This window comes from Oncorhynchus clarkii, chromosome 17, assembly GCF_045791955.1.
Source record: "Oncorhynchus clarkii lewisi isolate Uvic-CL-2024 chromosome 17, UVic_Ocla_1.0, whole genome shotgun sequence".
Lineage (NCBI taxonomy): Eukaryota > Metazoa > Chordata > Actinopteri > Salmoniformes > Salmonidae > Oncorhynchus > Oncorhynchus clarkii.
Genome location: NC_092163.1, coordinates 4,540,380 through 4,790,528, shown reverse-complemented (window position 1 = coordinate 4,790,528; position 250,149 = coordinate 4,540,380). Strand labels below are relative to the sequence as shown.

The window sequence follows — 250,149 nt, the reverse complement described above, 5'->3', positions numbered from 1 at the left end:
ATAGATCTGTAGAGTTCTGTGTCTTATTCTGATCCTGTCGGAAAGAGCCAGATGAAGAAACACACAACCTCAGACTGGTTCTTACCTCAACTACTTCGTCTAACCGGTGCCCCCTCACATTGACTCTGTACCGGTACCCCCTGCATATTGACTCTGTACCGGTACCCCCTGCACATTGATTCTGTACCGGTACCCCCTGCACATTGACTCTGTACCGGTGCCCCCTGCACATTGACCCTGTACCGGTACCCCCTGCAAACTGACTCTGTACCGGTACCCCCTGCACACTGACTATGTACCGGTACCCCCTGCACATTGACTCTGTACCGGTGCCCCCCGCACATTGACCCTGTACCGGTACCCCCTGCACACTGACTCTGTACTGGTACCCCCTGCACATTGACTCTGTACCGGTGCCCCCCGCACATTGACCCTGTACCGGTACCCCCTGCACACTGAGTCTGTACCGGTACCCCCTGCACACTGACTCTGTACCGGTACCCCCTGCACATTGACTCTATACCGGTACCCCCTGCACATTGACTCTGTACCGGTACCCCCTGCACAATGAGTCTGTACCGGTACCCCCTGCACACTGACTCTGTACCGGTACCCCCTGCACATTGACTCTATACCGGTACCCCCTGCACATTGACTCTGTACCGGTACCCCCTGCACACTGACTCTATACCGGTACCCCCTGCACATTGACTCTATACCGGTACCCCCTGCACACTGACTCTGTACCGGTACCCCCTGCAAACTGACCCTGTACCGGTACCCCCTGCAAACTGACTCTGTACCGGTACCCCCTGCACACTGACTATGTACCGGTACCCCCTGCACATTGACTCTGTACCGGTGCCCCCCGCACATTGACCCTGTACCGGTACCCCCTGCACACTGACTCTGTACCGGTACCCCCTGCACATTGACTCTGTACCGGTGCCCCCCGCACATTGACCCTGTACCGGTACCCCCTGCACACTGAGTCTGTACCGGTACCCCCTGCACACTGACTCTGTACCGGTACCCCCTGCACATTGACTCTATACCGGTACCCCCTGCACATTGACTCTGTACCGGTACCCCCTGCACACTGAGTCTGTACCGGTACCCCCTGCACACTGACTCTGTACCGGTACCCCCTGCACATTGACTCTATACCGGTACCCCCTGCACATTGACTCTGTACCGGTACCCCCTGCACACTGACTCTATACCGGTACCCCCTGCACATTGACTCTATACCGGTACCCCCTGCACACTGACTCTGTACCGGTACCCCCTGCATATTGACTCTATACCGGTGCGCCCCTGTACATTGACTCTATACCGGTACCCCCTGCACACTGACTCTGTACCGGTACCCCCTGCACATTTACTCTATACCGGTGCGCCTCTGCACACTGACTCTGTACCGGTACCCCCTGCACATTGACTCTATACCGGTACCCCTTGCACATTGACTCTATAACGGTACCCCTTGCACATTGACTCTATACCGGTACCCCCTGCACACTGACTCTATACCGGTACCCCCTGCACATTGACTCTATACCGGTACCCCTTGCACATTGACTCTGTACCAGTACCCCCTGCACACTGAGTCTGTACCGGTACCCCCTGCACACTGACTCTGTACCGGTACCCCCTGCACATTGACTCTATACCGGTACCCCTTGCACATTGACTCTGTACCGGTACCCCCTGCACACTGAGTCTGTACCGGTACCCCCTGCACACTGACTCTGTACCGGTACCCCCTGCACATTGACTCTATACCTGTACCCCCTGCACAATGACTCTATACCGGTACCCCCTGCACATTGACTCTGTACCGGTACCCCCTGCACATTGACTCTGTACCGGTACCCCCTGCACATTGACTCTATACCGGTGCGCCCCTGTATATAGACTCTATACCGGTACCCCCTGTATATAGTCTCTATACCGGTACCCCCTGCACATTGACTCTATACCGGTGCGCCCCTGTATATAGTCTCTATACCGGTACCCCCTGTATATAGTCTCTATACCGGTACCCCCTGCACATTGACTCTATACCGGTACCCCCTGTATATAGTCTCTATACCGGTACCCCCTGCACATTGACTCTATACCGGTACCCCCTGTATATAGTCTCTATACCGGTACCCCCTGTATATAGTCTCTATACCGATACCCCCTGTATATAGTCACTATACCGGTACCCCCTGTATATAGTCTCTATACCGGTACCCCCTGTATATAGTCACTATACCGATACCCCCTGTATATAGTCTCGCTATTGTTATTTTACTGCTGCTCGTTAAATACTTGTTACTTTAGTTCGTATTAAAACATATATATATACTTCTCTATTTTGTTTCATTTTAAACTGCATTGTTGGTTACGGGCTTATAAGTAAGCATTTCAATATAAGGTCTACCTGTTGTATTCGGCGCATGTGACTAATAAAATGTGTATTTAATTTGACAGAAATCACATTATGTTAGAACATCTATTAACCTGAAAAGCTAAACATGAGTATACAGTAATGACCTTTGACCTTAACTTGCAGAAGTTCTGAGATCGCTGTGTGTTGTTCGTTCAAAGTCTACAAAGCCATCGTGCAGGTTTTGTGAGCACGCCCCCATCTACTTTAGCGGGTGTTATCTGCATTCGCTATGAACGCCAGACTTTTTAGTGGCTCTCTACGAGCAGACAAATACACAGGGAAAAAAATTCTAGCTTGTGGATTGGATAATTGTGATGTTTATGATAGGAGGCTTTGGCTACATCGATTTCTAGCAATCAAAGTTATCTCATCTCTCTGTAGATCATTCACCATCAGCTCTCCCTGCTCACACAATCTCCCTTCTCTCTCTCTCTCTCTCTCTCTCTCTCTCTCTCTCCCTCTGCTCACCTCTCTCCCTCCCTCCCTCCCTCTCTCTCTCCCTTCTCTCTCTCTCTCTCTCTCTCTCTCTCTCTCTCTCTCTCCATCTGCTCACCTCCCTCCCTCCCTCCCTCCCTCCCTCCCTCCCTCCCTCCCTCTCTCTCTCTCTCTCTCCTCTCTCTCTCTCTCTCTCTCTCTCTCTCTCTGCTCACCTCTCTCTCTCTCTCTCTCTCTCTCTCTCTCTCTCTCTCTCTCTCTCTCTCTCTGCTCACCTCTCTCTCTCTCTCCCTCCCTCCCTCCCTCTCTCTCTCCCTTCTCTCTCTCTCTCTCTCTCCATCTGCTCACCTCCCTCCCTCCCTCCCTCCCCCTTCCCTCCCTCCCTCCCTACCTCTCTCTCTCTGAACCCTAACTGTTCACCTTACACCTCTGAGTCTTGATTGTAATACAAACACACACATATACATACAGTATTCACTTGATTCATTCCACATTATGTGTTCAAAACTATCTCATTTACATAAGTTCCCTTATTTGCTTTAGAAAACCTCTGTCTTTGTGGTTGAATCTGTGTTTGAAATTCACTGCTCGACTGAGAGACCTTAGAGATAATTGTATGCGTGGACTACAGAGATGGGGGTTGTCATTCAACAATCATGCTAAACACGATTATTGCGCACAGAATGAGTCCACGCAACTTATTATGTGACTTGTTAAGCAAAATCTTTACTCCTGAACTTATTTAGGCTTGCCATAACAAAGGGATTGAATACTTATTGACTCGAGACATTTCAGCTTTTAATTTTTTAAAATTATTTTGTAAAAGTCTCCAAAAAAACAAAAAAACATAATTCCACGTTTGACACACTTCACTTTGTGTGAAGGTCAATGACACTAAATCTCAATACATTTTCATTAACAGTAACAAAATGTGGAAAAAGTCAAATGGTGTGAATACTTTCTGAAGGCACCATATATAATATAATATAATATATATATAATATAGTATAATATAATATATATATAATATAGTATAATATAATGCAATATGTATATATATAATATAATACTCCACTTAACAGACGCTTTGATGTTTTTTAAGGCTGTATGTTTGGAGTCAGTAGTTGTGGTCAGTAGTTGTGTAGTTGTGGTCAGTAGTTGTGGCCAGTAGTTGTGTAGTTGTGATCAGTAGTTGTGTGGCCAGTAGTTGTGTGGTCAGTAGTTGTGGCCCGTAGTTGTGTAGTTGTGGTCAGTAGTTGTGGCCAGTAGTTGTGTAGTTGTGGTCAGTAGTTGTGTAGTTGTGGTCAGTAGTTGTGGTCAGTAGTTGTGGCCAGTAATTGTGCCAGTAGTTGTGTGGCCAGTAGTTGTGGTCAGTAGTTGTGACCAGTAGTTGTGGCCGGTAGTTGTGTGGTCAGTAGTTGTGGTCAGTAGATGTGCTGTCAGTAGTTGTGGCCGGTAGTTTTGTGGTCAGTAGTTGTGGTCAGTAGATGTGTGGTCAGTAGTTGTGGTCAGTAGATGTGTGGTCACTAGTTGTGGTCAGTAGTTGTGGTTAAGAGTTGTGGGGTCAATAGTTGTGTGGTCAGTGGTTGTGTGGTAAGAAGTTGTGTGGTCAGTAGTTGTGGTCAGTAATTGTGTAGTTGTGGTCAGTAGTTGTAGTTGTATGGTCAGTAGTTGTGGTCAGTATTTTTTTTGTTGTGGTCAGTAGTTGTGGTCAATAATTGTGTAGTTGTGGTAAGTAGCTGTGGTTGTGTGGTCAGTAGTTGTGGTCAGTAGTTGTTGTTGTGTGGTCAGTAGTTGTGGTTGTGTGGTCAGTAGTTGTGGTTGTGTGGTCAGTAGTTTTGGTCAGTAGTTGTGTAGTTGTGGTCAGTAGTTGTGGTTGTGTGGTCAGTAGTTGTGGTCAGTAGTTGTGGTTGTGTGGTCAGTAGTTGTGGTCAGTAGTTGTGTAGTTGTGGTCAGTAGTTGTGGTTGTGTGGTCAGTTGTTGTGGTCAGTAGTTGTGGTTGTTTGGTCAGTAGTTGTGGTCAGTAGTTGTGTAGTTGTGGTCAGTAGTTGTGGTCAGTAGTTGTGGTTGTGTGGTCAGTAGTTGTGGTCAGTAGTTGTGTGGTTGTGGTCAGTAATTGTGGTCAGTAGTTGAGGTCAGTAGTTGTGTGGTTGTGGTCAGTAATTTTGGTCAGTAGTTGTATGGTTGTGGTCAGTAATTTTGGTCAGTAGTTGTGTGGTTGTGGTCAGTAATTGTGGTCAGTAGTTGTGGTCAATAGTTGTGTGGTCAGTAGTTGTGTGGTTGTGGTCAGTAGTTGTGTGGTCAGTAGTTGTGTGGTCAGTGTTGTGGTCAGTAGTTGTGTGGTTGTGGTTAGTAGGTGTGGTCAGTAGTTGTGCTCAGTAGTTGTGTGGTCAGTAGTTGTGGGATTGAATACTTATTGACTCGAGACATTTCAGCTTTTAATTTTTTTAAATTATTTTGTAAAAGTCTCCAAAAAAACAAAAAAACATAATTCCACGTTTGACACACTTCACTTTGTGTGAAGGTCAATGACACTAAATCTCAATACATTTTCATTAACAGTAACAAAATGTGGAAAAAGTCAAATGGTGTGAATACTTTCTGAAGGCACCATATATAATATAATATAATATATATATAATATAGTATAATATAATATATATATAATATAGTATAATATAATGCAATATGTATATATATAATATAATACTCCACTTAACAGACGCTTTGATGTTTTTTAAGGCTGTATGTTTGGAGTCAGTAGTTGTGGTCAGTAGTTGTGTAGTTGTGGTCAGTAGTTGTGGCCAGTAGTTGTGTAGTTGTGATCAGTAGTTGTGTGGCCAGTAGTTGTGTGGTCAGTAGTTGTGGCCCGTAGTTGTGTAGTTGTGGTCAGTAGTTGTGGCCAGTAGTTGTGTAGTTGTGGTCAGTAGTTGTGTAGTTGTGGTCAGTAGTTGTGGTCAGTAGTTGTGGCCAGTAATTGTGCCAGTAGTTGTGTGGCCAGTAGTTGTGGTCAGTAGTTGTGACCAGTAGTTGTGGCCGGTAGTTGTGTGGTCAGTAGTTGTGGTCAGTAGATGTGCTGTCAGTAGTTGTGGCCGGTAGTTTTGTGGTCAGTAGTTGTGGTCAGTAGATGTGTGGTCAGTAGTTGTGGTCAGTAGATGTGTGGTCACTAGTTGTGGTCAGTAGTTGTGGTTAAGAGTTGTGGGGTCAATAGTTGTGTGGTCAGTGGTTGTGTGGTAAGAAGTTGTGTGGTCAGTAGTTGTGGTCAGTAATTGTGTAGTTGTGGTCAGTAGTTGTAGTTGTATGGTCAGTAGTTGTGGTCAGTATTTTTTTTGTTGTGGTCAGTAGTTGTGGTCAATAATTGTGTAGTTGTGGTAAGTAGCTGTGGTTGTGTGGTCAGTAGTTGTGGTCAGTAGTTGTTGTTGTGTGGTCAGTAGTTGTGGTTGTGTGGTCAGTAGTTGTGGTTGTGTGGTCAGTAGTTTTGGTCAGTAGTTGTGTAGTTGTGGTCAGTAGTTGTGGTTGTGTGGTCAGTAGTTGTGGTCAGTAGTTGTGGTTGTGTGGTCAGTAGTTGTGGTCAGTAGTTGTGTAGTTGTGGTCAGTAGTTGTGGTTGTGTGGTCAGTTGTTGTGGTCAGTAGTTGTGGTTGTTTGGTCAGTAGTTGTGGTCAGTAGTTGTGTAGTTGTGGTCAGTAGTTGTGGTCAGTAGTTGTGGTTGTGTGGTCAGTAGTTGTGGTCAGTAGTTGTGTGGTTGTGGTCAGTAATTGTGGTCAGTAGTTGAGGTCAGTAGTTGTGTGGTTGTGGTCAGTAATTTTGGTCAGTAGTTGTATGGTTGTGGTCAGTAATTTTGGTCAGTAGTTGTGTGGTTGTGGTCAGTAATTGTGGTCAGTAGTTGTGGTCAATAGTTGTGTGGTCAGTAGTTGTGTGGTTGTGGTCAGTAGTTGTGTGGTCAGTAGTTGTGTGGTCAGTGTTGTGGTCAGTAGTTGTGTGGTTGTGGTTAGTAGGTGTGGTCAGTAGTTGTGCTCAGTAGTTGTGTGGTCAGTAGTTGTGTGGTCAGTAGTTGTGTGGTCAGTAGCTGTGTGGACAGTAGTTGTGGTCAGTAGTTGTGGCCAGTAGTTGTGTGGTCAGTAGTTATGGTCAGTAGTTGTGTGGTTGGTAGTTGGTGGTCAGTAGTTGTGTGGTCAGTAGTTGTGTGGTCAGTAGTTGTGTGGTCAGTAGTTGTGGTCTGTGGTTGTGTGGTCAGTAGTTATGTGGTCAGTAGTTGTGTGGCCAGTAGTTGTGTTCAGTAGTTGTGTGGTCAGTAGTTGTGTGGTCAGTAGTTGTGTGGTCAGTAGTTGTGTGGTCAATAGTTGTGTGGTCAGTAGTTGTGTGGTCAGTAGTTGTGTGGTCGGTAGTTGTGTGGTCAGTAGTTGTGCGGTCGGTAGTTGTGTGGTCGGTAGTTGTGTGGTCAGTAGTTGTGTGGTCAGTAGTTGTGTGGTCGGTAGTTGTGTGGTCAGTAGTTGTGTGGTCAGTAGTTGTGTGGTCTGGAGTTGTGGTCGGTAATTGTGTGGTTGTGGTCAGTCGCTGTGGTCAGTTGTTATGGTCTGTGGTTGTGTGGTCAGTAGTTATGTGGTTGCAGTCAGTAGTTGTGGTCATTAGCTGTGGTCAGCAGGTGTGGTCAGTAGCCGTGGTCAGTTGTTGTGTGGTCAGTAGTTGTGTGGTTGTAGTCAGTAGTTGTGGTCAGTAGTTGTTGCCAGTGGATGTGCAGTCAGTAGTTGTGTGGTTGTAGTCAGTAGTTGTGGTCATTAGCTGTGGTCAGTAGGTGTGGTCAGTAGTTGTTGCCAGTGGTTGTGCAGTCAGTAGTTGTGTGGTTGTAGTCAGTAGTTGTGTGGTTGTAGTCAGTAGTTGTGTGTTAAGTAGTTGTTGTCTTCTGGGGAATCTGGCCCTGGATCAGTGGATAGGTTAGTATCTAAAGGGTCAAGTTAGGCCTGGGTCAAGGGAATCTGGTCCTAGATCAGTGGTTAGGTTAGTATCTAATGGTTCAGGTTAGGAATGGGGGCTATGGGATCTGGTCTTAGATCAGTGGTTAGGTTAGTATCTAATGGTTCAGGTTAGGACTGGGGCAGGGGAATCTGGTCCTAGATCTGGGCTGGGGGGGGTTATGTAACAGGAGTTATCAGATGAGATTGTAGCTGACCTGACAGGAAGTCCAAAGACCACCCCAACACACACACAACACACACCCACACAACACAGAACACACACACACACACACACACACGCCCACAGACACACATACAGCTGAGCCAGCAGTTTCGAACCAGCAAGTTGGAAATCATGGATACAATATTAAACCTAGTCCTGGACTAAAACACACTTTCAATGGACATTACCCATAATGCAAGTTGAGTCAAGGGACCTGTATTCACAAATCGTCTGATAGTTGGAGACATCCAGTGTTATTTCATTTAATATGTTTATTTGAACAGGGACAATATAAAATCAAATCAAAGTTTATTTGTCACGTGCGCCGAATACAACAGGTGTAGTAGACCTTACAGTGAAATGCTGACTACAACAGGTGTAGTAGACCTTACAGTGAAATGCTGAATACAACAGGTGTAGTAGACCTTACAGTGAAATACTGAATACAACAGGTGTAGTAGACCTTACAGTGAAATGCTGAATACAACAGGTGTAGTAGACCTCACAGTGAAATGCTGAATACAACAGGTGTAGTAGACCTCACAGTGAAATGCTGAATACAACAGGTGTAGTAGACCTCACAGTGAAATGCTGAATACAACAGGTGTAGTAGACCTTATAGTGAAATGCTGAATACAACAGGTGTAGTAGACCTTACAGTGAAATGCTGAATACAACAGGTGTAGTAGACCTCACAGTGAAATACTGAATACAACAGGTGTAGTAGACCTCACAGTGAAATGCTGACTACAACAGGTGTCGTAGACCTCACAGTGAAATGCTGAATACAACAGGTGTAGTAGACCTCACAGTGAAATGCTGAATACAACAGGTGTAGTAGACCTTACAGTGAAATGCTGAATACAACAGGTGTAGTAGACCTTACAGTGAAATGCTGAATACAACAGGTGTAGTACACCTCACAGTGAAATGCTGAATACAACAGGTGTAGTAGACCTCACAGTGAAATACTGAATACAACAGGTGTAGTATGACTACAACAGGTGTCGTAGACCTCACAGTGAAATGCTGAATACAACAGGTGTAGTAGACCTTACAGTGAAATGCTGAATACAACAGGTGTAGTACACCTCACAGTGAAATGCTGAATACAACAGGTGTAGTAGACCTTAAAGTAAAATGCTGAATACAACAGGTGTAGTAGACCTTACAGTGAAATAATGAATACAACAGGTGTAGTAGCCCTTACAGTGAAATGCCGAATACAACAGGTGTAGGAGACCTTACAGTGAAATAATGAATACAACAGGTGTAGTAGACCTTTCAAAGGTGAAATGGTTACTTACAGGCTCTAACCAATAGTGCAAAAAATGTATTATGTGAACAATAGGTGTCGTGGAGGATCGTTACAAAATATAACACTTACAAGAACTTGTGAATTCAATATAGGCTTTTAATACAAACATATCAGAAGCCTAGATGGTCCGCGGAACACACACTTTTCCAGAGAACTGGCTCTGATTTATACACATAGAACATATGAGTCCATCCCACATGCAAATTAAGTTATTTCCCTCAGTCCATCTGCCACCATTATCTTTCAATATGTGCTTCCTGCTTGTTCACGCCCAATAACGCCCATATCTGCTTTCAGTCAAGTTATAATGGTGACAGGACCTCTTCATGTCCCAAAAATAATACATGCCCATCTTATCCTATGGGCCCCTTATGTTTAGCTTGCCCTTATCAGGACTAGTAGACTATGTGTCTCTTCTCTTCATGTCCTAAAAATATATGCCCTATGTCTATAGTCCATCCGTTGGTCATTTGGCTGACCCCCTCCTTTGTATGTCCCTCTGACCTTGATATGTCCAGCTGTCCTATGCTCTCATGGCCTTACTCTGGCCTCCTGTCCTATACAATAGCCAATCCAGTTGTCCTATGCTCTCATGGCCTTACTCTGGCCTCCTGTCCTATACAATAGCCAATCCAGTTGTCCTATGCTCTCATGGCCTTACTCTGGCCTCCTGTCCTATACAATAGCCAATCCAGCTGTCCTATGCTCTCATGGCCTTACTCTGGCCTCCTGTCCTATACAATAGACAATCCAGTTGTCCTATGCTCTCATGGCCTTACTCTGGCCTCCTGTCCTATACAATAGACAATCCAGTTGTCCTATGCTCTCATGGCCTTACTCTGGCCTCCTGTCCTATACAATAGACAATCCAGCTGTCCTATGCTCTCGTGGCCTTACTCTGGCCTCCTGTCCTATACAATAGCCAATGCAGTAAATCTCAATACATGTTGATTTCAGGCTGTAACACAAAGCAGAGAGGTATACTATATATAACAAAAGTGTCAGAAGTGGGAAGTGATGCGTTGCACCAGATTTAGCCAACAGCTCTTTTACATCTGCAGTCCTCGACATACATAGATATGTGCTATGTCATGTCATGTTATTCTCTATAGATCCCTCTGGAGATGGACAATCAAGGTTATGTTCTGTTCTGTTATTCCCTAAAGAACCTGTTGGAGATGGACAACCAAGGTTATGTTCTGTTCTGTTATTCCCTATAGAACCTGTTGGAGATGGACATCCAAGGTTATGTTCTGTTCTGTTATTCCCTATAGAACCTGTTGGAGATGGACAACCAAGGTTATGTTCTGTTCTGTTATTCCCTATAGAACCTGTTGGAGATGGACATCCAAGGTTATGTTCTGTTCTGTTATTCCCTATAGAACCTGTTGGAGATGGACATCCAAGGTTATGTTCTGTTCTGTTCTTCCCTATAGAACCTGTTGGAGATGGACATCCAAGGTTATGTTCTGTTCTGTTATTCCCTATAGAACCTGTTGGAGATGGACAACCAAGGTTATGTTCTGTTCTGTTATTCCCTATAGAACCTGTTGGAGATGGACATCCAAGGTTATGTTCTGTTCTGTTATTCCCTATAGAACCTGTTGGAGATGGACAACCAAGGTTATGTTCTGTTCTGTTATTCCCTATAGAACCTGTTGGAGATGGACAACCAGGGTTATGTTCTGTTATTTTATTCTCTATAGATCCCATTGGAGATGGACAAGCAGGGTTTGCTGATGCCCAAACGACCAATCAAACTGAGGCTGGAGTCCCGTAGCAACACCCCCAGCAACACCACTGCTGCCTTTCTGAGGAGTCCACTAACAACATTACCAAATGCAGAAGTAACCTACCCTACAGTACCCTACCCTACCCTACCCTACCCTACAGTACCCTACCCTAGAACACCCTACCCTACCCTACAGTACCCTACTCTACCCTAGAACACCCTACCCTAGCCTACAGTACCCTACTCTACCCTAGAGTACCCTACCCTACAGTAACCTACTCTACCCTACAGTAACCCACCCTACCCTACAGTACCCTACTCTACCCTAGAACACCCTACCCTAGCCTACAGTACCCTACTCTACCCTAGAACACCCTACCCTACAGTACCCTACTCTACCCTAGAACACCTTACCCTACAGTAACCTACTCTACCCTAGAACACCCTACCCTACCGTACCCTACTCTACCCTAGAACACCCTACCCTACCCTACAGTACCCTACTCTACCCTAGAGTACCCTACCCTACAGTAACCTACTCTACCCTACAGTAACCCACCCTACCCTACAGTACCCTACTCTACCCTAGAACACCCTACCCTAGCCTACAGTACCCTACTCTACCCTAGAACACCCTACCCTACCGTACCCTACTCTACCCTAGAACACCCTACCCTACCCTACAGTACCCTACTCTACCCTAGAACACCCTACCCTACCCTACAGTACCCTACTCTACCCTAGAACACCCAACCCTACCCTACAGTACCCTACTCTACCCTAGAACACCCTACCCTACAGTACCTTACTCTACCCTAGAACACCCTACCCTACCCTACAATACCCTACTCTACCCTAGAACACCCAACCCTACCCTACAGTACCCTACTCTACCCTAGAACACCCTACCCTACAGTACCTTACTCTACCCTAGAACACCCTACCCTAGCCTACAGTACCCTACTCTACCCTAGAGTACCCTACCCTACAGTAACCTACTCTACCCTACAGTAACCCACCCTACCCTACAGTACCCTACTCTACCCTAGAACACCCTACCCTACCCTACAGTACCCTACTCTACCCTAGAACACCCTACCCTACAGTACCCTACTCTACCCTAGAACACCCTACCCTACCCTACAGTACCCTACTCTACCCTAGAACACCCTACCCTACCCTACAGTACCCTACTCTACCCTAGAACACCCTACCCTACCCTACAGTACCCTACTCTACCCTAGAACACCCAACCCTACCCTACAGTACCCTACTCTACCCTAAAACACCCAACCCTACAGTACCCTACTCTACCCTAGAACACCCTACCCTACCCTACAGTACCCTACTCTACCCTAGAACACCCTACCCTACCCTAGAACACCCTCCCCTACCCTACAGTACCCTACTCTACCCTAGAACACCCTACCCTACAGTACCCTACTCTACCCTAGAACACCCTACCCTACAGTACCCTACTCTACCCTAGAACACCCTACCCTACAGTACTCTACTCTACCCTAGAACACCCTACCCTACAGTACCCTACTCTACCCTAGAACACCCTACCCTAGAGTACCCTAATCTACCCTAGAGTTCCCTTCCCTACCCTAGAACACCTTACCTTAGAGCCCCCTACCCTACCCTAGAACACCCTACCCTAGAGCACCCTATCCTACCCTAGATCACCCTACCCTACATTACCCTACCCTAGAACACCCTATCCTACCCTAGAGTACCCTACCCTAGAGTACCCTACCCTAGAGTACCCTACCCTAGAGTATCCTACCCTAGTGCACCCTACCTTACCCTAGAGCACCCTACTCTACCCTAGAGCACCCTACCCTAGAGTATCCAACCGTACCCTGAAGCACCTTTACCTACCCTAGTGTAACCTACCCTAGAGTATACTACCCTAGAGTTTCCTACCCAACCCTACAGATTCTCACCCCACCCTGGAGGACCCTACCCTACCCTGGAGTATACCACCCTACCCTGGAGGACCTTACACTACCCTGGAGGACCCCACCCTAGAGTTTCCTACCCTACCCTGGAGCACCCGACTCTAACCTGGAGTATACCACCCTACCCTGGAGGACCCCACCCTAGAGTTTCCTACCCTACCCTGGAGCACCCAACTCTACCCTGGAGTATACCACCCTACACTGGAGGACCTTACCCTACCCTAAATTTTCCTACCCTACACTGGAAATACCCTACCCTACCCTAGAGTTTACAACTCTACTCTAGAGTATACTACCTTACCCTAGAGTATACTACCTTAGAGTATTCTACCCTACCCTGGAATATACGACCCTACCCTAGAGGATCCTACCCTACCATGGAGTACCCACCCTACCCTGGAGATACATAACCTAGGGTACCCCCCAGAAATGTCCAGGACTTGCCGGTGCCTTAGTGGAAGAATGGGGTAACATCTCACAGCAAGAACTGGCAAATCTGTTGCAGTCCATGAAGAGGAGATGCACTGCAGTACTAAATGCAGCTGGTGGCCACACCAGATACTGACTGTTACTTTTGATTTTGACCCCCTCTTTGTTCAAGGACACATTATTCCATTTATGTTAGTCACATGTCTGTGGAACTTGTTCAGTTTATGTCTCAGTTGTTGAATCTTGTTATGTTCATACAAATATTTACACATGTTACGTTTACTGAAAATAAACCCAGTTGAGAGGACGTGTCTTTATGTATTGATATATTGATTGATTGATGTTATTTATCAAGACATATTCACAATTCCATTCAACTAGGCTCCCGAGTGGCACTGTGTTTCAGTGCTAGAGGCGTCACTACAGACCCTGGTTCAATTCCAGGCTGTATCACAGCATTGTCCAGTTTTGGTCAGGTTAGGCCTTCATGGATGTAAATACACAGGCCTGGTAACTCGCCTGGTCCTATTCCAAACTACTGATCCACTCTCCACACTTTCCAGTTCTCTTGTACTTTCCGCGTTCATGAGCACAGTGCGGAGAATCTCTGGTCACCAAGTTCACCTCCTTCACACAGAGCGAAGTTTACCTTCATATCCCGATACAAAACAAACAGTTGAAGATAGCAGCGACCAAACAAGTAATCGGAAAACATTTCTCAATCTGGCCTGGAACCAAATACTAACCCTCCCTTCCAAGGGCTTAACTCTGTTAAGTGTTTACATTTTAGGGAGGAAAAAAAATATATATATATATATATATATATATATTTTTAAATCTGAAGATAATATTTCAACTTAGAATTAGTTGGAATTGCAGGCTCACACCTTAGATCTTAGATAACTTCCCTTTTCACCTAATTTAACACTGTATATATACAGAACCAGTCAAACGTTTGGACACACCTACTCATTCAAGGGTTTGTCTTTATTTTTACTATTTTCTACATTGTAGAATAATAGGGAAGAAATCACAACTCTGAAATTACACATATGGAATAATGTAGTAACCAAAAAAATGTTAAACAAATCCAAGCATATTTGAGATTCTTCAAAGTAGCCACTTCCTTGCCTTGATGACAGCTTTCCTCACTCTTGGCATTCTCTCAACCAGCTTCATGAGGTAGTCACCTGGAATGCATTTAAACGAACAGGTGTGCCTTGTTAAAAGTTCATTTGTGGAATTTATTTCCTGCAATGGAGCCAATCAGTTGTGTTGTGACATGGTAGGGGTTGTATACAGAAGATAGCTCTATTTGGCAAGAACAGCTCAAATAAGCAAAGCGAAATGCCAGTCCATCATTACTTTAAGACTTGAAGGTCAGTCAATGTGGAACATTTCAAGAACTTTCAAAGTTTCTTCAAGTGCAGTCGCAAAAACCATCAAGCGCTATGATGAAACTGGCTCTCATGAGGACTGCCACAGGAAAGGAAGACCCAGAGTTACCTCTGCTGCAGAGACATTGCACTAAATCAAATCTAATTTAATTTGAGATGTACTGGGCTGTATTCACTACCCTCTGTTGCCATACCAGGCAGTGATGCAACCAGTCAGGATGCTCTCGATGGTGCAGCTGTAAAACCTTTTGAGCATCTGAGGACACATGCCAAATCTTTTCAGTCTCCTTAAGGGGAATAGGTTTTGTCATGCACTCTTCACGACTGTCTTGGTGTGTGTGCTTGGATCATGTTAGTTTGTTGGTGATGTGGACACCAAGGAACTTGAAGCTCTCAACCTGCTCCACTACAGCCCCATCGATGATAATGGGGGCGTGCTCGGTCCTCCTTTTCCTGTAGTCCACAATCATCTCCTTTGTCTAGATCACGTTGAGGGAGAGGTTGTTCTCCTGGGACCACATGGCCAGGTCTCTGACCTCCTCTCTATAGGCTGTCTTGTCATTGTCGTTGATCAGGCATACCACTGTTGTGTCATCAGAAAACTTAATGATGGTGTTGGAGTCGTGCATGGATGTGCAGTCATGAGTGAACAGGGAGTACAGTAGGGGGCTGAGCACGCACCCCTGAGTGGCCCCCGTGTTGAGGATCAGCGTGGCGGGTGTGTAGTTACCTACCCTTACAACCTGGGGGAGGCCCGTCAGGAAGTCCAGGATCCATTTGCTTAGGGAAGTGTTTAGTTCCAGCAAACGTATTGATGAGCTTTGAGGTCACTATGGTGTTGAATGCTGAGCTGAGGTCAATGAACAGCATTCTCATATAGGTGTTCCTTTTGTCCAGGTGTGAAAGGGCAGTGTGGAGTGCAATAGAGATTGCAATCATCTGTGGATATGTTGAGGCGGTATGCAAGTCGGAGTGGGTTTCTGGGATAATTGTGTTGATGTGAGCCATGAAGTAGCCTTTCACAGCACTTCATGGCTACAGATGTGAGAGCTACGGGTCGGTAGTCATTTAGGCAGGTTGCCTTAGTGTTCTTGGGCACAGGGCCTATGGTGGTCTGCTTGAAACATGTTGGTGTTACAGACTCGGACAGGGAGAGGTTGAAAATGTCAGTGAAGACACTTACCATTTGGTCAGTGCATGCTCAGAGTACACATACTTTTATTCTGTCTGGGCCTACGGTCTTGTGAATGTTGACCTGTTTAAAAAGGTCTTATTCACATCGGATGCGGACAGTCGTCCGGAAACAGCTGATGCTCTCATGCATGTGTCAGTGTTACTTGCCTCGAAGAGAGCATAGAAGTAATTTAGCTTGTCTGGTAGGCTTGTGTCACTGGGCAGCTCTTGGCTGTGCTTCTCTTTGTAGTCTGTAATAGTTTGCAAGCCCTGCCACATCTGACCATCTCAGTCAATGCGGTCTTAGTGCTCTTAGCCTCTGACTGTGGTGGTGTGTAAACAGCTATAAATAATACAGATGAAAACTATCTCAGTAGGTAGTGTGGTCTACAGCTTATCATGAGATACTCTACCTCAGGCAAGCAATAGCTTGAGACTTCCTTAGACACCGTGCACCAGCTGCATCACCGGGGGCAAACTACCTGCCCTCCAGGACACCTACACCACCCGATGTCACAGGAAGGCCATAAAGATCATCAAGGACAACAACCACCCGAGCCACTGCCTGTTCACCCCGCTATCATCCAGAAGGCGAGGTCAGTACAGGTGCATCAAAGCTGGGACCGAGAGACTGAAAAAAAGCTTCTATCTCAAGGCCATCAGACACTAACATTGAGTGGCTGCTGCCAACACACTGACTCAACTCCAGCCACTTTAATAATGGGAATTGATGGAAATTGATGGAAAATATATCACTAGCCACTTGAAGCAATGCTACTTTATATAATGTTACTTACCCTACATTATTCATCTCATATGTATATGTATGTACTGTACTCTATTTCATCTACTGCATCTTTATGTAATACATGTATCACTAGCCACTTTAACTATGCCACTTTGTTTACATACTCATCTCATATGTATATACTGTACTCGATACCATCTACTGTATCCTGCCTATGCTGCTCTGTACCATCACTTATTCATGTATCTTTATGTACATATTCTTTACCCCCCTACACTTGTGTGTATGAGACAGTAGTTTTGGTATTGTTAGTTGGATTACTTGTTGGTTATTACTGCATTGTCGGAACTAGAAGCACAAGCATTTCGCTACACTCGCATTAACATCTGCTAACCATGTGTATGTGATAAATAAAATTTGATTTGATTTGATTTACCTATTGCAGATTCAGTCTTCCCAGCCTGGTGCAGGTCTACAATTTTGTTTCTGGTGTCGTTTGACAGCTCTTTGGTCTTGGCCATAGTGGAGTTTGGAGTGTGACTGTTTGAGGGCAGGTAGTTTGCCCCCGGTGATGCGTTGTGCAGACCTCACTACCCTCTGGAGAGCCTTACGGTTGTGGGCGGAGCAGTTGCCGTACCAGGCGGTGATATAGCCCGCCAGGATGCTCTCGAATGTGCATCTGTAGAAGTTTGTGAGTGCTTTTGGTGACAAGCCGAATTTCTTCAGTCTCCGGAGGTTGAAGAGGCGCTGCTGCGCCTTCTTCACGATGCTGTCTGTGTGGGTGGACCAATTCAGTTTGTCTGTGATGTGTATGCCGAGGAACTTAAAACTTGCTACCCTCTCCACTACTGTTCCATCGATGTGGATAGGGGGTGTTCCCTCTGCTGTTTCCTGAAGTCCACAATCATCTCCTTAGTTTTGTTGACGTTGAGTGTGAGGTTATTTTCCTGACACCACGCTCCGAGGGCCCTCACCTCCTCCCTGTAGGCCGTCTCGTCGTTGTTGGTAATCAAGCCTACCACTGTTGTGTCGTCCGCAAACTTGATGATTGAGTTGGAGGCGTGCGTGGCCACGCAGTCGTGGGTGAACAGGGAGTACAGGAGAGGGCTCAGAACGCACCCTTGTGGGGCCCCAGTGGTGAGGATCAGCGGGGTGGAGATGTTGTTGCCTACCCTCACCACCTGGGGGCGGCCCGTCAGGAAGTCCAGTACCAAATTGGAGTGGGTCTAGGGTGTCAGGTAGGGTGGAGGTGATATGGTCCTTGACAAGTCTCTCAAAGCACTTCATGATGACGGAAGTGAGTGCTACGGGGCGGTAGTCGTTTAGCTCAGTTACCTTAGCTTTCTTGGGAACAGGAACAATGGTGGCCCTCTTGAAGCATGTGGGAACTTGCGGAGGGAATAGTTGCACTGTTTGTATTCACCTTGCCCTGATTAAAAGCAGTGGTTCCCGCTTTCAGTTTCACGCGAATGCTGCCATCAATCCACGGTTTCTGGTTTGGGAATGTTTTAATCGTTGCTATGGGAATGACATCTTCAACGCACGTTCTAATGAACTCGCACACCGAATCAGCGTATTCGTCAATGTTGTTGTCTGACGCAATACGAAACATATCCCAGTCCACGTGATGGAAGCAGTCTTGGAGTGTGGAATCAGATTGGTCGGACCAGCGTTGAACAGACCTCAGCGTGGGAGCTTCTTGTTTTAGTTTCTGTCTGTAGGCAGGGATCAACAAAATGGAGTCGTGGTCAGCTTTTCCGAAAGGAGGGCGGGGCAGGGCCTTATATGCGTCGCGGAAGTTAGAATAGCAGTGATCCAAGGTTTTGCCAGCCCTGGTTGCGCAATCGATATGCTTATACAATTTAGGGAGTCTTGTTTTCAGATTAGCCTTGTTAAAATCCCCAGCTACAATGAATGCAGCTTCAGGATGTATGGATTCCCGTTTGCAAAGAGTCAAATAAAGTTTGTTCAGAGCCATCAATGTGTCTGCTTGGGGGGGGATATATACGGCTGTGATTATAATCGAAGAGAATTCCCTTGGTAGATAATGCGGTCGACATTTGATTGTGAGGAATTCTAAATCAGGTGAACAGAAGGACTTGAGTTCCTGTATGTTGTTATGGTCACACCACGTCTCGTTAATCATAAGGCATATGCCCCCGCCCCTCTTCTTACCAGAAAGATGTTTGTTTCTGTCGGCGCGATGCGTGGAGAAACCAGCTGGCTGCACCGACTCCGATAGCGTCTCTCCAGTGAGCCATGTTTCCGTGATGCAAAGAACGTTACAGTCTCTGATGTCCCTCTGGAATGCTACCCTTGCTCGGATTTCATCAACCTTGTTGTCAAGAGACTGGACATTGGCGAGAAGTATACTGGGGAGTTGTGCACGATGTGCACGTCTCCGGAGTCTGACCAGAAGACCGCTTCGTTTCCCTCTTTTACGAAGTCGTTTTTTTGGGTCGCCGGCTGGGATCCATTCCGTTGTCCTGTGTGAAAGGCAGAACACAGGATCCGCTTCGCTTGGTTTGAAGAAATCAACTGTGGGAGCAATTATTAGGAAATGGAAGACATACAAGACCACTGATAATCTCCCTCGATCTGGGGCTCCACGCAAGAGCCCAGACCCCTGTGGGGTCAAAATGATCACAAGAACGGTGAGCAAAAATCCCAGAACCACATGGGGGGACCTAGTGAATGGCCTGCAGAGAGCTGGGACCAAAGTAACAAAGCCTACCATCAGTAACACACTACGCCGCCAGGGACTCAAATCGTGCAGTGCCAGACGTGTCCCCCTGCTTAAGCCAGTACATGTCCAGCCTATGTCCAGTGGGTCGGCTTGGCTCTCAAGTGGGTGGACATATGCCCTCACAGGCCCAGCCATGGCTGCACCCCCGGCCCAGTCTTGTGAAATCTGTAGATTAGGGCCAAATTATTTTATTTCAATTGTTACATTTCCTTAAGTGAACTGTAGCAGAGAAAAATCTTTTAAATTGTTCCATGTTGCGTTTAGATTTTTGTTCAGTATAGATAGATAGATAGATAGATAGATAGATAGATAGATAGACTCATATATGAAAAGATAGAGAGGGTAGGGTACTCTAGGGTAGGGTACTCTAGGCTAGGTTACTTTAGGGTAGGTTACTCCAGGGGAGGGGAGGGTGTTCTTGGGTAGGGTGCTCCAGGGTAGGGTAGGGTTCTCCAAGGTGGCGTAGGGTGTTCTAGGGTAGGGTGTTCTAGGGTAGGGTGTTCTAGGGTAGGGTACTCAAGGGTAGGGTAGGGTGTTCTAGGGTTTGGTGTTCTAGGGGAGGGTAGGTTCCTACAGGGTAGGGGGCTCTATGGTAAGGTACTTTAGGGTAGGGTATGGTACTCTAGGGTAGGGTAGGGTATTCTAGGTAGGGGGCTCTAGGGAAGGTAGGGTCCTCCAGGGTAGGGTGCTCTAGGATAGGGTAGGGTGCTGTAGTTAGGGTAGGCTACTCTAGGGTAGGGTACTCTAGGGTAGGGTACTTTAGGGTAGGGTAGGGTGCTGTTTGTGTTCTGGGGTAGGGTACTTTAGGGTAGGGTAGGGTGCTGTTTGTGTTCAGGGTAGGGTACTAGTAGAAAGAGTTATAGGTAGATGGTGTGATCGATCGATAGTTCTCCAGGGTAGGGTACTCCTGCATTTGGTTCATGTCGTTGGACTGTTCAGAGTGGTGGTGGTGTTGCTAGAGGTGTTGCTACGGGGCTCCAGCCTCAATTTGATTGGTCGTTTTGGAATCAACAGAATCTGCTTGTCCAGCTCCAACGGGATCTATAGAGAATAACAGAACAGAACATAACCTTGGTTGTCCATCTCCAACAGGTTCTATAGGGAATAACAGAACAGAACATAACCTTGGATGTCCATCTCCAACAGGTTCTATAGAGAATAACAGAACAGAACATAACCCTGGTTGTCCATCTCCAACAGGTTCTATACGGAATAACAGAACAGAACATAACCCTGGTTGTCCATCTCCAACAGGTTCTATAGGGAATAACAGAACAGAACAGAACCTTGGTTGTCCATCTCCAACAAGTTCTATAGGGAATAACAGAACAGAACATAACCTTGGATGTCCATCTCCAACAGGTTCTATAGGGAATAACAGAACAGAACATAACCCTGTTTGTCCATCTCCAACAGGTTCTATACGGAATAACCGAACAGAACATAACCTTGGATGTCCATCTCCAACAGGTTCTATAGAGAATAACAGAACAGAACATAACCCTGTTTGTCCATCTCCAACAGGTTCTATACGGAATAACAGAACAGAACATAACCCTGGTTGTCCATCTCCAACAGGTTCTATAGGGAATAACAGAACAGAACAGAACCTTGGTTGTCCATCTCCAACAGGTTCTATAGGGAATAACAGAACAGAACATAACCCTGCTTGTCCATCTCCAACAGGTTCTATAGGGAATAACAGAACAGAACATAACCCTGGTTGTCCATCTCCAACAGGTTCTATAGAGAATAACAGAACAGAACATAACCCTGCTTGTCCATCTCCAACAGGTTCTATAGGGAATAACAGAACAGAACATAACCTTGGATGTCCATCTCCAACAGGTTCTATAGAGAATAACAGAACAGAACATAACCCTGGTTGTCCATCTCCAACAGGTTCTATAGGGAATAACAGAACAGAACAGAACCTTGGTTGTCCATCTCCAACGGGATCTAAATAGAATAATAGACCATGTTAAAACAGATGCTGACCATGTTAAACAGGCAGTGACCATGTTAAAACAGGTGCTGACAATTTTCAAAAGGCGTTGACCATGTTAAAACAGGCGGTGACCATGTTAAAACAGGTGGTGACCATGTTAAAACAGGTGGTGACCATGTTATACAGGTGCCTACCATGTTTAAACAGGAGAGGACCATGTTTAAACAGGTGGTGACCATGTTAAAACAGGTGGTGACCATGTTAAAACAGGTCCATGTTAAAACAGGTTGTGACCATGTTGAAACAGGTGGTGACCATGTTAAACAGGTGTTGACCATGTTAAAACAGGTCCATGTTAAAACAGGTGGTGACCATGTTAATTAAACAGGTGTTGACCATGTTAAAACAGGTCCATGTTAAAACAGGTGGCTACCATGTTAAATCAGGTGGTGACCATGTTAAAACAGGTGGTGACCATGTTAAAACAGGTGTTGACCATGTTGAAACAGGTGGTGACCATGTTAAAAAAGGTGGTGACCATGTTATACAGGTGCCTACCATGTTTAAACAGGAGCGGACCATGTTTAAACAGGTGGTGACCATGTTAAAACAGGTCCATGTTAAAACAGGTGGTGACCGTGTTAAAACAGGTGGTGACCATGTTATAACAAGTGGTGACCATGTTAAAACAGGTCCATGTTATTATAACAGGTGGTGACCATGTTAAACAAGTGGTGACCATGTTAAAACAGATGGTGACCATGTTAAAACAGGTGATGACCATGTTAAAACAGATGGTGACCATGTTAACCTGTTGAATCTATGGGGGCGCTATTTCATTATTGGATTAAAAAAACGTTCCTGTTTTAAGCGCAATATTTTGTCACGAAAAGATGCTTGACTATGCATATAATTGACAGCTTTGGAAAGAAAACCCTCTAACGTTTCCAAATCTGCAAAGATATTGTCTGTGAGTGCCCCAGAACTGATACTACAGGGGAAACCAAGATGAAACTTTAAACAGGAAGTGAACAAAATTTCTGAGGCGCTGTTTTTCATTGTCTCCTTATATGGCTGTGAATGCGCCAGGAATGAGCCTGCCCTTTCTGTCGTTTCTCCAAGGTGTCTGCAGCATTGTGACGTATTTGTAGGCATATCATTGGAAGATTGGCCATAAGAGACTACATTTACCAGGGGTCCGCCCGGTGTCCTTTGTCTAAACTGGTGCGTAATCTTCAGCTGCAGGCATTTTCTCCTGGGATTCAGAAGAGAAAGCACACTTCCACGAATTATATATCATCAAAGAGATATGCGAAAAACACCTTAAGGATTGATTCTAAACAACGTTTGCCATGTTTCAGTCGATATTATGGAGTTAATTTTGAAAAAAGTTTGGCATTTTGATGACTGAATTTTCGTTTTTTTTGGTAGCCAAACGTGACGCACCAAACGGAGCAATTTCTCCTAAACAAATAATCTTTCAGGAAAAACCATTTGCTATCTAACAGAGTCTCCTACTTGAAAACATCTGAAGTTCTTCAAAGGTAAATTATTTTATTTGCTTTTCTGGTTTTTGTGAAAATGTTGCACGCTGAATGCTATGCTAAATGCTACGCTAAATGCTACGCTAGGTATCAATACTCTTACACAAATGCTTGTTTTGCTATGGTTGAAAAGCATATTTTGAAAATCTGAGATGACAGTGTTGTTAACAAAAGGCTAAGCTTGAGAGCTAGCATATTTATTTCATTTCATTTGCGATTTTCATGAATAGTTAACGTTGCGTTATGGTAATGAGCTTGAGGCTATAAATAGGATCCCGGATCCGGGTTTGCTCGTCGCAAATGTTTAAAATAGGTGGTGACAATGTTAAAACAGGTGGTGACCATGTTAAAACAGGAGATGACCATTATAAGACAGGTGCTGACCATGTTAAAACAGGTGGTGACCATGTTAAAACAGGAGCTGACCATGTTAAAACAGGTGGTGTCCATGTTAAAACAGGTGATGACCATGTTAAAACAGGTCCATGTTAAAACAGGCGTTGACCATGTTAAAACACGTCCATGTTAAAACAGGTCCATGTTAAAACAGGTGGTGAACATGTTAAAACAGGTGCTGACCATGTTAAAAAAGGTCCATGTTAAAACAGGAGCTGACCATGTTAAAAAAGGTCCATGTTAAAACAGGCGTTGACCATGTTAAAACACGTCCATGTTAAAACAGGTACATGTTAAAACAGGTGGTGACCATGTTAAAAAAGGTCCATGTTAAAACAGGTGCTGACCATGTTAAAACACGTCCATGTTAAAACAGGTCCATGTTAAAACAGGTGGTGACCATGTTAAAACACGTCAGTGTTAAAACAGGTACATGTTAAAACAGGTGGTGAACATGTTAAAACAGGTGGTGACCATGTTAAAACACGTCCATGTTAAAACAGGTACATGTTAAAACAGGTGGTGAAAATGTTAAAACAGGTGGTGACCATGTTAAAACACGTCCATGTTAAAACAGGTCCATGTTAAAACAGGTGCTGACCATGTTAAAACACGTCCATGTTAAAACAGGTACATGTTAGAACAGGTGGTGAACATGTTAAAACAGGTGGTGACCATGTTAAAAAAGGTCCATGTTAAAACAGGTGCTGACCATGTTAAAACACGTCCATGTTAAAACAGGTCCATGTTAAAACAGGTCCATGTTAAAACAGGTGCTGACCATGTTAAAACACGTACATGTTAAAACAGGTGGTGGACATGTTAAAACAGGTGGTGACCATGTTAAAACAGGTGTTGACCATGTTAAAAGAGGTCCATGTTAAAACAGGTGGTGACCATGTAGTAAAATAGGTGCTGACCATGTTAAAACAGGTGGTGACCATGTTAAAACAGGTGTTGACCATGTACTAAAATAGGTGCTGACCATGTTAAAACAGGCGGTGACCATGTTAAAACAGGCGCTGACCATGTTTAAAAAGGTGGTGACCATGATAAAACAGTTCCATGTTAAAACAGGTGGTGACCAAGTTAAAACAGGTGGTGACCAAGTTAAAAAAGGTGGTGACCATGTTAAAACAGGTGGTGACCATGTTAAAACAGGTGGTGACCATGATAAAACAGTTCCATGTTAAAACAGGTCCATGTTAAAACAAGTACTGACCATGTTAAAACAGGTGGTGACCATGTTAAAACAGGTCCATGTTAAAACAGGTGGTGACCATGTTAAAACAGGTGGTGACCATGATAAAACAGTTCCATGATAAAACAGGTCCATGTTCAAACAAGTACTGACCATGTTAAAACAGGTGCTGACCATGTTAAAACAGGTCCATGTTAAAACAGGTGGTGACCATGTTAAAACAGGTGTTGACCATGTTAAAACAGGTGGTGACCATGTTAAAACAGGTGGTGACCATGTTAAAACAGTTCCATGTTAAAACAGGTCCATGTTAAAACAGGTGGTGACCATGTACTAAAATAAGTGCTGACCATGTTAAAACAGGTGGTGACCATGTTAAAATAGGTGGTGACCATGTTAAAACAGATGGTGACCATGTTGAACAGGTGTTGACCATGCTAAAACAGGTAGTGACCATGTTAAAACAGGTGGTGACCATGTTAAAACAGGTCCATGTTAAAACAGGTGGTGACCATGTTAAAACAGGTGGTGACCATGTTAAAACAGGTGGTGACCATGTTAAAACAGTTCCATGTTAAAACAGGTCCATGTTAAAACAGGTGGTGACCATGTACTAAAATAAGTGCAGACCATGTTAAAACAGGTGGTGACCATGTTAAAATAGGTGGTGACCATGTTAAAACAGATGGTGGCCATGTTGAACAGGTGTTGACCATGCTAAAACAGGTAGTGACCATGTTAAAACAGGTGGTAACAATGTTAAAACAGGTCCATGTTAAAACAGGTGGTGACCATGTTAAAACAGATGGTGACCTTGTTAAAATAGGCGGTGAACATGTTGAACAGGTGTTGACCATGCTAAAACAGGTAGTGACCATGTTGAAGCAGGTGGTGACCATGTTAAACAGTTCCATGTTAAAACAGGTCCATGTTAAAACAGGTGATGACCATGTTAAAACAGGTGGTGACCATGTTAAAACAGGTCCATGTTAAAACAGGTGGTGACCATGTTAAAACAGGTGTTGACCATGTTAAAACAGGTCCATGTTAAAACATTTGGTGACCATGTACTAAAATAGGTGCTGACCATGTTAAAACAGGTGATGATCATGTTAAAACAGATGGTTACCATGTTAAAACAGGTGGTGACCATGTTAAAACAGGAGAGGACCATGTTAAGACAGGTGCTGACCATGTTAAAACAGGTCCATGTTAAAACAGGTGGTCACCATGTTATAACAGGTCAATGTTAAAACAGGTGGTGAACATGTTAAAACAGGTGGTGACCATGTTAAAACAGGTGCTGACCATGTTAAAACAGGTGGTCACCATGTTAAAACAGGTATTGTCCATGTTAATACAGGTGGTGACCTTGTTTAAATAGGTGGTGACCATGTTAAAACAGGTGGTGACCATGTTAAAACAGGTGTTGACCATGTAGTAAAATAGTTGGTGACCATGTTAAAACAGGTGGTGACTATGTAAAACAGGTGCTGACCATGTAAAACAGGTGGTGACTATGTAAAACAGGTGCTGACCATGTTAAAACAGGTCCATGCTAAAACAGGCGTTGACCATGTTAAAACAGGTGGTGACCATGTTAAAACAGTTCCATGTTAAAACAGGTCCATGTTAAAACAAGTACTGACCATGTTAAAACAGGTGGTGACCATGTTAAAACAGGTCAATGTTAAAACAGGTGGTGACCATGTTAAAACAGGTGGTGACCATGTTAAAACAGGTGGTGACCATGTTAAAACAGGTGGTGACCATGTTACAACAGGTGTTGACTAGGTTAAAACAGGTCCATGTTAAAACAAGTGGTGACCATGTTAAAACAGGTGCTGACAATGTAAAAAAACAGGTCCATGTTAAAACAGATGGTGACCATGTTAAAACAGGTGGTAACCATGTTAAAACAGGTCCATGTTAAAACAGGTGGTGACCATGTTAAAACGGATGGTGACCTTGTTAAAATAGGCGGTGACCATGTTAAAACAGGTGGTGACCATGTTAAAACAGGTCCATGTTAAAACAGGTGGTGACCATGTTAAAACAGGTGTTGACCATGTTAAAACAGGTCCATGTTAAAACAGGTGGTGACCATGTACTAAAATAGGTGCTGACCATGTTAAAACAGGTGATGATCATGTTAAAACAGATGGTGACCATGTTAAAACAGGTGCTGACCATGTTAAAACAGGTGGTCACCATGTTAAAACAGGTGGTAACCATGTTATAACAGGTCAATGTTAAAACAGGTGGTGAACATGTTAAAACAGGTGGTGACCATGTTAAAACAGGTGCTGGCCATGTTAAAACAGGCCCATGTTAAAACAGGTGGTCACCATGTTAAAACAGGTGATAACCATGTTAAAACAGGTCCATGTTAAAACAGTTGTTGTCCATGTTAATACAGGTGGTGACCTCGTTTAAATAGGTGGTGACCATGTTAAAACAGGTGGTGACCATGTTAAAACAGGTGTTGACCATGTAGTAAAATAGGTGGTGACCATGTTAAAACAGGTGGTGACTATGTAAAACAGGCGCTGACCATGTAAAACAGGTCCATGCTAAAACAGGCGGTGACCATGTTAAAACAGGTGGTGACCATGTTAAAACAGTTCCATGTTAAAACAGGTCCATGTTAAAACAAGTACTGACCATGTTAAAACAGGTGGTGACCATGTTAAAACAGGTCAATGTTAAAACAGGTGGTGACCATGTTAAAACAGGTGGTGACCATGTTAAAACAGGTGTTGACCATGTTAAAACAGGTGGTGACCATGTTAAAACAGGTGGTGACCATGTTAAAACAGGTGTTGACCATGTAGTAAAATAGGTGGTGACCATGTTAAAACAGGTGGTGACTATGTAAAACAGGTGCTGACCATGTAAAACAGGTCCATGCTAAAACAGGCGGTGACCATGTTAAAACAGGTGGTGACCATGTTAAAACAGTTCCATGTTAAAACAGGTCCATGTTAAAACAAGTACTGACCATGTTAAAACAGGTGGTGACCATGTTAAAACAGGTCAATGTTAAAACAGGTGGTGACCATGTTAAAACAGGTGGTGACCATGTTAAAACAGGTGTTGACCATGTTAAAACAGGTGGTGACCATGTTAAAACAGGTGGTGACCATGTTAAAACAGGTGTTGACCATGTTAAAACAGGTCCATGTTAAAACAGGTGGTGATTGTGTACTAAAATAGGTGCTGACCATGTTAAAACAGGTTCTGACCATGTTAAAACAGGTCCATGTTAAAACAGGTGCTGACCATGTTAAAACAGGTGGTGACCATGTTAAAACAGTTGGTGACCATGTTAAAACAGGTCCATGTTAAAACAGGTGGTGACCATGTTAACAGGTCCATGTTAAAACAGGTGGTGACCATGTAAAACAGGTCCATGTTAAAACAGGTGGTGACCATGTTTAAACAGGTGCTGCGGAAAGTGCAGTCTCTATCAATGAATGCTACTGATGTTTGATGATGCCATATTCTGTCTGCTCGGGTGAGCGTCTCACCTCGGTCTCGTCGCAGACGGAGAAAGTGAAACTCTGGACGATCTCGACCATGGCCAGTTTGATCATGATCAGGGCGAAGCGCATCCCGATACAGTTCCTGGGCCCCGCCCCAAACGGCATGTACGTGTACGGATCAATAGGCTCCTTGTTCTCCTTACTGAACCTGGACAGGGGGAGGGCAGACACATTACACATTGTATTGTAGTTGATTTGTGGTTGTTGTTCAGACACAACACATTGCACTACAGTATTATAATGCACTGTAGTTGTGGTTAGCAAAATGAAAAAAATGCTATTGTTTTTGTATTGTGGTTAGGTTATGGTGGAATTGTAGTTGTAATGTGGTTGTATTAAGGTTGTGTTATGGTTGTGCTGTGGTTACGGTGCGGTCAGTACCTCTCTGGTTTGAACTCCTCAGGGTCGGACCAGATCTCTGGGTCACGGTGGAGGGTCCACGTGGGAACCAGGACAACGCAGTCTTTGGGGATGATGATGCCGTTAATCTCCACCGTCTTCTTGGCGACCCTCTCCAGTCGCGGGGAGATGGGGTACAGTCTCAGAGACTCATTCAACACACAGTCCAAATAGTCCATCTGCATCAGAGCTTCGTACTGGATTGGAGCCTGCACCGTGGTTATATACAAATCAGTACCTCACCTCATCTGACACCGGGGATACACACACATCAGTACCTCACCCCATCTGACACCGGGGATACACACACATTACTACCTCACCCCATCTGACACCGGGGTTACACACACATCAGGACCTCAACATATCTGGCACCCACACAGTATCTATCTCCTCCTGTAGTTTGGTCATGGTGTGGGGGTTACCTTGTTGGGGAACACAGTATCTATCTCCTCCTGAAGTTTGGTCATGACGTGGGGATTGGTTGCCAGGTTATAGGCCAGGAAACTCATAGTACTGCTGCTGGTCTCATAGCCGGCGAAGATGAAGATCATGGCCTGAGACAAGATCTCATGATCAGTCAGTCCTGTGGAGGGAGGGAGAGAGGGAGAGAGAGAGAGAGAGAGAGAGAGAGAGAGAGAGATAGAGAGAGAGAGAGAGGAGAACAGTTTCCAGGTGTGTGTTGGTAACATTAGTTTCCAGGTGTGTGTTCGGCAGGTACCTTTAGTCTGTTCCCCTCCTGTCTTTGTGTCGCTGCCTTTCTGAGAGTCGATCATCAGCTGTAAGAAATCCACCCGACTCTGGAAGCAGAAAGACATGAGGTCAAATCCATCCAATCACATCCAACACAAACAGATTCCACTGGATCTGGTCCAATCACAAACAACACAAACATATTATTATGGATCTGGTCCAATTACAACCAACACAAACATATTCTTATGGATCTGGTCCAATCACAACCAACACAAACATATTCTTATGGATCTTGTCCAATCACAACCATCACAAGCATATTCTTATGGATCTGGTCCAATCACAACCATCACAAACATAAACAAACAACATAATCAAATATAAATATAAAACATGTTTACGGTTGAGATCCCAGTGTCACGTCCAGATTTGATCTTAATCAGCGAGGCGTAAAAGAAGTCTGTCACCGCAGTCGGGAAGATAGAAAACTTCATCTTCTCCAAGATAGGACCAGTGAAGGGAAACAAAGCTGGAGAATGAGAGGAGAGGAGGAGAAGAGGAGAAGAGAGGAGGACAGGAGAGGAGAGGAGAGGAGAGGAGAGGAGAGGAGAGGAGAGGAGAGGAGAGGAGAGGAGAGGAGAGGAGAGGAGAGGAGAGGAGAGGAGAAAAGCAGAGGAGAGGCGGGAGAGGAGAGGAGAGGAGAGGAGAGGAGAGGAGAAAAGCAGAGGAGAGGCGGGAGAGGAGAGGAGGGGTGGGAGAGGAGAAGAGGAGGAGAGGAGAGGAACAATTTATTGAAAGATGTACAACTTCATATGATTAAAAAGTACAATTCTGCGTCCGTGTGTGTCTGTGCATGTGTTGTCTCACCGACTAGGAGGAACAGTGGGTTTAAAAGGTCAAACTTGACCATCTTCTTGACGTTGGAGACGAAGGGGTCTGAAGGGTTGTTCAGAGAGTCAATGTCCACACTGAAGGCTGTGCTGGTGACCACGTCCATACTGTAGGGCCCAAAGAACCTGCAACACAACCAGAATTACACAACTACTGATCACAACTACACAACTACTGACCCATTACTGCTCTCCAGCGCCTGACTTCCCTGCAGCTGTTATACACTCCCTTACATATAAAAGGGCACACTTAACGGCATTTGCTGTATAATCGATGAGAAACTCCATATTGCTAATGTTCGGTCCCTTACTAGACGTTCGCGAATATTTGTAAAATTTGCAGACGTGCACCGGGGCCAGATCTTCTGTGAAGTCATCGAACGAAGTCTCTCGGAAATTCCACCAGATGGCGAATGGACTCTTATTGCAAATGTACAAAACATCACCAATCACTACATGACCATTTCTCCTAAACGGAAAAGACATCGAAGACGAAACTTGGGCTGTCAGCACCGAAACAAGAGGCCTCAATGTATTTTCTGTTAAGGCCATTTTTCTGGGATTAAAGGTCAAAAACGAAAATAGAGTGCTAATTTGACCGCTTCACGTCAAAGTACATGAACCTACTGTGTAAGGAAAAAAGAACCAGCCATTTATCTATCATAATTTAAGAGAGATTGTACATTGTACAATTGGTGATGTTCAAATATATATACATTTTTTAAAAGTTTTTGATCCAGTTGCGGAATGTTCAGACGAATCTGTTAAAGTGGGTTTCGGAATTCGTGATTTCTGATATTTTATGTGATTTTTTGAAATAACACTCAATCATTCAACCCTCTGTAAATCAGTCAATTCTTAACATAAAGACTTTAAACTCAGGATTATTCTGTAAGAGCCTACCCCAATGAGGATATGTGTTTACTTTCAGCTTCCTGTGCCAACCGGAAGTGCCTTAAATTGGGGTCATAAGGGATGTTTCGAAGGGTTGAAACAGTCAGATCTTTCCAAAACTTCATAAGTGTGATTAGGCAACCCTCATGAACTGTAAATCAGTCATTTCTCCAATCAGATTTGCAAGAAAAACTCACACACACACAACAAGAATGGAGTGACACAGTGTGGGACTTACAGCCACACAGAGCCTGCAATAGTTACCTTTGTTCAAACAATCAAAGAACCGTCAGACCTAGAGCTCTGAAAGTTTGGAAACCTGTTCTAGAGCTCAAGTCAATAGTGCACGGTGAGTTATGTGGCTCTAGAATGTTATCAGACCGAGAAACAGCCTTGTACATTTGCAATAACTTCGATTAATTTTGACCGTCACGAAAATGACGACATTTAGAAAAGTCCCAGAGTTGCAAGACTAGGTGCATTGACACCGCCTCGGCCCATAGAGACGGATCCTTATGTTTCTGTCCGATAGCTCATTCAAGGACCCCGTAGCAATGCCCGGAAAATGTGGATTTTCAGCACCAATTAAGGTTGCAGCTCATGCTTCAAATGACATATCAAGCCAAAACTTGGGATTCGGGGGTCGCCTCAGCTGGACCCGCAGCTAGAACGTAACCACGTGTTTTACGTCTTTATTATGGTGTAAACTGAAAGAGCTGTGAATATTGGGTCTGCTCTGAAATATGTGATAGTTGGCTTTTAAACGAGTTGGAAACAGTAGGTTTGGTGTCAGTTGGTATCAGTTTGGTGTCAGAATTATATCTAATTGACGGATGGACGGTGACTTGCTAGCTGACTTTTGTCCATTTGCAATATGTCTAAACAGTGATAGACATTTAGGTACCATCACCAAATTGACAATCTGAAATCAACACCAACGAGCGATGGAGAGGAACCAGAATCACTGCCCGGCCATCCCGAGTTCATCGGGCCAGTCAATTTCACATTCCTGCAGTTTTTTTGAGCGTGTCAAATTCGTGATGGTAAATGCCCAATTAAACATATTGCAAATGGACAGTTGGGCGCCTGGTGATTGGAACGGGTTACCAGGAGCACATTTTAAAAATGGTTTTAATTGCCTTTAGGGGGTGCAAGGGGTCCACGGTTGGGTAGGGAGCACCCCTCACCTGTGCCCATCCAATAGGGGGTGCCCCTGGTCATTTTGGGAATTTAAAAAAAATTGACCTCAGTTTTGTAAGCATATATTGAACATAAATACACATTGCAGAGTTTGAGAGTTTGAGAGGATGAGAGGACTAGAGTACTAGAGTACTAATGGTCAATAGTGAATTGTAAATAGGAGTTGGGTTTCAGTTCAACATTTGTTCATGTAAGGAAATACCCCCCTGAAATGGACAAAAATGAATGGGAACTTATTGGCATCGTACGAAACATATACACGATGTACAATACCACTCAAATGGACGCCATTTCATTCAAAACTTATTGCAAACGTCATATGGCCAAGTGTCACACAGCGAAAATCCAATAGATGGCAAGCGCGCTCCACGGTAAATTTTCATATTGCAAATGCACATCAAGTCCAAGAGTCAAATTTAGAAAGTTTGAAGAAAAAAAATAACGTATCACTGACCACAACCACACAACTACTGACCACAACCACACAACTACCGACCACAACTACTGACCGCAACCACACAACTAAGTATGTGAATCCTTTGGAATTACCTGGATTTCTGCATAAATTAGTTATACAATTTAATCTGATCTTAAAGGCACAGCACACCAACAAAACCTCATCCCAACTGTGAAGTATGGTAGAGCATCACGGTTTGGGGCCTCAGGGCCTGCTTGCTGTTTGCAGCTTGCTGTAATCAACAGAAAAATACATTTCTAAGTTTATCAAGACTTTTTGCAGGAGAATGTAAGGCCATCTGTCTGCAAATTGAAGCTTAACAGAAGTTGGGTGAAGTTGGGTGAAGTAAATCAACAACGGAATGGCTTCAAGAGAAGAAAATTCACCATCTGGAGTGGCCCAGTCAGAGTCCTGACCACACAACTACTGACCACACAACTATTGACCACAACCACACAACTATTGACCACAACCACACCACTACCGACCACACAACCACCGACCTCAACCACCGACCACAACTACTGACCATACAGCTACTGACCACACAACTACCGACCACAGCTACTGACCACACAACTACTGACCACAAAACGATTGACCACAACCACACATCTACTGACCACACAACTATTGACCACACGACTACCGACCACACAACTACCGACCACAACTACTGACCATACAGCTACTGACCACACAACTACCCACCACATCTACTGACCACACAACTACTGACCACAAAACGATTGACCACAACCACACATCTACTGACCACACAACTATTGACCACACGACTACTGACCACAACTACTGACCACACAACTATTGACCACAACCACACAAGTATTGACCACACAACTATTGACTGCATCCCCACAACCACTGACCACACAACTACTGACCACCTCTAGACCACACAACTACTGACTAAAACTACTGACCAGCTGGCAGCTTCATTAAATAGTACCCGCAAAACACCAGTCTCAACGTCAACAGTGAAGAGGAGACTCCGGGATTCTAGCCTTCTAGGCAGAGTTCCTCTGTCCAGTGTCTGTGTTCTTTTGCCCATCTTTACGTTTTATTGGCCAGTCTGAGATATAGCTTTTTCTTTGCAACTCTGCCTAGAAGGCCAGCATCCAGGAGTCGCCACTTCACTGTTGATGTTGAGACTGGTGTTTTGTGGTTACTATTTAATGAAGCTGCCAGTTGAGGACTTGTCAGAAGTTGGGTGAAGTTGGGTGAAGTTTCTCAAACTAGACACTCTAATGTCCTCTTGCTCAGTTGTGCACCGGGGCCTCCAATTCCTCTTTCTATTCTGGTTAGAGCCAGTTTACGCTGTTCTGTGAAGGGAGTAGTACACATCGTTGTACGAGCTTCAGTTTCTTTGGCAATTTCTCGCATGGAATAGCCTTCATTTCTCAGAACAAGAGTAGACTGACTAGTTTCAGGAGAAAGTTATTTGTTTCTGGACATTTCGAGCCTGTAATTGAACCCACAAATGCGGATGCTCCAGATACTCAACTAGTCTAAAGAAGGCCAGTTTTATTGCTTCTTTAATCAGAGCCATAGTTTTCAGCTGTGCTAACATAATTGCAGAAGGGTTTTCTAAGGATCAATTAGCCTTTTAAAATGATAAACGTGGATTAGCTAACACAACGTGCCATTGGAACACAGGAGTGATGGTTGCTGATAATGAGCCTCTGTACGCCTATGTAGATATTCCATATAAAATATTCAGTTTTCAGCTACAATAGTCATTTACAACATTAACAATGTCTACACTGTATTTCTGATCAATTTGAAGTTATTTACATGGTGAAAAAAACGTGCTTTTCTTTAAAAAACAAGGACATTTCTAAGTGATCCCCAAATTCTTTGAATGGCACTGTATATGATATATATATTTATATGTTATAATATTTAAATATCTATGTATGTGTATTACAATGAAGGCTCAGGGGTGTAAGGTGAAAGGTGTAGAGGTTAGAGGTTAGAGGTCAGAGTTCAGGACTCACTCCTTCACTTCGATGGTCTGGTCTTTATCTGCCTGCTTCTTCATTCCGTTCAGCAGGTTAGCAGAGTGCTGCTTCATGATACCAAACATCTAGATGTATAGAGAGAGACAGAGACAGAGAGAGAGAGAGAGAGACAGAGAGAAACAGAGACAGAGACAGAGAGAGAGAGAGAGAGACAGAGAGAGAGACAGAGAGAAACAGAGACAGAGGGAGACAGAGACAGAGAGAAATAGAGACAGAGAGAGAGAGAGAGAGAGAGAGAGAGAGAGAGAGAGAGAGAGAGAGAGAGAGGTTAACAGAGCGCTGCTTTATGATACCAAACATCTATATGTATAGAGAGAGACAGAGACAGAGACAGAGAGAGAGAGAGAGGTTAACAGAGTGCTGCTTTATGATACCAAACATATATATATATTGTGGAGAATGCGGGCATTAGGTGGAGACCGCAAGGAAGGTGTACAGTCAAGGCAGGGAAAGTACCCCAGCTGAAGGTGCCATTATTGACTGGGAGAGACTGCCCCATATATAAGGAGCTTCGGCACATTATTGACTGGGAGAGACTGCCCCCTATATAAGGAGCTTCAGCACATTATTGACTGGGAGAGACTGCCCCCTATATAAGGAGCTTCGGCACATTACTGACTGGGAGAGACTGCCCGCCATATAAGGAGCTTCGGCACATTATTGACTGGGAGAGACTGCCCCCTATATAAGGAGCTTCAGCAGATGACGTTACACACAGGAAAAAGGGGATCAGGTCTCTCTATCACACGGCAAGAGCCGGGCCACCGAAGGGGGACATGAACGCTAAACAAATCCAAGCTCGAGGTAGTAGCCCTACAAGGAAACGTAGCCTCGACCTCGTCCTCTGGAGCAGAGGAAGAAATAGCGACCCAACGTCTCCGACAGCTATTCCAGGAAACCACCGGTGAAGACACCTGCGAAGGGTTATATACGACCAGGAAGGAAGGAGCAACCAGGGGCTAAGCGATAAATTTGAAGCCCCATCCGAGGAGGGAACATGGAAAGGATTCTCCTCGGCACTCCTGGCGGGGATGGGGAACAACCTCCACACCCCTCTACCGAGGTCGACCTGTCCCAAGAATGAATGGGACAGTTCGGCACCTCTCAGCATAGAGACCCAGACCTACGGGATGCCATGAGGAAGGTGAAGGTGATCGACGGGAGGAACGTTGACGGATCAGGTGAGCCCTCTCTTCCCTACTATGCAATCAGGCAACGAAGGGGGAAAAACAGGAATTATTAATGGTGCCTAGACCATTCAGGGATACTGTCCTACAGCTGGCACATTCCCACGTCTTAGGAGGACACCTGGCACGGGACAAAACTATCGACAGAATCATGCAGAGGTTCTATTGGCCCTGTGTCACCCGAGATGTGGCCAGGTATTGTAGGACGTGTGATCAATGTCAGCGTACAGCCCCACGGCAACACCTGAGGTTCTATTGGCCCCGTGTCACCTGGGATGAGGCCAGGTATTGTAGGACGTGTGATCAATGTCAGCGTACAGCCCCACGGCAACACCTGAGGTTCTATTGGCCCCGTGTCACCTGGGATGAGGCCAGGTATTGTAGGACGTGTGATCAATGTCAGCGTACAGCCCCACGGCAACACCTGAGGTTCTATTGGCCCTGTGTCACCTGGGATGAGGCCAGGTATTGTAGGACGTGTGATCAATGTCAGCGTACAGCCCCACGGCAACACCTGAGGTTCTATTGGCCCCGTGTCACCTGGGATGAGGCCAGGTATTGTAGGACGTGTGATCAATGTCAGCGTACAGCCCCACGGCAACACCTGAGGTTCTATTGGCCCTGTGTCACCTGGGATGAGGCCAGGTATTGTAGGACGTGTGATCAATGTCAGCGTACAGCCCCACGGCAACACCTGAGGTTCTATTGGCCCCGTGTCACCTGGGATGAGGCCAGGTATTGTAGGACGTGTGATCAATGTCAGCGTACAGCCCCACGGCAACACCTGAGGTTCTATTGGCCCCGTGTCACCTGGGATGAGGCCAGGTATTGTAGGACGTGTGATCAATGTCAGCGTACAGCCCCACGGCAACACCTGCGTGCTTTGATTCCTCTCCCCATTATAGAGACCCCCTTTGAACGCATAGCTATGGACCTCGTGGGATCCCTCCCAAAAATCTGCCAGAGGACACGAGTACATCCTAGTTGTCGTAGATTACGCTACCAAGTTCCCAGAGGCCATACCCTTTCGTAACTTGTCGTCAAAGGGAATCTCCAAGGAATTGTTCATGATGTTCTCTCGGATGGGCCTTCCCAAGACAATCCTAACCGATCAGGGAACCCCGTTCATGTCCCGGTTGATGAAGGACTTGTGTCGGTTATACCAGGTTCAACAGATACGCACAAGCACATTCCACCCACAGACAGACGGTTTGTGCGAACGCCTGAACAAAACGATTAAAAGCATGTTGAGAAGAGTGATGTCCAGAGATGGGACAATCTGGGACATGCTTCTCCCTCTACTTAATGTTTGCCCTGCGAGAAGTACACTGGGTTTTCCCCATTTGAATTGCTCTACTGCAGGCCCTGTCGAGGGATCCTCGATTTAGTCAAGGAGACCTGGGAGGCCCAACCATGCCCATTCCGGTCCACGATGGAACACGTTACCCCAATGAGAGACCGCCTGTCGGCAGTGTGGCCCATATTAAAGGCCCATATTAAAGGAGCATATGGAGAAGACGCAACGGACCTAAGGCCGGGCCTACGATAAGTCAGCGACACCCCGTGAGAGAAAGTGATGGTGCTCGTGCCCACGGCTGAACACCGCTTGCTAGCGTAGTGGAGGGGGCCCCTACGAGGTAGCGGAAAGGGTCTCACCGGTCAATTACCTCATCAAGCAACCTGAGAGGAGGAAGAAGGTCCAACTCTATCACATAAACCTGTTGAAGAAGAGAGGAGGAGGTGGCTTTGATGGCCCTGGAGGGCAAAGGAAAAAGAGGAGGCCTTACCACAGGTGCGCCGTGGCCGAACTCTCCTGCCGGAGCAGTCGAGATGGCTTGACACGCTGATTATGCAATAGGGCAGGGTGTTCTCAAAAACAGATGTCCTGTTTCACCATATCCACACTGAACCCGGCATATGGATGCCATTCTACAGCCCCATCAAGAGTATTCAGCGGCATACATAGACGATGTGGTCATCCACAGCGAGGACTGGGACAGTCACCTCCTGCGACTACGGGCGGTGCTCGTGAGCCTGAAAGCTACAGGGTTGACGGCCAATCACAAAAAATGCTGCCTGGGTCTGTCCGAAGCGAAATACCCGGGATACACCGTGGGGAACGGGAAAATACGCCCACAGGCAGAGAAGACCAGGGCAATTCGGGACTGGCCTCGACCCCAGACAAAGCGGGATGTTCGGGCCTTCTTATGGATAACGGGATGTTATCGCCGTTTCATCCCAGGATATGCAACCATTGCCAACCCCCTCACAAACCTCATCAAGAAAAACCTGCCAAACCGTGTAGTGTGGAAGGACAAGACGACTTTCAGTTGCTTAAAGATAGCCTGTGCTCTGATCCCGTCCTGCAAGCTCCTGACTTCTCCCAAGAGTTCATTGTGCAGGTCGACGCCTCGGATACGGGGGTCGGGCCATCCTAGCTCAGGGTGAAGGCCTATTCTCTTCATAAGTAGGAAGCGCAGTGATCGGGAACAGTGGGCCCTCGATTATCTCCGGTACTACCTGCTTGGACGTAGGTTTGCCCTCGTTACCGAGCATGCTCCCCTCACGTGGATGACCGGTAAGAGAAACAATAACAACACAATAGCCAGATGGTTTCTTGCTTTACAACCGTTTTTTTTCGTTTTCCGTTTTCAACCGTTTTCCATGTCATCCACAGGGCCGGATCGAGGAACGGGAATGCAGACGCGCTGTCCCGGCCCTCTGGTCCGGTCCTGAGGGGGGAGGTATGTGGAAGGACCGCCAGATGGCTGGATAGTAGCCCAGCTAGGCATGTGGGTCAAGGTGATCAGAGGCAATTAAGCACAGCTGACAGTACTATTGACCTATTCTCTTTTCCCTACAAAAGAGAGGAGGGAGGTGGAAGATATAAAAGAAAAGAGTGTTTGCTCCTCCAAAGGAGGAGACGTACCTTTCAGAAGGTGAAAAGAAGAAGACAAACTACCTCTGGGGGACGGCCACCACGAGATGGGAGCTATCCACGAACAAACCATTAAGACGGTGACAAATCAGTGATTTATGTTATTGTGTAAAGATACTCGTCTTGTGTTTCTTTTTCGTGTACAGAAGAAGATTTATGTTTTCCTTGGGAGATCATCATTGATTGTGTTGGAGTGTTGGAGTTGAAAGAAATCCCTCAATGGAGAACTTTGTTCAATTAAGAAAACATACTCCTGACTCGTTTATTCCACCTTTCCGCTTTAGAGTAACACCAAATTACTTGGTCCGCTCACTATATATATATATATATATCGAGAGAGAGAGATAGAGAGAGAGAGACGTAGAGATAGAGAGAGAGAGTGAGAGAGAGAGAGAGAGAGAGAGAGAGAGAGAGAAATACAGAGCGAGAGAGAGAGAGATTGAGAGAGAGAGAGAGAGAGAGACAGAGAGAGACATAGAGATAGAGAGAGCGAGAGAGTGGTTAACAGAGTGCTGCTTCATGATACCAAACATCTACATATCTACATATATATATATATAGCAGTTATTAATTCAGACCCATAACCATTCAGATGGTGGTTAGACTATAGCAGTTATTAATTAAGACCCATAACCATTCAGATGGGGGTAGACTATAGCAGTTATTAATTCAGACCCATAACCATTCAGATGGTGGTAGACTATAGCAGATATTAATTCAGACCCATAACCATTCAGATGGTGGTAGACTATAGCAGTTATTAATTCAGACCCATAACCATTCAGATGGCGGTAGACTATAGCAGTTACTAATTCAGACCCATAACCATTCAGATGGTGGTAGACTATAGCAGTTATTAATTCAGACCCATAACCATTCAGATGGTGGTAGACTATAGCAGTTATTAATTCAGACCCATAACCATTCAGATGGTGGTAGACTATAGCAGTTATTATTTCAGACCCATAACCATTCAGATGGCGGTAGACTATAGCAGTTATTAATTCAGACCCATAACCATTCAGATGGTGGTAGACTATAGCAGTTATTAATTCAGACCCATAACCATTCAGATGGTGGTAGACTATAGCAGTTATTAATTCAGACCCATAACCATTCAGATGGTGGTAGACTATAGCAGTTATTAATACAGACTCAAAACCATTCAGATGGGGGTAGACTATAGCAGTTATTAATTCAGACCCATAACCATTCGGATGGTGGTAGACTATAGCAGTTATTAATTCAGACCCATAACCATTCAGATGGTGGTAGACTATAGCAGTTATTAATTCAGACCCATAACCATTCAGATGGTGGTAGACTATAGCAGTTATTAATTCAGACCCATAACCATTCAGATGGTGGTAGACTATAGCAGTTATTAATTCAGACCCAAAACCATTCAGATGGCGGTAGACTATAGCAGTTACTAATTCAGACCCATAACCATTCAGATGGTGGTAGACTATAGCAGTTATTAATTAAGACCCATAACCATTCAGATGGGGGTAGACTATAGCAGTTATTAATTCAGACCCATAACCATTCAGATGGTGGTAGACTATAGCAGATATTAATTCAGACCCATAACCATTCAGATGGTGGTAGACTATAGCAGTTATTAATTCAGACCCATAACCATTCAGATGGCGGTAGACTATAGCAGTTACTAATTCAGACCCATAACCATTCAGATGGTGGTAGACTATAGCAGTTATTAATTCAGACCCATAACCATTCAGATGGTGGTAGACTATAGCAGTTATTAATTCAGACCCATAACCATTCAGATGGTGGTAGACTATAGCAGTTATTATTTCAGACCCATAACCATTCAGATGGCGGTAGACTATAGCAGTTATTAATTCAGACCCATAACCATTCAGATGGTGGTAGACTATAGCAGTTATTAATTCAGACCCATAACCATTCAGATGGTGGTAGACTATAGCAGTTATTAATTCAGACCCATAACCATTCAGATGGTGGTAGACTATAGCAGTTATTAATTCAGACCCATAACCATTCAGATGGTGGTAGACTATAGCAGTTATTAATACAGACTCAAAACCATTCAGATGGGGGTAGACTATAGCAGTTATTAATTCAGACCCATAACCATTCGGATGGTGGTAGACTATAGCAGTTATTAATTCAGACCCATAACCATTCAGATGGGGGTAGACTATAGCAGTTATTAATTCAGACCCATAACCATTCAGATGGTGGTAGACTATAGCAGTTATTAATTCAGACCCATAACCATTCAGATGGTGGTAGACTATAGCAGTTATTAATTCAGACCCAAAACCATTCAGATGGCGGTAGACTATAGCAGTTATTAATTCAGACCCATAACCATTCAGATGGTGATAGACTATAGCAGTTATTAATTCAGACCCATAACCATTCAGACCCATAACCATTCAGATGGGGGTAGACTATAGCAGTTATTAATTCAGACCCATAACCATTCAGACCCAAAACCATTCAGATGGCGGTAGACTATAGCAGTTATTAATTCAGACCCATAACCATTCAGATGGTGGTAGACTATAGCAGTTACTAATTCAGACCCATAACCATTCAGATGGTGGTAGACTATAGCAGTTATTCATTCAGACCCATAACCATTCAGATGGTGATAGACTATAGCAGTTATTTATTCAGACCCATAACCATTCAGACCCATAACCATTCAGATGGGGGTAGACTATAGCAGTTATTAATTCAGACCCATAACCATTCAGACCCAAAACCATTCAGATGGCGGTAGACTATAGCAGTTATTAATTCAGACCCATAACCATTCAGATGGTGGTAGACTATAGCAGTTACTAATTCAGACCCATAACCATTCAGATGGTGGTAGACTATAGCAGTTATTAATTCAGACCCATAACCATTCAGATGGGGGTAGACTATAGCAGTTATTAATTCAGACCCATAACCATTCAGATGGTGGTAGACTATAGCAGTTATTAATTCAGAACCATAACCATTCAGATGGTGGTAGACTATAGCAGTTACTAATTCAGACCCATAACCATTCAGATGGTGGTAGACTATAGCAGTTATTAATTCAGACCCATAACCATTCAGATGGTGGTAGACTATAGCAGTTATTAATTCAGACCCATAACCATTCAGATGGGGGTAGACTATAGCAGTTATTAATTCAGACCCATAACCATTCAGATGGGGGTAGACTATAGCAGTTATTAATTCAGACCCATAACCATTCAGATGGGGGTAGACTATAGCAGTTATTAATTCAGACCCATAACCATTCAGATGGTGGTAGACTATAGCAGTTATTAATTCAGACCCATAACCATTCAGATGGTGGTAGACTATAGCAGTTACTAATTCAGACCAATAACCATTCAGATGGTGGTAGACTATAGCAGTTACTAATTCAGACCCATAACCATTCAGATGGGGGTAGACTATAGCAGTTATTAATACAGACCCAAAACCATTCAGACCCATAACCATTGAGATGGCGGTAGACTATAGCAGTTATTAATTCAGACCCATAACCATTCAGATGGTGGTAGACTATAGCAGTTACTAATTCAGACCCATAACCATTCAGATGGCGGTAGACTATAGCAGTTATTAATTCAGACCCATAACCATTCAGATGGTGGTAGACTATAGCAGTTACTAATTCAGACCCATAACCATTCAGATGGCGGTAGACTATAGCAGTTATTAATTCAGACCCATAACCATTCAGATGGCGGTAGACTATAGCAGTTATTAATTCAGACCCATAACCATTCAGACCCATAACCATTCAGATGGTGGTAGACTATAGCAGTTATTAATTCAGACCCATAACCATTCAGATGGTGGTAGACTATAGCAGTTATTAATTCAGACCCATAACCATTCAGATGGTGGTAGACAATAGCAGTTATTAATTCAGACCCATAACCATTCAGATGGTGGTAGACTATAGCATTTATTAATTCAGACCCAAAACCATTCAGATGGTGGTAGACTATAGCAGTTATTAATTCAGACCCATAACCATTCAGATGGTGGTAGACTATAGCAGTTATTAATTCAGACCCATAACCATTCAGATGGCGGTAGACTATAGCAGTTATTAATTCAGACCCATAACCATTCAGATGGTGGTAGACTATAGCAGTTATTAATTCAGACCCATAACCATTCAGGTGGTGGTAGACTATAGCAGTTATTAATTCAGACCCATAACCATTCAGATGGCGGTAGACTATAGCAGTTATTAATTCAGACCCATAACCATTCAGATGGTGGTAGACTATAGCAGTTATTAATTCAGACCCATAACCATTCAGATGGTGGTAGACTATAGCAGTTATTAATTCAGACCCATAACCATTCAGATGGTGGTAGACTATAGCAGTTATTAATTCAGACCCATAACCATTCAGGTGGTGGTAGACTATAGCAGTTATTAATTCAGACCCATAACCATTCAGATGGTGGTAGACTATAGCAGTTATTAATTCAGACCCATAACCATTCAGACCCATAACCATTCAGATGGTGGTAGACTATAGCAGTTATTAATTCAGACCCATAACCATTCAGATGGCGGTAGACTATAGCAGTTATTAATTCAGACCCATAACCATTCAGATGGTGGTAGACTATAGCAGTTATTAATTCAGACCCATAACCATTCAGATGGTGGTAGACTATAGCAGTTATTAATTCAGACCCATAACCATTCAGATGGTGGTAGACTATAGCAGTTATTAATTCAGACCCATAACCATTCAGATGGTGGTAGACTATAGCAGTTATTAATTCAGACCCAAATAAGAATGAAATCTTTGTGAAGAGAAGTGAAAGCCATCAGCATGTAATTCTAGTCCTATATGAAGAAGATCTGGGTCCTGGGTGGTGCAGTGGTCAATAGCACTGCACAGCGACAATACAGCCTGGTGTTCGATCCCAGGCTGTGTCACAACCGACTGTGACCGGGAACCCCATAGGAAGGCACACAATTGTCCCAGCGCCGTCCGGGACCTTGTCTTATCGTGCTCCAGCGACTCCTTGTGACAGGGCCGGGCGCCTGCAAGCTCAGGTTGTCAGTCGAACGGTGTTTCACATTATTGTTGTTGACAACTGGGTCAAGCAGGAAGTAGGTGGTCATGTCTTTCACATTAGTGCTACAGACATCTGGGTCAAGCAGGAAGTAGGTGGTCATGTCTTTCACATTAGTGCTACTGACATCTGGGTCAAGCAGGAAGTAGGTGGTCATGTCTTTCACATTAGTGCTACTGACATCTGGGTCAAGCAGGAAGTAGGTGGTCATGTCTTTCACATTAGTGCTACTGACATCTGGGTCAAGCAGGAAGTAGGTGGTCATGTCTTTCACATAAGTGCTGCTGACATCCAGGTTTAACAGGAAGTAGGTGGTCAAACGGGTCATGTTTCAGAGGAATAGTTATGTTAATAAGGTATCTGTTTTTTGTTTTTTAATAAATTTGCAAACATTTCTTAAAAACGTTTTTTGCTTTGTCATCATCATCAAAATTATAATTTAATACATTTTAGAATTGTATTTAATTTAACAAAATGTTGAAAGTCAATGGGTCTTTCTGACAGGATGTATTGTTTCTAGTCAAGGCTCATCCTATTCAGCTATTGCTGTATATTTATTTTCAATGACAGCCTAGGAACTTCAACTGCCTGTTCAGGGGCAGAATGACAGATTTGTACCTTGTCAGCTCGGGGATTTGAACTTGCAACCTTCCGGTTACTAGTCCAATGCTCTCACCACTAGGCTACCCTGCCGCCCCTACACTCTCACCACTAGGCTAACCTGCCGTCCCTACGCTCTAACCACTAGGCTAACCTGCCGCCCCTACACTCTAACCACTAGGCTAACCTGCCGCCCCTACGCTCTAACCACTAGGCTACCCTGCCGCCCCTACACTCTAACCACTAGGCTACCCTGCCGCCTCTACACTCTAACCACTAGGCTACCCTGCCGTCCCTACGCTCTAACCACTAGGCTACCCTGCCGCCCCTACACTCTAACCACTAGGCTAACCTGCCGTCCCTACGCTCTAACCACTAGGCTAACCTGCCGCCCCTACGCTCTACCCACTAGGCTAACCTGCCGTCCCTACGCTCTAACCACTAGGCTACCCTGCCGTCCCTACGCTCTAACCACTAGGCTAACCTGCCGCCCCTACACTCTAACCACTAGGCTAACCTGCCGCCCCTACGCTCTAACCACTAGGCTAACCTGCCGTCCCTACGCTCTAACCACTAGGCTACCCTGCCGCCCCTACACTCTAACCACTAGGCTACCCTGCCGCCTCTACACTCTAACCACTAGGCTACCCTGCCATCCCTACGCTCTAACCACTAGGCTACCCTGCCGCCCCTACACTCTCACCACTAGGCTAACCTGCCGTCCCTACGCTCTAACCACTAGGCTAACCTGCCGCCCCTACGCTCTAACCACTAGGCTAACCTGCCGTCCCTACGCTCTAACCACTAGGCTACCCTGCCGTCCCTACGCTCTAACCACTAGGCTACCCTGCCACCCCTACACTCTAACCACTAGGCTACCCTGCCGTCCCTACACTCTAACCACTAGGCTACCCTGCCACCCCTACACTCTAACCACTAGGCTACCCTGCCGTCCCTACACTCTCACCACTAGGCTACCCTGCCGCCCCATGTATACAATTCTATCCATGTATTCCACAGATATGCTATATAGTCTAGCCACATACTGTCCATAATGTCTATACATCACATCACATATATATATATATATATATATATATATATATATATGAATCAGAGCATACTACTATATACAGTTGAAGTAGGAAGTTTACATGCACCTTATCCAAATACATTTAAACTCAGTTTTTCACAATTCTTCACACTTAATCCTAGTACAAATTCCCTGTTTTATGTCAGTTAGAATCACCACTTCATTTTAAGAATATGAAATGTCAGAATAATAGTAGAGAGAATGATTTATTTCAGCTTTTTACTTCTTTCTTCCACATTCCCAGTGGGTCAGAAGTTTACATATGCTCAATTAGTATTTGGTAGCATTGCCTTTAAATTGTTTAACTTGGGTCAAACGTTTCGGGTAGCCTTCCACAAGCGTCCCACAATAAGTTGGGTGAATTCTGGCCCATTCCTCCTGACAGAGCTGATGTAACTGAATCAGGTTTGTAGGCCTCCTTGCTCGCACACGCTTTTTCAGTTCTGCCCACACATTTTCTATGGGATTGAGGTCAGGGCTTTGTGATGGACACTCCAATACCTTGACTTTGTTGTCCTTAAGCCATTTTGCCACAACTTTGGAAGTATGCTTGGGGTCATTGTCCATTTGGAAGACCCATTTGTGATCAAGCTTTAACTTCCTGACTGATGTCTTGAGATGTTGCTTTAATATATCCACATAAATTTCGTTCTTCATGAATCCATCTATTTTGTGAAGTGCACAAGTCCCTGCTGCAAAAAGTACGATCTTTGTCCCCATGTGCAGTTGCAAACCGTAGTCTAGCTTTTATATGGCGGTTTTGGAGCAGTTGCTTCTTCCTTGCTGAGTGGCCTTTCAGGTTATGTCGATATAGGACTCGTTTTACTGTGGATATAGATACTTTTGTACCTGTTTCCTCCAGCATCTTCACAAGGTCCTTTGCTGTTGTTCTGGGATTGATTTGCACTTTTCGCACCAACGTACGTACATCTCTAGGAGACCGAACGCGTCGCCTTCCTGAGCGGTATGACGTCTGCGTGGTCCCATGGTGTTTATACTTGTGTACTATTGTTTGTACAGATGTGGCACCTTCAGGTGATTGGAAATAGCTCCCAAGGATGAACCAGACTTGTGGAGATCTACAATAATTTTTCAGAGGTCATGGCTGTTTTCTTTTGATTTTCCCATGATGTCAAGCGAAGAGGCACTGAGTTTGAAGGTAGGCCTTGAAATACATCCACAGGTACACCTCCAATTGGCTCAAATTATATCAATTAGCCTATCAGAAGCTTCTAAAGCTATGACATTCTTTTTCTGGAATTTTCCAAGCTGTTTAAAGGCACAGCCAACTTAGTGTATGTAAACTTCTGACCCACTGGAATTGTGATACAGTAAATTATAAGTGAAATAATCTGTCTGTAAACAATTGTTGGAAAAATGACTTGTGTCATGCACAAAGTATACAGTGCCTTGCGAAAGTATTCGGCCCCCTTGAACTTTGCGACCTTTTGCCACATTTCAGGCTTCAAACATAAAGATATAAAACTGTATTTTTTTGTGAAGAATCAACAACAAGTGGGACACAATCATGAAGTGGAACGACATTTATTGGATATTTCAAACTTTTTTAACAAATCAAAAACTGAAAATTGGCCGTGCAAAATTATTCAGCCCCTTTACTTTCAGTGCAGCAAACTCTCTCCAGAAGTTCAGTGAGGATCTCTGAATGATCCAATGTTGACCTAAATGACTAATGATGATAAATACAATCCACCTGTGTGTAATCAAGTCTCCGTATAAATGCACCTGCACTGTGATAGTCTCAGAGGTCCGTTAAAAGCGCTTTCGCAAGGCACTGTATGTCCTAACCGACTTGTCAGAACTATAGTTTGTTAACAAGACATTTGTGGAGTGGTTGAAAAACTAGTTTAATTGACTCCAACCTAAGTGTATGTCCTAACCGACTTGTCAGAACTATAGTAAAAACTAGTTTGTCCTAACCGACTAAGTGTCTGTAAACTTCCGACTTCAACTGTAATTTTATACTCCAGACTTCGACATTGCTCATCCTAATATTTCTATATTTCTTAATTCCATTATTTTACTTTTAGACTTGTGTGTATTGTTGTGTCTTGTTAGAAATTACTGCACTGTAGGAGCCAGGAACAGAAACATTTCACTACACCCATAACTGCTAAATATGTGTTAGCGACTAATACAATTTGATTTGATTTAGGTTTGAGTTTATAACAAGCGATAATGAGTTAGTTTATAACAAGCTATAATGAGTTAGTTTATAACAAGCTATAATGAGTTAGTTTATAACAAGCTATAATGAGTTAGTTTATGACAAGCTATAATGAGTTAGGAAAGAGTTTATAACAAGCTATAATGAGTTAGTTTATAACAAGCTATAATGAGTTAGGAAAGCGTTTATAGCAAGCTATAATGAGTTAGTTTATAACAAGCTATAATGAGTTAGGAAAGAGTTTATAACAAGCTATAATGAGTTAGTTTATAACAAGCTATAATGAGTTAGTAAAGAGTTTATAACAAGCTATAATGAGTTAGTTTATAACAAGCTATAAAGAGTTAGTAAAGAGTTTATAACAAGCTATAATGAGTTAGTTTATAACAAGCTATAATGAGTTAGTTTATAACAAGCTATAATGAGTTAGTTTATAACAAGCTATAATGAGTTAGTTTATAACAAGCTATAATGAGTTAGGAAAGAGTTTATAACAAGCTATAATGAGTTAGTTTATAACAAGCTATAATGAGTTAGGAAAGAGTTTATAGCAAGCTATAATGAGTTAGTTTATAACAAGCTATAATGAGTTAGGAAAGAGTTTATAACAAGCTATAATGAGTTAGTTTATAACAAGCTATAAGGAGTTAGAAAACAGTTTATAACAATCTATAATGAGTTAGGAAAGAGTTTATAACAAGCTATAATGAGTTAGTTTATGACAAGCTATAATGAGTTAGGAAAGAGTTTATAACAAGCTATAATGAGTTAGGAAAGAGTTTATAACAAGCTAGAATGAGTTAGGAAAGAGTTTATAACAAGCTATAGAGTTTATAACAAATTGATTAAGCAGAAAGGGAGAGATGGAGGGATGGTTCTACCTCTTTCAGTCGTCCAGAGGTAAAGGAAGGTGAGAGGACACTGCGGATCCGTCTCCATGCATCGTCCTCAACAACGGACAACGCATCAAACATCTCACCATTCAGATGGAAGTCCTAAAACATGGAGGACAGTTGTATTAATTATCAAACAGCTCACCATTCAGACAGACGTCCTAAAACATGGAGGACAGTTGTATTAATTATCAAACAGCTCACCATTCAGAATGATGTTCTTAAACAACAGTTGTATTAATTATATGATTTAATAATGAACATAGTATTTACATAATATTCACACTACTTTAAAATGAATGAATAATGATAACCGTATTTACATAATATTCACACTACTTTAAAATGAATGAATAATGAACGACACAAATAATGTATTAATAATATCAGTCATAATGTCAGGATTATAATTATTCAGATTATTATTAGGGGGATGTGTGTGTGTGTGTGTGTGTGTGTGTGTGTGTGTGTGTGTGTGTGTGTGTGTGTGTGTGTGTGTGTGTGTGTGTGTGTGTGTGTGTGTGTGTGTGTGTGTGTTTGTGTTTGTGTGTTTGTCTCACCCTGCGGTTGGTGAAGATGTTGTAACACTCTTTAATCAGGACGGTCTTGATTATGCTTTTGTCCATGACGCACAGAACAGGCTGCCTCCCATCATAGATCCTTCACAGAGGAGAAACACACCTGGCTTTAACCACTATATATATACACCTACATGGTACACAGAACAGACTGCCTCCCATCATAGATCCTTCACAGAGGAGAAACACACCTGGCTTTAACCACTATATATATACACCTACATGGTACACAGAACAGACTGCCTCCCATCATAGATCCTTCACAGAGGAGAAACACACCTGGCTTTAACCACTATATATACACACCTACATGGTACAGGCTGCCTCCCATCATAGATCCTTCACAGAGGAGAAACACACCTGGCTTTAACCACTATATATACACACCTACATGGTACAGGCTGCCTCCCATCATAGATCCTTCACAGAGGAGAAACACACCTGGCTTTAACCACTATATATACACACCTACATGGTACAGACTGCCTCCCATCATAGATCCTTCACAGAGGAGAAACACACAGGGTTGTATTGGCTGTATTGTCTGTTCATATGTGTAGGAGGAAACTCAGCGTAGCAGAACGGGTTAACTATCATGATGTGAATATGTCTGATGCATGTATTGACCCTGATGGGATGAATAAACTTTATTTGAGCTTTACTAATCGTCTGTGAATTTTACTAGGTTCATTTAGAGCCTAACAGTAGAAAGAGATGGGTTAGAAGAAGCCCACATAACCAACCCATAAAGTACAATGTATTGCCTCTTAAAGGGAAAGTAACCTAAAAGTAACTGAATGTAATCAGATTACGTTACTGAGTTTGGGGTAATGTTGGACAGGTAAACTAGTAACTGAATGTAATCAGATTACGGTACTGAGTTTGGGGTAATGTTGGACAGGTAAACTAGTAACTGAATGTAATCAGATTACGGTACTGAGTTTGGGGTAATGTTGGACAGGTAAACTAGTAACTGAATGTAATCAGATTACGGTACTGAGTTTGGGGTAATGTTGGACAGGTAAACTAGTAACTGAATGTAATCAGATTACGGTACTGAGTTTGGGGTAATGTTGGACAGGTAAACTAGTAACTGAATGTAATCAGATTACGTTACTGAGTTTGGGGGGATGTTGGACAGGTAAACTAGTAACTGAATGTAATCAGATTACGGTACTGAGTTTGGGGTAATGTTGGACAGGTAAACTAGTAACTGAATGTAATCAGATTACGGTACTGAGTTTGGGGTAATGTTGGACAGGTAAACTAGTAACTGAATGTAATCAGATTACGGTACTGAGTTTGGGGTAATGTTGGACAGGTAAACTAGTAACTGAATGTAATCAGATTACGGTACTGAGTTTGGGGTAATGTTGGACAGGTAAACTAGTAACTGAATGTAATCAGATTACGGTACTGAGTTTGGGGTAATGTTGGACAGGTAAACTAGTAACTGAATGTAATCAGATTACGGTACTGAGTTTGGGGTAATGTTGGACAGGTAAAACTAGTAACTGAATGTAATCAGATTACGTTACTGAGTTTGGGGTGATGTTGGACAGGTAAAACTAGTTACGGATTACATTTAGAAAGTAACCATAGAAACCCACACATTTAACCACCTCTTATAAAACTACATAGAAAACGTTATTCTGGTCGTGGTTGATATTATTACTATTTTTCATGGTCACATGGCAGCTCCAGCAGGTGATGAATTGAAAGAGCATAGTACAGTTGTAAGTCATCCTAGTACGGTACAGCCAACTGAACTCACCCCCAGATTCTCCCGTACTTCTGAAAGCACTCTGTGTCAAAGTTAGTGAAGCCCTGTAGAGAGCGAGAGAGAGAGAGAGAGAGAGAGAGAGAGGTAGAGAGAGAGTGAGAGAGAGAGAGAGAGAGAAAGAGAGAGGTAGAGAGAGAGAGAGAGAGAGAGAGAGAGAGAAGAAACAGCTGATTCATGCCATAGGAGGTCACGTAGGTGTGTCTGACACCTGAACAGATAACACACCTGAAACAGGTGAGAGTTGAGGAGGGTTTGTTATTTTCTATGGTCCCCCAGGGTCAAGGAACACAACTTCTAGACTGATCAAGTCTCATATTACCTTGTATTTATCTATTGTTAAAACAACCGGCTAGTCCTCTTTTTCCTTCTCAATGCATTGTTTTACATGGGGGGAAATAACACTGTTGTTTAAAATATGAGAGAGATATTTATTCTGAATGGGTACTAACCTTTTTATACTCCAACATTGTGCCAAAGTAAGGTAGGGGTTTGGGACCAGGGATACCCATCTTAGTGAATACACCATAGGGCCAGTACCCGTACCTGTACACACACACACGCGCGTACGCACACACGCACACACACGTTAACTATCAGTATGTTCTAGAGAACTATACAATATATATATATATACATCTCATCTTGCATTGTTGGAAAAGGACCCCTAACTAAGCATTTCACTGTTAGTCTACACCTTTTAACTACGATAAATGTGATAACATTTGATTTGATGTAAGTCCTTACACTACAATGAGGGTGATGAGGAGGGCCAGGAGGGTCCAGGTCTCAGCGGAGAAGTATGGCAGAAAACTCATCATCTTTCCTCCGGTTCGGCTCCCTGCTGCTTCTGAAAAGCGTTTTCCGTTTTCTCTCAGACTCGTTCAAGTTCACTTCTCCGATGGTCTGACAGGTTGTGAGTTGTTTTTTCTGATTCTTCTGTGACGCGACAGATCTCGACTAACGACCGTTGCTCTTCTCCGTTCTCTGTTTGAGACCGTGCAGGTTGGAAGTTACTCTTTTACCCCGTTGAAGTCCCACTGTGGCTTTATTAGAATTGCATTGAGACAGACTTCTATTGCACTGTACAGCGTTACCTCTGGATCTTGGGTCCATGAAATGTGAAGAGTTTACACAAATATTAGCGTTTTAGCTCTTATTACAGGACTTTAACTGTGGAAATCACCTCACAATTCCATAAGTAAAAAAATAAAATAAATAATAATAATAATAATCAAATAAAATAATAACGTTTAACCTTTATTTAACTAGGCATGTCAGTTAAGAACAAATTCTTATTTACAATGACAGCCTACCCCAGCCAAACCCAGACGATGCTGGGCCAATTGTGCACCGCCCTGTGGGACTCCCAATCACGACCAGATGTGATACAGCCTGCATTTGAACCAGGGACTGTAGTGACGCCTCTTGCATAGCGATGCAGTGCCTTAGACCGCTGCACCACTCTGGAGCCCTGTACATTGCAATATGAATGTTCTATAGGCTGAGTTGTGAGGTGATTTCCCTCCGTTAAAGTCCTGCAATAAGAGCCGCGATTGAATATTTGTGTAAACTCTTTATAATTGTAATCTGTGGGTGTCAATGAGTAGGCTGGTACCCCGTGTCATGATCCCAAGATCCATAAGGCTGGTACGATATGTCATGAACCCAGGATCCATAAGGCTGGTACGATATGTCATGAACCCAGGATCCATAAGGCTGGTACGATATGTCATGAACCCAGGATCCATAAGGCTGGTACGATATGTCATGAACCCAAGACCCATAAGGCTGTACATTGAAGGTGTGTTTTAGTCCTGAAGACTATACATCCACAGTGCAATATAAACACATTTTTTGGGGGGCATCAAATTAAACAAATTATTGTCTTTTTAAAAATGTATATAACAGTATTCCAACCTTGTTTCGAATTATCTCGTCCAAATGTAGTGCAATACCAACAGATTTTATTTGGTGTCAAATGAACTAATTATTGTCTTTTGTTGAATGTATTACATATGTTTAGCAACATAAAGTCCCTACAGGATTGTTGCATGATTCCACAATTTATTTCCATTTGCATCTGATTCAATGGGTAACTTTTATTTTGAAAACCGAACCGCCGATTTTACTATTGATGCTCAGGCAAATGTTGTTCACGACACACAAACGCAATAAAGAGATCAGAGGGAGACTGTGTGAGAGGTGAATGCGAAGCAGGGATATTTATTCTCCCTTTTGTACTTTAACTATTTGCACATCATTACAACACTGTGTGTAGACATAATATGACATTTTAAATGTTTGTATCACTTGTGTTGATGATCTATTTCACTTATTTTTTGCAATGTAAACATATGTTTCCCATGGCCAATAAAGCCCCTTAAATTGAATTTAAATTGGTGAATGATCGACAAGAGAGAGCAGGGGTATATTCATTATGGAAACCGTGTTTAAGAACTAAATGGAAGCAAACGGAGCAAAATTTGAGTTAATATTGGATAAATACACATTTCGTTCAGTCTGTTTATTAAACGTTTTGCAACTAGGCCCCTGGCAGAGAGACTTTGAATACAAGAGTGCCATGCCAACAGTAACAACACTGCATTTTCCACTCACAAGAGTCAATCACTGATCAAACAATGAGCCAGATGTTTCACCGGATGGTGTTTGTTCAGTAGTTGTGTGTTCAGTAGTTGTGAGGTCAGTAGTTGTGAGGTCAGTAGTTGTGTGATTGTGGTCAGTGGTTGTGTGATCAGTAGTTGTGAGGTCAGGAGTTGAGGTCAGTAGTTGTGTGATTGTGGTCAGTGGTTGTGTGATCAGTAGTTGTGAGGTCAGGAGTTGAGGTCAATAGTTGTGGTCAGTAGTTGTGTGACTGTGGTCAGTGATTGTGTGATCAGTAGTTGTGTGGTCAGTAGTTGCAGTCGGTAATTGTGGTCGGTGGTTGTGTGGTCAGTAGTTGTGCGGTCAGTAGTTGTGTGGTCAGTAGTTGTGCGGTTGTGGTCAGTGGTTGTGTGGTCAGTAGTTCTGGTCAGTAAAAATGGTCAGTAGTTGTGTGATTGTGGTCAGTAGTTGCATAGTCAGTAGTTGTGGTCAGTAGTTGCAGTCAGTGGTTGTGTGGTCAGTAGTTGCTGTCAGTCGTTGTCGTCCATTGTTGTGCTCGGTAGTTGTGGTAGGCAGTTGTTTGGTCAGTAGTTGTGTGGTCAGTAGGTGTTGGGTCGGTAGCTGTGGGGTCAGTTGTTGTGGTCAGTAGTTGAGTGTTTGGTAGTTGTGGGAAAGTGGTCAGTAGTTGTGTGGTCACTAGGTGTTTGGTCAGTAGTTATGTGGTTGTAGTCAGTAGGTGTGGTCAGTAGGTGTTTTCAGTAGTTGTGGTCAGTTGGTGTGGGCAGTTGGTGTGGTCAGTTGTTGTGTGGTTAGCAGTTGATGTCAGTAGTTGTGTGGTCAGTAGCTGTGGTCGGAAGTTGTGTAGTCGATGTGTGTGGTGTGTAGTTGCAGTCAGTGGTTGTGGGGTCGGTGGTTGTGTGACCGGTAGTTGCGAACCTCCAGACGAGCTTCAATTACATACAACTCTCCTTCCGTGGCCTCCAACTGCTCTTAAACACAAATAAAATGAAATGCATGCTATTCAACCGATCATTGCCCGCACCTGCTCACCCGTCCAGCATCACTACTCTGGACGGCTCTGACTTAGAATACGTGGATAACTACAAATACCTAGGTGTCTGGCTAGACTGCAAACTCTCCTTCCAGACTCACATTAATAACTGTTGCGACTCTAGGGGCAGTATTTTCATTTTTGGAAAAAAAACATTCCCGTTTTAAATGGAATATTTTGTCAGGACAAGATGCTAGAATATGCATATAATTGACAGCTTTGGATAGAAAAAACTCTAACGTTTCCAAAACTGTAAAGATATTGTCTGTGAGTATAACAGAACTGATGTTGCAGGCGAAAGCCTGAGAAAAATCCAATCCGGAAGTGCCCCATATTTTGAAAGCGCTGCGTTCCAATGAGTCCCTATTGAGCTATGAATGCCCTATCAACCAGCTTACGCTTTCTACGTATTCCCCAAGGAGTCTACAGCATTGTGACGTAGTTTTACGTATTTCTGTTGAAGAATAGCCGTATGGGGGCACATTGCGTAAGTGGTCACATGGTGGCTCCGAGAGAGATTCTCGCGTAAAGTGCAGAGGTAGCCATTACTCCAATCGGTCCTAGAGAAAAAGGAATTGTCCCAACGGATATATTATCAAATAGATACTAGAGAAACACCTTGAGGATTGATTATAAACAACGCTTGCCATGTTTCTGTCGATATTATGGAGCTAATTTGGAATATATTTAGCCGTTTTCGTGACTGCAATTTCCGGGCGATTTCTCAGCCAAACGTGAAGAACAAACGGAGCTATTTTGCCTACAAAAATAATCTTTTGGGAAAAAAATGAACTTTGGCTATCTACCTGGGAGTCTCGTGAGTGAAAACATCCGAAGTTCATCAAAGGTAAACGATTTAATTTGATTCCTTTCCTGATTTTCGTGACAAGGTTGCCTGCTGCTAGCAAGGCATAATGCTATGCTAGTCTATGATAAACTTACACAAATGCTTGTCTAGCTTTAGCTGTAAAGCATATTTTGAAAATCTGAGATGACAGAGGGTTAACCCGTATCCGGGAGCGTAATCATCGGCTCAAACGCATTAGCACAACGCAGCGGATAATACGCAAAAGATCGCAAATGAAATGAAATAAATATATTCAAACACAAGCTTAGCCTTTTGTTAACAACACTGTCATCTCAGATTTTCAAAATATGCGCTAGACAAGCATTTGTGTAAGTTTATCATGGCATAATGCTATGCTAGGCTCTGCTGGCAGCAGGCAACATTTTCACGAAAATAAGAAAAGCAACCAAATTAAATCATTTACCTTTGAAGAACTTCAGATGCTTTCACTCAGGAGACTCCCAGTTAGATAGCAAATGTTCCTTTTTTCTAAAAATATTATTTTTGTAGGCGAAATAGCTCCTGTTTCTTCATCATGCTTGGCTGAGAAATCGACCAGAAAATGCTACAACTATAACGGCAAACTTTTTTCAAAATTTGCTCCATAATATCGACAGAAACACGGCAAACGTTGTTTAGGATCCATCCTCAAGGTGTTTTTAACATATATATTCGATAATATATCCGTCGAGGCAGTTGGTTTCTCATAAGAAGTGAAAAATGGCTACCTCAGTATTTTACAAGAGATTTTCTGCGGGAGACACCATGTGACCACATGCTATATGGAAATGCCTAAAAATACTTCACAATGCTGTAGACACCTTGGGGAAAACGTGGAAAACTTAAGCTCATTCCTAGCTCATTCACAGCCATATAAGGAGTCATTGGCGGTTTCAAAAAATGCGGCACTTCCTGGTTGGATTTTTATCTGGGTTTCACCTGTAACATCAGTTATGTGGCACTCACAGACAATAACTTTGCAGTTTTGGAAACATCAGAGTGTCTTCTTTCCAAAGCTGTCAATTATATGCATAGTCTTTTCGTGACAAAATATCTTGTTTAAAACAGGAACGTTTTTCATCCCAAAATTTTAATAGCGCCCCCTAATGCATAACTGGTTTTAAGCTGTGTTCCAATATATTTCACTTGTGATTTTCATGAATAGGAAGATTTTCTAGGAAGATTTATGTCCGTTGCGTTATGCTAATTCGTGTCAGGCGATGATTACGCTCCCGGACCCGGATGGGGAGTCACAAGAAGTAGTAAAGCATCTCCATCGGAATCGGCTTCCTATTTCGCAACAAAGCTTCCTTCACTCATGCTGCCAAAACATACTCTCGTAAAACTGACCATCCTACCGATCCTTGACTTTGGTGATGTCATCTATAAAATAGCCTCCAACACTCTACTCAGCAAACTGGATGTAGTCTATCACAGTGCCATCCGTTTTGCCACCAAAGCCCCATACACTACTCACCACTGCGACCTGTACGCTCTCGTTGGCTGGCCCTCGCTTCATACTCGTCGCCAAACCCACTGGCTACAGGTTATCTACAAGTCTCTGCTAGGTAAAGCGCCGCCCTATCTCAGCTCGCTGGTCACCATAGCAGCACACCCACTCGTAGCACGCGCTCCAGCAGGTATATCTCACTGGTCACCCCCAAAGCCAATTCCTCCTTTGGTCGCCTTTCCTTCCAGTTCTCTGCTGCCACTGACTGGAACAAACTGCAAAAATCACTGAAGCTGGAGATTCCCATCTCCCTCACTAGCTTTAAGCACCAGCTGTCAGAGCAGCTCACAGATCACTGCACCTGTACATAGCCCATCTGTTAACAGCCCATCTATATACCTCATCCCCATACTGTATTTATTTATCTTGCTCCTTTGCACCCCAGTATCTCTACTTGCACATTAATCTTCTGCACATTCTACCATTCCAGTGTTTAATTGCCATATTATAATTACTTCGCCACCATGGCCTATTAATTGCCTTAACTCCCTTATTTGACCTAATTTGCACTAACTTTTTCTTTTTTCTACTGTATTATTGACTGTATGTTTTGTTCATTCCATGTGTAACTCTGTGTTGTTGTATGTGTCGAACTGCTATGCTTTATCTTGGGCAGGTCGCAGTTGCAAATGAGAACTTGTTCTCAACTAGCTTACCTGGTTAAATAAAGGTGAAATAAAAAAACGAAATAAAAAATGTGAGAATGCTGTTCATCGAGGACAGCTCAGCATTTAACACCATAGTACCCTCCAAACTCGTCATCAAGCTCGAGACCCTGGGTCTCGACCTCGCCCTGTGCAACTGGGTACTGGACTTCCTGATGGGCCGCCCCCAGGTGGTGAGGGTAGGTAACAACATCTCCACACCGCTGATCCTCAACACTGGGGCCCCACAAGGGTGCGTTCTGAGCCCTCTCCTGTACTCACTGTTCACCCATGACTGCGTGGCCATGCACTCCTCCAACTCAATCATCAACTCAATCATCAAGTTTTTCAGACGACACTACAGTGGTAGGCTTGATTACCAACAACGATGAGACGGCCTACAGGGAGGAGGTGAGGGCTCTCGGAGTGTGGTGTCAGGAAAATAACCTCACACTCAACGTCAACAAAACAAAGGAGATGATTGTGGACTTCAGGAAACAGCAGAGGGAGGACCCCCCTATCCACATCGATGGGACATGCGCTGACCAACTGGCAAGTGTCTTCACTGACATTTTCAACCTCTCCCTGTCCGAGTCTGTAATACCAATATGTTTAAGCAGACCAACGTAGTCCCTTTGCCCAAGAACAGTAAGGTAACCTTCCTAAACAAATACTGACCCATAGCACTCACGTCTGTAGCCATGAAGTGCTTAGAAAGGATGTTCATGGCTCATCTCAACACCATCATCCCAGAAACCCTAGACCCACTCCAATTCGCATACCGCCCCAACAGTTCAACAGATTATGCAAATTCCATTGCACTCCACACCGCCCTTTCCCACCTGGACAAAAGGAACTCAGGGTTCAACACCATAGTGCCCTCAAAGCTCATCAATAAGCTCAGGACCCTGGGACTAAACACCTCCCTCTGCAACTGGATCCAGGACTTCTTGATGAGCCACCCCCTGGTGGTGAGGGTAGGTAACAACACATGCACCATGCTGATCCTCAACACTGGGGCCCCCTCAGGGTTGCGTGTTCAGTCCCCTCCTGTACTCCCTGTTCACTCAAGACTGCACGGACAGGCATGACTCCAACACCATCATTACATTTGCTGATGACAACAGTGTCAGGCGTGATCAACGACGAGACAGCCTATAGGGAGGTCAGAGACCTGGGCGTGTGGTGCCAGGACAATAACCTCTCCCTCAGCGTGATCAAGACAAAGGAGGTAATTGTGGACTACAGGAAAAGGAGGACGGAGCCACGCCCCCATTCTCATCGAAGGGGCTGCAGTGGAGCAGGTTGAGAGCTTCAAATTCCTTGGTGTCCACATCATCAACAAACTAACATGGTCCAAGCACACCAAGACAGTGGTGAAGGGGGCACGGCAAAACCTATTCCCCCTCAGGACACTGAAAAGATTTGGCATGGGTCCTCAGATCCTCAAAAGGTTTTACAGCTGCACCCTCGAGAGCATCCTGACTGGTTGCATCACTGCCTTTTATGGCAACGGCTCAGCCTCTGACCGCAAGGCACTACAGAGGGTAGTGCGAATGGCCCAGTACATCACTGGGGCCAAGCTTCCTGCCATCCAGGACCTCTATACCAGGCGGTGTCAGAGGAAGGCCTTAAAAATTGTTAAAGACTCCAGCCACCCTAGTCATAGACTGTTCTCTCTGCTACCGCACGGCAAGTGGTACCGGAGCGCCAAGTCTATGTCCAAGAGGCTTCTAAACAGCTTCTACCCCTAAGCCATAAGCCCCTGAGCCAAATGGCTACTGAGACTATTTGCAGTGCCCCCCCCCCCCCCCCCCCCCCCCCCCCACTCCCTAACCCCTCTTTACACCACTGCTACTCTCTGTGGTCATCTATGTATAGTTACTTTAATAACTCTATCTACATGTACATACCACCTCAAATAACCGGTGCTCCTGCACATTGACTCTGTATCGGTACCCGCCTGTATATAGTCTCACTATTGTTATTTCACTGCTGCTCTTCAATTACTTTTTTACTTTTGTCTCTTGTTCTTATCTATATTTTTTTAAACTGCATTGTTGGTTAGGGGCTCGTAAGTAAGCATTTCAACATAAGGTCGACACCTGTTGTATTCGGCGCATGTGACTAATACAATTTGATTTGATTTGATTTCCGTTAGGGAACACCTACTCTGTGAGGTTAATGTGTGCATTGACTCAATTCGCCCTTGCACTCATCCTAAACAATGCCATTTTTTTTGTAAATTTGGCAAAGGCTAAAGTTGACAACAGATTCTAGTTTGGGAAACAGAAAACCGACTGAGATATTATGTTTCGTCAATGAGAATCTCGCTCCGTCTTCTCCCACTGACGGCCACTGGACTTCCTCTCATCACCATATTTGGCGACGGAAATACCAACCGGATGCTTCAGGTGAAACATCTGGCTCGTTGTTCAATCTGTGATTTACTGTTGTGTATGGAAAATGCTGTGTTGTTACTGTTGGCACGGCACCAGGACTGATGATTACAGGTGAGTGACTGTGTCGGGTCAGGCGGCGATAACGTGTGTGTGTGCGTGCGTGCGCACGCATGCGAGTCTCCTAATGTAACGAGAAAGTGAGTTAGCTTGTTATTGTGTTTGTGATTTTAACCGTCCTTTCGACCAAAGTAAACATCCAGATGAACACTTTTCCACATCCAGATTTCAAATGTCGTATTAAGTCTACACACAGTGTTGTAATGATGTGCAAATAGGGAGAATAAATATCCCTGCTTCGCATTCACCTCTCACACAGTCTCCCTCTAATCTCTTTATTGCGTGTGTGTGTCGTGAACAATATTTGCAGGAGCAACAATAGTTGAATCGGCGGTTCGGCTTTCAAAATAAAAGTTTCCCATTGAATCTGATGCAAACGGATACAAATGGAATCATGCTACATTTGGACGAGATCATTTGAAAACAAGGTTGGAATATTGTTATATAAATTCAACAAAAAAAATAATAATTTGACACCAAATAAAATATGTTAAAATGGCACTGTGTATGTATAGTTTTTTGGACTGCAACATAGCGTCAATGTACAGCCTTATGGGTCTTGGGTTCATGACATGAGGTACCAGCCTACTCATTGACACCCACAGATTACAATTCTAAAGAGTTTACACAAATATTGGCAGGACTTTAACTGTGGGAAATCACCTCACAATTCAGCCTATAGTGCCTGTTGAACATTCATATTGCAATGTACAGGGCTCCCGAGTGGCACAGCGGTCTGAATTGTGAGGTGATTTCCCACAGTTAGTCCCGCAATAAGAGCTACGAAGCTAATATTTGTGTAAACTCTTCAGAATTGTAATCTGTCACTACAGTCCCTGAAACGAATGCAGGCTGTATCACATCCGAATGTGATTGGGAGTCTCATAGGGTGGCGCACAATTGGCCCATTATCATCTGGGTTTGGCTGGGGTAGGGCGTCATTGTAAATAAGAATTTGTTCTTAACTGACTTACCTAGTTTAATAAAGGTTAAATGTTATTATTTTATTTTATTATTATTATTATTTATTTTATTTTATTATTATTATTATTTATTTTATTTTATTATTATTATTATTTATTTTATTTTATTATTATTATTATTTATTTTATTTTTTTACTTATGGAATTGTGAGGTGAAAATAAATAATAATAAATAAAAATAAAAAAAAAATAAAAAAAATAAATAAAGTCCTGCAATAAGAGCTAAGACGCCAATATTTGTGTAAACTCTTCACATTTCGTGGACCCAAGATCCAGAGGTAACGCTGTACAGTGCAATAGAAGTCTGTCTCAATGCAATTCTAATACAGCCACAGTGGGACTTCAACTATGTTTGTGTGTTAAATTAACTACTCATTGTCTTTTGTTTAATTCATATAACAACATTCTAACCCTGTTTAGCAATATCTAATCCAAATATGGCATTATTCCACCATTTGAATCCGTTTGCATCAGTTTCAGCATGGGACTTTTATTTTGAAGTCGAACCGCAAATTCCATTGTTGCTCAACCTTATTCTAGCTAGCATCACACAGGTGCTTTTCCGACGGGATACAATACTCGCTTGTAACAAACAGAGCACGGAGAAGAGCAACGGTCGTTAGTCGAGATCTGCCGCGTCACAGAAGAACCACACTAGAACTTGAACAGAAAAAACAACTCAAAACCTGTCAGACCATCGGAGAAGTGAACTCGAATGAGTCTGAGAGAAAACGGAGCCTTTGTTTTCAGAAGCAGCAGGGAGCCGAACCGGAGGAAAGATGATGAGTTTTCTACCATACTTCTCCGCTGAGACCTGGACCCTCCTGGCCCTCCTCATCACCCTCATTGTAGTGTAAGGACTTACATCAAATCAAATGTTATTTGTCACATTTATCGTAGTTAAAAGGTGTAGACTAACAGTGAAATGCTTAGTTAGGGGTCCTTTTCCAACAATGCAAGATAAGATATATATTGTATAATTCTCAAGAACATACTGATAGTTAACGTGTGTGTGCGTGTGTGTGTGTGTGTGTGTGTGTGTGTGTACAGGTACGGGTACTGGCCCTATGGTGTATTCACTAAGATGGGTATCCCTGGTCCCAAACCCCTACCTTACTTTGGCACAATGTTGGAGTATAAAAAGGTTAGTACCCATTCAGAATAAATATCTCTCTCATATTTTAAACAACAGTGTTATTTCCCCCCATGTAAAACAATGCATTGAGAAGGAAAAAGAGGACTAGCCGGTTGTTTTAACAATAGATAAATGAAAGGTTATATGAGACTTGATCAGTCTAGAAGTTGTATTATTGACCCTGGGGACCATATAAAATAACAAACCCTCCTCAACCCTCACCTATTTCAGGTGTGTTCTCTGTTCAGCTGTAGGACACACCTACACGACCTCCTAGGGCATGCCCAGGCATGAATCAGCTGTTTTCTCTTTTTTCTATCTCTCTCTGCAGGGCTTCACTAACTTTGACACAGAGTGCTTTCAGAAGTACGGGAGAATCTGGGGGTGAGTTCAGTCGGCTGTACCGTACTAGGATGACTCACAACTGTACTATGCTCTTTCCTTTCAATTCATCACCTTCATCACCTCCTTTCAATTCATTCAGTTACTAGTTTACCTGTCCAACATAACCCCAAACACAGTAACGTAATCTGATTACATTCAGTTACTAATTTTACCTGTCCAACATTACCCCAAACTCAGTAACGTAATCTGATTACATTCAGTTACTAGTTTTACCTGTCCAACATCACCCCAAACTCAGTACCGTAATCTGATTACATTCAGTTACTAGTTTTACCTGTCCAACATTACCCCAAAATCAGTAACGTAATCTGATTACATTCAGTTACTAGTCTTACCTGTCCAACATTACCCCAAACTCAGTAACGTAATCTGATTACATTCAGTTACTAGTTTTACCTGTCCAACATTACCCCAAACTCAGTAACGTAATCTGATTACATTCAGTTACTAGTTTTACCTGTCCAACATTACCCCAAACTCAGTAACGTAATCACGGTTGTCATGGTGACTGGTACCAGACTGTGTCTCTTCTCCTCCAATAGGATCCCTGATAACGATAACATATCCTGACGAAACAGGAACATAAACATTATAATTTCCCCTCTTTCCATCAGTGACTGGAATATGTATATTTTATAGGGTCAAGCAATCAGAACCCAACACTAATATATATAATAATATGATTTAACAAATGTAAACTTGCGCCTCTTTTCAATGCTGGTTTGAACGTCATTGAGAAAACAGAGAAGTGTCAAAGATTTAAAAAAATTCGCAAACATCCTTTTCTGATCTTAAAGTAATCCTCAAAGTTATCATCTAGTTTTAGTAATCTGTAATCTGATTATAATATATTTTGCTTTTAATTTAACAGATTACAGTTACCGTTTAAAAAAATCTATCTTCTTTACATGTAATCAGTTACTCCCCAACCCTGTGTGTTTCTCCTCTGTGAAGGATCTATGGTGGGAGGCAGTCTGTACCATGTAGGTGTGTATATATAGTGGTTAAAGCCAGGTGTGTTTCTCCTCTGTGAAGGATCTATGATGGGAGGCAGTCTGTAATGTGTACCATGTAGGTCTATATATAGTGGTTAAAGCCAGGTGTGTTTCTCCTCTGTGAAGGATCTATGATGGGAGGCAGTCTGTACCATGTAGGTGTGTATATATAGTGGTTAAAGCCAGGTGTGTTTCTCCTCTGTGAAGGATCTATGATGGGAGGCAGTCTGTAATGTGTACCATGTAGGTGTATATATAGTGGTTAAAGCCAGGTGTGTTTCTCCTCTGTGAAGGATCTATGATGGGAGGCAGTCTATTCTGTGTACCATGTAGGTGTATATATAGTGGTTAAAGCCAGGTGTGTGTTTCTCCTCTGTGAAGGATCTATGATGGGAGGCAGCCTGTTCTGTGTATCATGTAGGTGTATATATAGTGGTTAAAGCCAGGTGTGTTTCTCTTCTGTGAAGGATCTATGATGGGAGGCAGCCTATTCTGTGTATCATGGACAAAAGCATGATCAAGACCGTCCTGATTAAAGAGTGTTACAACATCTTCACCAACCGCAGGGTGAGACACACACACACACACACACACACACACACACACACACACACACACACACACACACACACACACACACACACACACACACACACATCCCCCTAATAATAATCTGAATAATTATAATCCTAACATTATGACTGATATTATTAATACATTATTTGTGTCGTTCATTATTCATTCATTTTAAAGTAGTGTGAATATTATGTAAATACTATGTTCATTATTCATTCATTTTAAAGTAGTGTGAATATTATGTAAATACGGTTATCATTATTCATTCATTTTAAAGTAGTGTGAATATTATGTAAATACTATGTTCATTATTAAATCATATAATTAATACAACTGTTGTTTAAGAACATCATTCTGAATGGTGAGCTGTTTGATAATTAATACAACTGTCCTCCATGTTTTAGGACGTCTGTCTGAATGGTGAGCTGTTTGATAATTAATACAACTGTCCTCCATGTTTTAGGACTTCCATCTGAATGGTGAGCTGTTTGATAATTAATACAACTGTCCTCCATGTTTTAGGACTTCCATCTGAATGGTGAGCTGTTTGATGCGTTGTCCGTTGCCGAGGACGATACATGGAGACGGATCCGCAGTGTCCTCTCACCTTCCTTTACCTCTGGACGACTAAAAGAGGTAGAACCATCCCCCCATCTCTCCCTTTCTATGTTTATCAACTCTTTAAAAAACTCATTATAGCTTGTTATAAACACTTTATAGCTTATTATAAACTCTATAAACTCATTATAGCCTGTTATAAACTCTATAAACTCATTATAGCTTGTTAAACTCTATAAACTCATTATAGCTTGTTATAAACTCATTATAGCTTGTTATAACTCTATAAACTCATTATAGCTTGTTATAAACTCTATAAACTCATTATAGCTTGTTATAAACTCTATAAACTCAATATAGCTTGTTATAAACTCTTTATAAACTCAATATAGCTTGTTATAAACCCTTTATAAACTCATTATAGCTTGTTATAAACACTTTATAGCTTATTATAAACTCTATAATCTCATTATAGCTTGTTATAGCTCTATAAACTCATTATAGCTTGTTATAAACTCAATATAGCTTGTTATAAACTCTATAAACTCAATATAGCTTGTTATAAACTCTATAAACTCAATATAGCTTGTTATAAACTCTATAAACTCAATATAGCTTGTTATGAACTCTATAAACTCAATATAGCTTGTTATAAACTCTATAAACTCAGTATAGCTTGTTATAAACTCTATAAACTCATTATAGCTTGTTATAAACTCTTTATAAACTCAATATAGCTTGTTATAAACCCTTTATAAACTCAGCTTGTTATAAACACTTTATAGCATTTTATAAACTCTATAAACTCATAGCTTGTTATAACCTCTTTATAAACTCAATATAGCTTGTTATAAGCTCTATAAACTCATTATAGCTTGTTATAAACTATATAAACTCAATATAGCTTGTTATAAACTCTATAAACTCAATATAGCTTGTTATAAACTCTATAAACTCAATATAGCTTGTTATAAACTCTATAAACTCATTATAGCTTGTTATAAACTCTATAAACTCATTATAGCTTGTTATAAACTCTATAAACTCAATATAGCTTGTTATAAACTCTATAAACTCAATATAGCTTGTTATAAACTCTATAAACTCATTATAGCTTGTTATAAACTCTATAAACTCATTATAGCTTGTTATAAACTCTATAAACTCAATATAGCTTGTTATAAACTCTTTATAAACTCAATATAGCTTGTTATAAACCCTTTATAAACTCTTTATAGCTTGTTATAAACACTTTATAGCTTATTATAAACTCTATAATCTCATTATAGCTTGTTATAGCTCTATAAACTCATTATAGCTTGTTATAAACTCAATATAGCTTGTTATAAACTCTATAAACTCAATATAGCTTGTTATAAACTCTATAAACTCAATATAGCTTGTTATAAACTCTATAAACTCAATATAGCTTGTTATAAACTCTATAAACTCATTATAGCTTGTTATAAACTCTATAAACTCAATATAGCTTGTTATAAACTCTATAAACTCAATATAGCTTGTTATAAACTCTATAAACTCGTTATAGCTTGTTATAAACTCTATAAACTCATTATAGCTTGTTATAAACTCTATAAACTCAATATAGCTTGTTATAAACTCTATAAACTCATTATAGCTTGTTATAAACTCTATAAACTCATTATAGCTTCTTATAAACTCTATAAACTCATTATAGCTTGTTATAAACTCTTTCTAAACTTATTTTAGATACCTTATTTACATTATTACTCAAAGATGGAGTTATGCCTCCTCTGAAACATGACCCTTTTGACCACCTACTTCCTGCTTGACCTGGTTGTCAGCAGCACTAATGTGAATCACCCTTCGACTGACAACCCGAGTCAGCTTGCAGGCGCTCGGCCCTGTCACAAGGAGTCGCTGGAGCACGATAAGACAAGGTCCCGGACGGCGCTGGTACAATTGTGTGCCATCCTATGGGGTTCCCGGTCACAGTCAGTTGTGACACAGCCTGGGATCGAACACCAAGCTGTATTGTCGCTCTGCAGTGCTATTGACCGCTGCACCACCCAGGACCCAGATCTTCTTCATATAGGACTAGAATTACATGCTGATGGCTTTCACTTCTCTTCACAAAGATTTCATTCTTATTTGGGTCTGAATTAATAACTGCTATAGTCTACCACCATCTGAATGGTTATGGGTCTGAATTAATAACTGCTATAGTCTACCACCATCTGAATGGTTATGGGTCTGAATTAATAACTGCTATAGTCTACCACCATCTGAATGGTTATGGGTCTGAATGGTTATGGGTCTGAATGGTTATGGGTCTGAATTAGTAACTGCTATAGTCTACCACCATCTGAATGGTTATGGGTCTGAATTAATAACTGCTATAGTCTACCACCATCTGAATGGTTATGGGTCTGAATTAATAACTGCTATAGTCTACCACCATCTGAATGGTTATGGGTCTGAATTAATAACTGCTATAGTCTACCACCATCTGAATGGTTATGGGTCTGAATTAATAACTGCTATAGTCTACCACCATCTGAATGGTTATGGGTCTGAATTAATAACTGCTATAGTCTACCACCATCTGAATGGTTATGGGTCTGAATTAATAACTGCTATAGTCTACCACCATCTGAATGGTTATGGGTCTGAATTAATAACTGCTATAGTCTACCACCATCTGAATGGTTATGGGTCTGAATTAATAACTGCTATAGTCTACCACCATCTGAATGGTTATGGGTCTGAATTAATAACTGCTATAGTCTACCACCATCTGAATGGTTATGGGTCTGAATTAATAACTGCTATAGTCTACCACCATCTGAATGGTTATGGGTCTGAATTAATAACTGCTATAGTCTACCACCATCTGAATGGTTATGGGTCTGAATTAATAACTGCTATAGTCTACCACCATCTGAATGGTTATGGGTCTGAATGGTTATGGGTCTGAATGGTTATGGGTCTGAATTAATAACTGCTATAGTCTACCACCATCTGAATGGTTATGGGTCTGAATGGTTATGGGTCTGAATGGTTATGGGTCTGAATTAATAACTGCTATAGTCTACCACCATCTGAATGGTTATGGGTCTGAATTAATAACTGCTATAGTCTACCACCATCTGAATGGTTTTGGGTCTGAATTAATAACTGCTATAGTCTACCACCATCTGAATGGTTATGGGTCTGAATTAATAACTGCTATAGTCTACCACCATCTGAATGGTTATGGGTCTGAATTAATAACTGCTATAGTCTACCACCATCTGAATGGTTATGGGTCTGAATTAATAACTGCTATAGTCTACCACCATCTGAATGGTTATGGGTCTGAATTAATAACTGCTATAGTCTACCCCCATCTGAATGGTTATGGGTCTGAATTAATAACTGCTATAGTCTACCGCCATCTGAATGGTTATGGGTCTGAATTAATAACTGCTATAGTCTACCACCATCTGAATGGTTATGGGTCTGAATTAATAACTGCTATAGTCTACCCCCATCTGAATGGTTATGGGTCTGAATGGTTATGGTTCTGAATTAATAACTGCTATAGTCTACCACCATCTGAATGGTTATGGGTCTGAATTAATAACTGCTATAGTCTACCACCATCTGAATGGTTATGGGTCTGAATTAATAACTGCTATAGTCTACCGCCATCTGAATGGTTATGGGTCTGAATGGTTTTTGGTCTGAATTAATAACTGCTATAGTCTACCACCATCCGAATGGTTATGGGTCTGAATTAATAACTGCTATAGTCTACCACCATCTGAATGGTTATGGGTCTGAATGGTTAGGTTATGGGTCTGAATTAATAACTGCTATAGTCTACCGCCATCTGAATGGTTATGGGTCTGAATTAATAACTGCTATAGTCTACCACCATCCGAATGGTTATGGGTCTGAATTAATAACTGCTATAGTCTATCACCATCTGAATGGTTATGGGTCTGAATGGTTAGGTTATGGGTCTGAATTAATAACTGCTATAGTCTACCGCCATCTGAATGGTTATGGGTCTGAATTAATAACTGCTATAGTCTACCGCCATCTGAATGGTTATGGGTCTGAATTAATAACTGCTATAGTCTACCACCATCTGAATGGTTATGGGTCTGAATTAATAACTGCTATAGTCTACCACCATCTGAATGGTTATGGGTCTGAATTAATAACTGCTATAGTCTACCACCATCTGAATGGTTATGGGTCTGAATTAATAACTGCTATAGTCTACCACCATCTGAATGGTTATGGGTCTGAATGGTTATGGGTCTGAATTAATAACTGCTATAGTCTACCCCCATCTGAATGGTTATGGGTCTGAATGGTTATGGGTCTGAATTAAAAACTGCTATAGTCTACCACCATCTGAATGGTTATGGGTCTGAATGGTTATGGGTCTGAATGGTTATAGGTCTGAAATAATAACTGCTATAGTCTACCACCTTCTGAATGGTTATGGGTCTGAATTAATAACTGCTATAGTCTACCCCCATCTGAATGGTTATGGGTCTGAATGGTTATGGGTCTGAATTAATAACTGCTATAGTCTACCCCCATCTGAATGGTTATGGGTCTGAATTAATAACTGCTATAGTCTACCACCATCTGAATGGTTATGGGTCTGAATGGTTATGGTTCTGAATTAATAACTGCTATAGTGTACCACCATCTGAATGGTTATGGGTCTGAATTAATAACTGCTATAGTCTACCACCATCTGAATGGTTATGGGTCTGAATGGTTATGGGTCTGAATTAATAACTGCTATAGTCTACCCCCATCTGAATGGTTATGGGTCTGAATTAATAACTGCTATAGTCTACCCCCATCTGAATGGTTATGCGTCTGAATTAATAACTGCTATAGTCTACCACCATCTGAATGGTTATGGGTCTGAATTAATAACTGCTATAGTCTACCACCATCTGAATGGTTATGGGTCTGAATGGTTTTGGGTCTGAATTAATAACTGCTATAGTCTACCACCATCTGAATGGTTTTGGGTCTGAATTAATAACTGCTATAGTCTACCACCATCTGAATGGTTATGGGTCTGAATGGTTATGGGTCTGAATGGTTATGAGTCTGAATGGTTATGGGTCCTAATTAATTTTGGCTATAGTCTACCACCATTGCGCGTTCACTCTTCTTTCAAACTACCCGTGATTTCTACCCGTGATTCTACCCGGGATTTCTACCAGTGATTTCTAACCGTGATTTCTATTCACTGCTGTATTTAACATTCAGCAAACAAGAGCATCCCTCTTCGATTAGTCTATTTGTATAGGAAATGCAACAACAACAACAATATTCAGCAAGCTATTCTAGTCTATCTTTTTCTGAATGGGAATCCAAGCACTAAGGAACGTAATTGACTGGTTCCTCTTAGTTATTTATCCCGGGAAAAGGGAGTGGTTTTGTGTGTTAATCTCGGTAACTGGTTTATGGCCATTCAACCCTAATAATGAAGCAGCACTCTCTCTACCTCTCTCTCTCTCGCTACCTCTCTCTCTACCTCTCTCTCTACCTCTCTCTCTACCTCTCTATCTCTCTCTCTCTCTCTACCTCTCTCTCTCTACCTCTCTACCTCTCTCTATCTCTCTCTCTCCTCTAGATGTTTGGTATCATGAAGCAGCACTCTTCTACCCTGCTGAGTGGAATGAAGAAGCAGGCAGATAAAGACCAGACCATTGAACTGAAGGAGTGAGTCCTGACCTCTAACCTCTTACCTCTGACATTTCACCTTACACCTCTGAGTCTTTATTGTAATACACATACATACAGTGGCAAGAAAAAGTATGTGAACTCTTTGGAATTACCTGTATTTCTGCATAAATGGTCATCAAATTTGATCTGATCTTCATCTAAGTCACGACAATTCTGTTGTTGATTTACTTCTGTGTTTTGGGTCGTTGTCCTGTTGCATCACCCAACTTCTGTTGATCTTCAATTGGCGGACAGATAGCCTTCCATTCTCCTGCAAAACGTCTTGATAAACTTGGGAATACATTTTTCCGTTGATGACAGCAAGCTGTCTAGGCCCTGAGGCATCAAAGCGGCCCTGAGGCATCAAAGCAGCCCCAAACCATGATGCTCCACCAGACTTTACAGTTGGAAAGAGGTTTTTATGTTGGTGTGCTGTGCCTTTTTTTCCTCCACACATGGTGTTGTGTGTTCCTTCCAAACAACTAAACTTTCTGTCCACAAAATATTTTGCCAGTAGCGCTGTGGAACATCCAGGTGCACTTCTGCGAACTTCAGATGTTCTGAAATGTTTTTTTTGGGGGAAAGCAGTGGCTTCTTCTGTGGTGTCCTCCCATGAACACCATTCTTGTTTATTGTTTTACGTATCGCAGACTCGTCCACCGAGATGTTAGCATGTTCAAGAGGTTTCTGTAAGTCTTTAGCTGACAATATAGGATTCTTCTTAATCTCATTGAGCATTCTGCACTGTGCTCTTGCAGTCATCTTTGCAGGACGGCCAGTCCTAGGGAGAGTAGCAACAGTGCTGAACATTCTCCATTCATAGACAATTTGTCTTACCGTGGACTGATGAACATCAAGGCTTTTAGAGATACTTTTGTAACCCTTTCCAGCTTTATGCAAGTCAACAATTCTTATTCTCAGGTCTTCTGAGATCTCTTTTGTTCGAGCCATGGTTCACATAAGGCAATGCTTCTTGTGAATAGCAAACTCACATTTTGTGTGTTTTTTTATAAGGCAGGGCAGCTCAAAACAACATCCCCCAATCTCGTCTCATTGATTGGATTCCAGGTTAGCTGACTCCTGACTCCAATTTGTTTTTGGAGAAGTCATTAACCTAGGGGGGTTCACATACTTTTGAATGTTTAAATTATGTATTCAAAAATAGACAAGAAAAATACAATAATTTGTGTTATTAGTTTAAGAAGACTGTGTTTGTCTATTGTTGTGACTTAGATGAAGATCAGATCAAATTGTATAACTAATTTATGCAGAAATCCAGGTAATTCCAAAGGGTTCACATACTTTGTCTTGCCAATGTAGTTGGGTGGTCAGTAGATGTGTGGTCAGTAGATTTGTGGTCAATAGTTGAGTGGTTGTGGTCAGTAGTTGTGTGGTCAGTAGATGTGTGGTCAGTAGATTTGGGGTCAGTAGTTGTGGTGAATAGTTGTGTGGTTGTGGTCAGTAGTTTTGTGGTTAGTAGTTGTGGTTGGTAGTTGTGGTCAGTAACTGTGTGGTTGTGGTCAATAATTGTGTGGTTGTGGTCAACAGTTGTGTGGCTGTGGTCAGTAGTTGTGTGGTCAGTAACTGTGTGGTTGTGGTCAATAGTTGTGTGGTTGTGGTCAGTAGTTGTGTGGTTGTGGTCAGTAGTTGTGTGGTCAGTAGTTGTGTAGTCAGTAAATGTGTGATTGTGGTCAGTTGTTGTGTGGTCAGTAGTTGTGTGATTGTGGTCAGTTGTTGTGTGGTCAGTAGTTGTGTGATTGTGGTCAGTAGTTGTGTGATTGTGGTCAGTAGTTGTGTGGTTGTGGTCAGTAACTGTGTGATTGTGGTCAGGAGTTGTGTGGCTGTGGTCAGTAGTTCTGTGGTCAGTAACTGTGTGGTTGTGGTCAATAGTTGTGTGGTTGTGGTCAGTAGTTCTGTGGTCAGTAACTGTTTGGTTGTGGTTAGTAGTTGTCGTCAGTAACTGTGTGGTTATGGAAAATAGTTGTGTGGTTGTGGTCAGTAGTTGTGTGATTGTGGTCAGTAGTTGTGTTGTCAGTAGTTGTGTGGTTGTGGTCAGAGGTTGTGGTCAGTAGTTGTGTTGTGGTCAGTAGTTGGGTGGTCAGTAGTTGTGGTCAGTAGGTGTGATCAGTAGTTGGGTGGTCAGTAGTTGTGTGGTTGTGGTCATTAGTTGTGTTGTTGTGGTCAGTAGTTGGGTGGTCAGTAGGTGTGATCAGTAGTTGTATGGTGAGTAGTTGTGTGGTTGTGGTCAGTAGTTGTGTGGTTGTGGTCAGTAGTTGGGTGGTCAGTAGTTGGGTGGTCAGTAAGTTGTGGTCAGTAGTTATGCTGTTGTGGTCAGTAGTTGGGTGGTCAGTAGTTGTGGTTAGTAGGTGTGATCAGTAGTTGGGTGGTCAGTAGTTGTGTGGTTGTGGTCAGTAGTTGTGTTGTTGTGGTCAGTAGTTGGGTGGTCAGTAGGTGTGATCAGTAGTTGTATGGTGAGTAGTTGTGTGGTTGTGGTCAGTAGTTGTGTGGTTGTGGTCAGTAGTTGGGTGGTCAGTAGTTGGGTGGTCAGTAAGTTGTGTAATCAGTAGTTGTGTAATTGTGGTTGTGTTGTAGGTTCTTTGGGCCCTACAGTATGGACGTGGTCACCAGCACTGCTTTCAGTGTGGACATTGTTGTCAGTAGTTGTGTGGTCAGTAGTTGTGTGGTCAGTAGTTGTGTGGTTGGTGGTCAGTAGTTGTGGTTGTGTTGCAGGTTCTTTGGGCCCTACAGTATGGACGTGGTCACCAGCACAGCTTTCAGTGTGGACATTGACTCTCTGAACAACCCTTCAGACCCCTTTGTCTCCAACGTCAAGAAGATGCTCAAGTTCGACCTGTTCAACCCACTGTTCCTCCTAGTCGGTGAGACACACGCATGCGCAGACACACATGGACGCAAAGTTTACTTTTTAATCCTATAAAGTTGTCTGTATAAGAAGGGTATAAAGTCTGACCCTGGGAATTATAGGCCTGTATCTATCCTCTATGCAACATCAAAATCGTGCAGGGAATTGTACATGAGCAAATGTATGAATATGTTAAACCTGTTTGGGAAAGGGGGCAGTATTGTCTCCTCCGGATGAGAAGCGTGCCCAAAGTAAACTGCCTGATACTCAGGCCCAGAAGCTAGAATATGCATATAATTGGTAGATTTAGATAGAAAACACTCTAAAGTTTCTAAAACTGTTAAATGATATGGCAGGCAAAGCCTCGAGGATAAACCATCCCCCCCAAAAAGATATTCAGTTTACCACTATTTTCAATGTCTAGTACTATAATTATAAGCCCAAGTCCTCCCAGATTGCAGTTCCTAGGGCTTCCACTAGATGTCAACAGTCTTTAGAAAAAGTTTCAGGCTGGTTTTTGGAAAAAGGACACAGAAGTTGTAGTTTTTCCAGGTGGATGTAGTGTTTCCAAGCGTTTGGAAGAAAGCGCCTTCTTTCTTATTTATCGGCCGGTAAGGAACATACTATTCTCCCTGTCTTAAATTGTATTATTTATTTGCGTATTAGGGTACCTAAGCTTTTCATTTTAAATGTTGTTTGACTTGTTTGTAAAAGTTTATTAGTAACGTTTGGGATTCATTTCGTATGCGTTTTGATGGAGGGAAACTGGATGGATTATTGACTGAGGCGCGCCAGCTAAACTGAGTTTTTATGGATATAAAGAAGGACATTATCTAACAAAATGACCATTTGTGATGTAACTGGGACCTATTGGAGTGCCAACAGAAGAAGATCATCAAAGGTAAGGCATTTTTTTATATCGCTATTTCTGACTTTTGTGTCGCTCTGGTTGAAATGTGTTTTTATGGATATATAGAATGACATTATCTAACAAAAGGACCATTTGTGATGTAACTGGGACCTTTTGGAGTGCCAACAGAAGAAGATCATCAAAGGTAAGGCATTTTTTTATATCGCTATTTCTGACTTTCGTGTCGCTCTGGTTGAAATATGTTTTTCATGTGTTGGTATGCGGGGCGCTGTCCTCAGATAATTGCATGGTTTGCTTTTGCCGTAAAGCCTTCTGGAAATCTGACACGGCGGCTGGATTAGAAGTTAAGCTTTATTTTGATGTATTACACTTGTGATTTTATGAAAGTTAAATATTTATAGTAATTTAATTTGAATTTGGCGCTCTGCAATTTCAGCGGATGTTGTCGAGGTGCTAGCGGCACGGCACGCCTTTCCCAAACAGGTTCTAATGTATGATTTTCAGTCGTGTTTTAGAAAAACACTGATTAATGTCTACTTTACTTGACTGACTTCATCAGGAAAGAGATTGATGAGGGAAATCTGTGTGGAATGGTACTGCTTGACCGACAGAAGGCCTTTGATACAGTTAACCACTGTCTCCTAATCTCCAAACTGGAGGCACTGGGGTTGAGCAGTATCCCTCTAGGCTGGGTAAAGTCCTATTTATCAGGAAGGGAGCAAGTAGTAGAGGTTAATGATTCACTGTCTCAGGCAAAACCAATGAGTTGTGGGGTTCCGCAGGGGAGCGTGCTTGGGCCTCTGCTGTTTTTATTGTATATTAATGATATGAAAGTTGCTTGTTCTTGCCGTCTTTTTCTTTATGCGGATGACTACACTTCTGGTGTCTCACAAAAGTAAAACTATGTTGGAGAGCATACTTAGCACAGAGTTTACTAACATTAGAAAATAGCTTGGAAATATTAATTTATCTGTACTTAGGGAAAACCTGAAGCAATTATTTTTGGATCCAGACCTAAATTGAGTAGGTCCTCTAAAATCAGAGTGGAGTTAGGTGGGTGAGGTGCTGACTACTCAAACCTCTGTTAGCTACTTGGGATGTATCCTTGATGGAAGCTTGGGAGGTGTGAGCATGGCCAATAAGGTGCTAGGGAAGGTTAATGCCAGGACTAAGTTTTTGGCTAGAAAGTCCAAGATGTTGGATAAGGACTCCATGAAAGTGCTAGCTACTGCCCTCATTCAATGCAATTTTGACTATGCTAGTACTTCCTGGTTTGTGGGCTTACCTAAATTTATGAAGGGTAAGCTCCAGATAGCCCAGAATAAGCTGATCAGGGTAGTGTTGAATGTGAGTCCACATACACACTTAGGCAGGAGCTGCTTTCAGGAACTAAACTGGCTGCCTGTTGAGGCTAGGGTTTTCCAGATTAGACTAGGTTTGGTTTACAGAAGTATTTATGGTCCTGGGCCCAGATATCTACAGTGCCTTGCGAAAGTATTCGGCCCCCTTGAACTTTGCGACCTTTTGCCACATTTCAGGCTTCAAACATAAAGATATAAAACTGTATCTTTTTGTGAAGAATCAACAACAAGTGGGACACAATCATGAAGTGGAACGACATCTATTGGATATTTCAAACTTTTTTTAACTAATCGAAAAATTGGGCGTGCAAAATTATTCAGCCCCCTTAAGTTAATACTTTGTAGCGCCACCTTTTGCTGCGATTACAGCTGTAAGTCGCTTGGGGTATGTCTCTATCAGTTTTGCACATCGAGAGACTGAAATGTTTTCCCATTCCTCCTTGCAAAACAGCTCGAGCTCAGTGAGGTTGGATGGAGAGCGTTTGTGAACAGCAGTTTTCAGTTCTTTCCACAGATTCTCGATTGGATTCAGGTGTGGACTTTGACTTGGCCATTCTAACACCTGGATATGTTTATTTTTGAACCATTCCATTGTAGATTTTGCTTTATGTTTTTTATCATTATCTTGTTGGAAGACAAATATCCGTCCCAGTCTCAGGTCTTTTGCAGACTCCATCAGGTTTTCTTCCAGAATGGTCCTGTATTTGGCTCCATCCATCTTCCTATCAATTTTAACCATCTTCCCTGTCCCTGCTGAAGAAAAGCAGGCCCAAATGATGCTGCCACCACCATGTTTGACAGTGGGGATGGTGTGTTCAGGGTGATGAGCTGTGTTGCTTTTACGCCAAACATAACGTTTTGCATTGTTGCCAAAAAGTTCAATTTTGGTTTCATCTGACCAGAGCACCTTATTCCACATGTTTGGTGTGTCTCCCAGGTGGCTTGTGGCAAACTTTAAACGACACTTTTTATGGATATCTTTAAGAAATGGCTTTCTTCTTGCCACTCTTCCATAAAGGCCAGATTTGTGCAATATACGACTGATTGTTGTCCTATGGACAGAGTCTCCCACCTCAGCTGTAGATCTCTGCAGTTCATCCAGAGTGATCATGGGCCTCTTGGCTGCATCTCTGATCAGTCTTCTCCTTGTATGAGTTGAAAGTTTAGAGGGACGGCCAGGTCTTGGTAGATTTGCAGTGGTCTGATACTCCTTCCATTTCAATATTATCGCTTGCACAGTGCTCCTTGGGATGTTTAAAGCTTGGGAAATATTTTTGTATCCAAATCCGGCTTTAAACTTCTTCACAACAGTATCTCGGACCTGCCTGGTGTGTTCCTTGTTCTTCATGATGCTCTCTGCGCTTTTAACGGACCTCTGAGACTATCACAGTGCAGGTGCATTTATACGGAGACTTGATTACACACAGGTGGATTGTATTTATCATCATTAGTCATTTAGGTCAACATTGGATCATTCAGAGATCCTCACTGAACTTCTGGAGAGAGTTTGCTGCACTGAAAGTAAAGGGGCCGAATAATTTTGCACGCCCAATTTTTCAGTTTTTGATTTGTTAAAAAAGTTTGAAATATCCAATAAATGTCGTTCCACTTCATGATTGTGTCCCACTTGTTGTTGATTCTTCACAAAAAAAGACAGTTTTATATCTTTATGTTTGAAGCCTGAAATGTGGCAAAAGGTCGCAAAGTTCAAGGGGGCCGAATACTTTCGCAAGGCACTGTAAGTGACTATTTTCCTCGTGGATGCACAATAGATCAGGTGTTGCTGATGTGTGCTTATACAGGTTCAGGAGTAATGCTGGGAAAGGTACTTTCTTGTATACTGGAGCCTCAGAATGGAATGAGTTGCCTCTGCCTATAAATACAACGTCCTCTCTGGACAGCTTTATAAACAAAGTAAAAATATGTTTGATGTCCTCTGTGCCCATATGAATAACCCCTATGATGTAACTGGAATGATGAGATAGATGTTCTTCTTCTCTGTTTTTGGTGAGACAGATGTTCTTCTTCTCTGTTTTTGATGAGACAGATGTTCTTCTTCTCTGTTTTTGATCAGATAGATGTTCTTCTTCTCTGTTTTTGATGAGATTGATGTTCTTCTTCTCTGTTTTTGAACAGATAGATGTTCTTCTTCTCTGTTTTTGATGAGATTGATGTTCTTCTTCTCTGTTTTTGATCAGATTGATGTTCTTCTTCTCTGTTTTTGATGAGATTGATGTTCTTCTTCTCTGTTTTTGTTTGATTATTTCTCAGCCATACCGTGTTGGATCTTGTCTAGTCATCTTGTCTGAAGAGGAACACAATGGAAATAAGTCCCAGACTTTATAGTGTGTTATCCTCCATGATTTAACAATGGAAATAAGTCCTAGAATGTATTGTTTGTTATCCTCCATGATCTAACAATGGAAATAAGTCACAGAATGAATTGTCTGTTATCCTCCATGATTTTACTCATGTGCATGTATGGCTTTTTCAAGTTTTATGTGTGCTTGTTTTTTTAAATGGTCAAATTAATAAACTAAACTAAAACTTTCTGTAAAACGTTCCTCTCCTCCTCTCCCGCCCTCCCCTCCATTCCTCTCCTCCCCTCCCCTCCTCTCCTCTTCTCCTCCCCTCCTCTCCTTCTCCAGTTGTGTTTCCCTTCACTGGTCCTATCTTGGAGAAGATGAAGTTTTCTTTCTTCCCGACTGCGGTGACAGACTTCTTTTACGCCTCGCTGGCTAAGATCAAATCTGGACGTGACACTGGGAACTCAACTGTAAACATGTTTTATATTTATATTTGATTATGTTGATATTTTCATCTATACATTTATATTTGTATTGGAATATTCTGTATTTATTTATTAAGATTAGGAAAACCTCCGTAACTAGTAATGGACATCAATATGAAACGTCCATATCGATATCTTGTTGGAATTTAAAAAGACTATTATTGGGACCCTAATATCTACATTCATATTAGAATCTGTTTATGTTGGTTGTGATTGGACGGGATCCATTAGAATCTGTTTGTGTTGGTTGTGATTGGTCCAGATACAGTGGAATCTGTTTGTGTTGGATGTGATTGGACAGATTTGACCTCATGTCTTTCTGCTTCCAGAATCGGGTGGATTTCTTACAGCTGATGATCGACTCTCAGAAAGGCAGTGACACAAAGACAGGAGAGGAACAGACTAAAGGTACCTGCCGAACAAACACCTGGAAGCTATTGTTACAAACACACACCCGTAATCTACTGTTACAAACACACACCTGATACAAACACACACCTGTAATCTACTGTTACAAACACACTTTCCTGTAAACTACTGTTACAAACACACACCTGTAACCTACTGTTACAAACACACACCTGTAAACTATTGTTACAAACACACACCTGTAATCTACTGTTACAAACACACACATGTAAACTACTGTTACAAACACACACCTGTTACAAACATACACCTGTAAACTACTGTTACAAACACACACCTGTAAACTACTGTTACAAACACACACCTGTAAACTACTGTTACAAACACACACCTGTAAACTACTGTTACAAACACACACCTGTAATCTACTGTTAAAAACACACACCTGTAAACTATTGTTACAAACACACACCTGTTACAAACATACACCTGTAAACTACTGTTACAAACACACACCTGTTACAAACATACACCTGTAAACTACTGAGACACACACCTGGAATCTCTCTCTCTCTCCTTTCCTCTCTCTCTCTCCTTTCCTCTCTCTCTCTCTCTCTCTCCTTTCCTCTCTCTCTCTCCTTTCCTCTCTCTCTCTCCCTCCACAGGACTGACTGATCATGAGATCTTGTCTCAGGCCATGATCTTCATCTTCGCCGGCTACGAGACCAGCAGCAGTACTATGAGTTTCCTGGCCTATAACTTGGCAACCAACCACCATGTCATGACCAAACTGCAGGAGGAGATAGATACTGTGTTCCCCAACAAGGTAACCCCCACACCATGACCAAACTGCAGGAGGAGGTAGATACTGTGTTCTCCAACAAGGTAACCCCCACACCATGACCAAACTGCAGGAGGAGATAGATACTGTGTTCTCCAACAAGGTAACCCCCACACCATGACCAAACTGCAGGAGGAGATAGATAGTGTGGGTGCCAGATGCGGTGAGGTACTGATGTGTGTGTAACCCCGGTGTCAGATGGGGTGAGTTACTGATGTGTGTGTAACCCCGGTGCAGGCTCCAATCCAGTACGAAGCTCTGATGCAGATGGACTATTTGGACTGTGTGTTGAACGAGTCTCTGAGACTGTACCCCATCGCCCCGCGACTGGAGAGGGTCGCCAAGAAGACGGTGGAGATCAACGGCATCGTCATCCCCAAAGACTGCGTTGTCCTGGTTCCCACGTGGACCCTCCATCGTGACCCAGAGATCTGGTCCGACCCTGACGAGTTCAAACCAGAGAGGTACTGGACCGCACCGTAACCACAATCCAACCACAACACAACCTTAATACAACCATAACACAACCATAACATAACCATAACACAACCACAATACAAACACAGTACAACAATAACACAACCACAAATCAACTACGATACAATGTGTAATGTGTCTGCCCTCCCCCTGTCCAGGTTCAGTAAGGAGAACAAGGAGTCTATTGATCCGTACACATACATGCCATTTGGGGCGGGGCCCAGGAACTGTATCGGGATGCGCTTCGCCCTGATCATGATCAAACTGGCCATGGTCGAGATCCTCCAGAGTTTCACTTTCTCCGTCTGCGACGAGACCGAGGTGAGACGCTCACCTGAGCAGACAGAATATGACATCATCAAACATCAGTATCTGTTTCAGCATGGTCACCACCTGTTTTAACATGATCACCTCCTGTTTTAACATGGTCACCACCTGTTTTAACATGGTCACCACCTGTTTAACATGGTCACCACCTGTTTTACATGGTCACCAGCTGTTTTAACATGGTCACCACCTGTTTTAACATGGTCACCACCTGGTTTAACATGGACCTGTTTTAACATGGTCACCACCTGGTTTTACATGGTCACCACCTGTTTTAACATGGACCTGTTTTAACATGGTCACCACCTGTTTTACATGGTCACCACTTGTTTTAACATGGTCACCACTTGTTTTTACATGGTCACCACCTGTTTTAACATGGTCAGCACCTGTTTTAACATGCACCTGTTTTAACATGGTCAGCATCTGTTTTAACATGGTCACCACCTGTTTTACATGGTCACCTGATTTAACATGGTCACCACCTGTTTTACATGGTCACCTGATTTAACATGGTCACCACCTGTTTTAACATGGTCACCACCTGTTTTTACATGGTCACCACCTGTTTTAAAATGGTCAGCACCTGTTTTAACATGGTCAGCACCTGTTTTAACATGGTCACCACCTGTTTAACATGGCCACCACCTGTTTAAACATGGTCACCACCTGTTTAACATGGCCACCACCTGTTTAAACATGGTCACCACCTGTTTAACATAATCACCACATGTTTTAACATGGTCACCACCTGTTTTAACATGGTCACCACCTGTTTAAACATGGTTACCACCTGTTTTAACATGGACCTGTTTTAACATGGACCTGTTTTACATGGTCACCACCTGTTTTAATATGGACCTGTTTTAACATGGTCACCACCTGTTTTAACATGGACCTGTTTTAACATGGTCAGCACCTGTTTTAACATGGACCTGTTTTAACATGGTCAGCACCTGTTTTAAAATGGTCAGCACCTGTTTTAACATGGTCACCACCTGTTTTAACATGGACCTGTTTTAACATGGTCAGCACCTGTTTTAAATTGGTCACCACCTGTTTTTACATGGTCACCACCTGTTTTAACATGGACATGTTTTAACATGGTCACCACCTGTTTTTACATGGTCACCACCTGTTTTTACATGGTCACCACCTGTTTTTACATGGTCACCACCTGTTTTAACATGGTCACCACATGTTTTACATGGTCACCACCTGTTTTAACATGGTCACCACCTGTTTTAACATGGTCATCACCTGTTTCAACATGGACCTGTTTTAACATGGTCACCACCTGTTTTAAAATGGTCAGCACCTGTTTTAAAATGGTCAGCACCTGTTTTAACATGGTCGCCAACTGTTTTAATATGGTCATCACCTGTTCTAACATGGTCAGCAACTGTTTAACATGGTCAGCACCTGTTTTAACATTGTCAGCACCTGTTTTAACATGGACCTTTTTTAACATGGTCACCACCTGTTTTAACATGGTCAGCACCTGTTCTAACAATGTCACCACCTGTTCTAACATGGTCAGCAACTGTTTTAACATCATCAGCACCTGTTTTAACATGGTCACCTCCTGTTTTAACATGGACCTATTTTAACATGGTCACCACCTGTTTTAACATGGTCAGCACCCGTTTTACATGGTCACCACCTGTGTTAACATGGTCACCACCTGTTTTTACATGGTCACCACCTGTTTTAACATGGTCACCACATGTTTTACATGGTCACCACCTGTTTTAACATGGTCACCACCTGTTTTAACATGGTCATCACCTGTTTCAACATGGACCTGTTTTAACATGGTCACCGCCTGTTTTAACATGGTCACCACCTGTTTTAAAATGGTCAGCACCTGTTTTAAAATGGTCAGCACCTGTTTTAACATGGTCGCCAACTGTTTTAATATGGTCATCACCTGTTTTAACATGGTCACCATCTGTTTAACATGGTCAGCACCTGTTTTAACATGGTCACCACCTGTTTTAACATGGTCAGCACCCGTTTTACATGGTCACCACCTGTGTTAACATGGTCACCACCTGTGTTAACATGGTCACCACCTGTTTTAACATGGTCAGCACCTGTTTTAACATGGTCACAACCTGTTTTAACATGGTCAGCACCTGTTTTAACATGGTCAGCACCTGTTTTAACATGGTCACCACCTGTTTTAACATGGTCACCACCTGTTTTAACATGGTCAGCACCTGTTTTAACATGGTCACCACCTGTTTTAACATGGACCTGTTTTAACATGGTCAGCACCTGTTTTAAAATGGTCACCACCTGTTTTTACATGGTCACCACCTGTTTTAACATGGACCTGTTTTAACATGGTCACCACCTGTTTTTACATGGTCACCACTTGTTTTTACATGGCCACCACCTGTTTAAACATGGTCTCCACCTGTTTAACATAATCACCACATGTTTTAACATGGTCACCACCTGTTTTAACATGGTCACCACCTGTTTAAACATGGTTACCACCTGTTTTAACATGGACCTGTTTTAACATGGACCTGTTTTACATGGTCACCACCTGTTTTAATATGGACCTGTTTTAACATGGACCTGTTTTAACATGGTCACCATCTGTTTTAACATGGACCTGTTTTAACATGGTCAGCACCTGTTTTAACATGGACCTGTTTTAACATGGTCAGCACCTGTTTTAAAATGGTCAGCACCTGTTTTAACATGGTCACCACCTGTTTTAACATGGACCTGTTTTAACATGGTCAGCACCTGTTTTAAATTGGTCACCACCAGTTTTTACATGGTCACCACCTGTTTTAACATGGACATGTTTTAACATGGTCACCACCTGTTTTTACATGGTCACCACATGTTTTACATGGTCACCACCTGTTTTTACATGGTCACCACCTGTTTTAACATGGTCATCACCTGTTTTAACATGGACCTGTTTTAACATGGTCACCACCTGTTTTAACATGGTCATCACCTGTTTCAACATGGACCTGTTTTAACATGGTCACCGCCTGTTTTAACATGGTCACCACCTGTTTTAAAATGGTGAGCACCTGTTTTAAATGTGTCAGCACCTGTTTTAACATGGTCGCCAACTGTTTTAATATGGTCATCACCTGTTTTAACATGGTCACCATCTGTTTAACATGGTCAGCACCTGTTTTAACATTGTCAGCACCTGTTTTAACATGGACCTGTTTTAACATGGTCACCACCTGTTTTAACATGGTCACCACCTGTTTTAACATGGTCACCACCTGTTTTAACATGGTCACCACCTGTTTTAACATGGACCTGTTTTAACATGGTCAGCACCTGTTTTAAAATGGTCACCACCTGTTTTTACATGGTCACCACCTGTTTTAACATGGACCTGTTTTAACATGTTCACCACCTGTTTTTACATGGTCACCACCTGTTTTTACATGGCCACCACCTGTTTAAACATGGTCTCCACCTGTTTAACATAATCACCACATGTTTTAACATGGTCACCACCTGTTTTAACATGGTCACCACCTGTTTAAACATGGTTACCACCTGTTTTAACATGGACCTGTTTTAACATGGACCTGTTTTACATGGTCACCACCTGTTTTAATATGGACCTGTTTTAACATGGACCTGTTTTAACATGGTCACCACCTGTTTTAACATGGACATGTTTTAACATGGTCACCACCTGTTTTTACATGGTCACCACATGTTTTACATGGTCACCACCTGTTTTTACATGGTCACCACCTGTTTTAACATGGTCATCACCTGTTTTAACATGGACCTGTTTTAACATGGTCACCACCTGTTTTAACATGGTCATCACCTGTTTCAACATGGACCTGTTTTAACATGGTCACCGCCTGTTTTAACATGGTCACCACCTGTTTTAAAATGGTGAGCACCTGTTTTAAATGTGTCAGCACCTGTTTTAACATGGTCGCCAACTGTTTTAATATGGTCATCACCTGTTTTAACATGGTCACCATCTGTTTAACATGGTCAGCACCTGTTTTAACATTGTCAGCACCTGTTTTAACATGGACCTGTTTTAACATGGTCACCACCTGTTCTAACATGGTCAGCTCCTGTTCTAACAATGTCACCACCTGTTCTAACATGGTCAGCAACTGTTTAACATGGTCAGCAACTGTTTAACATGGTCAGCACCTGTTTTAACATTGTCAGCACCTGTTTTAACATGGACCTGTTTTAACATGGTCACCACCTGTTTTAACATGGTCAGCACCTGTTCTAACAATGTCACCACCTGTTCTAACATGGTCAGCAACTGTTTTAACATCATCAGCACCTGTTTTAACATGGTCACCTCCTGTTTTAACATGGACCTATTTTAACATGGTCACCACCTGTTTTAACATGGTCAGCACCCGTTTTACATGGTCACCACCTGTTTTAACATGGTCAGCACCTGTTTTAACATGGTCACCACCTGTTTTAACATGGTCAGCAATTGTTTTAACATGGTCAGCACCTGTTTTAACATGGTCACCACCTGTTTTAACATGGTCACCACCTGTTTTAACATGGTCACCACCTGTTTTAACATGGTCAGCGCCTGTTTTAACATGGTCAGCACCTGTTTTAACATGGACCTGTTTTAACATGGTCACCACCTGTTTTAACATGGTCAGCACCTGTTTTAACATGGACCTGTTTTAACATCGTCACCACCTGTTTTAACATGGTCACCACCTGTTTAACATGGTCACCTCCTGTTTTACATGGTCACCTCCTGTTTTATCATGGTCACCTCCTGTTTTAACATGGTCACCACCTGTTTTAACATGGTCACCACCTGTTTAACATGGTCAGCACCTGTTTAACATGGTCACCACCTGTTTTAACATGGTCAGCACCTGGTTTAACATGGTCTGTTATTCTCTATAGATCCTGTTGGAGATGGACAACCAGGGTTATGTTCTGTTATTTTAATCTCTATAGATCCCTCTGGAGATGGACAACCAGGGTCTGCTGATGCCAAAACGACCAATCAAACTGAGGCTGGAGGCCCGTAGAAACACCCCTAGCAACACCACCGCTACCACTCTGAAGAGTCCAACAACGTGACCAAATGCAGGAGCACCCTACCCTGGAGTAACTCTCTCTCTCTCTCTCTCTCTTCCCTCTCTCTCTCTTCCCCCTCTCTCTCTCTTTCCCCCCCCCCACACAAAAGGGCTTTACTACAGACAGAAAAACTCCTCCGCAAGCCCCCTCACCCCGCTAATGAAAATTTCTGGTATCTTTTATTTCAGCTCATGAAACATTTTTGTTCAACTGCCTCTCTATCTATCTATCTATCTATCTATCTATCTATCGATCTATCTATCTGTCGATCGGCTACTGAATATTCAGTCCTTATCCTAACCCTGCTATGGGCTACTGAATATTCAGGGTGGGATTCAATAGGCTACTTAATATAATATGATATGATTCAAAAATAATATGATTCAAAAATGGTCATTCCAAAATAGAATCTTTACTGTCTGTTGAGATGATCCCTGCAGCTGCTTGGTTTTCACTTTAATCATCACAAACCAATAAAATCATCACACTAATGAACAAGGTCGTCTGTGTATTTATTAACATTCATAAGACAAATCTTAAGACACAAACACACACAAATATACATGAGAACGATCAATATAGATTGATTTGTGTTATTTATCAAGTCATACTGTATTTATAAATTCATTCAGCTAGGCCTAATTGTAGTGTTACGACTTGGTCATCCACACACGTTTCTTTTCAGATCCCAATACCGCCCCTGTGTGGCCGTTGGATGTAAATACATAACCCATTACAAACTATTAATCCACTTTCCACATTTTACAGCTCTTGTACTTTCTGCATTCATAAAAACAGTGCAGATAATCTCTGGTCGCGAAGTTCACCCCCTTCACATAGAGCAAAGTTCACCTCCTACACACAGAATAAAGTTCACCCCCTTCAAATAGAGCAAAGTTCACCTCCTTCACACAGAATAAAGTTCACCCCATTCACATAGAGCAAAGTTCACCTCCTTCACACAGAGCAAAGTTCACCTCCTTCACACAGAATAAAGTTCACCTCCTTCACACAGAGCAAAGTTCACATCCTTCACATAGAGCAAAGTTCACATCCTTCACATAGAGCAAAGTTCACCTCCTTCACACAGAGCGAAGTTCACCTTCATATTCCGATACTAAACAAACAGTGATCAGCTCAAATTAAAAACCATTTCTGGTTCTGACCCAGAACCAATGCCATGTGTCACGTACATGCAATCCGGTTCCTGGATCCGAGTACTAGCCCTCTCCCTTCCAAGGGCAGAGTCTGTTCAGCACCTTTTGAGGAAAGAAAGGAATCAGAAAAACATTTTGAATCAGAGATAATCTTGCAGCTCATTGGAACAACAGGATCACATCTTACATCATACTCCTAGTGCCATCTAGTTTAATACATTTTTTAAATGTAATATATGGCCTTATTTAGGATCCTTGGAGATGGAGAGACATACCTGAGTTTATCCCAGTAGAAACTCTCATTTTGCTCTGTGCTTCCTTTTAGTTCTTAAACGTTAAACTGTTTTCCGTAATGAATCTGCCCCTGCTCTCTCTGTCAATCATTCACCATCCCTCCCTGCTTCACTTTCACCTCTCACACAGTCTCCCTCCTATCTCCTTATTGCGTGTGTGTTGAACAACATTTTACAACAATAGTAGAATCGGCTGTTCGGGTTCAAAATAAAAGTTGCCCATTGAAACGGATATAAATTGTGGAATCGTGACACGATTGGACAATATAATCAGTCCCTCCAGGTGTCCAAGATCGCACAATTCAATGCCAAATCAACCAATCAGTGCATATTGCGCGAGTGCTCGCAATTTTGACCAATCCTCTCACCATTAGTGCATAAAATGATCCAATCAAAAGCGGCTTCGTAATTTTGACCAATTATTACCGTGGCAAAGGGCCCAAAATGTATTCTGCTTAAAATCGGCCAATCACTGAGCACATATGACTTTTTATTGCTTTACATGAAATTAACGTGAAAAGAAACATCACAAAATGTATCTCAGAATTTCGTAAAAATCAACTATTTTTATAAAACAGCTGAACAAGTTTGGAATATGTTATATAAACTCAACGTAAACAATAATTAGTTAATTTGACACCACAAAACATTTGTTGAAATTGCACTGTATAGTTTTCAGGACTGCAACATACCTTCAACGTACAGCCTGGATCATGGGGTACCAGCCTTATGGGTCTTGGGTTCATGACTTATCGCACCAGCCTTATGGATCCTGGGTTCATGACTTATCGTACCAGCCTTATGGATCCTGGGTTCATAACAGGGGGTACCAGCCTACTCATTGACACCCACAGATTACAATTATAAAGAGTTTAGACAAATATTAGCATCGCAGCTCTTATTGCAGGACTTTAACTGTGGGAAATCGCCTGGCCTCATATTTTAATGTACAGCCTTACCTATGTAATTCTGAGGTGATTTCCCACAGGTAAAGTCCTGCAATTAGAGCTACGACGCCAATATTTGGGTAACTCTTCACATTTCATGGACCCAAGATCCAGAGGTTACGCTGTACAGTGCAATAGAAGTCTGTCTCAATGCAATTCTAATACAGCCACAATGGGACTTCAACTATTTTTCGTGTGTTAAATTAACTACTCATTGTCTTTTGTTTAATTCATATAACAACATTCCAACCCTGTTCAGCATTATCTTGTCCAAATATGTCATTATATCCACTATTTTTATCCGTTTGCATCAGTTTCAGTATGGGACTTTTATTTTGAAGGCGAAACGCAAATTCCATTGTTGCTCATCCTTATACTAGCTAGCATCACACAGGTGCTTTTCCGACAGGATACAATAATAACTTGTACGGTCTCAAACATAGTACGGAGAAGAGCAGTGGTCGGTAGTTGAGATCTACCGTGTGCACAGAAGAACCAAACTAGAACCGGACAGAAAAAACAACTCAAAACCTGACAGACCATCGGAGAAGTGAACTCGAACGAGTCTGAGAGAAAACAGAGCCTTTGTTTTCAGAAGCAGCAGGGAGCCGAACCGGAGGAAAGATAATGAGTTTTCTACCATACTTCTCCGCTGAGACCTGGACCCTCCTGGCCCTCCTCATCACCCTCATTGTAGTGTAAGGACTTACATCAAATCAAATGTTATTTGTCACATTTATCGTAGTTAAAAGGTGTAGACTAACAGTGAAATGCTTATTGAGGGGTCATTTTCCAACAATGCAAGATAAGATATATATTGTATAATTCTCAAGAACATACTGATAGTTAACGTGTGTGTGTGTGTGTGTGTGTGTGCGCGTGTGTGTGTGTGTGTACAGGTACGGGTACTGGCCCTATGGTGTATTCACTAAGATGGGTATCCCTGGTCCCAAACCCCTACCTTACTTTGGCACAATGTTGGAGTATAGAAAGGTTAGTACCCATTCAGAATAAATATCTCTCTCATATTTTAAAAAACAGTGTTATTTCCCCCCATGTAAAGCAATGCATTGAGAAGGAAAAAGAGGACTAGCCGGTTGTTTTAACAATAGATAAATGAAAGGTTATATGAGATTTGATCAGTCTAGAAGTTGTATTATTGACCCTGGGGACCATATAAAATAACAAACCCTCCTCAACCCTCACCTATTTCAGGTGTGTTCTCTGTTCAGCTATAGGACACACCTACACGACCTCCTAGGGCATGAATCAGCTGTTTCTTCTCTCTCTCGCTCTCTCTATATCTCTCTCTCTCTCTCTCTCTCTCTCTCTCTCTCTCTCTCTCTCTCTCTCTCTCTCTCTTTCTCTCTGCAGGGTTTCACTAACTTTGACACAGAGTGCTTTCAGAAGTACGGGAGAATCTGGGGGTGAGTTCAGTTGGCTGTACCGTACTAGGATGACTCACAACTGTACTATGCTTTTTCAATTCATCACCTGCTGGAGCTGTCATGTGATAATGAGGAATGATAGTAATAATATCAACAACAACCCGACTAATGTTTTCTTTGTAGTTTTATAAGAGGTGGTTAAATGTGTCGGTTTCCATGGTTACTTTCTAAATGTAATCCGTTACTAGTTTTACCTGTCCAACATTACCCCAAACTCAGTACCGTAATCTGATTACATTCAGTTACTAGTTTTACCTGTCCAACATTAACCCAAACTCAGTACCGTAATCTGATTACATTCAGTTACTAGTTTTACCTGTCCAACATTACCCCAAACTCAGTACCGTAATCTGATTACATTCAGTTACTAGTTTTACCTGTCCAACATTACCCCAAACTCAGTACCGTAATCTGATTACATTCAGTTACTAGGCTTACCTGTCCAACATTACAATGTCATTGAGAAAACAAAGAAGTGTCAAAGATATTTTTTTCTCACAAAGGATCTATGATGGGAGGCAGCCTGTTCTGTGTATAATGTAGGTGTATATATAGTGGTTAAAGCCAGGTGTGTGTTTCTCCTCTGTGAAGGATCTATGATGGGAGGCAGTCTGTACCATGTAGGTGTGTATATATAGTGGTTAAAGCCAGGTGTGTGTTTCTCCTCTGTGAAGGATCTATGATGGGAGGCAGTCTGTACCATGTAGGTGTGTATATATAGTGGTTAAAGCCAGGTGTGTGTTTCTCCTCTGTGAAGGATCTATGATGGGAGGCAGTCTGTACCATGTAGGTGTGTATATATAGTGGTTAAAGCCAGGTGTGTGTTTCTCCTCTGTGAAGGATCTATGATGGGAGGCAGTCTGTACCATGTAGGTGTGTATATATAGTGGTTAAAGCCAGGTGTGTGTTTCTCCTCTGTGAAGGATCTATGATGGGAGGCAGCCTGCTCTGTGTATCATGGACAAAAGCATGATCAAGACCATCCTGATTAAAGAGTGTTACAACATCTTCACCAACCGCAGGGTGAGACACACACACACACACACACACACACACACACACACACACACACACACACACACACACACACATCCCCTAATAATAATCTGAATAATTATAATCCTAACATTATGACTGATATTATTTATTCATTATTTGTGGCATTCATTATTCATACATTTTAAAGTAGTGTGAATATTATGTAAATACGGTTATCATTATTCAATCATATAATTAACACGTGTTATCATTATAACTGTCCTCCATGTTTTAGAACTTACGTCTGAACGGCGAGATGTTTGATTCGTTGTTCGTTGCCGAGGACGATGCATGGAGACGGATCCGCAGTGTCCTCTCACCTTCCTTTACCTCTGGACGACTGAAAGAGGTAGAACCATCCCTCCATCTCTCCCTTTCTGCTTTATCAACTTGTTATAAATGCTTTATAGCTTGTTATAAACTCTATAAACTCATTATAGCTTGTTATAAACTGTTTACTAAGTCTTTATAGCTTGTTATGAACTCAAACCTAAATCAAATCAAATTGTATTAGTCACAAACACATATTTAGCAGTTATGGGTGTAGTGAAATGTTTCTGTTCCTGGCTCCAACAGTGCAGTAATATCAAACAAGACACAACGATACACACAAGTCTAAAAGTAAAATAATGGAATTAAGAAATATATAATTATTAGGATGAGCAACGTCGAAGTCTGCAGTATAAAATTATATATATAAGTATATATTTTTAAAATTGATTTTACCTTTATTTAACTAGGCAAGTTAGTTATGAACAAATTCTTATTTACAATGACGGTGTAGGAACAGTGGGTTAACTGTCTTGTTTTTAGTGGCAGAACAACTGATTTGTACCTTGTCAGCTCGGGGATTCGATCTAGCAACCTTCCGGTTACTAGTCCAACGTCCTAACCACTAGGTTACCTGCCTCCCCTAATGTGATGTATAGACATTATGGACATTATGTTGATAGAATATATAGCAAATCTGTAGAATACATGGATAGAATTGTATACAGTTGAAGTTGGAAGTTTACATGCACTTAGGTTGGAGTCATGAACATCTCTGGGGGACGTGGGATGGTAGGAGTCCCAGCTGACCAACATCCAGTGAAATTCTCTGTTTTTTTCACCTGCCATATCAGTTATTCTATACTCACAGACATTATGTTTTGGAAACTTTAGCGTGTATTCTATCCAAATCTACCAATTATATGCTTCTGTGCCTGAGTAACAGGCAGTTTACTTTGGCCTCGCTTTGCATGCGGATGTCAAAATACTGCCACCCAGTGAAGTTAAAACTAGTTTTTCAACCAATCTACAAATTTCTTGTTCACAGACTATAGTTTTCTCAAGTCGGTTAGGACATCTACTTTGTGCATGACACAAGTAATTTTTCCAACAATTGTTTACAGACAGATTATTTCACTTGTATAATTCACTGTACCACAATTCCAGTGGGTCAGAACTTCACATTCACTAAGTTGACTGTGCCTTGAAACAGAAAATTCCAGAAAATGATGTCATGTTAATTAAACATGTTAAACTTAAACACGCAGCCTTCATACCGCTCAGGATGGAGACACGTTCTGTCTCCTAGAGATGATCACAATTTGGTGCAAATCAAGCCTAGAACAACAGCAAAGGACCCTGTGAAGATGCCGGAGGAAACAGGTGCAAAAGTATCTATATCCACAGTAAAAGGTGTGCTAAATCGACATAACCTGAAAGGCCGCTCAGCAAGGAAGAAGCAACTGCTCCAAAACGGCCCAAAAAATGCCAGACCATGGTTTGAAACTGTACATGGGGGACAAAGGTTGTACTTTTAGAGAAATATCCTCTGGTCTGATTAAACAAAAATAGAACTGTTTTGGCCATAATGACCATCATTATGTTTGAAGGAAAAAGGGGGAGGCTTGCAAGCCGAAGAACACCATCCCAACTGTGAAGCACGGGGGGTGGCAGTATCATGTTGTGGGGGTGCTTTGCTGCATGAGGGACTGGTGCACTTCACAAAATCGATGGCACCATGAGGAACAAACATGATGTGGATATATTGAAGCAACATCTCAAGACATCAATCAGAAAGTTAATGCTTGCTATTCCAAATGGACAATGACCCCATTTCTGACCCAGAAATAAATAAAAGATGAAATAAAATAATTCTCTCTACTTGGCAGAACTGAAAAAGCGCGAGCAAGGAGGCCTTACAAACCTGACTTACTTTACACCAGCTCTGTCAGGAGGAATGGGTCAAAATTCACCCAACGTATTGCGGGAAGCTTGTGGAAGGCCACCCGAAATGTTTGACCCAAGTTAAACAATTTAAAGGCAATGCAACCGAATTCTAATTAAGTGTAATGTAAACTTCTGACCCACTGGGAATGTGATGAAAGAAAGAAAAGCTGAAATAAATAATTCTCTCTACTGTTATTCTGACATTTCACATTCTTAAAATGAAGTGGTGATCCTAACTGACCTAAGACAGGGAATTTTTACTTGGATTAAATGTCAGGAATTGTGAAAAACTGAGTTTAAATGTATATACAGCAATAACTAGCCTTGACTAGAAACAGTATATACAGTGCATTCGGAAAGTATTCACTCTCTCTCTCTCTCTCTCTGTCTCAAAATCTTGCTGCTGTGATGGCAGGATGTATTTCATACAGTAGATCAAAATCGTGCTTGTTTTCAAATTATTTGTGTATCTGTGTAATCTGAGGGAAATATGTGTCTTTAATATGGTCATATATTGTGCAGGAGTTTAGGAAGTGCAGCTCAGTTTCCACCTCATTTTGTGGGTAGTGAGCACATAGCCTGTCTTCTCTTGAGAGCCAGGTCTGCCTACGACAGCCTTTCTCAATAGCAAGGCTATGCTCACTGAGTCTGTACATAGTCAAAGCCATCCTTAAGTTTGGGGCAGTCACAGTGGTCAGGCCAGGTTATGCCACTGTGTAGTCTCTGTTTAGGGCCAAATAGCGTTCTAGTTTGCTCTGTTTTATATTAATTCTTTCCATCTCTCTCTCTCTCTCTACCTCTTTCTCCACCTCTCTATCTCTACCTCTCTCTCTCTCTCTCTCTCTCTCTACCTCTACCCTCTCTCTACCTCTCTCCCTCTCTCCCTCTCTCTCTACCTCCACCCTCTCTCTCTCTTTCTCTCTCTCTCTCTCCCACTCTCTCTCTCTCTCTCTCTCTCTCTCTCTCTCTCTCTCTCTCTCTCTCTCTCTCTCTCTCTCTCTCTCTCTCTCTCTCTCTCTCTCTCTCTCTATCTCTACCTCTCTCTCTCTCTCTCTCTTTCTCTCTCTCTCTCTCTCCCCCCCTCTCTCTCTCTCTCTCTCCTCTAGATGTTTGGTATCATGAAGCAGCACTCTGCTAACCTGCTGAATGGAATGAAGAAGCAAGCAGATAAAGACCAGACCATCGAAGTGAAGGAGTGAGTCCTGATTCCTAACCTCTGGCTTTTCACCTTACAACTCTGAGTCTTGATTATAATACACACACACACACACACACACACACACACACACACACACACACACACACACACACACACACACACACACACACACACACACACACACACACACACACACACACCTCTGGTAATTCACCTTGTGCCACTTGAGATTCTGGTTCGAGTCCAGGCTCTGTCGTAGCCGCAAGCCATGAGACTGCTGAACAATTAATCAAATTGCCACCTAAACTGTATTTCTTACTTCAGTTTATTTAGTAAATATTTTCTTAACTCTAGTTCTTGAACTGCATTCTTAAGGGCATTTCACAGTTCACCGGCGGTGACAAATACATTTGATTTCATTTAGTTGTGTGGTCAGTAGTTGTGTAGTTGTGTGGTCAGTAGTTGTGTGGTCAGTAGTTGTGTAGTTGTGTGGTCAGTAGTTGTGTGGTCAGTAGTTGTGTGGTCAGTAGTTGTGTAGTTGTGGTCAGTAGTTGTGTAGTTGTGGTCAGTAGTTGTGTAGTTGTGATCAGTAGTTGTGTGGTCAGTAGTTGTGTGGTTGTGGTCAGTAATTGTGGTCAGTAGTTGTGGTCAATAGTTGTGTGGTCAGTAGTTGTGTGGTTGTGGTCAGTAGTTGTGTGGTCAGTAGTTGTGTGGTCAGTGTTGTGGTCAGTAGTTGTGTGGTTGTGGTTAGTAGGTGTGGTCAGTAGTTGTGTGGTCAGTAGTTGTGCTCAGTAGTTGTGTGGTCAGTAGTTGTGTGATCAGTTGTTGTGTAGTTGTGTGGTCAGTAGTTGTGTGGTCAGTAGTTGTGTGGTCAGTAGTTGTGGTCAGTAGTTGTGTGGTCAGTAGTTGTGTGGTCAGTAGTTGTGTGGTCAGTAGTTGTGTGGTCAGTAGTTGTGTAGTTGTGTGGTCAGTAGTTGTGTGGTCAGTAGTTGTGTAGTTGTGTGGTCAGTAGTTGTGTGGTCAGTAGTTGTGTGGTCAGTAGTTGTGGTCAGTAGTTGTGTGGTCAGTAGTTGTGTGGTCAGTAGTTGTGTGGTCAGTAGTTGTGTGGTCAGTAGTTGTGTAGTTGTGGTCAGTAGTTGTGTAGTTGTGGTCAGTAGTTGTGTAGTTGTGATCAGTAGTTGTGTGGCCAGTAGTTGTGTGGTTGTGGTCAGTAATTGTGGTCAGTAGTTGTGGTCAATAGTTGTGTGGTCAGTAGTTGTGTGGTTGTGGTCAGTAGTTGTGTGGTCAGTAGTTGTGTGGTCAGTGTTGTGGTCAGTAGTTGTGTGGTTGTGGTTAGTAGGTGTGGTCAGTAGTTGTGTGGTCAGTAGTTGTGCTCAGTAGTTGTGTGGTCAGTAGTTGTGTGATCAGTTGTTGTGTGGTCAGTAGTTGCGGTCAGTAGTTGTGTAGTTGTGTGGTCAGTAGTTGTGTGGTCAGTAGATGTGGTTGGTAGTTGTGTGGTCTGTAGTTGTGGTCAGTAGTTGTGTTGTCGATGGTTGTGTGGTCAGTGGTTATGTGGTCAGTAGTTGTGTGGTCAGTAGTTTTGTGGTCAGTAGTTATGTGGTTGTGGTCAGTAGCTGTGTGGTTGTGGTCAGTATTTGTAGTCATTGTGTGTGTGGTCAGTATTTGTGGTCATTGTGTGTGTGGTCAGTAGGTGTGGTCATTATGTGTGTGGTTAGTAGGTGTGGCCGGTTCATGTGGTCAGTAGTTGGTGGTGACTAGTTGTGGTCTCTAGTTGTGGTCACTAGTTGTATGGTCAGTAGTTGTGTAATTGTGGTCAGTAGCTGTGGTCAGTTGTTGTGTTGTTGTGGTAGGTAGTTGTGTGGTTGTGGTCAGTAGTTGGGTGGTCAGTAGTTGGGTGGTCAGTAAGTTGTGTGGTCAGTAGTTGTGTAATTGTGGTTGTGTGGTCAGTAGTTGTGTGGTCAGTAGTTGTGTAATCAGTAGTTGTGTAATTGTGGTTGTGTTGTAGGTTCTTTGGGCCCTACAGTATGGACGTGGTCACCAGCACTGCTTTCAGTGTGGACATTGTTGTTAGTAGTTGTGTGGTCAGTAGTTGTGTGGTCAGTAGTTGTGTGGTTGGTGGTCAGTAGTTGTGGTTGTGTTGCAGGTTCTTTGGGCCCTACAGTATGGACGTGGTCACCAGCACAGCCTTCAGTGTGGACATTGACTCTCTGAACAACCCTTCAGACCCCTTCGTCTCCAACGTCAAGAAGATGCTCAAGTTTGACCTGTTCAACCCACTGTTCCTACTAATCTGTGAGACTGTATACGTACATACACACACAGACACAAAGTTGTCATTTTTTATCACATGAAGATGTTTACCTTTCTATAAAACTTTCCTCTCTACCTCTCCTCATCTCCTCTCCCATCATCCCCTCCTCTCCTCACCTCTCCTCTTCTCCTCTCTTCAACTCTCCCATCCTCTTCTCCTCTTCTCCTCTCCTCTCCCGACCTCTACTCCCCTCCTCTTCTCCTCTCTGGTCCTCCACTCCTCTCCTCTTCTCCTCTCCCCTCCTCCTCTCCTCTTCTCCTCTCCTGTCCTCTCCTCCTCCCCTCCTCTCCTCTTCTCCTCCCCTCCTCTCCTTCTCCAGTTGTGTTTCCCTTCACTGGTCCTATCTTGGAGAAGATGAAGTTTTCTTTCTTCCCGACTGCGGTGACAGACTTCTTTTACGCCTCGCTGGCTAAGATCAAATCTGGACGTGACACTGGGAACTCAACTGTAAACATGTTTTATATTTATATTTGATTATGTTGATATTTTCATCTATACATTTATATTTGTATTGGAATATTCTGTATTTATTTATTAAGATTAGGAAAACCTACGTAACTAGTAATGGGCATCAATATGAAACGTCCATATCGATATCTTGTTGGAATTTAAAAAGACTACTTTTGGGACCCAAATATCTACATTCATATTAGAATCTGTTTGTGTTGGTTGTGATTGGACGAGATCCATTAGAATCTGTTTGTGTTGGTTGTGATTGGTCCAGATACAGTGGAATCTGTTTGTGTTGGATGTGATTGGACAGATTTGACCTCATGTCTTTCTGCTTCCAGAATCGGGTGGATTTCTTACAGCTGATGATCGACTCTCAGAAAGGCAGTGACACAAAGACAGGAGAGGAACAGACTAAAGGTACCTGCCGAACAAACACCTGTAAACTACTGTTACAAACACACACCTGTATAATAATGTAACAAACACACACCTGTAAACTACTGTTACAAACACACACCAGTAATCTACTGTTACAAGCACACACCTGTTACAAACATACACCTGTAAACTGCTGTTACAAACACACACCTGTTACAAACACACACCTGTAAACTACTGTTACAAACACACACCTGTAAACTACTGTTACAAACACACACCTGTAATCTACGAATACAAACACACACCTGTAATCTACTGTTACAAACACACACCTGTAATCTACTGATACAAACGTACACCTGTTACAAACACACACCTGTTACAAACAAACACCTGTAAACTACTGTTACAAACACACACCTGTTACAAACACACACCTGTAAACTACTGTTACAAAAACACACCTGTAAACTGCTGTTACAAACACACACCTGTTACAAACACACACCTGTTACAAACACACACCTGTAAACTACTGTTACAAACACACACCTGTAAACTACTGTTACAAACACACACCTGTTACAAACACACACCTGTTACAAACACACACCTGTAAACTACTGTTACAAACACACACCTGTTACAAACACACACCTGTTACAAACACACACCTGTAAACTACTGTTACAAAAACACACCTGTTACAAACACACACCTGTTACAAACACACACCTGTAAACTACTGTTACAAACACACACCTGTTACAAACACACACCTGTAAACTACTGTTACAAAAACACACCTGTAAACTACTGTTACAAACACACACCTGTTACAAACACACATCTGTTACAAACACACACCTGTAAACTATTGTTACAAACACACACCTGTTACAAACACACACCTGTAAACTACTGTTACAAACACACACCTGTAAACTACTGTTACAAACACACACCTGTTACAAACACACACCTGTTAACTACTGTTATAAACACACACCTGTAAACTACTGTTACAGACACACACCTGTAATCTACTGTTAAAAACACACACCTGTAATCTACTGTTACAAACACACACCTGTTAACTACTGTTACAAACACACACCTGTAAACTACTGTTACACAAACACACCTGTAATCTACTGTTACAAACACACACCTGTCAACTACTGTTACAAACACACACCTGTTACAAACACACACCTGTTAACTACTGTTACAATCACACACCTGTTACAAACACACACCTGTTAACTACTGTTACAAACACACACCTGATACAAACACACACCTGTAAGCTACTGTTACAAACACACACCTCTTTCAAACACACAGCTGTTACAAACACACACCTGTAAACTACTGTTAGAAACAATTATCTTGTTCCCTCTCGTTCTTTCTCTCTCTCTCTCTCTCTCTCTCTCTCTCTCCCTCTCTCCCTCCCTCCACAGGACTGACTGATCATGAGATCTTGTCTCAGGCCATGATCTTCATCTTCGCCGGCTACGAGACCAGCAGCAGTACTATGAGTTTCCTGGCCTATAACCTGGCAACCAATCCCCACGTCATGACCAAACTGCAGGAGGAGATAGATACTGTGTTCCCCAACAAGGTAACCTCCACACCATGACCAAACTGCTGTAGGAGATAGATACTGTGTTCCCCAACAAGGTAACCCCCACACCATGACCAAACTGCAGGAGGAGATAGATACTGTGTGGGTGTCAGATGGGGTGAGGTACTGATTTGTATGTAACAACGGTGCAGGCTTCAATCCAGTACGAAGCTCTGATGCAGATGGACTATTTGGACTGTGTGTTGAACGAGTCTCTGAGACTGTACCCCGTCGCCCCGCGACTGGAGAGGGTCGCCAAGAAGACGGTGGAGATCAACAGCATTGTCATCCCCAAAGACTGCGTTGTCCTGGTTCCCACGTGGACCCTCCACCGTGACCCAGAGATCTGGTCTGACCCTGAGGAGTTCAAACCAGAGAGGTACTGGAACGCACCGTAACCACAATCCAACCACAACACAACCTTAATACAACCATAACACAACCATAACATAACCATAACACAACCACAATACAAACACAAGATCATTAATACATTTTGCTACAACGTAACAGCACAGCACAACCACAAATGAACTACAATACAATGTGTAATGTGTCTGAACCACAACCACAAATCAACTACAATACAATGTGTAATGTGTCTGCCCTCCCCCTGTCCAGGTTCAGTAAGGAGAACAAGGAGTCTATTGATCCGTACACGTACATGCCGTTTGGGGCGGGGCCCAGGAACTGTATCGGGATGCGCTTCGCCCTGATCATGATCAAACTGGCCATGGTCGAGATCCTCCAGAGTTTCACTTTCTCCGTCTGTGACGAGACCGAGGTGAGACGCTCACCTGAGCAGACAGAATATGACATCATCAAACATCAGGATCTGTTTCAGCATGGTCAGCAACTGTTTTAACATGATCACCTCCTGTTTTAACATGGTCAGCACCTGTTTTAACATGGTCACCACTTGTTGTAACATGGACCTGTTTTAACATGGTCACCACCTGTTTTAACATGGTCACCACCTGTTTTAACATGGTCAGCTCCTGTTTTAACATGGTCAGCACCTGTTTTAACATGGTCAGCACCTGTTTTAACATGGTCAGCACCTGTTTTAACATGGACCTGTTTTAACATGGACCTGTTTTAACATGGTCACCACCTGTTTTAACATGGTCACCACATGTTTTAACATGGTCACCGCCTGTTTTAACATGGTCACCACCTGTTTTAACATGGTCACCACCTGTTTTAACATGGTCAGCACCTGTTTTAACATGGACCTGTTTTAACATAGTCACCACCTGTTTTAACATGGTCACCACCTGTTTTAACATGGACCTGTTTTAACATAGTCACCACCTGTTTTAACATGGTCACCACCTGTTTTAACATGGTCACCACCTGTTTTAACATGGACCTGTTTTAACATGGTCACAACCTGTTTTAACATGGACCTGTTTTAACATGGTCACATCCTGTTTAACATGCTCACAACCTGTTTTAACATGGTCATTGCCTGTTTAAACATGGTCAGCACCTGTTTTAACATGGTCACCACCTGTTTTAACATGGTCAGCACCTGTTTTAACATGGACCTGTTTTAACATAGTCATCACCTGTTTTAACATGGTCACCACCTGTTTTAACATGGACCTGTTTTAACATGGTCACAACCTGTTTAACATGCTCACAACCTGTTTTAACATGGTCATTGCCTGTTTAAACATGGTCAGCACCTGTTTTAACATGGTCACCACCTGTTTTAACATGGTCACTGCTTGTTTAACATGGTCACCACCTGTTTTAACGTAGTCACTGTTTGTTTAACATGGTCACAACCTTTTTAACATGGTCACAACCTGTTTTAACATGCTCACTGCTTGTTTAACATGGTCAGCTCCTGTTTTAACATGGTCGCCACCTGTTTAACATGGTCACAACCTGTTTTAACATGGTCACCGCCTGTTTAACATGGTCACCACCTGTTTTAACATGGTCACGACCTGTTTTAACATGGTCACGACCTGTTTTAACATGGACCTGTTTTAACATGGTCACAACCTGTTTAACATGGTCACAACCTGTTTTAACATGGTCACCACCTGTTTTAACATGGTCAGCACCTGTTTTAACATGGACCTGTTTTAACATAGTCACCACCTGTTTTAACATGGTCACCACCTGTTTTAACATGGACCTGTTTTAACATAGTCACCACCTGTTTTAACATGGTCACCACCTGTTTTAACATGGTCACCACCTGTTTTAACATGGACCTGTTTTAACATGGTCACAACCTGTTTTAACATGGACCTGTTTTAACATGGTCACAACCTGTTTAACATGCTCACAACCTGTTTTAACATGGTCATTGCCTGTTTAAACATGGTCAGCACCTGTTTTAACATGGTCACCACCTGTTTTAACATGGTCACTGCTTGTTTAACATGGTCACCACCTGTTTTAACGTAGTCACTGTTTGTTTAACATGGTCACAACCTGTTTAACATGGTCACAACCTGTTTTAACATGGTCACTGCTTGTTTAACATCGTCAGCTCCTGTTTTAACATGGTCACCACCTGTTTTAACATGGTCAGCACCTGTTTTAACATGGTCACCACTTGTTGTAACATGGACCTTTTTTAACATGGTCACCACCTGTTTTAACATGGTCACCACCTGTTTTAACATGGACCTATTTTAACATGGTCACAACCTGTTTAACATGGTCACAACCTGTTTTAACATGGTCACTGCTTGTTTAACATGGTCAATGCTTGTTTAACATGGTCAGCTCCTGTTTTAACATGGTCACTGCCTGTTTTAACATGGTCAGAACCTGTTTAACATGGTCATTGAGCGTTTAAACATGGTCACCATCTTTTTAACATGGTCACCACCTGTTTTTAACATGGTCACCACCTGTTTTAACATGGTCAGCACCTGTTGTAACATGGTCACCACTTGTTGTAACATGGACCTGTTTTAACATGGTCACCACCTGTTTTAACATGGTCACCACCTGTTTTAACATGGTCAGCTCCTGTTTTAACATGGTCAGCACCTGTTTTAACATGGTCAGCACCTGTTTTAACATGGTCAGCACCTGTTTTAACATGGACCTGTTTTAACATGGACCTGTTTTAACATGGTCACCACCTGTTTTAACATGGTCACCACCTGTTTTAACATGGTCACCGCCTGTTTTAACATGGTCACCACCTGTTTTAACATGGTCACCACCTGTTTTAACATGGTCAGCACCTGTTTTAACATGGACCTGTTTTAACATAGTCACCACCTGTTTTAACATGGTCACCACCTGTTTTAACATGGACCTGTTTTAACATAGTCACCACCTGTTTTAACATGGTCACCACCTGTTTTAACATGGTCACCACCTGTTTTAACATGGACCTGTTTTAACATGGTCACAACCTGTTTTAACATGGACCTGTTTTAACATGGTCACATCCTGTTTAACATGCTCACAACCTGTTTTAACATGGTCATTGCCTGTTTAAACATGGTCAGCACCTGTTTTAACATGGTCACCACCTGTTTTAACATGGTCACTGCTTGTTTAACATGGTCACCACCTGTTTTAACGTAGTCACTGTTTGTTTAACATGGTCACAACCTGTTTAACATGGTCACAACCTGTTTTAACATGCTCACTGCTTGTTTAACATGGTCAGCTCCTGTTTTAACATGGTCGCCACCTGTTTAACATGGTCACAACCTGTTTTAACATGGTCACCGCCTGTTTAACATGGTCACCACCTGTTTTAACATGGTCACGACCTGTTTTAACATGGTCACGACCTGTTTTAACATGGTAACAACCTGTTTAACATGGTCACAACCTGTTTTAACATGGTCACCACCTGTTTTAACATGGTCAGCACCTGTTTTAACATGGACCTGTTTTAACATAGTCATCACCTGTTTTAACATGGTCACCACCTGTTTTAACATGGACCTGTTTTAACATGGTCACAACCTGTTTAACATGCTCACAACCTGTTTTAACATGGTCATTGCCAGTTTAAACATGGTCAGCACCTGTTTTAACATGGTCACCACCTGTTTTAACATAGTCACTGCTTGTTTAACATGGTCACCACCTGTTTTAACGTAGTCACTGTTTGTTTAACATGGTCACAACCTTTTTAACATGGTCACAACCTGTTTTAACATGCTCACTGCTTGTTTAACATGGTCAGCTCCTGTTTTAACATGGTCGCCACCTGTTTAACATGGTCACAACCTGTTTTAACATGGTCACCGCCTGTTTAACATGGTCACCACCTGTTTTAACATGGTCACCACCTGTTTTAACATGGTCACGACCTGTTTTAACATGGACCTGTTTTAACATGGTCACAACCTGTTTAACATGGCCACAACCTGTTTTAACATGGTCACCACCTGTTTTAACATGGTCAGCACCTGTTTTAACATGGACCTGTTTTAACATAGTCACCACCTGTTTTAACATGGTCACCACCTGTTTTAACATGGACCTGTTTTAACATAGTCACCACCTGTTTTAACATGGTCACCACCTGTTTTAACATGGTCACCACCTGTTTTAACATGGACCTGTTTTAACATGGTCACAACCTGTTTTAACATGGACCTGTTTTAACATGGTCACAACCTGTTTAACATGCTCACAACCTGTTTTTTACATGGTCATTGCCTGTTTAAACATGGTCAGCACCTGTTTTAACATGGTCACCACCTGTTTTAACATGGTCACTGCTTGTTTAACATGGTCACCACCTGTTTTAACGTAGTCACTGTTTGTTTAACATGGTCACAACCTGTTTAACATGGTCACAACCTGTTTTAACATGGTCACTGCTTGTTTAACATCGTCAGCTCCTGTTTTAACATGGTCACCACCTGTTTTAACATGGTCAGCACCTGTTTTAACATGGTCACCACTTGTTGTAACATGGACCTTTTTTAACATGGTCACCACCTGTTTTAACATGGTCACCACCTGTTTTAACATGGACCTATTTTAACATGGTCACAACCTGTTTTAACATGGTCACTGCTTGTTTAACATGGTCAATGCTTGTTTAACATGGTCAGCTCCTGTTTTAACATGGTCACTGCCTGTTTTAACATGGTCAGAACCTGTTTAACATGGTCATTGAGCGTTTAAACATGGTCACCATCTTTTTAACATGGTCACCACCTGTTTTTAACATGGTCACCACCTGTTTTAACATGGTCAGCACCTGTTGTAACATGGTCACCACCCGTTTTAACATGGTCAGCACCTGTTTTAACATGGTCACCACTTGTTGAAACATGGACCTGTTTTAACATGGTCACCACCTGTTTTAACATGGTCACCACCCCTTTTAACATGGTCATCAACTGTTTTAACATGGACCTGTTTTAACATGGTCACCACCTGTTTTAACATGGTCACCACCCCTTTTAAGATGGTCGCCACCTGTTTTAAGATGGTCACCACCTGTTTTAACATGGTCACAACCTGTTTTAACATGGTCAGCTCCTGTTTTAACATGGTCACAGCCTGTTTTAACATGGTCAGCTCCTGTTTTAACATGGACCTGTTTTAACATGGTCACCACCTGTTTTAACATGGTCACCACCTGTTTTAACATGGTCACCACCTGTTTAACATGGTCACAACCTGTTTTAACATGGTCACTACCTGTTTTAACATGGACCTGTTTTAACATGGTCACAACCTGTTTAACATGGTCACAACCTGTTTACACATGGTCACTGCTTGTTTAACATGGTCAATGCTTGTTTAACATGGTCAGCTCCTGTTTTAACATGGTCACTGCCTGTTTTAACATGGTCAGAAACTGTTAAACATGGTCATCAACTGTTTTAACATGGTCACCGCCTGTTTTAACATGGACCTGTTTTAACATGGTCAACACCTGTTTTAACATGGTCACCACCCCTTTTAACATGGTCATCAACTGTTTAACATGGTCACCACCTATTTTAACATGGACCTGTTTTAACATGGTCACCACCTCCTGTTTTAACATGGTCACTGCCTGTTTTAACATGGTCAGAACCTGTTTAACATGGTCATTGAGCGTTTAAACATGGTCACCATCTTTTTTAACATGGTCACCACCTGTTTTAACATGGTCACCACCTGTTTTAACATGGTCACCACCTGTTTTAACATGGTCAGCACCTGTTGTAACATGGTCAGCACCTGTTGTAACATGGTCACCACCTGTTTTAACATGGTCAGCACCTGTTTTAACATGGTCACCACTTGTTGTAACATGGACCTGTTTTAACATGATCACCACCAGTTTAACATGGTCACAACCTGTTTTAACATGGTCACTACCCGTTTTAACATGGACCTGTTTTAACATGGTCACCACCTGTTTTAACATGGTCACCACCCCTTTTAAGATGGTCATCAACTGTTTTAACATGGTCAGCACCTGTTTTAATATGGACCTGTTTTAACATGGTCACCATCTTTTTAACATGGTCACCACCTGTTTTTAACATGGTCACCACCTGTTTTAACATGGTCAGCACCTGTTGTAACATGGTCACCACCCGTTTTAACATGGTCAGCACCTGTTTTAACATGGTCACCACTTGTTGAAACATGGACCTGTTTTAACATGGTCACCACCTGTTTTAACATGGTCACCACCCCTTTTAACATGGTCATCAACTGTTTTAACATGGACCTGTTTTAACATGGTCACCACCTGTTTTAACATGGTCACCACCCCTTTTAAGATGGTCGCCACCTGTTTTAAGATGGTCACCACCTGTTTTAACATGGTCACAACCTGTTTTAACATGGTCAGCTCCTGTTTTAACATGGTCACAGCCTGTTTTAACATGGTCAGCTCCTGTTTTAACATGGACCTGTTTTAACATGGTCACCACCTGTTTTAACATGGTCACCACCTGTTTTAACATGGTCACCACCTGTTTAACATGGTCACAACCTGTTTTAACATGGTCACTACCTGTTTTAACATGGACCTGTTTTAACATGGTCACAACCTGTTTAACATGGTCACAACCTGTTTACACATGGTCACTGCTTGTTTAACATGGTCAATGCTTGTTTAACATGGTCAGCTCCTGTTTTAACATGGTCACTGCCTGTTTTAACATGGTCAGAACCTGTTAAACATGGTCATCAACTGTTTTAACATGGTCACCGCCTGTTTTAACATGGACCTGTTTTAACATGGTCAACACCTGTTTTAACATGGTCACCACCCCTTTTAACATGGTCATCAACTGTTTAACATGGTCACCACCTATTTTAACATGGACCTGTTTTAACATGGTCACCACCTCCTGTTTTAACATGGTCACTGCCTGTTTTAACATGGTCAGAACCTGTTTAACATGGTCATTGAGCGTTTAAACATGGTCACCATCTTTTTTAACATGGTCACCACCTGTTTTAACATGGTCACCACCTGTTTTAACATGGTCACCACCTGTTTTAACATGGTCAGCACCTGTTGTAACATGGTCACCACCTGTTTTAACATGGTCAGCACCTGTTTTAACATGGTCACCACTTGTTGTAACATGGACCTGTTTTAACATGATCACCACCAGTTTAACATGGTCACAACCTGTTTTAACATGGTCACTACCCGTTTTAACATGGACCTGTTTTAACATGGTCACCACCTGTTTTAACATGGTCACCACCCCTTTTAAGATGGTCATCAACTGTTTTAACATGGTCAGCACCTGTTTTAATATGGACCTGTTTTAACATGGTCACCACCTGTTTTAACATGGTCACCACCTGTTTTAAGATGGTCACCACCTGTTTTAACATGGTCACAACCTGTTTTAACATGGTCAGCTCCTGTTTTAACATGGACCTGTTTTAACATGGTCACCACCTTTTTTAACATGGTCACCACCTGTTTTAACATGGTCACCACCTGTTTTAAGATGGTCACCACCTGTTTTAACATGGTCACTGCCTATTTTAACATGGTCACCACCTGTTTAACATGGTCACAACCTGTTTTAACATGGTCACTACCTGTTTTAACATGGACCTGTTTTAACATGGTCACAACCTGTTTAACATGGTCACAACCTGTTTTAACATGGTCACTGCTTGTTTAACATGGTCAATGCTTGTTTAACATGGTCAGCTCCTGTTTTAACATGGTCACTGCCTGTTTTAACATGGTCAGAACCTGTTAAACATGGTCATCAACTGTTTTAACATGGTCACCGCCTGTTTTAACATGGACCTGTTTTAACATGGTCACCACCTGTTTTAACATGGTCACCACCCCTTTTAACATGGCCACCTGTTTAACATGGTCACAACCTGTTTTAACATGGTCACTACCTGTTTTAACATGGACCTGTTTTAACATGGTCACAACCTGTTTAACATGGTCACAACCTGTTTTAACATGGTCACTGCTTGTTTAACATGGTCAATGCTTGTTTAACATGGTCAGCTCCTGTTTTAACATGGTCACTGCCTGTTTTAACATGGTCAGAACCTGTTAAACATGGTCATCAACTGTTTTAACATGGTCACCGCCTGTTTTAACATGGACCTGTTTTAACATGGTCACCACCTATTTTAACATGGACCTGTTTTAACATGGTCACCACCTGTTTTAACATGGATCTGTTTTAACATGATCACCTCCTGTTTTAACATGGTCAGCACCTGTTTTAACCTGGACCTGTTTTAACATGGTCACCACCTGTTTTAACATGGTCACCACCTGTTTTAAGATGGTCACCACCAGTTTTAACATGGACCTGTTTTAACATGGTCACCACCTGTTTTAACATGGTCACCACCTGTTTTAACATGGATCTGTTTTAACATGATCACCTCCTGTTTTAACATGGTCAGCACCTGTTTTAACATGGACCTGTTTTAACATGGTCACAACCTGTTTTAACATGGTCAGCTCCTGTTTTAACATGGTCACCGCCTGTTTTGACATGGTCAGCTCCTGTTTTAACATGGACCTGTTTTAACATGGTCACCAACTGTTTTAACATGGTCACCACCCCTTTTAACATGGTCATCAACTGTTTTAACATGGTCACCACCTGTTTTAACATGGACCTGTTTTAACATGGTCACCACCTGTTTTAACATGGTCACCACCCCTTTTAAGATGGTCATAGACTGTTTTAACATGGTCAGCACCTGTTTTAACATGGACCTGTTTTAACATTGTCACCACCTGTTTTAACATGGTCACCACCTGTTTTAACATGGTCACCACCTGTTTTAAGATGGTCACCACCTGTTTTAACATGGTCACAACCTGTTTTAACATGGTCAGCTCCTGTTTTAACATGGTCACCGCCTGTTTTAACATGGTCAGCTCCTCTTTTAACATGGACCTGATTTAACATGGTCACCACCTGTTTTAACATGGTCACCACCTGTTTTAACATGGTCACCACCTGTTTTAAGATGGTCACCACCTGTTTTAACATGGACCTGTTTTAACATGGTCACAACCTGTTTTAACATGGTCACTGCTTGTTTAACATGGTCAATGCTTGTTTAACATGGTCAGCTCCTGTTTTAACATGGTCACTGCCTGTTTTAACATGGTCAGCACCTGTTTTAACATGGTCACCACCTGTTTTAACATGGTCACCACCTGTTTTAACATGGTCAGCACCTGTTTTAACATGGTCATAACCTGTTTTAACATGGTCAGCACCTGTTTTAACATGGTCACCACCCCTTTTAACATGGTCATCAACTGTTTTAACATGGTCACCGCCTGTTTTAACATGGACCTTTTTTAACATGGTCACCACGTGTTTTAACATGGTCTCCACCCCTGTTAACATGGTCATCAACTGTTTTAACATGGTCACCACCTGTTTTAACATGGACCTGTTTTAACATGGTCACCACCTGTTTTAACATGGTCAGCACCTGTTTTAACATGGTCACCACTTGTTGTAACATGGACCTGTTTTAACATGATCACCACCAGTTTAACATGGTCACAACCTGTTTTAACATGGTCACTACCCGTTTTAACATGGACCTGTTTTAACATGGTCACCACCTGTTTTAACATGGTCACCACCCCTTTTAAGATGGTCATCAACTGTTTTAACATGGTCAGCACCTGTTTTAATATGGACCTGTTTTAACATGGTCACCATCTTTTTAACATGGTCACCACCTGTTTTTAACATGGTCACCACCTGTTTTAACATGGTCAGCACCTGTTGTAACATGGTCACCACCCGTTTTAACATGGTCAGCACCTGTTTTAACATGGTCACCACTTGTTGAAACATGGACCTGTTTTAACATGGTCACCACCTGTTTTAACATGGTCACCACCCCTTTTAACATGGTCATCAACTGTTTTAACATGGACCTGTTTTAACATGGTCACCACCTGTTTTAACATGGTCACCACCCCTTTTAAGATGGTCGCCACCTGTTTTAAGATGGTCACCACCTGTTTTAACATGGTCACAACCTGTTTTAACATGGTCAGCTCCTGTTTTAACATGGTCACAGCCTGTTTTAACATGGTCAGCTCCTGTTTTAACATGGACCTGTTTTAACATGGTCACCACCTGTTTTAACATGGTCACCACCTGTTTTAACATGGTCACCACCTGTTTAACATGGTCACAACCTGTTTTAACATGGTCACTACCTGTTTTAACATGGACCTGTTTTAACATGGTCACAACCTGTTTAACATGGTCACAACCTGTTTACACATGGTCACTGCTTGTTTAACATGGTCAATGCTTGTTTAACATGGTCAGCTCCTGTTTTAACATGGTCACTGCCTGTTTTAACATGGTCAGAACCTGTTAAACATGGTCATCAACTGTTTTAACATGGTCACCGCCTGTTTTAACATGGACCTGTTTTAACATGGTCAACACCTGTTTTAACATGGTCACCACCCCTTTTAACATGGTCATCAACTGTTTAACATGGTCACCACCTATTTTAACATGGACCTGTTTTAACATGGTCACCACCTCCTGTTTTAACATGGTCACTGCCTGTTTTAACATGGTCAGAACCTGTTTAACATGGTCATTGAGCGTTTAAACATGGTCACCATCTTTTTTAACATGGTCACCACCTGTTTTAACATGGTCACCACCTGTTTTAACATGGTCACCACCTGTTTTAACATGGTCAGCACCTGTTGTAACATGGTCACCACCTGTTTTAACATGGTCAGCACCTGTTTTAACATGGTCACCACTTGTTGTAACATGGACCTGTTTTAACATGATCACCACCAGTTTAACATGGTCACAACCTGTTTTAACATGGTCACTACCCGTTTTAACATGGACCTGTTTTAACATGGTCACCACCTGTTTTAACATGGTCACCACCCCTTTTAAGATGGTCATCAACTGTTTTAACATGGTCAGCACCTGTTTTAATATGGACCTGTTTTAACATGGTCACCACCTGTTTTAACATGGTCACCACCTGTTTTAAGATGGTCACCACCTGTTTTAACATGGTCACAACCTGTTTTAACATGGTCAGCTCCTGTTTTAACATGGACCTGTTTTAACATGGTCACCACCTTTTTTAACATGGTCACCACCTGTTTTAACATGGTCACCACCTGTTTTAAGATGGTCACCACCTGTTTTAACATGGTCACTGCCTATTTTAACATGGTCACCACCTGTTTAACATGGTCACAACCTGTTTTAACATGGTCACTACCTGTTTTAACATGGACCTGTTTTAACATGGTCACAACCTGTTTAACATGGTCACAACCTGTTTTAACATGGTCACTGCTTGTTTAACATGGTCAATGCTTGTTTAACATGGTCAGCTCCTGTTTTAACATGGTCACTGCCTGTTTTAACATGGTCAGAACCTGTTAAACATGGTCATCAACTGTTTTAACATGGTCACCGCCTGTTTTAACATGGACCTGTTTTAACATGGTCACCACCTGTTTTAACATGGTCACCACCCCTTTTAACATGGCCACCTGTTTAACATGGTCACAACCTGTTTTAACATGGTCACTACCTGTTTTAACATGGACCTGTTTTAACATGGTCACAACCTGTTTAACATGGTCACAACCTGTTTTAACATGGTCACTGCTTGTTTAACATGGTCAATGCTTGTTTAACATGGTCAGCTCCTGTTTTAACATGGTCACTGCCTGTTTTAACATGGTCAGAACCTGTTAAACATGGTCATCAACTGTTTTAACATGGTCACCGCCTGTTTTAACATGGACCTGTTTTAACATGGTCACCACCTATTTTAACATGGACCTGTTTTAACATGGTCACCACCTGTTTTAACATGGATCTGTTTTAACATGATCACCTCCTGTTTTAACATGGTCAGCACCTGTTTTAACCTGGACCTGTTTTAACATGGTCACCACCTGTTTTAACATGGTCACCACCTGTTTTAAGATGGTCACCACCAGTTTTAACATGGACCTGTTTTAACATGGTCACCACCTGTTTTAACATGGTCACCACCTGTTTTAACATGGATCTGTTTTAACATGATCACCTCCTGTTTTAACATGGTCAGCACCTGTTTTAACATGGACCTGTTTTAACATGGTCACAACCTGTTTTAACATGGTCAGCTCCTGTTTTAACATGGTCACCGCCTGTTTTGACATGGTCAGCTCCTGTTTTAACATGGACCTGTTTTAACATGGTCACCAACTGTTTTAACATGGTCACCACCCCTTTTAACATGGTCATCAACTGTTTTAACATGGTCACCACCTGTTTTAACATGGACCTGTTTTAACATGGTCACCACCTGTTTTAACATGGTCACCACCCCTTTTAAGATGGTCATAGACTGTTTTAACATGGTCAGCACCTGTTTTAACATGGACCTGTTTTAACATTGTTACCACCTGTTTTAACATGGTCACCACCTGTTTTAACATGGTCACCACCTGTTTTAAGATGGTCACCACCTGTTTTAACATGGTCACAACCTGTTTTAACATGGTCAGCTCCTGTTTTAACATGGTCACCGCCTGTTTTAACATGGTCAGCTCCTCTTTTAACATGGACCTGATTTAACATGGTCACCACCTGTTTTAACATGGTCACCACCTGTTTTAACATGGTCACCACCTGTTTTAAGATGGTCACCACCTGTTTTAACATGGACCTGTTTTAACATGGTCACAACCTGTTTTAACATGGTCACTGCTTGTTTAACATGGTCAATGCTTGTTTAACATGGTCAGCTCCTGTTTTAACATGGTCACTGCCTGTTTTAACATGGTCAGCACCTGTTTTAACATGGTCACCACCTGTTTTAACATGGTCACCACCTGTTTTAACATGGTCAGCACCTGTTTTAACATGGTCATAACCTGTTTTAACATGGTCAGCACCTGTTTTAACATGGTCACCACCCCTTTTAACATGGTCATCAACTGTTTTAACATGGTCACCGCCTGTTTTAACATGGACCTTTTTTAACATGGTCACCACGTGTTTTAACATGGTCTCCACCCCTGTTAACATGGTCATCAACTGTTTTAACATGGTCACCACCTGTTTTAACATGGACCTGTTTTAACATGGTCACCACCTGTTTTAACATGGTCACCACCTGTTTTAACATGGTCACCACTTGTTTTAACACGGTCACCACCTGTTTTAAGATGGTCACCACCTGTTTTAACATGGTCACAACCTGTTTTAACATGGTCAGCTCCTGTTTTAACATTGTCACCACCTGTTTTAACATGGTCAGCTCCTGTTTTAAGATGGTCACCACCTGTTTTAACAGGGTCGCTGCTTGTTTAACATGGTCAATGCTTGTTTAACATGTTCAGTTCCTGTTTTAACATGGTCACTGCCTGTTTTAACATGGTCAGAACCTGTTTAACATGGTCATTGAGCGTTTAAACATGATCACCATCTTTTTTAACATGGTCACCACCTGTTTTAACATGGTCACCACCTGTTTTAACATGGTCAGCACCTGTTTTAACATGGTCACCACCTGTTTTAACATGGTCAGCACCTGTTTTAACATGGTCACCACTTGTTGTAACATGGACCTGTTTTAACATGATCACCACCTGTTTAACATGATCACAACCTGTTTTAACATGGTCACTACCTGTTTTAACATGGACCTGTTTTAACATGGTCACAACCTGTTTAACATGGTCACAACCTGTTTTAACATGGTCACTGCTTGTTTAACATGGTCAATGCTTGTTTAACATGTTCAGCTCCTGTTTTAACATGGTCCCTGCCTGTTTTAACATGGTCAAAACCTGTTTAACATGGTCATTGAGCGTTTAAACATGGTCACCATCTTTTTCAACATGGTCACCACCTGTTTTAACATGGTCACCACCTGTTTTAACATGGTCACCACCTGTTTTAACATGGTCAGCACCTGTTTTAACATGGTCACCACCTGTTTTAACATGGTCAGCACCTGTTTTAACATGGACCTGTTTTAACATGGTCACCACCTGTTTTAACATGGTCACCACCTGTTTTAACATGGTCACCACCTGTTTAAAGATGGTCACCACCTGTTTTAAGATGGTCACCACCTCTTTTAACATGGTCACAACCTGTTTTAACATGGTCAGCTCCTGTTTTAACATGGACCTGTTTTAACATGGTCACCACCTGTTTTAACATAGTCAGCACCTGTTTAACATGGTCAGCATCTGGTTTTACATGGTCTGTTATTCTCTATAGATCCTGTTGGAGGTGTACAACCAGGGTTATGTTCTGTTCTGTTTTTCTCTATAGATCCCATTGGAGATGGACAAGCAGGGTTTGCTGATGCCAAAACGACCAATCAAACTGAGGCTGGAGTCCCGTAGCAACACCCTTAGCAATACCTTGTCTCTGACAAGTCCAACAACATGACCGAATGCAGTAGCACTCTACCCTGTAGTACCCCTCCCTCTCTCTCTCTCTCTCCCCACACACAAAAGGGCTTTACTACAGACATAAATACTTCTCCGCATGCCCCCTCACCCCGCTAATGATCCTGAGCTGGTGTGGTTACATGTGGTCTGCCGTTGTGAGGCCGGTTGGACGTGCTGCCAAATTTTCTATCTATCTATCTATCTATCTGTCTATCTATCTATCTATCTGTCTGTCTGTCGATCGGCTACTGAATATTCAGTCCTTATCCTGACCCTGCTATAGGCTACTGAATATTCAGGCTGGGATTCAATAGGCTACTTAATATAATATGATAATAAGAACTGCATTCATGATAAATGTTGCATATGTCAGTTCAATCAGAAATGACCTTTAAAATGGCACATAGCTGACAAAGCGCTGGGATTGAATCCTGGTCTCAGTCTCATGCTTGGTTTGAGTAGGACTCAGAAACCCATTTCCACCAGATAAAAGAGAGATAGTAATACTATGGATGCATTAGAGGTACATGTCTTGTTAAAGTTAGACACCAGGAGGTATTAAATCCATGGCATGATGTCATGTCTGGATCCTGCACACTACTGGCTGGTGGCTGGAATTCTCCTAGAATGTAGAACTCTAGCTGGTGTTCTCTAGAACTGTACTCTCATTCTGTTCCTCTGGGTGTTCTGCTGTCCAGTCATTCCAAAATATAATCTTTACTGTCTGTTGAGATGATCCCTGCAGCTGCTTGGTTTTAACTTTAATCATCACAAACCAATAAAATCATCACACTAATGAACAAGGTCGACTGTGTATTTATTCATAAGACAAAACTTAAGACACAAACACACACAAATATACATGAGAACAATCAATATAGATTGATTTGTGTTATTTATCAAGACATACTGTATTTATAATTTCATTCAGCTAGGCCTAATTGTAGTGTTACGACTTGGTCATCCACACACGTTTCTTTTCAGATCCCAATACCGCCCCTGTGTGGCCGTTGGATGTAAATACACAGCCCAGGTCCCATTACAAACTATTAATCCACTGTCCACATTTTCCAGCTCTTGTAAATAAGAAAAACATTTTGATTCAGAGATAATCTTGCAGCTCATTGGAACACCAGGATCGCATCTTACATCATACTCCTAGTGCCATCTAGTTTATTACATTTTTTAAAGTAATCTATGGCCTTATTTAGGATCCTTAAGACGAACTTCTACTATACGAAATAACACTAATTATTAGAATAACAGTGTGGTTTCACATGAAACTATTGTGGAAATAGTTTGACTTTAAACGGAAGCAAACGTAACGAAACATGGAGAGACAAACCTGAATTTATCCCAGTAGAAACTCTCATTTTTCTCTGTTGCTTCCTTTTAGTTCTTAAACGTTAAACTGTTTCCGTAATGAATCTGCCCCTGCTCTCTCTGTGAATCATTCACCATCCCTCCCTGCTTCGCTTTTCACCTCTCACACAGTCTCCCTCTAATTTCCTTATTGTGTGTGTGTCGTGAACAACATTTGCCTGAGCAACAATAGTAGAATCGGTGGTTCGGTTTTCAAAATAAAAGTTACCCATTGAATCGGATGCAAATGGAAATAAATTGTGGAATCATGCAACAATCCTGGAGGGACTTTATGTTGCTAAACATATATAATACATTCAAAAAAAGACAATAATTAGTTCATTTGACACCAAATAAAATCTGTTAAAATTGCTCTGTGGATGTTTAGTATTCAGGAATGCAAAATACCTTCAACATGCAGCCTTATGGATCTGGATTCATGACATATCGTACCAGCCTTATGGGTCTGGGTTCATGACATATCGTACCAGCCTTATGGGTCTGGGTTCATGACATATCGTACCAGCCTTATGGGTCTGGGTTCATGACATATCGTACCAGCCTTATGGGTCTGGGTTCATGACATATCGTACCAGCCTTATGGATCCTGGGTTCATGACATATCGTACCAGCCTTATGGATCCTGGGTTCATGACATATCGTACCAGCCTTATGGATCTTGGGTTCATGACAGGCGGTACCAGCCTTATGGATCTTGGGTTCATGACAGGCGGTACCAGCCTTATGGATCTTGGGTTCATGACATATCGTACCAGCCTTATGGATCTGGGTTCATGACATATCGTACCAGCCTTATGGATCCTGGGTTCATGACATATCGTACCAGCCTTATGGGTCTGGGTTCATGACATATCGTACCAGCCTTATGGATCCTGGGTTCATGACATATCGTACCAGCCTTATGGATCCTGGGTTCATGACATATCGTACCAGCCTTATGGGTCTGGGTTCATGACATATCGTACCAGCCTTATGGGTCTGGGTTCATGACATATCGTACCAGCCTTATGGGTCTGGGTTCATGACATATCGTACCAGCCTTATGGATCCTGGGTTCATGACATATCGTACCAGCCTTATGGATCCTGGGTTCATGACATATCGTACCAGCCTTATGGATCTTGGGTTCATGACAGGCGGTACCAGCCTTATGGATCTTGGGTTCATGACATATCGTACCAGCCTTATCGATCCTGGGTTCATGACATATCGTACCAGCCTTATGGGTCTGGGTTCATGACATATCGTACCAGCCTTATGGATCTTGGGTTCATGACAGGCGGTACCAGCCTTATGGATCTTGGGTTCATGACATATCGTACCAGCCTTATCGATCCTGGGTTCATGACATATCGTACCAGCCTTATGGGTCTGGGTTCATGACATATCGTACCAGCCTTTTGGGTCTGGGTTCATGACATATCGTACCAGCCTTATGGATCTTGGGTTCATGACATATCGTACCAGCCTTATGGATCCTGGGTTCATGACATATCGTACCAGCCTTATGGGTCTGGGTTCATGACATATCGTACCAGCCTTATGGGTCTGGGTTCATGGCAGGGGGTACCAGCCTTATGGATCTGGGTTCATGACATATCGTACCAGCCTTATGGATCTTGGGTTCATGACATATCGTACCAGCCTTATGGATTTAATGTACAGCCTTACCTATGTACTTGTGAGGGGATTTCCCACATTTAGTCCTGCAATAAGAGCTATGACATAATTATTTGCGTAATCTCTTCACATTTCGTGGACCCAAGATCCAGAGGTTACGCTGTACAGTGCAATAGAAGTCTGCCCCAATGCAATTCTAATACAGCCACAGTGGGACTTCAACTATTTTTTATGTGTCAAATGAACTACTTACTGTCTTTGTTTTAATTCATATAACAACATTCCAACCTTGTTTAGCATTATCTAATCCAAATATGGCATTATATCCACCATTTGAATATTTTTGCATCCGTTTCAATATTGGACCCTTATTTTGAAGGCGAACTGCAAATTCCATTGTGGCTCATCCTTATTCTAGCTAGCATCACACAGGTGCTTTTCCGAAGGGATACAATAACAACTTGTAACCTGCACGGTCTCAAACAGAGTACGGAGAAGACCAGCGGTCGGTATTCGAGATCTGCCGCGTCACAGAAGAACCACACTAGAACCAGGCAGACCCAACTCAAAATCTGTCAGACCATCGGAGAAGTGAATTCGAACGAGCCTGAGAGAAAACGGAGCCTTTGTTTTCAGAAGCAGCAGGGAGCCGAACCGGAGGAAAGATGATGAGTTTTCTGCCATACTTCTCCGCTGAGACCTGGACCCTCCTGGCCCTCCTCATCACCCTCATTGTAGTGTAAGGACTTACATCAAATCAAATGTTATTTGTCACAGGCATCATAGTTTATCTCGTGGAAATAATCAGTCAATAATATTTCACAAATAAAATAAATGCCGAGCTGGTTCGTGAAAACAACAACTTTTCCAGTCTTGGCAAACACTTCTTATACAGCTGTCCTCCTTACGTGACACCCATAGTAACTCCTCTCAATGACTCGTCACCTCTGGCATTTAACCACCGTTATCTTATTGCCTTGCACTAAGTTTCGTTTGGTTTCACTTTAAGGCTTGGAAACTTTAGAGCCACAGCAATAGTTCAACAATACAGACGTGTTCTCGACTAGGACAGGTGAATGTAGGAACATAGCAACAGTCCATATAAATAACCAGTACATGTCATCCTGCTAACTCCTCTGAAAGGAACACTCATGTTCTGGTAAAATCCCAAGAGGTGTAACCATAGCAACAGTCCATAGAAATAACCAGTACATGTCATCCTGCTAACTCCTCTGAAAGGAACACTCATGTTCTGGTAAAATCCCAAGAGGTGTAACCATAGCAACAGTATATATTAGACCATACCACTGCTACCAAAATAAACAGCCATGTCCACTCCCCAGACAGGTGCATGTCTAATGGTGTCTGATGACCCAAACCCACATAAAGAGGGCACTTATCTTGCAGACCTTCCTGAAATGTATCATGGCCACACATGTTCTGGAAAAGGGCTCAATGTTAACCGGTGTAGACTAATAGTGAAATGCTTACTTACGGGTCATTTTCCAACAATGTATCATAACTCAAGAAGAGACCTAGATGGGGTCACAGGAGGAAGATGGTAGGAGTCTTAGATGTTTAATCATCCAAAAGGAGAAGGCAAGTGAATGGTCGTGGACAGGCAAAAGGTCAAAACTAGATCAGAGTCCCGGAGGTACAGAGTGGCAGACAGGCTCGAGGTCAAGGCAGGCAGAATGGTCAGGCAGGCGGGTACAGAGTCCAGAAACAGGCATGGGTCAAAATCAGGAGGACTAGAAAAAGGAGAAAGAGCAAAAGCAGGAGAATAGGAAAAAAAACGCTGGTTGACTTGGACATACAAGACGAACTGGCACAGAGAGACAGGAAAGACAGGGATAAATACACTGGTACAGAGAGACAGGAAACACAGGGATAAATACACTGGGGAAAACAAGCAACACCTGGAGGGAGGTGGGGGAAATTACAAGGACAGGTGAAACAGATCAGGGTGTGACACAATGATAACATGGTTATTTGCAGAATAACATGGATATATACACAATAGTTTTATAGAGAAAAACATGGCTATATACAGAACAACATGGTTATGTACAGAATAACATGGCTATATACAGAATAACATGGCTATATACAGAATAACATGGTTATATACAGAATAGCATGACTATATACAGAATAACATGGCTATATACAGAATAACATGACTATATACAGAATAGTATTGTTATGTACAGAATAACATGGCTAGATACAGAATAACATGGTAATATACAGAATAACATGGTTATATACAGAATAACATGGCTAGATACAGAATAACATGGTTATATACAGGGATTCTATACTTAATATCACTTCTCTACAACATATTACTATTTACTGTGTGTGTGTGTGTGTGTGTGTGTGTGTGTGTGTGTGTGTGTGTGTGTGTTTGTGTGTGTGTACAGGTATGGGTACTGGCCCTATGGTGTATTCACTAAGATGGGTATCCCTGGTCCCAAACCCCTACCTTACTTTGGCACAATGTTGGAGTATAGAAAGGTTAGTACCCATTCAGAATAAACATCTCTCTCATATTTTAAACAACAGTGTTATTTCCCCCCATGTAAAACAATGCATTGAGAAGGAAAAAGAGGACTAGACGGTTGTTTTAACAATAGATAAATACTAGGTAATACGAGACTTGATCAGTCTAGAAGTTGTATTATTGACCCTGGGGACCATATAAAATAACAAACCCTCCTCAACCCTCACCTATTTCAGGTGTGTTCTCTGTTCAGCTGTAGGACACACTTACGTGACCTCCTAGGGCATGTTTTTTTTTCTCGCTCGCTCTCATTCCATCTTCCTCTCTCTCTCTCTCTTCCTCCATCTCTCTCTCTCTCTCTCTCTCTCTTCCTATAATTCACTCTATCCCTCTCTCTCTCTCTGTCTCTCTGCAGGGCTTCACTAACTTTGACACAGAGTGCTTTCAGAAGTACGGGAGAATCTGGGGGTGAGTTCAGTTGGCTGTTCCGTACTAGGATGACTTACAACTGTACTATGCTTTTTCAATTCATCACCTGCTGGAGCTGTCATGTGACCATGAGGAATGGTAGTGATAATATCAACAACAACCCGACTAATGTTTTCTTTGTAGTTTTATATGAGGCGGTTAAATGTGTGTCTGTGTTTCTCCTCTGTGAAGGATCTATGATGGGAGGAAGTCTGTTCTGTGTACCATGTAGGTGTATATATAGTGGTTAAAGCCAGGTGTGTGTTTCTCCTCTGTGAAGGATCTATGATGGGAGGAAGTCTGTTCTGTGTATCATGTAGGTGTATATATAGTGGTTAAAGCCAGGTGTGTGTTTCTCCTCTGTGAAGGTTCTATGATGGGAGGAAGTCTGTTCTGTGTATCATGTAGGATTGTAGGTGTATCCAGACCCCTTCACTTTTTTCCACATTTTGTTACATTACAGCCTTATTCTAAAATGGATTCAATTGTTTTTTCCCTCATCGATCTACTCACACAATACCCCATTATGACATCACAATACCCCATAATGACATCACAATACCCCATAATGACAAAGCAAAACCTGTTTTTTTTTAAAAGTTTTGCAAATGTATAAAAACAAAACAAATTAAATATCACATTTACGTAAGTATTCAGTCCCTTTACTCAGTACTTTGCTGAAGCACTTTTGGCAGCCTCGCGTCTTCTTGGGGATGATGCTATAAGCCTGGCACACCGATATTTGGGGAGTTTCTCCAATTCTTCTCTGCAGATCCGCTCTCTGGCTGGGCCACTTGATGACATTCAGAGAACTGTTCCAAAGCCACTCCTGTGTTGTCTTGTCTGTGTGCTTAGGATTGTTGTCCTGTTGGAAGGTGAACCTTCACTCCAGTCTGAGATCCTGAGCGCTCTTAAGCAGGTTTTCGTCAAGAATCTCAGTACTTTTCTCCGTTCATCTTTCCCTCGATCCTGACTAGTCTCCCAGTCCCTGCCGCTGAAAAACCTCCCCACAGCTGCTGCTGATGCTGCCACCACCATGCTTCACTGTAGGGTTGATGCCAGGTTTCCTCCAGACGTGACACTTTTCATTAGGCCAAAGAGTTTAATCTTGGTTTCATCATCAGACCAGAGAATCATGTTTCTCATGGTCTGAGTGTCACGACTTCCGCCGAAGTTGGTCCCTCTCCTTGTTGACATCACTGGTCTTCGAGCCATCGCCGATCTACTTTTCATTTTCCATTTGTTTTGTCTTTGTCTTTTTTACACCTGGTTTCAATTCCCCAATTACTTGTTCATTATTTAACCCTCTGTTGCCCCATGTTTGTTTGTGAGTAATTGTTTGTATGTTATGCGGTCCGTTATGTGCTTTATTGCATTGACCCAGGCCCTTTTCCCCCGATTGTTCAGTTTGGACAGGCGGCCAGCTCTAGGAAGAGTCTTGGTGGTTCTTTGATTAAAGAATGATGGAGGCCACTGTGTTTTGGGGGACCTTCAATGCTACAGAAATGTTTCCCAGATCTGTGGCTCAACACAATCCTGTCTCAGAGCTCTATTGACAATTATTTCGACCTCATGGCTTGGTTTTTGCTCTGACATGCACTGTCAACTGTGGACCTTTATATAGACAGGTGTGTGCCTTTCCAAATCATGTGCAATGAATGGAATTTACCACAGATGGGTATTTCTGTTTTCGGTTTCTCGTTATGGGGTATTGTGATGTTGTTATGGGGTATTGTGATGTTGTTATGGGGTATTGTGATGTTGTTATAGGGTATTGTGATGTTGTTATAGGGTATTGTGATGTCATTATGGGGTATTGTGATGTCATTATGGTGTATTGTGATGTCATTATGGTGTATTTTTTTCACCTTTATTTAACCAGGTAGGCTAGTTGAGAACAAGTTCTCACTTGCAACCTGGCCAAGATAAAGCGTAGCAATTCGACACATACAACAACACAGAGTTACACATGGAGTAAACAAAACATACAGTCAATAATACAGTAGAACAAAAGAAAACAAAAAGTCTATATACAGTGAGTGCAAATGAGGTAAGTTAAGGAAATAAATAGGCCATGGTGGCGAAGTAATTACAATATAGCAATTAAACACTGGAATGGTAGATAGGCAGAACATGAATGTGCAAGTAGAGATACTGGGGTGCAAAGGAGCTAGATAAATAACTAAATAAATAAATACATACAGTTTGGGGATGAGGTAGGTAGATAGATGGGCTGTTTACAGATAGGCTATGTACAGGTGCAGTGATCTGTGAGCTGCTCTGACAGCTGGTGCTTAAAGCTAGTGAGGGAGATATGAGTCTCCAGCTTCAGAGATTTTTGCAGTTCGTTCCAGTCATGGGCAGCAGAGAACTGGGAGGAAAGTAGACCAAAGGAGGAATTGGCTTTGGGGGTGACCAGTGAGATATACCTGCTGGAGCGTGTGCTACAAGTGGGTGCTGCTATGGTGGCCAGGTAGCTGAGATAAGGTGGGGCTTTACCTAGCAGAGACTTGTAGATAACATGAAGCCAGTGGGTTTGGCGACGAGTATGAAGCGAGGGCCAACCAACGAGAGCGTACAGGTCGCAATGGAAGGTTGTGTATGGGGCTTTGGTGACAAAACGGATGGCACTGTGATAGACTGCATCCAGTTTGTTGAGTAGAGTGTTGGAGGCTATTTTATAGATGACATCACCAAAGTCGAGGTTCGGTAGGATGGTCAGTTTTATGAGGGTATGTTTGGCAGCATGAGTGAAGGATGCTTTGTTGCGATATAGGAAGCCGATTCTAGATTTAATTTTGGATTGGAGATGCTTAATGTGAGTCTGGAAAGAGAGTTTACAGTCTAACCAGACACCCAGGTATTTGTAGTTGTCCACGTATTCTAAGTCAGAGCCGTCCAGAGTAGTGATGCTGGACGGGCGAGCAGGTGCGGGAAGTGATCGATTGAATAGCATGCATTTAGTTTTACTTGTGTTTAAGAGCAGTTGGAGGCCACGGAAGGAGAGTTGTATGGCATTGAAGCTCGTCTGGAGGTTAGTCAACACAGTGTCCAAAGAGGGGCCAGAAGTATACAGAATGGTGTCGTCTGCGTAGAGGTGGATCGGCGACTCACCAGCAGCAAGAGTAACATCATTGATGTATACAGAGAAGAGAGTCGGCCCGAGAATTGAACCCTGTGGCACACCCATAGAGACTGTCAGAGGTACGGACAACAGGCCCTCCGATTTGACACACTGAACTCTATCAGAGAAGTAGTTGGTAAACCAGGCGAGGCAATCATTTGAGAAACCAAGTCTGTCGAGTCTGCCTAGAAGAATGTTGTGATTGACAAAGTCGAAAGTCTTCGATGAATACGGCTGCACAGTAATGTCTCTTGTCGATGGCGGTTATGATGCCGTTTAGGACCTTGAGCGTGGCTGAGGTGCACCCATGACCAGCTCTGAAACCAGATTGCATAGCGTATTGTGTGTAGATTTATGAGGGTTTTGTATTTATCCATTATAGAATAAGGCCGTAACTTAACAGAATGCCATAGATGTACGATGAGAGGCAGTGTCATGACCTTAGTTCTCTTTGTTTTATTTATTATTTGGTTAGGTCAGGGTGGTGTGTTTAGTTTTTTTATTGTATAGGGGTTTATCTAGTCTAGGTGTTTATATGTCTATGGTTGCCGAGATTGGTTCTCAATCAGCTGTTTATCGTTGTCTCTGATTGGGGACCATATTTAGGTAGCCATATTCCTTGGAGAGTTTTGTGGGTTGTTATTCTATGTTTTGCTTACGACGCTGCCTCTTTATGACGACCAGTCTCCTCGTTACGACGAAATGCCTCTGCGATCTATGATGGGAGGCAGTCTGTTCTGTGTACCATGTAGGTGTATATATAGTGGTTAAAGCCAGGTGTGTTTCTCCTCTGTGAAGGATCTATGATGGGAGGCAGCCTGTTCTGTGTGTCATGGACAAAAGCATAATCAAGACCGTCCTGATTAAAGAGTGTTACAACATCTTCACCAACCGCAGGGTGAGACACACACACACACGCACACGCACACGCACACACGCACACACACACACACACACACACACACACACATAAACTGAATAATAATAACCCTGATTAATACAACTGTCCTCAATGTTTTAGAACTTTGCATTTCTGAATGGGGAGATGTTTGACGCGGTGTCCGTTGCCGAGGACGATACATGGAGACGGATCCGCAGTGTCCTCTCACCTTCCTTTACCTCTGGACGACTGAAAGAGGTAGAACCATCCCTCCATCTCTACCTTTCTGTTTTATCAACTTGTTGTAAACTCATTATAGCTTGTTATAAACTCTTTAAAAACTCATTATAGCTTGTTATAACTCTTCATTAACTCATTATAGCTTGTTATAAACTCTTTATTAACTCATTATAGCTTGTTATAAACTCTTAATAAACTCTATAGCTTGTTATAATTCTTCATTAACTTATTATAGCTTGTTATAAACTCTATATAAACTCATTATAGCTTGTTATAAACTCAGAACTTGTTATAAACTCTTCAACTCATTATAGCTTGTTATAAACTCATAACTTGTTATAAACGCTATATAAACTCATTATAGCTTGTTATAAACTCATCATAGCTTGTTATAAACTCATAACTTGTTATAAACTCTTCAGCTCATTAAAGCTTGTTATAAATTCTATATAAACTCATTGTAGCTTGTAATGAACTTTATCACATTAAATAAATTTAAACTGAGCCAAATTTCCCTGTCTTGGGTCAGTTAGGATCACCACTTAATTTTAAGAATGTGAAATGTCAGAATAATAGTAGAGAGAATGATTTATTTCAGCTTTATTTCTTTCATCACATTCCCAGTGGGTCAGAAGTTTACATACACTCAATTAGTATTTGGTAGCATTGCCTTTAAATTGTTTAACATGGGTCAAATGTTGTGGGTAGCGTTCCACAAGCTTTCCACAATAAGTTGGGTGAATTTTGGCCCATTCCTCCTGACAGAGCTGGTGTAACTGAGTCCGGTTTGTAGGCCTTCTTGCCCGCACCCTCACAACATGATGCTGCCACCCCCATGCTTCACGGTGGGATGGTGTTCTTCGGCTTGCAAGCCTCCCCCTTTTTCCTCCAAACATAACGATGGCCATTATGGCCAAACAGTTCTATTTTTGTTTCATCAGACCAGAGGACATTTCTCCCAAAAAGTACAATATTTTTCTCCATGTGCAGTTGCAAACCGTAGGCTTTTTTATGTCAGCTTTGCAGCAGTGGCTTCTTCCTTGCTGAGCGGCCTTTCAGATTATGTCGATATAGGACTCGTTTTACTGTGGATATAGATACTTTTGTACCTGTTTCCTCCAGCATCTTCACAAGGTCCTTTGCTGTTGTTCTGGGATTAATTTGCTCTTTTTGCACCAAAGTGCGTTTATCTCTAGGAGACAGAACGAGTCTCCTTCCTGAGCGGTAGGACGGCTGCTATTGTTTGTACAGATGAACGTGGTACCTTCAGACATTTGGAAATTTCTAGGACAATGCCTCAGGACTACCTGGCCTGATTACTCCTTGCTGTCTCCAGTCCACCTGGCCATGCTGCTGCTCCAGTTTCAACTGATCTGCCTGCGGCTACGGAATCCTGACTTGTTCACCGGACGTGCTACCTGTCCCAGACCTGCTGTTTTCAACTCTCCAGAGACAGCAGGAGCGGTAGAGAAACTCTGAATGATCGGCTATGAAAAGCCAACTGATATTTACTCCTGAGGTGCTGACCTGTTGCACCCTCGACAACCACTGTGATTATTATTATTTGACCCTGCTGGTCATCTATGAACATTTGAACATCTTGGCCATGTTCTGTTATAATCTCCATCCGGCCCAGCCAGAAGAGGACTGGCCACCCCACATAGCCTGGTTCCTCTCTAGGTTTCTTCCTAGGTTCTGGCCTTTCTAGGGAGTTTTTCCTAGCCACCGTGCTTCTACACCTGCATAGCTTGCTGTTTGGGGTTTTAGGCTGGGTTTCTGTACAGCACTTTGAGATATCAGCTGATGTACGAAGGGCTCTATAAATACATTTGATTTGATTTTGATTTGCTCCCAAGGATGAACCAGACTTGTGGAGGTCTACAATGTTTTTTTCTGAGGTCTTGGCTGATTTATTTAGTTTTCCCCATGATGTCAAGCAAAGGGGCACTGAGTTTGAAGGTAGGCCTTGAAATTCATCCACAGATACAACTCCATTTGACTCAAATTATGTCAATTAGCCTATCAGAAGCTTCTAAAGCCATAACATAATCAAAGCTGTTTAAAGGTACAGTCAACTTATTGTATGTGAACTTCTAACCCACTGGAATTGTGATACAGTGAATTATAAGTGAAATAATCTGTCTGTAAACAATTGTTGGAACAATTACTTGTGTCATGCACAAAGTAGACTGACAACCAGAGTCAGCTTGCAGGCGCCCGGCTCTGTCACAAGGAGTTGCTAGTGTACGGTAAGCCAAGGTCCTGGACGGCGCTAGCCCAATTATGTGCCATCCCTATGGGGTTCACGGTCACGATCGGTTGTGACACAGCCTGGGATCGAAAACCAGGCGGTGCAGTGTTTTCACCGCTGCACCACCCAGGACCCCTTATTCATTCTAATGACATGATTGAATCATAATATAGGACTAGAATTAGATGCGGGTCACTTCTCCTCACGAAGACTTAATGGTTTAATGCTAAAGAGCTTTTTTTAAAGACACGTCATGCTGTTCATACAAATAACTTACCGGCTCCTCCTCCATTCCTTTCTCTCTGTTCTTTATCCTGGGAAAGGGGAGGAGTTACCGGTTTCGCTCTGTTCTTTATCCTGGGAAAAGGGAGGAGTTACCGGTTTCTCTCTGTTCTTTATCCTGGTAAAGGGGAGGAGTTATCGGTTTCGCTCTGTTCTTTATCCTGGGAAAGGGGAGGAGTTACCGGTTTCTCTCTGTTATTTATCCTGGGAAAGGGGAGGAGTTACCGGTTTCTCTCTGTTATTTATCCTGGGAAAGGGGAGGAGTTACCGGTTTCTCTCTGTTATTTATCCTGGGAAAGGGGAGGAGTTGCCTGTTTCTCTCTGTAATTTATCCTGGGAAAGGGGAGGAGTTACCGGTTTCTCTCTGTTATTTATCCTGGGAAAGTTATTGGCGTAAATCTGGGTAACTGGGTTATTGCCATTCCACCCTAATCATTAGGCAGCACTCTGCTAACCACTCTCTCTGTCTCTCTGTCTCTCTCTACCTCTCTCTTTCTACCCCTCTCTCTCTCTCTACCTCTACCTCTCTCTCTACCTCTCTCTAACTCTACCCCCCCCCTCTCTCTCTCTCTCTCTCTCTCTCCCCCTCTCTCTCTCTCTCTCCCCCTCTCTCTCTCTCTCTCTATCTCTCTCTCTCTAGATGTTTGGTATCATGAAGCAGCACTCTGCTAACCTGCTGAATGGAATGAAGAAGCAAGCAGATAAAGACCAGACCATCGAAGTGAAGGAGTGAGTCCTGATTCCTAACCACACACACACACACACACACACACACACACAGCCACCAATTGCCTTGATAACAGCTTTGCACACTCTTGGCCTGAGGTAGAGTACCTCATCATAAGCTGTAGACACTATCTACCAAGATTTCACATCAACACCATCATCTCGGAAACACTACACCCACTCCAATTCACATAACGCCCCAACTGATCCACAGATGATGCAATCTTTATTGCACTCCACACTGCCCTTTCCCACCTGGACAAAAGGAACACCTACGTGAGAATGCTGTTCATTGACTACAGCTCAACGTTCAACACCATAGTGCCCACAAAGCTCATCACTAAGTTAAGAACCCTGGGACTAAACACCTCCCTCTGCAACTGGATCCTGGACAGCCAATAGGGAGGAGGTCAGAAACCTGGCTGTGCGGTGCCAAGACAACAACCTCTCCCTCAATGTTTGCAAGACAAAGTAGCTGATCGTGGACTACAGGAAAAGGAGGACTGAACACGCCCCCATTCACATCGACAGGGCTGTAGTGAAGTGTGTCGAGAGTTTCAAGTTCCTTGGCGTCCACATCACCAACAAACTAACATGGTCCAAACACACCAAGACAGTCGTGAAGAGGGCATGACAACGCCTTTTTTTACCTAAGGAGACTGAAAAGATTTGGCATGGGTCCCCAGATCCTCAAAAGGTTCTACAGCTGCACCATCGAGAGCATCCTGACCGGTTGCATCACCGCCTGGTATGGCAACTGCTCGTTATCTGACAGTAAGGAGCTACAGAGCGCAGTGCATACGGCCTAGTACATCACTGGTGCCAAGCCATCCAGGACCTATATACTAGGCGGTGTCAGTTTAGTTAGTTTATTTAGGAAATGTTTTCTTAACTCTGTTTCTTGAATTGCTTTCTCAGTTAAGGGCTTGTAAGTAAGCATTTCACGGTTCTACACCTGTCGTATTCTGCGCATGTGACAAATACATTTCATTTGATTTAGTTGTGGTCTGTAGTTGTGTGGTCAGTAGTTGTGTGGTCAGTAGTTGTGTGGTCAGTAGTTGTGTAGTTGTGATCAGTAGTTGTTGTCAGTAGTTGTGTGGTCAGTAGTTGTGTGGTCAGTAGTTGTAGTCAGTAGTTGTGTGGTCAGTAGTTGTGTGGTCAGTAGTTGTGTGGTCAGTAGTTGTGTGGTCAGTGGTTGTGTGGTCAGTAGTTGTGTGGTCAGTAGTTGTGTGGTCAGTAGTTGTGTGGTCAGTAGTTGTGTGGTCAGTAGTTGTGTGGTCAGGGTTGTGTGGTCAGTAGTTGTGTGGTCAGTGGTTGTGTGGTCAGTAGTTGTGTGATCAGTAGTTGTGTGGTCAGTAGTTGTGTGGTCGGTAGTTGTGTGGTCAGTAGTTGTGGGGTCAGTAGTTGTTTGGTCGGTAGTTGTGTGGTCAGTAGTTGGTGGTCAGTAGTTGTGTGGTCAGTAGTTGTGGTCAGTGGTTGTTGCCAGTAGTTGTGTGGTCAGTAGTTGTGTGGTTGTGGTCAGTAGTTGTGTAGTTGTGGTCAGTAGGTGTGTGTTCAGCGGTTGTAGTCAATAGGTGTGTTGTCAGTAGTTGTGGTCAGTAGTTGTGTGGTTGTGGTCAGTATGTGTGGTCGGTAGTTGTGTGGTCAGTAGTTGGTGGTCAGTAGTTGTGTGGATAGTAGGTGTGGTCAATAGTTGTGTGCCCAGTAGGTGTCAATAGTTGTGTGGTCAGTAGTTGTGTGGTAAGTAGTTGTGTGTTTGTGGTCAGTAGTTGTGTGGTCAGTAGTTGTGTGGTTGTGGTCAGTAGTTGTGTGGTTGTGGTCAGTAGTTGTGTGGTTGTGGTCAGTTGTTGTGTGGTCAATAGGTGTCAATAGTTGTGTGGTCAGTAGTTGTGTGGTCAGTAGTTGTGTGGCTGTGGTCAGTTGATGTGTGGTCAGTAGTTGTGTGGTTGTGGTCAGTAGCTTTGGTCAGTAGTTGTGTGGTTGATAGTTGGTGGTCAGTAGTTGTGTGGTCAGTAGTTGTGGTCAGTAGTTGTGTGGTTGGTAGTTGGTGGTCAGTAGTTATGTGGTCAGTGGTTGTGTGGTTGGTAGTTGGTGGTCAGTAGTTGTGTGTTTGTGGTCAGTAGTTGTGTGGTCAGTAGTTGTGTGGTTGTGGTCAGTAGTTGTGTGGTTGTGGTCAGTAGTTGTGTGGTTGTGGTCAGTTGTTGTGTGGTCAATAGGTGTCAATAGTTGTGTGGTCAGTAGGTTTGGTCAATAGTTGTGTGGTCAGTAGGTGTGGTCAATAGTTGTGTGGTCAGTAGGTGTGGTCAATAGTTGTGTGCCCAGTAGGTGTCAATAGTTGTGTGGTCAGTAGTTGTGTGGTAAGTAGTTGTGTGTTTGTGGTTGTGGTCAGTAGTTGTGGTCAGTAGTTGTGTGGTTGGTAGTTGGTGGTCAGTAGTTATGGTCAGTAGTTGTGGTCAGTAGTTGTGTGGTCAGTAGTTGTGGTCAATAGTTGTGTGGTTGGTAGTTGGTGTTCAGTAGTTGTGTGTTTGTGGTCAGTAGTTGTGTGGTCAGTAGTTGTGTGGTTGTGGTCAGTAGTTGTGTGGTTGTGGTCAGTAGTTGTGTGGTTGTGGTCAGTTGTTGTGTGGTCAGTAGTTGTGTGGTCAGTAGTTGTGTGGTTGTGGTCAGTTGATGTGTGGTCAGTAGTTGTGTGGTTGTGGTCAGTAGCTTTGGTCAGTAGTTGTGTGGTTGATAGTTGGGGGTCAGTAGTTGTGGTCAGTAGTTGTGTGGTCAGTAGTTGTGTGGTTGGTAGTTGGTGGTCAGTAGTTGTGTGGTCAGTAGTTGTGGTCAGTAGTTGTGTGGTTGGTAGTTGGTGGTCAGTAGTTGTGTGGTCAGTGGTTGTGTGGTTGGTAGTTGGTGGTCAGTAGTTGTGTGGTTGTGGTCAGTGGTTGTGTGGTCAGTAGTTGTGTGGTTGTGGTCAGTAGTTGTGTGGTTGTGGTCAGTAGTTGTGTGGTTGTGGTCAGTTGTTGTGTGGTCAATAGGTGTCAATAGTTATAGTTGTGTGGTCAGTAGGTGTGGTCAATAGTTGTGTGGTCAGTAGGTGTGGTCAATAGTTGTGTGCCCAGTAGGTGTCAATAGTTGTGTGGTCAGTAGTTGTGTGGTAAGTAGTTGTGTGTTTGTTGTTGTGGTCAGTTGTTGTGGTCAGTAGTTGTGTGGTTGGTAGTTGGTGGTCAGTAGTTATGGTCAGTAGTTGTGGTCAGTAGTTGTGTGGTCAGTAGTTGTGGTCAATAGTTGTGTGGTTGGTAGTTGGTGTTCAGTAGTTGTGTGTTTGTGGTCAGTAGTTGTGTGGTCAGTAGTTGTGTGGTTGTGGTCAGTAGTTGTGTGGTTGTGGTCAGTAGTTGTGTGGTTGTGGTCAGTTGTTGTGTGGTCAGTAGTTGTGTGGTCAGTAGTTGTGTGGTTGTGGTCAGTTGATGTGTGGTCAGTAGTTGTGTGGTTGTGGTCAGTAGCTTTGGTCAGTAGTTGTGTGGTTGATAGTTGGGGGTCAGTAGTTGTGGTCAGTAGTTGTGTGGTCAGTAGTTGTGTGGTTGGTAGTTGGTGGTCAGTAGTTGTGTGGTCAGTAGTTGTGGTCAGTAGTTGTGTGGTTGGTAGTTGGTGGTCAGTAGTTGTGTGGTCAGTGGTTGTGTGGTTGGTAGTTGGTGGTCAGTAGTTGTGTGGTTGTGGTCAGTGGTTGTGTGGTTGTGTTCAGTAGTTGTGGTCAGTAGTTGTGTGGTTGTGGTCAGTAGTTGTGTGGTTGTGGTCAGTAGGTGTGTGGTTGTGGTCAGTAGTTCTGTGGTTGTGGTCAGTAGTTGTGTGGTTGTGGTCAGTAGGTGTGTGGTTGTGGTCAGTAGTTCTGTGGTTGTGGTCAGCAGTTGTGTGGTTGTGGTCAGTAGGTATGTGGTTGTGGTCAGTAGTTGTGTGGTTGTGGTCAGCAGTTGTGTGGTTGTGGTCAGTAGTTGTGGTCAGTAGTTCTGTGGTTGTGGTCAGCAGTTGTGTGGTTGTGGTCAGTAGGTATGTGGTTGTGGTCAGTAGTTGTGTGGTTGTGGTCAGCAGTTGTGTGGTTGTGGTCAGTAGTTGGGGGTCAGTATGTGTTTATTTTTATTTAAGCTTTATTTTTTTCAACAGTTAAGAACAAATGACAGCCTAGGAACAGAGGGTTAACTGCCTTGTTCCGGGGCAAAACAAGATATTTTTACCTTGTAATCTTGGGGATTCGATTTAGAAACCTTTCGATTCCTGGCCCAATGCTCTAACCACTAGGCTACCTTCCGCCGCGGTGTGGTCAGTAGTTGTGGTCAGTAGTTGTGTGGTCAGTAGTTGTGTGGTCAGTAGTTGTGTGGTTGTGGTCAGTATTTGTGTGGTTGTGGTCAGTATTTGTGGTCATTGTGTGTGTGGTCAGTAGGTGTGGTCATTATGTGTGTGGTTAGTAGGTGTGGCCGGTACATGTGGTCAGTAGTTGGTGGTGACTAGTTGTGGTCTCTAGTTGTGGTCTCTAGTTGTGGTCAGTATTTGTGTGGTCAGTAGTTGTGTGGTCAGTAGTTGTGTGGTTGGTGGTCAGTAGTTGTGGTTGTGTTGCAGGTTCTTTGGGCCCTACAGTATGGATGTGGTCACCAGCACAGCTTTCAGTGTGGACATTGACTCTCTGAACAACCCTTCAGACCCCTTCGTCTCCAACGTCAAGAAGATGACCAAGTTCGACCTGTTCAACCCACTGTTGCTCCTATTCGGTGAGACCACACACAGACACACGGACACAAAGTTGAACTTTTTAATCATATGCAGTTGTACACCTTTCTATAAAACGTTCCTCTCCACCTTACTTCTGCTCTTCGCCTCTCCTGTCCTCCCCTGCTCTCCTCTTCTCCCATCCTCCCCTCCTCTCCCCTCCTCCTCATCTCCTCTCCTCTTCTCCTCTCCTATTCTCCTCTCCCCTCCCTTTCTCCTCTCATACTCCTCTCCTCTCCTATTCTCCTCTCCTATTCTCCTATTCTCCTCTCCCCTCCCTTTCTCCTCTCATACTCCTCTCCTCTCCTCATCTCCTCTCCTATTCTCCTCTCCTCTCCTATTCTCCTATTCTCCTCTCCTCTCCCGTCCTCCTCTCATACTCCTCTCCTCTCCTTCTCCAGTTGTGTTTCCCTTCACTGGTCCTATCTTGGAGAAGATGAAGTTTTCTTTCTTCCCAGCTGCGGTGACAGACTTCTTTTACGCCTCGCTGGCTAAGATCAAATCTGGACGTGACACTGGGAACTCAACTGTAAACTTGTTTTATATTTATATTTGTATGATTGTTATATTGATATTTTCATCTGTACATTTGTATTTGTACTGTAATATTCTGTATTTACTTATTATATAACTATGAAACTATGAAATGTAACTAGTGATGGGGACCAATATGGAATGTCTATATCGATATCATGTCGCAATTTAAAAACACTATTATTGGGACCCAAAAATCTACAGTCATATTAGAATCTGTTTGTGTTGGTTGTGATTGGACCAGATCCATTAGAATCTGATGGTCTTGGTTGTGATTGGACGAGATCCAGTAGAATCTGTTTGTCTTGGTTGTGATTGGACCAGATCCATTAGAATCTGATTGTCTTGGTTGTGATTGGACCAGATCCATTAGAATCTGTTTGTGTTGGTTGTGATTGGACGAGATCCAGTAGAATCTGTTTGTCTTGGTTGTGATTGGACCAGATCCATTAGAATCTGATTGTCTTGGTTGTGATTGGACCAGATCCATTAGAATCTGATTGTGTTTTGCATGTTTTTGTATTTTGTATTTTATTGGGAGGCAGGTAGCCTAGTAGTTAGAGTGTTGGACTAGAAACCGAAAGGTTGCAAGATCGAGTCCCTGAGCTGACAAGGTAAAAATCTATCCTTTTCCACCTGAACAAGGCAGTTAACCCAATGTTCCCTGGTAGGCCGTCATTGAAAATTAGAATTTGGTCTTGACTGACTTGCCTAGTTAAATAAAACAATTAGATGTTGCAAAAGCAGCAGCTACTCTTCCTGGGGTCCACATAAAACAGAACATTATGAGGCAAGGACAGAACTACATACATTTTAAAAAGGCACACGTAGTCTACATATCAATGCATATACACAAACTGTCTAGGTCAAATAGGGGAGAGGCGTTGTGCTGTGAGGTGTTGCTTTATCTGTTTTTTGAAACCAGGTTTGCTGTTTATTTGAGCAATATGAGATGGAAGGAAGTTCCATGCAACAAGGGCTCTATATAATTCTGTACATTTTCTTGAATTTGTTCTGGATTTGGGGACGATGAAAAGATCCCTGGTGGCATGTCTGGTGGGACAAGTGTGTTTGTCAGAGCTCTGTGTAAGTTGACTATGCAAACAATTTGGGATTTTTAACACATTGTTTCTTATCAAAAGTGATGCAGTCAGTCTCTCCTCAACTCTTAGCCAAGAGAGACTGGCATGCACAGTATTTATATCAGCCCTCTGATTACAATTAAGAGCAAAACGTGCCGCTCTGTTCTGGACCAGCTGCAGCTTAACTAGGTCTTTCCTTGCAGCACTAGACCACAGATTAGACAAAACTAGAACCTGCAGAACTTGCTTTTTGGGTGTCAAAAAAGCGGAGCATCTCTTTATTATGGCGCGACCTCTCCCCATCTTTTTAAAAATGCCAGTTGAGAACAAGTTCTCATTTACAACTGCAAACTGGCCAAGATAAAGCAAAGCAGTGCGACACAAAAAACAACACAGAGTTACATATTGAATAAACAAGTGTACAGTCAATAACACAATAGAAAAAGAGAAAGTCTATATACAGTGTGTGCAAATGGCGTGAGGAGGTAAGGCAATAAATAGGCCACAGTAGCGAAGTAATTACAATTTAGCAGATTAACACTGGAGTGATAGATGAGCAGATGATGATGTGCAAGTAGAAATACTGGTGTGCAAAAATAAAAACAAGATGTGGATGAGGTAGGTAGATTGGGTGGGTTGTTTACAGATGGACTATGTACAGCTGCAGCGATCGGTTAGCTGCTCAGATTGCTGATGTTTAAAGTTAGTGAGGAAAATGTAAGTCTCCAGCTTCAGCGATTTTTGCAATTCGTTCCAGTCACTGGCAGCAGAGAACTGGAAGGAAAGGCGGCCAAAGTTGGTGTTGGCTTTGGGGATGACGAGAGAGATATACCTGCTGGATCGCGTGCTACGAGTGGGTGTTGTTATCGTGACCAGTGAGCTGAGATAAGGCGGAGCTTTACCTAGCATAGAATTATAGATAACCTGGAACCAGTGGGTCTGGCGACGAATATGTAGAGAGGGCCAGCCTACTAGAGTATACAGGTCGAAGTGGTGGGTGGTATAAGGGGCTATGGTAACAAAACGGATGGCACTGTGATAGACTACATCCAATTAGCTGAGTAGAGTATTGGAAGCTATTTTGTAGATGGCATCACCGAAGTCGAGGATCGGTAGGATAATCAGTTTTACGAGGGTAAGTTTGGCGGCGTGAATGAAGGAGGCTTTGTTGCGAAATAGGAAGCTGATTCTAGATTTGATTTTGGATTGGAGATGTTTGATTTGAGTCTGGAAGGAGAGTTTACAGTCTAGCCAGACACCTTGGTATTTGTCGTTGTCCAAGTATTCTAGGTAGGAACCGTACAGAGTAGTGATGCTAGTCAGGCGGGCGTGTGCGGGCAGCGAACGGTTGAAAAGCATGCATTTGGTTTTACTAGCATTTAAGAGCAGTTGGAGGCCAAGGAAGGAGTGTTGTATGGCATTGAAGCTCATTTGGAGGTTAGTTAACACAGTGTCCAAAGAAGGGCGAGATGTATACAGAATGGTGTCGTCTGCATAGAGGTGGATCAGGGAATAACCCGCAGCAAGAGCGACATCGTTGATATATACAGAGAAAAGAGTTGGCCAAAGAATTGAACCCTGTGGTACCCCCATAGAGACTGCCAGAGGAAAGGACAACAGGCCCTCCGATTTGACACACTGAACTCTGTCTGTGAAGTAGTCGGTGAACCAAATATCTGTTGGTTGTGATTGGACCAGATCCAGTAGAATCTGTTTGTGTTGGCTGGGATTGGACCAGATCCAGTAAAATCTGTTTGTGTTGGCTGTGATTGGACATATTTGACCTAAATTCATTCTGCTCGCAGAGTCGGGTGGATTTCTTACAACTGATGATCGACTCTCAGAAAGGCAATGACACGAAGACAGGAGGGGAACCGACTAAAGGTACCTGCCGAACAAACACCTGTTAACTACTGTTACAAACACACACCTGTAAACTAATGTTAAGAACACACACCTGTTACAAACACACACCTGTAAACTAATGTTAAGAACACACACCTGTTACAAACACACACCTGTAAACTACTGTTACAAACAAACACCTGTAAACTACTGTTACAAACACACACCTGTAAACTACTGTTAAGAACACACACCTGTAAACTAATGTTACAAACACACACCTGTAAACTACTGTTACAAACACACACCTGTAACTACTGTTAAGAACACACACCTGTAAACTAATGTTACAAACAAACACCTGTAATCTACTGTTACAAACACACACCTGCAAACTACTGTTACAAACACACACCTGTAAACTAATGTTAAGAACACACACCTGTAACTACTGTTACACACACCTGGAAAGACAGGACAATACAGTGGCCTAGAAATGTTTCATGTACGAGACTGAGAGCGCGCCTTTCTTGTTTACCTTTTATATTGACGACGTTATTGTCCGGTTGAAATATTATAGATTATTTAGGCAAAAAAAAACAACCTGAGGATTGATTTTAAACATTGTTTGTACGAACTTTACGGATACTATTTGGATTTTTTGTCTGCCTGTTGTGACTGCGTTTGAGCCTGTGGATTACTGAACAAAACGTGCAAGCAAAACTGAGGTTTTTGGATATAAAGAGAGACTTTATCGAACAAAACAAACATTTATTGAGTAAAAGAATGTCTTCTGCGTGCAACCATATGAAGATCATCAAAGGTAAGTGATTCATTTTATCTCTATTTCTGACTTGTGTAACTCTTCTACTTGGCTGGTTACTGTTTGTTATGATTTGTCAGCTGGGCGCTCTTCTCAGATAATCGCATGGTATGCTTTAGCCATAAAGCCTTTTTGAAATCTGACATCGTGGTTGGACTAACAAGAAGTTAATCCTTAAACCTATGTATAACACTTGTATGTTTTATGAATTTTTATATTGGGTATTTCTGTTTTTGAATTTGGCGCTCTGCAATTTCACTGGACGTTGGCCAGGTGGGACGCTAGCGTCCCACTTACCCTAGTGAGGTTTTAAACTACTGATACAAACACACACCTGTTAAAAACACACACCTGTTACAAACACACACCTGTTACAACCACACACCTGTTACAAACACACACCTGTTACAACCACACACCTGTTACAAACACACACCTATAAACTACTGTTACAAACACACACCTGTTAAAAACACACACCTGTTACAAACACACACCTGTTAAAAACACACACCTGTTACAAACACACACCTATAAACTACTGTTACAAACACACACCTGTTACAAACACACACCTGTAAACTACTGTTACCAGCACACACCTTTACACTACTGTTACAAACACACACCTGTTACAAACACACACATGTTACAAACACATACCTGTTACAAACACACACCTGTAAACTTCAATTACCAACACACACCTGTAAACTACTGTTACAAACACACACCTGTTACAAAAATGTCACGTAGAGTAGAGCTAGAAGTCTAAATTGAAAAACCTGACCTCTATCAAATATAATGATGGCGGAGCCACAAAAGGTCTTCTGGGTGTTTATTTACAGAGTGATTCCGGAAGAAAAACAACAGTAGTCATCCAAAGTATCCTTTATGGGGGCAGCTTAACCTCTCTTGGGTAGGGGGCCTCCGGATGAAAATGGAGCCCAAAGTAAACTCCCTGTTACTCAGGCCCATAAGCTGGGATATGCATAACATTGGTAGATTTGGATTAAAAAAAACACTCTAAAGTTTCTACAACTGTTAAAATAATGTCTGTGGGTATAACAGAACTGAAATGGTAACCCCGAGGATGAACCAACCCCCCTCCCCCCTCAAACAAATTCTACCACTATTTTCAAGGACTGTCACTTTTATTATAAGGCCAAATCCTCCCAGATTGCAGTTCCTAGGACTTCCACTAGATGTCAACAGTCTTTAGAAAGAGTTTCAGGCTGTTTTTTGTAATTTGGCTAGATGAGGTAACAGTAGTAGTGGGTCCCGTTTTGGCTGTAGTGTTACCATGCGCATGGACGAGAGCGCGTTCTTTCTGTTTATCTCCGGTAAAGATAATAACGATTCTCCGTCTTAAAATGTATCATTTTTTTACGTATTAGGGTACCTAAGGTTGGATTATAAACGTTGTTTGACTTGTTTAGATACGTTTATTAGTAACGTTTGGGATTCATTTTGAAGGAGGGAAACCGGTGGATTATTGAATGAAGTGAGCCAGCCAAACTGAGTTTTTATGGATATAAAAAATAACTTTATGAAACAAACGGACCATTTGTGATGTGACCGGGACCTTTTGGAGTGCAAACAGAAGAAGATCTTCAAAGGTAAGGCATTTATTATATCTATTTCTGACTTTCATGTCATGTCTATTTCTGACTTTCATGCATTTGTATGCTGTCCTCACATGGTGAGCTTTCGCCGTAAAGCCTTTTTGAAATCTGAACCAGCGGCTGGATTAACAAGAAGTTAAGCTTTATTCTGATGTATTGCACTTATATTTTAATGAATGTTAGATATTTATAATACTGTAGTTTGTATTTCACTTGTATTTTAATGAATGTTGAATATGAATGATATTTAAAATACTGTAGTTTGAATTTCGCGCTCTGGAATTTCACAGGATGTTGTCGAGGCGCCCCGCACGTCTAACCGTAACATTACACACCTGTTACAAACACAAACACACACCTTTAAACTACTGTTACAACCACAAACCTGTAAATGTAACTAATGTTACAAACACACACCTTTAAACTACTGTTACAACCACACACCTGTTAATTTAACTAATGTTACAAACACACACCTGTTACAAACACACACCTGTTAATTTAACTACTGTTACAAAATCACACCTGTTACAAACACACACCTGCTACAAACACACACCTTTAAACTACTGTTACAACCACACACCTGTTAATTTAACTAATGTTACAAACACACACCTGTTACAAACACACACATAAACTACAGCTACAAACACACAACTGTTACAAACACACACCTGTAATCTACTGTTACGAATACACACCTATAAACTACTGTAACAAATACACACCTGTTACAAACTATTCCCTCCTCTCTGCTCCCTCTCTCCCTCCACAGGACTGACTGATCATGAGATCTTGTCTCAAGCCATGATCTTCATCTTCGCCGGCTACGAGACCAGCAGCAGTACTATGAGTTTCCTGGCCTATAACCTGGCAACAAATCCCCACACCATGACCAAACTGCAGGAGGAGATTGATACTGTGTTCCCCAACAAGGTAACCCCCACACCATGACCAAACTGCAGGAGGAGGTAGATACTGTGGTCCCCAACAAGGTAACCCCCACACCATGACCAAACTGCAGGAGGAGATAGATACTGTGTTCTCCAACAAGGTAACCCCCACACCATGACCAAACTGCAGGAGGAGATAGATACTGTGTGGGTGCCAGATGTGGTGAGGTACTGATGTGTGTGTGTATCCCCGGAGTCAGATGGGGTGAGGTACTGATGTGTGTGTAACCACGGTGCAGGCTCCAATCCAGTACGAAGCTCTGATGCAGATGGACTATTTGGACTGTGTGTTGAACGAGTCTCTGAGACTGTACCCCGTCATGCTGCGACTGGAGAGGGTCGCCAAGAAGACGGTGGAGATCAACGGCATCGTCATCCCCAAAGACTGCATTGTCCTGGTTCCCACGTGGACGCTCCACCGTGACCCAGAGATCTGGTCCGACCCTGAGGAGTTCAAACCAGAGAGGTACTGGACCGCACCGTAACCACAATCCAACCATAACACAACCATAACATAACCATAATACAACCAAAATACAAACACAAGATCATTAATACATTTTGCTACAACTTAACTACAGTGCATCATTATATCATCATACAATGTGAAATGTTTCTGAACCACAACCACAAATCAACTACAATACAATGTGTAATGTGTCTGCCCAATCCCTGTCCAGGTTCAGTAAGGAGAACAAGGAGTCTATTGATCCGTACACGTACATGCCGTTTGGGGCGGGGCCCAGGAACTGTATCGGGATGCGCTTCGCCCTGATCATGATCAAACTGGCCATAGTCGAGATCCTCCAGAGTTTCACTTTCTCCGTCTGCGACGAGACCGAGGTGAGACGCTCACCTGAGCAGACAGAATATGACATCAACAAACATCAGTATCTGTTTCAGCATGGTCACCACCTGTTTTACCATGGACCTGTTTTAACATGGACCTGTTTTAACATGGTCACCACCTGTTTTAACATGGTCACCACCTGTTTTAACATGGTCAACACCTGTTTTGATCATGACCTGTTTTAACATGGTCAACACCTGTTTTAACATGGTCAGCACCTGTTTTAACATGGTCAACACCTGTTTTAACATGGTCAGCACCTGTTTTAACATGGTCAACACCTGTTATAACATGGTCAACACCTGTTTTAACATGGTCAGCACCTGTTTTAACATGGTCAACACCTGTTTTAACATGGTCACCACCTGTTTTAACATGGACCTGTTTTAACATGGTCACCACCTGTTTTAACATGGTCAACACCTGTTTTAACATGGTCAGCACCTGTTTTAACATGGTCAACACCTGTTTTAACATGGTCACCACCTGTTTTAACATGGACCTGTTTTAACATGGTCACCACCTGTTTTAACATGGTCACCACCTGCTTTAACATGGTCGCCACCTGTTTTAACATGGTCAGCGCCTGTTTTAACATGGTCAACACCTGTTTTAACATGCTCAGCACCTGTTTTAACATGGTCACAACCTGTTTTAACATGGACCTGTTTTAACATGGTCACCACCTGTTTTAACATGGACCTGTTTTAACATGGTCACCACCTGTTTTAACATGGTCACCACCTGTTTTAACATGGACCTGTTTTAACATGGTTCGCACCTGTTTTAGCATGGTCACCACCTGTTTTAACATGGTCACCACCTGTTTTAACACGGTCACCACCTGTTTTAACATGGTCACCGCCTGTTTTAGCATTGTCACCACCTGTTTTAACATGGTCACCACCTGTTTTAACATGGTCACATCCTGTTTTAATATGGTCACCACCTGTTTTAACATGGTCACCACCTGTTTTTTACATGGACCCGTTTTATCATGGTCACCACCTGTTTTAACATTGTCACCACTGTTTTAACATGGTCACCACTTGTTTTAGCATGGACCTGTTTTATCATGGTCACCACCTGTTTTAACATGGTCACCACCTGTTTTAACATGGTCACCAACCGGTTTTAACATGGTCACCACCTGTTTTAACATGGTCACCACCTGTTTTAACACAGTCACCACCTGTTTTAACATGGTCACCACCTGTTTTAACACGGTCACCACCTGTTTTAACATGGTCACCACCTGTTTCATTATGGTCACCACTGTTTTAACATGGTCACCACTGTTTTAACATGATCACCACCTGTTTTAACATGGTCACCACCTGTTTTAAGATGGTCAGCTCCTGTTTTAACATGGTCACCGCCTGTTTTAACATTGTCACCACCTGTTTTAACATGGTCAGACCCTGTTTTACATGGTAACCACCTGTTTTAACATGGTCACCACTGTTTTAACATGGTCACCACTTGTTTTAGCATGGACCTGTTTTAACATGGTCACACTGTTTTTACATGGTCACCACCTGTTTTAACATGGTCACACTGTTTTAACATGGTCACTACCTGTTTTTAACGTGGTCACCACCTGTTTTAACATGGGCACCACCTGTTTTAACATGGGCACCACCTGTTTTTAACATGGTCACCACTTGTTTTAGCATGGACCCGTTTTAACATGGTCACACTGTTTTTACATGGTCACCACCTGTTTTAACATGGTCACCACCTGTTTTAACACAGTCACCACCTGTTTTTAACATGGTCACCACCTGTTTTAACATGGGCACCACCTGTTTTAACATGGGCCTGTTTTAACATGGTCACCACCTGTTTTAACATGGTCTGCACCTGTTTAACATGGTCACCACCTGTTTTAACATGGTCACCACCTGTTTTAAAATTGACCTGTTTTAACATGGTCTCCACCTGTTTTAACATGGTCACCACCTGTTTTAACATGGTCACCACTTGTTTTAAGATGGTCACCACCTGTTTTAACATGGTCAACTCCTGTTTTAACATGGTCACCGCCTGTTTTAACATGGTCACCGCCTGTTTTAACATGGTCAGAACCTGTTTTAACACAGTCACTACCTGTTTTAACATGGTCACCACCTGTTTTAACATGGTCACCACCTGTTTTAACATGGTCAGAACCTGTTTGAACATGGTCAGTTCTTGTTTAACATGGTCACCACCTGTTTTAACATGGTCACCACCTGTTTTAACACAGTCACCACCTGTTTTAACACAGTCACCACCTATTTTAACATGGTCACCACCTGTTTTAACACGGTCACCACCTGTTTTAACATGGTCACCACCTGTTTTAACACGGTCACCACCTGTTTTAACATGGTCACCACCTGTTTTAACATGGTCACCACCTGTTTTAACATGGTCACCACTGTTTTAACATGGTCACCACCTGTTTTAACATGGTCACCACTGTTTTAACACAGTCACCACCTGTTTTAACATGCACCTGTTTTAACGTGGACCTGTTTTAACATGCACCTGTTTTAACATGGTCACCGCCTGTTTTAACATGGTCACCACCTGTTTTAACATGGTCACCACCTGTTATAACATGGTCACCACCTGTTTAACATGGTCACCACCTGTTTTAACATGGACCTGTTTTATCATGGTCACCACCTGTTTTAACATGGTCACCACCTGTTTTAACATGGTCACCACCTGTTTTACATGGTCACCACCTGTTTTACATGGTCACCGCCTGTTTTAACATGGTCACCACCTGTTTTAACATGGTCACCACCTGTTTTAACATGGACCTGTTTTAACATGGACCTGTTTTAACACGGACCTGTTTTAACATGGTCACCACCTGTTATAACATGGTCACCACCTGTTATAACATGGTCAACACCTGTTTTAACATGGGCACCACCTGTTTTAACATGGACCTGTTTTATCATGGTCACCACCTGTTTTAATATGGTCACCACCTGTTTTAACATGGTCACCAACTGTTATAACATGGTCACCACCTGTTTAACACGGTCACTACCTGTTTAAACATGGTCACCACCTGTTATAACATGGTCACCACCTGTTTTAACATGGTCACCACCTGTTATAACATGGTCACCACCTGTTTTAACATGGACCTGTTTTATCATGGTCACCACTTGTTTTAACATGGGCACCACCTGTTTTAACATGGATCTGTTTTATCATGGTCACCACCTGTTTTAACATGGTCACCAACTGTTATAACATGGTCACCACCTGTTTAACATGGTCACTACCTGTTTAAACATGGTCACCACCTGTTATAACATGGTCACCACCTGTTTTAACATGGTCACCACCTGTTATAACATGGTCACCACCTGTTTTAACATGGACCTGTTTTATCATGGTCACCACCTGTTTTAACATGGTCACCACCTGTTTTAACATGGTCACCACCTGTTTAACATGGTCACCACCTGTTTTAACATGGTCACCACCTGTTTTAACATGGTCACCGCCTGTTTAACATGGTCACCACCTGTTTTAACATGGTCAACACCTGTTTTAACATGGTCACCACCTGTTTTAACATGGTCACCGCCTGTTCAACATGGTCACCACCTGTTTTAACATGGTCACCACCTGTTTTAACATGGTCACCACCTGTTATAACATGGTCACCACCTGTTTTACATGGTCACCACCTGTTTTACATGGTCACCGCCTGTTTTAACATGGTCACCACCTGTTTTAACATGGTCACCACCTGTTTTAACATGGACCTGTTTTAACATGGACCTGTTTTAACATGGACCTGTTTTAACATGTTCACCACCTGTTTTAACATGGACCTGTTTTAACATGGTCACCACCTGTTTTAACATGGTCACCACCTGTTTTAACACGGTCACCGCCTGTTTTAACATGGTCACCGCCTGTTTTAACCTGGTCACCACCTGTTTTAGCATGGTCAGCTCCTGTTTTAACATGGACCTGTTTTAACATGGTCACCACCTGTTTTAACATGGACCTGTTTTAACATGGTCACCACCTGTTTTAACATGGTCACCACCTGTTTTAACATGGACCTGTTTTAACATGGTCACCACCTGTTGTAACATGGTCACCACCTGTTTTAACACGGTCACCGCCTGTTTTAACATGGTCACCGCCTGTTTTAACCTGGTCACCACCTCTTTTAGCATGGTCAGCTCCTGTTTTAACATGGACCTGTTTTAACATGTTCACCACCTGTTTTAACATGGACCTGTTTTAACATGGTCACCACTGTTTTAACATGGTCACCACCTGTTTTAACATGGTCACCACCTGTTTTAACACGGTCACCACCTGTTTTAACATGGTCACCACTGTTTTAACACAGTCACCACCTGTTTTAACATGCACCTGTTTTAACGTGGACCTGTTTTGACATGCACCTGTTTTAACATGGTCACCGCCTGTTTTAACATGGTCACCACCTGTTTTAACATGGTCACCACCTGTTATAACATGGTCACCACCTGTTTAACATGGTCACCACCTGTTTTAACATGGACCTGTTTTATCATGGTCACCACCTGTTTTAACATGGTCACCACCTGTTTTAACATGGTCACCACCTGTTTTACATGGTCACCACCTGTTTTACATGGTCACCGCCTGTTTTAACATGGTCACCACCTGTTTTAACATGGTCACCACCTGTTTTAACATGGACCTGTTTTAACATGGACCTGTTTTAACACGGACCTGTTTTAACATGGTCACCACCTGTTATAACATGGTCACCACCTGTTATAACATGGTCAACACCTGTTTTAACATGGGCACCACCTGTTTTAACATGGACCTGTATTATCATGGTCACCACCTGTTTTCAGCACCTGTTTTAACATGGACCTGTTTTAACATGGTCACCACCTGTTTTAACATGGTCACTACCTGTTTTAAAATGGTCACCACCTGTTTTAACATGGTCAGCTCCTGTTTTAACATGGACCTGTTTTAACATGGTCACCACCTGTTTTAACATGGACCTGTTTTAACATGGTCACCGTCTGTTTTAACATGGTCACCACCTGTTTTAACATGGTCACCTCCTGTATTAACATGGTCACCACCTGTTTTAACATGGTCACCACCTTTTTTAACATGGTCAGCTCCTGTTTTAACATGGGCCTGTTTTAACATGGTCACCACCTGTTTTAACATGGACCTGTTTTAACATGGTCACCACCTGTTTTAACATGGACCTGTTTTAACATGGTCACCACCTGTTTCAACATGGTCAGCTCCTGTTTTAACATGGTCACCACCTGTTTTAACATGGTCAGCTCCTGTTTTAACATGGACCTGTTTTAACATGGTCACCACCTGTTTTAGCATGGTCACCACCTGTTTAAACATGGTCAGAACCTTTTTTTAACATGGTCAGTTCTTGTTTAACATGGTCAGAGCCTGTTTTAACATGTTCACCACCTGTTTTAACATGGTCACCACCTGTTTTAACATGGCCACTACCTGTTTTAACATGGACCTGTTTTAACATGGTCACCACCTGTTTTAACATGGTCACCACCTGTTTTAACATGGTCACCACCTGTTTTAACATGGTCACTACCTGTTTTAACATGGACCTGTTTTAACATGGTCACCATCTGTTTTAACATGGTCACCACCTGTTTTAACATGGTCACCACCTGTTTTAACATGGTCACCACCTGTTTTAACATGGTGAACTCCTTTTTTAACATGGACCTGTTTTAACATGGTCACCACCTGTTTAAACATGGTCAGCTCCTGTTTTAACATGGTCACCACCTGTTTTAACATGGTGATCTCCTGTTTTAACATGGACCTGTTTTAACATGGTCACCACCTGTTTTACATGGTCACCACCTGTTTTACATGGTCACCACCTGTTTTAACATGGTCACTACCTATTTAACATGGTCAGCACCTGTTTAACATGGTCAGCACCTGGTTCTACATGGTCTCTTATTCTCTATAGGTCCTGTTGGAGATGTACAACCAGGGTTATGTTCTGTTCTGTTTTTCCCTATAGATCCCATTGGAGATGGACAAGCAGGGTTTGCTGATGCCCAAACGACCAATCAAACTGAGGCTGGAGTCCCGTATCAACAACCTTAGCAATACCACCGCCACCTGACAAGTCCAACAACATGACCGAATGCAGTACCCCCCTCTCTCTCTCTCTCTCCCCACACACAAAAGGGCTTTACTACAGACAGAAATTCTTCTCTGCACGCCCCCTCACCCCGCTAATGATCCTGAGCTGGTGTGGTTACATGTGGTCTGCCGTTGTGAGGCCGGTTGGACGTGCTGCCAAATTTTCAATCTATCTATCTATCTATCTACCTATCTATCTATCTATCTATCTATCTATCTATCTATCTATCTATCTATCTATCTATCTATCTATCTATCTATCGGCTACTGAATATTCGGTCCTTATCCTGACCCTGCTATAGGCTACTGAATATTCAGTCCTTATCCTGACCCTGCTATAGGCTACTGAATATTCAGGCTGGGATTCAATAGGCTACTTAATATAATATGATAATAAGAACTGCATTCACAATAAATGTTGCATATGTCAGTTCAATCAGAAATTACCTTTAAAATGGCGCATAGCTTACAAAGCGCTGGGATTGAATGCTGGTCTCAGTCTCATGCTTGGTTTGATTAGGACTCAGAAACCCATTTCCACCAGATAAAAGAGAGATAGTAATACTATGGATGCATTAGAGGTACATGTCTTGTTATAGTTAGACACCAGGGGGTATTAAATCCATGGCATGATGTCATGTCTGGATCCTGCACACTACTGGCTGGTGGCTGGAATTCTCCTAGAATGTAGAACTCTAGCTGGTGTTCTCTAGAACTGTACTCTCATTCTGTTCCTCTGGGTGTTCTGCTGTCCAGTCATTCCAAAATATAATCTTTACTGTCTGTTGAGATGATCCCTGCAGCTGCTTGGTTTTAACTTTAATCATCACAAACCAATAAAATCATCACACTAATGAACAAGGTCGTCTGTGTATTTATTCATAAGACAAAACTTAAGACACAAACGCACACAAATATACATGAGAACAATCAATATAGATTGATTTGTGTTAGTTATCAAGACATACTGTATTTATAATTTCATTCAGCTAGGCCTAATTGTAGTGTTATGACTTGGTCATCCACACACGTTTCTTTTCAGATCCCAATACCGCCCCTGTGTGGCCGTTGGATGTAAATACACCACCCAGGTCCCATTACAAACTATTAATCCACTTTCCACATTTTACAGCTCTTGTACTTTCTGCATTCATAAACACAGTGTAGAGAATAGAGCAAAGTTCACATAGAGCTACTATCTACCATTACTGCATAGTGAGGTGATTTCCTCCCAGTTCACATAGAACTAATATCTACCATTACTGCATTGTGAGTTGATTTCCTCCCAGTTCAGCCTATAGTGCCTATTGACCATTCATATTTTAATGTACATTCTTACCTATGTACTTGTGAGGTGATTTCCCACAGTTAAAGTCCTGCAATATGAGCTATGACACAATTATTTGTGTAAACTCTTCACATTTCATGGACCCAAGATACAGAGGTAATGCTGTAAAGTGCAGTAGAAGTCTGCCTCAATGCAATTCTAATACAGCCACAGTGGGACTTCAACAATTTTTTTGTGTGTCAAATGAACTACTTATTATCTTTGTTTTAATTCATATAACAACATTCCAACCTTGTTTAGCAATATCTAATCCAAATATGGCATTATTACATGATTTGTATCTGTTTGCATCCGTTTCAATATTGGACTCTTATTTTGAAGGCAAAACGCAAATTCCATTGTTGCTCAACCTTATTCTAGCTAGCATCACACAGGTGCTTTTCCGACAGGATATAATAATCACTTGCAACCTGCACGGTCTCAAACAGAGCACGGAGAAGAGCAGCGGTCGGTAGTCGACATCGGAGAAGTAAACGAACCTGAGAGAAAACGGAGCCTTTGTTTTCAGAACCAGCAGGAATCCGAAACGGGGGAAAAGATGATGAGTTTTCTGCCATACTTCTCCGCTGAGACCTGGACCCTCCTGGCCCTCCTCATCACCCTCATTTTAGTGTAAGGACTTACATCAAATCAAATGTTATTTGTCACATGCATCGTAGTTTATGTCGTGGAAATAATCAGTCAATAATATTTCACAAATTCCGGAGCCTGTGAGTTCAAATAGACTTGTATTAAGACATGATAAAAGCCGAGCGAGCTGGTTCATTGAAAACAACAACTTTTCCAGTCTTGGCAAACACTTCTTATACAGCTGTCCTCCATCTGGCATTTAACTACCGTTATCTTATTGCCTTGCACTAAGTTTAGTTTGGTTTCACTTTAGGGCTTGGAAACTTTAGAGCCACAGCAATAGTTCAACAATACAGACATGTTCTCGACTAGGACAGGTGAATGTAGGAACATAGCAACAGTCCATAGAAATAACCAGTACATGTCATCCTGCTAACTCCTCTGAAAGGAACACTCATGTTCTGATAAAATCCCAAGTTGTGTAACAATAGCAACAGTCCATAGAAATAACCAGTACATGTCATCCTGCTAACTCCTCTGAAAGGAACACTCATGTTCTGGTAAAATCCCAAGAGGTGTAACCATAGCAACAGTATATATTAGACCATACCACTGCTACCAAAATAAACAGCCATGTCCACTCCCCCAGACAGGTGCATGTCTAATGGTGTCTGATGACCCAAACCCACATAAAGAGTGCACTCATCTTGCAGACCTTCCTGAAATGTATCATGGCCACACATGTTCTGGAAAAGGCTCAATAGACAGGTGAAACAGATCAGGCTGTGTCACAATGGTAACATGTTAATATACAGAATAACATGGCTATATAAAGATTAACATGGCTATATACAGAATAACATGGCTATATACAGAAAAACATGGTTATATACAGAGTAACATGGCTATATACAGATAAACATGGTTATATAAAGAGTAACATGGCTATATACATAATAACATGGTTATGTACTAAATAACATGGTTATACACAGAATAACATTGTTATTTAGAGATTAGCATGGTTATATACAGAATACCATGGTTATATACAGAATAACATGGTTATGTACTAAATAACATGGTTATACACAGACTAGGATGGCTATTTAGAGATTAACATGGTTATATACAGAATAACATGGTTATATACAGAATAACATGGTTATGTACTAAATAACATGGTTATACACAGAATAGGATGGTTATTTAGAGATTAACATGGTTATATACAGAATAACATGGTTATATACAGAATAACATGGTTATGTACTAAATAACATGGTTATACACAGAAAAGCATGGTTATTTAGAGATTAACATGGTTATGATGACTCCTTGCTGTCCCCAGTCCACCTGACTGTGCTGCTGCTCCAGTTTCAACTGTTCTGCCTTACTATTATTCGACCATGCTGGTCATTTATGAACATTTGAACATCTTGGCCATGTTCTGTTATAATCTCCACCCGGCACAGCCAGAAGAGGACTGGCCACCCCACATAGCCTGGTTCCTCTCTAGGTTTCTTCCTAGGTTTTGGCCTTTCTAGGGAGTTTTTCCTAGCCACCGTGCTTCTACACCTGCATTGCTTGCTGTTTGGGGTTTTAGGCTGGGTTTCTGTACAGCACTTTGAGATATCAGCTGATGTACGAAGGGCTATATTAATACATTTGATTTGATTTGATATACAGAATAACATGGTTAAAAACAGAATAACATGGCTATATACATAATAACATGGCTATATACAGAGTAACATGGCTATATACATAATAACATATACATATTAACATGGTTATATACAGAGTAACATGGCTATATACAGAATAACATGGTTATATGCAGAATAACATGGTTATGTACTAAATAACATGGTTATACACAGAATAGCATGGTAATTTAGAGATTAACATGGTTATATACAGAATAACATGCCTAAAAACAGAATAACATGGTTGTATACAGAATAACATGTTTATATAGAGAGTAACATGGCTATATACAGAATAACATGGTTATATACAGAATAACATGGTTATATACGCAATAACATGGTTTTATACAGAGTAACATGGCTAAAAACTGAATAACATGGTTATACACAGAATAGCATGGTTATTTAGAGATTAACATGGTTATATACGCAATAACATGGTTTTATACAGAATAACATGGCTAAAAACTGAATAACATGGTTATACACAGAATAGCATGGTTATATACAGAATAACATGGTTATGTACAGAATAACATGGTTATATATAGAGAATAACATGGCTATATACAGAATAACATGGCTATATATAGAGAATAACATGGCTATATACAGAATAACATGGCTATATATAGAGAATAACATGGCTATATACAGAATAACATGGTTATGTACAGAATAACATGGTTATATATAGAAAATAACATGGCTATATACAGAATAACATGGCTATATATAGAGAATAACATGGCTATATACAGAATAACATGGCTATATATAGAGAATAACATGGCTATATACAGAATAACATGGCTATATATAGAGAATAACATGGCTATATACAGAATAACATGGCTATATATAGAGAATAACATGGCTATATACAGAATAACATGGTTATATACAGAATAACATGGTTATATACAGAATAAAATAGGTATGTACAGAATAACATGGTTATGTACAGAATAACATGGCTATATACAGAATAACATGGCTATATACAGAATAACATGGCTATATACAGAATAACATGGTTATATACAGAATAACATGGTTATATACAGAATTGCATGGCTATCTACAGAATACATTGTTATGTACAGAATAACATGGCTATATACAGAATAACATGGTTATACACTGAATAACATGGTTATATACAGAATAACATGGTTATATACAGAATAACATGGCTATATACAGAATAACATGGTTATATACAGAATAACATGGCTATATACAGAATAACATGGTTATATACAGAAACACTTGGTTATTTACAGATATTTTACTTAATCTGACTTCTCTAGAACATATTACTATTTACAGTGTGTGTGTGTGTGTGTGTGTGTGTGTGTGTGTGTGTGTGTGTGTATGTGTGTGTGTGTGTATACAGGTACGGGTACTGGCCCTATGGTGTATTCACTAAGATGGGTATCCCTGGTCCCAAACCCCTACCTTACTTTGGTACAATGATGGGGTATAGAAAGGTTAGTACCCATTCAGAATAAACATCTCTCTCATATTTTAAACAACAGTGTTATTTTTCTCCTATGTAAAACAATACACTGAGAAGGAAAAAGAGGACTAGCTTTGTTTGTTGTTTGAACAATAGATAAATACTAGGTAATTTGAGACATGATCAGTCTAGAAGTTGTGTTATTGACCCTGGGGACCATATAAAATAACAAACCCTCCTCAACCCTCACCTATTTCAGGTGTGTTCTCTGTTCAGCTGTAGGACACACCTACACGACCTCCTAGGGCATGAATCAGCTATTTTCTCTCTCTCTCTCTCTCTCTCTCTCTCTCTCTCTCTCTCTCTCTCTCTCTCTCTCTCTCTCTCTCTCTCGCTCTCTCTCTCTCTCTCTCTGTCTCTCTCTCTCTCTCTCACTCTCTCTCTCTCTCTACAGGGCATCACTAACTTTGACACAGAGTGCTATCAGAAGTACGGGAGAATCTGGGGGTGAGTTCAGTTGGCTGTACCGTACTAGGATGACTCACAACTGTACTATGCTTTTTCAATTCATCACCTGCTGGAGCTGTCATGTAATAATGAGGAATGATAGTAATAATATCAACAACAACTCGACTACTGTTTTCTTTGTAGTTTTATATGAGGTGGTTAAATGTGTGTCTGTGTTTCTACTCTGTGAAGGATCTATGATGGGAGGCAGTCTGTTCTGTGTACCATGTAGGTGGATATATAGTGGTTAAAGCCAAATGTGTTTCTCCTCTGTGAAGGATCTATGATGGGAGGGAGTCTGTTCTGTGTACCATGTAGGTGTATATATAGTGGTTAAAGCCAGGTGTGTTTCTCCTCTGTGAAGGATCTATGATGGGAGGGAGTCTGTTCTGTGTACCATGTAGGTGTATATATAGTGGTTAAAGCCAGGTGTGTTTCAGTCTGTTCTGTGTACCATGTAGGTGTATATATAGTGGTTAAAGCCAGGTGTGTTTCAGTCTGTTCTGTGTACCATGTAGGTGTATATATAGTGGTTAAAGCCAGGTGTGTTTCTCTTCTGTGAAGGATCTATGATGGGAGGCAGTCTGTTCTGTGTACCATGTAGGTGGATATATAGTGGTTAAAGCCAGGTGTGTTTCAGTCTGTTCTGTGTACCATGTAGGTGTATATATATATAGTGGTTAAAGCCAGGTGTGTTTCTCCTCTGTGAAGGATCTATGATGGGAGGGAGTCTGTTCTGTGTATCATGTAGGATTGTAGGTGCATCCAGACAACCTTCACTTTCTTCCACATTTATTTACATTATAGCCTTATTCTAAAATGGATTTAATCGTTTTTTTCCTCATCAATCTACTCACACAATACTCCATTATGACATCACAATACCCCATAATGACATCACAATACCCCATTATGACATCACAATACCCCATTATGACATCACAATACCCCATTATGACATCACAATACCCCATAATGACAAAGCAAAACCTGTTTGTTTTCACTCCAGTCTGAGGTCTTGAGCAGACTTTCATCATGGATCTCTCTAAACTTTGCTCTGTTCATCTTTCCCTCAATCCTGACTAGTCTGCCAGTCCCTGCCGCTGAAAAACATCCCAACATAATGATGCTGCCACCACCATGCTTCACCGTAGGGATGGTGCCATGTTTCATCCAGACGTGAACCTTGGCATTCAGGCCAAAGAGTTTAATCTTGATTTCATCTGACCAGAGAATCTTGTTTCTCATTGTCTGAGAGTCTTTAGTTACCTTTTGACAAACTCCAAGCGGGCTGTCATGTGCCTTTTTACTGAGGAGTGGCTTCCGTCTGGCCACTCTACCATAAAGGCCTGATTGGTGGAGTGCTGTAGATATGGTTCTCCTCCTGGAAGGTTCTGCCATCTTCGACCTCATGGCTTGGCGTTTGCTCTGACATGCTCTGTCAACTGTGGAACCTTAAAAAGACAGGTGTTTGCCTTTACAAATCATGTCCAATCAATGGAATTTACCACAGGTGTACTCCAATCAAGTTGGAGAAACATCTCAAGCATGACCAATAGAAACAAAATGCACCTGAGCTCAATTTTCAGTCTCTTAGCAAACGGTCTGAATACTTATTTAACTAAGGTATTTCTGTTTTTCTCTTCTCGTTATGGGGTATTGTGATGTCATTATGGGGTATTGTGATGTCATTATGGGGTATTGTGTGTAGATTTATGATTTTTTTATTTTATTTAATCCATTTTAGAATAAGGCTGTAACTTAATGAAATGCCTCTGTGAAGGATCTATGACGGGAGGATCTGTGAAGCATCTATGATGGGAGGCAGTCTGTTCTGTGTACCATAAAGCCAGGTGTGTGTTTCTCCTCTGTGAAGGATCTATGATGGGAGGCAGCCTGTTCTGTGTATCATGGACAAAAGCATGATCAAGACCGTCCTGATTAAAGAGTGTTACAACATCTTTACCAACCGCAGGGTGAGACACACACACACACACACACACACACACACGCACACGCATACACACACATACACACACCCCTAATAATAATCTGAATAATTATAATCCTAACATTATGACTGATATTATTTATTCATTATTTGTGGCATTCATTATTCATACATTTTAAAGTAGTGTGAATATTATGTAAATACTGTGATCATTATTAAATCATATAATTAATACAACTGTTGTTTAAGAACATCATTCTGAACGGTGAGCTGTTTGACGCGGTGTCCATTGCCGAGGACGATACATGGAGACGGATCCGCAGTGTCCTCTCACCTTCCTTTACCTCTGGACGACTGAAAGAGGTAGAACCATCCCTCCATCTCTCCCTTTCTATGTTTATCAACTTGTTATAAACTCATTATATATGTTATATATGTTATATGTTATATATGTTATAACTCTTCATTAACTCATTATAGCTTGTTATAAACTCTATAAACTCATTATAGCTTGTTATAAACACTTAATTAACTCATTATAGCTTGTTATAAACACTTAATTAACTCATTATAGCTCGTTATAAACACTTAATTAACTCATTATAGCTCGTTATAAACACTTAATTAACTCATTATAGCTCGTTATAAACACTTAATAGCTTGTTATAAACACCTTATTAACTCATTATAGCTTTATATAAACAACTTATAGCTTGTTATGAACTCTTTACTAACTCATAGCTTATTATAAACTCCTCAAACTCATTATAGCTTGATGTAAACTCTTTATAAACTAATTATAGCTTGTTATAAACTCTCTATTAACTCACCATAGCTTGTTATAAACTGTTTACTAACTCATTATAGCTTGTTATAAACTCTTTATAAACTCTTTATAGCTTGTTTTAAACTCTATTAACTCATTATAGCTTGTTATAAACTCTTTATAACTTGTTATAAACTATTAACTCGTTATCGCTTGTTATGAACTCAAACCTAAATCAAATCAAATTGTATTAGTCACAAACACATATTTAGCAGTTATGGGTGTAGTGAAATGTTTCTGTTCCTGGCTCCAACAGTGCAGTAATATCAAACAAGACACAACAATACACACAAGTCTAAAAGTAAAATAATGGAATTAAGAAATATAGAAATATTAGGATGAGCAACGTCGAAGTCTGGAGTATAAAATATAATATAAAAGTATATCTTTTTAAAATGGATTTTACCTTTATTTAACTAGGCAATTCAGTTACAAACAAATTCTTATTTACAATGACGGCCTAGGAACAGTGGGTTAACTGCCCTTTTCAGGGGTAGAACAAATGGTTTTTACCTTGTCAGTTCGGGGATTCGATAAAGCAACCTTCCCGTTACTAGTCCAACGTCCTAGCCACTAGGTTACCTGCCTCCCCTAATGTGATGGGATGTATAGACATCATGTACATTATGTTGATACAATCGTCGGTGAGGACATCTACTTTGTGAATGACAAAAGTACATTTTTCCAACAATTGTTTACAGACAGATTATTTCACTTATAATTCACTATATCACAATTCCAGTGGGTCAGAAGTTCACACACACTAAGTTGACTGTGCCTTTAAGTTTGGAATATTCCAGAAAATTCTGTCATGGCTTTAGAAGCTTCTGATAGGCTAATTGACATCATTTGAGTAAATTGGTGGTGTACCTGTGGATGTATTTCAAGGCCTTCCTTCAAACTCAGTGTCTCTTTGCTTGACATCATGGGAAAATCAAAAGAAATCGGCCAAGACCTCAGAAAAAAAAATGTAGCCCTCCAAAAGTCTGGTTCATCCTTGGGAGCAATTTCCAAATGGTCGGTCTGTCTGCAGTATATACACGAAATCAACAAAAGTATGTGGACACCTGCTCGTCAAACATCTCAATCCAAAATCATGGGCATTTGCATGGAGTTGGAATCTAGTTTTCTCTGTTTTTAATTATATCTTTCCATCTCTCTCTACCCCTCTCTCTGTCTACCTCTCTACTGCTCTCTACTGATGTCTCTCTACCTCTCTCTCTACCTCTCTCTCTCTACCTCTCTACTGCTGTATCTCTACCTCTCACTCTCTCTCTCTCTACCTATCTAACTCTCTACTGCTGTCTCTCTACCTCTCTCTACCTCTCTACTGCTCTCTACTGCTGTCTCTACCTCTCTCTCTCTCTCTACCTCTCTACTGCTGTCTCTCTACCTCTCTCTCTCTCTCTCTCTACCTCTACTGCTCTCTACTGCTGTCTCTCTCTCTCTCTCTCTCTCTCTACCTCTCTACTGCTGTCTCTCTACCTCTCTCTCTCTCTACCTCTCTACTGCTCTCTACTGCTGTCTCTCTCTCTACCTCTCTACTGCTGTATCTCTACCTATCTCTCTCTCTACCTCTCTACTGCTCTCTACTGCTGTCTCTCTACCTCTCTCTCTCTCCCCCTCTCGCTACCTAACTCTCTACTGCTGTCTCTCTACCTCTCTCTACCTCTCTACTGCTCTCTACTCCTGTCTCTACCTCTCTCTCTCTCTCTACCTCTCTACTGCTGTCTCTCTACCTCTCTCTCTCTCTCTCTACCTCTCTACTGCTCTCTACTGCTGTCTCTCTCTCTCTCTACCTCTCTACTGCTGTCTCTCTACCTCTCTCTCTACCTCTCTACTGCTCTCTACTGCTGTCTCTCTCTCTCTACCTCTCTACTGCTCTCTACTGCTGTATCTCTACCTATCTCTCTCTCTACCTCTCTACTGCTCTCTACTGCTGTCTCTCTACCTCTCTCTCTCTCTCCCTCTCTCTCTACCTCTCTAACTCTCTACTGCTGTCTCTCTACCTCTCTCTACCTCTCTACTGCTGTCTCTCCTCTCTCTCTCTCTACCTCTCTACTGCTGTCTCTCTACCTCTCTCTCTACCTCTCTACTGCTCTCTACTGCTGTCTCTCTACCTCTCTCTCTCTCTCTACCTCTCTACTGCTGTCTCACTACCTCTCTCTCTCTCTCTACCTCTCTACTGCTCTCTACTGCTGTCTCTCTACCTCTCTCTCTTTCTCTACCTCTACTGCTCTCTACTGCTGTCTCTCTACCTCTCTCTCTCTACCTCTCTACTGCTCTCTACTGCTGTATCTCTACTTCTCTCTCTCTACCTCTCTACTGCTGTCTCTCTACCTCTCTCTCTCTCCCCCTCTCGCTACATAACTCTCTACTGCTGTCTCTCTACCTCTCTCTACCTCTCTACTGCTGTCTCTACCTCTCTCTACCTCTCTACTGCTGTCTCTCTACCTCTCTCTCTCTCTCTCTCTCTCTCTCTACCTCTCTACTGCTCTCTACTGCTGTCTCTCTCTCTCTCTCTCTCTCTACCTCTCTACTGCTGTCTCTACCTCTCTCTCTCTCTACCTCTCTACTGCTCTCTACTGCTGTCTCTCTCTCTACCTCTCTCTCTCTACCTCTCTACTGCTCTCTACTGCTGTATCTCTACCTATCTCTCTCTCTACCTCTCTACTGCTCTCTACTGCTGTCTCTCTACCTCTCTCTCTCTCTCCCTCTCTCTCTACCTCTCTAACTCTCTACTGCTGTCTCTCTACCTCACTCTACCTCTGTCTCTCCTCTCTCTCTCTCTCTCTACCTCTCTACTGCTGTCTCTCTACCTCTCTCTCTCTACCTCTCTACTGCTCTCTACTGCTGTCTCTCTACCTCTCTCTCTCTCTCTCTCTACCTCTCTACTGCTGTCTCACTACCTCTCTCTCTCTACCTCTCTACTGCTCTCTACTGCTGTCTCTCTACCTCTCTCTCTCTCTCTCTCTACCTCTCTACTGCTCTCTACTGCTGTCTCTCTACCTCTCTCTCTCTCTCTCTCTCTCTCTCTCTACCTCTCTACTGCTGTCTCACTACCTCTCTCTCTCTCTCTCTCTACCTCTCTACTGCTGTCTCTCTACCTCTCTCTCTCTCTCTCTACCTCTCTCTCTCTCCTCTAGATGTTTGGTATCATGAAGCAGCACTCTGCTAACCTGCTGAATGGAATGAAGAAGCAGGCAGATAAAGACCAGACCATCGAAGTGAAGGAGTGAGTCCTGATTCCTAACCTCTGGCTTTTCACCTTACAACTCTGAGTCTTGATTATAATACACACACACACACACACACACACACACACACACACACACACACACACATATAGCCACCCATTGCCTTGATAACAGCTTTGCACACTTTTGGCCTGAGGTAGAGTACCTCATGATAAGCTGTAGACCACACTATCTACCAAGATTTCACCAATAGTATCGTAGCAGTCTATTTACCACCACAACCCGACGCCCCCGACCAATAGTATCGTAGCAGTCTATTTACCACCACAACCCGATGCCCCCGACCAATAGTATCGTAGCAGTCTATTTACCACCACAACCCGACGCCCCCGACCACACTCTTGGCCTGAGGTAGAGCACCTCATGATAAGCTGTATAAGGGACAGTATCATTGAAAATAAAAATGTAATCTTAACTGCCTTGCCTAGTTAAAGGTCAAATAAAAATGTAATCTTAACTGACTTGTTAATTAAAGGTCAAATAAAATGTAATAAATCCTGTTGAGGATATGGCTGACTTATGCCCCCTTTGGAGGAATTGGGTACCCCTAGTAAACTGAAAAAGAATTTGTCAAAAATTGCTAATATATGTGAAAGATTAGTGGAATCTGTGTGAGTAGCTGGACAGCTAGGATGACTGACAGTGAAGGTGAACAGGTGGTCACGTGTCAGGTGACAGAGGAATGGATGAGACTGAGGCAGGAATTCCTTTAACCATAAAGTGGTATATTTACTGAGTAGTCTGTGCTGCATCACAAAGGAAACAAATAACATGTATCCAATCAGATTCATAATCAAAGATCAAATCATATCATTCATTATTAACACAAGTTAGGGAGGTCAACAGTTCAGTTCATTAAGTCAATAGTAATCATCCGCGAGTCATTTAGGCTCGTAACTATTTATCATAAATCATGAAAGAATACAAACAGTGAATGGTTATACAATCTATAATCCCCATCAAAGTCAATCAGTTAGCAAACAATGACGTTTCTCATTTCACTCTTTCAATTGTCTTCATGTGTACATATAATTCATTTCAATACATATGAACCATATCGATTGCATAATTGGCCTATGAGGATCCGTAGGGCCGTGATCATTGACAATTCACATTACACAATATGTTTGAAGCGTGCGCTCCAAGCCGCGCTCCGCGGTAAAACCTATAAACAATAACTGAATGGCCCACTCTCCCGATCGCCACAGATAATTCGGATGAAAGGTAACATAGTCGGTGGACTTACGTGGATTCATGGACGCACAGAACTTCTGGATCAGATGGAGTTAAGGAAGAGAAAGCAGCGAGATCAGGCGATGGCAATTTCCTCCTTTTATGGAGTTGAGATCTGTCTGACATTTCCACCTGACCTGTCCAGCTGAGTAAATGGCAATGAATTAAAGGAGTATTCCACCAACTCCATGGGCCTTTTCTACAATATGCATATAATAATTATTATTGGATAGAAAACACTCTAAAGCTTCTAAAACCGTTGGAATTATGTCTGTAAGTATAGCAGAACTCACTGGGCAGGCATTCTTCCAAACTAGTTTTGTGGTCATGAAAGTTGGAGCAACTTTGACGTCATCGCCCCCACCCTTCCCAACCACTTATGGATCTGGGGACACTTTCTATGTCTTCCACTAGATGTCCTCATTCTGTAGCGCGTTTAATCGTTCAAATCCCGCGAGAATTGGCCCTATGGGAGTGATTTGAGTAAGTGCTGCGAGAAAAAACCTGTGCGTTAGGGCGCGAATTGGTCACAGCCATTCCTTTGTCCCAGTACTCAGAAGAAGGACAGACGATGACCGGTTGAATTGAAATTTGTTTTGTGTGTTTAAAACATCATAAAGCTTGCTTCTGCACTTAGTTTGACCTGTGGCGTTAACCGGCGGCGTTCCTCTAGAGGAACCCCTGGCATCAACAGGTTTTTAACTGACTTGCCTAGTTAATTAAAGGTCAAATAAAAATATACAAAAATAAGGCCATGAGCGGTGTGGCCGGGGACTTTAACTTAAATCCGTTTGATCTAATATCTACCAGTCAACCGCAGGGCAGGACGGATTACCAGGATGTGTACTCAGAGCATGTCCTGACCAACTGGCAAGTGTCTTCACTGACATTTTCATTTTCAACCTCTCCCTGTCCGAGTCTGTAATGCCTACATGTTTCAAGCAGACCGCCATAGTCCCTGTGCCCATGAAAACGAACGTAACCTGCCTACATGACTAGCATACTGCGCCAACAGATCCATAGCACTCACGTTGGTAACCATGAAGTGCTTTGAAAGGCTGGCCGTGGCTCACATCAACACCATCATCTCGGAAACACTACACCCACTCCAATTCACATACCGCCCCAACTGATCCACAGATGATGCAATCTCGATTGCACTCCACACTGTGTTTTCCCACATGGACAAAAGGAACACCTATGTGAGAATGCTGTTCATTGACTACTGCTCAGCGTTCAACACCATAGTGCCCACAAAGCTCATCACTAAGCTAAGAACCCTGGGACTAAACACCTCCCTCTGCAACTGGATCCCGGACTTCCTGATGGGCCGCCCCCAGGTGGTGAGGGTAGGTAACAACACATCCGCCACGCTGATCCTCTCCACGGGGGCCCCGCATGGGTTTGTGCTTAGACCCATCCTGTACTCCCAGTTCACCCACGACTGCATGACCAGGCACGACTCCAACACCATCATTAAGTTTGCTGATGAGAAGACAGTGGAAGGCCTGATCACCGACAACGATGAGACAGCTTATAGGGAGGAAGTCAGAGACCTGGCAGTGTGGTGCCAAGACAACAACCTCTCCCTTAATGTGAGCAAGACAAAGTAGCTGTAGGTCCTGCCATCCAGGACCTACAGTTGAAGTCGGAAGTTTACATACACTTAGGTAGGAGTCATGGTCGCTTTTCAACCAGTCCACAAATTTCTTGTTAACAAGCTATAGTTTTGGCAAGTCGGTTAGGAAAAAGGGGGAGGCTTGCAAGCCGAAGAACACCATCCCAACCGTGAAGCACGGGGGGTGGCAGCATCATGTTGTGGGGGGTGCTTTGCTGCAGGAGGGACTGGTGCACTTCACAAAATAGATGGCATCATGAGGCACGAAAATTATGTGGATATATTGAAGCAACATCTCAAGACATCAGTCAGGAAGTTAAAGCTTGGTCGCAAATGGGTCTTCCAAACGGACATTGACCCCAAGCATACTTCCAAAGTTGTGGCAAAATGGCTTAAGGACAACAAAGTCAAGGTACACGAGTGGCCATGACAAAGCCACGACCTCAATCATATAGAAAATGTGTTGGCAGAACTGAAAAAGCGTGTGCGAGCAAGGAGGCCTACAAACCTGACTCAGTTACACCAGCTATGGCAGGAGGAATGGGCCAACATTCACCCAACTTATTGTTGGAAACTTGTGGAAGGCTACCCCAACACGTTTGACCCAAGTTAAACAATTTAAAGGCAATGCTACCAAATACTAATTTAGTGTATGTAAACTTCTGACCCACTGTGAATGTGATGAATGAAATAAAGCTGAAATAAATAATTCTCTATACTATTATTCTGACATTTCACATTCTTAAAATAAAGTGGTGATCCTAACTGACCCAAGACAGGGACAAAATTAAGGATTAAATGTCAAGAATTGTGAAAAACTGAGTTTAAATGTATTTGGCTTGGCTTCCGACTTCAACAGTGTCATCCAGGACCTATATACTAGGCGTTGTCAGAGCCCCAAAACTTGTCAAAGACTCCAGTCACCCGGAGCCTCCCAAGTGGTCTAAAGCATCACAGTGCCACTAGAGATCCTGGTTCGAGTCCAGGCTCTGTTGCAGCTGGCAAGTTGTGTGACAAATACATTTGATTTGTTTTAGTTGTGTGGTCAGCAGTTGTGTGGTCAGCAGTTGTTGCCAGTGGTTGTGTGGTCAGTAGTTGTGTGGTCAGTAGTTGCGGTCAATAGTTGTGGTCAGTCATTGTGCAGTTGTGGTCAGTAGTTGTGTGGTCCGTAGTTGTGTTGTCGGTAGTTTTGTGGTCTGTAGTTGTGTGGTCTGTAGTTGTGTGGTCGGTAGTTGTGTGGTCGGTAGTTGTGTGGTCTGTAGTTTTGTGGTCGTTAGTTTTGTGGTTGTGGTCCGTAGTTGTGTGGTCAGTAGTTGTGTGGTCAGTAGTTGTGCGGTCAGTAGTTGTGTAGTTGTGGTCAGTAGTTGTGGTCTCTAGTTGTGTGGTCAGTGGTTGTGTGGTCAGTGGTTGTGTGGTTGGTGGTCAGTAGTTGGTGGTGACTAGTTGTGGTCTCTAGTTGTGGTCACTAGTTGTATGGTCAGTAGGTGTGTAATTCTGGTTGTGTTGCAGGTTCTTTGGGCCCTACAGTATGGACGTGGTCACCAGCACAGCCTTCAGTGTGGACATTGACTCTCTGAACAACCCTTCAGACCCCTTCGTCTCCAACGTCAAGAAGATGTTCAAGTTTAACCTGTTCAACCCACTGTTCCTCCTAATCTGTGAGACCACACACAGACACAAAGTTGTTCTTTATAATCGTGTGTACCTTTTTATAAAACTTTCCTCTCCTCTCCCGTCCTCAACTCCTCTCCTCCTCTCCCGTCCTCCTCTCTTCCTCTCTTCTTCCCTCCCCTCCTCCTCCTCCCCTCCTCTCGTTCTGCAGTGTTTTTTCCCTTCACTGGTCCTATCTTGGAGAAGATGAAGTTTTCTTTCTTCCCGACTGCGGTGTTGGACTTCTTTTACACCTCGCTGGCTAAGATCAAATCTGGACGTGACACTGGGAACTCTACCGTAAACATGTTTTATATTTATATTTGATTGTTATGTTGATATTTTCATCTGTACATTTATATTTGTACTGTAATATTCTTCACCAATATGGAATGTCCAAATCGATATCATGTCGGAATTGAAAAACACTATTACTGGGACCCAAATATCTTCATTCATATTACAATCTGTTTGTGTTGATTATTATTATTGGACGAGATCCATTAGAATCTGATTGAGTTGGTTGTGATTGGACCAGACCCATTAGAATCTTATTGAGTTGGTTGTGATTGGAATCAGATCCATTAGAATCTGATTGTGTTGGTTGTGATTGGAATCAGATCCATTAGAATCTGATTGTGTTGGTTGTGATTGGACCAGATCCATTAGAATCTTATTGAGTTGGTTGTGATTGGAATCAGATCCATTAGAATCTGATTGTGTTGGTTGTGATTGGACCAGATCCATTAGAATCTGATTGTGTTGGTTGTGATTGGACCAGATCCATTAGAATCTGATTGAGTTGGTTGTGATTGGAATCAGATCCATTAGAATCTGATTGTGTTGGTTGTGATTGGACCAGATCCATTAGAATCTGATTGTGTTGGTTGTGATTGGACCAGATCCATTAGAATCTGATTGTGTTGGTTGTGATTGGACCAGATCCATTAGAATCTGATTGTGTTGGTTGTGATTGGACCAGATCCATTAGAATCTTATTGTGTTGGCTGTGATTGGACATATTTGACCTAATTTCATTCTGCTCGCAGAGTCGGGTGGATTTCTTACAGCTGATGATCGACTCTCAGAAAGGCAACGACACAAAGACAGGAGAGGAACAGTCTAAAGGTACCTGCCGAACAAACACCTGTAAACTACTGTTACAAACACACACCTGGAAACTACTGATACAAACACACACCTGTTACAAACACACACCTGGAAACTACTGTTACAAACACACACCTGGAAACTACTGTTACAAACACACACCTGGAAACTACTGTTACAAACACACACCTGGAAACTACTGTTACAAACACACACCTGGAAACTACTGTTACAAACACACACCTGGAAACTACTGTTACAAACACACACCTGGAAACTACTGTTACAAACACACACCTGGAAACTACTGTTACAAACGCACACCTGTAAACTACTGTTACAATCACACACCTGTAAACTACTGTTACAAACACACACCTGGAAACTATTGTTACCAACACACACCTGTAAACTACTGTTACAAACACACACCTGTAAACTACTGTTACAAACACACACCTGGAAACTACTGTTACAAACACACACCTGGAAACTACTGTTACAAACACACACCTGGAAACTACTGTTACAAACACACACCTGTAAATTACTGTTACAAACACACACCTGGAAACTACTGTTACAAACACACACCTGTAAATTACTGTTATTAACACACACCTGTTACAAACACACACCTGTAAATTACTGTTTCAAACACACACCTGTTACAAACACACACCTGCTACAAACATATTCTCTCTCCTCCTCCCTCCTCTCCTCTCTCTCTCCCTCCATAGGACTGACTGATCATGAGATCTTGTCTCAGGCCATTATCTTCATCTTCGGTGGCTACGAGACCAGCAGCACTACTATGAGTTTCCTGGCCTATAACCTGGCAACCAATCCCCACACCATGACCAAACTGCAGGAGGAGATAGATACTGTGTTCCCCAATAAGGTAACCCCCACACCATGACCAAACTCCAGGAGGAGGTAGATACTGTGTTCCCCAACAAGGTAACCCCCACACCATGACCAAACTGCAGGAGGAGGTAGATACTGTGTTCCCCAACAAGGTAACCCCCACACCATGACCAAACTGCAGGAGGAGATAGATACTGTGTTCCCCAACAAGGTAACCCCCACACCATGACCAAACTGCGGGAGGAGAAAGATACTGTGTTCCCCAACAAAGTAACCCCCACACCATGACCAAATTGCAGGAGGAGATAGATACTGTGTTCCCCAACAAGGTAACCCCCACACCATGACCAAACTGCAGGAGGAAATAGATACTGTGTTCTCCAACAGATGTGGTGAGGTTCTGATTTGTATGTAACCATGGTGCAGGCTCCAATCCAGTACGAAGCTCTGATGCAGATGGACTATTTGGACTGTGTGTTGAACGAGTCTCTGAGACTGTACCCCATCGCCCCGCGACTGGAGAGGGTCGCCAAGAAGACGGTGGAGATCAACGGCATCGTCATCCCCAAAGACTGCGTTGTCCTGGTTCCCACGTGGACCCTCCACCGTGACCCAGAGATCTGGTCTGACCCTGAGGAGTTCAAACCAGAGAGGTACTGGACCGCACCGTAACCACAATCCAACCACAACACAACCTTATTATTAATACAACCACAGTACAACAATAACACAACCACAAATCAACTACAATACAATGTGTAATGTGTCTGCCCTCCCCCTGTCCAGGTTCAGTAAGGAGAACAAGGAGCCTATTGATCCGTACACGTACATGCCGTTTGGGGCGGGGCCCAGGAACTGTATCGGGATGCGCTTCGCCCTGATAATGATCAAACTGGCCATGGTCGAGATCCTCCAGAGTTTCACTTTCTCCGTCTGCGACGAGACCGAGGTGAGACGCTCACCTGAGCAGACAGAATATGACATCATCAAAAATCAGTATCTGTTTCAGCCTGGTCAGCACCTGTTTTAACGTGGTAGGCACCTGTTTTAACATGGTCACCACCTGTTTTAACATGGTCACCACCTGTTTTAACATGGTCACCACCTGTTTTAACATGGTCACCACCTGTTTTAACATGGACCTGTTATAACATGGTCATCACCTGTTCAACATGGTCACCTCCTGTTCAACATGGTCACCTCCTGTTCAACATGGTCTCCTCCTGTTCAACATGGTCTGTTTTAACATGGTCACCACCTGTTTTAACATGGTCACCACCTGTTTTAACATGGTCACCACCTGTTTTAACATGGTCACTTCCTGTTTTAACATGGACACCACCTGTTTTAACATGGTCACATCCTGTTTTAACATGGTCACCACCTGTTTTAACATGGCCACTACCTGTGTTAACATGGTCACCACCTGTTTTAACATGGTCACCACCTGTTTTAACATGGTCACCACCTGTTTTAACATGGTCACCACCTGTTTTAACATGGTCACCACCTGTTTTAACATGGTCACCACCTGTTTTAACATGGTCACCACCTGTTTTAACATGGCCACTACCTGTGTTAACATGGTCACCACCTGTTTTAACATGGTCACCACCTGTTTTAACATGGTCACCACCTGTTTTAACATGGATGTGTTCACATGGTCACCGCCTGTTTTAACATGGACCTGTTTTAACATGGTCACTACCTGTTTTAACATGGACCTGTTTTAACATGGTCACCGTCTGTTTTAACATGGTCAGCACCTGTTTTAACATGGTCACCGTCTGTTTTAACATGGTCACCACCTGTTTAACATGGTCACCACCTGTTTTAACATGGACCTGTTTTAACATGGTCACCGTCTGTTTTAACATGGTCAGCACCTGTTTTAACATGGTCACCGTCTGTTTTAACATGGTCACCACCTGTTTAACATGGTCACCACCTGTTTTAACATGGTCACCGCCTGTTTTAACATGGACCTGTTAACATGGTGACCGTCTGTTTTAACATGGTCACCGTCTGTTTTAACATGGTCACCATCTGTTTTAACATGGTCACCACCTGTTTAACATGGTCACCACCTGTTTTAACATGGTCACCGCCTGTTTTAACATGGACCTGTTAACATGGTCACCGCCTGTTTTAACATGGACCTGTTAACATGGTCACCACCTGTTTTAACATGGTCACCACCTGTTTTGACATGGTCACCACCTGTTTTAGCATGGACCTGTTAACATGGTCACTTCCTGTTTTGACATGGTCACCACCTGTTTTAACATGGTCACCACCTGTTTTAACATGGTCACCACCTGTTTAACATGGTCACCACCTGTTTTAACATGGTCACCGCCTGTTTTAACATGGACCTGTTAACATGGTCACCGCCTGTTTTAACATGGACCTGTTAACATGGTCACCACCTGTTTTAACATGGACCTGTTAACATGGTCACCACCTGTTTTAACATGGTCACCACCTGTTTTGACATGGTCACCACCTGTTTTAGCATGGACCTGTTAACATTGTCACTTCCTGTTTTGACATGGTCACCACCTGTTTTAACATGGTCACCACCTGTTTTAACATGGATTTGTTAACATGTTCACCACCTGTTTTAACATGGTCACCGCCTGTTTTAGCATGGACCTTTTAACATGGTCACCACCTGTTTTAACATGGTCACCACCTGTTTTAACATGGTCACCGCCTGTTTTAACATGGATGTGTTAACATGGTCACCACCTGTTTTAACATGGACCTGTTTTAACATGGTCACCGTCTGTTTTAACATGGTCGCCACCTGTGTTAACATGGTCACCACCTGTTTTAACATGGTCACCACCTGTTTTAACATGGACCTGTTAACATGGTCACCACCTGTTTTAACATGGACCTGTTAACATGGTCACCACCTGTTTTAGCATGGACCTGTTAACATGGTCACCACCTGTTTTAACATGGTCACCACCTGTTTTAACATGGTCACCGCCTGTTTTAACATGGATATGTTAACATGGTCACCACCTGTTTTAACATGGACCTGTTTTAACATGGTCACCATCTGTTTTAACATGGTCACCACCTGTGTTAACATGGTCACCACCTGTTTTAACATGGTCACCACCTGTTTTAACATGGACCTGTTTTAACATGGACCTGTTAACATGGTCACCACCTGTTTTAACATGGACATGATTTAACATGGTCACCGCCTGTTTTAACATGGTCACCGCCTGTTTTAACACTTCCTGTTATTCTCTATAGATCCCTTTGGAGATTGACAACCAGGGTTTGCTGATGCCAAAACGACCAATCAAACTGAGGCTGGAGCCCCGTAGCAACACCCTTAGCAACACCCCCGCCACCTCTCTGAAGAGTCCAACAACGTGACCGAATGCAGGAGCACCCCACCCTACCCTAGAGCACCCCACCCGACCCTAGAGCCCCCCACCCTACCCTACCCTGGAGAACCCTACCATATACAGTGGGGCAAAAAAGTATTTAGTCAGCCACCAATTGTGCAAGTTCTCCCAATTAAAAAGACGAGAGGCCTGTAATTTTCATCATAGGTACACTTCAACTATGACAGACAAAATGAGAAAAAAAATCCAGAAAATCACATTGTAGGATTTTTTATGAATTTATTTGCAAATGATGGTGGAAAATAAGTATTTGGTCACCTACAAACAAGCAAGATTTCTGGCTCTCACAGACCTGTAACTTCTTCTTTAAGAGGCTCCTCTGTCCTCCACTCGTTACCTGTATTAATAGCACCTGTTTGAACTTGTTATCAGTATAAAAGACGCCTGTCCACAACCTCAAACAGTCACACACACAATGAATGTTCAGTTCAGTCAGTTCAATCAGAAATTACATTTAAAATGTCACATAGCTTACAAAGCGCTGGGATTGAATGCTGGTCTCAGTCTCATGCTTGGTTTGAGTAGGACTCAGAAACCCATTTCCATCAGATAAAAGAGAGATAGTAATACTATGGATGCATTAGAGGTACATGTCTTGTTAAAGTTAGACACCATGGCATGATGTCATGTATGGATCCTGCACACTACTGTGTGGCTGGAATTCTCCTAGACTGTAGAACTCTAGCTGGTGTTCTCTAGAACTGTACTCTCATTCTGTTCCTCTGGGTGTTCTGCTGTCCAATCATTCCAAAATAGAATCTTTACTGTCTGTTGAGATGATCCCTGCAGCTGCTTGGTTTTCACTTTAATCATCACAAACCAATAAAATCATCACACTAATGAACAAGGTCGTCTGTGTATTCATTAACATTCATAAGACAAAACATTATAGATGATAGTCTACTGTAGGCATGTTGGTTGAAGCTCAGTGTTGAATTCAAATGTCTTCATCTAAACCAATCTCTTAGGAAAATTCACAAATCAACTTGATTGGAGGCACACAACACAAGTTTAAATACACTTAGGTTGGAGTCATTAAAACTAGATTTTCAACCGCTCCACAAATTTCTTGTTAACAAACTATAGTTTTGGCAAGTCAGTTAGGACATCTACTTTGTGCATGACACAATTTTTCCAACAATAGTTTACAGACAGATTATTCCACTGTATCACAATTCCAGTGGGTCAGAATTTTACATACGCTAAGTTAACTGTGCCTTTAAACACATTGGAAAATTCCAGAAAATGTCATGGCTTTAGAAGCTTCTGATAGGCTAATTGACATCATTTGAGTCAATTGTAGGTGTACCTGTGGATGTATTTCAAGGCCTACCTTCAAACTCAGTGTCTCTTTGCTTGACATCATGGGAAAATCAAAAGAAATCAGCCAAGACGTCAGAAAAGAAATGTAGCCCTCCAAAAGTCTGGTTCATCCTTGGGAGCAATTTCCAAACACCTGAAGGTACCACGTTCATCTGTACAAACAATTTTACGCAAGTATAAACACCATGGGACCACTCAGCCGTCATACCGCTCAGGAAGGAGACCCGCTCTGTCTCCTAGAGATGAATGTACTTTGGTGCGAAAAGTGCAAATCAATCACAGAACAACAGCAAAGGACCATGTGAAGATGCTGGAGGAAACAGGTACAAAAGTATCTATATCCACAGTAAAACGAGTCCTATATCGACATAACCTGAAAGGCCGCTCAGCAAGGAAGAAGCCACTGCTCCAAAACCGCCATAAAAAAGCCAGACTACGGTTTGCAACTGCACATGGGGACAAAGATTGTACTTTTTGGAGAAATGTCCTCAGGTCAGATGAAACAGAAATAGAACTGTTTGGCCATAATCACCATCGTTATGTTTGGAGGAAAAAGGGGGAGGCTTGCAAGCCGAAGAACACCACCCCAACCGTGAAGCACGGGGGGTGACAGCATCAGGTTGTGGGGATCCTTTGCTGCAGGAGGGACTGGTTCCCTTCACAAAATAGATGGCATCATGAAGCAGGAAAATTATGTGGATATATTGAAGCAACATCTCAAGACATCAGTCACAAAGTTAAAGCTTGGTCGCAAATGGGTCTTCCAAATGGACAATGACCCCAAGCATACTTCCAAAGTTGTGACAAAATGGACAACAAAGTCAATGTGTTGGAGTGGCCATCACAAAGCCCTGACCTCAATCCCATAGAAAATTTGTGGGCAGAACTGAAAAAGTGTGTGCGAGCAAAGAGGCCTACAAACCTGACTCAGTTACACCAGCTCTGTCAGGAGGAAAGGGCCAAAATTCACCCAACTTATTGTGGGAAGCTTGTGGAACGCTACCCGAAACGTTTGACGCAAGTTAAACAATTTAATGGCAATGTTTCCAAATACTAATTGAGTGTATGTAAACTTCTGACCTACTGGGAATGTGATGAAATAAATAAAAGCTGAAATAAATAATTCTCTCAACTGTTATTCTGACCTTTCACAATCTTAAAATAAAGTGGTGATCCTAACTGACCTAAGACAGGGAATTTTTACTAGGAGCTGAACTAAATAATTCCCTCTACTATTATATTCTGACATTTCACATTAAAATAAACGATCCTAACAGACATAAAACATTGATACAGATTAATTGTCAGGAATTATGAAAAACTGAGTTTAAATGTATTTGGCTAAGGTGTATGTATCCTTCCGACTTCAACTGTATATAAGTCTCAAATATTAATGTTTCAGGCGAGATCTATGCACAGCAAAAAAAAAATGTCAATTAGGCTGGGATATTGGGATATTTTTTAACGGTGTCCCAATTAAATCAAATCAAATCAAATTTTATTTGTCACATACACATGGTTAGCAGATGTTAATGCGAGTGTAGCGAAATGCTTGTGCTTCTAGTTCCGACAATGCAGTAATAACCAACAAGTAATCTAACTAACAATTCCAAAACGACTGTCTTGTACACAGTGTGAGGGGATAAAGAATATGTACATAAGGATATATGAATGAGTGATGGTACAGAGCAGCATAGGCAGATACAGTAGATGGTATCGAGTACAGTATATACATATGAGATGAGTATGTAAACAAAGTGGCATAGTTAAAGTGGCTAGTGATACATGTATTACATAAGGATACAGTCGATGATATAGAGTACAGTATATACGTATGCATATGAGATGAATAATGTAGGGTAAGTAACATTATATTAGGTAGCATTGTTTAAAGTGGCTAGTGATATATTTACATCATTTCCCATCAATTCCCATTATTAAAGTGGCTGGAGTTGAGTCAGTGTCAGTGTGTTGGCAGCAGCCACTCAATGTTAGTGGTTTCTGTTTAACAGTCTGATAGCCTTGAGATAGAAGCTGTTTTTCAGTCTCTCGGTCCCAGCTTTGATGCACCTGTACTGACCTCGCCTTCTGGATGATAGCGGGGTGAACAGGCAGTGGCTCGGGTGGTTGATGTCCTTGATGATCTTTATGGCCTTCCTGTGACATCGGGTGGTGTAGGTGTCCTGGAGGGCAGGTAGTTTGCCCCCGGTGATGCGTTGTGCAGACCTCACTACCCTCTGGAGAGCCTTACGGTTGAGGGCGGAGCAGTTGCCGTACCAGGCGGTGATACAGCCCGCCAGGATGCTCTCGATTGTGCATCTGTAGAAGTTTGTGAGTGCTTTTGGTGACAAGCCCAATTTCTTCAGCCTCCTGAGGTTGAAGAGGCGCTGCTGCGCCTTCTTCACAATGCTGTCTGTGTGAGTGGACCAATTCAGTTTGTCTGTGATGTGTATGCCGAGGAACTTAAAACTTGCTACCCTCTCCACTACTGTTCCATCGATGTGGATAGGGGGGTGTTCCCTCTGCTGTTTCCTGAAGTCCACAATCATCTCCTTAGTTTTGTTGACGTTGAGTGTGAGGTTATTTTCCTGACACCACACTCCGAGGGCCCTCACCTCCTCCCTGTAGGCCGTCTCGTCGTTGTTGGTAATCAAGCCTACCACTGTTGTGTCGTCCGCAAACTTGATGATTGAGTTGGAGGCGTGCGTGGCCACGCAGTCGTGGGTGAACAGGGAGTACAGGAGAGGGCTCAGAACGCACCCTTGTGGGGCCCCAGTGTTGAGGATCAGCGGGGAGGAGATGTTGTTGCCTACCCTCACCACCTGGGGGCGGCCCGTCAGGAAGTCCAGTACCCAGTTGCACAGGGCGGGGTCGAGACCCAGGGTCTCGAGCTTGATGACGAGCTTGGAGGGTACTATGGTGTTGAATGCCGAGCTGTAGTCAATGAACAGCATTCTCACATAGGTATTCCTCTTGTCCAGATGGGTTAGGGCAGTGTGCAGTGTGGTTGAGATTGCATCGTCTGTGGACCTATTTGGGCGGTAAGCAAATTGGAGTGGGTCTAGGGTGTTAGGTAGGGTGGAGGTGATATGGTCCTTGACTAGTCTCTCAAAGCACTTCATGATGACGGAAGTGAGTGCTACGGGGCGGTAGTCGTTTAGCTCAGTTACCTTAGCTTTCTTGGGAACAGGAACAATGGTGGCCCTCTTGAAGCATGTGGGAACAGCAGACTGGTATAGGGATTGATTGAATATGTCCGTAAACACACCGGCCAGCTGGTCTGCGCATGCTCTGAGGGCGCGGCTGGGGATGCCGTCTGGGCCTGCAGCCTTGCGAGGGTTAACACGTTTAAATGTCTTACTCACCTCGGCTGCAGTGAAGGAGAGACCGCAAGTTTCCGTTGCAGGCCGTGTCAGTGGCACTGTATTGTCCTCAAAGCGGGCAAAAAAGTTATTTAGTCTGCCTGGGAGCAGGACATCCTGGTCCGTGACTGGGCTGGATTTCTTCCTGTAGTCCGTGATTGACTGTAGACCCTGCCACATGCCTCTTGTGTCTGAGCCGTTGAATTGAGATTCTACTTTGTCTCTGTACTGACGCTTAGCTTGTTTGATAGCCTTGCGGAGGGAATAGCTGCACTGTTTGTATTCGGTCATGTTACCAGACACCTTGCCCTGATTAAAAGCAGTGGTTCGCGCTTTCAGTTTCACACGAATGCTGCCATCAATCCACGGTTTCTGGTTAGGGAATGTTTTAATCGTTGCTATGGGAACGACATCTTCAACGCACGTTCTGATGAACTCGCACACCGAATCAGCGTATTCGTCAATGTTGTTGTCTGACGCAATACGAAACATGTCCCAGTCCACGTGATGGAAGCAGTCTTGGAGTGTGGAGTCAGCTTGGTCGGACCAGCGTTGGACAGACCTCAGCGTGGGAGCCTCTTGTTTTAGTTTCTGTCTGTAGGCAGGGATCAACAGAATGGAGTCGTGGTCAGCTTTTCCGAAAGGGGGGCGGGGCAGGGCCTTATATGCGTCGCGGAAGTTAGAGTAACAATGATCCAAGGTCTTTCCACCCCTGGTTGCGCAATCGATATGCTGATAAAATTTGGGGAGTCTTGTTTTCAGATTAGCCTTGTTAAAATCCCCAGCTACAATGAATGCAGCCTCCGGATAAATGGTTTCCAGTTTACATGGCTTTACTGTTTAATCCTAGTTTTCCCAACCGTGCAGATTTATTTCGGCTATACAGTTCCGGTCAAACGGCTAAAGGGACATTAATGCTCAGTTAGAGAACTGCTACACGTTATGTTTTGAATTGGCTATCCAGTCATCATTATATGCTGCTGAAATGTCGCGGTTCTCTCTTCGGATAACGGACACACACACCGCACACACGACTCGCACTGAAGGGTCATTGCGGTAATGAATTCTAACATTTTCTGGGTGTCAATCTGGACCGGTTATAGGCTACTTTGTTTAATAGAGGAACCCCAAAAATTAGAAGTCTCGGTAAGGCGCTCTGGACAGCTCCGGGCCAAGTCAAGCACTCTCCATATATATATAACAATACGAGCGTTTATTTCAAAGAGCGCTCCATAAGCCACGCCCAAGTGGGCGGAGCTAGGCACGTTGCAGTGGGACACCTTTTAATATGGTGAAGAGCCTCTCATTTTACCAATGGGTCCGCCGTGGTTCTGTGTTGCCTAGTTATGGTAATACAGGTTTAAAGCAGTGAATGTCTTCTATTAATTTACTAGCAGCCATATAACAGCCAGGGGAAACCAATTGTTCTCACTTTATGATACTTCACAATGTTCTGCCTTGACTGGGGCGATCTTTACCCGAATTGTTAGGATTTTCTTGTGAATCCCAGGAAAACGAGTTAAATAAATGGTGTTTTATTTTTAAAGAGACGAGCCTGGTTTAGAATAGAACATTCCGTTTTCTGCCTGAGTGTGGCGCTGTCTATTGCATTTTTTTCTGGATTATCTTGTGACCGGGAACAAAACGACTTATTTTACTCAACTAGAGATTGAAATAAATGGTGTTTCTTTAAAAAAAAAAAAGATGCGCCTAGTTGACATGGAATGATTCCTCACCTTATTCTGCTTTTCGTTATCTATGGTTGTTGGTTATTTACCAGGCAATAAAAGGTGAAAACGGAACTAGATTGAAATAAATTGTGTTTCTTTGAAAAGATGGACCTGGGTTGACATGAACATTACATTTAGGGGAAAAGATCCTCAGACACAGAGGCTGATTATCGTTCGGGCAATCATGTCGTTATTTACATTTCTGGTTGCCATGGTAAACACAAACACAGGAGGAACTTGGAATGCTTTCTGAATTCACCCAGTAAAGTAACATAAGTAGTTCTACAGTATCACAGCCAGGTCCAAACAGGTGCAGTAGTCCTACAGTATCACAGCCAGGTCCAAACAGGTGCAGTAGTCCTACAGTATGACAGCCAGGTCCAAACAGGTGCAGTAGTCCTTCAGTATGACAGCCAGGTCCAACAGGTCCAGTAGTTCTACAGTATCACAGCCAGGTCCAAACAGGTGCAGTAGTCCTACAGTATCACAGCCAGGTCCAACAGGTGCAGTAGTCCTATAGTATCACAGTCAGGTCCAACAGGTGCAGTAAGACTACAGTATCACAGCCAGGTCCAACAGGTGCAGTAGTCCTACAGTATCACAGCCAGGTACAACAGGTGCAGTAGTCCTATAGTATCACAGTCAGGTCCAACAGGTGCAGTAAGACTACAGTATCACAGCCAGGTCCAACAGGTGCAGTAGTCCTTCAGTATCACAGCCAGGTCCAAACAGGTGCAGTAGTCCTTCAGTATCACAGCCAGGTCCAAACAGGTGCAGTAGTCCTTCAGTATCACAGCCAGGTCCAACAGGTGCAGTAGTCCTACAGTATGACAGCCAGGTCCAACAGGTGCAGTAGTCCTACAGTATCACAGCCAGGTCCAAACAGGTGCAGTAGTCCTACAGTATCACAGCCAGGTCCAAACCGGTGCAGTAGTCCTACAGTATCACAGCCAGGTCCAAACAGGTGCAGTAGTCCTACAGTATCACAGCCAGGTCCAACAGGTGCAGTAGTCCTACAGTATCACAGCCAGGTACAACAGGTACAGTAGTCCTACTGCACCTGTTTTAGACCAGGGCCCATAGGGCAATAAATATAGTTTAGGGGCAAATTTATGTAATCTTGTCATCAGGAGATTTCATTAGCTATTTACTCATACTTATTCCCTCACAGAACACTACTGTTATTCCCCACAGAACTCTACTGTTATTCCCCACAGAACTCTACTGTTATTCCCCACAGAACCCTACTGTTATTCCCCACAGAACACTACTGTTATTCCCCACAGAACACTACTGTTATTCCCCACAGAACACTACTGTTATTCCCCACAGAACAACACTGTCATTCCCCACAGAACAACACTGTTATTCCCCACAGAACACTACTGTTATTCCCCACAGAACACTACTGTTATTCCCCACAGAACACTACTGTTATTCCCCACAGAACACTACTGTTATTCCCTCACATGTGTTTTACTATTCCACTTCTTCACAGCTATGCCAGTGTAAATCACATGGTAATAATCTGATATCCATACTAGTGTGTTTTGACAACGAAAGATATGAGGTTATGTATTTATTTTTTTTTGCAGCCATTCATGGACTGTTTTGAATAAAGTCATACAAATAAGCATTGGATATGAAACAAATACGAGAAACAAATATAATTTATTGACATGTTATTATTGTGCATATATATATATACATATTAGGAAGAGATGGTAGGGGGGGGGACTCTCAACTCATAAACACATCATCTTTTCCCTCTGTAAAGGTAAGATGACGTCGTGGATCTTCAACCGGTCGGCATAAAACCACCTGAATATTGACATTAATTTAGATTGTTCTAGAAAGTTGGGTGATTTTGAGAAATGAATCGTTATGACAAGAACATTTTTCCAAACACCCAGAACAGACACAGATCAAGGGATGTCCAACTCTCCTGGAGAGTTTCTTCCAGACATATTGTTAAAGAGATAGTTCACCAAAAATTACTAAATGTTTTGCGTCCTTACCTTGAAAGTAGTCTTCGGACAAGCAGACTGCAATCTATGATTTGGTTCCCTTCTGCCATTAACAATTAATAGAACATCCTTCCTGTGCAGAGCCTTGGTGTGGTGGTAAAACTCCCTGGCACGTTGTCACATACAACTTTCCACCTGAGAACATGGATCAATCCCTGCATCCCAACCTTCTCACCGTTTCTAGCATTTGCCAGTCTCCCGATCTCATTTCCTTACTGTCTGAATAAACCAATAATTCCCCCCCCCTCCTCCCCCCCCAAAAAATATATATTATCACACTTTCCATTTCATTCCCCATAAATCTCAAAGCAAAAAAAGTAGTCTAATTTGTTGTGTTCATTTCATGTTTATCTAATTTGTTGTGTTCATTTCATGTTTATCTAATTTGTTGTGTTCATTTCATGTTTATCTAATTTGTTGTGGTCATTTCATGTTTACCTAATTTTCCACCCTGGTCATAGACATGTCTATGTATTGTATTGTAGGGTTAAAGGTATTGTATTATAGGGCTAGAGGTATTGTATTGTATTGTAGGGCTTAAGGTATTGTATTGTAGGGCTAGAGGTATTGTATTGTAGGGCTAAAGGTATTGTATTGTAGGGCTAAAGGTATTATATTGTATTATATAGAGGTATTGTATTGTAGGGCTAAAAGTACTGTATTGTAGGGCTAGAGGTATTGTATTGTAGGGCTAGAGGTATTATATTGTAGGGCTAGAGGTATTGTATTGTATTGTAGGGCTGAAGGTATTGTATTGTAGGGCTAGAGGTATTGTATTGTAGGGCTAAAGGTATTGTATTGTGGGGCTAGAGGTATTGTATTGTAGGGCTGAAGGTATTGTATTGTAGGGCTAGAGGTATTGTATTGTAGGGCTAGAGGTATTGTATTGTAGGGCTGAAGGTATTGTATTGTAGGGCTAGAGGTATTGTATTGTAGGGCTAGAGGTATTGTATTGTATTGTAGGGCTAGAGGTATTGTATTGTAGGGCTAGAGGTATTGTATTGTAGGGCTAGAGGTATTGTATTGTAGGGCTAGAGGTATTGTATTGTAGGGCTAGAGGTATTGTATTGTAGGGCTAGAGGTAATGTATTGTATTGTAGGGCTGAAGGTATTGTATTGTAGTGCTAGAGGTATTGTATTGTATTGCTAGAGGTATTGTATTGTATTGTAGGGCTAGAGGTATTGTATTGTAGGGCTAGAGGTTTAGTATTGTAGGGCTAGAGGTATTGTATTGTATTGTAGGGCTAGAGGTATTGTATTGTAGGGCTAGAGGTATTGTATTGTAGGGCTAGAGGTATTGTATTGTAGGGCTAGAGGTATTGTATTGTAGGGCTAGAGGTATTGTATTGTAGGGCTAGAGGTATTGTATTGTGTTGTAGGGCTAGAGGTATTGTATTGTAGGGCTAGAGGTATTGTATTGTATTGTAGGGCTAAAGGTATTGTATTGTATTGTAGGGCTAGAGGTATTGTATTGTGGGGCTAGAGGTATTGTATTGTAGGGCTAGAGGTATTGTATTGTATTGTAGGGCTAGAGGTATTGTATTGTAGGGCTAGAGGTATTGTATTGTAGGGCTGAAGGTATTGTATTGTATTGTAGGGCTAGAGGTATTGTATTGTAGGGCTAGAGGTATTGTATTGTATTGTAGGGCTAGAGGTATTGTATTGTATTGTAGGGCTAGAGGTATTGTATTGTATTGTAGGGCTAGAGGTATTGTATTGTATTGTAGGGCTGAAGGTATTGTATTGTATTGTAGGGCTAGAGGTATTGTATTGTATTGTAGGGCTAGAGGTATTGTATTGTATTGTGGGGCTAGAGGTATTGTATTGTAGGGCTGAAGGTATTGTATTGTAGGGCTAGAGGTATTGTATTGTAGGGCTAGAGGTATTGTATTATATAGAGGTATTGTATTGTAGGGCTAGAGGTATTGTATTGTAGGGCTAGAGGTGTTGTATAGTAGGGCTAGAGGTATTGTATTGTAGGGCTAGAGGTATTGTATTGTAGGGCTAAAGGTATTGTATTGTAGGGCTAGAGGTATTGTATTGTAGGGATAGAGGTATTGTATTGTATGGCTAGAGGTATTGTATTGTAGGGCTAGAGGTATTGTATTGTAGGGCTAGAGGTATTGTATTATAGGGCTAGATGTATTGTATTGTAGGGCTAGAGGTATTGTATTATAGGGCTAGAGGTATTGTATTGTAGGGCTAGAGGTATTGTATTGTAGGGCTAGAGGTATTGTATTGTATTGTAGGGCTAGAGGTATTGTATTGTATTGTAGGGCTAGAGGTATTGTATTGTAGGGCTAGAGGTATTGTATTGTAGGGCTAGAGGTATTGTATTGTATTGTAGGGCTAGAGGTATTGTATTGTAGGGCTAGAGGTATTGTATTGTAGGGCTGAAGGTATTGTATTGTAGGGCTAGAGGTATTGTATTGTAGGGCTAGAGGTAATGTATTGTATTGTAGGGCTGAAGGTATTGTATTGTAGGGCTAGAGGTAATGTATTGTATTGTAGGGCTAGAGGTATTGTATTGTAGGGCTAGATGTATTGTATTGTGTTGTAGGGCTGAAGGTACCACCTGTGTATCTGAAGATTGTGGGTTCACTTCCTGGAGTATACATTTAGACAATTCTTAATTTACAGTGTTGACATCCCCCTTCTCCGACACACACACACACACACGCACGCACGCACACACACAGACAGACACACACACACACACACATACACTTATTTCCATTTATTAAGTGTGGTACTACCGTGTGTGTCTTACTAGTGTCAGTGAGTGTGGTGGTACTACTGTGTGTGTCTTACTGGTGTCAGTGAGTGTGGTGGTTGGTACTACTGTGTGTGTCTTACAAGTGTCAGTGAGTGTAGTGGGTACTACTGTGTGTGTCTTACAAGTGTCAGTGAGTGGTACTACTGTGTGTGTCTTACTGGTGTCAGTGAGTGTAGTGGTGGGTACTACCGTGTGTGTCTTACTAGTGTCAGTGAGTGTGGTGGTTGGTACTACTGTGTGTGTCTTACTAGTGTCAGTGAGTGGTACTACTGTGTGTGTCTTACTAGTGTCAGTGAGTGTAGTGGGTGGTACTGTGTGTGTCTTACTAGAACAGAGGAGAGACCAGCTCTCATCGATTCTCATCTGTGAGATGCAGAAGCCATCACTACGGTACTGCCTAGGGACACAGTGGGTGGTACTAGAACAGAGAGACCAGCTCTCATCGATTGTTATCTGTGAGATGCAGAAGCCATCACTACGGTACTGCCTAGGGACACAGTGGGTGGTACTAGAACAGAGAGACCAGCTCTCATCGATTCTCATCTGTGCGATGCAGAAGCCATCACTACGGTACTGCCTGGGGACACAGTGCTTTATGGCAGAGTAGAGGGGGATTGTGGGAATGCGCCCCTTTGTCACGGAGAATGTCCGACTACTTATGCCAATTCAAAACGTAAACAGCAGGAACCTGCACTGCGTCGCACACGATACTTAATATGTATGTTCTGTCTCCAAAGCTGTGAGTTCTCTGTTTTCCTATTTATTCTGCCATTTATAAATGAGGATGTGTGTGATGTTTTACTGGAGTTGGACAGCACAGTGAAATGCTGAATACAACAGGTGTAGTAGACCTTACAGTGAAATGCTGAATACAACAGGTGTAGTAGACCTTACAGTGAAATGCTGAATACAACAGGTGTAGTAGACCTTACAGTGAAATGCTGAATACAACAGGTGTAGTAGACCTCACAGTGAAATGCTGAATACAACAGGTGTAGTAGACCTCACAGTGAAATGCTGAATACAACAGGTGTAGTAGACCTTACAGTGAAATGCTGAATACAACAGGTGTAGTGGACCTCACAGTGAAATGCTGAATACAACAGGTGTAGTAGACCTCACAGTGAAATGCTGAATACAACAGGTGTAGTAGACCTCACATTGAAATGCTGAATACAACAGGTGTAGTAGACCTTACAGTGAAATGCTGAATACAACAGGTGTAGTAGACCTTACAGTGAAATGCTGAATACAACAGGTGTAGTAGACCTTACAGTGAAATGCTGAATACAACAGGTGTAGTAGACCTCACAGTGAAATGCTGAATATAACAGGTGTAGTACACCTCACAGTGAAATGCTGAATACAACAGGTGTAGTAGACCTCACATTGAAATGCTGAATACAACAGGTGTAGTAGACCTTACAGTGAAATGCTGAATACAACAGGTGTAGTAGACCTTACAGTGAAATGCTGAATACAACAGGTGTAGTAGACCTCACAGTGAAATGCTGAATACAACAGGTGTAGTAGACCTCACAGTGAAATGCTGAATACAACAGGTGTAGTAGACCTTACAGTGAAATGCTGAATACAACAGGTGTAGTAGACCTTACAGTGAAATGCTGAATACAACAGGTGTAGTAGACCTTACAGTGAAATGCTGAATACAACAGGTGTAGTAGACCTCACAGTGAAATGCTGAATACAACAGGTGTAGTAGACCTCACAGTGAAATGCTGAATACAACAGGTGTAGTAGACCTCACAGTGAAATGCTGAATACAACAGGTGTAGTAGACGTTACAGTGAAATGCTGAATACAACAGGTGTAGTAGACCTTACAGTGAAATGCTGAATACAACAGGTGTAGTAGACCTTACAGTGAAATGCTGAATACAACAGGTGTAGTAGACCTCACAGTGAAATGCTGAATACAACAGGTGTAGTAGACCTCACAGTGAAATGCTGAATACAACAGGTGTAGTAGACCTCAGTGAAATGCTGAATACAACAGGTGTAGTAGACCTTACAGTGAAATACTGAATACAACAGGTGTAGTAGACCTTACAGTGAAATGCTGAATACAACAGGTGTAGTAGACCTCACAGTGAAATGCTGAATACAACAGGTGTAGTAGACCTTACAGTGAAATGCTGAATACAACAGGTGTAGTTGACCTCACAGTGAAATGCTGAATACAACAGGTGTAGTAGACCTCACAGTGAAATGCTGAATACAACAGGTGTAGTAGACCTCACAGTGAAATGCTGAATACAACAGGTGTAGTAGACCTTACAGTTAAATGCTTACTTACAGGCTCTAACCAACAGTGCGAGAGAGAAAAAAGTGCGTGTGTGTGTTTGTAGGTAAGTAAAGAAATAAAAACTGGACATTTGTAGCTGAAGTTTTGTATTCAAGGGTTTGGAGCACCCATCCACTTTCAGATTGGTAAATATGTCTATAATTTTCTCTCGTGAGTTTTGTGCTTGTCTAATGACTTTGTATTTTGTAGCTGTTTCTCAGCAGTTTGTCATGTTGTTACAGTGTTTGTGGCAGGAGTTATCCAAATTTGCTCTTGACAATCTACAAGGTTATGCAGGTGAACAGCCCTACCTACGGTGGTTGTCTGGTTATGGAATGGGCAGGCATAAGCTACACAATTGCATTTTATCGATGGCAATTTGAATTGCACAGAGATACCGTGACGAGATCCTGAGGCCCGTTGTCGTGCCATCACTTCCTGTTTCGGCATGATAATACACGGTCCCATGTCGCAAGGATCTGTACACAATTCCTGGAAACTGAAAATGTCCCGGTTCTTCCACGGCCTGCATACTCACCAGACATGTCACCCATTGAGCATGTTTGGGATGCTCTGGATCGACTTGTACGACAGTGTGTTCCAGTTCCCGCCAATATCCAGCAACTTCAACCACAGCCATTGAAGAGCAGTGGAACAACATTCCACAGGCCACAATCAACAGCCTGATCAACTCTATACGAAGGAGATGTGTCGCGCTGCATGAGGCAAACGGTGGTCACACCAGACACTGACTGGTTTTCTGATCCACCAGCCCCTGAAAGAAAACCTTTACACAAAAAAACCCTGTATTCCCAGTCATGTGAAATCCATAGATTGACTGGCCTAATTTATTTATTTCAATTGACTGATTTCCTCATATGAACTGTAACTCAGTAAAATCTTATTGTTACATAACACATTCATATTTATATTTTTGTTCAGTGTAAGTTTAAAAGCAACATTTGCTTTCATTGAATTATTTTTATTTTTTTCTTAAAGCATGAAAAGGTATAGAGTAATGGGATACTATCTTACTGTGGTGTGTGAAGAATCCAATACGTTACCTTGTCTGTGGCACAAATCACACTATTGTGGAAGCACCTCCTCTAGCAGTATGAATGAGGCTGTTTGAGAAGGTTTTTGAATCCTAAGCAACCTGCCTTACACATTGTTTTAAAGTACAATAGACCAACATGGCTACTGTAGTAGGTCAAAAAGCTGTGGTGCTGGGAAAACCCTTGGTAGAGCATGGGTGGAAGAGGCCTTGTGGTGCTGGGAAAACCCTTGGTAGAGCATGGGTGGAAGAGGCCTTGTGGTGCTGGGAAAACCATTGGTAGAGCATGGGTGGAAGAGGCCTTGTGGTGCTGGGAAAACCCTTGGTAGAGCATGGGTGGAAGAGGCCTTGTGGTGCTGGGAAAACCCTTGGTAGAGCATGGGTGGAAGAGGCCTTGTGGTGCTGGGAAAACCCTTGGTAGAGCATGGGTGGAAGAGGTCTTGTGGTGCTGGGAAAACCCTTGGTAGAGCATGGGTGGAAGAGGCCTTGTGGTGCTGGGAAAACCCTTGGTAGAGCATGGGTGGAAGAGGCCTTGTGGTGCTGGGAAAACCCTTGGTAGAGCATGGGTGGAAGATGCCTTGTGGTGCTGGGAAAACCCTTGGTAGAGCATGGGTGGAAGAGGCCTTGTGGTGCTGGGAAAACCCTTGGTAGAGCATGGGTGGAAGAGGCCTTATGGTGCTGGGAAAACCCTTGGTAGAGCATGGGTGGAAGAGGCCTTGTGGTGCTGGGAAAACCCTTGGTAGAGCATGGGTGGAAGAGGCCTTGTGGTGCTGGGAAAACCCTTGGTAGAGCATGGGTGGAAGAGGCCTTGTGGTGCTGGGAAAACCCTTGGTAGAGCATGGGTGGAAGAGGCCTTGTGGTGCTGGGAAAACCCTTGGTAGAGCATGGGTGGAAGAGGCCTTGTGGTGCTGGGAAAACCCTTGGTAGAGCATGGGTGGAAGAGGCCTTGTGGTGCTGGGAAAACCCTTGGTAGAGCATGGGTGGAAGAGGCCTTGTGGTGCTGGGAAAACCCTTGGTAGAGCATGGGTGGAAGAGGCCTTGTGGTGCTGGGAAAACCCTTGGTGGAGCATGGGTGGAAGAGGCCTTGTGGTGCTGGGAAAACCCTTGGTGGAGCATGGGTGGAAGAGGCCTTGTGGTGCTGGGAAAACCCTTGGTAGAGCATGGGTGGAAGAGGCCTTGTGGTGCTGGGAAAACCCTTGGTAGAGCATGGGTGGAAGAGGCCTTGTGGTGCTGGGAAAACCCTTGGTAGAGCATGGGTGGAAGAGGCCTTGTGGTGCTGGGAAAACCCTTGGTAGAGCATGGGTGGAAGAGGCCTTGTGGTGCTGGGAAAACCCTTGGTAGAGCATGGGTGGAAGAGGCCTTGTGGTGCTGGGAAAACCCTTGGTAGAGCATGGGTGGAAGAGGCCTTGTGGTGCTGGGAAAACCCTTGGTAGAGCATGGGTGGAAGAGGCCTTGTGGTGCTGGGAAAACCCTTGGTAGAGCATGGGTGGAAGAGGCCTTGTGGTGCTGGGAAAACCCTTGGTAGAGCATGGGTGGAAGAGGCCTTGTGGTGCTGGGAAAACCCTTGGTAGAGCATGGGTGGAAGAGGCCTTGTGGTGCTGGGAAAACCCTTGGTAGAGCATGGGTGGAAGAGGCCTTGTGGTGCTGGGAAAACCCTTGGTAGAGCATGGGTGGAAGAGGCCTTGTGGTGCTGGGAAAACCCTTGGTAGAGCATGGGTGGAAGAGGCCTTGTGGTGCTGGGAAAACCCTTGGTAGAGCATGGGTGGAAGAGGCCTTGTGGTGCTGGGAAAACCCTTGGTAGAGCATGGGTGGAAGAGGCCTTGTGGTGCTGGGAAAACCCTTGGTAGAGCATGGGTGGAAGAGGCCTTGTGGTGCTGGGAAAACCCTTGGTAGAGCATGGGTGGAAGAGGCCTTGTGGTGCTGGGAAAACCCTTGGTAGAGCATGGGTGGAAGAGGCCTTGTGGTGCTGGGAAAACCCTTGGTAGAGCATGGGTGGAAGAGGCCTTGTGGTGCTGGGAAAACCCTTGGTAGAGCATGGGTGGAAGATGCCTTGTGGTGCTGGGAAAACCCTTGGTAGAGCATGGGTGGAAGAGGCCTTGTGGTGCTGGGAAAACCCTTGGTAGAGCATGGGTGGAAGAGGCCTTGTGGTGCTGGGAAAACCCTTGGTAGAGCATGGGTGGAAGAGGCCTTGTGGTGCTGGGAAAACCCTTGGTAGAGCATGGGTGGAAGAGGCCTTGTGGTGCTGGGAAAACCCTTGGTAGAGCATGGGTGGAAGAGGCCTTGTGGTGCTGGGAAAACCCTTGGTAGAGCATGGGTGGAAGAGGCCTTGTGGTGCTGGGAAAACCCTTGGTAGAGCATGGGTGGAAGAGGCCTTGTGGTGGTGGGAAAACCCTTGGTAGAGCATGGGTGGAAGAGGCCTTGTGGTGCTGGGAAAACCCTTGGTAGAGCATGGGTGGAAGAGGCCTTGTGGTGCTGGGAAAACCCTTGGTAGAGCATGGGTGGAAGAGGCCTTGTGGTGCTGGGAAAACCCTTGGTAGAGCATGGGTGGAAGAGGCCTTGTGGTGCTGGGAAAACCCTTGGTAGAGCATGGGTGGAAGAGGCCTTGTGGTGCTGGGAAAACCCTTGGTAGAGCATGGGTGGAAGAGGCCTTGTGGTGCTGGGAAAACCATTGGTAGAGCATGGGTGGAAGAGGCCTTGTGGTGCTGGGAAAACCCTTGGTAGAGCATGGGTGGAAGAGGCCTTGTGGTGCTGGGAAAACCCTTGGTAGAGCATGGGTGGAAGAGGCCTTGTGGTGCTGGGAAAACCCTTGGTAGAGCATGGGTGGAAGAGGCCTTGTGGTGCTGGGAAAACCCTTGGTAGAGCATGGGTGGAAGAGGCCTTGTGGTGCTGGGAAAACCCTTGGTAGAGCATGGGTGGAAGAGGCCTTGTGGTGCTGGGAAAACCCTTGGTAGAGCATGGGTGGAAGAGGCCTTGTGGTGCTGGGAAAACCCTTGGTAGAGCATGGGTGGAAGAGGCCTTGTGGTGCTGGGAAAACCCTTGGTAGAGCATGGGTGGAAGAGGCCTTGTGGTGCTGGGAAAACCCTTGGTAGAGCATGGGTGGAAGAGGCCTTGTGGTGCTGGGAAAACCCTTGGTAGAGCATGGGTGGAAGAGGCCTTGTGGTGCTGGGAAAACCCTTGGTAGAGCATGGGTGGAAGAGGCCTTGTGGTGCTGGGAAAACCCTTGGTAGAGCATGGGTGTTCATTTCCTATCTTTTGTTTGGCTTCAGACCAATGTCCATTCTCACTTAAAACTGAGTTTCTGTTTTGTTTTTAATCACACACAATATATATATATATATATATATATATATATATATATATATATTAACTTTTTTTTTGATTGATCAATACACATTTATAATTTATTCAGTTAAGCCTAATTGTCGTGTTAAGACTGGGTCATTACGTAGGTTTCGTTTCCGATCCCAATACCGCCCTCGTGTGGATGCAAATACACAGCGCTGCCCTTACAACAACAACAAAAAAATATTAGTTTTGAAACATCAGTCAACTGTGGTATTTTGGATGCAGTATAATTACTCTATTTAAAAATATATATATAAAAAACAGTGCTATTTTGTACGCAGTATTTGTAACATACAGCTGTTAGACTTTAAATGCAGTTATACTGCACTGACTGCAATCTTTTTTCCCGTTAGGGTGGTAACTCGCCTGGTCCCATTCCAAACTGTTGATCCACTCTCCACACTTTCCAGTTCTCTTGTACTTTCCGCATTTATAAACACAGTGTAGAGAGAATCTCTGGTCACCAAGTTCATCTCCTTCACACAGTGAAAAGTTCACCTTCATGTTACGAACAAACAGTCGGGGATAGCAGTGACCAAACAAGTAAATCTGCTCAAATTAAAAAACATTTCTCATTCTGGCCCGGAACCAATGCCATGTGTCACGCACGTGTCGTCCGGTTCCTGGAAACGAGCATTAACCCTCTCCCGTCCAAAGCCTCCTTTTCCCGTTTAGAAACAAATAAGACAAAAACAATTCATCTTAAGATAATATTGTTAAATAAGATTCCAATATGCCTAACATCTTCAATAATAATAGTCATTCTGGTCTTGAACAATGCTACAAATAAATAGGCCTCGTGGGTTATAGGCTGGGGGTGTATATATTGAGCAGCAACAGTGTGATGTTTACCACTTCTCTTATCGGTGTTATTGGACTGAGGGTCGAGACAACTTTTTCGAAACTAACGCCATTTCCGGATTCACACTCCCTCATTCACCCCGGGTTTTCGCCGCGGCCAGAATCCATGTTGTTTCTGTCTCTCTCCCACAGCGACGGAGCTCGTGAGCGGCCCGTCCAATAACCCTTCACGTTACTGGGACCTGTGTGTCTGAGAGTCGAGAGTGTGTTTGTATTCAACCCCCCCCCCCTCCACCCCACCCCCCCCAAAAAAGAAGATGGCAGACTTTCGGGACGACACGGGAGCTCGAGCCCTACTGGCCTTGCAATCTGCCCCGTGCAGCCCTGTTCGAGTCGGGGTGACCTCACCCGCATACCCTCCCAATTTCACCTTCTCGGGCTCTTCGGTGCTGAGTCGGGGCTGCGCGATGCCTCCTCGCCTCGAGTCTCCTCCTCGGGCCCTGGCCAGGCTCGAAGGCCGGGACTTTGATTTCGTCATGAGGCAGCGGACGGTGACCGTAGGCCGTAACTCGTCGCACGGCTCCGTGGATATAAACATGGGTCACTCGAGCTTCATCTCTCGGCGGCACCTCCAGATCACCTTCGAGGAGCCGTGCGGGTTTTCGCTGCGCTGCCTCGGGAAGAACGGCGTGTTCGTGGACGGCGTGTTTCAGAGGAGAGGCGCGCCTCCCCTGCAGCTGCCCCGGGAGTAAGTACCTGCCACAAGTCACAGTTTTAGCTGCCTACTGTAAAGTTAGCAACATTAGCATGCTAGTTATGTTAAGCAAACTTTTTTGGGGGACTTGTTTATAAACAAACACCTGCCACAATTCACATTTTTAGCTTCCTACTGTAAGTTAGAAAGTTCAGACCACTAGTCAAAGTTGTCTACTCTATGCATTAACCATTCGCATTGAAAAGACATTGTAAAATATATATATATATATATATATATATATAGCCACAGTCTCCTAACTTGGTTTAAAACTACATTGGGAAGATACGAGCTAACTTGAGCTGTTTAGCTAAAGTGAATCCATTGCAGACGTGAGTAAAGTCGTATGGAAGGTTTTTTTTAGGAGACTGCGCAGTGTAGCTAAACGGAAACATTTTAGAGTTAATTAGTATTAACTAGCTACTCACTGTGGTTTTGACGGACGAGTTAATTTGTGTTAACTAGCTACTCACTTTGACGGACGGCGGTGGCGACATTGCGTCCCGTAAACACCAGAATGTAAACAGTCACTCTCAAGTCAGCATGACGGCTATTTACTATCAAATCAAAGTTTATTGGTCGCGTAACACAGATTTGCAGGCGCAGTAATATACGTGTGTTTCTAGCTCCCAACAGGGCACTAATACCTAGCAAGAAATACAATAAAATACACACATTATTCCCCCCCCCAAAAAAAATATCTATAGACAGACATCACACACTAATCCACTAATTTGAAGGGGTTTAATATATACATGAATAATACATGGCCAAAAGTACGTGGACACTCCTTCAAATGAGTGGATTCGTTTATTTCAGCCGCACCTGTTCCTGACAGCTGTATATAATCGAACACACGGCCATGCAATCTCCATAGACAAACATTGGCAGTAGAATGGCCTTTAGTGAAGAGCTCAGTGACTTTCAACGTGGCACCGTCATAGGATGCCACCTTTTCCAACAAGAGGTTGTAAAATGTCTGCCTTTCTAGAGCTTCCCCTCAGTCAAGTGCTGTTATTGTGAAGGGGAAACGTCTAGGAGCAACAACGGCTCGGCCTCGACGTGGTAGGACACGCCATTTTTAAATGTTATTTATTTAATCTTTCAACTAGGCAAGTCAATTAAAAACAAATTCTTATTTACAATGACTGCCGAACCCTAACCTGGACAACTTTGGATTGATTATGGGACTCCCAATCACAGCTGGTTGTGATACAGCTTGGAATCGAACCAGGGTCTGTAGTGACATCTCTAGCGCTGAGATGCAGTGCCTTAGACCGCTGCGCCACCCGGGAGCCCAAGCTCACAGGAAGGGGCCGCTGAAGCGTCCATTTGTTGTTGTTGTTGTTGTTGTTGTCTGTCCTCCGTTGCAACACTCACTACAGAGTTCCAAACTGCCTCTGGAAGCAACGTCAGCACAACAACTGTTGATCGAGAGCTTCATGAAATGGGTTTCCGTGACTGAGCAGCCGCGCACAAGCCTAAGATCACCGTGCTGCAGCGCCCAAGCCGTCAGCTGATCACACAGATGACAATACTGTTGCTTTGTTTTTTGTAATGAGGAATAGGATTCTTAATTCTATGATGTCATCTGAAATCATCCAATGGGATCTCATCAATTAGAGATGCATCTCCTCCTTTTCTGGTCACACACACATTTTGAAAGGAGAACAAGGGATAGCTCCTGTTCTTACCCAGGTATGTGTGTGTTTTCAAAAATGAAGTGTGAGGCAGGTACAGCTGTCAACGGAACTGTGTGTTTGTGTGTGTGTGTGTGTATATGCTAACCTGCTGCCACCAACTGAAAAACTTAGTGGCACCAGTACCACCAGGGGAAAATGTTAGTCTGGAGGCCTGTACACACAGGTGTGTTAAAAGGTTCCGCCCCTTAAATAAAAAAAAAAACATACCCAAAAACTAACTGCCTGTAGCTCCAGGACCTGAAGCAAGAATATGCATATTCATGATACCAAAAGCAAGGATATGCATATTCATGATACCAAAAGCAAGGATATGCATATTCTTGATACCAAAAGCAAGGATATGCATATTCTTGATGCTATTTGAAAGGAAACACTGAAGTTTGTGGAAATGTTAAATTAATGTAGGAGAATGTAACACATTAGATCTGGTAAATGATAATACATTTCCTTATCTAACTTAGGACTTTAGGTGCAATTTAGATTTTGGTCACTAGATGGCAGCAGTGTATGTGCAAAGTTTTAGCCTGATCCAATGAACCATTGCATTTCTGTTCAAAATATTGTATCAAGACTGCCCAAATGTGCCTAATTGGTTTATTAATATATTTTCAAGTTCATAACTGTGCACTCTCCTCAAACAATAGCATGGTATTAGTTCACTGTAATAGCTACTGTAAATTGGACAGTGCAGTTAGATTAACAAGAATTTAAGCTTTCTGCCAATATCAGGTATGTCTATGTCCTGGGAAATGTTCTTGTTACTTACAACCTCATGCTAATCACATTAGCCTACGTTAAATCAACCGTCCCGCGGAGGGACCCACCGATTCTGTTGAGGTTTTAAACTTATTGCTGGGTTGGAACTAAAGCCTGCACTACCAGGAAGTAGGAAGTGTTCTACTGAAGAGATGTCTAGTAACTCTAAGATATACTGAAGTAAACACCTCCGTCCGTCTTCCTCCCGATCTCCTCTTCCCTTTCCTCCTCTCCTCTTCCCTTTCCCCCTCTCCTCCTCTTCCCTCTCCTCCTCTTCCCTCTCCTCCTCTTCCCTCTCCTCCTCCTAGATGTGTGTTCAGGTTCCCCAGTACAGTGATCAAAATCCAGTTCTCCTCTCTGTTGTCTGGGGAGGAGTCGAGAGAGGAGGAGCAGCGGTCTCCCCCGCCCCGCCTCACCCTCCTCCCACACATCTCCCCCCTCAAGATCAGCATTCCCACAATGCACCACGAGGACCTGCGACACCTGGTCAGCCCGCTGCCCTCTCCGACAGGGACCCTCAGGTGAGGAGACACACCAACACATGCCTGCTCACACACACACACACACACACGTTCAGAATCTCTGAATTGGCTTTAGTGGAGGCTCGTGCCATGACATCATCATTCAGGGGAATTTCAGATTGTCCCTTATTTGTCTAGTGTCTAACAACATGATCTTATTTCAAGATATAGCTCTATCTTTTATTTCAAGATATAGCTCTATCTTTTATTTCAAGATATAGCTCTGTCTTTTATTTCAAGATATAGCTCTTATCTTTTCTACGTACTTTTATATCTGGGTTTTAGTCATTTTAATTTTACAATAAAAACATTTATCCGTTTTGAAAAATTCTATCCTTTTATTATTATTATTATTATTATTATTATTATTATCTTCTTTACTGTTTGGACATAGGCGCCTGAAAACACTCGCCCAATACTTTGAGTCAGAATTTTAAAAAACCTGGAAAGAGGAAGTATTCTAGCACATTCCCTGTGTGTCTGTCTCCCCCTGGTGGTGTGTGTGTTGTCCTGCACCACGTGGGCCATCCGGTGTCATAGTATGTGTACACAAGCCATATATGGCACGGCAGCCGCTAGCAGGCTCCTGATTGGTCCAACCCCAGGTTTTTTTTTTTTTTTTTTTTTTTTGCCTAGGCTTGTGTTTTTTTCTCCTGCTCTCCACTCACTGGTTTCCTTTTCAGAGCTCCCCCTTAGGCCCCACTCACTCACACACACTCACTCCCCCATACACACTCACACACTCTCCCCCATACACACACACACACACTCCCGCACACACACACACTCACTCACACACTCTACCCCATACACACACACACCCCTTCCCTCGCTCCTATCACACTGTGACCTTTTTCAGGCTTGCTACCCCCCCCCCACAACAATTAACACACTAACACATATACGTACATACACGTACACGTACACTAACACACACACACACACACACACACACACACACACACACACACACTTCCAAAACAAAAACATTGGGCCTTCACATGGTAATACGAGCCACTGATCTAGTTGGACAAGTTTATACTGTGTGTGTTTATATTCTACCCAAACCTCCCCCTCTCCTTGGCAGTTCTCGTGCTGACACTGTTGGGGGGGGGGGGGGGGGAGAAAGACGGAGAAGAGGAGGGATGTGTAGGGAGAGGAGGGGGTGGAGTGTTGTCGTTTGTAGCACAAGTAAGGTGCTGAAAAAAGACTGATTTATTAAAGAATACATGAGTGAAGAAAAGGTTGTGAGAGGTTAATGACAGGGGTTACCTCCCTGTTAATTACAACTATCTATTTCTCTAGTTCTACAGTTGTGTCGTTTGGAGGTTCTATAGTTGTACGCCTATTTGCATAGTTCTAGAGTTGTACGCCTATTTGCATAGTTCTAGAGTTGTACGCCTATTTGCATAGTTCTAGAGTTGTACGCCTATTTGCATAGTTCTAGAGTTGTACGCCTATTTGCATAGTTCTAGAGTTGTACGCCTATTTGCATAGTTCTAGAGTTGTACGCCTATTTGCATAGTTCTAGAGTTGTACGCCTATTTGCATAGTTCTAGAGTTGTACGCCTATTTGCATAGTTCTAGAGTTGTACGCCTATTTGCATAGTTCTAGAGTTGTACGCCTATTTGCATAGTTCTAGAGTTGTACGCCTATTTGCATAGTTCTAGAGTTGTACGCCTATTTGCATAGTTCTAGAGTTGTACGCCTATTTGCATAGTTCTAGAGTTGTACGCCTATTTGCATAGTTCTAGAGTTGTACGCCTATTTGCATAGTTCTAGAGTTGTACGCCTATTTGCATAGTTCTAGAGTTGTACGCCTATTTGCATAGTTCTAGAGTTGTACACCTATTTGCATAGTTCTAGAGTTGTACGCCTATTTGCATAGTTCTAGAGTTGTACGCCTATTTGCATAGTTCTAGAGTTGTACCATTGTACTTTTCCAGTTAGTTCTACGGTTGTTTGATTTATAGTTCTACGGTTGTTTGATTATAGCTCCATCTAGTTGTACGGTTGTTTGATTATAGTTCTACGGTTGTTTGATTATAGCTCCAGTTAGTTCTACGGTTGTTTGATTATAGCTCCAGCTAGCTCTACGGTTGTTTGATTATAGTTCTATAGCTCCAGCTAGCTCTACGGTTGTTTGATTATAGCTCCAGCTAGTTCTACGGTTGTTTGATTATAGCTCCAGTTAGTTCTACGGTTGTTTGATTTATAGTTCTACGGTTGTTTGATTATAGCTCCAGTTAGTTCTACGGTTGTTTGATTATAGCTCCAGTTAGTTCTACGGTTGTTTGATTATAGTTCTACGGTTGTTTGATTATAGCTCCAGCTAGTTCTACGGTTGTTTGATTATAGCTCCAGCTAGTTCTACGGTTGTTTGATTATAGTTCTACGGTTGTATTGATTATAGTTCCAGTTAGTTCTACGGTTGTTTGATTTATAGTTCTACGGTTGTTTGATTATAGCTCCAGTTAGTTCTACGGTTGTTTGATTTATAGTTCTACGGTTGTTTGATTATAGCTCCAGCTAGTTCTACGGTTGTTTGATTATAGCTCCAGCTAGTTCTACGGTTGTTTGATTATAGTTCTACGGTTGTATTGATTATAGTTCCAGTTAGTTCTACGGTTGTTTGATTTATAGTTCTACGGTTGTTTGATTATAGCTCCAGCTAGTTCTACGGTTGTTTGATTATAGCTCCAGTTAGTTCTACGGTTGTTTGATTTATAGTTCTACGGTTGTTTGATTATAGCTCCAGCTAGTTCTACGGTTGTTTGATTATAGCTCCAGCTAGTTCTACGGTTGTTTGATTATAGTTCTACGGTTGTATTGATTATAGTTCCAGTTAGTTCTACGGTTGTTTGATTTATAGTTCTACGGTTGTTTGATTATAGCTCCAGCTAGTTCTACGGTTGTTTGATTATAGCTCCAGTTAGTTCTACGGTTGTTTGATTATAGTTCTACGGTTGTTTGATTATAGCTCCAGCTAGTTCTACGGTTGTTTGATTATAGCTCCAGTTAGTTCTACAGTTGTTTAATTATAGCTCCAGTTAGTTCTACGGTTGTTTGATTATAGTTCTACGGTTGTATTGATTATAGTTCCAGTTAGTTCTACGGTTGTTTGATTATAGTTCCAGCTAGTTCTACGGTTGTTTGATTATAGCTCCAGCTAGTTCTACGGTTGTTTGATTATAGTTCTACGGTTGTTTGATTATAGTTCTACGGTTGTTTGATTATAGTTCTACGGTTGTTTGATTATAGTTCTACGGTTGTTTGATTATAGCTCTACGGTTGTTTGATTATAGCTCTACGGTTGTTTGATTATAGCTCTACGGCTGTTTGATTATAGTTCTACGGTTGTTTGATTTATAGTTCTACGGTTGTTTGATTATAGTTCCAGCTAGTTCTACGGTTGTTTGATTATAGCTCCAGCTAGTTCTACGGTTGTTTGATTATAGCTCCAGCTAGTTCTACGGTTGTTTGATTATAGCTCTACGGCTGTTTGATTTATAGTTCTACGGTTGTTTGATTTATAGTTCTACGGTTGTTTGATTATAGCTCCAGCTAGTTCTACGGTTGTTTGATTATAGCTCCAGCTAGTTCTACGGTTGTTTGATTTATAGTTCTACGGTTGTTTGATTATAGCTCCAGCTAATTCTACGGTTGTTTGATTATAGCTCCAGCTAGTTCTACGGTTGTTTGATTATAGCTCCAGCTAGTTCTACGGTTGTTTGATTATAGTTCTACGGTTGTTTGATTATAGTTCTACGGTTGTTTTGATTATAGTTTTATAGTTGTACAGTTTAATTTGAGTTTGAACGTTTTTTAAATCTAACTTTTCCTGTCTATTTTCTTTCTCTCTCCTTTCATACGTCTTTCACTCTTCTTCCTCATCTCTCCTTCCTCTTCTTTTGTTTGAACCACCTGCAGACGCACTACAGCATCTGAGCCAAAACAAACACACACACACACTCTCCCCTGGAAACCAGTGTTTACTTTGCTGCCCAGAGGAGGGGCCTGTGTGTGTGTGGTCTTGGGATCTTCCACTGTAACGTAAGGATATACAGTGCCTTCAGAAAGTATTCAAACCACTTGACTTTTTACACCTTTTGTTAACGTTACAGCCTTATTCTAAATTGGATTATATCGTCCCCCCCTCATCAATCTACACACAATACCCCATAATGACATCACAGTACCCCATAATGACATCACAATACCCCATAATGACATCACAATACCCCATAATGACATCACAATACCCCATAATGACATCACAGTACCCCATAATGACAAAGGGAAAATAGGTTTTTAGAAATGTTTGCAAAAATATACATATATATATATATATATATCACATTTTACATAAGTATTCAGACCCTTTCCTCAGTACTTTGTTGAAGCACCTTCGGCAGCGATTACAGCATCGAGTCTTCTTGGGTTTGACGCTACAAGCTTGGCACATCTGTATTTGGGGAAATTTCTCCCATTTTTCTCTGCAGATCCTCTCAAGTTCTGTCAGGTTGGATGGGGAGCGTCGCTGCACCGTTATTATATTATTATATAGGATGGTATCTAATACATGGGATCAGACAGCAGCAGCAGGAGATGGTATCTAATACATGGGATCAGACAGCAGCAGCAGGAGATGGTATCTAATACATGGGATCAGACAGCAGCAGCAGGAGATGGTATCTAATACATGGGATCAGACAGCAGCAGCAGGAGATGGTATCTAATACATGGGATCAGACAGCAGGAGGAGGAGATGGTATCTAATACATGGGATCAGACAGCAGCAGCAGGAGATGGTATCTAATACATGGGATCAGACAGCAGCAGCAGGAGATGGTATCTAATACATGGGATCAGACAGCAGGAGGAGGAGATGGTATCTAATACATGGGATCAGACAGCAGCAGCAGGAGATGGTATCTAATACATGGGATCAGACAGCAGGAGGAGGAGATGGTATCTAATACATGGGATCAGACAGCAGCAGCAGGAGATGGTATCTAATACATGGGATCAGACAGCAGGAGGAGGAGATGGTATCTAATACATGGGATCAGACAGCAGGAGGAGGAGATGGTATCTAATACATGGGATCAGACAGCAGCAGCAGGAGATGGTATCTAATACATGGGATCAGACAGCAGGAGGAGGAGATGGTATCTAATACATGGGATCAGACAGCAGCAGCAGGAGATGGTATCTAATACATGGGATCAGACAGCAGCAGCAGGAGATGGTATCTAATACATGGGATCAGACAGCAGCAGCAGGAGATGGTATCTAATACATGGGATCAGACAGCAGCAGCAGGAGATGGTATCTAATACATGGGATCAGACAGCAGGAGGAGGAGATGGTATCTAATACATGGGATCAGACAGCAGCAGCAGGAGATGGTATCTAATACATGGGATCAGACAGCAGCAGCAGGAGATGGTATCTAATACATGGGATCAGACAGCAGCAGGAGGAGATGGTATCTAATACATGGGATCAGACAGCAGCAGCAGGAGATGGTATCTAATACATGGGATCAGACAGCAGGAGGAGGAGATGGTATCTAATACATGGGATCAGACAGCAGCAGCAGGAGATGGTATCTAATACATGGGATCAGACAGCAGGAGGAGGAGATGGTATCTAATACATGGGATCAGACAGCAGGAGGAGGAGATGGTATCTAATACATGGGATCAGACAGCAGCAGCAGGAGATGGTATCTAATACATGGGATCAGACAGCAGGAGGAGGAGATGGTATCTAATACATGGGATCAGACAGCAGCAGCAGGAGATGGTATCTAATACATGGGATCAGACAGCAGCAGCAGGAGATGGTATCTAATACATGGGATCAGACAGCAGGAGGAGGAGATGGTATCTAATACATGGGATCAGACAGCAGCAGCAGGAGATGGTATCTAATACATGGGATCAGACAGCAGCAGCAGGAGATGGTATCTAATACATGGGATCAGACAGCAGGAGATGGTATCTAATACATGGGATCAGACAGCAGCAGGAGATGGTATCTAATACATGGGATCAGACAGCAGCAGCAGGAGATGGTATCTAATACATGGGATCAGACAGCAGCAGGAGATGGTATCTAATACATGGGATCAGACAGCAGCAGGAGGAGATGGTATCTAATACATGGGATCAGACAGCAGCAGCAGGAGATGGTATCTAATACATGGGATCAGACAGCAGCAGGAGATGGTATCTAATACATGGGATCAGACAGCAGCAGGAGATGGTATCTAATACATGGGATCAGACAGCAGCAGGAGATGGTATCTAATACATGGGATCAGACAGCAGGAGATGGTATCTAATACATGGGATCAGACAGCAGCAGGAGATGGTATCTAATACATGGGATCAGACAGCAGGAGATGGTATCTAATACATGGGATCAGACAGCAGGAGATGGTATCTAATACATGGGATCAGACAGCAGGAGATGGTATCTAATACATGGGATCAGACAGCAGGAGGAGATGGTATCTAATACATGGGATCAGACAGCAGGAGATGGTATCTAATACATGGGATCAGACAGCAGGAGATGGTATCTAATACATGGGATCAGACAGCGGGAGATGGTATCTAATACATGGGATCAGACAGCAGCAGGAGATGGTATCTAATACATGGGATCAGACAGCAGGAGATGGTTTCTAATACATGGGATCAGACAGCAGGAGATGGTATCTAATACATGGGATCAGACAGCAGCAGGAGATGGTATCTAATACATGGGATCAGACAGCAGCAGGAGGAGATGGTATCTAATACATGGGATCAGACAGCAGGAGATGGTATCTAATACATGGGATCAGACAGCAGGAGATGGTTTCTAATACATGGGATCAGACAGCAGGAGATGGTATCTAATACATGGGATCAGACAGCAGGAGATGGTTTCTAATACATGGGATCAGACAGCAGCAGGAGGAGATGGTATCTAATACATGGGATCAGACAGCAGCAGGAGGAGATGGTATCTAATACATGGGATCAGACAGCAGCAGGAGGAGATGGTATCTAATACATGGGATCAGACAGCAGGAGGAGATAGTATCTAATACATGGGATCAGACAGCAGCAGGAGATGGTATCTAATACATGGGATCAGACAGCAGCAGGAGATGGTATCTAATACATGGGATCAGACAGCAGCAGGAGATGGTATCTAATACATGGGATCAGACAGCAGGAGATGGTATCTAATACATGGGATCAGACAGCAGGAGGAGATGGTATCTAATACATGGGATCAGACAGCAGGAGATGGTATCTAATACATGGGATCAGACAGCAGGAGATGGTATCTAATACATGGGATCAGACAGCGGGAGATGGTATCTAATACATGGGATCAGACAGCAGCAGGAGATGGTATCTAATACATGGGATCAGACAGCAGGAGATGGTTTCTAATACATGGGATCAGACAGCAGGAGATGGTATCTAATACATGGGATCAGACAGCAGCAGGAGATGGTATCTAATACATGGGATCAGACAGCAGCAGGAGATGGTATCTAATACATGGGATCAGACAGCAGGAGGAGATGGTATCTAATACATGGGATCAGACAGCAGGAGATGGTATCTAATACATGGGATCAGACAGCAGCAGGGGATGGTATCTATTACATGGTATCAGACAGCAGCAGGAGATGGTATCTAATACATGGGATCAGACAGCAGGAGATGGTATCTAATACATGGGATCAGACAGCAGCAGGAGATGGTATCTAATACATGGGATCAGACAGCAGGAGATGGTATCTAATACATGGGATCAGACAGCAGGAGATGGTATCTAATACATGGGATCAGACAGCAGGAGGAGATGGTATCTAATACATGGGATCAGAGGTGTGTGGCGTTCGTCTAGACACATCACCTACCCCTATTTTAGTGGTGATAGTATGGTGGTGTTATTGACACAGTGGGAGGTTATTTTAGTGGTGTTATTGGCACAGTGGGAGGTTATTTTAGTGGTGTTATTGGCACAGTGGGAGGTTATTTTAGTGGTGTTATTGGCACAGTGGGAGGTTATTTTAGTGGTGTTATTGGCACAGTGGGAGGTTATTTTAGTGGTGTTATTGGCACAGTGGGAGGTTATTTTAGTGGTGTTATTGGCACAGTGGGAGGTTATTTTAGTGGTGATAGTATGGTGGTGTTATTGGCACAGTGGGAGGTTATATTAGTGGTCATAGTATGGTGGTGTTATTGGCACAGTGGGAGGTTATATTAGTGGTGATGGTATGGTGGTGTTATTGGCACAGTGGGAGGTTATATTAGTGGTGATGGTATGGTGGTGTTATTGGCACAGTGGGAGGTTATATTAGTGGTGTTATTGGCACAGTGGGAGGTTATTTTAGTGGTTATAGTATGGTGGTGTTATTGGCACAGTGGGAGGTTATATTAGTGGTGTTATTGGCACAGTGGGAGGTTATTTTAGTGGTGTTATTGGCACAGTGGGAGGTTATTTTAGCGGTGATAGTATGGTGGTGTTATTGGCACAGTGGGAGGTTATTTTAGTGGTCATAGTATGGTGGTGTTATTGGCACAGTGGGAGGTTATATTAGTGGTGATGGTATGGTGGTGTTATTGGCACAGTGGGAGGTTATATTAGTGGTGATGGTATGGTGGTGTTATTGGCACAGTGGGAGGTTATTTTAGTGGGGATAGTATGGTGGTGTTATTGACACAGTGGGAGGTTATTTTAGTGGTGTTATTGGCACAGTGGGAGGTTATATTAGTGGTGATGGTATGGTGGTGTTATTGGCACAGTGGGAGGTTATTTTAGTGGTGATAGTATGGTGGTGTTATTGACACAGTGGGAGGTTATTTTAGTGGTGTTATTGGCACAGTGGGAGGTTATATTAGTGGTGATGGTATGGTGGTGTTATTGGCACAGTGGGAGGTTATTTTAGCGGTGATAGTATGGTGGTGTTATTGGCACAGTGGGAGGTTATTTTAGTGGTGATAGTATGGTGGTGTTATTGGCACAGTGGGAGGTTATATTAGTGGTGATGGTATGGTGGTGTTATTGGCACAGTGGGAGGTTATTTTAGTGGTGTTATTGGCACAGTGGGAGGTTATTTTAGTGGTGTTATTGGCACAGTGGGAGGTTATATTAGTGGTGATAGTATGGTGGTGTTATTGGCACAGTGGGAGGTTATATTAGTGGTGATGGTATGGTGGTGTTATTGGCACAGTGGGATGTTATTTTAGTGGTGATAGTATGGTGGTGTTATTGGCACAGTGGGAGGTTATATTAGTGGTGATAGTATGGTGGTGTTATTGGCACAGTGGGAGGTTATTTTAGTGGTGTTATTGGCACAGTGGGAGGTTATTTTAGTGGTGTTATTGGCACAGTGGGAGGTTATATTAGTGGTGATGGTATGGTGGTGTTATTGGCACAGTGGGAGGTTATTTTAGTGGTGATAGTATGGTGGTGTTATTGGCACAGTGGGAGGTTATTTTAGCGGTGATAGTATAGCTCTGTTATAGTAGTGATGGTGTCACCATGTGGTGATATTATGGTGGTGTTGTCATATGGTGGGTTATGGTGACACCCAGGGGCCTCTTTCAGTGTTACAAATCACCAAGGTCCAAATAAATTAATCTGGAACACAGCGTAGGGGTTGGCGGCGCTCAGTAAATCTGCACAGTTGTTCCAGGTAATGGGTTCTTGTCAAATGTTCCGTGTAAATGGTTTAAAGTAGTCCTAGGATTGTATGGTTTGTTCAACTTTGAACTCGATGGTTTCTCCTTGACATACATTTTTAAGTTTAAAAAAAATGAGTGTATTCGCAATTCCCTTAGGTGGAGTTACCCTATTCTAGATCTTACTGTCTCTCTCATCATCCTTCTCTCATCCTTCTCTCCTCATCCTTCTCTCATCCTTCTCTCCTCTCCTTCTCATTCTCCTCTCCTTCTCCCCTCTCATCCTTCGCCCCTCTCATACTTCTCCCCTCTCATCTTTCTCCTCTCTCATCCTTCTCCTCTCAAATCAAATTTTATTTGTCACATACACATGGTTAGCAGATGTTAATGCGAGTGTAGCGAAATGCTTGTGCTTCTAGTTCCGACAATGCAGTAATAACAAGTAATCTAACTAACAATTCCAAAACTACTGTCTTGTACACAGTGTAAGGGGATAAAGAATATGTACATAAGGATATATGAATGAATGATGGTACAGAGCAGCATAGGCAAGATACAGTAGATGGTATCGAGTACAGTATATACATATGAGATGAGTATGTAAACAAAGTGGCATAGTTAAAGTGGCTAGTGATACATGTATTACATAAGGATGCAGTCGATGATATAGAGTACAGTATATACGTATGCATATGAGATTAATAATGTAGGGTAAGTAACATTATATAATGTAGCATTGTTTAAAGTGGCTAGTTATATATTTACATCATTTCCCATCAATTCCCATTATTAAAGTGGCTGGAGTTGAGTCAGTGTCAGTGTGTTGGCAGCAGCAACTCAATGTTAGTGGTGGCTGTTTAACAGTCTGATGGCCTTGAGATAGAAGCTGTTTTTCAGTCTCTCGGTCCCAGCTTTGATGCACCTGTACTGACCTCGCCTTCTGGATGATAGCGGGGTGAACAGGCAGTGGCTCGGGTGGTTGATGTCCTTGATGATCTTTATGGCCTTCCTGTGACATCGGGTGGTGTAGGTGTCCTGGAGGGCAGGTAGTTTGCCCCCGGTGATGCGTTGTGCAGACCTCACTACCCTCTGGAGAGCCTTACGGTTGAGGGCGGAGCAGTTGCCGTACCAGGCGGTGATACAGCCCGCCAGGATGCTCTCGATTGTGCATCTGTAGAAGTTTGTGAGTGCTTTTGGTGACAAGCCGAATTTCTTCAGCCTCCTGAGGTTGAAGAGGCGCTGCTGCGCCTTCTTCACGATGCTGTCTGTGTGAGTGGACCTCTCTCATCCTTCTCTCCTCCTTCTCTCCTCTCCTCCTTCTCCTCTCCTTCTCCCCTCTCATACTTCTCCCCTCTCATACTTCTCCCCTCTCATACTTCTCCCCTCTCATACTTCTCCCCTCTCATCCTTCTCCCCTCTCATACTTCTCCCCTCTCATCCTTCTCCCCTCTCATCCTTCTCCCCTCTCATCCTTCTCCCCTCTCATCCTTCTCTCCTCTCCTCCTTCTCCTCTCCTCCTCCCCTCTCATCCTTCTCTCCTCCTCCCCTCTCATCCTTCTCTCCTCCTCCCCTCTCATCCTTCTCTCCTCCTTCTCCTCTCCTTCTCCCCTCTCATCCTTCTCCCCTCTCATTCTTCTCTCCTCTCCTTCTCATTCTCCTCTCCTTCTCTCCTCTCCTTCTCATTCTCCTCTCCTTCTCCCCTCTCATCCTTCTCCCCTCTCATCCTCCTCTCCAGTGTTCCTAACTCGTGCCCGGCCAGTCCGAGGGGTGCGGGGTCATCGGGTTATCGCTACGGACGCAACGTGACATCTGACCTCCAGCTGGCTGCGGAGTTCGCTGCCAAGGCTGTCTCCGAGCAACAGCGGGGCGTTGCCGAGCAACACGGAGAGTCCGGCGGTGGAGACAGCCCCAAGGTATACTTCACTCTGTGTGTGTGTTTTATTTATATATATATATATATATAAATTAACCCCTCTCTCCTGTCTTATCCAGGATGAATCTAAGCCTCCCTACTCGTACGCCCAGTTGATAGTCCAGGCCATCTCTTCAGCACCAGACAGACAGCTGACCCTGTCTGGAATCTACACACACATCACCAAACACTACCCCTACTATCGCACTGCAGACAAGGGCTGGCAGGTAACTAGACACACACACACGTCACCTACCACTACTACCAGGTAACTAGACACGTCACCTACCCCTACCACTACTACCAGGTAACTAGACACGTCACCTACCCCTACCACTACTACCAGGTAACTAGACACGTCACCTACCCCTACTACCAGGTAACTAGACACGTCACCTACCCCTACTACCAGGTAACTAGACACATCACCTACCCCTACTACCAGGTAACTAGACACGTCACCTACCCCTACTACCAGGTAACTAGACACGTCACCTACCCCTACTACCAGGTAACTAGACACATCACCTACCCCTACTACCAGGTAACTAGACACGTCACCTACCCCTACTACCAGGTGACTAGACACGTCACCTACCCCTACCACTACTACCAGGTAACTAGACACGTCACCTACCCCTACCACTACTACCAGGTAACTAGACACGTCACCTACCCCTACCACTACTACCAGGTAACTAGACACGTCACCTACCACTACTACCAGGTAACTAGACACGTCACCTACCCCTACTACCAGGTAACTAGACACGTCACCTACCCCTACTACCAGGTAACTAGACACGTCACCTACCCCTACTACCAGGTAACTAGACACGTCACCTACCCCTACTACCAGGTAACTAGACACGTCACCTACCCCTACTACCAGGTAACTAGACACGTCACCTACCCCTACTACCAGGTAACTAGACACATCACCTACCCCTACTACCAGGTAACTAGACACGTCACCTACCCCTACTACCAGGTAACTAGACACGTCACCTACCCCTACTACCAGGTAACTAGACACGTCACCTACCCCTACTACCAGGTAACTAGACACGTCACCTACCAGGTAACTAGACACATCACCTACCCCTACCACTACTACCAGGTAACTAGACACACACCTACCCCTACTACCAGGTAACTAGACACGTCACCTACCCCTACTACCAGGTAACTAGACACACACCTACCCCTACTACCAGGTAACTAGACACGTCACCTACCCCTACTACCAGGTAACTAGACACGTCACCTACCCCTACTACCAGGTAACTAGACACATCACCTACCCCTACTACCAGGTAACTAGACACATCACCTACCCCTACTACCAGGTAACTAGACACATCACCTACCCCTACTACCAGGTAACTAGACACATCACCTACCCCTACTACCAGGTAACTAGACACGTCACCTACCCCTACTACCAGGTAACTAGACACATCACCTACCCCTACTACCAGGTAACTAGACACGTCACCTACCCCTACTACCAGGTAACTAGACACATCACCTACCCCTACTACCAGGTAACTAGACACGTCACCTACCCCTACTACCAGGTAACTAGACACGTCACCTACCCCTACTACCAGGTAACTAGACACATCACCTACCCCTACTACCAGGTAACTAGACACATCACCTACCCCTACTACCAGGTAACTAGACACATCACCTACCCCTACTACCAGGTAACTAGACACATCACCTACCAGGTAACTAGACACATCACCTACCCCTACTACCAGGTAACTAGACACATCACCTACCCCTACTACCAGGTAACTAGACACATCACCTACCCCTACTACCAGGTAACTAGACACATCACCTACCAGGTAACTAGACACATCACCTACCCCTACTACCAGGTAACTAGACACATCACCTACCAGGTAACTAGACACATCACCTACCCCTACTACCAGGTAAAAAGACACATCACCTACCAGGTAACTAGACACATCACCTACCACTACTACCAGGTAACTAGACACGTCACCTACCCCTACTACCAGGTAACTAGACACGTCACCTACCCCTACTACCAGGTAACTAGACACATCACCTACCCCTACTACCAGGTAACTAGACACGTCACCTACCCCTACTACCAGGTAACTAGACACGTCACCTACCCCTACTACCAGGTAACTAGACACATCACCTACCAGGTAACTAGACACATCACCTACCCCTACTACCAGGTAACTAGACACATCACCTACCCCTACTACCAGGTAACTAGACACATCACCTACCCCTACTACCAGGTAACTAGACACATCACCTACCAGGTAACTAGACACATCACCTACCCCTACTACCAGGTAACTAGACACATCACCTACCAGGTAACTAGACACATCACCTACCCCTACTACCAGGTAACTAGACACATCACCTACCAGGTAACTAGACACATCACCTACCACTACTACCAGGTAACTAGACACGTCACCTACCCCTACTACCAGGTAACTAGACACGTCACCTACCCCTACTACCAGGTAACTAGACACATCACCTACCCCTACTACCAGGTAACTAGACACGTCACCTACCCCTACTACCAGGTAACTAGACACGTCACCTACCCCTACTACCAGGTAACTAGACACATCACCTACCCCTACTACCAGGTAACTAGACACGTCACCTACCCCTACTACCAGGTAACTAGACACATCACCTACCCCTACTACCAGGTAACTAGACACGTCACCTACCCCTACTACCAGGTAACTAGACACGTCACCTACCCCTACTACCAGGTAACTAGACACATCACCTACCCCTACTACCAGGTAACTAGACACATCACCTACCCCTACTACCAGGTAACTAGACACATCACCTACCCCTACTACCAGGTAACTAGACACATCACCTACCAGGTAACTAGACACATCACCTACCCCTACTACCAGGTAACTAGACACATCACCTACCCCTACTACCAGGTAACTAGACACATCACCTACCCCTACTACCAGGTAACTAGACACATCACCTACCAGGTAACTAGACACATCACCTACCCCTACTACCAGGTAACTAGACACATCACCTACCAGGTAACTAGACACATCACCTACCCCTACTACCAGGTAACTAGACACATCACCTACCAGGTAACTAGACACATCACCTACCACTACTACCAGGTAACTAGACACGTCACCTACCCCTACTACCAGGTAACTAGACACGTCACCTACCCCTACTACCAGGTAACTAGACACATCACCTACCCCTACTACCAGGTAACTAGACACGTCACCTACCCCTACTACCAGGTAACTAGACACGTCACCTACCCCTACTACCAGGTAACTAGACACATCACCTACCAGGTAACTAGACACATCACCTACCCCTACTACCAGGTAACTAGACACATCACCTACCCCTACTACCAGGTAACTAGACACATCACCTACCCCTACTACCAGGTAACTAGACACATCACCTACCAGGTAACTAGACACATCACCTACCCCTACTACCAGGTAACTAGACACATCACCTACCAGGTAACTAGACACATCACCTACCCCTACTACCAGGTAACTAGACACATCACCTACCAGGTAACTAGACACATCACCTACCACTACTACCAGGTAACTAGACACGTCACCTACCCCTACTACCAGGTAACTAGACACGTCACCTACCCCTACTACCAGGTAACTAGACACATCACCTACCCCTACTACCAGGTAACTAGACACGTCACCTACCCCTACTACCAGGTAACTAGACACGTCACCTACCCCTACTACCAGGTAACTAGACACATCACCTACCCCTACTACCAGGTAACTAGACACGTCACCTACCCCTACTACCAGGTAACTAGACACGTCACCTACCCCTACTACCAGGTAACTAGACACATCACCTACCCCTACTACCAGGTAACTAGACACGTCACCTACCCCTACTACCAGGTAACTAGACACGTCACCTACCAGGTAACTAGACACGTCACCTACCACTACTACCAGGTAACTAGACACATCACCTACCCCTACTACCATTTAACTAGACACGTCACCTACCCCTACTACCAGGTAACTAGACACGTCACCTACCCCTACTACCAGGTAACTAGACACGTCACCTACCCCTACTACCAGGTAACTAGACACGTCACCTACCCCTACTACCAGGTAACTAGACACGTCACCTACCCCTACTACCAGGTAACTAGACACGTCACCTACCCCTACTACCAGGTAACTAGACACGTCACCTACCCCTACTACCAGGTAACTAGACACGTCACCTACCCCTACTACCAGGTAACTAGACACGTCAACTACCCCTACTACCAGGTAACTAGACACGTCACCTACCCCTACTACCAGGTAACTAGACACGTCACCTACCCCTACTACCAGGTAACTAGACACGTCACCTACCCCTACTACCAGGTAACTAGACACGTCACCTACCCCTACTACCAGGTAACTAGACACGTCACCTACCCCTACTACCAGGTAACTAGACACGTCACCTACCCCTACTACCAGGTAACTAGACACGTCACCTACCCCTACTACCAGGTAACTAGACACGTCACCTACCCCTACTACCAGGTAACTAGACACGTCACCTACCCCTACTACCAGGTAACTAGACACGTCACCTACCCCTACTACCAGGTAACTAGACACGTCACCTACCCCTACTACCAGGTAACTAGACACGTCACCTACCCCTACTACCAGGTAACTAGACACGTCACCTACCCCTACTACCAGGTAACTAGACACGTCACCTACCCCTACTACCAGGTAACTAGACACGTCACCTACCCCTACTACCAGGTAACTAGACACGTCACCTACCCCTACTACCAGGTAACTAGACACGTCACCTACCCCTACTACCAGGTAACTAGACACGTCACCTACCCCTACTACCAGGTAACTAGACACGTCACCTACCCCTACTACCAGGTAACTAGACACGTCACCTACCCCTACTACCAGGTAACTAGACACGTCACCTACCCCTACTACCAGGTAACTAGACACGTCACCTACCCCTACTACCAGGTAACTAGACACGTCACCTACCCCTACTACCAGGTAACTAGACACGTCACCTACCCCTACTACCAGGTAACTAGACACGTCACCTACCCCTACTACCAGGTAACTAGACACGTCACCTACCCCTACTACCAGGTAACTAGACACGTCACCTACCCCTACTACCAGGTAACTAGACACGTCACCTACCCCTACTACCAGGTAACTAGACACGTCACCTACCCCTACTACCAGGTAACTAGACACGTCACCTACCCCTACTACCAGGTAACTAGACACGTCACCTACCCCTACTACCAGGTAACTAGACACGTCACCTACCCCTACTACCAGGTAACTAGACACGTCACCTACCCCTACTACCAGGTAACTAGACACGTCACCTACCCCTACTACCAGGTAACTAGACACGTCACCTACCCCTACTACCAGGTAACTAGACACGTCACCTACCCCTACTACCAGGTAACTAGACACGTCACCTACCCCTACTACCAGGTAACTAGACACGTCACCTACCCCTACTACCAGGTAACTAGACACGTCACCTACCCCTACTACCAGGTAACTAGACACGTCACCTACCCCTACTACCAGGTAACTAGACACGTCACCTACCCCTACTACCAGGTAACTAGACACGTCACCTACCCCTACTACCAGGTAACTAGACACACACCTACCCCCTACTACCAGGTAACTAGACACGTCACCTACCCCCTACTACCAGGTAACTAGACACGTCACCTACCCCTACTACCAGGTAACTAGACACGTCACCTACCCCTACTACCAGGTAACTATACACGTCACCTACCCCTACTACCAGGTAACTAGACACGTCACCTACCCCTACTACCAGGTAACTAGACACGTCACCTACCCCTACTACCAGGTAACTAGACACGTCACCTACCCCTACTACCAGGTAACTAGACACATCACCTACCAGGTAACTAGACACATCACCTACCCCTACTACCAGGTAACTAGACACGTCACCTACCCCTACTACCAGGTAACTAGACACGTCACCTACCCCTACTACCAGGTAACTAGACACACACCTACCCCCTACTACCAGGTAACTAGACACGTCACCTACCCCCTACTACCAGGTAACTAGACACGTCACCTACCCCTACTACCAGGTAACTAGACACGTCACCTACCCCTACTACCAGGTAACTATACACGTCACCTACCCCTACTACCAGGTAACTAGACACGTCACCTACCCCTACTACCAGGTAACTAGACACGTCACCTACCCCTACTACCAGGTAACTAGACACGTCACCTACCCCTACTACCAGGTAACTAGACACATCACCTACCAGGTAACTAGACACATCACCTACCCCTACTACCAGGTAACTAGACACATCACCTACCAGGTAACTAGACACATCACCTACCACTACTACCAGGTAACTAGACACGTCACCTACCCCTACTACCAGGTAACTAGACACATCACCTACCCCTACTACCAGGTAACTAGACACATCACCTACCCCTACTACCAGGTAACTAGACACATCACCTACCCCTACTACCAGGTAACTAGACACGTCACCTACCCCTACTACCAGGTAACTAGACACGTCACCTACCCCTACTACCAGGTAACTAGACACGTCACCTACCCCTACTACCAGGTAACTAGACACGTCACCTACACCTACTACCAGGTAACTATACACGTCACCTACCCCTACTGCCAGGTAACTAGACACGTCACCTACCCCTACTACCAGGTAACTAGACACGTCACCTACCCCTACTACCAGGTAACTAGACACGTCACCTACCCCTACTACCAGGTAACTAGACACGTCACCTACCCCTACTACCAGGTAACTAGACACGTCACCTACCCCTACTACCAGGTAACTAGACACGTCACCTACCCCTACTACCAGGTAACTAGACACGTCACCTACCCCTACTACCAGGTAACTAGACACGTCACCTACCCCTACTACCAGGTAACTAGACACGTCACCTACCCCTACTACCAGGTAACTAGACACGTCACCTACCCCTACTACCAGGTAACTAGACACGTCACCTACCCCTACTACCAGGTAACTAGACACGTCACCTACCCCTACTACCAGGTAACTAGACACGTCACCTACCCCTACTACCAGGTAACTAGACACGTCACCTACCCCTACTACCAGGTAACTAGACACGTCACCTACCCCTACTACCAGGTAACTAGACACGTCACCTACCCCTACTACCAGGTAACTAGACACGTCACCTACCCCTACTACCAGGTAACTAGACACGTCACCTACCCCTACTACCAGGTAACTAGACACGTCACCTACCCCTACTACCAGGTAACTAGACACGTCACCTACCCCTACTACCAGGTAACTAGACACGTCACCTACCCCTACTACCAGGTAACTAGACACGTCACCTACCCCTACTACCAGGTAACTAGACACGTCACCTACCCCTACTACCAGGTAACTAGACACGTCACCTACCCCTACTACCAGGTAACTAGACACGTCACCTACCCCTACTACCAGGTAACTAGACACGTCACCTACCCCTACTACCAGGTAACTAGACACGTCACCTACCCCTACTACCAGGTAACTAGACACGTCACCTACCCCTACTACCAGGTAACTAGACACGTCACCTACCCCTACTACCAGGTAACTAGACACGTCACCTACCCCTACTACCAGGTAACTAGACACGTCACCTACCCCTACTACCAGGTAACTAGACACGTCACCTACCCCTACTACCAGGTAACTAGACACGTCACCTACCCCTACTACCAGGTAACTAGACACGTCACCTACCCCTACTACCAGGTAACTAGACACGTCACCTACCCCTACTACCAGGTAACTAGACACGTCACCTACCCCTACTACCAGGTAACTAGACACGTCACCTACCCCTACTACCAGGTAACTAGACACACACCTACCCCCTACTACCAGGTAACTAGACACGTCACCTACCCCCTACTACCAGGTAACTAGACACGTCACCTACCCCTACTACCAGGTAACTAGACACGTCACCTACCCCTACTACCAGGTAACTATACACGTCACCTACCCCTACTACCAGGTAACTAGACACGTCACCTACCCCTACTACCAGGTAACTAGACACGTCACCTACCCCTACTACCAGGTAACTAGACACGTCACCTACCCCTACTACCAGGTAACTAGACACATCACCTACCAGGTAACTAGACACATCACCTACCCCTACTACCAGGTAACTAGACACGTCACCTACCCCTACTACCAGGTAACTAGACACACACCTACCCCCTACTACCAGGTAACTAGACACGTCACCTACCCCCTACTACCAGGTAACTAGACACGTCACCTACCCCTACTACCAGGTAACTAGACACGTCACCTACCCCTACTACCAGGTAACTATACACGTCACCTACCCCTACTACCAGGTAACTAGACACGTCACCTACCCCTACTACCAGGTAACTAGACACGTCACCTACCCCTACTACCAGGTAACTAGACACGTCACCTACCCCTACTACCAGGTAACTAGACACGTCACCTACCCCTACTACCAGGTAACTAGACACGTCACCTACCCCTACTACCAGGTAACTAGACACGTCACCTACCCCTACTACCAGGTAACTAGACACACACCTACCCCCTACTACCAGGTAACTAGACACGTCACCTACCCCCTACTACCAGGTAACTAGACACGTCACCTACCCCTACTACCAGGTAACTAGACACGTCACCTACCCCTACTACCAGGTAACTATACACGTCACCTACCCCTACTACCAGGTAACTAGACACGTCACCTACCCCTACTACCAGGTAACTAGACACGTCACCTACCCCTACTACCAGGTAACTAGACACGTCACCTACCCCTACTACCAGGTAACTAGACACATCACCTACCAGGTAACTAGACACATCACCTACCCCTACTACCAGGTAACTAGACACGTCACCTACCCCTACTACCAGGTAACTAGACACGTCACCTACCCCTACTACCAGGTAACTAGACACACACCTACCCCCTACTACCAGGTAACTAGACACGTCACCTACCCCCTACTACCAGGTAACTAGACACGTCACCTACCCCCTACTACCAGGTAACTAGACACGTCACCTACCCCTACTACCAGGTAACTAGACACGTCACCTACCCCTACTACCAGGTAACTATACACGTCACCTACCCCTACTACCAGGTAACTAGACACGTCACCTACCCCTACTACCAGGTAACTAGACACGTCACCTACCCCTACTACCAGGTAACTAGACACGTCACCTACCCCTACTACCAGGTAACTAGACACATCACCTACCAGGTAACTAGACACATCACCTACCCCTACTACCAGGTAACTAGACACATCACCTACCAGGTAACTAGACACATCACCTACCACTACTACCAGGTAACTAGACACGTCACCTACCCCTACTACCAGGTAACTAGACACATCACCTACCCCTACTACCAGGTAACTAGACACATCACCTACCCCTACTACCAGGTAACTAGACACATCACCTACCCCTACTACCAGGTAACTAGACACGTCACCTACCCCTACTACCAGGTAACTAGACACGTCACCTACCCCTACTACCAGGTAACTAGACACGTCACCTACCCCTACTACCAGGTAACTAGACACGTCACCTACCCCTACTACCAGGTAACTATACACGTCACCTACCCCTACTGCCAGGTAACTAGACACGTCACCTACCCCTACTACCAGGTAACTAGACACGTCACCTACCCCTACTACCAGGTAACTAGACACGTCACCTACCCCTACTACCAGGTAACTAGACACGTCACCTACCCCTACTACCAGGTAACTAGACACGTCACCTACCCCTACTACCAGGTAACTAGACACGTCACCTACCCCTACTACCAGGTAACTAGACACGTCACCTACCCCTACTACCAGGTAACTAGACACGTCACCTACCCCTACTACCAGGTAACTAGACACGTCACCTACCCCTACTACCAGGTAACTAGACACGTCACCTACCCCTACTACCAGGTAACTAGACACGTCACCTACCCCTACTACCAGGTAACTAGACACGTCACCTACCCCTACTACCAGGTAACTAGACACGTCACCTACCCCTACTACCAGGTAACTAGACACGTCACCTACCCCTACTACCAGGTAACTAGACACGTCACCTACCCCTACTACCAGGTAACTAGACACGTCACCTACCCCTACTACCAGGTAACTAGACACGTCACCTACCCCTACTACCAGGTAACTAGACACGTCACCTACCCCTACTACCAGGTAACTAGACACGTCACCTACCCCTACTACCAGGTAACTAGGTTTTTGATGTAAATTTGTGTTCTCTCTCCGAAGTATCACCAACTCTCCTCCCCTTCCTCTGTTCCCAGAACTCGATCCGCCACAACCTGTCTCTGAACCGTTACTTCCTGAAGGTGGCTCGTAGCCAGGAGGAGCCTGGGAAAGGTAGTTTCTGGCGCGTGGACTCGGCCTCCGAGGGCAAGCTGGTGGAACAAGCCTTCAGGAAGAGACGGCAGAGGGGCGTGGCCTGCTTCCGCACGCCGTTCGGACCGCTCTCGTCCAGGTACGACCCCTGAACCCTGACCTCTAGCTAATCCCTGATCTCTAGCTGACCACTAGCTAATCCCTGACCTCTAGCTGACCTCTAGCTAATCAAGTTCGTGAAGAGCAACTGTTAGTAGAACCAGGTGTGTTATAGTGCAGGGTTGTAGTAAAAGCCTGCACACACAGTAGCTTCTCTTCAGACCCTCCTTAATGTATTGACCTGTAAACCCTCAGTTAAACAGTTATAATCTGTCTGTTTCTGCCTCTGTTTAACTCCCTCTCTGTCCTCTGTCAGTTAAACAGTTCTAATCTGTCTTTCTGTTTAACTCTCTCCCCTCTCTGCTTCTGCTCTCGTTTGATTGGATAGAACAAAGTAAGTCTCTCTCAGTAAGGTGTGTGTCTGAAACAATCCTGGAGTGTGTGTTCGCTCTCACCTTATGAAAAGTCCCATTCTCAGTCTGAGAGGAGAGGGGGGTGTGTTTCTCCGGAGGGGGGGGGGAGCGGGGTGGTGTGTTGTTTCGCTGGAGGGTGTTGTGTTTGCACTGTGTTAATGCCCTAACCATTCCCCCTCTCTAGGAGTGCCCCAGCCTCCCCCACCCACCAGGGTCTCCTCTCCCCTCCCTCCAGTGGTCTTCAGACCCCAGAGTGTCTCTCTAGAGAGGGATCTCCTCTGTCTCACCACCACGACCTCGCTCACAAACTGGCCTCCGTACCAGAGTACAGATATACACAGAGCGCCCCAGGTAGGAACACATCTACACCACAAACTGTCCTCCTCACTAGATACAGAGCTCCCCAGGTAGGGACACATCTACACCATAACCTGTCCTCCTCACTAGATACAGAGCTCCCCAGGTAGGGACACATCTACACCATAACCTGTCCTCCTCACTAGATACAGAGCTCCCCAGGTAGGGACACATCTACACCATAACCTGTCCTCCTCACTAGATACAGAGCTCCCCAGGTAGGGACACATCTACACCATAACCTGTCCTCCTCACTAGATACAGAGCTCCCCAGGTAGGGACACATCTACACCATAACCTGTCCTCCTCACTAGATACAGAGCTACCCAGGTAGGGACACATCTACACCATAACCTGTCCTCACTAGATACAGAGCTCCCCAGGTAGGGACACATCTACACCATAACCTGTCCTCCTCACTAGATACAGAGCTCCCCAGGTAGGGACACATCTACACCATAACCTGTCCTCCTCACTAGATACAGAGCTCCCCAGGTAGGGACACATCTACACCATAACCTGTCCTCCTCACTAGATACAGAGCTCCCCAGGTAGGGACACATCTACACCATAACCTGTCCTCACTAGATACAGAGCTACCCAGGTAGGGACACATCTACACCATAACCTGTCCTCACTAGATACAGAGCTACCCAGGTAGGGACACATCTACACCATAACCTGTCCTCACTAGATACAGAGCTCCCCAGGTAGGGACACATCTACACCATAACCTGTCCTCCTCACTAGATACAGAGCTCCCCAGGTAGGGACACATCTACACCATAACCTGTCCTCCTCACTAGATACAGAGCTCCCCAGGTAGGGACACATCTACACCATAACCTGTCCTCACTAGATACAGAGCTCCCCAGGTAGGGACACATCTACACCATAACCTGTCCTCCTCACTAGATACAGAGCTCCCCAGGTAGGGACACATCTACACCATAACCTGTCCTCCTCACTAGATACAGAGCTCCCCAGGTAGGGACACATCTACACCATAACATGTCCTCCTCACTAGATACAGAGCTCCCCAGGTAGGGACACATCTACACCATAACATGTCCTCCTCACTAGATACAGAGCTCCCCAGGTAGGGACACATCTACACCATAACCTGTCCTCCTCACTAGATACAGAGCGCCCCAGGTAGGAACACATCTACACCATAACCTGTCCTCCTCACTAGATACAGAGCTCCCCAGGTAGGGACACATCTACACCATAACCTGTCCTCCTCACTAGATGCAGAGCTACCCAGGTAGGGACACATCTACACCATAACCTGTCCTCCTCACTAGATACAGAGCTACCCAGGTAGGGACACATCTACACCATAACCTGTCCTCACTAGATACAGAGCTCCCCAGGTAGGGACACATCTACACCATAACCTGTCCTCACTAGATACAGAGCTCCCCAGGTAGGGACACATCTACACCATAACCTGTCCTCACTAGATACAGAGCTCCCCAGGTAGGGACACATCTACACCATAACCTGTCCTCCTCACTAGATACAGAGCTTCCCAGGTAGGGACACATCTACACCATAACCTGTCCTCCTCACTAGATACAGAGCTTCCCAGGTAGGGACACATCTACACCATAACCTGTCCTCCTCACTAGATGCAGAGCTACCCAGGTAGGGACACATCTACAGATGCTCAGACAACTAAAGACAGTGTTTGTGTGTGTGTGTGTGTCCCAGGTTCTCCAGTACATGGCCAGCCTGTGATCATGGCCGCCCCGCCCCACCCCCTGCCCTCGGGGATGGGTAAACCCCTGGCCTTGTTCTCGGGCCCCGGAGTCGCCGGGGGACAGACCCTCCACATGCTGCAGAGCCCCCCCAACACCCTCACCATGCTCCGTCTGGTCACCACGGCTACGGCCTCCCACCCCCCGAATGGGTACATCCTCACCCCCGGCGGGGGCCAGAGTCGTGGTAATACCGGCGCTGGCCAGCAGGGAGCAGAGGGCACCGGCGAGCAGAGAGGTACGGCTAGATTGTGACCCCAATCCCAAATGAACCCTCCTGACCAGTCATAGTAATATAGCAATAGTTCTACCTCGCCCTCTGATAGGCTAGGTAGAAATGGAACCATATTGCTTACACCAATCAAATCCTTTGAAATCTCCACGAGTGTATTGTGCTGAAGGTTTATAGGGTTCCTTATGGATCTGATGCATACTGTGTATAAACGGTGCCTTCTGGTAAAGTATTCGGGCCCCCTTGAACTTTGCGACCTTTTGCCACATTTCAGGCTTCAAACATAAAGATATAAAACTGTATTTTTTTGTGAAGAATCAACAACAAGTGGGACACAATCATGAAGTGGAACGACATTTATTGGATATTTCAAACTTTTTTAACAAATCAAAAACTGAAAAATTGGGCGTGCAAAATGTGAGTGAATCTGGTCTGAATACTGTATGTTCTACATATCTCTCACCCAGACATGTCAAATCAAATTGTATTTGTCACATTCACCGAACACAACAGGTGTAATAGACCTCACGGTATTTTTTCCACAGTTTGTCTTCCAGCTGCTGTTTGTTTTTATGAATCTGGTCGATTTTTATTCAAAATCTGACTTTTTTTTCCCCAAAATAAAAGTGGACATAAAATAGGTGTATACATAAATAAACAGGGAAAAGGAGGTACAGGATTATTTTATACACCTATTTATGTCAACTTTTATTTTGGTGGCAAGGAAAATGTCCAGAATTGAATTTTTCCTAACACACCAAAATAAATAATTATAAATGCAACAATTTAAAAGATTTTAATCAAGTTACAGTTCAGGAAATGAGTCCATCTGAAATAAATTCATCTAATCTATGGATTTCACATGACTGGGAACAAAGGCATGTGTTGGTCACAGATATAATATATTTATTTATTTATTTATTTATATATTTATTTATTTATTTATTTATATATTTATTTATATATTTATTTATATTATATATATTTATATTATATATATATATATAATATAAATATATTTATATTATATATATATATATATATTTATATTATATATATATATATATTTATATTATATTATATGTCACTTTAAAATAAAACATGAAGGTGAGTCTGCAGGCCGTGGAAGAACTGGGACACTTTCATCTTCCAGGAACTGTGTACAGATCCTTGCAACATGGGGCTCTGGTACATTATCATGCTGAAGCATGAGGTGACGGCTTCTCCAGCGAGGCCAGTGGCCATTTTGGCTTCCTCACGTTGGAGGTGGCTCATGGTAGAGAAATTAACATTCAATTCTCTGGCGGACATTCCCTGCAGTCAGCATGCCGATTCCACGCTCCCTCAACTTGAGACGCCTGTTGCATTGCGTTGTGATGTGTGACAAAACTGCACATTTTAGAGGGGCCTTTTATTGTCCCCCAGCACAAGGTGCACCTGTGTAATACTCATGCCGTTTAATCGGCAATCTTGACATGCCACACCTGTCGGGTGGATGGATTATCTTGACAAAGGAGAAATGCTCACTAACAGCGACGTAAACAAATTTGTGCACAACATTTTATAGAAATTAGCATTTTTGTACGTATGGAACATTTCTGGGATATTTTATTTCAGCTTCGTGTAACAAAACACTTTATATGTTGTTTTATATTGTTGTTTTATATCGGTGTTCAGTATATTAATACGTTTCTCCCCCCCAGACTCGCAGCAGCAGAACAGGGAGCGAGTGATCCAGTCGTTGGAGGGAGCTCAACAGGGGGGTCAGGGGTCAGAGGGGCGTGGCCTATCTCTGGGGCTGCACCAACTTCCTGTCCGCCCTGTCACTCAGAACGGCAAACACACCGCCGTCGCCACGGCTACCGGCGTCGCCAACGCTTACGGTACGGCTACCTTAGCAACCGGTGTTGTTGTTTTTTTTTGTTGTTGACATGGTTGTTATGTTAATTTCATTTGATGCATGGTGAGTTATGTCTCATTATGGTGTTGTACTGACTCTGTCCTTCCTCTCTCCTCTTCCTCACCTCCCCTGCCTCCCATCCCCACTCCCAGCTCTGACCAGTCCTCTCCAGATCCTGGCAGCCCAGGCCTCCAGCTCCCCCCCAGTCCTGGTGAGCAGACAGCCCAGCGCGGGGCCTGATGTTGGGCCGGAGGTGCCAGGCGACCCCCAGGCTAAGAGGCCTAAGATGGAGGAGGACGAGGCGGCTCCTCCCCCCATTCAGCAGCCAGTCATCGTGGCCATGAGTTCTCAGCCACACGACAACAGAAAGTAGAACTGCTGAACTCTCACCCCCTGACCTGGTGTCTAGAGGAGGAGCATCTCTGGGTGAACCATCTCACCAGTCTGACCCCTGGGTCCCAGTGTCTGCTGGTTCACCCCCTGACCTGGTGTCTAGAGGAGGAGGAGCCTCTCTGGGTGAACCATCTCACCAGTCTGACCCCTGGGTCCCAGTGTCTGCTGGTTCACCCCCTGACCTGGTGTCTAGAGGAGGAGGAGCCTCTCTGGGTGAACCATCTCACCAGTCTGACCCCTGGGTCCCAGTGTCTGCTGGTTCACCCCCTGACCTGGTGTCTAGAGGAGGAGGAGCCTCTCTGGGTGAACCATCTCACCAGTCTGACCCCTGGGTCCCAGTGTCTGCTGGTTCACCCCCTGACCTGGTGTCTAGAGGAGGAGGAGCCTCTCTGGGTGAACCATCTCACCAGTCTGACCCCTGGGTCCCAGTGTCTGCTGGCTCACCCTCTGACCCCTGACCTCAAACCTCCTACTGATAGCTGTCACTGAACTCTCACTGATCAGTCATCCGTAACTGCCAGTGATCAATAAGCCTGTCCCTGACCTTTAACCCCTAGCACCATATCTCCCAACTTAGTGTACTGCCTCAGACCAGAGCCCTACTCCCAACGTAGTGTACTGCCTCAGACCAGAGCCCTACTCCCAACGTAGTGTACTGCCTCAGACCAGAGCCCTACTCCCAACGTAGTGTACTGCTTCAGACCAGAGCCCTACTCCCAACGTAGTGTACTGCCTGGGACCAGGGCCCTACTCCCAACGTAGTGTACTGCTTCAGACCAGAGCCCTACTCCCAACGTAGTGTACTGCCTCAGACCAGAGCCCTACTCCCAACGTAGTGTACTGTTTCAGACCAGAGCCCTACTCCCAACGTAGTGTACTGTTTCAGACCAGAGCCCTACTCCCAACGTAGTGTACTGTCTCAGACCAGAGCCCTATTCCCAACGTAGTGTACTGTTTCAGACCAGAGCCCTACTCCCAACATCGTGTACTGCTTTAGGTTTGAGGTAAGGACCAGCAGACGCTGTGGCTCAGGAGAGGGGCCCTGCAGGACCCAGTGTGTGTTGAGAGGAGAGGAGGGAGGAAGAGAGGAAAGAGGAGAGGAGGGAGGAGGCTAATCTAATTTAGACGATCTGATTGTGTTTAATTTCATCATTAGAAGGTGCTGATTTCTAACCTGGGTCAACGACACACACTGCAAATACTCTGTACTATACTATAATACTCTGTACTATACTATAATACTCTGTACTATACTATAATACTCTGTACTATACTATAATACTCTGTACTATAATACTCTGTACTATAATACTCTGTACTATACTATAATACTCTGTACTATACTATAATACTCTGTACTATACTATAATACTCTGTACTATACTATAATACTCTGTACTATACCATAATACTCTGTACTATACTATAATACTCTGTACTATACTATAATACTCTGTACTATAATACTCTGTGCTATAATACTCTGTACTATACTATAATACTCTGTACTATACTATAATACTCTACTATAATACTCTGTACTATAATACTCTGTACTATACTATAATATTCGGTACTGTACTACAATACTCTGTACTATACTATAATACTCTGTACTATAATACTCTGTACTATACAATAATACTCTGTACTATAATACTCTGTACTATAATATAATACTCTGTACTATAATATAATACTCTGTACTATACTATAATACGCTGTACTATAATACTATGTACTATACTATAATACTGTATACCACACCTGGGTCACACAGGTGATATGATACTGATATGATACTATAATACTCTGTACTACTCTGTGGATCTCAGCTGTGTGACCCCGGGTGTGGATCTCAGCTGTGTGACCCCGGGTGTGGATCTCACCTGTGGGACCCCGGGTGTGGATCTCACCTGTGGGACCCCGGGTGTGGATCTCACCTGTGGGACCCCGGGTGTGGATCTCACCTGTGGGACCCCGGGTGTGGATCTCACCTGTGGGACCCCGGGTGTGGATCTCACCTGTGGGACCCCGGGTGTGGATCTCACCTGTGGGACCCCGGGTGTGGATCTCACCTGTGGGACCCCGGGTGTGGATCTCACCTGTGGGACCCCGGGTGTGGATCTCACCTGTGGGACCCCGGGTGTGGATCTCACCTGTGGGACCCCAGGTGTGTGACCCCAGGTGTGGATCTCAGCTGTGTGGATCTCAGCTGTGTGACCCCAGGTGTGGATCTCAGCTGTGTGGATCTCAGCTGTGTGACCCCGGGTGTGGATCTCACCTGTGTGACCCCGGGTGTGGATCTCACCTGTGTGACCCCAGGTGTGGATCTCACCTGTGTGACCCCAGGTGTGGATCTCACCTGTGTGACCCCAGGTGTGGATCTCAGCTGTGTGACCCCAGGTGTGGATCTCAGCTGTGTGACCCCAGGTGTGGATCTCAGCTGTGTGGATCTCAGCTGTGTGACCCCAGGCGTGGATCTCAGCTGTGTGGATCTCAGCTGTGTGACCCCAGGTGTGGATCTCAGCTGTGTGGATCTCAGCTGTGTGACCCCAGGTGTGGATCTCAGCTGTGTGGATCTCAGCTGTGTGACCCCAGGTGTGGATCTCAGCTGTGTGACCCCCAGGTGTGGATCTCAGCTGTGTGACCCCCAGGTGTGGATCTCAGCTGTGTGACCCCAGGTGTGGATCTCAGCTGTGTGTACAGTTTAATATTTTAGCATTATCTTGATCATTTTATCCCTTTAAAAAGCCTTAAATATTTCTAATTTTGTTGTTGTTGTTGTTGTTTTATCTAGGGAACCTTTACTTTTAACATTAAAGAATGTTTTTTAATGTTAAGGAGGAAGACTTTTATTTTGTAATGTTGCTTCAGAACAGGACTTTTATTTTGTAATGTTGCTTCAGAACAGGACTTTTATTTTGTAACGTTGCTTCAGAACAGGACTTTTATTTTGTAACGTTGCTTCAGAACAGGACTTTTATTCTGTAACGTTGCAGACTGCTTCAGAACAGGACTTTTATTCTGTAACGTTGCTTCAGAACAGGACTTTTATTCTGTAACGTTGCTTCAGAACAGGACTTTTATTTTGTAATGTTGCTTCAGAACAGGACTTTTATTTTGTAATGTTGCTTCAGAACAGGACTTTTATTTTGTAATGTTGCTTCAGAACAGGACTTTTATTTTGTAATGTTGCTTCAGAACAGGACTTTTATTTTGTAATGTTGCTTCAGAACAGGACTTTTATTTTGTAATGTTGCTTCAGAACAGGACTTTTATTTTGTAATGTTGCTTCAGAACAGGACTTTTATTTTGTAACGTTGCTTCAGAACAGGACTTTTATTTTGTAACGTTGCTTCAGAACAGGACTTTTATTCTGTAATGTTGCTTCAGAACAGGACTTTTATTTTGTAACGTTGCTTCAGAACAGGACTTTTATTTTGTAACGTTGCTTCAGAACAGGACTTTTATTCTGTAACGTTGCTTCAGAACAGGACTTTTATTCTGTAACGTTGCTTCAGAACAGGACTTTTATTTTGTAACGTTGCTTCAGAACAGGACTTTTATTCTGTAACGTTGCAGACTGCTTCAGAACAGGACTTTTATTCTGTAATGTTGCTTCAGAACAGGACTTTTATTTTGTAATGTTGCTTCAGAACAGGACTTTTATTCTGTAACGTTGCAGAGAGAGAAGCGCGTTTCAGATCGGGTACATGGTGTTTGTGACTTGCAGGGATGGGAGGTAGAACCTTCTGGAAGCCTGCTTCCCTAATGGCATCCTGTACCCTACATAGTGCACTACTGCAGACCGCCAGAAGGTTCTAACTTCCATCTCCCTTCCCTACAAGTCAACAAACCCCATGTCCTGATCTGAAACCTGCTTCTCTCTCTGCAACGTTACAGAATAAACAAGACTGTGATACTCTGTAAGCAGGGAAGAACCTTTCTGTCGGGGGGAATTGAAAGGTGGGACCAACTCGACTCAACTACACAGCTACAATTTATAACTTACAAAAAATAAATCAGAATAATCTAACTCTCCCTTTTTCTTTCGCTCTGACTCTGTCCTGTTTGACTCCTCACCCTCCTGTTTCTCTCTGACTCTGTCCTGTGACTCCTCACCCTCCCGTTTCTACCTGACTCTGTCCTGTTTGACTCCTCACCCTCCTGTTTCTCTCTGACTGTCCTGTTTGACTCCTCCCCCTCCCGTTTCTACCTGACTCTGTCCTGTGACTCCTCACCCTCCTGTTTCTCTCTGACTCTGTCCTGTGACTCCTCACCCTCCTGTTTCTCTCTGACTCTGTCCTGTTTGACTCCTCACCCTCCTGTTTCTCTCTGACTCTGTCCTGTGACTCCTCACCCTCCCGTTTCTACCTGACTCTGTCCTGTTTGACTCCTCACCCTCCTGTTTCTCTCTGACTGTCCTGTTTGACTCCTCCCCCTCCCGTTTCTACCTGACTCTGTCCTGTGACTCCTCACCCTCCTGTTTCTCTCTGACTCTGTCCTGTGACTCCTCACCCTCCTGTTTCTCTCTGACTCTGTCCTGTTTGACTCCTCACCCTCCTGTTTCTCTCTGACTCTGTCCTGTTTGACTCCTCACCCTCCTGTTTCTCTCTGACTCTGTCCTGTTTGACTCCTCACCCTCCTGTTTCTCTCTGACTCTGTCCTGTTTGACTCCTCACCCTCCTGTTTCTCTCTGACTCTGTCCTGTGTGACTCCTCACCCTCCTGTTTCTCTCTGACTCTGTCCTGTTTGACTCCTCACCCTCCTGTTTCTCTCTGACTCTGTCCTGTTGGACTCCTCACCCTCCGGTTTCTCTCTGACTCTGTCCTGTTTGACTCCTCCCCCTCCTGTTTCTCTCTGACTCTGTCCTGTTTGACTCCTCCCCCTCCTGTTTCTCTCTGACTCTGTCCTGTTTGACTCCTCACCCTCCTGTTTCTCTCTGACTCCTCACCCTCCTGTTTCTCTCTGACTCTGTCCTGTTGGACTCCTCCCCCTCCTGTTTCTCTCTGACTCTGTCCTGTTTGGCTCCTCACCCTCCTATTTCTCTCTGACTCTGTCCTGTTTGACTCCTCCCCCTCCTGTTTCTCTCTGACTCTGTCCTGTTTGACTCCTCACCCTCCTGTTTCTCTCTGACTCTGTCCTGTTTGACTCCTCACCCTCCTGTTTCTCTCTGACTCTGTCCTGTTTGACTCCTCCCCCTCCTGTTTCTCTCTGACTCTGTCCTGTGACTCCGCCCCCTCCTGTTTCTCTCTGACTCTGTCCTGTGACTCCTCACCCTCCTGTTTCTCTCTGACTCTGTCCTGTGACTCCTCACCCTCCTGTTTCTCTCTGACTCTGTCCTGTTTGACTCCTCACCCTCCTGTTTCTCTCTGACTCCTCACCCTCCTGTTTCTCTCTGACTCTGTCCTGTTTGACTCCTCACCCTCCTGTTTCTCTCTGACTCCTCACCCTCCTGTTTCTCTCTGACTCTGTCCTGTTGGACTCCTCACCCTTCTGTTTCTCTCTGACTCTGTCCTGTGACTCCTCACCCTCCTGTTTCTCTCTGACTCTGTCCTGTTGGACTCCTCCCCCTCCTATTTCTCTCTGACTCTGTCCTGTTGGACTCCTCACCCTCCTGTTTCTCTTGGACTCTGTCCTGTTGGACTCCTCACCCTCCGGTTTCTCTCTGACTCTGTCCTGTTTGACTCCTCACCCTCCTGTTTCTCTCTGACTCTGTCCTGTGACTCCTCACCCTCCGGTTTCTCTCTGATTCTGTCCTGTGACTCCTCACCCTCCGGTTTCTCTCTGACTCTGTCCTGTGACTCCTCACCCTCCTGTTTCTCTCTGACTCTATCCTGTTTGACTCCTCACCCTCCTGTTTCTCTCTGACTCTGTCCTGTGACTCCTCCCCCTCCTGTTTCTCTCTGACTCTGTCCTGTTGGACTCCTCCCCCTCCTGTTTCTCTCTGACTCTGTCCTGTTGGACTCCTCCCCCTCCTGTTTCTCTCTGACTCTGTCCTGTTTGACTCCTCACCCTCCTGTTTCTCTCTGACTCCTCACCCTCCTGTTTCTCTCTGACTCTTTAGTCTGTAGTGTCTGTGCTGTAGCCTAGTAGTTGTCCCGCCCCTAGTGTTCTCGTCTCGGCAGTAGAGTGCTGGTCCAGAGGTGGTTCTACTGATGGAATGTACTAGGTTCTGTAGGTTCTATTCCTCAGATTTTAGCCTGTCTGTTTTTAGAACTAAATCAGGACATCATTTTTTATTTTGTAACACTTCAATATGTAACACTTCACAATGTTTTTTTTTTTCCACCCCTCGTTTGGTGTTTTTCTCATCTGCTGATCACAAGTCTTTATATAAAATCTATGATTGTTGCACAAAAAACCAACATAAAATAAATAAATTTAAAAAAACACTGCTAAACGAAAGCTATTTCAAGGTGGAGACCATCTTATGTGTTTTGCTAAAAGTATTTTTTTGCTATTCTATTAAAAATCTTTTTTTTTTTTTGAGAAAGAAGAAAAAGTAAAAATGTATTTTAAAATGTTTGATCTGTTTTTAAAAATTTGTAGCACAAATAAATTTTAAATAAATTTAAAATTCTCTCGTTGATCTGCTGTGTCCAGCAGTCTTTTTAAAAAAAAAAGTGTTTTATGTACATGAACTATAGCGCACATCACTACACAGCTGAAAACATGGCATTTTTAAAGGCGTTCCAAGATGTCTGCAGGGAGACGACATTCACATTAAACGCTGTACAAGGCCGCTGTACAAGGCAGCTAGCTGTACAAGGCAGCTAGCTGTACAAGGCAGCTAGCTGTACAAGGCAGCTAGCTGTACAAGGCAGCTAGCTGTACAAGGCAGCTAGCTGTACAAGGCAGCTAGCTGTACAAGGCAGCTAGCTGTACAAGGCAGCTAGCTGTACAAGGCAGCTGTACAAGTGGCCCCTCAAACTGCATCGTCGTGAGCCGTGCGGCTAGAACACATCTTACATTCAATCCCGACCCTTCTAGTTTACTTCTTCTTCTTTTTTTTTTTCTCTCTCTCAAAGAACGAGGACAAAGAGACGTTGTCACTTCCTGTCAACAGTTTATTAAATAGTCAATGACCCTGTGGTGCTTTAATAAGAGAATAAATATTGAAACGTCATCAGATCGGAGACATGCATGCTTGTATGAAACGAGGACTGGTACAAAACCATTAACACTATGAAGTACAAAATACAAGGTGAAATAAATAATAATGTCATTGTTATGTGTCGACCGACCGCACACGAGGATATTGGCTTTAACTCCTCCAGGGCCTGTTTTATACCTGGCGCTCACATGTGTCCTGATCTTCTCCACATTCTGATTTGTACCTACGTTATTTATTTTCCAACCCAGGTGTGGGCGATTGTGATCTGATCTTTCCGACCAGCTGCCGAGGTAGTCAGGGAGATTGTACCTACGTTATTTATTTCCCCCCAGGTGTGGGCGATTGTGATCCGATCTTTCTGACCAGCTGCCGAGGTCGTCATGGAGACGTATCTTTATGTTAAGAGTGTAAACAGATCTGGATTATTAAACTTTAAAGTCATTGCCGGGGGGGGGGCACTATTGACTCTAGGTATCAGCTTTACGCTGAAATAAACAAAGGCCATCGGTAAGATTAGAACCTGGGACCTTCTAGTCCCTATTCTACTGGTCTATCAGAGGCCTTGTCCACTGGGCCATCAGAGGCCTTGTCCACTGGGCCATCAGAGGCCTTGTCCACTGGGCCATCAGAGGCCTTGTCCACTGGGCCATCAGAGGCCTTGTCCACTGGGCCATCAGAGGCCTTGTCCACTGGGCCATCAGAGGCCATCAGTGGACAGCATTGCCCATACCTGCCCGCCGCTCCAGCATCACTACTCTGGACGGTTCTGACTTAGAATACGTGGACAACTACAAATACCTGGGTGTCTGGTTAGACTGTAAACTCCCCTTCCAGACTCACATTAAGCATCTCCAATCCAAAATTAAATCTAGAATCGGCATTCCTATTTCGCAACAAAGCCTCCTTCACTCATGCTGCCAAACATACCCTCGTAAAACTGACCATCCTACCGATCCTTGACTTCGGTGATGTAATTTACAAAATAGCCTCCAACTCTCTACTCAGCAAACTGGATGCAGTCTATCACAGTGCCATCCGTTTTGTCACCAAAGCCCCATATACCACCCAGCACTGCGACCTGTATTCTCTCGTTGGCTGGCCCTCGCTTCATATTCAACGCCAAACCCACTGGCTCCAGGTCATCTATAAGTCTTTGCTAGGTAAAGCCCCGCCGTATCTCAGCTCGCTGGTCACCATAGTAGCACGCGTCCCAGCAGGTATATCTCACTGGTCACCCCCAAAGCCAATTCCTCCTTTGGCCGCCTTTCCTTACAGTTCTCTGGTGCCAATGACTGGAACGAACTGAATTTATTGCCTTACCTCCCTTATCCTACCTCATTTACATAGACTTTTTCTATTGTGTTATTGACTGCATGTTTGTTTATTCAACGTGTAACTTTGTGTTGTTTGTGTTGCACTGCTTTGCTTTATCTTGGCCAGGTCACAGTTGTAAATGAGAACTTGTGGCAACCTACCACCCAAGGCCTTTCCGTATTTGACTCTCGCCTGTAAACCCCGCCCACTGACATGTCACTGAATTTTCATCCAACCAATGGCTTTGTTCTGCCAGTTCCCTAGAGGTCGGAGCTGCCCTCAGAACAACCTGCGGAAGCGGTCAGAAAGTGCTGATCACTAATCTTCTAATGGTCTAGAAATGTGGACGAGACCAGGACACAGGTTAGCATCAGCTATAAACAGGGTTCATGATGACATTCTTTCAGAACAATAGAACGTCACAATATTCTTCAATAGAGCATCAGAACATTCTTCAATAGAACACCAGAACATTCTTCAATAGAACACCAGAACATTCTTCAATAGAACACCAGAACATTCTTCAATAGAACACCAGAACATTCTTCATCAGAACATCACAACATTCTTCAATAGAACATCACAACATTCTTCAATAGAACACCACAACATTCTTCAATAGAACACCAGAACATTCTTCAATAGAGCATGTCACTCCAACAGTCCTCCACACAGAGTGTGGAAGGGCACATTGATATGTACATATAACCAAGCAGTTAGTACATACCATGTATATACTGTCAATGAGAGGCCAACATCATCATTTTGGGACAATTTCCCCATTGAATCTCAATGGTTCGGTCAGCAGATTGTTTAACGGTGGCCCCAGGTTTAAGGACAGATCAGAAAGATACAATCTCTTGGTTATAATATGAGTAAAGACGTGTTCACACACACGTGAACCTGCTTCTGAGTCTATTCCCCACAACATGTTTGATTGAATGCATTGTATTGTTGACTTCAGGGGAGGAGGGGAGGAGCATCGGACCCCAAACTAACTCCTGAGTCTATTCCCCACAACATGTTGGATTGAATGCATTGTATTGTTGACTTCAGGGGAGGAGCATCGGACCCCTAACTAACTCCTGAGTCTATTCCCCACAACATGTTGGATTGAATGCATTGTATTGTTGACTTCAGGGGAGGAGCATCGGACCCCTAACTAACTCCACTGTGCTTTAAAAGAACCCCGGCTGGAAGGGGTTAACGCTCGAGACTGATTGGTTAGACTTAGCTTCAAATCACTGACTATTCGCTGGTGATTGGTCGGAATGCCTTGGCAGTCATACTCAGAGACAATGGGAGTCAGGGGGGTTGTGTGTGTGGGGGGGGGGGGGGGGGTGTTGACTCGGTACCTCCGCCAATCCAGGCAGGGCGTGTGTTACCGTGGTAACAGCGCAGTAAAGAACGTTAGAATGTCTGTCTGTTTTTTTTAAGGTGTCTGTTGACTCCTCGTGTCGCGAAACTCCTGATCAATTCCTGAGTCTTCCCAGAGTGTTTTGGTGCTTTTGATCGATTCATTTGTGGATTTTCAGTTTGTTTTTTTCCTCCAACCATCACCGTCTGAGTTCTGAGGAGGAGGCCGATGTGTGTGTGTGTCTGTGCATGTGATACTAGGGACTGAAGGAAAGCTCCGTCTCTCTCCCAGGAGAGTGTCTCCTCGTTCCAGGATCTGTCCATCTTCCTGGAATCCCATCTCCTCGTTCCAGGATCTGTCCATCTTTCTGGAATCCATCTCCTCTCTTCCTCGTCTCTCCTGGTGGAGCTGTGGGGGCAGCGGTTCCCGTGGAGATTCCCGCCGTTCCCTCCAGTCAGCAGGACGAAGCGCTGATCTTCTCTGAGACCTCCAGGTCTGACTTGGCCACCAGGAAACGCAGACGTCCTCCGCCTAGACGAATCAGATCCACAGCACTGGAGAAGGGGGAGGAGCGGAGGAAAGAGAGACAGGAAAGGTGGAAGGAGAGAGGTAGAGTTGTATTACATAGTGATCACCACAGATTCAATATTAACGATAGACAGGAGAGAGGTAGTCTGCTCCTATCAGGCTGGTCCCGTTAACCGCTAGTATCCTCACCTCTGGTAGTCCTCTCCTATCAGGCTGGTACCCCTAGTATCTAGTATCCTCACCTCTAGTAGTCTGCTCCTATCAGGCTGGTCCCGTTAACCGCTAGTATCTTCACCTATGGGAGTCTGCTCCTATCAGGCTGGTCCCGTTAACCGCTAGTATCCTCACCTCTGGTAGTCTGCTCCTATCAGGCTGGTCCCGTTAACCGCTAGTATCCTCACCTCTGGTAGTCTGCTCCTATCAGGCTGGTCCCCCTAGTATCCTCACCTCTGGTAGTCTGCTCCTATCAGGCTGGTCACTACCTCTGGTAGTCTGCTCCTATCAGGCTGGTCCCGTTAACCGCTAGTATCCTCACCTCTGGTAGTCTGCTCCTATCAGGCTGGTCCCCCTAGTATCCTCACCTCTGGTAGTCTGCTCCTATCAGGCTGGTTCCCCTAGTATCCTCACCTCTGGTAGTCTGCTCCTATCAGGCTGGTCCCCCTAGTATCCTCACCTCTGGTAGTCTGCTCCTATCAGGCTGGTCCCCCTAGTATCCTCACCTCTGGTAGTCTGCTCCCATCAGGCTCGTCCCTCTAGTATCCTCACCTCTGGTAGTCTGCTCCTATCAGGCTGGTCCCGTTAACCGCTAGTATCCTCACCTCTGGTAGTCTGCTCCTATCAGGCTGGTCCCGTTAACCGCTAGTATCCTCACCTCTGGTAGTCTGCTCCTATCAGGCTGGTCCCGTTAACCGCTAGTATCCGGTCTCCAATCCTCAGCCTCCCGTCAGACTCCGCCGGACCGTCTGGTATCAGAGTTCTGATATAGATCCCTGGAGCATTCAGAGGCGTGTGCTGGAGGAGGAGAGAAGTTTAGCCGTTTAAATGTTACCACCAGCTATGTTCAGCCAAACACTATCGCCGGGTGTACATTTGGTCTTTGAATAAGTGTGTTTGTGTGTGTGTGTGTGTAAATGAGTGTATAAGGCCGGGATTCAATGGGATGGTGGATTTAGACATACGCAGCATTTAAAGGTAATTCCCCACTGTGTCAACATACGCAGCATTTACTTTGAATATGGTCTGATTTAACTCCGAACATTACCTTTAAAAAGTGCGTGGCAGACTTTTACATTTGATTTAACCTTCATTTACAGAGTGAGATCAGATTGAATCCTGGCCTCAATGTATATACACCTCCGTTGTGAGTGATCTCTAATATTAAGACATGTTGTGAGTGATCTCTAATGTTAAGACATGTTGTGAGTGGCTCTAATGTTAAGACATGTTGTGAGTGATCTCTAATGTTAAGAAATGTTGTGAGTGGTCTCTAATGTTAAGACATGTTGTGAGTGATCTCTAATGTTAAGACATGTTGTGAGTGATCTCTAATGTTAAGACATGTTGTGAGTGGCTCTAATGTTAAAACACGTTGTGAGTGATCTCTAATGTTAAGACACGTTGTGAGTGATCTCTAATGTTAAGACATGATGTGAGTGGCTCTAATGTTAAGAAACGTTGTGAGTGGTCTCTAATGTTAAGACATGTTGTGAGTGGCTCTAATGTTAAGACATGTTGTGAGTGATCTCTAATGTTAAGAAACGTTGTGAGTGGTCTCTAATGTTAAGACATGTTGTGAGTGATCTCTAATGTTAAGAAACGTTGTGAGTGGTCTCTAATGTTAAGACATGTTGTGAGTGATCTCTAATGTTAAGAAACGTTGTGAGTGGTCTCTAATGTTAAGAAACGTTGTGAGTGATCTCTAATGTTAAGAAACGTTGTGAGTGGTCTCTAATGTTAAGACATGTTGTGAGTGATCTCTAATGTTAAGAAACGTTGTGAGTGATCTCTAATGTTAAGAAACGTTGTGAGTGGTCTCTAATGTTAAGACATGTTGTGAGTGATCTCTAATGTTAAGAAACGTTGTGAGTGATCTCTAATGTTAAGAAACGTTGTGAGTGGTCTCTAATGTTAATAAACGTTGTGAGTGGTCTCTAATGTTAAGAAAAGTTGTGAGTGGTCTCTAATATTAAGAAATGTTGTGATTGATCTCTAATGTTAAGAAATGTTGTGAGTGATCTCTAATGTTAAGACATGTTGTGAGTGATCTCCAATGTTAAGAAATGTTGTGAGTGATCTCTAATGTTAAGAAACGTTGTGAGTGATCTCTAATGTTAAGAAACGTTGTGAGTGATCTCTAATGTTAAGAAACGTTGTGAGTGGTCTCTAATGTTAAGAAACGTTGTGAGTGATCTCTAATGTTAAGACACGTTGTGAGTGATCTCTAATGTTAAGAAACGTTGTGAGTGATCTCTAATGTTAAGAAACGTTGTGAGTGGTCTCTAATGTTAAGAAACGTTGTGAGTGATCTCTAATGTTAAGAAACGTTGTGAGTGATCTCTAATGTTAAGAAATGTTGTGAGTGATTTCTAATGTTAAGAAACGTTGTGAGTGATCTCTAATGTTAAGACATGTTGTGAGTGATTTCTAATGTTAAGAAACGTTGTGAGTGATCTCTAATGTTAAGACATGTTGTGAGTGATTTATAATGTTAAGAAACGTTGTGAGTGATCTCTAATGTTAAGAAACGTTGTGAGTGATCTCAAATGTTAAGAAACGTTGTGAGTGGTCTCTAATGTTAAGAAACGTTGTGAGTGGTCTCTAATGTTAAGAAACGTTGTGAGTGATCTCTAATGTTAAGAAACGTTGTGAGTGATCTCTAATGTTAAGAAACGTTGTGAGTGGTCTCTAATGTTAAGCAATGTGGTGAGTGATCTCTAATGTTAAGAAATGTTGTGAGTGATCTCTAATGTTAAGACATGTTGTGAGTGATCTCTAATGTTAAGAAATGTTGTGAGTGATCTCTAATGTTAAGACACGCTGTGAGTGATCTCTAATGTTAAGAAACGTTGTGAGTGGTCTATAATGTTAAGAAATGTTGTGAGTCGTCTCTAATGTTAAGAAACGTTTTGAGTGATCTCTAATGTTAAGAAACGTTGTGAGTGGTCTCTAATGTTAAGAAATGTTGTGAGTGATCTCTAATGTTAAGACATGTTGTGAGTGATCTCTAATGTTAAGAAATGTTGTGAGTGATCTCTAATGTTAAGACACGCTGTGAGTGATCTCTAATGTTAAGAAACGTTGTGAGTGGTCTATAATGTTAAGAAATGTTGTGAGTCGTCTCTAATGTTAAGAAACGTTTTGAGTGATCTCTAATGTTAAGAAACGTTGTGAGTGGTCTCTAATGTTAAGAAATGTTGTGAGTGATTTCTAATGTTAAGAAACGTTGTGAGTGATCTCTAATGTTAAGACATGTTGTGAGTGATTTCTAATGTTAAGACATGTTGTGAGTGATTTCTAATGTTAAGACATGTTGTGAGTGATCTCTAATGTTAAGAAACGTTGTGAGTGGTTTCTAATGTTAAGAAATGTTGTGAGTGATTTCTAATGTTAAGAAACGTTGTGAGTGATCTCTAATGTTAAGACATGTTGTGAGTGATTTCTAATGTTAAGAAACGTTGTGAGTGATCTCTAATGTTAAGACATGTTGTGAGTGATTTCTAATGTTAAGAAACGTTGTGAGTGATCTCTAATGTTAAGAAACGTTGTGAGTGGTCTCTAATGTTAAGAAATGTTGTGAGTGATTTCTAATGTTAAGAAACGTTGTGAGTGATCTCTAATGTTAAGACATGTTGTGAGTGATTTCTAATGTTAAAAAACGTTGTGAGTGATCTCTAATGTTATTGCCTGGTACTTCCTGTATATAGCCATGTTATTACCTGGTACTCCCTGTATATAGCCATGTTATTGCCTAGTATCTGTATATAGCCATGTTATTACCTGGTACTTCCTGTATATAGCAGTTATTACCTGGTACTTCCTGTATATAGCCATGTTATTACCTGGTACTTCCTGTATATAGCCATGTTATTACCTCCCTGTATATAGCCATGTTATTACCTGGTACTCCCTGTATATAGCCATGTTATTACCTGGTACTTCCTGTATATAGCCATGTTATTACCTGGTACTTCCTGTATATAGCCATGTTATTACCTGGTACTTCCTGTATATAGCCATGTTATTACCTGGTACTTCCTGTATATAGCCATGTTATTACCTGGTACTTCCTGTATATAACAGTTATTGTTGTTCGTTATTCACTGTGTATCTATTCCTTGTTTACATGTGTTAGTCTACACCTGTTGTTTATAAAGCATGTGTTAGCCTACACCTGTTGTTTATAAAGCCTGTGTTAGTCTACACCTGTTGTTTACATGTGTTAGTCTACACCTGTTGTTTACATGTGTTAGTCTACATCTGTTGTTTATAAAGCATGTGTTAGTCTACACCTGTTGTTTACATGTGTTAGTCTACACCTGTTGTTTACATGTGTTAGTCTACACCTGTTGTTTACATGTGTTAGTCTACACCTGTTGTTTACAAAGCATGTGTTAGTCTACACCTGTTGTTTACATGTGTTAGTCTACACCTGTTGTTTACATGTGTTAGTCTACACCTGTTGTTTATAAAGCATGTGTTAGTCTACACCTGTTGTTTACATGTGTTAGTCTACACCTGTTGTTTATAAAGCATGTGTTAGCCTACACCTGTTGTTTATAAAGCCTGTGTTAGTCTACACCTGTTGTTTACATGTGTTAGTCTACACCTGTTGTTTACATGTGTTAGTCTACACCTGTTGTTTACATGTGTTAGTCTACACCTGTTGTTTACATGTGTTAGTCTACACCTGTTGTTTACATGTGTTAGTCTACACCTGTTGTTTACATGTGTTAGTCTACACCTGTTGTTTATAAAGCATGTGTTAGTCTACACCTGTTGTTTACATGTGTTAGTCTACACCTGTTGTTTACATGTGTTAGTCTACACCTGTTGTTTATAAAGCATGTGTTAGTCTACACCTGTTGTTTACATGTGTTAGTCTACACCTGTTGTTTATAAAGCATGTGTTAGTCTACACCTGTTGTTTACATGTGTTAGTCTACACCTGTTGTTTATAAAGCATGTGTTAGTCTACACCTGTTGTTTACATGTGTTAGTCTACACCTGTTGTTTATAAAGCCTGTGTTAGTTTACACCTGTTGTTTACATGTGTTAGTCTACACCTGTTGTTTACATGTGTTAGTGTACACCTGTTGTTTACATGTGTTAGTCTACACCTGTTGTTTATAAAGCATGTGTTAGCCTACACCTGTTGTTTATAAAGCCTGTGTTAGTCTACACCTGTTGTTTACATGTGTTAGTCTACACCTGTTGTTTACATGTGTTAGTCTACACCTGTTGTTTATAAAGCATGTGTTAGTCTACACCTGTTGTTTACATGTGTTAGTCTACACCTGTTGTTTACATGTGTTAGTCTACACCTGTTGTTTACATGTGTTAGTCTACACCTGTTGTTTACAAAGCATGTGTTAGTCTACACCTGTTGTTTACATGTGTTAGTCTACACCTGTTGTTTACATGTGTTAGTCTACACCTGTTGTTTATAAAGCATGTGTTAGTCTACACCTGTTGTTTACATGTGTTAGTCTACACCTGTTGTTTATAAAGCATGTGTTAGCCTACACCTGTTGTTTATAAAGCCTGTGTTAGTCTACACCTGTTGTTTACATGTGTTAGTCTACACCTGTTGTTTACATGTGTTAGTCTACACCTGTTGTTTACATGTGTTAGTCTACACCTGTTGTTTACATGTGTTAGTCTACACCTGTTGTTTACATGTGTTAGTCTACACCTGTTGTTTACATGTGTTAGTCTACACCTGTTGTTTATAAAGCATGTGTTAGTCTACACCTGTTGTTTACATGTGTTAGTCTACACCTGTTGTTTACATGTGTTAGTCTACACCTGTTGTTTATAAAGCATGTGTTAGTCTACACCTGTTGTTTACATGTGTTAGTCTACACCTGTTGTTTATAAAGCCTGTGTTAGTTTACACCTGTTGTTTACATGTGTTAGTCTACACCTGTTGTTTACATGTGTTAGTGTACACCTGTTGTTTACATGTGTTAGTCTACACCTGTTGTTTACATGTGTTAGTCTACACCTGTTGTTTACAAAGCATGTGTTAGTCTACACCTGTTGTTTACATGTGTTAGTCTACACCTGTTGTTTACATGTGTTAGTCTACACCTGTTGTTTATAAAGCATGTGTTAGTCTACACCTGTTGTTTACATGTGTTAGTCTACACCTGTTGTTTACATGTGTTAGTCTACACCTGTTGTTTATAAAGCATGTGTTAGTCTACACCTGTTGTTTACATGTGTTAGTCTACACCTGTTGTTTACATGTGTTAGTCTACACCTGTTGTTTACATGTGTTAGTCTACACCTGTTGTTTACAAAGCATGTGTTAGTCTACACCTGTTGTTTATAAAGCATGTGTTAGTCTACACCTGTTGTTTACATGTGTTAGTCTACACCTGTTGTTTATAAAGCATGTGTTAGCCTACACCTGTTGTTTATAAAGCCTGTGTTAGTCTACACCTGTTGTTTACATGTGTTAGTCTACACCTGTTGTTTACATGTGTTAGTCTACACCTGTTGTTTACATGTGTTAGTCTACACCTGTTGTTTACATGTGTTAGTCTACACCTGTTGTTTACATGTGTTAGTCTACACCTGTTGTTTACATGTGTTAGTCTACACCTGTTGTTTATAAAGCATGTGTTAGTCTACACCTGTTGTTTACATGTGTTAGTCTACACCTGTTGTTTACATGTGTTAGTCTACACCTGTTGTTTACATGTGTTAGTCTACACCTGTTGTTTATAAAGCATGTGTTAGTCTACACCTGTTGTTTACATGTGTTAGTCTACACCTGTTGTTTACATGTGTTAGTCTACACCTGTTGTTTATAAAGCATGTGTTAGTCTACACCTGTTGTTTACATGTGTTAGTCTACACCTGTTGTTTATAAAGCATGTGTTAGTCTACACCTGTTGTTTACATGTGTTAGTCTACACCTGTTGTTTATAAAGCCTGTGTTAGTTTACACCTGTTGTTTACATGTGTTAGTCTACACCTGTTGTTTACATGTGTTAGTGTACACCTGTTGTTTACATGTGTTAGTCTACAGCTGTTGTTTACATGTGTTAGTCTACACCTGTTGTTTACAAAGCATGTGTTAGTCTACACCTGTTGTTTACATGTGTTAGTCTACACCTGTTGTTTACATGTGTTAGTCTACACCTGTTGTTTATAAAGCATGTGTTAGTCTACACCTGTTGTTTACATGTTAGTCTACACCTGTTGTTTACATGTGTTAGTCTACACCTGTTGTTTACATGTGTTAGTCTACACCTGTTGTTTACAAAGCATGTGTTAGTCTACACCTGTTGTTTACATGTGTTAGTCTACACCTGTTGTTTACATGTGTTAGTCTACACCTGTTGTTTATAAAGCATGTGTTAGTCTACACCTGTTGTTTACATGTGTTAGTCTACACCTGTTGTTTATAAAGCATGTGTTAGCCTACACCTGTTGTTTATAAAGCCTGTGTTAGTCTACACCTGTTGTTTACATTAGTTAGTCTACACCTGTTGTTTACATGTGTTAGTCTACACCTGTTGTTTACATGTGTTAGTCTACACCTGTTGTTTACATGTGTTAGTCTACACCTGTTGTTTACATGTGTTAGTCTACACCTGTTGTTTACATGTGTTAGTCTACACCTGTTGTTTACATGTGTTAGTCTACACCTGTTGTTTACATGTGTTAGTCTACACCTGTTGTTTATAAAGCATGTGTTAGTCTACACCTGTTGTTTACATGTGTTAGTCTACACCTGTTGTTTACATGTGTTAGTCTACACCTGTTGTTTATAAAGCATGTGTTAGTCTACACCTGTTGTTTACATGTGTTAGTCTACACCTGTTGTTTACATGTGTTAGTCTACACCTGTTGTTTATAAAGCATGTGTTAGTCTACACCTGTTGTTTACATGTGTTAGTCTACACCTGTTGTTTATAAAGCATGTGTTAGTCTACACCTGTTGTTTACATGTGTTAGTCTACACCTGTTGTTTATAAAGCCTGTGTTAGTTTACACCTGTTGTTTACATGTGTTAGTCTACACCTGTTGTTTACATGTGTTAGTGTACACCTGTTGTTTACATGTGTTAGTCTACACCTGTTGTTTACATGTGTTAGTCTACACCTGTTGTTTACAAAGCATGTGTTAGTCTACACCTGTTGTTTACATGTGTTAGTCTACACCTGTTGTTTACATGTGTTAGTCTACACCTGTTGTTTATAAAGCATGTGTTAGTCTACACCTGTTGTTTACATGTGTTAGTCTACACCTGTTGTTTACATGTGTTAGTCTACACCTGTTGTTTATAAAGCATGTGTTAGTCTACACCTGTTGTTTACATGTGTTAGTCTACACCTGTTGTTTATAAAGCATGTGTTAGTCTACACCTGTTGTTTACATGTGTTAGTCTACACCTGTTGTTTATAAAGCCTGTGTTAGTCTACACCTGTTGTTTACATGTGTTAGTCTACACCTGTTGTTTATAAAGCATGTGTTAGTCTACACCTGTTGTTTACATGTGTTAGTCTACACCTGTTGTTTACATGTGTTAGTCTACACCTGTTGTTTACAAAGTCTGTGTTAGTCTACACCTGTTGTTTATAAAGCATGTGTTAGTCTACACCTGTTGTTTACATGTGTTAGTCTACACCTGTTGTTTACATGTGTTAGTCTACACCTGTTGTTTACAAAGCATGTGTTAGTCTACACCTGTTGTTTATAAAGCATGTGTTAGTCTACACCTGTTGTTTACATGTGTTAGTCTACACCTGTTGTTTATAAAGCATGTGTTAGCCTACACCTGTTGTTTATAAAGCCTGTGTTAGTCTACACCTGTTGTTTACATGTGTTAGTCTACACCTGTTGTTTACATGTGTTAGTCTACACCTGTTGTTTACATGTGTTAGTCTACACCTGTTGTTTACATGTGTTAGTCTACACCTGTTGTTTACATGTGTTAGTCTACACCTGTTGTTTATAAAGCATGTGTTAGTCTACACCTGTTGTTTACATGTGTTAGTCTACACCTGTTGTTTACATGTGTTAGTCTACACCTGTTGTTTACATGTGTTAGTCTACACCTGTTGTTTATAAAGCATGTGTTAGTCTACACCTGTTGTTTACATGTGTTAGTCTACACCTGTTGTTTATAAAGCATGTGTTAGTCTACACCTGTTGTTTACATGTGTTAGTCTACACCTGTTGTTTACATGTGTTAGTCTACACCTGTTGTTTATAAAGCATGTGTTAGTCTACACCTGTTGTTTACATGTGTTAGTCTACACCTGTTGTTTATAAAGCATGTGTTAGTCTACACCTGTTGTTTACATGTGTTAGTCTACACCTGTTGTTTATAAAGCCTGTGTTAGTTTACACCTGTTGTTTACATGTGTTAGTCTACACCTGTTGTTTACATGTGTTAGTGTACACCTGTTGTTTACATGTGTTAGTCTACACCTGTTGTTTACATGTGTTAGTCTACACCTGTTGTTTACAAAGCATGTGTTAGTCTACACCTGTTGTTTACATGTGTTAGTCTACACCTGTTGTTTACATGTGTTAGTCTACACCTGTTGTTTATAAAGCATGTGTTAGTCTACACCTGTTGTTTACATGTTAGTCTACACCTGTTGTTTACATGTGTTAGTCTACACCTGTTGTTTACATGTGTTAGTCTACACCTGTTGTTTACAAAGCATGTGTTAGTCTACACCTGTTGTTTACATGTGTTAGTCTACACCTGTTGTTTACATGTGTTAGTCTACACCTGTTGTTTATAAAGCATGTGTTAGTCTACACCTGTTGTTTACATGTGTTAGTCTACACCTGTTGTTTATAAAGCATGTGTTAGCCTACACCTGTTGTTTATCAAGCCTGTGTTAGTCTACACCTGTTGTTTACATTAGTTAGTCTACACCTGTTGTTTACATGTGTTAGTCTACACCTGTTGTTTACATGTGTTAGTCTACACCTGTTGTTTACATGTGTTAGTCTACACCTGTTGTTTACAAAGCATGTGTTAGTCTACACCTGTTGTTTACATGTGTTAGTCTACACCTGTTGTTTACATGTGTTAGTCTACACCTGTTGTTTATAAAGCATGTGTTAGTCTACACCTGTTGTTTACATGTGTTAGTCTACACCTGTTGTTTATAAAGCATGTGTTAGCCTACACCTGTTGTTTATAAAGCCTGTGTTAGTCTACACCTGTTGTTTACATTAGTTAGTCTACACCTGTTGTTTACATGTGTTAGTCTACACCTGTTGTTTACATGTGTTAGTCTACACCTGTTGTTTACATGTGTTAGTCTACACCTGTTGTTTACATGTGTTAGTCTACACCTGTTGTTTACATGTGTTAGTCTACACCTGTTGTTTACATGTGTTAGTCTACACCTGTTGTTTACATGTGTTAGTCTACACCTGTTGTTTATAAAGCATGTGTTAGTCTACACCTGTTGTTTACATGTGTTAGTCTACACCTGTTGTTTACATGTGTTAGTCTACACCTGTTGTTTATAAAGCATGTGTTAGTCTACACCTGTTGTTTACATGTGTTAGTCTACACCTGTTGTTTACATGTGTTAGTCTACACCTGTTGTTTATAAAGCATGTGTTAGTCTACACCTGTTGTTTACATGTGTTAGTCTACACCTGTTGTTTATAAAGCATGTGTTAGTCTACACCTGTTGTTTACATGTGTTAGTCTACACCTGTTGTTTATAAAGCCTGTGTTAGTTTACACCTGTTGTTCACATGTGTTAGTCTACACCTGTTGTTTACATGTGTTAGTCTACACCTGTTGTTTACATGTGTTAGTCTACACCTGTTGTTTACAAAGCATGTGTTAGTCTACACCTGTTGTTTACATGTGTTAGTCTACACCTGTTGTTTATAAAGCATGTGTTAGTCTACACCTGTTGTTTACATGTGTTAGTCTACACCTGTTGTTTACATGTGTTAGTCTACACCTGTTGTTTATAAAGCATGTGTTAGTCTACACCTGTTGTTTACATGTGTTAGTCTACACCTGTTGTTTATAAAGCATGTGTTAGTCTACACCTGTTGTTTACATGTGTTAGTCTACACCTGTTGTTTATAAAGCCTGTGTTAGTCTACACCTGTTGTTTACATGTGTTAGTCTACACCTGTTGTTTATAAAGCATGTGTTAGTCTACACCTGTTGTTTACATGTGTTAGTCTACACCTGTTGTTTACATGTGTTAGTCTACACCTGTTGTTTACAAAGTCTGTGTTAGTCTACACCTGTTGTTTATAAAGCATGTGTTAGTCTACACCTGTTGTTTACATGTGTTAGTCTACACCTGTTGTTTACATGTGTTAGTCTACACCTGTTGTTTACAAAGCATGTGTTAGTCTACACCTGTTGTTTATAAAGCATGTGTTAGTCTACACCTGTTGTTTACATGTGTTAGTCTACACCTGTTGTTTATAAAGCATGTGTTAGCCTACACCTGTTGTTTATAAAGCCTGTGTTAGTCTACACCTGTTGTTTACATGTGTTAGTCTACACCTGTTGTTTACATGTGTTAGTCTACACCTGTTGTTTACATGTGTTAGTCTACACCTGTTGTTTACATGTGTTAGTCTACACCTGTTGTTTACATGTGTTAGTCTACACCTGTTGTTTACATGTGTTAGTCTACACCTGTTGTTTATAAAGCATGTGTTAGTCTACACCTGTTGTTTACATGTGTTAGTCTACACCTGTTGTTTACATGTGTTAGTCTACACCTGTTGTTTATAAAGCATGTGTTAGTCTACACCTGTTGTTTACATGTGTTAGTCTACACCTGTTGTTTATAAAGCATGTGTTAGTCTACACCTGTTGTTTACATGTGTTAGTCTACACCTGTTGTTTATAAAGCATGTGTTAGTCTACACCTGTTGTTTACATGTGTTAGTCTACACCTGTTGTTTATAAAGCCTGTGTTAGTTTACACCTGTTGTTTACATGTGTTAGTCTACACCTGTTGTTTACATGTGTTAGTGTACACCTGTTGTTTACATGTGTTAGTCTACACCTGTTGTTTACATGTGTTAGTCTACACCTGTTGTTTACAAAGCATGTGTTAGTCTACACCTGTTGTTTACATGTGTTAGTCTACACCTGTTGTTTACATGTGTTAGTCTACACCTGTTGTTTATAAAGCATGTGTTAGTCTACACCTGTTGTTTACATGTGTTAGTCTACACCTGTTGTTTACATGTGTTAGTCTACACCTGTTGTTTATAAAGCATGTGTTAGTCTACACCTGTTGTTTACATGTGTTAGTCTACACCTGTTGTTTACATGTGTTAGTCTACACCTGTTGTTTACATGTGTTAGTCTACACCTGTTGTTTACAAAGCATGTGTTAGTCTACACCTGTTGTTTATAAAGCATGTGTTAGTCTACACCTGTTGTTTACATGTGTTAGTCTACACCTGTTGTTTATAAAGCATGTGTTAGCCTACACCTGTTGTTTATAAAGCCTGTGTTAGTCTACACCTGTTGTTTACATGTGTTAGTCTACACCTGTTGTTTACATGTGTTAGTCTACACCTGTTGTTTACATGTGTTAGTCTACACCTGTTGTTTACATGTGTTAGTCTACACCTGTTGTTTACATGTGTTAGTCTACACCTGTTGTTTACATGTGTTAGTCTACACCTGTTGTTTATAAAGCATGTGTTAGTCTACACCTGTTGTTTACATGTGTTAGTCTACACCTGTTGTTTACATGTGTTAGTCTACACCTGTTGTTTACATGTGTTAGTCTACACCTGTTGTTTATAAAGCATGTGTTAGTCTACACCTGTTGTTTACATGTGTTAGTCTACACCTGTTGTTTACATGTGTTAGTCTACACCTGTTGTTTATAAAGCATGTGTTAGTCTACACCTGTTGTTTACATGTGTTAGTCTACACCTGTTGTTTATAAAGCATGTGTTAGTCTACACCTGTTGTTTACATGTGTTAGTCTACACCTGTTGTTTATAAAGCCTGTGTTAGTTTACACCTGTTGTTTACATGTGTTAGTCTACACCTGTTGTTTACATGTGTTAGTGTACACCTGTTGTTTACATGTGTTAGTCTACAGCTGTTGTTTACATGTGTTAGTCTACACCTGTTGTTTACAAAGCATGTGTTAGTCTACACCTGTTGTTTACATGTGTTAGTCTACACCTGTTGTTTACATGTGTTAGTCTACACCTGTTGTTTATAAAGCATGTGTTAGTCTACACCTGTTGTTTACATGTTAGTCTACACCTGTTGTTTACATGTGTTAGTCTACACCTGTTGTTTACATGTGTTAGTCTACACCTGTTGTTTACAAAGCATGTGTTAGTCTACACCTGTTGTTTACATGTGTTAGTCTACACCTGTTGTTTACATGTGTTAGTCTACACCTGTTGTTTATAAAGCATGTGTTAGTCTACACCTGTTGTTTACATGTGTTAGTCTACACCTGTTGTTTATAAAGCATGTGTTAGCCTACACCTGTTGTTTATAAAGCCTGTGTTAGTCTACACCTGTTGTTTACATTAGTTAGTCTACACCTGTTGTTTACATGTGTTAGTCTACACCTGTTGTTTACATGTGTTAGTCTACACCTGTTGTTTACATGTGTTAGTCTACACCTGTTGTTTACATGTGTTAGTCTACACCTGTTGTTTACATGTGTTAGTCTACACCTGTTGTTTACATGTGTTAGTCTACACCTGTTGTTTACATGTGTTAGTCTACACCTGTTGTTTATAAAGCATGTGTTAGTCTACACCTGTTGTTTACATGTGTTAGTCTACACCTGTTGTTTACATGTGTTAGTCTACACCTGTTGTTTATAAAGCATGTGTTAGTCTACACCTGTTGTTTACATGTGTTAGTCTACACCTGTTGTTTACATGTGTTAGTCTACACCTGTTGTTTATAAAGCATGTGTTAGTCTACACCTGTTGTTTACATGTGTTAGTCTACACCTGTTGTTTATAAAGCATGTGTTAGTCTACACCTGTTGTTTACATGTGTTAGTCTACACCTGTTGTTTATAAAGCCTGTGTTAGTTTACACCTGTTGTTTACATGTGTTAGTCTACACCTGTTGTTTACATGTGTTAGTGTACACCTGTTGTTTACATGTGTTAGTCTACACCTGTTGTTTACATGTGTTAGTCTACACCTGTTGTTTACAAAGCATGTGTTAGTCTACACCTGTTGTTTACATGTGTTAGTCTACACCTGTTGTTTACATGTGTTAGTCTACACCTGTTGTTTATAAAGCATGTGTTAGTCTACACCTGTTGTTTACATGTGTTAGTCTACACCTGTTGTTTACATGTGTTAGTCTACACCTGTTGTTTATAAAGCATGTGTTAGTCTACACCTGTTGTTTACATGTGTTAGTCTACACCTGTTGTTTATAAAGCATGTGTTAGTCTACACCTGTTGTTTACATGTGTTAGTCTACACCTGTTGTTTATAAAGCCTGTGTTAGTCTACACCTGTTGTTTACATGTGTTAGTCTACACCTGTTGTTTATAAAGCATGTGTTAGTCTACACCTGTTGTTTACATGTGTTAGTCTACACCTGTTGTTTACATGTGTTAGTCTACACCTGTTGTTTACAAAGTCTGTGTTAGTCTACACCTGTTGTTTATAAAGCATGTGTTAGTCTACACCTGTTGTTTACATGTGTTAGTCTACACCTGTTGTTTACATGTGTTAGTCTACACCTGTTGTTTACAAAGCATGTGTTAGTCTACACCTGTTGTTTATAAAGCATGTGTTAGTCTACACCTGTTGTTTACATGTGTTAGTCTACACCTGTTGTTTATAAAGCATGTGTTAGCCTACACCTGTTGTTTATAAAGCCTGTGTTAGTCTACACCTGTTGTTTACATGTGTTAGTCTACACCTGTTGTTTACATGTGTTAGTCTACACCTGTTGTTTACATGTGTTAGTCTACACCTGTTGTTTACATGTGTTAGTCTACACCTGTTGTTTACATGTGTTAGTCTACACCTGTTGTTTATAAAGCATGTGTTAGTCTACACCTGTTGTTTACATGTGTTAGTCTACACCTGTTGTTTACATGTGTTAGTCTACACCTGTTGTTTACATGTGTTAGTCTACACCTGTTGTTTATAAAGCATGTGTTAGTCTACACCTGTTGTTTACATGTGTTAGTCTACACCTGTTGTTTATAAAGCATGTGTTAGTCTACACCTGTTGTTTACATGTGTTAGTCTACACCTGTTGTTTACATGTGTTAGTCTACACCTGTTGTTTATAAAGCATGTGTTAGTCTACACCTGTTGTTTACATGTGTTAGTCTACACCTGTTGTTTATAAAGCATGTGTTAGTCTACACCTGTTGTTTACATGTGTTAGTCTACACCTGTTGTTTATAAAGCCTGTGTTAGTTTACACCTGTTGTTTACATGTGTTAGTCTACACCTGTTGTTTACATGTGTTAGTGTACACCTGTTGTTTACATGTGTTAGTCTACACCTGTTGTTTACATGTGTTAGTCTACACCTGTTGTTTACAAAGCATGTGTTAGTCTACACCTGTTGTTTACATGTGTTAGTCTACACCTGTTGTTTACATGTGTTAGTCTACACCTGTTGTTTATAAAGCATGTGTTAGTCTACACCTGTTGTTTACATGTTAGTCTACACCTGTTGTTTACATGTGTTAGTCTACACCTGTTGTTTACATGTGTTAGTCTACACCTGTTGTTTACAAAGCATGTGTTAGTCTACACCTGTTGTTTACATGTGTTAGTCTACACCTGTTGTTTACATGTGTTAGTCTACACCTGTTGTTTATAAAGCATGTGTTAGTCTACACCTGTTGTTTACATGTGTTAGTCTACACCTGTTGTTTATAAAGCATGTGTTAGCCTACACCTGTTGTTTATCAAGCCTGTGTTAGTCTACACCTGTTGTTTACATTAGTTAGTCTACACCTGTTGTTTACATGTGTTAGTCTACACCTGTTGTTTACATGTGTTAGTCTACACCTGTTGTTTACATGTGTTAGTCTACACCTGTTGTTTACAAAGCATGTGTTAGTCTACACCTGTTGTTTACATGTGTTAGTCTACACCTGTTGTTTACATGTGTTAGTCTACACCTGTTGTTTATAAAGCATGTGTTAGTCTACACCTGTTGTTTACATGTGTTAGTCTACACCTGTTGTTTATAAAGCATGTGTTAGCCTACACCTGTTGTTTATAAAGCCTGTGTTAGTCTACACCTGTTGTTTACATTAGTTAGTCTACACCTGTTGTTTACATGTGTTAGTCTACACCTGTTGTTTACATGTGTTAGTCTACACCTGTTGTTTACATGTGTTAGTCTACACCTGTTGTTTACATGTGTTAGTCTACACCTGTTGTTTACATGTGTTAGTCTACACCTGTTGTTTACATGTGTTAGTCTACACCTGTTGTTTACATGTGTTAGTCTACACCTGTTGTTTATAAAGCATGTGTTAGTCTACACCTGTTGTTTACATGTGTTAGTCTACACCTGTTGTTTACATGTGTTAGTCTACACCTGTTGTTTATAAAGCATGTGTTAGTCTACACCTGTTGTTTACATGTGTTAGTCTACACCTGTTGTTTACATGTGTTAGTCTACACCTGTTGTTTATAAAGCATGTGTTAGTCTACACCTGTTGTTTACATGTGTTAGTCTACACCTGTTGTTTATAAAGCATGTGTTAGTCTACACCTGTTGTTTACATGTGTTAGTCTACACCTGTTGTTTATAAAGCCTGTGTTAGTTTACACCTGTTGTTCACATGTGTTAGTCTACACCTGTTGTTTACATGTGTTAGTCTACACCTGTTGTTTACATGTGTTAGTCTACACCTGTTGTTTACAAAGCATGTGTTAGTCTACACCTGTTGTTTACATGTGTTAGTCTACACCTGTTGTTTACATGTGTTAGTCTACACCTGTTGTTTATAAAGCATGTGTTAGTCTACACCTGTTGTTTACATGTGTTAGTCTACACCTGTTGTTTACATGTGTTAGTCTACACCTGTTGTTTATAAAGCATGTGTTAGTCTACACCTGTTGTTTACATGTGTTAGTCTACACCTGTTGTTTACATGTGTTAGTCTACACCTGTTGTTTACATGTGTTAGTCTACACCTGTTGTTTATAAAGCATGTGTTAGTCTACACCTGTTGTTTACATGTGTTAGTCTACACCTGTTGTTTACATGTGTTAGTCTACACCTGTTGTTTATAAAGCATGTGTTAGTCTACACCTGTTGTTTACATGTGTTAGTCTACACCTGTTGTTTATAAAGCATGTGTTAGTCTACACCTGTTGTTTACATGTGTTAGTCTACACCTGTTGTTTATAAAGCCTGTGTTAGTCTACACCTGTTGTTTACATGTGTTAGTGTACACCTGTTGTTTACATGTGTTAGTCTACAGCTGTTGTTTACATGTGTTAGTCTACACCTGTTGTTTACAAAGCATGTGTTAGTCTACACCTGTTGTTTACATGTGTTAGTCTACACCTGTTGTTTACATGTGTTAGTCTACACCTGTTGTTTATAAAGCATGTGTTAGTCTACACCTGTTGTTTACATGTTAGTCTACACCTGTTGTTTACATGTGTTAGTCTACACCTGTTGTTTACATGTGTTAGTCTACACCTGTTGTTTACAAAGCATGTGTTAGTCTACACCTGTTGTTTACATGTGTTAGTCTACACCTGTTGTTTACATGTGTTAGTCTACACCTGTTGTTTATAAAGCATGTGTTAGTCTACACCTGTTGTTTACATGTGTTAGTCTACACCTGTTGTTTATAAAGCATGTGTTAGCCTACACCTGTTGTTTATAAAGCCTGTGTTAGTCTACACCTGTTGTTTACATTAGTTAGTCTACACCTGTTGTTTACATGTGTTAGTCTACACCTGTTGTTTACATGTGTTAGTCTACACCTGTTGTTTACATGTGTTAGTCTACACCTGTTGTTTACATGTGTTAGTCTACACCTGTTGTTTACATGTGTTAGTCTACACCTGTTGTTTACATGTGTTAGTCTACACCTGTTGTTTACATGTGTTAGTCTACACCTGTTGTTTATAAAGCATGTGTTAGTCTACACCTGTTGTTTACATGTGTTAGTCTACACCTGTTGTTTACATGTGTTAGTCTACACCTGTTGTTTATAAAGCATGTGTTAGTCTACACCTGTTGTTTACATGTGTTAGTCTACACCTGTTGTTTACATGTGTTAGTCTACACCTGTTGTTTATAAAGCATGTGTTAGTCTACACCTGTTGTTTACATGTGTTAGTCTACACCTGTTGTTTATAAAGCATGTGTTAGTCTACACCTGTTGTTTACATGTGTTAGTCTACACCTGTTGTTTATAAAGCCTGTGTTAGTTTACACCTGTTGTTTACATGTGTTAGTCTACACCTGTTGTTTACATGTGTTAGTGTACACCTGTTGTTTACATGTGTTAGTCTACACCTGTTGTTTACATGTGTTAGTCTACACCTGTTGTTTACAAAGCATGTGTTAGTCTACACCTGTTGTTTACATGTGTTAGTCTACACCTGTTGTTTACATGTGTTAGTCTACACCTGTTGTTTATAAAGCATGTGTTAGTCTACACCTGTTGTTTACATGTGTTAGTCTACACCTGTTGTTTACATGTGTTAGTCTACACCTGTTGTTTATAAAGCATGTGTTAGTCTACACCTGTTGTTTACATGTGTTAGTCTACACCTGTTGTTTATAAAGCATGTGTTAGTCTACACCTGTTGTTTACATGTGTTAGTCTACACCTGTTGTTTATAAAGCCTGTGTTAGTCTACACCTGTTGTTTACATGTGTTAGTCTACACCTGTTGTTTATAAAGCATGTGTTAGTCTACACCTGTTGTTTACATGTGTTAGTCTACACCTGTTGTTTACATGTGTTAGTCTACACCTGTTGTTTACAAAGTCTGTGTTAGTCTACACCTGTTGTTTATAAAGCATGTGTTAGTCTACACCTGTTGTTTACATGTGTTAGTCTACACCTGTTGTTTACATGTGTTAGTCTACACCTGTTGTTTACAAAGCATGTGTTAGTCTACACCTGTTGTTTATAAAGCATGTGTTAGTCTACACCTGTTGTTTACATGTGTTAGTCTACACCTGTTGTTTATAAAGCATGTGTTAGCCTACACCTGTTGTTTATAAAGCCTGTGTTAGTCTACACCTGTTGTTTACATGTGTTAGTCTACACCTGTTGTTTACATGTGTTAGTCTACACCTGTTGTTTACATGTGTTAGTCTACACCTGTTGTTTACATGTGTTAGTCTACACCTGTTGTTTACATGTGTTAGTCTACACCTGTTGTTTATAAAGCATGTGTTAGTCTACACCTGTTGTTTACATGTGTTAGTCTACACCTGTTGTTTACATGTGTTAGTCTACACCTGTTGTTTACATGTGTTAGTCTACACCTGTTGTTTATAAAGCATGTGTTAGTCTACACCTGTTGTTTACATGTGTTAGTCTACACCTGTTGTTTATAAAGCATGTGTTAGTCTACACCTGTTGTTTACATGTGTTAGTCTACACCTGTTGTTTACATGTGTTAGTCTACACCTGTTGTTTATAAAGCATGTGTTAGTCTACACCTGTTGTTTACATGTGTTAGTCTACACCTGTTGTTTATAAAGCATGTGTTAGTCTACACCTGTTGTTTACATGTGTTAGTCTACACCTGTTGTTTATAAAGCCTGTGTTAGTTTACACCTGTTGTTTACATGTGTTAGTCTACACCTGTTGTTTACATGTGTTAGTGTACACCTGTTGTTTACATGTGTTAGTCTACACCTGTTGTTTACATGTGTTAGTCTACACCTGTTGTTTACAAAGCATGTGTTAGTCTACACCTGTTGTTTACATGTGTTAGTCTACACCTGTTGTTTACATGTGTTAGTCTACACCTGTTGTTTATAAAGCATGTGTTAGTCTACACCTGTTGTTTACATGTTAGTCTACACCTGTTGTTTACATGTGTTAGTCTACACCTGTTGTTTACATGTGTTAGTCTACACCTGTTGTTTACAAAGCATGTGTTAGTCTACACCTGTTGTTTACATGTGTTAGTCTACACCTGTTGTTTACATGTGTTAGTCTACACCTGTTGTTTATAAAGCATGTGTTAGTCTACACCTGTTGTTTACATGTGTTAGTCTACACCTGTTGTTTATAAAGCATGTGTTAGCCTACACCTGTTGTTTATCAAGCCTGTGTTAGTCTACACCTGTTGTTTACATTAGTTAGTCTACACCTGTTGTTTACATGTGTTAGTCTACACCTGTTGTTTACATGTGTTAGTCTACACCTGTTGTTTACAAAGCATGTGTTAGTCTACACCTGTTGTTTACATGTGTTAGTCTACACCTGTTGTTTACATGTGTTAGTCTACACCTGTTGTTTATAAAGCATGTGTTAGTCTACACCTGTTGTTTACATGTGTTAGTCTACACCTGTTGTTTATAAAGCATGTGTTAGCCTACACCTGTTGTTTATAAAGCCTGTGTTAGTCTACACCTGTTGTTTACATTAGTTAGTCTACACCTGTTGTTTACATGTGTTAGTCTACACCTGTTGTTTACATGTGTTAGTCTACACCTGTTGTTTACATGTGTTAGTCTACACCTGTTGTTTACATGTGTTAGTCTACACCTGTTGTTTACATGTGTTAGTCTACACCTGTTGTTTACATGTGTTAGTCTACACCTGTTGTTTACATGTGTTAGTCTACACCTGTTGTTTATAAAGCATGTGTTAGTCTACACCTGTTGTTTACATGTGTTAGTCTACACCTGTTGTTTACATGTGTTAGTCTACACCTGTTGTTTATAAAGCATGTGTTAGTCTACACCTGTTGTTTACATGTGTTAGTCTACACCTGTTGTTTACATGTGTTAGTCTACACCTGTTGTTTATAAAGCATGTGTTAGTCTACACCTGTTGTTTACATGTGTTAGTCTACACCTGTTGTTTATAAAGCATGTGTTAGTCTACACCTGTTGTTTACATGTGTTAGTCTACACCTGTTGTTTATAAAGCCTGTGTTAGTTTACACCTGTTGTTCACATGTGTTAGTCTACACCTGTTGTTTACATGTGTTAGTCTACACCTGTTGTTTACATGTGTTAGTCTACACCTGTTGTTTACAAAGCATGTGTTAGTCTACACCTGTTGTTTACATGTGTTAGTCTACACCTGTTGTTTACATGTGTTAGTCTACACCTGTTGTTTATAAAGCATGTGTTAGTCTACACCTGTTGTTTACATGTGTTAGTCTACACCTGTTGTTTACATGTGTTAGTCTACACCTGTTGTTTATAAAGCATGTGTTAGTCTACACCTGTTGTTTACATGTGTTAGTCTACACCTGTTGTTTATAAAGCATGTGTTAGTCTACACCTGTTGTTTACATGTGTTAGTCTACACCTGTTGTTTATAAAGCCTGTGTTAGTCTACACCTGTTGTTTACATGTGTTAGTCTACACCTGTTGTTTATAAAGCATGTGTTAGTCTACACCTGTTGTTTACATGTGTTAGTCTACACCTGTTGTTTACATGTGTTAGTCTACACCTGTTGTTTACAAAGTCTGTGTTAGTCTACACCTGTTGTTTATAAAGCATGTGTTAGTCTACACCTGTTGTTTACATGTGTTAGTCTACACCTGTTGTTTACATGTGTTAGTCTACACCTGTTGTTTACAAAGCATGTGTTAGTCTACACCTGTTGTTTATAAAGCATGTGTTAGTCTACACCTGTTGTTTACATGTGTTAGTCTACACCTGTTGTTTATAAAGCATGTGTTAGCCTACACCTGTTGTTTATAAAGCCTGTGTTAGTCTACACCTGTTGTTTACATGTGTTAGTCTACACCTGTTGTTTACATGTGTTAGTCTACACCTGTTGTTTACATGTGTTAGTCTACATCTGTTGTTTATAAATCCTGTGTTAGTCTACACCTGTTGTTTACATGTGTTAGTCTACACCTGTTGTTTACATGTGTTAGTCTACACCTGTTGTTTACATGTGTTAGTCTACACCTGTTGTTTACATGTGTTAGTCTACACCTGTTGTTTACATGTGTTAGTTTACACCTGTTGTTTACATGTGTTAGTCTACACCTGTTGTTTACATGTGTTAGTCTACACCTGTTGTTAATAAAGCCTGTGTTAGTCTACACCTGTTGTTTACATGTGTTAGTCTACACCTGTTGTTTACATGTGTTAGTCTACACCTGTTGTTTACATGTGTTAGTCTACACCTGTTGTTTACATGTGTTAGTCTACACCTGTTGTTTACATGTGTTAGTCTACACCTGTTGTTTACATGTGTTAGTCTACACCTGTTGTTTACATGTGTTAGTCTACACCTGTTGTTTACATGTGTTAGTCTACACCTGTTGTTTAAATGTGTTAGT

At 42.8% G+C, this 250,149-nt stretch overlaps 7 protein-coding genes across 10 annotated transcripts in view; 5 read left to right on the top strand and 2 right to left on the bottom strand.

The window, feature by feature from the left end:
• Positions 1 to 19,700: 19,700 nt before the first annotated feature.
• LOC139370157 (cytochrome P450 3A27-like) lies at positions 19,701 to 52,072 on the bottom strand. The gene is made up of 13 exons (XM_071109483.1): positions 51,887 to 52,072; positions 51,592 to 51,685; positions 51,134 to 51,186; positions 49,342 to 49,441; positions 48,770 to 48,883; positions 34,747 to 34,835; positions 30,155 to 30,303; positions 29,689 to 29,816; positions 29,313 to 29,391; positions 29,017 to 29,177; positions 28,574 to 28,800; positions 28,178 to 28,340; positions 19,701 to 20,599 (listed from the first exon to the last, which is right to left on the bottom strand). Exons 1-13 carry the CDS (start codon positions 51,958 to 51,960, stop codon positions 20,477 to 20,479), a joined length of 1,554 nt encoding a protein of 517 aa, XP_070965584.1. The 5' UTR covers positions 51,961 to 52,072; the 3' UTR covers positions 19,701 to 20,476.
• On the top strand, positions 22,781 to 86,185 carry LOC139370097 (cytochrome P450 3A27-like). Of its 4 annotated transcripts, none has more exons than XM_071109415.1 (13): positions 22,781 to 23,050; positions 62,348 to 62,441; positions 62,764 to 62,816; positions 64,300 to 64,399; positions 64,931 to 65,044; positions 70,605 to 70,693; positions 73,427 to 73,575; positions 78,440 to 78,567; positions 78,912 to 78,990; positions 79,617 to 79,777; positions 80,030 to 80,256; positions 80,428 to 80,590; positions 85,568 to 86,185. In XM_071109415.1, the coding sequence occupies exons 2-13, from the start codon at positions 62,382 to 62,384 to the stop codon at positions 85,691 to 85,693; spliced, it is 1,449 nt and encodes a 482-aa protein (XP_070965516.1). In that variant the 5' UTR covers positions 22,781 to 23,050; positions 62,348 to 62,381; the 3' UTR covers positions 85,694 to 86,185. The 4 variants fall into 4 exon arrangements, with proteins under 4 accessions (XP_070965516.1, XP_070965517.1, XP_070965515.1 ...); XM_071109414.1 differs by lacking the exon at positions 22,781 to 23,050 and adding an exon at positions 61,838 to 62,150; XM_071109416.1 differs by lacking the exons at positions 62,348 to 62,441; positions 62,764 to 62,816.
• A 2,265-nt stretch (positions 86,186 to 88,450) lies between these two features.
• On the top strand, positions 88,451 to 114,429 carry LOC139370106 (cytochrome P450 3A27-like). The gene is made up of 13 exons (XM_071109425.1): positions 88,451 to 88,785; positions 88,987 to 89,080; positions 89,462 to 89,514; positions 90,459 to 90,558; positions 90,809 to 90,922; positions 93,897 to 93,985; positions 96,093 to 96,241; positions 96,580 to 96,707; positions 97,052 to 97,130; positions 98,558 to 98,718; positions 98,874 to 99,100; positions 99,343 to 99,505; positions 113,505 to 114,429. The coding sequence occupies exons 1-13, from the start codon at positions 88,715 to 88,717 to the stop codon at positions 113,622 to 113,624; spliced, it is 1,548 nt and encodes a 515-aa protein (XP_070965526.1). The 5' UTR covers positions 88,451 to 88,714; the 3' UTR covers positions 113,625 to 114,429.
• Positions 114,430 to 117,057: 2,628 nt separating this feature from the next.
• On the top strand, positions 117,058 to 146,608 carry LOC139370107 (cytochrome P450 3A27-like). The gene is made up of 13 exons (XM_071109426.1): positions 117,058 to 117,368; positions 119,056 to 119,149; positions 119,551 to 119,603; positions 123,526 to 123,625; positions 123,749 to 123,865; positions 127,021 to 127,109; positions 131,697 to 131,845; positions 132,245 to 132,372; positions 135,265 to 135,343; positions 138,531 to 138,691; positions 138,948 to 139,174; positions 139,389 to 139,551; positions 145,623 to 146,608. The coding sequence occupies exons 1-13, from the start codon at positions 117,295 to 117,297 to the stop codon at positions 145,725 to 145,727; spliced, it is 1,539 nt and encodes a 512-aa protein (XP_070965527.1). The 5' UTR covers positions 117,058 to 117,294; the 3' UTR covers positions 145,728 to 146,608.
• Positions 146,609 to 147,526: 918 nt separating this feature from the next.
• On the top strand, positions 147,527 to 167,663 carry LOC139370155 (cytochrome P450 3A27-like). The gene is made up of 13 exons (XM_071109481.1): positions 147,527 to 147,707; positions 150,777 to 150,870; positions 151,294 to 151,346; positions 153,223 to 153,322; positions 153,547 to 153,660; positions 157,270 to 157,358; positions 161,741 to 161,889; positions 162,054 to 162,181; positions 162,931 to 163,009; positions 163,732 to 163,892; positions 164,285 to 164,511; positions 164,645 to 164,807; positions 167,132 to 167,663. The coding sequence occupies exons 1-13, from the start codon at positions 147,634 to 147,636 to the stop codon at positions 167,255 to 167,257; spliced, it is 1,557 nt and encodes a 518-aa protein (XP_070965582.1). The 5' UTR covers positions 147,527 to 147,633; the 3' UTR covers positions 167,258 to 167,663.
• An 18,651-nt stretch (positions 167,664 to 186,314) lies between these two features.
• LOC139370069 (forkhead box protein K1-like) lies at positions 186,315 to 217,559 on the top strand. The gene is made up of 9 exons (XM_071109382.1): positions 186,315 to 186,759; positions 189,533 to 189,745; positions 201,186 to 201,363; positions 201,443 to 201,589; positions 211,919 to 212,112; positions 212,670 to 212,836; positions 214,559 to 214,843; positions 216,541 to 216,720; positions 216,890 to 217,559. Exons 1-9 carry the CDS (start codon positions 186,329 to 186,331, stop codon positions 217,108 to 217,110), a joined length of 2,016 nt encoding a protein of 671 aa, XP_070965483.1. The 5' UTR covers positions 186,315 to 186,328; the 3' UTR covers positions 217,111 to 217,559.
• Positions 217,560 to 227,229: 9,670 nt separating this feature from the next.
• LOC139370050 (ras-associating and dilute domain-containing protein-like) overlaps positions 227,230 to 250,149 on the bottom strand; it is a 79,894-nt gene continuing 56,974 nt past the window's right edge. Inside the window, exons 20-21 of the mRNA XM_071109358.1 lie at positions 228,321 to 228,460; positions 227,230 to 227,475 (exon numbers count right to left, since the gene is read on the bottom strand). Of these exons, the coding sequence (XP_070965459.1) occupies positions 227,376 to 227,475; positions 228,321 to 228,460 (240 nt within the window). The 3' untranslated portion in view covers positions 227,230 to 227,375. The remainder of the gene's footprint in view (positions 227,476 to 228,320; positions 228,461 to 250,149) is intronic.

Excerpts from the sequence above, each read along its gene's own strand:
- LOC139370157 (XM_071109483.1), bottom strand. The coding sequence starts at position 51,960 with ATGATGAGTTTTCTGCCATACTTCTCCGCTGAGACCTGGACCCTCCTG. Across the intron at positions 51,187-51,591 it reads CAATGTTGGAGTATAAAAAG|GGCTTCACTAACTTTGACAC; the intron begins GTTAGTACCCAT and ends CGCTCTCTACAG. Across the intron at positions 28,341-28,573 it reads GAGGAGTTCAAACCAGAGAG|GTTCAGTAAGGAGAACAAGG; the intron begins GTACTGACCGCA and ends CCCCCTGTCCAG.
- LOC139370097 (XM_071109414.1), top strand. The coding sequence starts at position 62,077 with ATGATGAGTTTTCTACCATACTTCTCCGCTGAGACCTGGACCCTCCTG. Across the intron at positions 70,694-73,426 it reads CAGACCATTGAACTGAAGGA|GTTCTTTGGGCCCTACAGTA; the intron begins GTGAGTCCTGAC and ends GTTGTGTTGCAG. Across the intron at positions 78,991-79,616 it reads AGGAGAGGAACAGACTAAAG|GACTGACTGATCATGAGATC; the intron begins GTACCTGCCGAA and ends CTCCCTCCACAG.
- LOC139370106 (XM_071109425.1), top strand. The coding sequence starts at position 88,715 with ATGAGTTTTCTACCATACTTCTCCGCTGAGACCTGGACCCTCCTGGCC. Across the intron at positions 89,081-89,461 it reads CAATGTTGGAGTATAGAAAG|GGTTTCACTAACTTTGACAC; the intron begins GTTAGTACCCAT and ends TTCTCTCTGCAG. Across the intron at positions 97,131-98,557 it reads AGGAGAGGAACAGACTAAAG|GACTGACTGATCATGAGATC; the intron begins GTACCTGCCGAA and ends CTCCCTCCACAG.
- LOC139370107 (XM_071109426.1), top strand. The coding sequence starts at position 117,295 with ATGATGAGTTTTCTGCCATACTTCTCCGCTGAGACCTGGACCCTCCTG. Across the intron at positions 123,626-123,748 it reads ACATCTTCACCAACCGCAGG|AACTTTGCATTTCTGAATGG; the intron begins GTGAGACACACA and ends TCAATGTTTTAG. Across the intron at positions 139,175-139,388 it reads GAGGAGTTCAAACCAGAGAG|GTTCAGTAAGGAGAACAAGG; the intron begins GTACTGGACCGC and ends ATCCCTGTCCAG.
- LOC139370155 (XM_071109481.1), top strand. The coding sequence starts at position 147,634 with ATGATGAGTTTTCTGCCATACTTCTCCGCTGAGACCTGGACCCTCCTG. Across the intron at positions 151,347-153,222 it reads AAGTACGGGAGAATCTGGGG|GATCTATGATGGGAGGCAGC; the intron begins GTGAGTTCAGTT and ends TCCTCTGTGAAG. Across the intron at positions 153,661-157,269 it reads CCTCTGGACGACTGAAAGAG|ATGTTTGGTATCATGAAGCA; the intron begins GTAGAACCATCC and ends TCTCTCCTCTAG.
- LOC139370069 (XM_071109382.1), top strand. The coding sequence starts at position 186,329 with ATGGCAGACTTTCGGGACGACACGGGAGCTCGAGCCCTACTGGCCTTG. Across the intron at positions 201,364-201,442 it reads GCGGTGGAGACAGCCCCAAG|GATGAATCTAAGCCTCCCTA; the intron begins GTATACTTCACT and ends TGTCTTATCCAG. Across the intron at positions 216,721-216,889 it reads CGGCGTCGCCAACGCTTACG|CTCTGACCAGTCCTCTCCAG; the intron begins GTACGGCTACCT and ends CCCCACTCCCAG.